General features: G+C 42.8%; 12 protein-coding genes across 19 annotated transcripts; 3 read left to right on the forward strand and 9 right to left on the reverse strand.

Annotated features, from left to right (window-relative positions):
- Nucleotides 1-1890: 1890 nt before the first annotated feature.
- On the reverse strand, nt 1891-29289 carry gpat4 (glycerol-3-phosphate acyltransferase 4). Its single transcript, XM_035378818.1, has 13 exons — nt 29144-29289; nt 26825-27551; nt 17914-17983; nt 17368-17668; nt 14829-14903; nt 14600-14689; nt 10213-10306; nt 9602-9717; nt 9168-9223; nt 8795-8880; nt 8579-8707; nt 5038-5117; nt 1891-4591 (listed from the first exon to the last, which is right to left on the reverse strand). Exons 2-13 carry the CDS (start codon nt 26990-26992, stop codon nt 4483-4485), a joined length of 1374 nt encoding a protein of 457 aa, XP_035234709.1. The 5' UTR covers nt 26993-27551; nt 29144-29289; the 3' UTR covers nt 1891-4482.
- Nucleotides 29290-30047: 758 nt separating this feature from the next.
- On the reverse strand, nt 30048-34973 carry polr3d (polymerase (RNA) III (DNA directed) polypeptide D). 4 transcript variants are annotated; one of them, XM_035378821.1, is made up of 10 exons: nt 34790-34972; nt 34411-34470; nt 33868-34037; nt 33679-33722; nt 33420-33574; nt 32799-32923; nt 32284-32476; nt 31576-31826; nt 31314-31466; nt 30048-31046 (listed from the first exon to the last, which is right to left on the reverse strand). In XM_035378821.1, the coding sequence occupies exons 3-10, from the start codon at nt 34012-34014 to the stop codon at nt 30927-30929; spliced, it is 1188 nt and encodes a 395-aa protein (XP_035234712.1). In that variant the 5' UTR covers nt 34015-34037; nt 34411-34470; nt 34790-34972; the 3' UTR covers nt 30048-30926. The 4 variants fall into 4 exon arrangements, with proteins under 4 accessions (XP_035234712.1, XP_035234714.1, XP_035234711.1 ...); XM_035378823.1 differs by lacking the exon at nt 34411-34470 and having other exon boundaries at nt 34885-34973; XM_035378820.1 differs by lacking the exon at nt 34411-34470.
- Nucleotides 34974-37636: 2663 nt separating this feature from the next.
- On the forward strand, nt 37637-47384 carry LOC118237111 (phytanoyl-CoA hydroxylase-interacting protein). The gene is made up of 5 exons (XM_035435557.1): nt 37637-37970; nt 41743-41920; nt 43676-43853; nt 44511-44628; nt 44972-47384. The coding sequence occupies exons 2-5, from the start codon at nt 41747-41749 to the stop codon at nt 45516-45518; spliced, it is 1017 nt and encodes a 338-aa protein (XP_035291448.1). The 5' UTR covers nt 37637-37970; nt 41743-41746; the 3' UTR covers nt 45519-47384.
- A 6053-nt stretch (nt 47385-53437) lies between these two features.
- Nucleotides 53438-55909, reverse strand: zgc:77112 (uncharacterized protein LOC406459 homolog). Its single transcript, XM_035435922.1, has 3 exons — nt 55668-55909; nt 55131-55204; nt 53438-55043 (listed from the first exon to the last, which is right to left on the reverse strand). The coding sequence occupies exons 2-3, from the start codon at nt 55139-55141 to the stop codon at nt 54044-54046; spliced, it is 1011 nt and encodes a 336-aa protein (XP_035291813.1). The 5' UTR covers nt 55142-55204; nt 55668-55909; the 3' UTR covers nt 53438-54043.
- Nucleotides 55910-62470: 6561 nt separating this feature from the next.
- On the reverse strand, nt 62471-68201 carry gins4 (GINS complex subunit 4 (Sld5 homolog)). The gene is made up of 7 exons (XM_035435578.1): nt 67707-68201; nt 67282-67368; nt 67079-67192; nt 66786-66883; nt 66446-66534; nt 65889-65979; nt 62471-64723 (listed from the first exon to the last, which is right to left on the reverse strand). The coding sequence occupies exons 1-7, from the start codon at nt 67797-67799 to the stop codon at nt 64627-64629; spliced, it is 669 nt and encodes a 222-aa protein (XP_035291469.1). The 5' UTR covers nt 67800-68201; the 3' UTR covers nt 62471-64626.
- Nucleotides 68202-68946: 745 nt separating this feature from the next.
- On the forward strand, nt 68947-73537 carry es1 (ES1 protein, mitochondrial). The gene is made up of 7 exons (XM_035379927.1): nt 68947-70130; nt 70465-70517; nt 70756-70866; nt 71301-71432; nt 72027-72119; nt 72609-72774; nt 73257-73537. The coding sequence occupies exons 1-7, from the start codon at nt 70011-70013 to the stop codon at nt 73389-73391; spliced, it is 810 nt and encodes a 269-aa protein (XP_035235818.1). The 5' UTR covers nt 68947-70010; the 3' UTR covers nt 73392-73537.
- A 136-nt stretch (nt 73538-73673) lies between these two features.
- On the reverse strand, nt 73674-116746 carry igsf9b (immunoglobulin superfamily, member 9b). Of its 2 annotated transcripts, XM_035380200.1 has the most exons (22): nt 115400-116744; nt 103137-103232; nt 101474-101680; nt 91499-91645; nt 89431-89582; nt 88628-88745; nt 87323-87464; nt 86746-86891; nt 86316-86458; nt 86059-86199; nt 85719-85835; nt 85144-85294; nt 84688-84799; nt 84412-84587; nt 83840-84078; nt 83249-83333; nt 82716-82886; nt 81976-82012; nt 77952-81449; nt 77504-77679; nt 77074-77283; nt 73674-76725 (listed from the first exon to the last, which is right to left on the reverse strand). In XM_035380200.1, the coding sequence occupies exons 2-21, from the start codon at nt 103195-103197 to the stop codon at nt 77090-77092; spliced, it is 6213 nt and encodes a 2070-aa protein (XP_035236091.1). In that variant the 5' UTR covers nt 103198-103232; nt 115400-116744; the 3' UTR covers nt 73674-76725; nt 77074-77089. The 2 variants fall into 2 exon arrangements, with proteins under 2 accessions (XP_035236091.1, XP_035236092.1); XM_035380201.1 differs by lacking the exon at nt 77074-77283 and having other exon boundaries at nt 115400-116746.
- Nucleotides 116747-118255: 1509 nt separating this feature from the next.
- tmem230b (transmembrane protein 230b) lies at nt 118256-121791 on the reverse strand. Of its 2 annotated transcripts, none has more exons than XM_035380380.1 (4): nt 121606-121791; nt 121052-121170; nt 120401-120523; nt 118256-119900 (listed from the first exon to the last, which is right to left on the reverse strand). In XM_035380380.1, the coding sequence occupies exons 2-4, from the start codon at nt 121145-121147 to the stop codon at nt 119760-119762; spliced, it is 360 nt and encodes a 119-aa protein (XP_035236271.1). In that variant the 5' UTR covers nt 121148-121170; nt 121606-121791; the 3' UTR covers nt 118256-119759. The 2 variants fall into 2 exon arrangements, with proteins under 2 accessions (XP_035236271.1, XP_035236272.1); XM_035380381.1 differs by having other exon boundaries at nt 121549-121778.
- Nucleotides 121792-140806: 19015 nt separating this feature from the next.
- Nucleotides 140807-157900, forward strand: adra1aa (adrenoceptor alpha 1Aa). Its single transcript, XM_035436009.1, has 3 exons — nt 140807-141087; nt 148750-150484; nt 155804-157900. Exons 2-3 carry the CDS (start codon nt 149581-149583, stop codon nt 156328-156330), a joined length of 1431 nt encoding a protein of 476 aa, XP_035291900.1. The 5' UTR covers nt 140807-141087; nt 148750-149580; the 3' UTR covers nt 156331-157900.
- Nucleotides 157901-166420: 8520 nt separating this feature from the next.
- Nucleotides 166421-193685, reverse strand: dpysl2a (dihydropyrimidinase like 2a). Of its 3 annotated transcripts, XM_035379120.1 has the most exons (15): nt 193529-193682; nt 192866-193190; nt 178420-178508; nt 177910-178094; nt 176340-176504; nt 175776-175837; nt 174687-174767; nt 174243-174311; nt 173241-173361; nt 172764-172920; nt 172409-172550; nt 172070-172240; nt 170842-171021; nt 170164-170332; nt 166421-169912 (listed from the first exon to the last, which is right to left on the reverse strand). In XM_035379120.1, the coding sequence occupies exons 2-15, from the start codon at nt 193136-193138 to the stop codon at nt 169821-169823; spliced, it is 1956 nt and encodes a 651-aa protein (XP_035235011.1). In that variant the 5' UTR covers nt 193139-193190; nt 193529-193682; the 3' UTR covers nt 166421-169820. The 3 variants fall into 3 exon arrangements, with proteins under 3 accessions (XP_035235011.1, XP_035235010.1, XP_035235012.1); XM_035379119.1 differs by having other exon boundaries at nt 192866-193685; XM_035379121.1 differs by lacking the exons at nt 192866-193190; nt 193529-193682 and adding an exon at nt 188427-188838.
- A 6817-nt stretch (nt 193686-200502) lies between these two features.
- Nucleotides 200503-211522, reverse strand: bnip3la (BCL2 interacting protein 3 like a). The gene is made up of 6 exons (XM_035379124.1): nt 211377-211522; nt 207272-207548; nt 205369-205450; nt 205173-205279; nt 204732-204881; nt 200503-203663 (listed from the first exon to the last, which is right to left on the reverse strand). The coding sequence occupies exons 1-6, from the start codon at nt 211432-211434 to the stop codon at nt 203615-203617; spliced, it is 723 nt and encodes a 240-aa protein (XP_035235015.1). The 5' UTR covers nt 211435-211522; the 3' UTR covers nt 200503-203614.
- A 3757-nt stretch (nt 211523-215279) lies between these two features.
- Nucleotides 215280-229498, reverse strand: ppp2r2aa (protein phosphatase 2, regulatory subunit B, alpha a). The gene is made up of 10 exons (XM_035379123.1): nt 229255-229498; nt 226770-226847; nt 222672-222769; nt 222382-222547; nt 220700-220812; nt 220082-220259; nt 219365-219529; nt 218638-218807; nt 217976-218067; nt 215280-216215 (listed from the first exon to the last, which is right to left on the reverse strand). The coding sequence occupies exons 1-10, from the start codon at nt 229259-229261 to the stop codon at nt 215936-215938; spliced, it is 1347 nt and encodes a 448-aa protein (XP_035235014.1). The 5' UTR covers nt 229262-229498; the 3' UTR covers nt 215280-215935.
- Between the last annotated feature and the right edge of the window lie 58860 nt (nt 229499-288358).

Raw genomic sequence — 288358 nt, forward strand, 5'->3', positions numbered from 1 at the left:
TGGGTAGGCTACTGCGCGAGTAGAACCGAGTCTGGTTGTTGGGAGAATCGAAGCTACTTCAAGGATAGACCCACCGATGCTTTCCTGCTGAAAATTCCATCTTAAACCAGCCTAAACTGATCAAGCTGGCTCAAGATGTTAAAGGTTTACACTTTTCGCAGGTCAACCAGCTGTTCACCAGCTGACCAGCCTAAGTAGTCAGCTAGTCCAGCAGTTTATCACCCTCTCACTCTTCCAGCTTGACCAGCTATGACCAGCTAGAAGTGTAGAAAACATATCTTAAACCATCTTAGAATCCCAGTTAGTCTTAGCTGGAATTTTCAGCAGGGTTGTTATGTACAGTACATAGAATATCCTTACAATTCCTCCTCTCTACCAAATTATTAATTCCTTCAACTCACTTTCAAGGTAAACCCTTTCTGCTTAATTATTTTCTTTACAACATATAAAACTTAAGGTGTTTAAGAAATCTGAAGCTTTATTGATAAAATACCCAGCACGGAGTGTCCAATGTAATATATTGCTTGAGAATGTTTCTGCAATACCACAACCATCAGTATGCAATCAAAAATCAAAGTAGGGCAGATCAGAAATCTGGAGTTCATTGAACAACACTAGCACTTATTGAACTCCACTAGCCCTTTGCCCTAGTCGGTTATTGGACTGACAGACTTTGTCTTACTTAGGGCTACAAGCTTCTGCCCCATAGTGCAAAAGTATTAAATGTAGCAAATGTGTGATTAGGCTTCCCAACAAGCCCGGGCCTGACTCTTCGTGTTCACAGCGCAGCGAGAGGCACAGAACAAACGCTCGCTCTCCACTGCTCCAGTAGCGCCAAACCAGTGCTTATGTTCCACAAGGCACCTTTGTGGCTTTCAGATCGCTTCCTCCTCCTCCATCCATTATGTTCAGTATCCACCCCTTTCCATTAAGCCAGTTCTGAAGCAATCACGGGGCAGAAAAGGAAAATGTGGTGAGGGAGAAACATGCCAAGATCCAGCCATTTCACATACAAAGCCACCTTAAAGGGGAATTGTACTAAGGTGTCCAAGGTGGTCTTTTGCCTGGAAATGGTTCTGGAAATGGCCTGGGCAGAATCAATGGCCATAATTCAACCCCCCCCACCCCCACCGTCACCCCCACCCCCACCCCAACGGTTCAAAGGAATCCTGGCTGGACTACTTGTCCCACAGAGCACGGTTGCCTCATGGATCAATTCGGAAAGTGTTGTTCAGGGCAGGGCTGCTAATTCTGTACTTGTGGCTTCCGGCCCAAGATGTGTTAAATTAATCAGGTGGCAGTTTGCCCTCTGCAGAGAAACTGGGCCCATTGCCATGCTAGGTTTGTGAGGTGAATGTAAGCATTACCTAGAGTTTTGCCCCTTCACAGAGAAAGAGAACTAGAGACAGAGATTTTTTTTAGCACACAGGACCAGACACCGCCATTCACACAGCCTCTAATATCTGCTACTCTGACCCCAAAAGTAGTCTGGAATGCCATGCTTTTCAAGTGAATGAGACAAATAAATACGTCAAGAAGACCAAGAGAATGGAACGCAGGGGTTTCACTCTGGAAAGACAATATGCACACAGCAACACTCGCTCATGAGCCGTTTTGGTGGCTTTTTGCTCGTGTACATTGGAAAATTCATCTACGTTTTATTTACGCATCTACTACAGCAGCAATCTGGTTCCATGAAATAATTGTTTGAAAAATAAAAGAACAAATTTATTATCAATTGTTATGAAGTGAAGTTGTCTAAATAACACCCATGTCTAAATAATAGTTTTTCCATTTAACTTGTCGAAGAGAATGGATATGCAAATAGAACTAATTTTTGTCATAACGGATTCCTTTAGGTTGCAAATGCCGAAGGCACGACTCCTCAGGAACAATAACAGTATTCTGCTTTATTGGTCTTCTGGAGGATGTTGGTTTTGGAGGCCATGAATGAGTAGGTCTTTGTTTCATGAATGGCTTGAGTAGAGTCAACAATCGGCTGCTCTGTGTGAGCCCAGGAGCCTGCTCCATCTCTGGCAGCAATGGAGTATAGAATAAACTGTACGGTCAACAGCCACACCCATTCAGCCGACTGTGGGCTAACTTCACCAAAGCACTGACCATTTTTAGCACATTTGCGTAATGCCAAACACACATGGGGGCTATGCCAAGTAAGTTTTGATTTCCCAGAAGTGAAGCTAAACACTTAAACACTGGGTTGCTAAAATAGGATTTTCCCCTACGTGCTCCAAACTACCGCTCAGTACCAGTCCAAAGCTGTACTAACCTTTATTGACTGCAACTAAAAAACAGCAGAGCACAGTAAAGATGGATGAGCAAAAAAAGGAAAAAAAAAAAATTTTTTTTTTTTTGCTTGTGGACTGTAATTATGAGGACTACCCAAGTTCACACTGGGAACAAGGATTTCTGTTGAACTGTAATACTTTAATTTGACTGGCGGTGATAGCAGCTTTATAAGCACCAATCGAGTGAGGAGAGATAGCGGATTAGCATTAATATTACATTCAGTTCATCCACTTTAGCAAGCGAACATCGGCAGCTCTATGGCAATTGGTTGTCAAAGAGTGACATAGATAACAAAGGGCATTCAGGAACCAGAGCAGTGAAGCAAGCTGAAGAGGAGCATTTTTACAAAAGAAATGTAGAAATGTTTTCTCACTTTTGGTTGCTAGGCAGCTGTGTTCATGCATAGTTCTATTGTCCATGCTTACCCTGAGATGAATCTCGCAAGCACAGTACATTTCAAGATGGAAATCGCATCTTATTGTCCATCTGTACATGCATCTGCCCAAAAATGGTCCAGACATAGAGGTAGACTGCAGCATGTCCCTCTCTCTGGTCTGCCATATCAGCACAAAACAATTTTTTTGTATAGGCTACATACACTGCAAGACTGAAGAGTGAATGTTGCTTTTTCCCCCACAAGATGCATGTCGTCCACTTAAGCTACCATCAAGGGTACTATGGACAGTTTTTGTAGCTTGTCCCTCCATTAACTGTAAATCACACAATTTAATTTACAGCCAGCAGTATATTGACACCTTCTATTAGCAAGTTAATCTACTTTCAAACATTTAATCAAGTAGGAAAACCGCACATAACGTATTGTGCATCCAAGCACTTCAAAACCAACTATTCTTTTCTCCCAATGTGGAGCGGCGAGTATATTTTCAGGAATGTCCCATCACTGTAACATCCTCCATTATGCCAGACTGCAGACTTGCATTAATGTCCTCTTAAGTGTGTTAAGCCAACTACCACTTTACTTCATCATGCAGTCCATCAGCTGAGCTTTGCAGTCGCTGATGCAGATTCATTCACAATCAACACCGAGACCACAACAAGAGTTCTCGCTGGCCAAAGGGAAATACACCTTTACAGTATCCCAAATCTGAAAGGACTCAAGAGTCTGGAGTCTACATGAGTGAGGGACAGAAGACCTGTGTGAGAAGGGGTGTGAGTTGCCGCCTTCGCTCCAAGTCAATTTCCAGTCTCAGACAGCAATCCTGGCCCTGTTATCGAGACCATTATCCGTGCAGAGAGGGTCAAGACTGGAGAAAATCCAAGTGTACCCTTTCCAGGAACTGGACATGACCAAGCATTGTGAAACACCAGAGGCCCATGCATCTCAATGGAATTTCCCCACAAAAAATAAACAACCCGCTTTCGTTTTTTTAGTTTCCGAGTAAGTCCTGTATTTTATACATGTGCGTTACAATGCTTAAATGAGTTTTTTTTTTGTTGCAAAAAAATCAAAATGAGAAAGTATCGGAAACAAACCGAAAAGGGTACAATATGCAGCTGTGACTACTTACCGTCTGCTTTCCTCATGCAGACACTTACAAACGTGGGCACGGGTAACACTTTACGTGACAGAGTCCTTTCTTTCCATCGCCGTGCCTCCCCACCCACTTTTTCTTAGCCCATAAAATCTGTCACAATAACAATGATGACTCTAATAATAATAGAAATAATGATGATGATGATGAGAATAATAATAATAATAATAATAATAACCATGGAAAGTGAAAGGTTAGGAGCAAAAACAATCGAAGGAGATAAATACATGTTACAGTTACTCCCGATGAAAAATTGACCATTTTTTTTTGCCGGCAGGAAGGACAGAGCAGCTTCCTGCTTGCACGTTCAGAAACGTTCAGAAACACTCAGGCAGAAATGACTGTCCGTTGTCGATGAAATGATTCAGGAACAGAAAGAGGGAACGGAGAAGACTGGTTCTCCCACCCGCGGCGGCCAGTAACAACGACAAACATCAACAACATCGTTTTAACGGAAAAATGCCCCATCCATCTGCGAGGAGCAAGCCAGTCTGTGGCAGTGGCCATGGAAGCCTGTTTGTGTTCTGGACATGGGGCGGGGGGTGTCCTTATCCGGAGACTTCACGGGGCTCTGTTTCCCCCCTCCCCCCTCCCCCCCGCGCCTTCAGCGTGGCTCCAGTCCTCATGACCGGCTGCGGTCTTCTGTGGTTCCCACCAGCATCTTGCTGTACAGCTTCTGCTGTTCCTCTTTGAAAGTGTCCTTTACTTTCCCTCTCTTCAGCCCTCCGTCCCTGCAGCGGCAGACACAGGCAAGCGCACAGTCAGCACATTTCACACACAAGTGCACGGCAGTGAGGGAGGGCTTCAGATCCAGTGTGAGGACTTCATTACTACAGGAAGGAGTCATAAGCTTTTAATGCACTGTGGAAGGATGGTAGGACACATGGACTTTGAACTCGGCAGTAGTTAAAGGGGCTGATGCATATACCACACCTGTGTCTTGTGCAAGAGGGACATGGGTTCTGTGTATGTGTGTGTGTCTGTGTGTATACTTGGTGTGTGTGTGCGTGTTCGTGTGTGTACTGCAGTGTGCGTGTGTTTGTGTGTGTGTGCATGTGCATGTGTGAGAGCGTGTGTGTGTGTGTGTGTGTGTGTGTGTGTTTGTGTGGTGTGTGTAGTATTGATGGGCCTGGCCTTCTGTTTGAGTGGGGAAAAACACCCCCAGTAACTGACTCACCACAGCAGGTCCACCAGCCCTCCTTGCCTGGCGATGGCTGCCTTGACTCGGTTAGCAAACTGCACAGCATCCTCTCCTTCCTGGAGAAAGAGAGACAGCCACAACATGGAACCAGGAGACAGACACACACAGACAGGCACGCACGCACACAGTGGGTGAGCCACTGTTCTTGCCTCCCATGTGTTCTTCATTAGCAATGAATTGTTCTGATTATGCTTCTGAAGTTGAACACTGAGGTCCCATTTACACCTTGTAGTAAACTGCCTCTCTGATCGGACCTGTAGCCACACTTGGTGAGATCCAATGCTATTGGGGAAAAGATGAGCATGTGTCAGATCGTGATCCAATCTACAAAACCATTGGGGCCACATGTCACAGAGCCACTGAATCCAATCACAGCAAGCTATACCATTCCAAGGGCCAGTCTCCTTTCCTTAAAAAGGAATTTCCTGAAAGAAACCCATAACACAGGACACAAGCGTCCCTGTTTAGCTTGTGGAGACATGGCCTACGACAGCCGTCAATCTACAGCAGTACTTGTGGAGCACTTTATAATTGACTTCTGCTATTAGAAATAATGTAATTTCAAAGATAGGCAATTCAGATGTGATGATTCATTTACATGTATGACTTGGCCTCCTCGATTTAACCGTTTAACTAACCCCCGGTAGTTTTGCTTAGAAAAATCTGCATTAGTTGCTGTCATTTTATAAGCATGATATTTCTTAACTGAAGGCTGTCCCTTCCACAGTTACAAAGCCATAGAAAACGTCCATGAAGGAGCATATTCCTACTACAGTAACAATTGTGTTATTATTCTCTATCTGATCACATGTGGATTTTTTTTTTCAATGCAAGGTAACTATGGTAAAAGACTCCCCAGATATGAAGTTATCTTTATATGGCTATTTGGCACCTTAACAGCTTAATGTGGTTTGCAAATTAACTGAGCTAGGTGTAATGATACAGGTATTGCGTAATGAGTCATGTAAAGGCATTGTATGACTCAGTAATTATATGCAAGGGAGTTTGTTTTGGAAACTATGACTTTGAAAAAGACATGTGAGCCTCTCTTTTTCCCACGGCGCACAGGACTGCTGCCGTGAGCTACGCATGGCAAATTGTGGTCACTCGCTCATTCATGGACGACCTTTGAGGGACGTTTTGTGCCACGCACGTGAAGGTGGTGCTTAGTTTAGTAGGACGTTTACTAGGACGCGAGCGCAAGTGGTACGGCACAACATTTTTAAGCACAGCTTTATCGCCTAACGTTACTTTAGCTAACCCTAACATGTTCGCGTTTCGCCTACTTTAGTTAACCTAGTTAGCGTGTACGGATGCTATCCTGCACGCATGAGTAGGAGCTAAGGACACACAGCTACAACCACCGATACAGATGTATGGACACACGGAGGACAATAAATAACGCTACAGAGGTGAGGACATGCCATAGCTAGCTAGCTATATAGTTAGTACAGGTGCGCCGTGGGTCTGGACGGTTTCGTGCTTGTTGAAAGAATAATCCTGCGGCGTTTTAAAACTGCACAGAAAATGGAGGACACCCTGAGGGCAGAATAAGAAAGAGATAGAGAGAGTGTGTGTGTGTGTGTGCACGTGTATGTGTATGAGAGAGAGTGTGTGTGTGTATGAGAGCGAGATAAACAACAAGCAAATACAGCAGTGCTTTACAATAACACACACTGGATTGTGAAAGCTAGATCAATGGGCTAAACACGGACCTCAACGGGCGAAACCTCCCTCCTCTCTTACCCAGCGAAGCCTAAGAACGGACAGCCTTCCCGTCCACCCTCTCCCCCCCCGCCCAGGCTGCTCATGGAAACTTTGACCAAAGGGCAGGGCGCCTCTTAAGGGCCGCTCTGGGCACGGCGTCCGGGTTTCTTCCGACGCTCTGACATTTCACAAAGCGCCGCCGTCCGCGCCCCGCGTTACAGGGAGCTCTCCCAGTGAAGGGAACACCTTCAGCCCCTGCCAGCGCCGTCACGCTAGCTCTTTGTCTGGAAGCCGGGCGCAATCTACCCCTTTTCCTGTTATTTCCAGGCACTGGGCTGCGGACCCAGGTTACCGAGCTGCGGTCCAAGCACGGCTCTTTCCCCAAATCCCGGCGCGGCAGCTCAGCCAAAGGCCTTTTGAAAAGACGCAAAATGTGGGGCAGCCTGCTAACGGCTAACTGATGTTTAGCCAAGCGGATAATTTCCCTGACAAACTGAAATAATGACGGAAAGGTCTAGTTCTTTCAGCTAGAAAAGAAGCAAATTTAGAAACTAGCCTGTAATGATGATAAATTGGTCCAAGTTGTAACATTAAGTACATTTTTGTACATTTCTAGGAATAATTACAGCAACAAACAAAAAAGAAGAAATTCTCGTGTGCTACCATAGGCAAACCCAAAACAGCCTTAAGGCACTGCAACGTGGAGCAGTGTTGTTTGTTGAAATCTTGATTTCCATCTTATTTACCTATTTTATTATCCCACAGTTTGTGTCCGCTGAGTTTAGCTAGAGTCACTCTCGCTGCGGTCTTCACAGCAATGACGCTGGCATTTCCTCCAAGGCCCCGTCTCACCCGACCTTCTCAAAGCCGAGCACTGATTTGGACGCACAGCCAGGCCGGCGGCCATTTGCATCAGCCAAACACAAACACAGGACGGCGTTTACATTCAGAGTCCGTCCGGATCAGCGTGCGCAACGTCCCTTTCTGTGGGGAAACGGGTCTGCCTTCATTCAAAAGTGCTGCTTGTTCACGGTTTAAAAGTTTAAAAGATTCCGTAGAACCTCTGAGATGTAAGCATCAGGAATGGACATGAAAATGTCCTTTATAGATTAGAGTCACACATACATTATGGTAGGTATGGTGCATTATCGCTAGGCTAGACTAATTTTCTCGCTATAATCCTTAACATATAACCTAATAACCAATAATCCAATCCACAGTAATTGGATCTCATTAAAGCATCTCGTATTTGCTTTTGGAGCTGTGCCTCCTTTCAGTCACCTGCTACCTTTGGCTTCTTTCGGCAAACATTTTAGTCTTACTCTCCCCCTTTCTGTACATCAAACGCTGTTGGCTTTCCCACATTGTATTCTTCAGCAACAGCGCCAAGACGCGTCTCTTTCAATTTGAAAATATTTTTTAAAAAGAGCAGGACAGTCTGCCCTCCCTTTATGCAGACAGATAGAAAGCAGAGAGGGTAACAGATGAGGGACCACAGTTAAAAATGCCATGACAGGGGGATCAAACCTCCACCCTCTTAATTGATAACAGAACAATGAAGGTTAAGCACCTTGCTCAAGGGCACGATGGTAGTGCCCTAGCCTGGACTCAGACCCACCACCATCACCTTATGAGCCCAGTTCCCTAACCATCATACTACACGGCCTCCCCACAGCCCACACTGCCTCTCTGTAGCGTTAGAAAACGTGTGGCCTAACGGAAGGTTTGGCGGTTTGGCGTTTGTGGTTCGGAAGGTTTGGAAGGTTTGGCGGTTCGGCGTTTGCGACTTGGCGGGGGACCCGGCTCTCACCTCTCGGCTCATGGGGGGCAGGTACCAGACGCTGCACACGATGGCCCAGCTGCTCATCATCCTCAGCAGGTAGTTGACCATGCCGAACTTGCTGCTGTTCCAGAAGGCGTCTCCGAAGCGGGGGTCGTACTGCGGGGGCGCCCGGACAGAGAGGCGGGGTCAGGGGCGGGGCATGCGGCGGATTGGGTATCGGGGAGCAAGAAAAGGAGGTCTTACCTTGATGGCGACGGGGTAGACCGTGCAGCCAATCTCAAAGCTGCCCTTCTTGAACATCATCACGGAGGTGTTGTTGATGCAGGTACCTGGTGGAGAGGATGGGTGTAAAATTTACACAGGGACTGGCACCATCTGTCCCTGTTTTCCACAGATAAGTACCTAGACAGCTATTTAAATGTATTACTGTCACACCTCAATGCACTTTCATATCGAGACAGCTGTATGCCTTTTGACCAGTGATAACATTAGCTGGCTTAGCAAACCTTTATCGGCTTGCCTCATTTTCAGTTAAACAGCTGACTGTTCTTTGACATGTTAGGGAAATGGTGTAATAACCACAGGCCCATCCACAGGAGAGGCACTCAGGACTCACCTTCAGGGAAAATCAGAATGGGCAGTTTCGTTTTGTCCTCAATGTGATCACTCAGCCTGTAGGTACAAGGGGTACAAAAATCCAGTCACACACAAGGCATCTTCAGTGTTCATGATGCATGTTATTTTAGCAATTTATTTTATGAATTATATATATATATATATACACTTTTTTATTTTTTACTAGTAGTAATTGCTATTAGTTTCACAAATATTTCAACTCTTTTTATGAACTGGATTGTTATTTTTCATGTCTTGCTTTTTTCTTTAAACTACCTTTTTGTTCCTTGTATTTTACTCCTTTGTTTTAGCACAAAATTCCTGGAGCAACATGTATCAAATCAGTAGCATTTTTATTAAAATTGTTCTCCAAGCAACTCTGAAACACTCTGTGTAGTTACAGGCACTTTAAGGAATGCATGCTTGCAGTACTACCGTTTGGCCACCAGGTGTCGGTCTTTCACTTCAGAGCGCTCAAACCAGATGTGCGGGCAGGCCTTCACCATGGACCTCTGGATGACCCCCATCAGGCCCCCGTGGATCTGGCCCACCTGGAACACAGAGCTGGCCGGTCAATATCACGCAGAACCACAGAGCACACAGAGAACCTTCCAGAGCACATTATCGACATGCACCCACGTCATGCACCCACCCCCCCCCAAAAAACACACACCGCCCCGCACACACCTCCCAAAAGAACACGCTGTCCCGCACACACCTCCCAAAGCACACACACAAATGCACGTGTGTGCACAAGAAAACCCTTGTGTTCATACAACGTGTAAAATATATAAGTGAAATTCACATAGGAAACGGCTCAGGCTGCTCACACACAAACACAAACAAAAGCCCACAGCAGTAGTACTCTGAATCAATGGCCCCACAAGCATCAGACATTCTATATTTAATATTCTTACATTCATCACATTGTGGCACCATATTGTGGGACTTCTCTAAGTGTGACATGACATCATAAGCACGCTGAGCCGAATGGGAGTGAACTGCAGGGTCTTCCCCGTTCTGCGGTTTGTCCTACAGTACCCTACCATTGCATAGCAGCCGTCGCTGGCCAGGATGATGACGTCGATGGGCGAGGTGTGATTGGCCACGCAGATCCCGCCGTTCTTGGGCTTGTTCTCGCTGTGGGGAGAGCACCGAGGGGCAGAATGAGCGCAGGGCAAAGGGCACGTTACCTTTGGGGGGGAGGGGGGTAAAGGGAGCATCAGCTTCCCTTTAACACCCTCCAGCAGTGCACCCAGGCCTACATAACATACAGCCCATTACAACAGCAGGGCCTGAGCCCTAAGTCTAAATGAGAGACACACCAGGTGTGCTAATCAAACAGGAACAGCAGTGACAAGCCCAAACCATCCCGCGTACATCTCTTACACAGTAGCCCCGTCACATCAGCTTTCCATAAAACCAGCTGAAAAACTTCTATACGACACGTTCATGCAAATGCAACGGCGCTATGCTTTTATGGCTCGGACAACAATCCTTTTGGGCCCGTTCCATTCCCTGGCACTCTGCAGAGGCTGAGTATATCACGTCAAGCTTGGTATTTACATTGTCAGGAAGTAGCATAAAACAGAGTGTCAGTTCGAAATGATGACAATACATCCATCTAGAGTTCAGTTCCGTCTACTCGGAAAAATCGGACTATGTTGACAGGGAATGAGGGGCCAGCTTGGTTTCATTATAGTCAGCTTGTTGGCAGGTGAAACAAACTCAGTTATCCTGAATTGACCAAGGTTGGTATCATGTGTTATTCATATCTTCAGGCCCATCAAAAACAGTTAAACAGTAACATCCAGAGCCCCTAAGAGATCAAACTGTACTCCATAAAAAAGAATCCACAAATGAAGACAATCCAGCTAACAGGCCATGGTTGTTACACACAGTTGGCATGGAAGGAAGGTTACACAGACGTTCAACTGAAGGACTCGCGTAACCCGATTCAGGAGCAAACTGATAACTAACCATCCGCTCTCCTACAGGGGGCTCAGAACGCTGAGTCCGCCAGGCCCCGGCACGCTGGCGTACCGCAGAAGAAGAAAGTGCGAGAGACGCAGGGCCTGGACGTGACGGAGCGGGGACAGCTGCCAGCCCCGCCCCCCTCGGAGCGCCGGGACGCGGCCGGCGGTCGCGTTCCATGGGTGTACGGTTTCTGACGGAGCCGCTGGAGAAGGCGCCCGGAGGCGTTTCTGAGCCCCCCCCGTCATCCCTTCTCTCAACGCCTGGCTCTCAGTGAGCACGTGCAAATCCAAAGAAGCCACGCCGCCAGCAAGCGAAGCGAGAGAAGGTCTCGTCGAAAAGCCCCTTCGCACTCGGGCCACTCGCTCGAGCTTCATTTCGCTTGCGAAATGGAGGAGATTAAAAAGGCGGTAAACGCTCTAGGAAAAGCATATAGGAAAAACCAGTTCTCTGATCTGTGAAATTCCGTGAGCAAAAAAATAATTGAGGAAATTAGCGAAGGCTTTTCTTTTAATCCGATTCTCTGGAAAGGCACGTCTCATTTCACCGCATTACCAAACTGCCCTTTGAGTACAAACGGCCAACAGTACACAAACTGAGGCACGTAGCTTCTCCTCCGCTTCTAAAACACAAGCCCGGGCTCATCAGAAGAATGTATAAATGGCAGCGTCTCAGGAAAGAATCCATAATCACGGCGAGTGCCAATTAACCTCCCCAGCAGCTATGCAAGCTCTCAAATGTGCAGTTAAAGCAGCTTTCCCAACAACCAAGAGCTCGTAACTCCTTCAATAACAGCTTATGGTGATCCTCAGGTGATGTCACTGCGGGGGACAAAGTCTGCATCCAAACGGAACACAAAATCACTTTCAGCTGACTGAGTTTCCATTGTGCTGTGTGTGTGTGTGTGTGTGTGTGTGTGTGTGTTTGAGGACAGTCTGCTTAACAGTCCACCATGCTGGCTCCAGAGGTCCTGTATGTTAATGAACCATGAACCCCAGGGCAGGTGGAACATTGGAGATTGGGCCTAGCATTGGCACCCAATTACGGGCAATGTTTTTATTTTCAGAGCCCGTGGTTCGTTGCTGTTGCTCATTTAATGCAGTTTAATGGGTTTCATTGGAGGGCAGTTCTTTTTTTTGTTTGTAGAACTTAGTTGAATCTTTAATGGCGTATTTGACAAGTTGTCAATCGAGTCTGCACTTCTATGCTTTGGAGATATACTTTCCCCTTCTCCCTTCAGGGGAAAGACACCACTTCGATCCTCGATTTTTGCACTAGATAAGAACATCTGCCAAATGGCAGTGAAGTGAAGTGATTGCACAGACAAGACAGTTCACACACTGTCTGGGTCTAGTAGTACTTGAAATATTTGCGCAAAAAAAAAAAACAATTTCAAGTTGAGTCAATAATTAAACTGTTCTGAATGATGAATAATTTCAACAGTGGCCAAAACAATCTTGCAATAAGAAAATGTATATTTTGGCAATGATCTGTGATGGTTTCTGATGGTTAGCTTTGCCTTCCTGTTTTTAGTGCTGATACTGTTATACTGCAGTTCATCACATGCTGATCGACATATCCAGTAGCGTGTAAAAGACATTCAAAAGTCAGGCATGCATGCGACTCAAAATAACCGGTTATTACAGTACAGTGGAAAAGGAGCATCAGAGCCAGACTGTGCCTCGTAGTGTTACAAATCGCTTAGTCAGTCTGGGGTACAGTTACTGACTTATGAACAGATGTCCCCACTCCAACACGTCCAAAGAATCACGACGCAAGTAAACAGAGGAAACGAGCCCAGAACTTAAAACAAAAACAAGCCCATCGTCTCGTTTTCCACCCTCAAACGGTCCTCTGGACCGGCGGAGAGACCGGTCGCGCAGTGACAGAGCGCAAGTGTACCGCGGGACGGACCGAACACAGGGGCCATTCAGCAGGGAGTCAGCGCTTCAGTGGGCCATTCAGTGGGACGAATAGCGAATCGCTCGACGGCCAGCGCGAAACTGACGTTTTTTTTTTTTTTTAACGGCGTCCGTGTCCGTGACTGACGCACGCACCCACCCCCCGTTTCCCATCAGGCCTCCTCCGCTGCGTTCCGGTGGCGGTCGGCCGCGGCCCCGCAGCGGGGTCCTGTACGGGACCGTGTGACCGCTCCCCGCCTCTCCCCTTCACGATGACGAGAAGGGGTGGGCCTGTTCGTCCATTCATCGTTCCGTGATGACTGGACAAGTGATTCAGCCGAGGTGGGGCAATGGTCCTGGTTGACCCGCATTAAAGGGGACAGAAAGCCAGTTTACACTGAATGGAAGCCAAGCCAAAATGGCTCCAGCTCCACGTCCTTCATCGATTAAGCGTGCACGCCGCTAACCCAATTCGCCGGCGGGGCGGTAATAACGGCAATGAAACGCTCCGTGGTTCACAGCGCCGTGACCAGCGGTACGTCCTGCGGTTAGCGTCGGCGATCGCGGGGAAGCGGACTCCCCGGTGCCTGACGACAGGCCTAACAATCAGCTTCCCCCGCAGAGCTTAAGAGCGTGAGCAGCCGCAACGCTTCATGTGCCAGTGTGGGCTCTGAAACACGACGCAGAGGCCTCGCGCTGCTTTGTAGCGCCCGCGTTCGCGTCGCGCTCTGTTAATACGGACTAAAATCCCCCCGTCGGTTTGGGGATTAGCGTCGTTAGCGCGTGCGGCCGCAGTCGCGGGCGAGGGACGGAGTGTCCTCGTTTGACCGGGCCCGGCTCTGTGCGTTTCGGCGGCTCTGTCTGAAGGCTTTGTGTATGAGGGGTCGAGAGCCCGCAGGAGCTATCGATTCGGCCCCTCGCTGCCTCCACAGCGCTCAAGCCAGGGAGCCAGGAGCGGGGGAGCAGCAATTAGAATGTCTGAGAGCATCGGAAGACTGTAAGCCAGATAACGGCGCTTCTTTTATCTGCATGCGGCTCCAGCGCGGCGATCCTGCACAGGATGCAAAAACCTTCTCCCTTTTCTGGAATACGGTTAATATTTGAGCGTTAAAGCCCTCTGTTTAATCTGGAAAGTCAGCGAAGTTCATTCAGTCCCCCGTCAACCCGAAAGACATTTCATCATCTTCCATTACAGCAGGCGACACCAGCGCAATAACAACGGACGAGCCCCATGAAAGAGAAACGTCCCTGTGGAGCCATTCATTGAGGGCTGCTTAGCGCTGCTTTAAATGTGCTGCAGGTCACCGGGGAGAACCCATGGCAACCCCATAATGACAGCAGGCTGCCATGGCAACACTGAGAATATCCCCGTGTGCACAGGTGGTGCCCTGGCTGTAAAACCGTTAAAAAACAGACGTGTTTCCCTAAGCCGCACAAGCGCTGAGTCAGCTAACTGCCGGCTACATAGAAAAGCACCCCTAAATGGCTAATCTAACCCTGCACAGTAGCCCTGGTTGGGCAGGAGTGAGCCCTTTGTGTGACTCGCGGGGACACTGACCTGTCGTGGTAGGTGATGATGGCGGTCAGGGCTCTCACGCAGATCCGGTAGCACATCACGTGCACCTTCTCGCTGAGGACGTTCTTCATCCTCCAGGGGGCGCACAACAGACAACAGTTAGTCAGGCCTCTCTTAGTTTAAGAGGGAATCAAAGCAAGAGTTGAGAAGGGGGGGGGGAGGGCTGCCAATGAGCAAGGCTAGCAGGAGGGGAGGGGGGTTTCGGGCCTACCTCCCGTTGGGCAGGAGACCGATGATGGAGGTGAGAACCACGAGGAGCCCCACTCCAGTGAAGGCCAAGGTTACCCTGTGGGGACACACACACAAGAGTCCAGTCAAGGGCTCCACCAAACAGCTCTCTGAAAGGTTACATCAGCTCATACATTACAGTAATGGGTCGCACCCAGATCAGATTATATTTGCTCTGTTCTCTCAAGACAAATATTAAAAGGTCGATGTCCTTACAGTGGCCAGGATAGGCAGAGAAATAGCCAGGGTGGAAATAATTAAACCATGTAAAGGTAAAGAACAAACATTACCAAGGGAGTGGAGGAAGTTTTAAAGAGGATTTAGTAAGGACACTGGCAGAGGATCCGTATGTGCTGGACCGTTAAAGGAAGCCAAAGGATCCCTGTGCGCAAATTTCTCACAATAACCAGGTGACTGACCTTCAAACCACCCTGTGCTACATCAAAGCTGTGTGGATGGCTGTTAATGTAACTGTTTACAGTGAAGGCTACGGGTCACTCCAGTAAAAACAGCAGGGGAACAGCAGAGCCGGTCACTCCCCTCATTTCCCCCGTCCCACCAGCACGTTAGGAAATGTGGGTTAAAGCAGGCTGCCTGCCTCTCAGGCCTAATCCAGCTCAAATCCCCAGATGGCTGCTGGCTGCGCAGATTTAGCCGAGCCGCTCATTAGCCGCGGTCTGGGCGCGGGGGGAATGGGACCGGTCGCGGCGCGGCGGGGGAGCGGTTTCGCTCCTCTACCGCGGTTTTGTCCTTTAACGAGGTCTCCGGACGGGCCGACGGCGGGCGGCGCGGACGGGCGGGACCTCTCTGAGGGGTGGAGCAGCCGCGCGGGGACCCTCCCCCCCCCCGGCGCTTGACATTCATACGCAGTGTGCTAACAGGCTCTACAGGCAGCGGAGGGAAGGACGGCTGCCGTCGGCACGGTGATCGATCAGCGGAACACGATGGAACACTTGGAGCGGCCCGCCTCGGGCTAGCCAGCACGCTCAATTATGCAACCGCAGGTGCGTCTGCTGGAAAAGGCCAGGTGGGCGTGGCCTAGCCACGAGGCAGAGTGGCTGAAGGTTACGAGGGCTGTGTATGGAACTAAATAAAGACCAAGCGTGAGTTCAGCTATGAAGCGTAATGGTTAAAGGTTATGGGGGGACTCGCTGGACTAAATAAGGACCAAGCAGGCTGCTAATTTAGATCCTGAATCTCAGACTATTTTACAACCCACCCGATTAAAAACCCTTAATGGCGTAGTCCACATATGGGGTGTAAATGAAACACACAGTCGGCTCATTATCTGGCCCTAGATAACACCGACTCATTAATTCAAATTTATTCATTTATTCGCTGGGATTCTCATTAGCGGTTATTTCTGGGGCTTGCGTAACACGGGCGGTTCGAATGATGAACGCAGCAATGCACCCAAACCGGATGGGCGAAGACCGTGCGCCGCAACCGCAGCAGAGCCGTTAACCGGTCGGCTGCTTTCGTTCGACCGCAGGTAAATTAAAACAACGGGTTCGAGGCATCTGTAGCGTGACGGAAGCCTCTAGATTTGGCGGCAAAGAAGAATGGAAAGAGCCTCAAGTTCAGCCAGCAACCAAGAGCGGCCCCGCTCAGAAACACTATCAGGGCTCTAAGACAGCAGAGTCTAGGCCTTCAGCCCACTTCCCACTGTGAGTAACAGTGACCCTACAAACAAGCAGAAACCTTCAGCCCAAGCAAGCCATCCTCTCCCCTTTCTGATAAGGCCAGGGCTGGGGCTAATTCAGTGGCGCTCGCTGCTTCTCCCTGGAAAGGCGCCACTGTATTGCACTGGGAGGTCTGTGAGGTGCAGTCCTCTCCCGTGTGTGCATTACCTTTCATTTGCCTTAATCTGATGGTGATGTCAGCACACAAATGAGCCAAGCGCTGATGCTGGGTGCGTGAGGGGTGAAGTTAAAATGGCCTGCGTCGTATCGGAGGCAGCGGGGTTTCAGGGGGGAGTGACACGGGGGCCGGCGTCTCGGTCAGGCGAGGGAAGACCCTGTCGCCTGAGATGGCTCACTCAGCCACTCGCTTCCCTCCTGCCGATTGGCTGCTGGGCCACTGCAGATACCAGAGTGAGGGAGGGGGGTGCATGGGTCTCTCCCAGCACTGACCTATATTAGGTCCCTTACGCTTTCGCTGTAAATGGGTCTCTCCTGGATACTGACACAGGAACTTAATGCCCTCACTCTGAACTCTGAGCTTCTCCCATCATGCCACAGGCTTCCAATGGGAAAATGTAATAGACTGAAAAACTTGTTTATATTATAGCCACAGGCTTATGGATCTGCTTACTGAATACTTACAATACTTAAGCGCACCAACCGTTTTCTTACTTGCAATTACTGTGTGTAGTGCATGTATAGTGAATGGCTTCTATGCTTGTGTTACTTGTATCGTTCCCATGTTTTTACTCCTGGCTGTATTTTTATCATCTTGGAATAATAAAAGTACATGAAGGGAACTGCGTGCGCGTGGGTCACACTCCGCCCCGCCGTACGCACCTGAGCGGCAGCAGGAAGCCGTAGCGGATGAGCACGCCCAGGCCCCACAGCACGGTGAGCCGCAGGCTGATGTGCTGGAAGTTGTAGTTGCTGCGGGTGAGCAGGTTCCAGGACTCCAGCTCCTCGGCCGAGAAGCGCTTGGTCACCTCGTCGTCCATGATGCTCTCCACGCCGCGCCGGCAGAAGTAGAAGATGTCGGACATCTCGAAGGCGGCGGCCGCGCCCAGGTCGCGGTTGCTCCCGCTGCGCCGGATCTCTTTGATCTCCTCCTCCAGGGAGGTGGGCTCCTTGGCGATGATGCCTGGTGGGGGAGGGGGGAGGCGATTGACAGGGGCATCAATACACGCATGCACGCATGCTTGCACACGGACATGCATGCACACACGCACGCACACACGCACTACCAGGCGCACACACGGGCACGCACGCAGGCATGCACACACGCAAGTTCTCGCACATACACAAAGACTTACACTTCCTCAAACACAAACACACACACAAACAAGCCCCAGCTTCCCCAAGCACACAGGAAATGCCGATTCATACCATTAGTGTAGGGTTTGTAGAGGAGGTGGTTCTTCTCCTTGGCCCCTCTCTCTATTCTCAGCGTGGCCCACTGAAAGGAGAGGAGAGAAGTAAGATGCCCGGTCAGATAGTGCCAGACACTAAGGTTTACTGGCACCCGCTCCGTCGGCCCGGCTGTCAATCAAGCTCTTAACAACTGGCTTCTCCGGGCTGCGACTCAACTTTGTGTCACAGTCGATTCAGAACTGCTACTGGTCCTCTTCCTTCAGCTTATTAACAACACTGTGCACTCTAAGTAATCATTTATCATTGTTAATTTAAATTTATACATAAAGAACTAAAGGAAACAAATACTAAGATGCTAAACCTATATTACTTGGCTTATTGTACGTCACTTTGGATAAGAGCCGGCCAAATAAATGTAATGTAATATTACCTGGTTGAGATTTTAGGCTAAATGAAAGCAACAACGCTCCTATGCTGCCTGCTAGAGGAGGAGTTGGTATAAGTCATTTGGAAACCACGTTCATTGCGTAATTAACATGCTATTTACATATTACTCATCGGTTCTGGGAAAATTGAATGGGCTGTCAATCAGAAGTGAGCTTAAGGTACAAATCCATATAGGAAGGATAAACCACACCTGACGGTAACACGCATAGAACCTAAACCCACTCACAACACAGGTAAGCCCCGGCCTCTGCTGGAGACCAGAATCTATGAAGTTTCTCACTCAAATGGGTAAACCTCGCTATTTAACTAGGCTGCTGCATTCTAAATGGTAAAAACTAGAAGACCCGACAATGCATTTACTAAAGTACTTAAAGGTCTCCTATGGGTCTGCTCCCACGGGTGTGCGGGCTGGTGCGGGACCAGGAACAGCACACCACACCACACCACACCTCACCGTACGACATGGCACAGCCACATCGACCAGCCAAACAGAGCCGGCTTCACGGAACTCAAACTAATGTTACCTGGAAAAAAAAAAAGAAAGAAAAGCTCATCGCTCTGCTCTGAAATACATGTGACCTTCACACCATCCATGCTATTGACTCTAAGCCGACTCTGTGACAGGGTAAACAGACCAGGCTTTTTTCCCGTAGCTAATAGACCCAGCCGACAGCACAGCGCTAGCAGACAGGCCAACTCCTATTACTCTTTGGTTCCGCAGACGATAATAACTACATCAGCGAGCTCTAATAATAGCGATATCTGTCCGGGTTCATCAGACTCGGATCTTATACGCAGGCTTAATGTGGTACGACTTGCCATTTAATGCCAGATGATTACATTTGAACCGCAATACAAACTTGCACAGGCCCGAATCTTTTTAACACTGTTAAAGTAATTCGCTGATGATCAAGGACGGGGTGATTGGACAGAATAAGATTACAGCTGCACCAAATCAGTGGCTTTGGCATGATGAACAGGGCGGTGGACGTTACATAACACTGCGACTGTTATGGCCCTGCAGATTCTGCACTGGTAGGAATACCCTGAAACAGCCACCAAATGCTTGCAAAGAATAAAAAAAGAAAGAGCTGCAAAGAATGAAAAAAAACAGCTTGTGTTACTCAATAATGTTAAAATACTCAGCTTATTCATTACAGAGATGCCGAAACACTGACACAAAAAACAGTGTGACTTTGTCACAGCTTTAACAGTAGTAACTGATTGATGGCAAATTGGCGATGTGATAGCCCTGTAACGGGTTTCAGGCAGAAGGGAGCACGCTTCTTTAAACAGTCAGCTGACGCTGCGCTCACGTGCACGTGCGCGCATGCTCACGCACGCACAGCACATTCTGGGCAGAGCTGAAAAGGACAGCGTGTTCCTTCAGCACGAGAAGCATGGGGGGGGGGGGGGGGGGGGGGGCAGTTCTGGTGTCTGCAGCAGGTCAAATCCATTATTCACAGAGTGCACACATGCACACACACACACACACACAAACGCACACAAGCGTACACACACAAACACACATGCATGCACACATACACAAAAGCACGCACACCCACACCCACACACACATGTGCGCACACACACACGCATATATGCACAAACACACTCATGCATAAGAACTCATACACGCACCACGGAGAGAGACACGCTCCCCCGCCCCAACACGCAAGTCAGCCCATGTGATGAGGGGGAGGCCAGACTCGGGGGGGCTGCGGGTCAGCGGGAGCACAGAAAAGCAGAAAGGCAGGGCATTGTTCACATTCTCCACGACAGGTTGTCCATTGAGATCGGGAGCGATGCAGCCGCCTGCTGCAGAGTGGGCCGATCTGAGCTGGGGGGGGGGGGGGGGGGGGGTTCGGAGGGGGTGAACGGGTCCACAAACTTAACGCAGCAGTAATGACGATCACCTGGGGGGGGGGGAGGCGTGTCAAGCAAAGCTTCTGTCCTCGTTTTCCCAGACTTCGCCTGAGCGATCCAACGAATCGCGAGGAGAACGGCGGCTTTATATAACCTCGCGTTTTTATAACAGCGTTCACAGAAGATCTGCTTCTCGCCACGGGGTATGTCTCCCCTCAGTCAGGCTGCGTCCCCCCTGTGACTGGGAATGGGAAAACACAGCACCGGAGTTCAGTGGGAAAGGCCTGGGGACTGGGAATGGGAAAACACAGCACCGGAGTTCAGTGGGAAAGGCCTGGGGACTGGGAATGGGAAAACACAGCACCGGAGTTCAGTGGGAAAGGCCTGGGGACCGGGAATGGGAAAACACGGCACCGGAGTTCAGTGGGAAAGGCCTGGGGACTGGGAATGGGAAAACACGGCACCGGAGTTCAGTGGGAAAGGCCTGGGGACTGGGAATGGGAAAACACGGCACCGGAGTTCAGTGGGAAAGGCCTGGGGACTGGGAATGGGAAAACACAGCACCGGAGTTCAGTGGGAAAGGCCTGGGGACTGGGAATGGGAAAACACAGCACCGGAGTTCAGTGGGAAAGGAAACCCCATTAGCTTTGTGTCATTCGGGGCGGGGTCATCGTTTCTATCACCGCTTCCAGGTCTCTCCATTACTGCCGCTAGCCACCTCAAAAGAGCTGCGCAGGGAACCCCAGCAATAAACAACGCGCTCAAGAACGACGGTTTGCGGCTGACGGGCAGGGCGTGGCGCGGGGTCGGCGGGACGGGGGCGTAGGCCGCTGGAGGCGTCGAGCTCCCCGACGGTTACACGTCTGATCAGATCTGCCTCCGTTCAAAGCCGGCCGCGAACCCTCGAGCCAATCCTCAACAGCCGCCGTTCCCTGTCCCCCGTTAGAGAGCCACCCTCCTTCAGAGCGCGACCCGCGTGTGATAAACAACTGATATCACCTCACAGTAATACGAAAGATAACATTCAAAGTGTGTTTCTGTTTGTTCTGTAACATATGTTAGTTAGTCAGAGCAGTGTGTGTTCTTCCCAGATGGCTGCACTTATCCACACAGAGTATAACATTAAACAAACTGTGGAATATCACGCTTCATACCTAAGTATTTCATTACAGTCCTCTGGACTTTAGAGAGAAATATGACTGCCACTGCCTTCTCAAGAGGGCACCTTCAACAAGACCACATCTTAGCAGAAGTATTTATACTTTAACAATGTAATAGAATATGAAACAGGAAGATGAAAGCGTGATTTCCTGTCGGTGTAATTTGCAAGTTCTAAACCAACTTCTTCTCCGGAAAAGAGAGTATAAAGAGAGTGTAGCGTTGATCGAGGAGGGCGATAAGTTGGCTGGTCTGAGCGGGGGAGATGAAAGACGGTCAGGTTTCCTTTCCAAATCAATGCTGGGACAGAGGTGCGGCCACATGGGTGTTACATAAGTGTAGAAGAAAGAAAGCGCCGGGGGGGATGGGGGGGATGGGGGGGGGGGGCGCTGTTTTCGCATACCTCCTGAAAGCGATTAGATAGAGCCGGAGTCTAGAAGAGGCCCCCTTACCCCCTTAGCTTCCCCCCGGCTGGCCCCTCCCCCCGGCCCCTCCCTCGCCGTGTTTGTCGGCGATGTGCTGCGTCACCACGCTGAGAAAGCAGCGCGGTGTCTCCCTGTGGGGCTGCCCGTCTGCGTACGAGCTGCAGCACACCCCTCCTCCAGAGAACAGCTTTCTATTCGCCAGGGAGGGATCAGCTGCCGGTGACCCCGCCCACACCGCGTGCCGCATGAGGGGGGCGCACTATTGCTCACCGCACCACACCGGGCCTCGGCTCCTGACTTTGAGAACGGCGCGGCCACGGCGAAAATCTACCGCCTGTTCCTCCAGGGAAGGACTGAACTTCATAAGCCCTCCTGCTTGTGTCTCCCTTGGGTCTCCAGGGCAAAAACACTGCCTGGGTATTAGTACTAGTCATATATGGAAACGCTAGTTTATATAAGAATGAACACACACACACACACACACACAAGCACACGTACATATACACACACACACACAGACACACACACAAAGTCCAACTAAAGCCGCGTTTCCACCGAAATTACCCGGAACTTTCAGTCCCAGGAACTACTTTACCAGGAACTAAAAGGTTCCTTCAGCCAATGGTTGTCTGCGTTTCCACCGGGGTCTAAAGTACCGCGAAGATTAGGCAAATTAGCCCACTGACGTATGAAAAAGCAACGTTGTCGTCGGTCCGTCTGTCATATGATTTCTTCCGTAACCACATACTACCACCGAAGTAGCCTACATTATTTTCTAATAACCGGGACAGCCCGGAGGGGTTTATTCCACTTATACAATGGGTTACCAACAATGACTATATATGGTTACTTTTGTATTTATTGATTTTCATATATCCTCTCAAACACATTCATTATGTTTTTATGCGAACATTCGCTTTCATGTCTTGACATCCGAAGCGACAGAATGCATTCACATTTATATGTATAACTGGCAACAACAGCAGAAAACATGCACACGTTGTAAACAATTTGCTGTTTGATTAATTTCTCGTCGTCAATTCCATATAGGCTAATGGCAAAATGACAAGAATAGAACGAAAACTCGGAATTCGTGAAAATGTAAATCAGTAGTGGTACAGCCACCGTTTGCTTTCCTTCGAAGTTACTGCTAGCCGAGCAGCGAAGTGTGCCCTCCAGATGCGAACCATGCACCATAAATTAGTCCATAGTCTTCCTGGTCTTTTCGTGGAATTGAAAAATGTCAGTAAAATTACGGCAGTCTGAAAAAGCTAAAGGGAAGATTACTAGAATTAACCTGTTAGTTTACCCGGATAAAAAATGCGGATGGTGATTTCCAGTTTGCTTGTACTGTATCATCAATGTTAATTATGCAGAACTACCGCATACCTCACATAACTGTATCAAACGTTTTGAGTCAATTACAACGGGCTAACAAAGAAAATCCGGAAGAAAATATTCAGCAACCGAATTAATCCGTTTGAATGTTTTGGTAGCCTACATAATATGCTGTCCCAGCACGAATGCTTAGCATTTTATAAAACGAATACTAAAGCAAGAAAAGAACAGAAGAGCACACGTTATAATTCCAAGACGTTGACAGGCTATAACCAAAACTAGGCTACTGCGCCGCATAACGTACAAGTTTGATTTGAAGTTATTATGAAAATAAATTGGTTTGCCGCTGCATATTTTCAAACATGGCGGGTAATGGCGGAAAATAAATACAACACAAATGCTGCGAGTACTCGACCAATCAGAAATGTTCAGCGCTGCAAGCTCCACCCAAAAGGTTCCTGTACTTTCGGAAAGTACTACCCCCCGAGCAGGAACGTTTTGGGGGGTAAAACAAAGCCCCCAGAACTAAATTTAGACCCTAGTTCCTGCGGTGGAAACGCACTGAGTTCCTCAAAAGGTTCCTAGTTCCGGGGTATAGTTCCTGCGGTGGAAACGTGGCTTAAATAGATTCATAAGATTCATCACCACCCAGGCAGTCCTCAGAGTCTTGACATATCAGGTCAACTAATCAGCCATTTGGTGGGCGACGTCCTCAGGGCCTGTTTAATTGCTCCTAGCCTGCAGTGGATGGGTGGGGGAGGGGGGGGCGTATGAAGAGCACTTCCAGATCAAACAAAGATTCTTTGAATGCAAATGGACCCCCCCCCACCCCCCCCCCCCAAAGGGCCCACTGTAATCTCCCCAGCTGTTTACCTTGAATATGGATGGGGGAGACAGACACGGATTTAAACTGCTTTGTTTCCTTTGTCAGGGCCTTTTTTTGTACTCGGGGGTGAAAACTCTACTGTATTAAAACACATTTCCATTTGAGCCGACCAGAGGAGGATGGGTTCCCCCCCTTTGAGCCCGGTTCCTCCCGAGGTTTCATCCCATCTGCCACAGGGAGTTTTTTCTTGCCACTGTTGCTTTAGGCTTGCTCCTGTGGGGGTTTAGGCCAGGGTTGGCTGTGAAGCGTATTGTGACTATTATTTGTGAAATGCGCTATATAAATACATTTCTATATTTTGATTGAAAACCGGGACTTGGGCCTGTAGTGTGACAAAAAGCACAGAAGTGCGGCTTTGTAACACATCACATGAGTGTTATGTGGTCATGGGAGCCCTTCCTCTCCTCTCTTCTGAGAGCTCCGCTTGTGTTGCGAGTCAAGAGCTCCCTCCTGCTCCCTCTCCCGGGGGAGATTATTTCTGGTGCCTCTGCGGCCTCGCCGAGCGGATTCCCGGGAAATGCTGACGGATGTGGTGTCGATCCCCGAAAGCGGCAGGGAGAGTACCGGAACGATAACCTTCTCCGGTTTCAGCCGCTGGCCCGGCACAGGGAGGAGGTGCAGGCCTGTGGCTGCTATTAAGCAGGAATGTTCTTTTAAGAGGAACACCGTGTTTCTGGGGGGGGGGGGAGGGAGGTACGATCCGGGAGAGACGCCGGTACGCTGAGGTGATCCCCTCCCTGGAACCGGCAGGGCTTTGCGCAAACAGGGCCAGGGTTCGGTGACCCAGCAGTGTCAGCCTTCCCCCCCCACACACCCCCTTGCTGGGTTAATCACGGGCAGGCCTGGAGCCAGAGTAAAGTTCGGCACACACCTGGGGCTGACGCAATGCTGGGGGGGGCTCAGCGTGAGGTGGGGGGGTGAGACGGCCCACGGCGTTATCGGCACAGACCAGCCACGCCGTACACAGCCTGGCTACAGACACTGCAACAGCCGGGGTGAAAAAAAACATCCCCAGCAAGCCGAAGCAAGGACTGGGGCCCCACAAGCCAAGAATCAGCCAATGAAGAGCTGCCTTTCATCCAGTCTTAATTTATTCAAGAATGTGGTTAAGTGTTGAGCGGCTCGCTCAGTTAAAGGAAGGAAAAATGACCGATTGTGCAATTCCATCACACCCTGTGCTCTGCAGCGATGGCGTGAGACTCTCTCCGTTAGGCTCCCGGTTGCTAGGCTAACGGGCTGCGCGACATAGCGGATAGAAAGAGGCCCCTCCTGGCTGAATGGGGAAGGATAGGAGGCGCGGGCTGTCAGAGCCACTACAAAGAGCTGCCCAGCACTTACACAATAGAGCGGGTGGGTGGGGGGGGGGGGGGGGGGAGCGGGGAGCAGGGAGGAGACAGAGGCACAGTGAATGACCTCAAGTAAACTCTACCGTCGATACAGCGAATTCAGGAACCGGCCCCAAAGCAAAATCCTTTTTTTTTTTAAACTAAAAACTATTGTGCTCTTATGATAAGTGTCAAGTAGTTGCCTGTACAACTGTACATGACAAACCACCTCACTTTGAGCCTTCAACCAACTTAACCGCACCTGGCAAAAATAAAAGCTTGGGAATTCACCTAACTTCTGTAGAGCTAATACGGAAACTACAGAAGATTCTCTCTAGTGCTTTGATACAGTCGATGACTAGGTAAAAGAGCAAGCCTAGCTTTTCACATGATTCCAAAATAACTGGGCTAAATCGTCGCCACGCAGAAGCACCACACTGACTCTCACGTTCTTCCACATGATCCTCGGTCTCGCAGTTTAACTGAATGGGGATGTATCAGTGGAACAGCTGCCATTTTCCATTGTGCGTTACAGTTCGCTCTTCCCTCTAAACAAACAATCTGGATGGAAGTACAGCCAGTTTATGACACTGACCGGAGGAGAACAGTTGAGTTCCAGGCTAACAGGATGCAGTCTGGGACTACAAATCATGCATGCAAGACCTTGACACACAGCACAGAACTCATAACACTTTCATTTTAACCAGTACTCCTTTAAAAAAATGCACTTGTAAACCATGCCCAAGTAATCATACAGAAATGCAGTAAAGCAACAATCCACACAACAAGAGTACAGTACACAGTATCTGCCCTGCTGAGCACACAGGTAGATGTGCCAGTATCTAGATGACCAATTACAATCCGCCATCCAGTTAATGTTACAGTGAATGACTAAGACTAAAAACACAGTTGGAATCTTGCATTGATGATTCCGAGAACCACCTGGGTGATTTGATACTTTAGTCTGGATTGTTTTGACGGTGGCAGGGATTAGTCATTATACTGCTATTCATGGCGCGCTGGCATGCAAAATGATGCAGCCATCTGAAACAGCGATTAGATTTCACATTGCGGGCATTTAGCAGATGCTCTAATCCAGAACAATTTACAGAGCTTATGTTATTTTATGTTTTCTAAAAATAAATCGATGTATACAGGAAAATGTTTTACTACAGCAAAAGTACCATGCTAATGGGTACAACAGTAGTGCCCCACCTGGAATTCAAACCTACAACCTATCAGTTCCAAGCCCAGTTAGCCTAACCGTTAAGGCTTACGGTTGCTACGCTACCACCCCTAAAATACTACGTCCAAAAATACGTACGTTTCAGAGGAAGCAGTTCCTGAGGGCAAAGGGGTCAGTGTGAAGGTCAGGGCACTGAGTGGACATGCCATGCTCGGGAGGCACTGAGAGCTATCCGTTACACTGGAGAGAGACCAGTAGCCCTGGGAGTGGAGAGCAGTCCATCCACCAAACTCACCTCAAAGATCTTGAGCAGAGTCTTCATGTACAGGCGGCGGATGCCGAAGGAGACGCCGAAGATGGCAGGAACGATGATGAAGACGAGCAGCAGGGTGAACCAGACGGTGAAGGAGATGCCCAGGAGCATGCACAGCAGGTTGTCGAAGGGGGAGGGGAACCAGCCCATCTTGGCGGACCCTGGGTGGCGGGGGGGTGGGGAGGAACGGGGGCAGGGTAGGGTTCTTGCGCGAGCGGACGAGCGGTTCGGCCCCGGCGGCCCTTCCCCTTCCTGGGCCCCTCGGCGGGTCTCAGTCTCCGCGGCCTGTGCTGGAACGCTGGGCCCCCCTGGGCAGAAGGGCGGAGTCCACCTCCATGGAGGTGCGCATTCCACTGGGTCCCTCCCGCGGGCCGGAAGTCTGAAGCTGTATTTACGCCTGTCAGCAGCTTGGGCCCGTTTCAGCTTCAGGTACAATCAGAAGCTTAGTTCCCCTCTCGTAACAAACACAGCCATGCAGACGATCTCCAACCAGTCAGGCTTCACTGCATCGCCAAGAGAAATGCAGGATATTGAGACACCTTTATATTTATTTTCCCCACATACTTTTTTTCCCCCTTCAGCTCCGAGGTGGTATTAACTGCTTAAGTTGAACGTCTGGTTTGTGCCACTGATGGAGTGGACAGCATCACACAAATAAATCCTCAAGAAACGGGTCTTTGGGGCTCCGAGTTACCAAATTTTCAGGCACCTGAGAAAGCAAAAAAAAAAAAAATGGAAAAAAAAATTATTTTTCAGGTTTGACAGGTACTTCCCAATAACCGAGAAAGGAAAAAACCTCATAATAATCAGGCGATCGCTCTCTGGCAGTAATAGCCTATAACAGCAGTGGTATTTGAAGGCTATCAGAAAGAACACCCAAGCTATTAAAAGGAGGTAGAACTGCTCAACGCAAGCAGCTGCTCAAATGTTAAAGCCTTTACCAGGCCTGACCCAGGTGGGTTCAGCTGAGTAATATTTCAATCCTATTTGGGGGGGGGCACAATCTTTCCTACACAAGTATTCATAGTCTAACAGTCGACAAAATTATTTTCTTGCTCCACTGAACAACATATGTGATATGTGTGCCAGGTCTGTGATCCAACACCATGTAACCTCACCAACAGCTGCAGCTAAACTGGTCCTGGACATCTTAACAACTGGACAGTTCTTCTACACTGTAGAACAGCCACATCGACATCTTTTTCAACAAATAACGGTTCACAAAGCAGTGCCTGCATCCATTGCACAATAACAGATGATGTCCAGAAAGCAGACGAGATGTAACACACATGTGCTATGCCCCTATCCCGATGCATATATTTTAAATGGCAGGGTTGCATAGATACGGTTTCTATTGAGTCCAGGCTGGTAAGCTAAATTCCCGGAGACAGACGTACAATTAGATGCCGATGTTCAGATATCAAACTACTTTCAGTGAAGCCAGGCTAGCTCGATATGAGAGTTTTCTTTCAAAGTTGAAAGCAACATATAGTCGCTTGTTTTCTTGTATTTGTCGATCACCTAGCATGCTAGTATATACTCCAAACCCTAATATTCGGCAAGTGCTTTCAGAAGCTGTTCGTTCATTATATATACATGATAAATACTGACGTACAGTGTGCTCAACAAGTCGAGTAGATGCTTGCGTGTCTAGCTAGTTAGTAATTTTCCAGTATGTCACGCTGCCCGAATAGCGAAGTTAACGTTACCGCATGAAACTGAAAATACTTTATCCATAATGGACATTGTTAGTTATCGAAAGCAGCAGTTAACCGACTTGTTAATAACATCACACACACGATGTTACACTGTCTAACATAAACTGGCGATTCCTCAGGCAAACGTTAGCTAGGTCGCTAACAAAAAACGAACACAATCTAGTAGCAGCCTATCCAAATGTTAACTGTACCACAATCATGCGTAGTTGGTTCCTTAATTTCAACTGTGTGTATATGTAAAGTACATTAACAAGCTAGCGAGTTAACTATATAACCAAGCGAACGCTAGCCTTGGGCTAAATATCTGGGCAAGGTACGTATTTTGAGGTAGCTAACAGTGATGGGAGCTAGAAAGCTACTCTAGCTCAGCAAAATGATGCCAATGTCATGACACGTTTCCGTCCATCTAAGGCTGTATTAGATAACTGGCTAGCTCATTCAGTATGAAAACCACCGGAGGAAATAATAAAATGCACTAAACAGCTAGCCAGCTAATAATACTGCAGCTGTAGTTGAATCAAACGAAAATTAAAACCCCCAATTTAAATATCAAGGGTTAACACAGATATTTTCAAATACTTACCCAAATTTTACATGAAGGTTTCTCCCGCAGTGTGCTTCGTCTTTGTGTCCGGCCTGTAAATTCGTACATCAAATCTGTCCGACGCCCGGCTGGACAAGCACGCGCTGCGGGATCCCGTGGAACGCGCGCATTGTGCTCTACAGACGTCCCTGCCGCGTGCACGCCGCACGTTTGACATGCTGAAATACGCCAAATCGCTTAATCTAATGGTTTAAAATGTTATGTTGCATTCTAATGACCTCTTCAGGGAAAAAATAATAAAAGGGTTATTCATTGTTTATTAATCGAGGATTAATCCACGTTGTATTGTTTTTACTAGCATGACAAATCAACAGATTTTTAATTATATTCGATTTTATCTTACACATTTCTGCACAAAACTACTGCGTAGCTTTTGTTTTTAGAGGGGAATCAAGTCATATTTTTTATGGCTTCTTTTTATGGCTCAAATTTGGACGCATGTGCTCCATACAGCATTTCCTAATGAAAAGCGATCACTTTCTGCCACCTGGCGGACATACTCAAAACGTCAATATTTAAAAGAGTAGCGTACTCAGGGCGTTCGGTTCTATATAGAAGTGGAAAAGCAACGAGTGACAAATGCAATAAATAAACCTGACCAAACAGCTTGCAAAAGATAGTATTCAACGAGTTGTGCTGCAGTGCTTCCTTTAGTTTATGTAGTATTCAATAAATCATTCATAATAGTTAATAATCGCACTGGTCACTGTGACATTACATTAGAAATTGGAAGCAAACCCAGTTCCATTTTGGTTCAGCAGCCCCCTCAACTGGCCTTCATCCATACTAATGTGGATGAGAGTGACTGTGACTGCATGCACCTTGTGGAGGAAACTGTCGACATGAAACAAGGAAAATAAACAAAGCGCAAAAGAAACCCAAGTGCCTGTTCTGTTTGAGTCATTTATTGACAAAAGCATTTCACCCACAACCAAAACCACCACTCCGAATATTCGGTGTATCTGCACCATGGTGAGAGTTGACCGGTTGGCATGACAATCTACCTCTACTGCCAACTCCTCTTGACAATACTGGTCTCAGATCAGAATATAGGGGTGGAGGTTCTGGACTGGAATGATTCCAAACTGAGAGGTAAGGAATTTGATGCATGGCATCTTTTTGCTCTCCAGCCCTTCAGTCTTACCATAAGTATCATGAAAGGAGGAAGTAGATGGCAATTTATATTTGGAAAAGTAAATCACTTATGTGCGCCCCACAATTATTTCAATGTCCCTGAGAAAGCCCTTCCATCACCCTAGGGTATAATCAAAACAACGGTACTTCTTGCCACCTTTATACAAAACAGGAGGAAATAGATTTGGCATCAGTCCCAATTCAAGATTATCAACCTTTCCTACACTGATGTTAGCTCTTTCTCAAAGCATTATGTGAAAACTGAAATTCAAAAACCATTTTAGTCAAAGAATAGTCATCCATTGCTTAACTTTTCTGAGAAAACAATAAATAAATAAATATATGCTGAATAATTTTCACCGTCTTTCCGCTGTGTGGTTAACAATATTGCCCTGCCTTCTCTAAAAGGTGTACTGTCAGTTTCAAAAACCACCTGCAAAAGTGGAATGCTCTCCTGCCAGGTTTCAGCTGTAGGACTAAGTCTACTGAGGATAGTGGTAATACGAGTGGCCCTGGTAGACAGTTAGCTGCAGTTGCTGTTAATCCATGCCATGTTGAGTCGAGGGATCTGATGCAGACTGGGTGTGGGTGTTTTTCTAAAGCACAGCCTATGGCCCACCCAAGTTCTTCACACCCTGTTCTCCAGCAGAGCCTCAAAGTCCGGTGAGCAGACCAGTTTGTGTTTGATATGTCCCAGCACAGAAAGGTCACCAATCCTCCCCTCTCCTGTACCCACTGACACCAATTCCTAAGAGAGAGGGAGCAAGGGATATAAAATTGCATCAGGGACACAAGTGTAAGTCCATGTTAGAGAAATACACATGAAAGATCCTGGTGTACTTCAGAGACGTGAACAGTTCATGACTGAAACCTTCATACAGAACAAATTTAGAAAACAAAATGTTTTCAAAATATCAGACAATAGTTCTGTGGTACTGGCACAGGACTCCAGGTATCAAGAGTACAGAGATGGAACACAGAGGCTGCTTAAAAGCAGGTTATTCAATAAACTGACCTGCAGGAAGGCGCAGGGTGTCCCGAGGGCCAGGTCTAGAGTAATCTGCCCCAGGATGAGCTGCACTCGCCCAGACTTCCGCACCAGCAGCCGACCCACCAGCCCCTCACGGAGTTGCCCCAGACAGCAGTTATTCTCATCTTCTGCGTCCTCCTACCCTCAGGACAAGGGGGGTACACAATGTAGTTACACACGCCTGGCCACTCAGACATGCACATAAAAGCTACGTTATATTTCATGCTGCAGATGACCATTAGCTTACCTGCTCGTTTTCAGTCTTCATAAGTATCTGGCCATCTTCAGTCTGGACTTCCGTCTTGACTGGCCGGACATCCTCGGTAGGTGGCTGCCCTGGCAGCGAATCCGGCAGTTGCATGAAAAGAAGCTCCTCCCCCTTGGACTGGGTCCAGATTTTCAGCAGCTCTGGTAAGGACTCGGGCTCCGGCAGGGGTGGAGGCCTGAAATTGGGCTCCACCTTCTTGACTTCTGGACAATCTGCAGGCTCCTCCTTCACTGGAGAGATGAAGAAAAGAGGGCAGAGGGAAGCCAGGCGACAGTTACGTATTACCAGACACTGTAATTTTTATGCTTTCTGGAAGGGCTCATTGAAAATACTCCCCAAGGATCAAGTCTAGCAAGCCATTTTCTAACTCAATAGTTACAGCAAGAGCAGAATGAGTGCATTACAAGTCAATAGGCCTCACCAGGCTGATTTAGAAATACTCTGGCCGTCCAATGAAACATCTTTGCTTTATTGTTTTCATAAAACCAATGTCATTAGATTGCTATACTGAAACAACCTTACTGAGCCTTGACTGTTGACTGCAGAACAGTGTTCCCAATTCATAATAATTCCAATCAGCATTACTGCACACTGTAAATCTTTTATTATAGAAGTGGTCAGACAACAGGCAACATGACAGATTGGGGCTGTGGTCCCTGGAATTTAATATCTTGTTTATTAAGTTACCTTTGACTTTGTCTATTGGATTCTCCACATCCATTCCTTCTCCATCCTCCTCCTCTCCCTTCACCTCCTCAGCTTTGAGGTTCTCTTTGATGTCTGCACTGAACTCCTCCTTGAAGACCCATCCCGACACGGCCAGAGGCAGCTGCACGGGACAGCTCCTAAGCTCGCTCCTCAGTCGAGGGTCATCCAGAAACTGGAAGCAAGGAGGAATAGGGAGGGAAGAAAAAGAAAGATAAGAGGAAAAAATGTCAGAGACTAAGCATCATTTAGTGCAACAGGTTGCTGTTCTTTTCTGGACAAACAAATCAGCATACTAACCAAAGTACTGGGTTTTACTAAGCAAATAGCCAAAGAATAAAGGGCTTTTGTATCAACAAAGATGGGGACACAGGCAGTGGCCAAGTAAAGAAGAGCTATGGTAAAAGCCTTCAAATAATCAGACACATTGAGAATGACCCAGAGAAACAGACTGAAGGGGGAGTAGCATATTAATGAGCAGACACGCAGGGACCCACGTTGTCTCTCTCCAGCATGCGCAGTATCTCTTTGGTTTCCTCCTCAGTCTCCCTCTTCTCCTTCTTGATGTTGATGATGGGTGAAGGCCCCACGCTAGGCGTTTCCTTGTCGCCGTCCCAGGTGCCTGAAAGAATCCAATTCATGAATATTAAAAACAACTGCCAGAAGCATTCAGATCAGCTTCACATGCAAGTGTGACTGTTTAGTGTAGGGGGGTCAAACTTCTGTCCTGGAGAACCGCAGTCTGCTTGTTTTCAGTGCGTTTCAGCACAACTGATTAATTTAAGTCACTGATTAGCTAAATAGTGCACACACCTTGGTTTCATGGCCTTAATTTTCCAGTCTGAAAGGAAATTATACCTGCAGACACTACAGTTATCCAGGACTAAAGTTTGACACCCCTGATTTAGTGTGTGTCCCTCCCTGACATCCCAAAGGCTCGCCTTATTGATGGAAATATATACATCTTTGCAGACAAATCACCATGAAGAGAATGGTAATGTTGATAGCGAATACAATAATAACTGAATCTGATGTGACCAAAACTGAAGGGCAGTGTTGCACTTTCTCAGCCTGACTGGATGTCTATGTCCATGTGCCTTAGTGTATTCCTTCCTCACCCCTCTTCTTCACCATCATCTCAGCCGGCCCCTGCTCGAAAATGGAGTGTGACTGGATGACCTCGGGGCGTCCGCGGCCCCTGCCACGCCCATCCCGTCCACGACCCCGGTCAAACTCCTTCCTCTCCCGCCTCTGTCCTCCTTCCGCTTTTGCCCTGTAAACACAAAAATGATCTCGTTGGCTGTTTGTTGCAAACCTTAAATGTTCCAACAGCATAAAAAAACATCTCAGAAAGACAGGCCTGAACAATTGACTTACTCTTCTTTAACTTTGCGCCCAATGATATTTGGGGTGAATGTTTTCTGCACGACAAAAAAAGGTTTGGTTAGCATAAACATAAAAACATGACATAAAAACATATTTTACGTCACCCACCCTTTATAACTGCCCACCAACACACCAGTATGAAAGCATACTACAGTGCTTTCATGTCTGTGCAGCACATACCTTCTTCACTCCTCCTAAGGTGACGTCACGCGAGCGCATGGTGGTCAGGCGACCAGGGGACAGAGTGGCAGGCAGCCTGCGGCCAACCAGCACGCCCTTTCCAGGCACGCCAGGCGTCGGCGTCTGGGAGCGGCCGTCCTCCGCCATTCTCTTTCAGTCACTGTTTCACGCTGAAAAGAGCCAGGGGACACATCTTCAAAAACACTGATTACACCTCAACTCTCTCCTGACCTATGACCTTAACAGCCCAAACAGACAAGCAGGATATAATAACAAATTACTTTATTTCTCATTGCTACTATGATGCTACCAACATTCTAGAAACATTGTAAAAAAATTAAAAAAAACTTTTCATCAACAACGAGGCAAATACCAAAATATGCAAAGGAGTTGAATGTAGGCTACACATACCTACCAGTACCTACTGATTGCCACAAGTCAAATGTCCATATTTGTCTGTAAAATATGCAAGTCATCTACTTTGAACAAAAGCAGCATATTGGGCAAAGAACAAAAGAGGTGCTGAGAACGGTCATGCCTTACCCTATTTTTTAAATAACTTTCAGTCTCCTGCGCTCGTTGCCAGTCTTCCGTCAATACTGGCTATTTATCGAAATATGGATGGAACGAATAACACAAGACTACTTAACTAACTTTAAAGCTAGCCGATAATTACTTTTAGCTATTCTGATGCCAAAGCATAGGTCTTAACACCTACCCAGAAAGCTAAGTAGTAAATCTGATGTAACAAACAGCAACAGATATTTATATAGCTAGTTAGCTGCTTAGCCTTATCTAGATATTGAGTCACGACAAACATGCCAACTCACAAGCACGGCAACATACAGTCATTACTACTTAGCCAGCTAGCTAGCTGGTCTTCATACTGTAACTACAATCCCTGGCACTGATTACAAATTACCTGGATTTGTCTTTGTTCTCCGTAACGGGAATAATGTCCACGGACACAAACAGAGCGGGTCTTTTGTATATATCATGCGTTTAGTATATCCTTACTGAAATATTCCCCGACAAACAGACACATTCCACCGACGAATTCACGTGGATGCTGCCATGACAGTTTCTTAATTTGACGTTTGACCCGTGTGACGTTCCGTTCAGGCGCCATCTTTGTCAGGGCCAAAGCTGCATTCTGTCATGCGCTCAGTGTGCCTGTATTTAAATATGGCCTCTGTCTAATCCCTCTTTATCTTTTGTACAATGTCCTTCTGAGTTTGTCAGTATGCCTTTTTTTGTTGGTCAGCTTTAAGTCCTTTATACAGTACGTTATACATTATGAAGCAAACACACACCAAGCAGGGTACATGATGCAAAGGACAGCTTATGTTGTTATTTTAGTAGGCTTGCTTTTATTTTTTACTTTTGTCTTCGACAATCAGCCAAGCAGGCTGTTATTGCCACAAACAAGGACGAGTCAATTAAACGTTTTGCTAATGGCCAAAAAAGCTTGCCAATACTTAGAATCTCTTTGCCGGCCTAAATTACCTTTGTTACCCTTGAAAAAGTGTAAGGTCACCAAAAGCATTAGTGTAACATAAACTGTCATAAACTGACATTTCAGTCAGTGACCCTGAGCTGTAGGTTCTTCGTCTAATACCCAAATGATCTGCCCATTTCTCACCTCCTACTACTAATTGGAAGACCTCAGTGGAAATAAATTTGTAAATATATGTTATCTCAGTAATTTTGTAACAATTACATGCAACTTATTTGTGAGTGGGGGATCAGTATGCTCTATGTGTTGTTTATGATACGATACAATAATACTTTATTGTCTGATTACTCAGAAATTTGTCTTGCGTCGTTGTGCCAACAGTAGTAGTTATTTATTTAGATGATTAAATAAATAACTACCACCACTACTTATTGAGAATTCAGCTATTTGATATGTTTACTGGTCAAGGCCTTCATTAGGATATAAAACACATTTGTTAGTTTACTGAGCAACTTTAATTTATTTAGGTTGAGGTCTTCACTTCGTTGTTTTGCTGACTCTATGTATAAGCTTATTGTAGCATAGTTTTTTTAGTAACATTGTTTCTGTTTTGCTGCTTGTCATTTCTGTATCTATCACTGTTTATCTTGCCTCATTATAGCTCAAGCAGATGCAGTATGCACTAATCCATAAATCACTCTGGATTAGACCATTTGATAAATGATTCAATGCAAATGTAGTTGTATCATGAAAATGAAATTCTCACTAACCTGATCCTGTTCACTAAGAAATAAATGTGATATTTCATTAACATAAAGAATAATGCAATTAAAAAGCGATTACTATCGATCACTATATAATTGAAATATTCGCATTGTTTAAATTTTCATATTAAATATTAAAATATTATGCTACATTAAAGCAAAACGTTAACACCCACAGTTTAACCGTTTTGCCTGTGACAGTATTTCTCTAAGCCCCCACGGACGCGCAGTCTGTCGTGCTTGCCCCCGTAGTGCCCTTGCCCTGCTGTCACGGCTTGTCTGAAGATGGATGATTGCATTTTAATTACTATGTGATGAGACCGGTTATCTGCGGCCAACCTGGCCTGTAAAAGGAGCTGGGAGGATCTGTGATAATTCACACAGAAATGTCTCCCTTTATGGGCTCTGAGCTGCGATCACTGCCGCCGATAGAGCCAAGCTTCTCGTTGAGGACAATGCATCATTGGAACACTGTCCGCCGGATATATTATTGCTGTGCAAACACGGTCCCTGACTTGCACAGATGGCTTAATTTTACATTGCCCTGTGATGGATATTATTTTAACCATATGCCCCATTGTTGCAGCACATAGCGACCACCAATTTATATAGTTCAACATTTTGTGTACAGTTCATCTTGACAAAATGCTTTGCCCTTATATTGAAGGTTGCATATGATAACAAAGAAAATAGCAATAAAATACATTATATTAGGTGCAGTTAAACAAATTGTTTAAGTAACACAACTTATTTTAGAACAAACAGAAACTGCAATTTAGCTCAGTATTCAAGCCTTCAATTAGATGATTTCTTCTGTTTACTTGGTTCCCTTGTACAGTAACAGTAGAAAAGCCTTGTTAATATCTCCCGCTGTGCTCCTTCGTGTATCTCCCAATGGATGAGTGGGTTGTGTTTCCTGTTGAGAGGGTCCATATGGTACAGCATTTGGTGAGAACTCTAAAGAGCTCCCGTCCTGGATTGCATAGAGAACGGCATTTTCAATGTCATATTTATATTTATGCTCACCAACCCCCACCCCTACCCTATTCTGGAACCCCTTTGACTGCTGGGAAGGTGTGCGGTTAAATCCCTTCCCATCATCCCCCCCAGAAGGAAAAGACATGAGGGTATACATATTTTCTGCAGATCTAAGTAGTTCACTGCATAACTATGGGAATTAATGCGGGTGTATCAATCTCCAGACACACCCTCAAAGATGTTACAAACTACCAAGTACATATGACTTTTTAATGGATTTTGCTTGCTCAGATCTGGTGGATATATTGCAGCCACACCATATTGTAAGAATCGTTTAATCACCTTCGGGCAAATGTGTGCTGAGGACCAAACTCATTGCTCAGTGTGGTATGTGAGGTTGTGAAAGAATGTTTGTACATTTGTGAGCCAGCAGGAAGAAATGTGTATGGCTGGTCCTCTGCATCACATAAACACCTCAGCAAATTACTGTGTGTGTGTGTGGGTGTGCGTACGTGTGTCTACCAGTGGGTATTATTCAGGGAATACAACTGTGAAGCTGTGTAGGCAGCAGTTCAAAACACATTCTCTCCCTATGCTCTCAGCCCGTAGATCAGAGAGGTGTATGAGAGAGAGAGAGAGAGAGAGAGAGAGAGAGAGAGATACTCATTTTACTTCCTAATGGTTTTTCCTGAGGGATCCATCATCCACTGCAGAGGAGGCAGCGAGAGTAAGAGAGACAGAGAGAGAGCAAGAGAGAGCAAGAGAGAGAGAGAGGGAGAGAGAGAGCGAGCGAGAGAGAGAGTGAGAGGGGGAAAAAAGAGGTGAATCCGAAACACTTGGCTTTGCAGTCTTTGATCCCATACGTAGACGGATTCCATCTCGCTGCTCAGCACCACTGCACAGAGGTAAGGTTCTGAATCATGTGTCGTCTGTTCTCCATGCTTTTGCAGTCTGACTCCACACCAGCCGAATCAAGTGCGCTTCATATAGACACACAAGCAGGGTTTCTGTTGATGTTTGGTTTTCAGAAGGCAGTATCGTGCTCAGCTGCTCAGTTTGTTTGTGTGACAGGTCTCACAGTGTTCAGTGCTGTGAACATCTGGGGCTGCTTCAGCGTGTTAATTGTCTTAATGTGCTCCTGTGCCAGTCACTCGAGGTGCTCCTATGAGTTAGACTGTGCAGCTCCCGTGTGTTCTGTATGTTATGTTGTTTGTATGTTGGTCAAAATTGTGCTCAGAATTGGTGTTCCGTATCTGAGATGCTCATGCGTTGGTCCACAATATGATCTGCTCCTGCTTGTGTTAGGGTCCTGGTTTTAAATTTCCTCAGGATCTCAATTAGATCTGGGTGATCTTAACTGTGTTCAGTATCTCAGAGCGTTAATTAATTCTGGCAGTTTGTGTGGCTGCACGGTTCAGTGATACAGATGGCTGAGAGGTTTAAGTTGTTTAGGAACTGACTTGCCTCCAGACTGCAGTGCAGTTGCGGTTATACTCTCTGCTCATCAACGTAATCCCAAACCATAAAGCCATTAACAACCATTCACAGATACATTCTGTAAACGCAAGCGCTCAGATAGTCCATTATGATAGGAAGAGAATGAAAAAGGCAGATCTTTTCCAGTAAGAGCTGCATCACAGCCAGGTCCACTTTCACACCAGTCACGTGAAGACATGGCTATCCGAAGATAAAATTGTTTTGTCAAGACCATACATTGCTTGCATTCAGTTTTGTTCCATGATAACAATTATTTATGGCCAAATCTTATTAATTCCCTGGGCTTGTCAGCATGGTACATTATTAAAAACCCATCCCCCATCCTCTGACACACATGCACACACCTATGCACACACGCACGCACGCATATACACATGCACAGATACACACACACACACCACTCCTGCTCCCTAGTCCCACATATTTTGGGTGACTTCATCACCAATTTCTGCACCTGATACCCTTTACTCACTGCTGTTGGAAAACAACATCACCAAAGCACAGATTCATTATAACTGTCAGCATCCTAAGGGTATCAAAACACATACGCATGCATGCACGCACGCACTAACACAACATTAACCAGACCGATTAAGCAATAATGTGTGTCCAACAGAGGATAAAAGACAGAGGATGCGCTTATTTGTAACAAATAGCTTCCATTCAGCGTTCATTCAGATTCATCCTGACATCTTAATGATGAACTAGAAGGAGTCGTGTTACTTCGTGCATCTTCCCTTACATATTGTGCTGTTGAAATATTGAAACTCCACTGGTGAGCACGTTCAATTCTAGGGCTGTGAAGGTTAGAGGATTAACAGCTCTCACCCAGATAGTTTTCCAGTACATTTGACTAGAATAGAGGGACGAAAAAACACCAATACCCCCACCTCCCCCCCAGGGTTTGGGATTCTAAGATTCCAATGCTGATAGTGAATTTCCTTCACAGGATAAATAAAAAATCATATTTAAAAGCATTAGGGCTAGTAATAAAACAACCTGATTAATTGGACAGATTTATATATTAATCACATATCTATTTTTTTTGTATGTGGATTGATGAACAGTCAAAGAGAATGGGAATGTTTGAAATCACTATAGAGTCAAGCAGAAAGTAGAACAAGCTGTACTGGAGGGGAGCAAGCCTCATTCCTATGAGGCTCTCCTCGTGCCCTACATCCTGCGCACGTGAAGACACCACAGAGCAAGACGAACAGCTGGCAGGAAACAACGGAGACCCGCGTAGCGGCGCGCGGTGCATCCACCGCACTCTCTCGCCGCGGAAACGCCGCGGCCGGCACGCACACATTTCACAGCTCATAGGGTTTAATGAGCTGCAGCAGTGGCCATTGCACGGGGCAGGTCGGAATGCCATTGGACGTGCACGTGTGCACACAGCAGCCACGTGGGCTTGCGCACTGTCTGTGCGCAAACGCGGGAGGCAAATGCATCAAACACATGCACAGACCCATGCAAACGCACACACTCAACACACACCCTAAACCAACACCCGCAGATCATCAGAGGCTCCAGAATCCTACTGCATCATCTGCACATGTACTGGCATTAGCGTATGTTGTGACATTCAAGAACATGCTTCCAGAATATGGCTTGTGCCTTAGAGCTTGTAATCAAATGGAAATGGCTGTTTGCCCTTTTGTGCAAGGCCCTTGATGCTGTAGGTTCTCAACTGGAGGCACTGGGGCAGCACCGAAGGAGAAATAAATTGGCATTTAAAAAAGGAGGGGGAATACAGTGATACGAAAACACAGTTTGAAGTGGAGGCAGATAGGAAGAATGACTGACAGGGCGGAAAGAGTTATGGATTGAGCCGGAGAGAGAGAAAAAGAGCGAGAGAGTGAAAGAGGCTGCCCGTAAGTCTTGCCTGTTTGACGTACGCCTGCCCCAGACCAGAGGGAAAGGTAATTGTCTTTGCTGAGAACACATCAGCTGGATCATCGATTCCCGGGGAAAGGTGATGGCTAATCAAACACAATGCCCCGGCTCGCTGATTAAATCCCATTTTCAAGGCTGTGGGCATCAGGCTGGATCAAATGGCCCCAGAAACAGACGGGGGAAATAAATAAACACACATGAGCATATATCATCTCACGTTTCCTCTGGCATTTCATTTCCCCCCAACTTCCACATGTCACAGAAGCTGGCTGTGGTCTGAATCTCCAAGCTTTGTGCTTACTCTGCTATTTTCATCATCTATTCCAACTCTCTGAACATTCGAAAAGGCGCAGGACAGGAAATGGTGAAATTGGAGATGCATGCAAGCACAGCATATTTGGTTCAGCTACGCTGAGATTTCTTGACTATACGAGGCTTTTCATGAACAAGCACAGCAACATCCATTTTGGTCCAAGGGATTTGCGCAGACATCATGTTTACACACACAGTCCGTGGAGGCTTTTTGAAAGGCCGTATAGTCAATTTGAAGGATGGAGGAGCAGGTGTTGCCAGGAGACTGCTGCTAGGGGAACATGGGTTGTTCAGCAGGGCAGTAGGAGTGGCAAGTTTACCGCTCAGCCATCCCTGTGGAGTAACTAGCTCAGTACACATCATCAGGTGTTTGTTTGGAGAATGCGCATCAGTGTCTAGGGGGAGGGGGAGCAAATGTAGGGGGAAGTGAATGGTTAAAGGGAGTGAGGGAGAAACTGATGAGTTGAGGTAGTAACAGCAGCATCAGAATCAGTCTCTCTCCGCCAAACATTGGCCAACAGCTAATTTTACTTAAGACCTCTTTTACTAAAAAAAAAAGATTGAGTTACAAAAACAGAAAACATTGACAAAGTCAAGGGAGAAAAAAAAACATTGGACGTTTATGATCCAAATCATGATCTGAATGGATAGTAAACACTGTGAAACACTATTTCCCCGGTCATTCGCATTTGCAGTGGCTGAGGGCACAAGGGTTAGTTCAGCTGCAGACTTAACAGACTTCTGGAAAGTCTGTAAATTCAAGAAATGGGAAAATATGACGTTAGGCCTTTCTCATAAATAGCCACTGGGGGGCATTTTAGGTTTATCTTTGTCCTGGCTCTGAATCAGTAACTTCAGCATTTCGATAACTACACAATTGAATTCAGCCTTTAAATTCAACCCTATCAACTGACCACAAGCAAATGTATGGAGTATTAAACAGACACTCAAACCCCTTTTGGCCTTTGGCAGCTGAATGGCAGACATGGATTGCCTCTCCACACCTCAAAATATCCAGATCAGCGAGGTGACCTGCGACTCCTTCCGCATCGCCTGGGAGATGGCCCCTGAGGACACAGCGAGGGTGACTCACTACTTCATTGATCTGAGTCGCAAGGAGGGAGGGGACCCCAACCGCTTCAAACACAGGGTCTGTGTCACACAGTCACACTTTAACCTGTTCTCTTCTCCCACTTCACACAGATACTTTCATTTTTCATTAGGAGAACTATAAAAATCTCTTATGGTAAGCTGATCAGTCCATCAATAATACAGTAAAAAAATAAATGTGCCAGTTACAGCATATCATGCTTCAGGATATCCATCTCCTTTACAGGAAATATCTTTTACAACCAAGCAATATAGTTGCAATGCATCACTGAATCCTATTTCAGAAGCTGGACCTGGCAAGTGAAGATTTCAGGAATACATTATTTTTTTAAACCTTCCAACAGTGCAGTGAAAAAACAAAAACACTGCTTGAGGGTTTTCTTGTACTCAGAATAAATTTGACTGTGAGAATGCCTTTGTAAAACAAGGTATTCTTGTTTTCTGTTCATCCTATTGTGTAGAGGAAATGATACTGAAAAGTTAATTTCTAAATATCTCAACATTTTATTAAGTATATACACTCACGGCTACACTGCACATCATGCAACCTTTTCACAATACAAAATATGGGCTGATGTAACTTTCATTGATAATAAAATAATCCAAAAATTAATTTTATTTGTGAATGAATTAGATATACTGTATGTCTGGTTGCTCTTTTCCAGTTCATATTTTAAAATATTTTTTTCTATGAATATTATTTTGAATATATATGTTTGAAAAATACAAATATTGTACACTGGAAAATCAAAAGGAGCATTTCATTTAGATGGTAGATAAATCTTAGATTAAACATATTAACCATTACCATTAACTTGACATTGGTGATATACGCATAAAACAGTGCACTGTGCCCCTTAAAAGAAAGAAAAATTCCTTGCAATTAAACATCTAAAATGGAAGTAGGAGGTTTTGACTGGGCCTACATCCAAAATTGACTTGGTTAATTTGTTGTTTGAATATCACGCTTCTCTGAGGTATCGAGCTTATGTGTGACATGTTTCTGATACAGAGGGGCAAGGGTATGACAGACTGTTCCAGTTTACAGCTTGACTTTCACATCTGATGTCAGAGGTAATGACAGGCATTACATATCTAAATGGAAGCCTAATTGCCACCTTTTAAGATTGTGACAATATTTGTTTCTTTTGATCTTTTTCATTTGACTCTGACATTTGCAAAGCCTGAGACTTTCGTTCAGCATGACGCATGAGGACTCTTATCTTTGAACCAGTCTGAGTTATATTCTGGCAGAATCAATATCGTGAAACAAAACTTATTCAGGGGTTGCCATGGATATGTGGCCCACGGAGCTTGCTGCAATTAACCGAGCTTGTTATGGGATTGAGCCAAAACAAAAATGTGCATGTACTCAGAGATAACTTTGTCTGAGGATATAGAATTACAGAGAAAATGCAGGCACTAAAGCGTCTTGTCAGCCTCAGAACTGAGTTCACTAGAATGAAACGCTGAAAGTTAAAGTCGCTTTTCATCAGCTTCTTCATAATGTTTGGGCCTCGGGCACCCTTATTATCAAAATTGAAAAATAACTGGACTTAACAAGACACTTTTGCCCCTAAGCATTCATTTGTACAGAAAAGACAGCAAATGTTCTCTTGCACAGATGCAGCCTTGATTATTCTGATGGCTCAACGGTTTTAAACATATTTAAAGACCTGTGTACAATCATACAGGAAACTGTGTGAATCAAACAGTGATTCCATTTGACAGTAGAATGCAAGTGAGAACACAGTGCCTGCTACCATTGACCACTCACCTCTGTCTGCCTGGCCAGGATGTGCCCACCAAGCTGGTGGCCAAGGCAGTACCCCTGCCCATGGCTGTGAGGGGGCACTGGTTCCTGAGCCCTAGAACGGAGTACTGCGTGGCTGTCCAGACAGCCATAAGGCTGCCAGAAGGGGGAGACTACCACATATCAGACTGGAGCCAAGTGGTGGAGTTCTGCACCGGTGGTGAGTCGAGACTGAGAGATGGAGGGTGCCAGTGAAGAAGGAAAAGTGTGAGGGGAAGGGTGAAACCCATGGTGGGAGTGAGGGTAGGAGGGAGACGGAGAGAGATGGTGTGTGGGGAGACAGCTAAGGGTGTGGAAGTGTCCCATCACAACACTTTCAGCTCCTGCACATGCAAATTAAAGTGAAAACAGAGACAGTGAAAACAAAAAATAGTGAAAACAGTGAAAGCAAATAATTATTTTCCTTTTCAAATGCTGTGCATAGCACATTTATTCCTAATGCAAACTGCTGTTGTATAATTATTGTATTAGCCAGTGCATTTTGATGCACTTGATAGCAATAAATATAATCCATATTAAATCTTCCTATTTATCTTGTAAATCTTAAAGAAGACATCTGGAGAAACCGTTTCATTTGATATGCTTTATGATATGGACAGAGCATTTACATGAATGCCTAAGCATTATAAATCACCCCCGACAAGCCTATAATTCCGTTGTCATAATTCATTCAAAGGCAAACATTTCCCATTGCTAGACTAGAAAAGGTGTTCACAACTCATTTTAATAGCAGATAACGTATTGAGAGAAATCCATACCATGAAGAATATTAAATGGCTATTTTGAGTTCTCATTTAATGTACCTTTATTCCTATAGATTATGCTATGGAGCACCTCCAGCAGCTCTTGGAGAAAGCCCAGGGTGTATCTGGGAGAATGCTCAGATTCTCTATGTTCTATCGTAATCAGCAACCGGATTACTTCCACTACGTCAGGTGGGTGCCTTGCCAGAAAATTCTTGGCAGTAATGATGAGGTTTCTTTTTTTGTATAATTTCAGTTTCAATACATAGTAAAACTTTCAGGATTAAATTAAATCTAATGCGTAATTCAGTATGAAAAGAGTTCATATGAGACCAATATGGACAAAACGTTCAAATACAGCAGAGTTAAATACAGTATACTATATCGGAGTGATTTAACAGTCAATATTTAACTTTGTGTTAATCAAATAAATGTGTTTGAACACTGTGCAGAACGGGAATGTGTTGCTGAATGTTAGAAGGATAAAGTAGCCTGTGCTCATGACCGCATCATGAACTGGCACTCTGTCTTATAGGACGGCTTGTGGGGGACTGATGCATCCGGCGCTGAAAGACAACAGCGGGAGTCACGGCTCTCCAATCAACAGCACCCTACAGGGAATCTTCTTCAGCTGCAACATAGAGTTTGACACGGGCCTCCCCCCCAATGACTCCCCCTACGGCCCCCTGCGCCTCCAAGTCCCCGCTGGATGCCTGCTCAATCCAACGACCTGCCTTTATTTTGCCGACTTCTACTGCATGTACACTGCCTACCACTACGTTATCCTGGTGTTGGCCCCTGCTGGCTCGGAGGGGGATAACTTCTGCCGCAGTCGGCTGCCCCAGCTGGACCTGTCCGCCAATCCCTTCCTGACCTACACCCCCCCACAGAGGGAGGGGGAGGAACCTGTCTTCTGCCACGCCCACGACGTCATCCTGGAAGTGTTCTTCACCGAGCCCCTACACCTGGAGCAAGGCACACTAGTAGAGATCAGCGGTCACCACCAGCTGATGAGCCAGTCCACAGCTAATGCCAAAAAGGATCCCAGCTGCAAGATCTGCAATATCAGCGTGGGTCGCTAAGGTGGGCAGGAACTCAAGCTTCGGACTAATCCTGATTGACGGAGATCAGGTATGCGGGATACCCCACCTGCTTGACTGTGTGCATGCTCTTCACGACACTTGGAGGAAAAGACCAACCGTGAAAATTGCCCCTTATCTCAGCAGATGACACACCACTGGCAGAGTTTACCAAGGGTTGCATTTCCCCTCTACATTTTATGAATCGAACCTCCTCATAATAGAAAGATATCCCTTATGTTGACAACATGTTAATAAAACTGAAGGAGCAGATGAGGGTAAGATTGTACTTGGTTAAGAGAAAGCCATTCTGTATGTACTACATTGCTAAGTCTTACATTTTAGGTTGCTACAAGTATTCCATCCAGCTGACATCAGTTCCGTTTCTAATGTGTTATATATTCCTTGGGTTAGTCATAAAACTATTTTAATATCACAAAACTAAAAAAAAAAAAAAAAAAAAAATCATTAAACATCAAACCACGAGAGCCAATCCAAAATCATGACTAGAAGTTTACCACCGCTAAGGAAATGTGTAATATGTAATACAATGAAAACCAACAGAGAAAACAGGCTATTTCTTGCATTTCCTAACTAGCAACAGTACTTACCTCAGTGCTGGGAATCCAGGCCAGCAAATCTGAGGTGGGAAATATGATGCTGCATTTGTTGAAGAGCTGGATTCTGACATTTGTTAAGCTGACCGTTAAACTCGACTTGACTCTTCAATCACGTCACGCAGAGGCTTGTCTAATCTTTGGTGATTGAATTCTGGTTAGATATCCAGATTGCTCCCGTCAACTTGGGACTGTGCAATGTCAGAAAATACATGCTCCATTGCTCACATATGGTCCTGGAAGCACAGTGTGTATTTTCGTGCTGAATCAACTACATCACAGTTATTCAGGTTTGATTCAGCAATGAAATTAAATACTGACCTTTAACTGACAATACACAAATTACAGAAACGTGAAATAAAGAAATATGCATTTGTGCTGATAAAAAAAGATAAAATGCGGTTTATCCAAAATGATTTTTTACCATCTAGATATTTTATAAGCAAAAGGCTGTCTCAGTTAAGACCGACTACTATTTCATTGTACTTCAAGGCCCCATTAAACACAAAATACCATTAATCAATAAATCCTAATAAGCTTCCTGAGATACTGACTTAATTATATTGTTAATGACTTTACATAAACTTCTGAAGCACCTGTACTTGAACAAACACGTTCAAAATCTATATCCATGGCAATGAACAAACAGCAGGTACCTCAATGTCGAATCCAGATCAACAATTTATCAACAACTAAATAAAGCCACATCATTTGAAAATGAAAACCCCATATAATAACACATAGCGGTGTTATGATACAATAGTGATAACATATCACACAACAAAAGTCTCATTATTTTCTCACTTTTACTTTATGTTCTAGATCAGCCTTCTCTGTGTATCCCTCAATGCAAACCACCATTTCCTTATCATATTGGAATTACAGCTGATATATCCAACTTACCCCTTAATACTTAGGAAGCACAAATGATAAGTGAATGAAACTATACACTTGAATGCAGTTTAAAGCTTCAAACGACATATCATTGAATGGAATGTGAAAGGGTGAGGAGGCCATGTACCTGTTGCATATAATGTGATTTATAGCGTCTTATGTATCCCTAAATGTGTGTTTTTACTGTCCCAAGTATTGTGTAAAATGACCAACAAACCATGGAATAGTCACTGACTATATACATAGTGAAAATAGTTTCCATTCTTGCAATTCCTGTACTATATGTGTACACAATTCATGTGTCTAAATGTGTTTCTGGCGATTAAATCTGCACCAAGAGGGTTGATTTTGAAACAAAGTTGTTTGTTTGGAGCCTGACTGGCATTCTTGAACAGAACATCATGCTTCTAAACGTTTCCAAAATGTAAATGGGCCTCATTCACGAAACATGTGTATGATCACATTTGATTGTAAGCTGCATGAAAGAACATTACCAAGAACATTTTGGCATTCATCATTTTTTTCTTACCTTTATTTGTTCATGGCTGTTTCCTTATGCAAATCACATGAACAGGATTGTGCATAAAATTTACAAACAGCCAGCATTCATCATCTTATAAACCTGGGATATGCACAAAAACAAAAGGTCTGCATGTGTCATGAATCTCATATAGTTTTTTTTTTGTAGGAACATTTTTAAGAACAAAAGGAAGAATAATTTAAGAATAGTTTTGTGAATGAAGCCCAATGTTGCTATTCAAGTATTGTACACAATGCAGACAATGAGTCAGTTTCAATGAAAAATTAGTAAAATGAGTTAGCGGAAAACACAGTGTTCAGCTGGAAAGACAGCAATAAGTTAAGTTTCAAAATCTCACGATTTCCACAGCAACAAAGACATTCTGCAACCGTCCTTTACAGTTTCAACTACTGTCAAATGGAGCTGCTAGCTGCTATCTGGATCAGCAAAATAAATTTATGACAAAGCCTCCATGTTGATGGAAGATAACTTGTTCTCACATACTGTAAAATCCAATGTTGAAAATAGCTGATTGAGTACAAGTAAGGATTTGTTTTTTAGTAATGCAAGTCAGTGTTTCTTACAGAAAGTCTACGCAACTGTTACATATATGAATAAGCTACAGGTAACGCACAAATTTGCAGGAATTTAGAACCTCTAAGACTGAAATTCCCTGCAAAACAGAGAGACTGATACAGATCAAGCTCGACTTCAAACGTAAGGTGAAGGACCTGCATTGTAAAACGTGAGCATACGGACTTTACTACTTGAGATTATCAATAGCCATAAAATAGCCATCATTATTGACAGAGTACAGATCTATAATTATTTACTGTACATATAAGGAAAACCAATACAATAAAAATACAATATTGAGCACTATTGCAAGATTACTTTTATTGATCTTCAAACTATAATTATGATTTTTTTAAATCAGTATTTATTCTAGGAGGAACGCAAAGTGTAAGGCAACAATAGTGTCATAACACCTGAATTATGTAAAGTTTTTGTGAAACAATTCTATAGTAATACCACATACAGTATACAAAAGCAGTACATTAACATTATGTATATCCATCATGCGTGTGCACATATATATATATATATATAGTTCTATAGGTACAATGAAGCACACAATCATTTTTTTCTATTAATATATTAGTGACACACGTGCATGCCAGAGGCTGAGTAACCCTGTTTCAAAAGGGTCATCACCCTAGATAGCCTCATAATCAGGGCTGTGACCCCTTGTCACCAGGTCCCTCTCTCTGAGGAGGGAAAGTTTGCAGTTGTCTGTGAAACCCCAGTTATGCCCATTCTTGCACAGGAGGTTTTGAATAGGTTGCAATCAGATTGCACCGCTATTATTGCTCCAGATCCTGACCTGGATGTCACGTGTGTTTTGATGAGGGGAAAAGTTCAGATTCAAGGATGACCTTACGAGAAAAAAAAAATCAAACACTGTCCTGCAAATATTTAAACAGTTAGGTAGATAAGCGGGGGTCTTAACTCAGGGGAGACTGAGGAATACTCACTTAAATACGGATGTGTTGATTGTATTACCATTAGAAAAGCATGTCAGCTGAAGTCTCCCTTTGTTGAAGAGAACACTGCAGGGTTTAAATTCTGCAGATGTGGGTTGAAGCTGTGGGGATGTTATATATTCTCAAAACACTGTCACACTCTTGTGTGACAGCACAATTACTCTCAAACACACTGACTGACTGCACAGGGCATCAGACCACCACAAATCACAGACCGCAGTATTAGCCAAACGAAAAGCAATATAGCAAAGAGTATTATTGAGTATACTGAATTTTAGTTTTATTATACTCAAGGCATTTTTTCATATCATGTTGTTGCTCATCATTTCATGAGAAAGAAAGATTTCAGGCAAATAAATCCAAACGGCATATAACAGATGTTTAAATACCTAAACAGAATGCATTAGTAGAGACACTTTAGATTATAGCTTTGAATTACAATATCTTTGGTCTTGCCTCAAACTTGATGCAGCCATATAGCACTTCAGGGTTCAGCCTAGGCCATGTTGGTTGCCAACTTTAACAGAATCTCTACCATGCTCCGATTCTCCTCAGTAACAGATACATTCCTCCAGTATATGCTAGCTCCAGTAGGATTGCATGGCCTTAAGAATAAACAGTCACCGGCTTTTCTGAAAGAGCATCAGAAAACACAAACTTCAGCGATACTGCAGTCAGCATAGTCATGACAGAGGCACAACTGGCAATTTTGTAGAATAATTGTGGGGGAAAAAACTGAGCAGCTCAACTGTGCTAGAACCCATAAGTGTCAAGAGCTATGAGTTTTGGAAATGGTATAATACCGAAATGAGCAGATTACAATATTAAATTTTCATACATTTACATATGAACATTTCCTACCAAGAAGCAGGAAATAAAATAAGAAAGATTACAACGGAAATAAACAATGTTGATTCCCACATGGTGAAAAATAACTTTGGCATTCATTAAAAGATGATCTGATAAAATCATATTTTGATTTCCAGTAAATCAGACACAGGAACTGATGCAATACATAGTCAGACATTCTTTTCAACTGAATGTTGAAGCATGTCTCAACTACTTGCCAAGTGTGTAAAACAAACAATGATTGCTTATCTGCCAAACCCTGGAGGGGGAGTATGGGGAGCACTAACTCACCTGCATGTACCTGACCCCTGACCAAATTTCCAGCAAGCACTTGCCTCTGCTAACCAAATGCAGTAGCTTGAACTTCATGAGTTTCCCTCAGTGTAAAAGCCATATATGGGCGTGGAAGCAGTGTACAGGGGACAGAGCATCAGTCTGTCTGTGGCAGATAGCAAGGTTTAGCATCATGAGCACCCACGGAATGGTGACATTCAACAGAATCTGTGCCTGTGGAGGTTTCTCACTGACAGTCAAATGTTCCAAGATATAGCCCCTCGGATTCTTGGAGAGTTCACAGTAGTTTTTCGGAATATGTGCCTACAGCTTCAGTGACGCCAACACGGTCAGCACGACACAGAGAAAGGGAGACAGGGTGTTCTTACTCTGAGGCGTTACTAACGGCAATTAGATCCAGACCACGCGGTGAGGACGTACACTAAGAATTCATTAGCAACTCAAATTTGCCAGAGATGGGGAACCATAATATAAAAATAACCATTTGATTCAAGTGTCACTTAGATTAAAGTTTTACGCTCCCATTGCATAACGGCCAAATCAATTGTGAGTTACATTGTTCATAAATCAAAATTTTATTTGTTTTGAAGCTTATGCTCCATGGCCCAAGAATACTGCATATTCTGTTTATGTTAATTGTACTTAGACACCACAGGTAGCGTAAAGTAACAATTCACACAAAACTTGCCATCTAATGGTAAGAATGTACCAAAACCATGCCAGAAAATGTGACCCAAAAGGAGCCACCAGAACCTGTCGCTGCTGGGACACCATTTCAATTTATGTTGTCCACTACTCATAGTTGTAAAGAGTGGGTACTCGTTTAATTTTTCTTAAAGTGTGAAAGGCCATATTTGCCACATGTTTGAATTTGATTTAAAACACAACAAAATGCAAATGTACTCAGTAAATCAGTCATATATAGACACAAAGGTTTAAGCTACAGAAAAAATGGCACTAACCAAGTAAATACCTTTTACATTTTAGTTTCTGTGGCAGGGCTCAGTTTGCGGGAGGAATTCAGGGCAATTAGAGGACCACGCCTACTGGTTAAGTAAGTAACACACCTGAATCCTGTCACGAATCAGTCCAGGATTTTGAAGTGTGCTTCTTTCCACAGTAGGCGTCTGAGACCAGGGATCCCCATGACGTTTAAAGCGAGAGCACATCACGAGAGAAGTGAGCTGAAAAAGCTACAATTTGTAATTTAATTCATTTTGTCTTTGTTGTTTTAGTTTTTTATTTTTACCCCAGTCCCATGAGGGTGACGGGCGAAATCTTTTCGCTGTTTATTTTCATGGGTGGAAAACGCTCTCTCTGTGAATAAAAACCCTGGAGTTATTCAGTATTCCCACATCTCCCTGTGTCTAGCTCTTCTGTCCCTACCAGATTGGTCATGAGGTGTGTTTCCAAAAAGCTGCTGATTAGAAAACAACTGTCCAGAAGCAACTGCATATAAAAAAGCTAATTTTAAAATCTGATTGGCACAGAGGGATCCTACAGAATCACATACCTGCCATAAATGATGCAGAGAGACAAGTTCGAATAGCCTCCATCCTCTGTTGCCAAGTAACCAGTGAGTACAGCAAAACTCAATTCATATGAACCATCTCTTGTAAAGAGAAATAAGAGAAATCTGAAAACACACAAAGTCAGGAGGTATTCCCAAATTATATACAGCTGCTTCCAGGAAGAGGTTTCAAATGGTTTTCAACAACACTGGCAAATAAAAATACTGTTCCGTCGAATTTACTGTATGTTTGTTTTTTGTGCATGAAGCATGCGACATGGTTATTTTTATATGCATGTGAATGGTACAGCCTCCAACTAACAATAAGCATTTGGCAGCAATGACTTGCAACATAAATGCCACAGGAACAAAGTAAGAACTAGACCAACGGGTGGGGCACTGCCGTTGTATGCTTGAGCAAGATACCTAACCAGAATTGCTTCAGTATTTAATGAGCTGTATAGATGGATACAATGTAAAATGTTGTGTAAGTCGCTCTGGATAAGAGCATCTGCTAAATGCCTGTAATGTAAATGTAAAAAATCTTTAAAATCACCAAAAAAAGAATAAGCCTACTGGCCTAGTGGACTAACAGCCAGAGGGGAAAAACAAGTAAATTCAGGCCTGACCACAAAAGGGATCTTATTCCCATCTTGCTGACATTTAGCTTTAAAAAAGAAAAGAAAAAGAACAAAACTGAAAGCAGGAAATCCACTGAAGCAACTAAAATCGGTATTCAACAAAATAACTAAATAAAATCCAAAATAAAAATAAAATAGAACCAAATATAAAATAAAAACCAAAAACTGTTGTATTGTAGTATAGTGCAGTATATCTAATCCTATAACCTGGGCCCAGCAGCAGGGTGGCAAAGAGATTAGCTGCTTGTGATGTTCGGGTGTCCACATACTTTTGGCCATGCAGTGCACCTGCACAATGGAAACTGAAAACAATCAATTGTGATTTTGTGTGACTGATATTCTACTATCTGATTGAGGATACAGAGTCCTCTTAAAAATAAATTTCAAGGCAGGAGCATTGTTTGACGGCAAACAGCGATGACTCACTCATCCTTGTATTCGCTTTTTCTGGCATCAATGTGCCATTTCCTCTGATTACTGCTGATGTGTCCCATTTATCCAATCTTATTGTAGGCCTCTGCGAGTGTGCATGTCTTTTGTGTATGATCTGATGCAATTAAGCCACCATGGCAAATATGGACAAAAAGTAGGTCAGAAAAACAGGGGGAAAGATCAAAACCAAATTCAGTTGGTATTATTCAAAACCAATTTGACTGCTCATGTGAAACATGTTTAATTGCTGGTTTTACGTACCAGCAAACAAACAAGAAAAAATATTTCTGGGCCTTGGAACGATTATTCATTTATATAGATTCTGATAATATACAATATAACAAGAGTTGACTAGTGTGTGTTTGAATTAGATTCTGCCACTGCAAGAGATTATGACAAGTATAGAAATTACACTTACAAAATACTGTTTATCATTACAAATGTAAGGAGTAACATTCCTTGGCCATGTGACAATCTACAGTACTGAGAGAACTAGCCTCTGTAGACATTACAGGCATGGAAATGACAACTGTGATAATGCTGGAGCGGGACTTCCAAAATGTGAGACCCAAAGAGACATATGAGGCAGATTTAAAAATAACTAGAGCCACCAGATTTAAATTGATATTTAAAGCCAGTTTATTTACAAAAATGTGCAGGAAAATTCATTCAACAACCCAGGGCAGCTTCCATCACAGAAGTCCATCCACTCCCCCCTACAAAGGGGGAAAACGTTGAGCAAACAACGTTGTTCACACTTTGTCACACTTCAATAGTCACACTTTGCTAATACTTTGGGGTTTAATTAGTCAGTGAGTTTGGGTAAAAATGACAATAATCACAGTTGTCTTGGCTTAGCGCTCAGTATAAAAGGAGAAACATAGTTAATTTTCAGGTCAGGTTCCATCTGTCATGCCTACTTTATCAGTTTGCTTCTTAGGTCCTCATGGCAGGAATTGTAGCAGAGGTCAATGTTCAAAAGTTGCCTCTGTCTTGGGGCCGTCTGAAACATTGCCTGCAAGTTACTAATTTCTCTGCCAGTGAATGGGCCGATGGTCACAAAGTGAAGTACCAATGAAAGAAGACTAATTCCAAGTTTGCCTGAGGTCAGTAGTCATAATTATAGATATTCTTCAGCTGAAGGAGGGGGGGGGGGGGTGTTGGCAGAAGGTAGAACATTCCATCTATAATTATTTACTAGTGTCAAGCATCGGTGGGCACCACGAGTCACCAGAAAGGTGAGATGTTTCCCAATCTGCCCCAGCTGTGGTTAACCAAGATCTCATAGGAATAGGGTGAAGGGACCTGCATTGCATAATTCTGGGCATACTCTTTGCTCTGAGACTGGCCTGCCCACGGTCTCCCAGGCTTCTGTTTAGACGTGATGGGCTGAGCGGAGGGGGGAGCCTCACACTCCCCACAGACAACGCTGTAGTTCTGTCCCTTGTTGTTGTCCCATAGAGCCGTGCTGTGGCTGCCCGGGAGGTAAGACACGCAAAACTCCAGCCGCTCCCTGGGGTCCAGGTCCTCGGGGAGCGGGACGTGGAAGGCGAAGACGTCCGTGTCCGAGCCGCCGTAGCGCTGCTGCTGCAGGAAGGCGCAGGGCACGTCGCGCCAGCTGCGCCAGGAGTCGAAGGTGACGCGCACGTGCACGGCCTTCTGGAAGCTGACGTTCTTCACCTGGACGGTGCCGCTGAGGGCGCGCTCCGTCACGCTGCAGCTCTCCAGGAGGACCAGGTCCTCCTGCAGCCGGGCGCGGAACGACTGGAAGTCGGCCAGGGGCTGCTGGAACCCCAGCCGCAGCGGCGGCTTCCTCGCCCCGCCGGGATGCTTCCTGTCCGCCGCCGGTCGCCGCAGCAACCGCAGGCTCGGCGAGGGCTCGGGGCGCGGGGGCTCCTCCCTCTCGGAGAACACGTGCACGGCGGTGAGCGAGAGGCCCTTGGAATCGGCGAACACCACGCGCTTCTTCTTGGTGCTGGTGCCGTCCCCGCTGATGCCAGTCTCGGACAGGGTCCAGTCTGAGGGGCAGGCCGTGGGGTGGGACTGCGGCGTTTCTGACTCGGGCGATTGGGGCTGGATGCACGGCCGCAGGGGCTTCAGTGAGGACATCCTCAGGAGCTGGCAGAGGGGCGGACTCTGGCTCAGGCACAGACGCATGGCCAGGTCTACGGGCATTGACGACATTACAGGCTGAGGCATAGAGCACCCACCAAACACTTGCAGCATTCTGGGAGAGACGGAGATGACAGGTTAATACACAATCTCCAAACATGATCACCATTCATTTGGTGCATTAAAACTTAAATATTCTTACTTTGTGCTCATCGTCGAGGTGGATAAGTCAGGAAATCAGACTGTTCATAGAATGCTGGGCCCTTGTTATGTCAACTAAAAAAAAAAAAGTTAAACATTAGAACAGCATTAATCACTATTAATTTCATGTTCTGAAAGATAAAGCTAACAGGTGTTCAAAACTTTCTTAGGTAAACTGCTGTCAAACACATTCACAATAACAACAGCAAATAAGTAACCAGAAAAGATATAAAAGAGATCGAAGTTTAAATGGCGTTTGCATTGTTGAAATCTGTCACTGCTATTGGACATGGCTTCGTTGAGCCTCAGGTGCGGATATCCACAAGGAGAAAATGAGTAGGTCGAAATGAAGAGTAAACGTTTGTTTTCTTTGAGTTGCAAAATATTTAATTTTGAGATGTATTCACGACTTACTTACACAAAAGGAAAACAAATGGACGAGTAACAAAAGAACGCTAACTTCGAAAATTAACCTCAATATCGCAGCTCAATATGGACTAGTTTTATATAGGTTACAAAAAAGTTACTGGTTACTTACAGTCTATCTTGTAAAAAAAGGGAAAAGATCCATTAAAGCAGATTTAAAATTGCGCCGAAAAAAATCGAAGTAAAAAAGTGATCCGACCACTTGGTTTCTTCTCGTTTTAGCAGTCCCCCAAATACCAGCCGGCACTCTGACAGAGCAGCGCCACAATCGTACCCAACTCCATGGAAGACAGCTTAACTAACGCAGACACTATTTAAACTTCACTGAAGGTATATCGCGTTACACCAGCTGGTTTGTGCTTTCACGTAGTCAATGCAGCCAATCAACGCAACAGAACTGACTAATTCTGTCTAGCCAATGAGAGCAACCGAAATCGTTGCGCAATGCTCTGATCAAGTCCTGTTACAATATAACTTTCAGAACGGCACTCTCCCATGTGTCCCCATGCGCATGTGTTGGCATGAACGTGGTTGGGATTAATTGGACATTTCACATTGGTGTGGGAACTTGTACTTGATGTACACAGCCCGGGGTTGGCCGTAAAATTATTTTAAAAGCACATAGAGTTCCTGTCCAGTTTTAGACAGGCTTAATTTAAGCTTCAAGGCTAACCCAAAATAATGAATTCACGTATATGATATTTGAATATTTAATATATCAGCAAATATACATTGATTATTTAATTGTTTAACAGCTGTATTACTCGATAAAGCCACATGGACAATTTTTATGAATAAAGGTTTTCTATTAAACTTTTTACATTAACTCATTTACCTTTTATTAAAGATGAACACCACCTAGAATGTTTTAAAAAGTTTATGAATGAAGAATGACAAATTTGCAAGCTGCACCTGGGGAAGATGCATGAAAGTATATAAAAAAGTGCTGCAACATATCCTGATGGTAATGCAGCAGAAAATCTTTCCTAACCCAACAGATGAAAGTAACAATAACATTTGTCAACAACAGGTATTTCTCAATTATATTTCTGGAAAGAAAGCGATTTATCAGCATCTGTTACATCATATACCTCAAGGTTATCATGACAGTCAGTCAGTTGGGCGTGTGTTAAGTATTTCTGCAAAAGTACAGATAATCTGCTGGTCTATTTATATTGCATTAGATCTTTAATATAGGATATTCCCGTAAGGTATGATTCCAAAGATAGCAAGCAAATGAGCTTAATCATACATATTGAATTAAAGGCTGGTGATTGTATGACACAGTACTCATAGTCAACGCTAATCATATACTAGAAGACTGTTATACACACCCGAGGGCTTTTTCATTAACTTGCATCATCTCTATATTCTCAACTATCAAGTGTTGTTCTACATTATATTCAATGCAATTTAAATATATTTATGCAGTTGTGGTCATATGGATGTAAATACCCTTAAAATAAAGCTGACAGTCTCCACATTATATATATATATATATATATATATATATATATATACACATACACACACAATCTGTACTTCACAATTTTAGATTTGCAATCAAACAATTCACAGGTGGTAAAGTGCACATTCTCAACTTTTAAATCTTTTGAAATGGGTGGTATTTTGTGAAGCAGGTTTAGGGAAGTTAGCTGGATAACTGCATTGTGTAAAACTCGGAAGCCACCCAAATATGGAACATGGAGTGAACTAAAAAGAGCTGTTCCAGGTTTTACTCAGCAGTTATCCAGCTAACTCTGTAATCCTGCTTCATGAAATACAGCCTGCTATTTTCATGACCAGGAGTGGTAATGACATTATGTGACCATCAGTGAATTATATAGAAAATACTACACAAAGAAATACATGTTCAAGCTGATTATATTTTAACTCTAAGATCCATTAGATTTCTCAATTACATAGGTTTGAATACATATAGGAAGATGTAATAATTACTTGTCTAACACAAATGGCAATTTTTCTTCGTTTATGCTTTATGTTGATGTAATATTTGTTACATATTATATTTATTATTCCAAAAAGAGAATGTGTTGCTAAATATTCATTGTCAAACTGTAAATGCAGTGTTCCCATAATTTGTGTCAGGACTGTGTACACGGCCTGAGAAAGACCTTTGGTAAAAATGTACACACTGCCCTGGGACAGATAGAGAAGTAAATAATTTTGTGACTTTTTGTTACTTCTAGTTGAGGGCTAAATTTGGTATCACACATAAGCCCAATGATGCATTTCCCATTGTGATATAATTTATATTTGATGGCTTTTTAAATAGAATGTCCTACACTCTCCTCTATTTGTGTTTTATAGCTTCCCATATTAAAGATTAAATGGTTTTCTTTCATCTCGGTTCTAAATAAGACACTTTATCTCTTGGACGCTGCAGCCAAAATGTCTGATTATATGACTCTGCAAAAGGATTAAGAGTTACACTTACAAAGACTTGGTTGACTTGTGTAAAGCCAAGTAGAAACCTTGTCCCTATTTTCTCCATACCCTGTTCTTCCAGAGCACTTTTTCTGCATATTATAATGGCACCTGCATGCAATGAATGATTATATTTTCATCCAATACAAATGAACAGTACCTTGCTGCTTCTTATTAAGGCATTTGCCTCTTCCAGACAATCTATACTCCCCATCCCTGTTTGTTCTCTTTCACAAAGAACATTCAGATAGCAGCAGCTTTTAATCACCCAATTGTAAGAAGAATTGCAAGCTAGTTATCTCACCTCTGCAGGATGGCTGCCACTCAGTCCTTGCTCCTGACCCACATCACAATTTTCATTTGTTATCATAAATTTTTAAAAATGTGACAATGAAGTCTTTTGATTTTTTGTTGCCCTTTTCTTCTCATCTTTGTGACCCCAGATGTCCGAACAAACGGCATGTTCACAATGCCAAGTGAAGCTAGTTAGCTGCTATTTTTAAAGCTAGCAGGCTAGCTGATGTAACAGTCAAGTATGTTGATTCTGAACTTCTGATGGGTTAAAACACTGACTGGCTGTTGGTTGAGAAATGCATTTTTTAAATGAAAAAAGCAGGAGTGTATAGTGTGGCAAAATAGGCAGAAAAATACTGAAAAATAAATATCAGAAACTATTACAAATGACCAAAAATGATATAATTTCCTAACTCAGACGTAGGCCATTCACTGTTATTCGTCCTGTGGGCACAGTTACAAAAATAAATGCTGTTGCTGCTAATATGTCATTTGGTCAGGATTTAGCTGGGTAAGGCCCCAGAAAATCCTGAAAGTCACATGAAATTTCAAATTATGTAACTTTCTACCATGTTAAAACACGCCAAGAGTCTGACCTCCTTCAAGGTACCTGTGCAGTCAACAAGCAGTGAGTCATTGACACTAAAATGGAACCCTATATCTGATTCGGATCACCATGAGGAATTTTCTGATGAAACCAAACCCATGTGGGGCCTGGTCCTTAATTGTTTATTTCTTTAGAAATGAAATTCAATCTGCTCAATGAACCTGCTGTGGTGCCACACCCATACTCTTAAACCTGCTCTTTTCCTTTCTATACATTTCCCATATTTTTGCACAGTTCTGTCAGTAGAGCAACGGGGCATGGATGTAGATTAGCAAATGCTAAATTCAACAGACATCAGACAGTGTTTCTTCGCACAGAATAGTCACTGTGTGGAACACTTTGCCAGGTCACATAACAGAGGCAGATACTCAAGCTCAGGCTTGTAAACACTATGTACCCTTACAGTGGTAGGAAATGGTGAGCATTGTTGGGCTGAATGGCCTGTTCTGTCATTATGTTATATTATGTTAGTTATTGTGAGCAAGAAGAGAAAAAATAACACCTGCTAAAATGAGTTCAAAGACAATAATATCAGTAATAATGAACAGCCCGAGGGTACCAATGCATGGTAAAGAGCCGGTGAATTTTTACAGTTGGAAAAACTGGCACAAACTGCATAAATGAGGGCAAATCCACAAAAAAGGGTTCTGAAAGTCCTAAAATAATGAAAGACACAATTATACCAGGTTTACTGTCACGGGTCGTATCAGTGGGAAGGTTCAGCTAAATTTGCTGCAGTGGTGATCGATTGGGTAGCTGTGCGCGCATTGAGTAACACCAAATGCCCGTTTGAGCAACGTGAGCCAGGTTTTGCAGCATGAGACCAATTCCTTCAGTCCAGCCGCTCTATTCCTGGCCCTGTCAGCTATCCCACTGGGATCCAAGTCGAGCTCCGAATCCTTTAACCGCTCGTAGGCTCTTGGCGGTATCTCCGTTCCACAGGCCTGCCTCTGACCTTCAGATACACACGCGTCACACCGCTTTTTCTTTTTGTCTCACTTTAGGAAAAGGAATTGAAAAACGTCTTCGCTATGTGAACTGCATCCAATAGCTACTATTACATTTTTGGATTTACTACTACTTTACAATTGTAGGATGAATGTGTTTTTATAGTATCGTCTCTTCGTTGCACATGGCACATCTCCTTTGTGACTGTTTTATAACATCGGCTTCTCTTGCTATATGGCATCTGTGTGTTTGTATTACTCGTAAAATATTATTTCACTAAATTAACCATGTAAAGCACTTTGAGATTTGCACTATAAAATAACAAGCGCTACTGCTGCAATTATTTATTGAGCCTGGGATATGTTGAATGTGGATAAGCTGGGATTGCTTGTGTTCATGATTTCTTGATTCATCAGGGCACTGCAACAGCATGAAAAGGCAATGGCTGTAACGAATTGCACCCTTTGGCGCTCTACATAACAGCACAATTATCACAATTATGTCACAGAATAAAAACGAGGGGGTGAAATATAGCTCTTCCTCCGGGCGAACATGTCACTCGCATCAGAATGTTATTTCATCAGAGGAATAAAAATTGAATCGCACTGAAACGAGATAATATCGCGGAGCCGTTTATCGAAGCTACGCATATGCCTCTTCGGTGTGAGCAGGCAGTACAGATGGCACAGGGTGTGGAGGGCACTGGCCATGGCTGGAGAGACCTCAGGCTCACCCTGACCGCGTGGACCGTATGACCCACTCAACACCACTGGTGAAATCAAGTCAGCTAGCTGAACGATACTCCAATACCGGCAATACAACACAATGACGACTCACTAGAGCCCTTTGAAGGAAAGGCAGTCAACAGGCTGGCAGGATGTCTGGGGGTGGTGGGTAGGGCAAGACAAAGATTGAGAAAAATGATTGCACAAACATTTCTGCGAGAAGTGACAGCCTACACCATTCCTTGAATCTGCAATCCTCCCACGACTTTAGTGTAGCATCGCTCCTGAAATGACAGTACACTGGACCTGTAGTTCACCCGCATGCATGGTCATTAAGCCAGTCTAATGAGATCAACCCAGATCCGCGGAACTCAGCAACTCATCAACCAGAACTCAATTCCGCGGTCACAAACAAAGCACTGTCAACTTGCTTCTTGACAATCAGTTGTAATATACACTTTATTTACATTTACTGGTGATCAAGAATGACAAAAATATATTGTATACACTAGACACTGACTGCACACCCCCCGTTCTCCTGTTTTGGAGCTCGCCGTCATTTTTATTTTGATTCAGAGTTGGGCCTTTGGCGTTGCTGAACAGGCACATTGCTACACAAAGAGCGCAGACAGGCCATACTAGAACAGTGCATCAGTGCAGAGGAACGGTCTGAAACCAGACTGCAAACCGCACGGCATTACTAAGCACATAGGTGACCTAGTTTTCTGAAACCATGAAAATGGCTCGCTCCTCTCTGTCACTTACGGCGAAACAGGTTTGGTGCAATCCTCGCTTCCTTTTATGGTTCTTCATCCTGTACGTTAGAAGTGGTGGAAATAACACTTATGATGACAGAGGAAAGTACCTCCATTCAGGAAGCAAACCCTGTGACACACAACCGAAACACGCTGTCAATTCTAAGGAAAGCGCAATTCACATTAAAAAAAAAAAAAAACATTTAAATACAGTGTGGGTTTCATGTTACCACAGTTTAGCCCAAGCAGACCACAGTACTTTTATTTCCTGTGCTTGGACTGAACTGTACATCTGCCAATGCACTCTCCTTGTGGTCACACACTATAGTAAGAACAACAAACTACATGATTTGGCCCATTCAAAACAGCACTGAGATGCCATTATAAAACTCAGGGACTGAAAGGTCCTGATAGATAGCTGCTCCTTTAAAACACCCTGATGCATTTCTCTAAAACTTTCACGCCCAAAATTAAGAACCTGCCCATCTGTTAATACTTTACTTTTTTTTTTTTTTTTAGTAACACACACTAAGGATGCCAGAGCATGAACTTGTTTCCTCAAATGCCTGTAATGTTTGACATCAATAATTTATGCAGCCACTGTGTAATGAGTGTCAAACAGACAAAGCCTATTTAGAAAATACGCATTAATATTCAGAGCTATAAATATTGCAGTTTCACAGAGACAAGCCACTAATTAAAATCAGTACTGTCTTTCGTGTTGGCTTGACCCATTTAGGAGTGGTTTACCATATTCATCATGAGACTGCATCGAATGTACTGTGATATGTGCCAGTTAAGACGGTGACCAATGAATTGGAATGTTAATTAGGCCAAATCTTCTCTACCTTTGGTTTGTGGTGTTCCTTAAGCACAATGCAGGGTTGTATAGGGCCTCCACCAAAGTTCTTCAATAAGTCAAACACAAAAGACACCTGGAACAATGAGCCAATTCCAGCACACAGGCATTTGCATATACATTTGTTGCCAGTAATTGGTGCAAGAGTGGATCATCATTTCTGAGCCCGATTACCCAACATCTGGAACAGCACCAAACTGGTTGTGACATCTCAACTTCTTGATTACTGTGCCACGCAAAAATGAAAGGCATACATGCTCCAAGACTCCGAAAACTTACTCATATGATAAGCTGTGTTTATTTGAGTTGTGTTTTGCAATCTCAAATTAATCAGTTCCGTTGTCTGGAAGACTTGCCTTCAGCACATTTACACTCCTAATGCCACGCCTCTTCTTTGTTGAGCTTAAATGCAGTCAAAGATTGCCTCATTTGGGCAGTGGTACAAATGCAGAAATTACCCCAAATCTACTGGGCAGAGGGGAGGGTTTAAAAAAGGAAGAAAAAAACAAAAAACAAACAAAACAATAAAACAAACAAAAAGACTTTGGCTGCAAATCCCACAGACCAGCCCGCCAACTAGTTCTGCCCAGAAACCACAGGATTGACTGCCATCCTCTTGGATGCAGGTCATGGGAAACAGAAATCCAATATCTCAAGGACAAACAAAACTTGTCGCTGGGCAATCAGACTCTGTGGAAGATGTTCAACAAAGACTCAGGTTAACGGACTGCTGCCACTGCTATTGGCTGGAGTGAAGCTGAAATTGAAGACTTAAAAATCCCTCTTGTCCAGGAGATGTCAACGTTTCTTCCTCTCAGTCCATCAAAAGTGCATGATTCAAGCCCCCCCCCTCCCCCCCATGTGGAACACATTAAGTCAATTACTTACAAAACAATAACCAAATAAAGAAAATGCAGATTACAGACCCTTACTCCATTGAAATATTGTTAGTTTTAAGATATCAGCACAACCACTTGATACAGACTGGTTCATATACAGAGAAACATATAGACAGAGCCAAACTTAGAAAAAATAGTGACAATGAGCAATGCAAAATAAAACACATTCACAACGTGGTTTTAAATACTGCCCCGACAAAGCTTAACATTCTGCAAAAGTTTGAGCGAAGGGACGGGAAGACTCTTCCAGGATTCTAAATTTTACCCCCTATTTTCTCCAAGTTTTGGGATGCCCAATTAATCGCATTCAAGCTCACTGCTGCAACCTCTAAATCTGCGAACCCTGACAAGCGCACACTCTCCCCGGAAACACGTGAAGTCAGCCGCTGCTGTTTCTCCCTCCAGTCTAGATGCGCTTGCACAGGCATGTCTGTAAAAGCATAGACAGACAGGGCGGGCCTGACTGACCAGACGGGGGTGCTGGTGAGCAATGACAAATAAATTATCTGGTGACCGACATCCCCGCCTACCTGGGCAATGTTACAACCTGGTTTCAACACCAGAATATTCATTAACAATTGAAAAAATGTAATAAAATATTTTACTGAAAATATAAATGTCACAACATGCACTCACCAAGAGAAAACAAAGAAGGTTCAAACTCAAAATCCAAGAAATTTCATTCTTTTAATTTTAACATTCATAACCATGCATTAAAGGTTTTCAAAAACCTACAGGAAGAGTGGATCCCTGAAAGCTATTCTTGAAAACTGCATTTTCCTGATTTATGAATTTGACAGCAGCTACTGCTACATGATAAAGACAAGCTCTGCCATTGTGCACCAATTCCACTCCTCACCATTTTCAATGCTTGAATCTCAGCATCTCTGTCCCACTGGACCAGTGTCCTCTTCAGACTACTGCACGGGCACATGGGTAACATGTGACTGGTGTTATATGGAGGACTGTGGTGCCGAGCCATTCTAGTATGCTAGTGCCCATGGAAAATCACTGCTGTGGGTGAAGTGGCAAAGAGCGCAAACAGCTGTTCTATAATTCAACAGCTATTCTATGAAGTAGTGCACATCGGCCCAAAAGCACAAAAAAATTATTACTACTCCTTTTTGATCTCTATTCAAGCACAGGTCAAGTCCTAGCATGCTGCTGCCATCAATTTCTCATTATAGTGACAGCTTCCTGAGGTACCACAACTGCTGCCTCTGTCTCCTTCGCACATATCTTTTTTACCACCATCCATACTGACTGTGTTAGAGGAAAGCCTGACAAGACACGAAGAGGTTTCTAATTTAACGGATATACCTAGAATAACAGAGCATCAGTTGTTGATAAACCCCCCCACAAAAAGAGCAATTCAAAAATGTCTTGTAATGTGATGGGTAAATTTGGTTAAAGCTCCCTTATATAATAGTTGGACAGCTACAGTGCACTTTGTCAGCATCTCCAAACGTTGCCGTCGTGCGTGTTTGGAGGCAGGGCGGGAAGAGAGTGAGGTCCCAGTCCAGATGACCTCCGTTCCTATATGAGCTGCACTGCCCCGCTGACCACCAGGGGCGCTATTGTGCGGTATCGCATCAGATGCTGGGAGCCTTCCTCCAGGTCAACAACATACTCCCTGAAAGAGAGGGCTACATTTCAACACAAGGTCCTGCTGCCATGTTAAGTCTTGCAAACAAAAGCAATATTCTGTGCCATAAATGGCCTTAAAATAGCCGTTTTCGTGTAATGTAAATACTCGAAAAGCTAGTCTTGGAACAGTATGCTGGAAAAAGCATATCTGCTCAATTTAAAAGAAAATGAATCCACTGTATGAGCATTCAACATAATCTGAGCAATGGCGACACCTGCAGGCATGGCAGGTCATAAACATTAAATACACTATGGTTAATGTTCACCACAACTATGGTTACTTTTTAAAATTTAAAAGGCAATTCTCCCAGTCCAATGAGAACAGGTGTTTGATATTTCCTTGATCGTTCAAGGGTAATGATATCTTAATGGCTTCATCTAAATCAGATTTACTTGATGAGTTTAAAAATAAAAATCCTCCAAGCCTAACGATAAATTGGCCAAATTTAAATATAGCACCTAATCAATGATTAAAGTGAAATGCTCAGATAAACTTAATGCAACATCGTTAGACCACGAGAAGTCACAGCCACATAATTTCAAGAGTCTCTCAAGCATGCGTGGGTGAATTTACTTCATAAACCGCACTGGTATTTTCATTCACCGAAGATATGACTAAGTATATGTGGCTCTTCCAGGTCAAATGTAAGCCAAGAGCCACATCATCTTGAATCCTGCTTTGACAAATTTCAGAGGAACAGCGAGACCTGCCCTTGTCAAAACACTCACATGGACGACCTCCACAGAAAACCGGGCAGCTGTATTGGTGCGAGGGTGGAGTGCACAATCTCTGCTGGTACAAATGAAATCCAGCACTGCAATTCAGCGGTCACTGCAGCTGCATGTGCGTCTTTCCAAACGCACCAGTATCTTTAACCAAGTTTCTGATTCCCAGTGACTATTTATGCAATTTCAACACTCTGCAAGGAGAGGAAGTGATAATGCTTGGACCTCTGAAGTTGTAGAAATGTGCTTCCTTGACCTCGTCGCTTAACTGACCGCTGCAGTTCACCGGCTTTCCTCGCTCTCAATGCAAAATGAGTTCGCAGCGGACCTTCTTGGTTAAATGACACGGCACACAGAGAGATTCAGAGAGAGTACTGGTGTGACGAGGCACGCAGGCGGGGACCGGGGTCCCGATGGCACCGTACCTCTGCTCGTCCGTCTCGGGCTCCACCAGGATGTTCTCCTGCCGCTCCTTCACACGCAGGAACACGAAAGAATCCAGGCAGGGCTCGGGCACTGAGAGGGAAGCATCACACAGCTTCTTCAGCCACAATTCCACTGCACCTCAGCAAAGGCAATACCTGCCATGCTACTGCAGGACAGTTCACAGAAGTCTGCCTCTTATCAGGCCCCAAAAGAAAACACACTGTTTACTGTGCTGATAGGGAGTCGGCAAGAGTGATCAAGAGACAGTCAGGTGCAAAACATCCGATTGGATCAGTATTCCGTGAATTTCACGTTTTCCATTATACAATGTACCCGTGTTTTGTATTGTTGGAAAGACGATGTCATGGGTCAAGTTGGTGTCTCAGCTATAGAGGTTCACCCAGTGTGATAGGCTACAGAGACAGCGCAAGCAGGATTCATTGTTGTACTTTTTTCTCACTGTTACAGACGTGTGGAGGTACTTTCCAACAAACAGAACTGCATTATTCAAAGCCAAAAGAATTGATTCTCCCGCACATCCATCTAGTTATCAAACCTGCTTTCAGCATATCCACAGTCTGTAGATTGGGGGGCATGTGTCTGAGAGCCACCGCCTTCAGATATGTTTCTGTGTTGGCCAGGTACCTGTGGAGGAAGGGGACACATAGTACTCACACCAACTGCCAACAAGCACAGCAGAAGTCAAACGTAGTGTTACACGCCTTCATACTGTAACCTGCAATATGGAATTATGTGACCAAGCAGTAGCTTGACATGTCAGTTGTTCAAAGAAGCCCCTTCCTCCAAGTGATGTACATTATGATTATTCCACTAAAGGGTCATTGCTGATCTTCTTGATTTATGCAATATTAATCATCAGAAATGTCTTTGCTCACTCTTTGGCAAAGGCAAACTCCTCAGGAGAAAGGAACGAGGGGTCTCCGTCTGCCCGCGACTTCTCTTTCTCCAGGATGTGAGGGAAGTATTTCTCTACCTAGAAAGAAAAAACAATTGCAGAAAAGAATATGCTTACTGAGCAAAAGCTAAATTCGGGTTTGCACTGAAACCAGCGAGCTAAGTAAATCAGGAAATAACAGCTCAGAGGTACTCGTTTCATAGGTTCAGGGAATTTGGCATTCTGTCCCCCAACTGTCCCTTTGAGATTCCAGTAATTTTAATGGGCAGGTACCTTTTGCAAACGGGAGCGGAGGTAGCTGCTGAGGACGAATCGGATCCTGTCGATCTCCATGCGGTGGATGCTGGCCTTCACGTCTCCCTTCCGCACGCGCTGCAGGTTCTCCTCCTGTTGACAGGGTCAGTGACTCGGTTTTATTCTGACAGCTGGAAACGCATACGCGCTCACAGGAACAGATTGACACTACAGTGTCCTACCATGTGAGTGAGCTGCTCCATCACACACTCCACAATCTCGGACTTGTTCTCCAGCAGCTCCGGGGAGAACTTTTCATTCAGCCAGGCCTGCAACACAGGACAGCACTGATACCTCACAATCTAATGTGTTCTTGGAGAACTAATTACAATCGACTTTTTAAACTCACAAGAAAGCAAAATATGGTCGGGAACACTGGGAGAATTTCAGTAACGTTAATGCTACAAATCATTTGCACGGCTGTAGTCACGTTGCTGAAATACAACTAAGTAACTAACTACCGAGCTTTTCCCCTGAGATTATAAATGACAAATTTATTTTTGTTTTCTCACTGAGATATTACAACTACTTGGCTTGACAGGTTTACATAATATTAATTTGCATAGAGATTACTTAGGGAAGCTACACGTCGACTAAGTTAACTTACCTCTTCCAGTTTAGCAATCAGCTCAGCCGGGGTCATTACATCCTGACTGTCATCGGCACTCAAGTCGCTTGCTTCAGACAACGCGTCCGACATCGTCTTTGAGTTAGCTAATAGTACCTTTTGAAATGGGTACTCAAAAATCGATAGCTAGCTAAATCACAAAATGTAAGTGTTAGCGCCAAGGTACGTTTGTTTGCGAACGAGGTTACTTCCCTAAAACGGTGGTCTTGCTAAAACAACTTTCTGACACAGAAACCTACTGGATAACTAGTTTTCATCACATATTAATATTGTGGTTTAGCTGCATAGCATATCCGCCTGCGTTATTCGTCTTGCTTATCGACAAATTTAATTTAGAATTTTAACTGTAGATAATCAATTTATTAGAAGCGGATTAGCTACAGTATGCTGGAAAAAAGAAAACAAGAAAACAAAATATCCCACCGCTGTCAAACTTCCGCCCAAATTTTCGCGCCACCTCAACCAGACGTCACGTCCCCTGACTGCGTAACCTGAGATTGGCTGAACGTTTCAACCATCTTTGTTGTGGAAGCAGGCTTGACGGTGGGCTGGCGGTACAGTTCTGTGGTTGGCCACAGCAGAACTGATGACTGTTAGAAATGAATAATATCATTCCATAGTTTCAGCTTTTATGCCTCATCAGCTTTACTTACTGATCTGAATTAGATTCTTTCCACAGACGAAGCCAAAAGACCAGCCTAACATGGGTTTAACCTCCTTGCTCCCTCAATCTGCTATTCCTGATATTCGAGGTGATATGGAGTTAAGTACTTTTGGAAGTGATCTCGTAAAGCTTGTGATACTGTACCACATTGCCTCCATGGCTGATTCTACCTGACAGGACTCAAGGACAGCAGAGAGAGATGGAGACAGAGAGAAATCCCTAAGTTTCATAAGTGGGGTGCTGTGTCCTTAAATGATAGGCCTTCTCTGGAGGCTTGTACATTTTTTAAATAAATGTTTCTACACAGTCATTTTTTAAATGTTGACAAAAGAAACTGCAATAAGGTATACAATCTCTGTATTATAGACTACCTGGATATGGGACCCTACATTGCTATTCAAGATTTTACCATTGATTTTTTTAAATATCTAAAAAAATATATTTTCAAAAATGTAAACATTTTAAAATATATTCATCGAAACATAATGTTTACTGTTTAATGTAATGATATATATGTTTTAGTTAAAAAAAAAACAAATACTACAACATTGTTACGTACCCCAAAGTACAATGTTCCAAATTTTTAATGCAATGGTCTAAAAAGTGGCAATAACATTGTGCAATAATTTGTATGTGTCATATGACTTTCGGACAATATTCTGTATAGCTAAAGTAATATCATCATTGCCAGTATTAAGACCATTACAGCAAATGAAATATTCCATGTCACTGCAATGGTTATTTGTTTAGTAGATGCCCTTACTGAATGGCTCATCCACATGGCTTGCACTATGCACATTAGTTATATAGTTGGACATGTATGGAAAAATGTGGATAAGAAGCCTCAATCGTGCAACAGCAGTGTCCGACCATGGAGTCTCATCTGCCACCTTTCTATACATTTTTCTACATTTAGCTGCCTCACCATCAGTTTGGAATGTAGTCATTTAATATTAAGTTAATCCTCAAGTGATTGAGGATGTAGACATTCAAGCAGACATACAGTATTGCATGGACTTTGGTGATTTAACTTGTTGTGGAATCCAGGAATCATGCTCTCTGAGCCAGCAGACAATATCTTATTACTGCACTATAAGAGTCTTATGAAGTAATTGGCTTTAAAGGACAAATTACTCAACCTAGCCACATGCAATTAAGAGCTGCTCATTCCCAACATATAAATAAAAATACTTTCATTTGCTGTGTTCATAACATTTTCATCATCTCTTTTAAAATTTGTTCATAAAGTTTGTGATCTAAGCTTGAAGGAATAATGGTGAAAATGGGAAAACTAGTCTCGCAGTAAAAAAAGTTTCAATAAGAGAATTGGACCGAAGTTGGGAAGGAGAGCTTAGATGTAGCTAAATGACTTAATTGGATAAAGGAGTGTGATATAATTAGAGAAGTGATCGTATCAAGAAAAGGTACCTTCCGGCCAAGGCATTCAGAATCCTCTGTTCTCAGGAACTCAGCTTACAAGGTGACGTCAGGCGACGAACATCAACGTATATATATCACTGCACAAGTTCTGAAAAACATCTACTGGTAAGCCAGACGAAACAGACAAGTTTTGATGACCATTTTTGATCCAATATACATGTGCATTGGGGAAACTTGACATGTTGGCATCAAGAGCTTTGCTAGCGAAGCGGGTGGCGTCTGTCCTGATCCACCAGCCTGCCTGCCTGGCACACCATGGTGGGGACTGGGGCAACTGGGGTAATACCAACATCGCAGTGGTAAGTGAGAGGCAAGGCTAGGCTACTGAATGGAATGAGGTTAGAACAGCGAAACATCAGAATTAATGGAAAACAATCAGATCAGTTACAATGATTTATTTCTAAAACATTTTATTTAATTTATAATAAATATGTATTTTGAATATATTACCATTTTTAGATCCCCTAAAAAATTATGGAAACAGAATACCTGACAAAATTGAAGGATTCCAGTGCACATTAATTCAACAGTGTGGTGTGCGAAAGAAATAAGTGAAAGAAATCAGTGTTCAATTCATTTAGGCAGGGCATCAATGAAATGTGTGTTAACTGTCTGCAAATTCTCTCTTCTCAGGTGCTCTCAGGGTGTGGTTGGTGGGATGGCACTGACATCCATGAGGCTGCATTGTGAGTATGCACAGGCATTGTGTTAAGAAGCATTATAGTCCCTTATATCACATTGCATTCATGGATGTAATAACAGCTCTACATGGTAATGTAATTAAATAATCAATACTAATGTTTTTTTTATTTATTTATGAGCATAATTTGTGTCTCTTAGACAATTTTACAGATTCTTGATGTTAAGTTGTATTGATGTTAAGCTCTGCTCTTCCCTGCCCTTATGTTATGTTTTGCATCATAGCACGATGTATCACTTGAGCCGCAATGGCGCACAGTTTCAGATTTTCGCCCCAAACCAACAACAAATGCAGGTGATGGATCACATGAAGCAGCAGCCTGCTGGGGAGAACAGGTACATCAACGAAATTATTTAAATTCATAAGTGCCATGACTTACAGTCTTAGGTTTGTCATGCAATATTTCACAATGGTAAAATCTATATTGGCATTGCAGTATAGTTAATTTTTAAGTGACTAGGATAAATGATATGACCTCTCTGCAAAGGCTTGAGTTAAAATTTACTCCAAATTATTCCAGGAGTAATAGCCATGTCTAAAGAACTACAACAGGTGGCATGATTTAAGGGTATAATCTCTCCTCTTTTTCATTAGGTAATTTTAAGTCTGTCGATTTCAGTAAACTATTTATATACTCTGGCTGAACAATGGCAAATCACACACTTATGGATGCATTGATCCGTCCAGCTCCTATGCCATTAATATGGATATTGTTTCACATCATGAGGTATGAAAATAATCGGAACACTCTTGCGTGTGTCTGGAACAGAAACATGATGGTGGAGGCTGCTCGTTTCAGCCACGGCCAGGGAAGGATGCAAATGCAAGACCTGTCCAGGCTGGACGTCAACAGCTTTGATGCCGTCATCTTTCCTGGGGGACATGGAGTGACCAAAAACCTGTGAGAGATTCCGTGTGTGCGTGTGTGTATTTATGTGTATGTAGAATAGCAGGGAGATGTTACTGAATAGAGAGAAAAGTTGAAAAAGAGGTCAGAATTTACATTCAAAATATATTGAAAAGTAAAAAATGCAAGCATGAAAGATCTAGATACTAAAACTGCTTGTTATTGGGATGACTAGTTTGAATATCATTAGATGTAAATAAATAAATAAATAATTTTAGATTAGGGGGTGAGAAAACTGTAATATATATATATATATATATATATATATATATTAACAATCATATATTTGGTAAATGTGGAAATTATTTAGTTAGGATCCAAGCTGCCTTTACCTTGGTAAACATGTAATGAGTGGTTTTGTAGAGTTGGTTAATTGTACGGTCAGCAGCTTTTGTTTCTTGAGGTTCTTCATTCTTCCATAGTAAACAATGATTTACATTTTCCTGGTCAACCTCTAAAGAATGTGATGTGTTTGCACTTTAAGATGGAGTAAGAGGTTGAGAAAGGGGGGGATAGGTCAAGTTGATGAGGTGAAAGAATGCTGAAGTTTCAAATTCACTGTGAACTTAACCTACCCTTGACCTGCAGGTCCACCTTCAACAAGGATGGTAAGGACTGCAAGCTGAACAATGATGTGGAGAGAATCCTGAAGGAGTTCCACCGATCCCACAAGCCCATTGGGTGTGTATTTCCGACTGTGCTCTCTATGGGGCTGCAGGTCACAGGGTTCAGTAAACCTGCTATGACCCCTGGATTCTCATGTTACCCTGTAACTGTCACAGCAATCCTTCACGTCTCAGTGACCACAATGCACTTTTGCTGAATCCTGTAAGATTTAGCTCAGTCAACAAGAAACACATCAAAGATTACTTTGAAGCCATGGATGAATAAATAACAATAGAGCTATAGCTAAATAGATTTAAGCAGGTATTAGCAGGGCTACAGTTTATCAAACTCCATGAACAGCTACAGAATTACTATATCAGGTATGTAAAAGTAATATTTATACTGTGGTTTTGTAATGTTGGATAGGTGGGAACAGGTAAACATTTATCAAAATTCAAAAGCCATCTGGAATTTCTGCACATCATTACAAGGATTAGTTCTCTTGCCAGTTTCTTGGCAGATTAAGTCACCTCTTCCGCCCTCTGCTCATGTTCCATGTTTTAGCCTGGCTAGCATGGCCCCCTTGCTGGCTTGCCGTGTTCTGCCCAGCCTGGAGGTTACCATGGGCTACGAGCGGGACGAGAACAGCCGTTGGGGCCGCTGGCCAAACACCAACATGGTGCAGGCCGTCAAGAGCATGGGTGCCCGCCACAACGTCCGTGAGCCTTACATATCCTTACAAAAAGGTGCCCCAACACACACCAGCTTCTCTAGTAAAACACAACAACTGAAACACACTCTGAGAAATAAAGGAAGAGTGGAGGTACAATTTTCCAAATTCACCCTGAAAGTACAACACTGTTCTATTTGAGTACCAAGTTGTTTACAAGCAAAAGAGGTACAAATATATTGCTGGCTAGGACTACAGTTTTATGCACCTATTGGGTACCACCCCAGTGACAAGCGTTTGTACCTTTATAGGCACTTTTTAATACCTAATTTTCTGAGAGTGCACCGTATACAGTTTTTACCTCTTACTGTACGTTTAGACATACATATAGATGACTAAGCACAAAACAGCAGTGAATACAGGTAAAGGTGGATATTCATTTACATACTTGTGATGACATGTTTACTCGCTTCACTTCAGCTCACTTTCAGGTATAAAAATCTATGAGCATTTAATGCATCTTCCTTAACTCCCTGCTTCACGAAGCTTATGTGGATGAGAAGAACAAGGTCATCAGCACCCCCACTTTCATGTGGGAGACAGACTACCACTACCACTACATCTTCGATGGCATTGGCAACATGGTCAAGCATGTCATGCGTATGGTTGCCAAGTGAACCCATGCACCAGAGGTCAGGCTGTGAAGCATGGTCATTTTGAGGGGAGAGGAGCTCTTACATTAGTTTCCTTTTGAATGTCTAAAAGGGGAAACCTAATGCTTAACCTGAATAAACAGGCAGATCCAAATAAACTTAAGAAAGCAGGGTTGTGTTGTGTTTTTATATGTATTTTATACTGATTTTGGTACAGTTTGTGTGTATATATACAGTATATACAATATATAGTATATACAGTATATATCAACATACACGTGCACACACATCTCAAAATACAGTGTGTTGAAATGTGTAAATATTTAATTGGAGCAGACTCAGCAGTAAATACATAATATGTAGAGTGGGACTATCCCTGTCAAGCAAGGATACCTCCCTCCCCATTACCTTCACCAGAATAGGTAACAACAGAAAATCCATTTAAATGCAATTTATTCAATCTTTTACAAACAAACATATAAAAATAACATTTACAACATTAAAAACAGCAACATAACGACTGGACATAAAATTTTCCTCCAAATTTGTACAAAACCTGAAAAAGTTCTCAAAAAGATGACATTCTAAATTCAATAAAAAAATTTACAGCAACATCTTAAATATAAGATAAGGTTTCTGTTCTCTCCTTTTATTTCTTTTTGTCTTTAAAAAATGTAAAAATCTGACCTTTTCATTCTTTCAAAAAATGAAAAACAATGCAACTTCAATTGGCTTTAACTGTACAAAATCTAAAAATGGGCCTTTGCTTCAAGAAGCAAACAATCCTTACAATAGAAATTCAAGCACATAACAGACACTGCCAAGAGCCAACAGAGAAGTACAATTTACCAGCACTGAGGTGTCTATTCACACATTTTCACACTGATGAAGGACACTTATGTAGTGCACTTATACATCATCTTTGCGCATCAACATGTTAACTGCAACAATGTGAATGAATATAATGGTGATTCAAAAACATGACCTAATCATTATGAAAGTATAATGCTTATTTCAAAATGTTTATTAAATTCAAGAAATGGCATATTTTTTGTTTCATTGAAATTATGATTGAAGGTAATGTGTGTATACTAGACTTGGTGATATTTTTCCTCCCATTAATGTCAATCCATCTTTTGAGCAAAGGTGCAAAACTGCATTAGGCACTGGGCTATGGTCCGATTAAAAATACAAACTTAATCTGTCATCAATGGAATATACAATTATGACATCTTTGAGTGTTGAAAAAATGAAAAATGGAAAAACTTGTGTATTTCTGGTGTAGCAGAAACAAAGCCTCATGACAAAGCATCCAATGAAAAGTAAGACAGATGTTAACAATTGCCCACAAAACAGACAAAGCAAAACAACATCATAAATCTGAAGCCTGTTTTAGACATCTGTACACAAGAGTCTGACTATCTGAATGATCTCATCGAAAGACTGGATGTGGATATGCAGGCGAATATGCTGGATTAAATGGGTGTCTTTCAGTTGTTCATTCAGTTTGATAGGGTACAAAATTTTGAAATTGATTTGATTGAAAAATCTATTGATTGAAATAGATTTTTCCTAAGAACCTTCACCAAATGCCAATATACTTCTACTTCATAACAGTTTTAAAATGTGAAAATATATGCCTTTAAAAACAGATAAAGATGTTTTTAACACAAGGCTTAACTTACAAGTGGTATCCAAATAGCTTGGATAGCAGCTCATGGCAATCTGAACTAATAATATATATGGTATTAAGCTTCTTCAATATGGTCAGGTGATTAAGGTGCTCAACACCCAGCATATGCAGTTCACTCACTGTCTGCCCTGTGGACACTTCTACTGACAACAGAGCATGAAGAAAGATTTATCTTTCCCAGTAGAGAAATGCCACAACTTCTTGAATTCTACCTTCACATATATTCCTCCTCTGCAGCTGGCTCCAAATATTATACATATTTTTATACACAATTTTTCAGCTTTTTGTTTTTTTTACAGGAGATACATAACCAAACAAAAACAATTCTGTTCTCATTATGTGTCCATGTTGCGTGTTTTGATCCAATTTGTGAAAGAGCACTGAGAAGTTCTACAAATAAAATATGGTTATTTCATAAAATGCTACAAAATATATAAAACAATGGAAAAAAACAATTAAAAAATATACAAGATTTTCTATAAACAAAACAAATGATTGGTTACCTGGACCTGTTATGGCTTGTTACCCCATTAAAGCTCTCCTGTGAATCACGGTTAAAACCAATAGGGCTTGAGCCTGGTCATAAACACTGTCCAGAACTAACGTATGCCTACAACTTAATCTAAAGGAGCATGTTTTTTTTAGAAAATTGAGAGATTGAGAATAAAGTTTATCATCTTGCTTTTCCAGTTGTATCTTTGAAGAGGGGGCTTTACTGTTTGATTGTCTGACCAGTCTGGGAAAGCTTCTGGTAAAAGCCTATTTTTTATGGATCTGGCTTTTTTCCTTAAGAAACTTTCCTTTGTTTCATATGCTACCAACTCACTGTCCTCTTCAGAACCACCACTGTACTCAATCCCAAAACAGGCAAGCTATTCTTATTTCATCTGGTACCACAGGCCCCAGATCACTGATAGCTCTAGACTCCTGCAACAGCAGTCTGCCTGTACTTAAAATTGATGGTGATTATACAGGGCTCTGAGACCACAGGGAAGCACATAACAGTCCTTCAGATATAATAGTGTTTCTGCAAACATGAACTAACCAAGCAAAGGACCTACCTGACAGACTGTTTACTAAGCCTTTTGTCTTGTGTTGGTCTAATTATAAATACCGTCCAGTTCCATTTACTGTGAGTCATAAAATACTGAATTCCACTGACCTTCTGTGAAAGCTTGCACAGAAGAAAGCTGGTACTGATAAATACAGATGAAACAGAAATATAAATCTATATTCACCCATCTAAAGGACTGAAATCAGGATAACCTAGAGGTATTCAGCTTGTTATATGGGCTTCAAGAAGAACCAACCCCAGATGCCTGCCAATTTGAAATGGATCAAACGACAAGCAGTGAATTCATTTCCCTTCCTTGTAACATTACTCATTGGAGATTGTATATTTATGAAATCCTGCAGATTTCTTTTGGTTGTGCTATCAGTTCTCCGTCAGAGTTCTGGAGGAAATTCAGTTTCAGTCTTAGGTGAATATGGACTGAAATCCCATGCTGTCCAATAATTCTCCAGTGTTGTCATCTAGCACACTGGCTTTAAACTGTTCAATCAACAGCCTTCATGGTCAACTAACGTCCAATCACTTTGCATCCTGAAAGTTTTCTCTTGTGCACAGATGAATCAGATACTATTTGGCCCCTCCTTTGGAAGGTTCTGCAGCAGAACAGAAATAAGAAATAGAAAAATGTGATTAATCTGGTGTTGGTTGTTATCTTTTTCAGTGTGAATTAAAATCAATGCATCTCGGATTCAGTATTATAAATCACTTATCACTTAAGCTAAGGCATAGCAGATAAAAGGTGAGGTAGTTGGAAGGACAGAGAAACACTGTAAAACTGTAAATACAAAGAAGATGGTCAAAATGACAAATAAAGCAACACAAAAATACTGAAAATAGGGTTGCGTCAGGACACAGAAATCATGAAACAGTGATGGTAGACAGAAGTAGACAAATTTAGGCTGAGACTGAGGTGGCATGGAATGACAGAAGGACAAACGGACCAGAACATTTTGGCTGTCAGAGCAGTGCGGTGTTGGGGTCGAGGTCAGGGTCAGGGGAGAGGCAAGGATCTCGGGAACAGATGGACTCCTGGGTACGACGGTACTCCTGATACTCCTGGCGGAGGGCATTAAATCGCGCCTCACTGAGCGAGCGAGCGTACAGGCCACGTGGGGGGGTGGACAAAGGTGGACTGACCGAGGGGAACAGGCCTGGCAGGGAGATTCAGATGGGAGGGTGGGGAAGGAGAGCATAGGGGGACAGAAAGACCAAGGAGAACAGTGAGGGGGCAGGAATAATCTTCATACTTGTCACAATATACAGTAATGGCATACATCTTGGGATAAGGTCAGACACACAGATGGTAGGTAGTGGTAGCAAACAAAATCTATAGCTTGGTTACAGGGTATATCCATGAAACACTCTTCTAACCTTTGCTACGAGGGTCCCGGAGGCCAGCAGTAGAGCAAGGGCGATATCTCCGCTCCCCTCTACCCTTTCCTACACCCTCCTGGGCATAATCTGTTTTTGTGGCCTCCAGGAATTCTGACTCCACAGCAAGATCAGTTGCATCCCATTCATAGCTCTCATCAACTGATGTGTTTCTCCTAAAGGCAGATGTACAAGAACAGGTGCAGGTAGCTTCACAATAAGAACGTGTAGCATTTTTCACAAATATGATGATTTAACTCACAAAATGATGAATTAAGCAAGCAAGAAACTCATTCACTTGGTAAGTACAGATCAATGCACATTAAATGAGTGATTTTCTCATCCTGCAAGAAAAACGGAACTGAACTGTCAATAGCGCGCACTATTCCATGCCTTGTGCGAATCTCTCTCTTGGATTGACCGTGATGGTCGAAGAGAGCAGCCCCACCTTTTGGCTAGTCTCCTGCTTTGCAGCTCCATTTCGGCTTTGTGCATTTCTGATTCTTCAGTGGTCTCTGGGGAGCTGGGGAGGGTAGGGGTGAGAGAGAGGGACTGGCGAAGGAAGGCGTGAGTGTACGAGGGCCCCACACTGCCCCTGCCGCTGCTCTGACTAGCATAACTGGCCCTGCCCTCTTTCCCATCCCTGCAGTCCCTGATCTCCACCTCAGCCCCCTTTCCTGACTCCCTCTCCCTCTGTCTTCCGCCTTCCGGTTCCCGGGGAGGGAATGGGGAGTGGTAGGGTGAGGGCCAACTGTAGCCCCGGGGTAAGAAGGCTCGTGGTGGGCCCCGCTTGGATTCGAGAGGTCTTGGGTACTCCACCCTCATCAATTGTCTGGGGAAGACCTGAAACTGGGAGGGGTCACGGGGGACTGACTTATGCTGCACGGACCTCAGAGCCTCCTGGTAGGTCATGGGCCACCTGGATGAGTCAGGGAAAGCAGTAGCCTGCCGACGAGGGTCTGAAGATTGTCGCCTTGTGGAAGCTGAGGCTTCTGGGTGCCTCAGGGGCTCCATAGGTGGAGGTAAAGGCGCGAGACGAGGTGGAGTGACTGAAGACCTCTCTGGACAAGGAGGACTCTCGAGGCTTCTGGTACTCTGTGGTCGAAAGGTGGCTGATCCTCGCCAGAAGGGGCCTGGTCTAGAGGAGAAGGGATATGCTGAGGTCCGACCTAAGCTAAAAGACTTGATCCGGACATCTGGGTTTGGGAATTCATCCCGATAACACTTTTCAGAGACATAATTCCTGGGGCTCTCATAATGCTCCCATCTCTGTGACCCTAAGCTAATGGACTTCTTTAGGTGAGGTCTTGGAGGTCCCATGACAGAGAGGGTTCCACTTGGACCCAAACTTAATGACTTCTTCATGAAAGGCATAGGAGCCTGGTAGATCCTAGAAGATATTCTGTTAGTCCTATTGCCCTGAGTATCAAGTCTTTGGGATTGTTCCAAGGCAGGCTCCTGTCTACTTGTAAAACATTCAGGAGCTCTGGACAGGACATCTGCCACATCCTTAGCAGTATGGACTAATGTCTGACTGAGGTCTGTTCTTGCAAGCTGTGCCTCTAAACCTGATGATGGAGTCTTGTCGGGGAGTAGTGGTTGCAATTCCAAATGGTAACTCTGTTCTGTTTCACTTTCTGATCTCAGTGATCGTTTGATGTTTTTGTTTGAAGCCCTAACCTTCAAGCTTCTTTCTCTTGTATCCAACACTGAGGAATGTCTACACTCTAGCCCTTCACTTGGCCCTGAATCTGCACTCTGGCTACCTAGAGGTCTGTCTTCAGCATTTTTGGGACTTGATTTTGTTTCAGAATCTTGAGTTTCCCAGTCTTTTGAAACCATATCAAGCCCACCTTGCAAAAGGTTTTCAGACCTCTCATCTATGCTTGGCCAGGCCGGGTCTGCGGCTTCATCAACGGGTTCATCCACACTCATCTCAATGAACCCAGGAAGACTCAAATACTCAAGAATTGCACTTGTCTGCAGAAGAGATATTTTGGAAGGTTGCATCACCAACCTAGGTTTCAGAGAGTCTGACATTCTGGCAACAGAGTAATTTGACTGGTCACTGTCGCTTTCATTTTCTAGAAGAGTTAAAGGGGACCCGTAACTGGGGCTACTGCTGTAAAGGCATTTGTCGCTCTTTCTCGAGCGTGCCCTAACACACTCTTTCTCAAACTCTGGGGACAGTAGAGGGCTACCGGTACTGTCTCTGGTCTTGCTCTCTCTCTGTTTATCTTTACCCCTTTCTGTGGATTTCCGGTGCTCATAAGGCAAGGTAGCACCCTCAGTATGGCTCTGCATTTCCTGCTCAACACTGCTGTCCTTCCCTCCTTCCCTCTTTGGAGGGTGGTGGGGAGAGGATTCATCGTGAGAGTGAGAAGGACTCAAGGCCCTCACTTTATCCATTTCAGCACAGTGTACGTTGCTTTCTCCTGCTGGCTCCAGTCCTGGATCAATCTTCCGGACATTATAATTGAGGGAGGACCTTGATACAAAAGCTCCTTGATCTGGACTGCTGACCCTCTCGTTGGCTCCCACAGAAAAGAAAGTGCCCTCAAGCCCCTCTCTTTGTGCCCTCCAGTCTTCTTCTGGCAGGGATCTCTCAGGATACCTTGTCTTAGTCCCACACAGACCCCCAGAAAGCAGGGGCAGGCTGTGAGTGGTTGGGGAGAGGAGGGACAGGGATGTGCACTGAGTCACAGGGGAACGGGAACAGTCCACGATCACAGAGTCCCTCGTGGCTGCACCTGCTGGGGGTGAGCATGGCTGCTGCGACCTCTGTGTGATATTTTCCAGGGGGCTCTGCAATGGGACCAAGCTGGTTACAGATGTGACAGGGCTAATATCCCAATGGATGTAAGAGGAGGAAGAGGTCCTTCCCATGGGGCTACTGGTGTTTCCGAAGTAGCAGCCTCTCCTGTAGTCGGACATCCGCTGAGCCTGACCACTGATATGATGGGCTTTTTGACGAAGGGTGACATCTTGCAACTTCCAAATGGGCTCCTCAGCCTGGGCCTTCCGCTCCCTCCTACTTCCTGTTGTATCTGCTTCTCGCACCCTCTGGCTGGCGGTATATCGCTCCAGTTCCCTCTCCATCTCTTCTCGCTCCCGTGCCAGCTGCAGGCACTTGCTCAGGTTGTCCCTCTCTCGCTCATGTTCCATCTGGGACACCAGGGTGCTGGTGTTGGTCAGCTGACTCTCACTCTCCAAGCTGGGTTGGAGCCTCTCTCTCTCCGCCTCCCTTGTTTTTCGGTTAAGGCTAGGGAACACGCCTTCTGGGTGGACAGACATGCGGTACTTCTTCAAAGGGTCATAGTCCCTCTTCTCGCTGCTGTCAGAGTAGAAGCTGGCCCTCTCTAGCAGAGCCTCAGAGCAGCCCTGCTCATCATCTGAGTAGAAGCAGCCATGACGGGAAAAGTTCCTGGCCATCGCCTTGACCCGCCCGGGAGAATGTGAGATTTTGCTGGGGCCGGGCAGGTCTACTGTGAGGACTGGGGAGGGGTTCTTCTTCTCTGCACTTTCGGAGTCTAGGGAATCCGATTTTGGAGAGCCCCTGTAAGACGCTCTGCTGCTGCCTGTGCTGCTGTCGCCCCCTGCTGAACACTGTGGGAAGTCCTTCTTTAAGCTTATCTTGATGTTGCTGGGGGTGGAGCTCTTGTCGTAAGGCTGGACAATGAAGCGCCCGTCGGGCCCCCGGGAGATGGACTCCAAGGCAGAGGTTGGGGAAGACGTGCCCCCGAGGTGGCTCTCAAAGAGGGTGTAGTGGGGTGGGGGTGAGGAGCTGGACAGGAGCTGCCGCCGCTGGTCCTGATATTCACTGCGGCTGGCCTTGTCGAAGGAGGAGCGGTCCGACTGGGAGGATGAAGAGTTGGGGAAGAAGGACAGGGGTGGGCACAGCTTCAGTTTCAGGACACTGTCGGGGCTGTCAGTAGGCGAGCCAGCTCTGTGAGAGAGAGAGAGAGAGAGAGAGAGAGAGAGAATTTTAACCATCCTTTATTTCCACAGTCAACACATCAAAGGCATTACTTAAATCGAAACAAAGAAATAATGAGAGAGAGAGAGCGAGCAAGAGAGAGAGAGAATTCTCAGCTGGATGTTTCTTTTCTGGCCTTTACACCTCAAACAATCAACCGACACACTAAATCCTATGTGTCTACATTTGCCTTAAACACTTTCTATGGAAGGCACATCACGGTTTTTCGGCATGGGAAAGCATGATGATTCAATGACTCATCAAAATTAATATTTGCATGGACTGGATCGGCATCAACATTTCAGAAAAATCTCTTTGATTGCAATTCCTAAGAAAAGGAAGAATTCACAGATGTGATAATTTGTTAGGATATGGTCCCCAAAATGTCTCTCTATTCAGCGACTCACAAAAACACAAAGGAAAGAAAAAACTATGGGGTTCATGAGAGGAGCACAAGACAATGGAGAAACACACAGGACAGATGGTGGGCACTTACTCCGTAGGTGGGCTCTTCTGGAGGGCAGTGGGGAGATCTGAAAAGGGGGGTAGGGGGGGAAAGGTCATACAATGGTGCAAATCAAACAAAATGAAAAGATGAGATGCCAAAATAGGTTCAAACTGAAACAAAACACCACAAATGGTCAAAGGGCAAAACAACAGCACTCTATACAGATCCCTTCCTTATGTCCAGTCTCTGAGGGCCTTGCATCTGATACTCTTCAGCAAAGGAAACAAGTTTAATGATCATCTTTCACTGGCTAGACTGGCCCTCATGGAGTGGAGGAAAGGAAAAGATAGGATGAAAGTATACTTGTCAACACTATTGCATTTCAGACCCCTCTTTTCTCAGACACTCAAGATAATTCAACACATCACTCAGTGACAACAAGGTGTGGTTTCTCAATTTGTTCCAAAACATAAATTGACTTGGGTCTCCTATATGGCTTAACAAGATGTTGGCAAGTATGCACATTCATAATTAAGTGGATTTGAAGGTAATTGGGCATAGGTCTCAGCTTGCTTTGAGCATTGCATGCCACATAAAAATGATCAAATGGACTGTAGTCATCTAGACAGCCACCCAGATGCTCTGAGAGTTGATTTATCGATTAATCTTCTCTCTCTAAAAGTGTACATTAGGGTTCTCAACCCCACAGCATGGGGACCTTTGGGAAATAAAGTGGTGCACACAGACCAGGTGGCAGTAAGGCTGTTTTACAGCAGAAGAGCATTTACCATCCCTCCTTTTCCTGCGCCGCTGGTCTCTCCTGTGGCTCATGATACAGGCCGTCAACAGGGAGAGGATGATGGCCACAAACAGGAAACACACTCCACCCACCACACCAGCCAATAGCGGCTCAGGGACAAACTCCAAGAGGCTTGTTCGAACTGGATATACTTCCATGCCTGCAATGACATCACAGCGTACCTTTCATTGCTCTGCAGAGCCTGAAGAACTTACTAACACTATAAGTAATGGTTATACTTAGTCTACCATGCAACATTTTTCTAGTTACATTCACAGTGAAAACAAAATATATATATAAATAAATATATATGGGTCCACTCTCAAGCTGCTTTTATGATAACGACACCTTTGAAAGTTATGCTAACAGCAATAATGATGATAGCATGAATTGCTAGAGATGTTAATAGCTCTAGATGTGGTGATGTGCTGTCAAGCTTAACAGCTGCTCAGCTATGGAAATATGCCCTTTGGTTGTCAGACAGGGTTCTCAAAGACAAGTGAGGAGGAGCCATTTACCAACCTGCTGTGGAGATGTTGACTGACTCACTAGGCTCACTGACCAGCTTGTTTCTGCGAGACAGCATCCGTAGCTCATAGACAGTGTCCTGTGGAGTGGTGGTGGGGGGGGGGGGGGGGGGTGGGGGGGGGTTGGGAATTGCCGGTGACATCAGTTGAACAGCACATAGCTCAACATTTTGTGAAAGGAGAGTTGTGGACTATAAACAAATCAACTGCAGCAAAAATGTTTTCAGTAAATTAGCCAGCTGAAGGAGAGGCCTTGATGATGCTATTTGACTTTGCAGATGCTCATAGTCAAATTTTCCTGAAAGCAAATGTGTCAGCGCTCCTTGTTCGATAATAAAACAGTGCTATCCCAAGTGAGAATTGATCTTACCACCTTCAGGTTTACAATATAGTGCTATAACTTCAAGTATACTCAATGAATTTACACACCGTGCTAAGTAACAACATGGTCATCTATAAGCTAATACATTATATGCACCAAAAGAAAGTGACAAATATTCTGAAGGATTTCAATTTATGAGGCACACAGAAGCAAACAAATGCAAAAATGAACTGTGCTGTCTGGACAGCAGTCTTGACCACCCACCTTTAGTAATCCTTCCACCAGTATCTCAGTTTTGTTGGCCCCAATGGCCCCATTGAGAATTGACCACTCCCCCCTTTCACGGCGTGCTTGGAGCACAAAGGCAGTGATGGGCGGAGACTTAGACAGGGGCAGTTCCCATGTCAGCACAATCCCCTCTGAGCTCCTATTGGCAGATAGCGATGATGGTGGGGCCAGTTTAGGTATCGTTGTTACAATCATAGGCGGATCTGTTGGGGGAACTGGTAATAGAGATAAAAAGGGTGGGTCAAGATAAGTTTCACACTTAAAAAACACATTCCATTACCATTCAGCATCTAGAGGTGCTCTACAACAGTGGTTCCCAACCCTACTACTGGAGATCTACCCTCCTGTAAGTTTTCACTCCAGCCCTAACAAAGCACACCTCATGCAACAGCTAAAGATCTCACTGAGCTGCTGATCAGTAGAATCAGGTGTGCCAATTTAGGGTTGAAACTGAGAGATCTCCAGGGTCGGGAACCACTGCTCTACAACATATCCAATTAGACTCCACCCCCATGATAAGGTAAGTTCCCAGCACTGACAGTACTGACCCAGTGTTCTGATAGTAGTGATTTCACTAAAGGGTCCTGAGCCCAGTTTGTTCTGGGGTAAGATGCTGAACTGGTAGCTGGTTCCTGGGAGCAGCCCAGTCACTAGCAGGTGGGACTTGGAGGTAGGTACGAGCAGGGATGTCCACTCGTGTTTTCCCCTGGAAGCCTGCCTCAGCCTAGCCATGGAAAGAGAGGGAATCCGGATTTAAACACACAGATCCATATGATGCCATGTATGCCATACGATACACACGAAAGAGCGACTGAGACGCCTACCAAACGCTGAATTTTTGGGTGTACCCCCCATCAAAGCCAGGCTCCCAGGAAACATTAGCCTGGTTCATCTCTGGGATGACTGACACAGAGGAAACAGCATGGGGACTGGTACCTGAGAGGATAAGAGAGAAAAGTAGGCCTTTTGCATATCCGTTTTGAACAAATGTCAAAAGTTTCATATTTTTACTTGTGAATTATAAACCAAAAAATAAACTACTTAATGTTCCCAGATAGCAAACAGATGATTTTCACTCAAATTACCCAGTCTGTTTTCCATTTGCAAACAACTGTCTTTTCAGTTCTTATGTTTGGACATAAATGCAGACTTACCACTTCTGTTTGTTTCTAACTTTTACAGAAAAAGGTTAATAAGTGTGTTTGCTGATGCGTTTCTTTATTATTTCTTACATCTGACCTGTGTGTACATGTACTGTAACTTATAGAGGAGCCACTCACCCAGTACTAAGACGATAGTGCTGGTGCTGATGGTAGCCACTCGGTTGGTGACGTGGCACTCCCATGCCCCCTGGTGGTCTTTCTTGAGTGGCCGCAACACCAGGGAGCCATTGGCAGCCACAGTATATGGAGAGCGAGGCAGGGGACCGACCTTTGGAGGAAGAGAGGGAGGAAGCGATAAGATTGAGGTGAAAGGATAAATGAGTCTTAGTCCCTGTGGTGGTGTATGCTGTCTGATGGGCACTCCAGGATGAGAAACTGCATAAAGCATCACTGCATCTATGTATCAGGGCCAAAAAAATCAATCAACTGATCAAATTTGACTTGATACAGAAGAAATGTCATAGAGGGCACATTACATAAGAAAACAGCAAGTATCAGTAGATATAATTAAGTATATAAGCACTTTTGGCAAACAGAAAAGAGATTGCTTAAAACAATGATAGCAGAAGAAAATGAAATTTAACTATGCCGTTGTGCTTATGAGAGAGAATGGAGCAGCAGTGTGTGAAGCTATAACAGGGAGTGCTGGAGTCAGTGTTTCCAGTAGCTTCAGTATCAGTGCCTTACTGTACCTTGCTCCAGGTGACATTGGGAGAGGGGTCTCCACGACCCTGACAGGGGATGACCAGATCTCGGCCCACCTCCTGGAGGTACTCAGCACGGGGGGAGACCTGGAATGAGGGGGGGTCCTGTGGGGTTGAGAAAAAGTGTTTTAAATGCAGATATACACTAAAACTGGAACACTTTTACCTCACTTGCCTGCTTTTTGGGGGGTTCAGGCCAGGTTTTTGCCCAATTTTCTTTCTGTTGCTCTGCAAAGTGTCTTTGTGATAGTTTTCTCTAAAAAGCTCTACACAAATAAATACAATTGACTCTTCCTTCAATGCCTCAAAGGAAACATGAGAGCCTTACCTCCAGAACCACCTTAGTGGGCTCTGATTGGCCCATTGTTCCATAACTGTTATAGGCAGTGCAGGTGTACATGCCCACTGCGTCATCATTGGCTGTTGCTATGAACACAGAGCCCTCTGAGTTCACCATCCAACCAGGGAACTGAAAAGAAAGAAAAGGGAGACCAGTTTTTCCATTAAAGAAAAATAAAAGGCACAGAATATCACAGACAGGTCATTTTGTGAAGAGCTTTTAGGACCCTCAGCTATCTCGCTCACCATGTTGAGGTCCAGGTTGTCCCCATCTTTGGTCCAGTTAACAAAGAGCATGGGGGGTTCAGCTCTCACTGGACAGGTGATGACACCCCCCATGCCTGTTGGAAGGTAGGTCTCCCGGGGCATTCGCACCACCTGAGCAGGGTCTAACAGCAAACAGGAGAGGGAGGAGCTTAGCCACTACAAATACACTGACAAACTGACCCAGGTGACATATCTATTGACTTATAGATGTACTAATACAAGGAATTGCTGAAACAGAACTGGGAATTGACACAGGAGCAAGGACAAAACTGGGGTACAAACACACATAAGCCCAAGGGTGGGTAGACAGGCAGGTAGACAGAGAGACAGACAGACAGACAGACAGACAGAGAAATGAGTTGATGGAAAACACTACATACGTGCACACAAAAGCAGAAAACTTTCTTACGCTTCACAGTGAGGTAGGCTGAGGCAGTGGGTGGAGTCAGCAGCCCATTGGTGGGCATACAGGTATAGTTCCCAGCATCCTCAGGGAGAAGGCGAGGTATGAGGAGGGTACCATCAACTAGGATCTTTACACGGGTTTTGAGAGACCTGAGGACAAACACGATTCTATCTGAGCTTCATCATATAAAAAATAACATAAATAATAACCAAGAGCTGTATAGTTTTTCTGGATAACTAATTTCAATGAGTGTGCTATTTTTAGTTTGCTAATTTTGCATCACAGGACATACTAAATTATAAAACATAAAATAAGCACAGTTTACATCATTTTCAAAAGGCATTTGGGACCGAAATACCTGTGGCTTGTTCTACTTTTGTCTCAATTAATTGTAACTGGTGGAAACAGTTAAATTGAGTAAATTGTAAAGCCCTAAGCTTCATGGTGTTATAAGTACTGGGAACAGGTTGCAAATTATATTTATATTTTACTACAATATCATACAATATTGCTATTTACATAAAACATACAGCTTCAGCCACATTATAGTTTATGCTATAATACCAATGGTAGGACTCACTCAATGTGGTGTACATTCTCTCCTTGCTTCTGCCACACATATGTTAGGTTGGTGGGGTAGGCTTCAGCCTGGCACTGCAGAATGCCATCCTGAGACATGTTGAGCGTGACATCCTCTGGGGGAATGATGATGATTGGAGGGCCTGATTTGGAGCAGGAGTTGCAGGTTAGCTATGAATATCATGAATGCATAAGCACATATCTCCACTCCCACCGTTTGATTTTTTGATATATCTACATTTGTTTTTCAAAGTTATGAGGAATGACGAAAAACAGAATTATGTTCTTCTGGAAAGCTGTATACATGCAGATGTCAGTTTCTTTAACAGTGAGGACTTGCAGACATTTGGACAAATCAAGCTGTATAACTCATCTAATTCATCTGGTAGAAAGACACTGAATGTCTTTCACTGAAAGACAAGGACTGCCAAGGGTGAAGCTCTTTACAAACACTAGGTAGCAGGATTGGCATTAGATATTGGCATTGCCGAGTGATGGCAGGATTACCACTAGATGGCGGTATTGGATATGGTCTCCACAATAAGAAAAAGTCACTTCAGGAAACAATGGGCTCATTCCAGTCGCTGACTTTATCTGTTCCTACCTCCTTGGTCCTTGCCTGACCTGGAAATCGATCGAGGTCCACCAGGTTTAAGGACCCGTTAAATGCTCCTTGAAGGAGCAAGGAGCGAGGAGCTAGAAGGCTTCCGAAGGATGCTTGAGCAAGGAACCACAAGTGCATCCTTTGCAGAAGAATTTTTTTCTCAGATCCTGTGACGTATAAATGATTGACCTGTGGATCCACCTCTCCCAATCTGCCACCTCTGTATCTGACGTGGCTTCAAACTGTCATTTGACTGAATAAGGACATTCTATTTTCCTAATAAATGTTTCCTTGTTGCCTCCATACTCGCATACTTTCCTTGCAACCCAGCATTGGCTGAAGCTAAGGAGTGAGGAAAGTATGTGAGGAAAGGATGAAAGGAGGTAAAATAAGTAACTGGAATGAGACCAAAGTGGAAGCAATCCCATCAGTCATCCTCTGAGAGACTCAGTATAGAGATGTGCATATTGGAAGACGACAAAATGGATTTTGTGTATAATGCACTTATATACTGTATATATATATATTCAATCTCTCCCATACGGATTAAGTCTTGCAGGAATATCTACAGTATACTTCCACAAGAAACATGACATAGAGCATTGAAATTATTTGGACCAATGAGGCCAAATGGATCACACTGCAGGAGCGTATGACTCAAGAAGCCCATTCATGATGGACGCAACACAGTGAACCACTGACCTTTGATCAGAAGCTGTGTGGAGTGAGACAGATTCCCCTCCGAGTTTGAGGCGTGACATTTGTACATTCCTCCCATTTCCCTAGTCACCGTGGCTAAGGACAAGGTGCCATTGAGCACCTGAGAGAGAGAGATTTTTAGACAGTTACTAGCACAGTCCACGTGTGTAACATATGAAGGACTAGTTCCACAGCATTCACTGCAAAAACTATAATGAACAGTAATACGACTACAATAGCAACAAAATTCTGTAATGCTGGATGGTTGGTATGGAAACATTTTTTTTTGTTTTGGGTAAAATCTCTGTGAAGTTTCTGGATTCCAGCAGATAGATTGGCAGTTTAATTAGCTGCAGGTATGCGAGTTGTAGACTTAGCTGAGAAGTGTGTGGCTCAGGAGAAATTGTATTAAAGTAATTTTGTGCAGTGTAAGGAAGTTTGACAGCCCCCATACAGGCTGCCCACCTTCAGCCTTTTTTTCTTTTTTGCTTGGACACTCTGATTAGCTCCAGTTTCCCTCATTCTTAGCTGGTTTCCAGCTGACACTGTCCAAAGCTCGCCAAACCTAATGCCTTCTTACTTAGCATCATGTGTTGGATGTCACAAATGTCATTTTACCTTAATGTAACTGTGGCAGGGCCATAGTAAAATAGCACAGAAAGACAGGCAGGACTTTTTCCTTGGATTTAAAAGGTATTTTTAATAAAAGGAATTAATTGGCTATTTAACTTATCTTGGCCAATCAGTCAGTCAACTACTGTAACACTTCATCCAGAATGACAGAATCGTGGCTTATAAGCTCTGACCTTCACATTGTCTTGTTTTTCAATAGGGGCATCATCTTTTTGCCAGGTCACAGTTGGTTGGGGGTTCCCATGAGCACCACAGGTAAGAGACACAGCGCTGCCTTGCAGGGCCTCCAGGAACGGGGGTGGAGTTTTGAAAAACACTGGTGGTGCTATAGAAAGGGGAATCAGAGAATGAGCATTCACCAATTTCAAGAGAAAAATAACTGCAGGCTTTGCAAAGTACCTGTAACTTGAGCAATACTAATGGATTAGAAAAGCAACTTCAAACATTAACAAATAATAATCAAAATGAAACCTAATACATCTCATAATTAAGGGTTCTGCTAATAATTTCAGTAATTAAGTTAGTCTATAACAGGGCTGACCACCCCTGTTCCTGGAGATCTACAGTCCTGTAGGTTTTCACTCCAACCCTAACAGAGCAAACCTCATTCAACAGTTATAGATCACGTCGAGCAGCTAATTAGCAACAACCAGTGTGTGAAATTACTGTAGGGTTGAAATGAGAACATACAGGAGGGTAGATCTCCAGGAAGGGGGTTGGGGAGCCCTGGTCTATGTAATAAATAACAGTCGTGGTGAGCAACATAACCTTTACAAACAGAATTGACAGTACGACAAATGTACATGCAACGGTAAAATTAAAAAGCTCTGTTCCATCATTGTTCCTAAAGCTAGCAGGTGGACTTATCCAAAAGGCGTACGGAGCACAGACAGAGGTCATCCTTTTGATTCAGCTGTAACAAGCACACAAGACTTTCAGCAGCATTAGCCTGTTTTTCTTCTTTGACCCTTAAACCACTCGTTTCTCTAACAGAATAAGCGGCTTGTTCGTTCGGATCCTCCTGTTGATGATTCGTGTCTGCCGAGACAATGAGTTGAGACCTGACCCCCTGAGTGCAGTGCATTTGCACAGGCCTCTTCAAACAGACAGACCTGAAATAGCTCCAAATCCCCGCTCACTCTCCCCTTCCTTTAAATACGGCATGTACAGTGACTCAGTGGGCTGGAGAGCGATGAAGAGCGGACCTGTTCACCAGGTGACTGGGTGCAGCAGCAGGCCGGGGTGACCTTCTGAGCGGGTGACACATTGATGAGGAGTGCAGGCTCACCGTTGGTCCAGGGTCTCCCCTCTGTCACTTTGAGTGAGTGTGCATGTGTGTTGTGTGTGTGTGTGTGGTTCATTGAGCTCCATAACGTTCAGGACAAAGCCATATTTTTTCTTCATTTGGCTCTGTACTCCACAATTTTAGATTTGAAATCAAACAATTCACATGTTTTTAAAGTGGAGATTCTTAGTTTGTATTAAAGGGTATTTTTAAATATACATTTTGGTCTCAACACTTACATTTTTCTCTGCAAACTATGCATGTGGGAGTGAGATGCTGTTCGTCAGTGTTTGCGTGTGATGTGTCATATTTCCCTGAGTCCATTCGTGTAATGTTCTCTGTGCAGTGTGTGGTCTGTATGTGATGTAGTGTGTAGTTTTCTCTGTAGTATGTCTGTGGGTGTGAGATGCTGTTTGTCTGAGTGTTTGGGTGTGAGATGTGTAGTGTTTCTCTATGTAGAGTGTGTGTTTGCTTTGGCTGGAGAAGAGTGTCAGTTGGAAAAAGCCCTGTGCCAAGTTAAACACAGAAGCAGGTCTGAAATCCCTAGGCACAGTAGGCACGTGGTGAGAGGCTGGCGCAGATTACTTCACATGGTTAACACCCACCCCACCCACCACACCCCACTTCCACACACACACGCACACTTCCACACACACACGCACGCACACATACAAAAAGGCCATAAAACACATTCACATTCACTACGTGCTTTGAGCAGGTTGGCAGTTCACAGACTCTCCTGTGCGTACGTGATGGCGTTAAACACCGACAGAACTCCTCTGACGGCATGCAGCAGACACCAGCTGAGACAGAAATGGATGCTTTGAGGAAAAACAAGTGTATTATGCAACACTTCCTCACCGGCTGCAATAAGGATCCCCCCCATTTGTAATAACGGAAAAAGGGAGGCCCGTCAACCACGCCCGTCTCGCCGCGACGACCCGCCAGACACGCACCTGTGATGGAGAGGAAGGTCCAGGTGCCGTTGCGGAACTCGTCCGTGGTCCTGTCCAGCAGGAGGATGCGGCACTCGAACCAGCCCTCGTCATCCAGGCGTAGCCCCTCCACCAGCAGAGAGGCACCCCGAGTCAGAGACACCCGGCCTGGGGGCAGAGAGGGGGAAGGGGCGGGCTCATGAGACCAGCCGCTCTTAGCACAGAGCTACGGCGACAGCTTCACCACATACAGGTGGTCACTGGGACAGAGATGGGCCTTTACACGCTAATGGGAAAAGTCTCTAAACCTCATGGTGGCTGGCGATGGTCAGTGGCAATGGCCTTAGCTAACTTTGGCGTAACGCTATATGACATAAAAATTACGAAAGTCCGAAAAATATATTGGACTAACAGGTTAAGGTAACAAACCTGTGGAAACTTTTTTGAAAAGATTTCGTTTGAGGTTTTAAGTATTTATGGAATGTAAATCATGTTGCATACGTCTGTTAAATGGCAAAATAACAATCTTACAATACGGTACTGTGGAATTCAAAAGTTTAGCTTTGGAGCAACAGAAAGCAAGGAATGTTATACACAGAGAGCAACCAGAGACCTTGAATTGGTTGTGTAAATGCACATTCTTCACTTATACTAAATTACGTCAGATTATAGGTCAGTGGAGTACACGTATTTAGCATTCCAATTGTTTACAATTGAAACATAAAAAGCACTACAGCGATGAACGATTCTTAATTTGAAAGCTTTGCACAAGGGCACATAATTTCTCCGGTATACCACAGAAAGATTCTGGCACAGAGAAAATAAAGATTCAGTGTCATTGCTTGCAAAAATCAATGCAAAAATTACGTGCATGTGGTAAGAATGCAAAAAAAGATGTATTTACACTGTTAATGGTCCATTTCTGTGATTGGCGGAACCATAAACCACGTCCCTAAATGGATAATGGATATAGTTCCGCTTTGACCCACAGGTGATGTTACACATATTTGCAAACTAAGTACAAAGTCTGGATTGTTAGAGGCAACCATAGGAAAAGGACACTGAAACATATGCAATAGAGAGGCAGAAGGCAAGGGAAAACACACACACACACACACCGTGAATTATTCTCCAAGCCACACAGAAATGCACGCCCAATCTCCCTCTCTGTCGCTCTCTCTCTTGCTCACAGACACACAAAAATGTTGCCCCTGCCAAAAATATCTCCTTGATCTGTTCAAAGTTACACTTGCCCCTTCAATCTGTACTCCTCAGATTCAAATCTAAACAGGTCTTTCAGTCTCTCTCTCTATCCCTCTCTCTCTCTCTGCTTCTTACAACTTCTGGGCTTTGAAATTTGATCTCCCAGTTGCCTGGTGACTGAAGCCTGGTTTTCAGAGTACTGAATTACCCCTCCCTCCCCCACTCCCCCTTTCTTTATCTTTCTCTCAATGAAGTCTTTTTTAAATGCGGGGGTTTTAAATGATACGAGGATGCGTTCTCGTGAGCGAGGGCGAAACTCAAGCCCCAAAGTTTGCTCAAGGCCCGCAGGAGCCGTTATATTTTTTGAAAGTAAGCATAAGTGAGCATGCCATGAGTGAGTCAACTGTGAATTCATAATGCTCGCTGCACCCCCACTCCCCCATCACACCCCACTGTCGCTGAAAACAGAACAAACTTTTGCTTGCTTCTTTTTAAACATTTTATAGCAATTACAGCTGAAAATGCATACACCTACTACAAAGAAACAGTAATTTAAGCCAAATATAAAACTGACCAAATTAAAGCAATAAATGCATGCAAATAAATCAAATGTTTAATTTTATACCTTTTCTCCCCAATCCTGATCTGACTGAAAGAAACCCCTTTACACCCACGCCCCCAAGCAGAAAATAAACAAAAAACAAATTCAAACTGGAACTTCACTCGATGAGAACGTTTAAAATTAATTTCTGCAAAAAATACTCTGAAGGTCTGGTGAAATGCCAAAGCGTGTTTAAAAAAGGCTTACGGTGACTAACAATTAACCCACTTGCATACATTTCTTATGGGTGTTTGGTGCTTAGGCTAATAGTTAGGGAGCCATTGTTAATGATTACTGACTGTTCTGTTCGCAGACAGACCAAACCCTCAATGGGAGGGACTCAGCCCTGGGTTATCATAAAAAGGTTCCTGTGATCCTGGGTCTATATCCCTAAAGCAGTAATCAGGAAGCTAGGCGAGGAAGAATGTGTACGGAAGTGATAACAGGTGTTTAAAGGATAGAAACACACGCTATCTCTCCGTGAGGTCCTCCTCCCTTTACCTCCCAGGATATCGCATGATTTTTTCCCCCCCCCAAAATGTCACTGGATGCAATCAGGAAATATATATACTCATTAACACCTACTCGCTAAACCCACTGGCCTAACACTGACAACTGATTATTTTTTAGACAGAATGGCATTGCATTCAAAGGAAAGACTTCATAATTAGTGGGTTCCTGGTTAAAAATGTATCCAGCTGTATACAGGGAAAATATATGGAAATGTAAGAAATGTTATGCTATGACATTAGACAATCTGCTAAGCTCAAAATAATGCAATGCAATAATTTAAAGAGGTTTCCCTTATTTACACGTCTGCACACAGATAAAGATTTATGAAGTTCAGTATTATAGCTTCCAGCCTTTAAGAATTCAAATAAAATTCAGATTAAAAAAACAGGAAATAGCTAATCATGGGCACACAGACAGACACACACAGCATGTTGATTTTTAAAGGCCAGCAAGCACAGTGCCAATTGGCTAGTCCAGAGGGAATTCCATTTTCACCATTGTACTCTTAACCCTTTCTCTTTACCTCTCCCTCTCCCTCCCTCTCTCTCTTTCTGTCTCTGTTGTATCCTCTGTCCATCTAGACGACAACCCCCCACCCCTTTTAATTCTCTCATGTTACCATAGTGATGACACCAAGAATGGCCAGTGGCAGGAGTTTGGATTTGAATTCAGTTGCTGTAGAAACGCAACCGGGCAAAGCACATGGAGTGTTAAAGGGGGGGGGGTTCACGGGAGTGTGCGTTTGCGCCAGTGTTGTGATTTGAAAAATTACACACGAAAACATGTTTTGGTTTGAATAACGAGAAAAGGGCTTGGACAGAGAGAGGGTGGGGGAGAGAAGGGGAGAGCTGTTTTCATTTAAATTCATGGTCAAACAATAGCCCTGACGTGGAAAGAGGGAGACAGATTTGTTTGCATTTAAATGTGGAATCTCCAAAGAATACCAGGTTTGTACACATGCCTCTGAGCGACAATAGGGCTACTGGCTTATGGTCACAACAAAACGTTTTATAATAAAATAAAATAACAAATATGCACAACATAAACAGGAATAAACCTTCAAACCTTGAAGTCAAGCTCAAGAAGAGATGTTTCTTGCATTACTCACACAGCACTTCCATTATTTCAATTTTGGTTTAGACGTTTGGTATTGACTTTCAGCCAGTCGACTGCTTAAACAGAACCACACTAAGACAGCCTCAGAGTGTAGACACATGAAGAGTTTAACCCAAATGGCCACCCAGACATAAAGAAAGACTGTTGAACATCCTCATCATGAACGTTGGTCTTGGCACTCGTCTTGTAATACAGAACTATGCCAAACAATTTACTGCTATTCTGCAACAATTGCATAAGCAAGGCAATTTGTTCTGCCACGCCAGACAGTGCAGTGAACCAAAACAAGCTCATATTAAAGGGGAGTTGGGGGTAGTGATGTGCCCTCTGGTGGGTTATTGATTGACTGGACACATTCCGAAGAACTGAACTGGCTGGTATCTTGAGGAGTGGTTAGACAGGGATTTTGGATCAAAGATCTACCCATAAACACAGATGAAGTAACCATCTACGATGTTCCTGACCCAATCGTTTAACACCACATACACTACATGACCAAACGTATCTGGACATCCTTTGGTCTGGGGCTGTTTTTCATGGTTTGGGGTAGCCAGTGAGGCAAATCTTAATGCTGCAGCAATGACATTATAGATGATTCTATGCTTCCCTAACAGTGTGAAGAATGCCCTTTCCTGTTTCAGCATGACAATGCCCCTGGGCACACAGCGAGGTCCATATAAAAATGGTTTTGTCAAGAATGGTGTGGAAGAACTTGACTAGCCTGCACAGAGCCCTTACCTCAACCCCATGCAACACCACTGTGATCCATTGGAAAGCCAACTGCGAGCTAGGCCTAACCGCCCAATCAGTGCCCATCCTCACTAATGCTCGTCTGGCTGAATGGAAGCAAATCCCTGCAGCAATGAGATTGTTATAGCAGCAAAGAGTGGACCAACTCAATATTAATGCCCATAATTTTGGATGAGATGTTGGATGTCAGGTGTCCACATACTTCTGACCATGTAGACCATCTCTCTTCTGTGAGCTGCTGGCTGCAAAGAGAGGAAATGACTCTTCTTCCAGACAATGATTAGCTCTCCCTATGCCTAAATTCAAAATCTAAAGGTCAGAGCTGAAAATAAAAACCCTTAATGGTGTTTGAGGGGGGATAATGTCACACCATGGTAGGGATACAAATTTCTTCAATTACCCAGTATGCTTCATCTTCCTTGCTCTCCATGCAATTTAAGGAGAACGACTTCCATGTCTGCCACAATGGTCAGCCCCAACAGCTTCTCATCAGTTCTGGTCAATGGCTCTTTACCCCTGACATAGCATGAAGACTCCAGTCCAGCTGGAGTCCTGTATCTGACATGTCTGACCTGTGTGCAGTGGACAGTATAATGCAGGCGCTAATCCGCCCAGCAGTGATTCTGCACTCTTGATATTAGCAAGTCAGATGTGCTCCCAGTGGGTGGTGGACTGAAGAGCACGAGGCTCTCGAATCGTGCCGCGCCACGGTCAAGTTTCTGCTAGCGGTTCTTGGACTCTGACCCTCTTTACATAACCGGGACCCCAGGCGATTTCTGCTGAGGAGGCCTTCTGTGGGACGCCGCCGCTCGCATCTGAAACCGCTGCTTTCCTGCTGCCGGCGCAAACTCGCCGGCGCTAATGCTAACAATATTGCGTTCCGTGGCGCTCAATAAGGTGCGGCGCCTCTTCCCCCGTGCCCCGATTCGCGCGTGGCGCTAGGCATGACGTGACCCGGACGTGCCGGCGAATTGTTGCCAGTAGTGCACGTTCTGTTTACGGTTACGATCCGCCCTCTGCCTCGAAGTTAAAGCTCTGGGATTGCCTTCCATTGTTCCGGGAATAAAGGAATGCTTGTGTGATTGGAGCAGCAGAGCCCAGTGTTCAAATGCATGGATACAAGGGAAAGCACCCTTGGCATGCTACAATAATATTGCCACCTATGTAGGAAGGCAGATTGATGCGTTTTGAAAGACCTCGGCTTTTGTTTTTCTTTGCCTGTCCGTATGAGTCTAAGGGAGACAGGGCGAGGTGCATTGTGGGATGTGTTTTGATTTGAATACAATCATAAGTCTGGGTTGGCCTCCCAGCCCCCCAACAGGCTTCATTGCCTCCCCCCCCAAACTTCACTCTCCAATCCTCTCTCCCCTAATCAGTTTAACCCTCTTATGAATAGCTCTTTGTCCAGGGCCAGATTACAGTTAACTCTGTCCCCCGCTCTCTGTCCGGCTGCGTTAGCCCCTACCCCAGCAAGCACGCTCAGCTCACATGTCCCAACAAAAACCGCTCCAGCCACATGTCCCAGCAAAACCTCTCCTGCCACATGCTGCTAAATGTGCCTGCGCTTCCAACAGCGATACCCTGCCACTTCTCATGGTTTGCAGTTGGTTGGAAAGACCCAGCTGTAAATGTGTAACAATACAAAATATGCGCCCCATATGCAAACAGGATATGGTTAAAATCCCTTAATTTCAGGATTTAGACTTGAAAGAATTTCAGGATTTAGCCTTTTAGACATAAAAGGATGAAGGGAATTTTTCCTTGAAGCAACAGGAGTAAACAGTATGCGTTGAGTAGGATAGTTAGAATGATCCTCCAAGAAGAAACACGTTTGATTCCCCCAGGTTCCAGAATCCTCTGGTCAAGGATCCGGTGGTCTTGTCACTACCCGTACACCGACACTTTTCTGTCTCCCACCGTGTCTCCCTTTACCTACCGCCTAGTTCCCGGGTACGAGAACAGGGCAGTGCCCGGTCACAGTGCGGCGTGCGGAACAATGGCACAAAGCACAATGCCGGCTGATCCGTTTCCCTCTCTTCTGATCCCACGACACAGGCCACACCTACCGCACGGTGAAATTAAGTAACAGGTCCTTTTGTTCCCGCTGAGACCTCTGGGCCTGAGAACGTGAAACCCAGGAGGCCGGGGCTGCATTCTTGCGACGCCGCGTCAGCCTTTGGCAAACGTCTCTCAGGTGGAGGCTTTTGAGATTCGGTGGGCATTCAGGTTACACACCAGCCCATCTAATCAGACCATGTTTACTTAAATCTTAGCAACAAGAAGTCTACGAGCCACGGAGAGTGGGACAGATGCCAAATACACTATAATCATACAGAAGCGTAAGTCCATTGGGTCTTATCAGAAATTATCTGCGATACAGATGCCCTTATCTTGGTAAGTATAATATTTGTAAGTCCCCCTAGACTGGATATTATACGTACCCATTCTGAATACACATATCCATTAATACGCCTTGACATTTACTGCGGTGCTCTACATACACAACTGCAATGCTCCACGTGGGATTTGAACCTACAATATTAAGTTTATAAGCACCGTTCCCAAAGCACCAGGATATACTGCCAGCTGCAACAGCCAATCACAGAAGGTTGAGTTCCACCCGGAGAGAGGTGAAGTGAGGACGTATTTCAGAGTCCGTCTCAGGCTGTGTGAGAACGGAGACCTGCTGGGCAGTCTGGGGTTTAAACGAACTCCCCCCCCCCCCCCCCCCCCCCCGCCAAACCACCCGTCTCTGCTCGTTTTCTTCGAGACCAAGGGAGTGCTTGATCTGCCCCTTTCAGGGTAACTCCCCCTGACAGCAGAGGCTGAGCACGGGAACGGCAGGCTCGGACCCAGGAAGCACCTTCGGCTGTTCGGAGGGGTCATCGGCGGCATCGCCGTACTCTTCTGCGCCGAATCGACCGGGCTGTTGGATTGGATGAGATTATCTCTAAATGCCTTTATTTGTTCTGGGCTCCCCCCAGCTGAACTTCCCTGAAATAGATCGCTCTTGTCTGTTATCGAACGACTTCCTGCCCACACGTGTGGAGTGCTCCTGGGTATAAGCCGATTGTGTTGTCTTCAAATTGGAATCACCGTGTGATGCTCAAAAGGCATTTTTATTGTCTCACAGGAAAAAAATTCACCCTGAACAACCCTAAACACACCCTTCCCCCACTCAGAAAATGTCTGCATCACCAGCCATCTCAAAATGTGACTGACCCCCCAGGAATATAAAAGAACATAAATTGCATCTGGCAACTAATCACAGGAAGGATTATTATGGTCTGGCTCTTGGATTATAGGCCCAATCCAGGAAGGGGGGGGGGGGTGCATTTTAAGGATCACGTGTGACACTTGATTCCACAGATTAGAGTGACAGGCTGTTCGTGGCCATCAACACATGAAAAAGATTTGGAGGAAGAGCAGAGACACAGAACTTCCCCCCAGGGCAACACACCTGAGAAGACTACAGGCTGAAATAAGACCCCACCCCAAACGCAGCAGCCCACCCCTCTCTGTCCCATCGGAGCGCCTCCATGGGCTCTTCACGTTCTCCTGCACAGGGAGGCCCCCTCGAGACCTCCACCCCCACCCTCCTGTGAACGAGAGGCCTCGGTTTCAACCTGGAGTGGGATCTGAGAGGTGTGGTTGGGGGATGGGGCGGCCAACTGCACTCTTTCGCGACCCCTTTTGACTCCAGCAAAATGTCCGCCGCGCTCCGTTCCGGTCCAAAAGAAATACGCAAAGACGTGGCCGTTCTTTGAAGCCTCCGCGCACGTAAACGGACACCGGAGGAAGAAAAACAAAAAAAAACAAGCGTGTTTTTTCCCCAGTAAAAGTTTGCGCCAGGGCAGAACGGACTGCAGAAACCGCTCCTCTCCTCGCGATGGAAGGGACCGCATCCCCGCGCGTTTTAATTGGAGGGGGAGAGCGCATCAGATCAGCCGCGGGGACGCGCTTCATCCCCCGCCAGCTGGCTCTGGCGGAGGGCGAATGAAAAGCAGAGACGCTCCGCGGAGGGAGGGAGAGAGAGAGAGAGACGGCGAGATGGAGAGATGGGGGGGAAATTAAAGACTATTATTGTTATTATTAGAATTGCACTTAAGTGCAGCCATTTGCAACCCCTGTTTCTTAATGCCAGGCAGCACATGAATCAGCGGTGCTTTTTTTGTTTTTGTCGAGTAAAGTAGTACAATTATGTGTGATTTACCAAATGATCTACCTCCCTTAAAAAATCTGTGCATGCAAGAACTGGGCTGATCAGGGAGGCGGGGAGCAGTTTGGCAGAGTTCCAACGCTCCTGTCTTATAAGAGCGGAGCCCCCGTGGGTGGTATTCCTTCAGGTGACAAACATTTCCTGATTTCTGTCTGATGACTGATTTCAGAATCGCTCTGGTCAGGTGTGAAAATGACCAAAAGGGATGTTTCAGGCCTGACCTATTTGGAAGGAGACAGGATTTTTCACATACACCAGACAGACACAGGTCATGCCGTTGGTAGTGGCGGGGGAAGGGAAGGGAAGGGGGGGGGGAGGCGTGGGGTGCGTCGATGATAGCTCTTTGTCTTGTTTATTTTGAAAGACAATAGGCGGATTATGCTACTTGCACAAGAAAAAAATCTGGACTCTCAGCCCACTCACCCAATAGCAAAACAATCCCCTTTTTAATGGGTCACCCTGTTGGATATCAATAAAGAAACCGTCACTGGGCCTGCCCCCCCTCCCACGCACCCCATCCTCATTTAAACCCCACTCTCCTTAATCCTGAAAACCCCTATCACACCTCCCACCCAGCAGACACAGCCCTCCCCACTCCTGTCTGTCTACCCCCCCCCCCAAGCTCTTCCTTATACAGTACCCAGGAAAACCAAATACCTCTCATTTTCCCCTCCCCCATTGCTACTTCAACCACTCTCTCACACACACATGCACACAAATACACACATACACACACACACACACACACACACACACACACACACAAATGCACACACATGTGCACACAAATACACACACACACACACACACACACAGTAATTGCAGGGCTCTTGTTTGGATGGATTACCTATATGGCAAATCTGCTCATCTTTTCGGTTCCCTTGCTTTCAATAAACCAGTTTTCCCCCTCTGCCACTTCCCACACATAAAAACGCACACACACACACACACACACACAGGCACGTATGCATGCACGCATACACCCACACACACACACACAAACACACAGCTGTATTGACTGTATTGACAGGGAAGTTAAAGGCTCTTCCAGGGAAAAGCAAACTCCCGAAGGAGCTTTGAAAGTTTTTCTAATTTCAAGATGGGACCCCCCCCTCTGCCCCCCAAATTACCCGGGAAATCACCCTCTCTCAGGTCCTTGTGTGCGTCTCTCAAAAAGACAACAATTATCCCAGCCAATTCAGAGCAGAGTGGCCATTTTTCCACACCAACCGCCTTTGTCTCCGAGCCCCATTGCTGTACCTTTACAATGGAGCGCAATGCAGTTTACGGCTGTACCGCGCTCTTTTGTGTAGCTGGCCAAAGCCTTTTAACAGCTACCGAAAATTCCCGCCGACCACACTAAGGCAAAAACACAATCACATTCTTTAAAAAGTTGCTCTGAATCAACGAGTTGGCTTGGGAACGCTTTTAACCCCAGTCAGAAAACCAATTCCCGACTGGTTCTCACAAAACCGAAGTTAGCCGCAGTTTGGTTTCGATCAATGGAATGTTCCAGCAACAATGAGGCCTGAACGGAGGCTAAAATCGGCTATGCTGCGGCAGGCTGAGGGGGCCTCGGACGGGCATGACTCACCCCTGTAGCTGGGGTGCACGCGGGGGCTGTACACTCCGAATTTGATGAGGATGGGGACGTTGTAGCCCAGGCGCACCCACTCCACCACGTGCAGGGGGAAGAGGCGGGGCGTGGTGGCGCCCGAAGAGGGCGGGGCGAGGCTGCAACCCAGCTCCGCTGCGCCCCCGACTCTGGCACGAACCAACGACTCGGAACCCTGGGAGGTACCTGTGGGGAAGGGGGGGGGGGGGGGGCACAGATCATTACGACACACCCGCTTACAGGAAGGGTGGGATTCATAACCAGGCCTACCGTTTCCTGCAGATTCCCATTAGAAATATTTGTGGCTGAGGGGAGGAATTTTCTGTAAGCAAATGCATTTCGTGCTCAACATATGAATCAGGGCCATCGTCTGCGAGGAATGTTTAAAACATTTTCGTAAATGATGTGGTTTTGCAAGTCATTATGCAACAGCGGATTGGGTTCCAACGACAGAATTGCTGTGAGCCTGCTGGACATGCAGCTTGTTTCAGTTCAGTAAAAAAAAAATGTTTTGGATGTTAGCAATATTTTCCTGAATGCTTAAAGGCAAAATCTGTAAGCATTTATCAAGTAAACATTTAATCTAATTTCCTTGGTCTAAACAGATTCAGGGGCTTCCTTCTACAGGAGCATCTTGGCTGTGGGTACTAGTTAGGAGAATGGGAGGATACGGGGGAGAGGGAAGGGGAGGGGGGGCAGAGATACAGGAGAAGAGGAATACAGGCAGTATGAGGGGGGAAGTAGGCCAAGTTCTGAAACAGGGTGTACATCTGTCTACGTGTGCGTGTGTGTATATACACATGTACATACTGATGGGCCTCAGCCTGCAGAGCAGACAGCTCTCTGATCATGTTCCTTGTTTGCAGCAGACTCGGTGCGCCATTTGATGTTGAGGTCGCTGGGCTGAACTCACTGTGAGCTCATTAACTGCACCTGAGGCCAGGCCTGCGCTTGCTGCCACATGTTGTTTCTTGTCTTTGTCTGGCACGGCGATTATGCGCTAATCTCAAACAGAGAAAGCAGCAGATCCCCCCCCCGAGCCGCTGTCCCCCACCCGTCCCACCCCCCCCCCGTCCACCAGACCCCCCCCCCCCCGAGACGCACACATAGCTTGTGCCCCACAGCGACCCCCCCCCCTCGTCCCCCAAACGCGTGCTGCAAGCGAAGGGGGGACCTAAATCCGGGATTGATCCAAATCCGGATTTTGCGGATATTTTCAGCATGCTTGGGATTTCACCCCATTCCCTCTCACTGACTGCGTTGCACCCCCCTACCCAACACCACCCCCCCCCCCCCCTTTCCACTGGGAGCAAAAGACAAGAGCCCACTGTATAGAGTCATGATCCTTCTACATTTCACTGACTGCAGGGTAAACCTAAAAGATATGGGTTTATCCCTCTTCAAAACTACTTTCAAAAATTCTAACTGAGGCCAAAAATGGTTTGGCGTGATTACAGGTATTTGAGTATTAAATACAGGCCAATACAGAAAATGTGTTCTGCCAGGATTACAGAGTGGGGGGGGCAAATTAGATGAGAAGGTGCACAGAAACAGAGGGAGGAGAAAGAGGAGGAGAGACAGACCTGAGAAACGGGGGATAAGGAAAGGGATAAAGGGGACGGCTGAGGACCGCGGTACTTACGCAGCAGACAGAGGGCGGCGGCGGCTGTCACACACAGAAGCCGGAGTCTGTCCAATCCCATGGCCGTCGCTCACACTCCCTCGCACATCTCCCCACCTGCAGACGGGACGGAGACGCGCATCACTCCACCGCCCTTTACCCCAGCACACTCAAACTCCCATAATGCACTCATGCTCCCTTCCCATAATGCACTCATGCTCTCTTCCCAAAATGCTTTTTCTCTTCGCCCTCTTTAAGTGTCCCATGCATAAGGCCTCCAGCGGAACGCACAGACTTCGACCTCAGTGTAGCTAAGGGACAGTCACGTGGAGTTAGGAAAAACACGGATGTGACCTCTAAGTTTACGAAGGCGTTGACGGTGCAGTCTGAGTTGGGAGTGCCTGATTACACTGGATGAGAGACTACACAAGGTCAAGCTCATTTACAACAATCACATTTTACTGAATACAGCAATAGCAGTCATAACACGAACAACTATTTCTCAGACTGGATTCCATGTGAACATTCCTATGGGAATGCCCTCAGTGAATTCCATTCTAAATGAACAATTCATAAATCCCAAAAGAAACACCTTCCATGTGTTGTTGGTAAAATAATAGCAAACATTTTCTCTGGAGGGGATGAACAGAAAATACAGAAGATAAATTATGATGGAAATCTGGATCTGTCCTAGGACAAGATAAAGGACTGAAATGACACAGGAGGTAATTAATAGAGCACAATCCCACTGTGTAAGAATGCCCCTGCCCCAGCTGAGCATCCCAGTATGATAAAGACAGGAAGGGCCGTGGTAATCAGCCAGGTGTCAGTGTCACTGATATAGCCACGCAGATCAGCATGGTCCAGGCCCTCTAACTGGGTGGACAGTGACAGACAGGTAACAGACACATGAGATAGGAGGGGTGGCCTCTGCTCCTGTTTCTCTGTCCCTGTTCTCCTATCATTTTCTTCTTAATCACTAACCCCTTGCCCTCTTCCCTTTGCATGCGAAAGCAGGATATTTCATCTCACATAACACGCTGAAACTCTTACGTTTGCTTTGGAAACCACACATTCGTACTTGGGGGAATCTGAATGGATTCTGCTCAATGTCTACCATTCAATGTTCCGATTCATCATAAACACAAATTAACACAACAGTTATTTATGAATAACGTAATTAAGGTCCCGACAGTGTTTCCTGGCAATGTTTTCTCTTCTCCTGTGTTTTACTTCAGCAGACTTAGCAACTTAGACTTACAATATCAATTTTACAGAAGAGCCCCATCAAAAAAAAGAAGAAATTCTTAATGTGTAATACTCTGAAATGGGAAAATACTTAGTAGCACAGACTGATCGCTTGTATACAGCCAAACACAAGCTTAAGACACAAAGCAGACACGCACAGCAGCTTAAATTAATCAACTCGTCTAATCTTCCTTTTCCCCGCATGACTCAAAACACCAAACTACAGTTGGCCGCAGTGTCTGGACAACACAGAACTATGAGTCTGGGTTTCTCAGAGATTTAATCAAATACAAATTGAACCAGAATTTACCACAGGGAGGATAATTCTTGCTTAGCTGGCTGACCACCTACCATCGCACTGAGATACCCCTCCTCTTCCAACCCCACTCTCCCATGCACTCTATTCAACGGCACTAATACCGGCTTATTACTTTAAGTTAATTAGACAAATGGAAGGGGGTAGGCTATTTCAGGCCTGCTGGCTAGAGCAGTAGTTTACAAAATCCTGGGAACAAGCTAGGAATGCAAGCGCGATCACACAAGCAAGGCGGCACTAGGAACCACAAGCCAGTCTGACCCATTCCGTTCCGTTCCTAGCTGCTGACCCTTTTGGAGAACGGCTGCAGTGAAAACTACAGGGTCCCGTGGCTTCCACAGTCTCTCGCACCTACGGAAATGGTCCGAGGTGGATTTTGGTTGCGTAAGGAGAGCCTAAGCCTCAACTGAGTTTTTGGTGAACTGGCACAGCCCAACTGCAATAAAGACTGTTTCCAGAGGGGAAACCCTGAAGCCAGCACAAGCTCAAACAGATCGGGTGAATAAAACGGTGTTGGTACAGGCTGGATGCCAGGCTTGCGGCTTAGAGTGTCATAACAGGCGCATTAGACTGCAGGGCATCTATCCTGGGGCAACAGACTTTGATCTGCAGCAGCTATGAAGCAGATGCCGTATATATCAAAATTATGAGTATTCCACAAATCCAAAGAACAAGTAAATTGCTACTTAAAAAAACAATTTGCCATGCCAAACTGCCTAATGTAGTACATGTATGCGTGCGCGCGTACGCAGAGATTTTTTTAATGACCAGCAGTGTTTGCACATAAAGCTAACAATGAGCACCCGCCCAGCTGTGCTTCTGTGGTTTCTCAGCCCCTCTCTCTCTCGAGTGATACTCAATATACATGTTGCAGTGATGGGCCAGTCAAGGGTTTGGACTTTTTAAAAATCCTTTCATCATCTCAGCCCTTATGTTCCTTTCAATGTATTCAGCCTCCTATCACATGACAGAAACATGCCTCTGCAGTCCTGTGAACAGACACATTTGTCACTAAGGATCTGTACTGGAGACAGTGAAACTTTAGACCTGCAGAGGAACAATAACTTAAAACAGATCATTTAGATCTCTCTTTTACATTCAGGGGCAAATGGTTATCTATGAGGAAGTTCCAGATCATGTTCTACAGCCCAGCATTATAATTGCATAAGGGTAAAAAAGGTGCTTGATGACTCATTTCCAGAAAATGGGGCTGGTTTCTTATGTGTGTGGTATCATCAATCTGCAAATTTATATTTGAACAGCAGATGAGAAGCACGATCTAGTGAAAATATGGATGGACTGGATTATTTCATGGGGTTGCTGCTTAATAGACCAGGGGTGAACTCATGTACACTTTACCTAGTCAGTTTGACTTTACGTCAGGGCTCTGGCATTAGATGCTAGTGCTTTTTATGTGTAGACTTTGGCTCAACAGGTAAAATAATATTGGCAATATTGGCACAGATCTCCCCCCAGTAAGCAAAGAATTTTAAATACTAATTCCTGAAAACTCCTAACTTCAAACTCAGTAAATTCCAAAGTTATGCATCTGTCTTTTGTCTGTCTTTAAAAAATGTAAATCATGATTGTAGAAGTCAGTAAAGTAAATCAGTAAAGTATCAAAATAGCCACCTCTCTGTTTGTAAGGTGCAGAAACAGTGACATTCATTTCTTGCGCGAGGAGCAGACCAGCGTTGAGGGAAAGGTGTGATTGCACACTGTCGGTCCGGATTGCACTCAGCTGCATCATTCTCTGAAGCACAGCCAGCCTCCCCCGAGGAACCTCTCGCCTCGCCTTCCTCGAAGCCCATTGGCTACGGCGAGAAAAGGGCCACACGCTTGGATTTAAAGACCAGTTAGGTGAGGCGTGAAAACAAACAGCGCCGTGGGGGTGCGTCAGAGGACCCCGACTCCAACCGTGCGCTGTTCCCAGCCGCATGACGCGAGTCAGATGTTTCTGATTGGAGACCCGAGGTCTGCTTTTGATTTAGGCGTTTCAACATCGCCTCTGATGTACTATTTCAGTACAATCATTAAGCACAATCACTATCATTCCCCTCAAAACTGAAGCAACAGCCACCGTGCTGTTAAATCACGACTGGCACAACTGAGGATGAACAAATTTAACCGATAACATAATTCACCAGTTCTGCTCAAAAAGCATAAACATGTCGCCTGAAATCCATTATTTGCCATTTCCACAGACGCCTCTCGAATTAGGGCCCTCACTTCTCTGGTTATGTGTAATCACCAATGAAATTAAATTTTGTCTGGTAGTGACAGAACTGAGAATTTCAAAACAGAACACAGAACTTTAACATGGAATCAATCAGTTGGCACAGCCTTTAATCCGAATGCAGAGAAAGTTATAGGTAGTTAAAACAGGAAATATTCCAACTGATCCAATAAGACACAAAATGTGCCCTATGCATCCAGTGGCACTGCTTGATACAAAATAGCTTTAAAATGACCACTGTTTGCAGGGGAAACTCAATAGTTAAAGAACGAATCCATGAATGCGATAGTAGTGAACAAAATTAGTAAAACACGTAATTACATGCAACTACATCCAACTACATTACTGCACTGCCTAAGGGTTCAGAGACGAGCCAGCTAAAGATTTAATGAATGGCAGCTCATTAGTACCTAACAAGCTAGCTATCGCATTAGTAAGTAAGATGAGCCAATGCTCACACATTTTCTAGTGAATAATCACAAAAACCTGGGTTGGGTTGTTATCATGCAGCTCAAAGTACAACAGCAATCCTTCAAATTCTTTCCCATAACTCTTTGGGCCCAGCTTTGTTGGCTGAGTCACAGACAGCCTTGGAGCAGTGGCTTAGCCAGGCTTGGAACCACAAATGTTCTTACCGGAATATACAAACTGCACACAGCAGTCATTAAAAAGACTAAATCAAATAACAGTTAATAAACGAGCAAACAAAACAAAAAAACGGTACATCACAAAACAAAACACAATTTAGCGCCATGAAAAAGTGGGTGTTAACTTTTTTCATCAAATAAATGAAATAATAATTTTTTAAATGTGTTCGGTGCTTACTCCGGTTCCCTTTGTCTAATATTTCATTTTGTCTAAAGATATGAAACCGTTTAGTGTGAAAAAATACGTGATAATAGAGGAAATTAGAAAGGGAGCAAATACAGTTTCACGGCACTGTAACTTGGATTGGTTGCGTGACATCAAGCATCAGAACCGCAGCGGTGGTCAGCGTTTCATTTCTAAGTGCAGTACCAAGAAACAGAAATTCCAATAGACATGCTGCGTTTGAGACACTGACTAAAAAGGTGGGTGTTGAGCTGGAGGAGTCTGAGTCTGAGTAGCCTGTCTGGAATGCCTGTGGGGAGTGCCTGGGGGCAAAGTGTACAGGTGTGTGCAGAGCTGCGGGCGGTAAAGAGCCTTACAGGTGAGCCACAGTCCCCAAGGAAACGGTCTAGCACTCGCAGACCTCGCTGTGCAGTACAAACAGGTTACACACCTTGATCCATTGGCATCTTTGGGAAAATTCTTATAGCAAACCCAAATAGACATCCTCCTACTTCTAGGGATATGAGAAGCGCCTTCATGGGGATATTAAGGCTTAATTAATATTTCTTTGTGGAAGATACACTAAGTGCTCATACGTCCATAAGGACTTGAAACAATACACGTGTGAAAGCACACATACAGTACCTACCACAAGTTTAGCTATTTGAATCAAAGATAAGTCGGTAATTGCAACATTGTATGACAATATGTAATTGCAGGGGTACCCAGATTACTGGGAGACCTGAACAGGACTGTCACTGCACACAATTTAAAAAGTTTTAGCATTCACTGCTGCAGTGACACTTTAGATGGGCCAATAATGCATTTGAACATATATAATGCAACTTGATCTTGGTTTTCTGCATCATGCGTGGAAGGAAGCACGAAAATGAAAACTTTTATTTTCGAGTTTCACCGAAACCTCCTTGGGTACGTCAAGATCCATTTCTCAGGCGCTTAAAAGAGCCCTTTACTAATCCCTTAATGGAAGACAAATTACAAGATAAACACAGGACCGGGTTTTACTGAACAAGTCTAAAAGAAGCCTGAATGCTCACACTGGCAAAAGTGCATCCGGAAAAGCATCACCATTACAGCTGAAATATGAAAAACATCTCAATGGCTTCTTTTTACAGCTTTCTGCCAAAAGCCTCCATAGAGCACCCCTCTCTACTGAATATGCCCTTGTGTCACGCTGTTCTGGAGAGAGAAAGGGCCATTTGTGAAGGTGTGGTGGCACGGGGGACAGAGGCGTGGGTTGCCAGAACCTGGGAATGCAACTCAGCCTGTCCCCTGAGAGGAACAAGCCAAACCCACAGAGATAAAAGGGACTGTGACACATGAACAAGGCACAGAGGTAAACCACTGCTGGTATCCTTCCCTGTCCATCAAGTCTATTTTACTCATGTCTTTGCACAGAGCACAGTATGAAACCCTTTGGAAAGCGTAACTTGAGCAAATAGAACTATAATTCAGTCACCAAAACAACTTCACCAATTGCCACTTCACCAAGTCACCTCATATTAAGGTTGGGCTGACAAAGAAGTGTGTAATTTATGTTACTTACCGCCTTACTTCCTCCCTCCAGGGAACCTTCCAGAGCTAATATTTTTAAAACCTTTATCCTTCAGCCTAGCCTCACGAGGAAAGCTCTGTTACTGCAATGCTTGTTCTTTGTCCTAGAAACAGAACTATAGAATTACATTATATATTAAAATATAAGGATTGTGTTATACAATATTATTGTAATAGATTATATTCCTGCATTCCTATCCTGCCTCCTTTGGGCTAGAGATAAGCACTCCCTTACACTGCAAACATCCCTGTTAGCGTGTGAGTTTCGCAACAAGTGTCAGAAGCATTTTGCAACTTGTTTGTATTTGGGAATGCATTCGAGGGGGCCGCAGGTACGGTCAGCGCCGTGGTGTTCCAGGTGAAGGGACAAGCAGCTCCAATTTCGCCTGTGGTCAGTTCTTTTGCTTCCCAAACAGCCCCTTTATTGTTGTTGAGTACAAGGTGCACTCCACGGGAACAGGGTTTAATTGGCCTAATGGAAGGCGATTGATCTCCAAATGGAACCAACTGAGACTCGAGAGACCTCTCAGATTAGAGGTAGCCTACGACGTACACACTTATCCGCCTTCACCCAGGCGGCCTTGGATCAGGGTCAAGTCACCTCTCCCGCACCGCGCACCGGGGAGCCTAATGCACTTCCTGCAGGCGCAGTCCCGTCTGGAGAACAGACGCTCTCATCAGGTGATCTGGGGGGAGGGTGGGTTCCCAGAAAACTACTTAAAGGGACAGATCCGTAGGTGCGTAAGGACAGCGCATCATGCACCTAACCTTGCTGTAAATTTAGGATGCTGCTTCCGGGCCATTGCTACTTGCTTGAGCATCTAAACTAACATGGGCCACGGATCTTAAAGAGCCTCTGAATACCACAGGTGACGAAAGCTCCTCATGATAGGGCAAGGAATGCAAACCAGTCACCGACATTATACAAATTAACTGAAGGCAGACAGGCACTCGAACTCATCTCTATATCAATCTATCAATAGCAAACATGCATGGAGACAAAGCAAATATAGCGAGCGGGAAGGAATCATGATAATCTCTTCATTATGAAGTCTCGCTATAAGGAATCTTGACAATCTCTACATTATGAGCAAAGGCTTCAGTTCGTCCCACTGACCTTGCAGTAAGACACACCATGGTGATGAAATATATCACAAGCAGGTAAGACAGCCTGCAGTTTGAGGCGCCCAGGTTTAAAAGCAGAGTAAGTAGGCAAACGGGCGCATAAATCCCCCAGCCCTAAGCTCATTAAAAGCAGACCCGAAAAAAGAAGGTAGCGTTGAGGCCGAGGGGATTTTGCCTGAGATTACGGCTCTGCTAGTAAAAACACTATGTGCGGTAATAACTACTTCAGGCTCTCGTGCGAGAGCAGAGCACGATGAACCAGAAATCCGCTCACAGTGGTGCTCACCAATGCATGCTAAAGCCTCAGCGCTAGGTGTGCACGAGCTGGTGTGCGTTTGCACGTGTGAGTGCGCCCACCCGTGAGTATGTTCTCCCCTCTATGGAGGAAGAGATGGAGTTTCTGTGTGGGGGAATACGGATCAGTGTGTTTCTATGTCTGTGTGCTGGAATGAGAAATCTTGCAGTATAGGAGTTTCTGAGCGAGTAAATGCGAGTGTGTAAGATCTAGCACGTCTCAGTGTGATCTAGAATATCTTTATGAAAGCTGACAAATGGTGTTGTAACTTGTCAGGGATCAGGCCAAATAGACTAATTGTGGACCAGGGGTGGGGGGAGGTGTGGGCTGCAATTTGTTCACAAATGTCACACTTTCACCTACTTTCACTTTAAAGCTCAGTTAACCCAGCATGCCTACACTCATTAGATTTGTTGGTAGGGGTGGGGGAGGGGGTGGGTCCACCAGAGTCCTGGGGGGCTCACGTGAGCGCGTCTGTGTGAGGGTGCGGTGGCCCAGCAGTCCACCTCTCCCCGCGGCACAGCGTTCCAGCGCCTGTGGCGTCGGGGGCGGGCCTCGCTCAGCAGCTGCTTTGCTTTGCCGGTAATCCCGGATGATCCCGCCCGGGGCCGGGGAGCGATGCGCAGGCCAGAGCAGGGGAGAGCTCGGGGGGGGGGGGCATATCAGGGCAGCGCGGGAGGGACGATGCACCCCGACCGCCGGTGCTGCTCCGACAAAGACCGCGGTTCAGCCGCGGCTCACCCCAGCAGGGCGACCCAACAGGGAAAAGCAAACACGAGCCCTGACTCTTTAATTAGAAAGAGGCTAACGATACGATCACAGAGCGTATCCGCTGCTGTGTTGGAGTTCCCTTCAGAATGACCTGCTCTGTGTGCTGTTATCCAAGGCAGAACTTACCATCTAAAGAGGGAAACGCGAGTATGCTAAAAAATGGTAGAAAAAGCACATTTCTTTGATGTTCCAACTCATATTAAACAGGAATGCCAATTTAAAGGGGCCATTCTCTGCATAACCAGAGCAAGCAATTCAAACTCAAGCACATGGATGTCAATGAATGAAGCCCTTGCCTTTATAAGCAGTCCCTTGTTCTCAGCTGTGGCCTTCAAAGTGATAAAAACACCCTCAAAAGAAGGGATGGCTCCAGTACTCCCTGTTGGCTCCATAACACTGGCCTTCATTGAGTTTTCAACATGTGTAAATGTGAACCTAGCAAATTCCCTTGTTTATGTGTCCCTTAAGCATGTAACCCAGGCCCTGCCCACCCCCACCCGTTCATTTCCTGAATCGACCGCACTGAAAGGGTATTGACTCCAACCCTGATTGCAAACACCTCCCTGAAAGAAACAGTGCACTTCGGACAGGCCTGCTTAGGTCACCCTCCTACAGACTGACATCTCCAATTTGAAAAGGGTGCCTTCCTGAGTGACTGGCCATGCCCAATGACCCTCGATTGTAGGGGCAGGCTCTGAATTTGGCACAGTTCAGATTAGGATGAGCAGCTTTCAGACACTGCACTGAGGTGAACTGAAAGCACATTTAAGCCTCTGGAACACTTTTTGGCATCCACAGTCCACAAAGGCCTGCAGGTACCGTGTTACCGTGCAATTAGCGAGTGATGTAGGCAGGAGAATCTCAGTTCTTATTAATGTAACCTCCTAAATGAACAAGTTGGTGATGGATTCTTTCTGACCTTGCACCATTGCTAATATATAGTTGTGGATATCCTTGCGTTCTGTCTCCCTCTATGCCTGCTATAAATACCTTGAGTGTTTTTGTTTTCCTCAAGACCTTGAAGTGGTTTTGGTGCTAAGTCCCAGCATGAAACAACAGCCATAACTTTAACGGGGGCACTGATCCTCAGGAGACAGGTAGGAGGTTATTGGACCTCTGAGTTATAAACAGACCCACCCCACCAGGGCGGCAATTATGCCATAAAGCGTTTCAGGTTTTACTATGCTTGCAAAAGTGCAGTGCAGTGCGAAAATTACAGTGGAACTGCGCAACTTCCTTCAAATGAACAAACACTGTGAGATCGGACTTGACTTTGTGACTTTGCTTTGCTAAGAAACAAAGAGACCTTTGATCCTCAATGTCAGTCGGTCAGAGACATGAATGCGAACTCAAACAGGCCTGCGCTCCAACACAGGTAATCTGGAAGATCAGACGCAGTACAGGCTGTGCGCCCAATGTCTTAGGTGTGTCATTAGTCATTACATTCAGTAAATTACCAGAGCTTGGGAGAGGAGGGCAACCTTTCGATCCCATTAGAGGGAAGTACCCTAAAACTCTGCCTTTATGGCCCCCCCCAATAAAACATTTGTACTGGCAGCTGGAGTGAAGATGAGGCATTTGTCACAAAAAAAACATCCAAACATCCCCTAGTTTAGACCCAAACTCTGCACCCTTACACAGAAATATAGCCGTGCTCAAACGTGACCTTTTGGTTCTGGAAATGGGACACTTGAATTAATTCTACACATATCTAGCACATCCATCATGTAAGCGACAACAGCAGTAACAAGGAAAAAGATCCAGCCCATTATTTCTGATGCTGCTTTGACAACCAAGACTTACCGAGAGACTACAGTAATTAGGCCTAACAACAATAGCGGAGGGAAGAAAAATGCATTTTTGATAAAGGCGATATATCTCAACAACAAAAACACAGCTGAGACACATCATTAGAGCACCCATTTAAAGGTCTGTTAATGGTCTTCACAGGACAATGAACGCACGTCAAATGCGGCTGAAATACTCTGGGATGCTTCATTTAGGTGCAACATTTTAAAAAGCTACATGTCTGTAATGAATGCATCAGTTAATATGTTTAAAAAAGAACTGTAGAAAAATGAATGGGAAGGGCAGACACAAGCTGCAAACACTAACAGCATAATTACGCTGCTTTTAAAAGGAGAGGTGGGAGAGAAAAATCTAAGCAGGGCTGCCATTGTGCAGTCTGTGTCGAGTATGTGCAGACAGGCAGCATAGAATGAGTGTCACACAGCCACCCTTAAGCCACCCCCCCCCCCCCCCTCCCAGACGGTGTCTCCTGCCTCAGCCAGCCACAACCCCCCCCCCCCCCCCCCCCCCCCCATACACACCGAGTCCTAAGGGACACTCCCAAAATCATAGCATAAAGACACCCAGGGGGTAGAAGATTAGAAAGTGTGAGAGGTAGTGCTTCTGTTGACACACATGTCTACGCTACATTCGCACATGTACATATCCAGGGTGGGCCCATTGTTCTCTAAATTGAATCCCTGGTGGCTATGTGCTAGTTCGTGTGTGTGTGTGTGTGTGTGTGTGTGTGTGTAAGAGATAATTATTTTATGGCAGGGTGTAATCTGTGTGAATAGTATTTATGTCACAGAATCTGAAGGAAAGGGACTGAGAAAGTGCACACGGTGAGCTATCCGTGCTGGAGAGTGGAGCACTATGCTGCTTGTTTGTGCTGGTTGTTTACCCTGGTAGGGGGATGGGAGGGTCAGGAGTAGAGGCTAGCACAGTAGGATGCAGACATAATGAAACTGAGTGAAATTGCAACACTGAAAGGTGGCTGAAGGCTGTCGCTCATTCTGAAAAGTGACGACTGACAAAAAAACATGTCTCAGAATTACTTGTTCATTGTGTTACAGGAGGCAGTATTTGATAAAATACAAGCATAGTCAGCTTCATTCCGTAGTACTATGCATCTCAGTATCAGTCCAGCATACTGCACTAGGAACTTCAATTGCCTGAGTGTCAAGCTACCCAAGACACCTGCTAGACCAACATGGCAACCAGCCAAGGTTTCAAATATAAACATAAATAATGAAATGTTTACAAAGCATGTATTGTGTTGTTCTGCTGAACTCTGACACTATACCTGCAACTTGTATTTTTGTTGTATTTTTAGGTAGCCTATATCGCCAAAAGTCTTTCCTATGGCCATATAAGTCTTAGTATCCTACCACAATAAAACCGCATTAATAACATAATCGCGTTTTCATTCAGCATAAGTCATGTCCATGCTGATGAAAACAGGTACTATTAGGCTACATGCTGAAAACGCAGGAGAGTGATTAATTGGTTTCTGATTTGAAATAACTAGAAAAAAACTTTTTAAAATATGAAAAATGCAGTATAATACTGGTATCAAGCTAACTTCCCCTCAAGGTAACGGAAAATGATCAATGAATGTTATTGTAAACAATGAAAATGGAGAGCACCATTCTGGTTTTGGGGTGTCCATTGTTCTAGAAACACAACACTGTACCGCAGGCGCACACGCATGTTGCATTTTCAGTGTAGCCACATGCTGCATATAGCAAACATACACAATTTAATTCACCATCCAAAAATAATAAAGAAACAAATAACAGAGTAACAAATATAAAATCCAAAATAAACTAACATAATAAATCATCGCTATTTTGTTGTATGAGGTTTTGCTTGTTACAGACTACAGCCGTTTATATAGTTAACAGTCTAGTGCAAAACATGAGCAGCCCAAGTAAATGGCATTATTGTTACTGGTCACAGTATCTCAAGCAGGCAGCAGGTATACGCTGCCAACATTCGTGTCACAGAGTAATTCAAACAATGTGCAAGAATATCAAAATGCTCAAGCGTAAATTACTGACTTGATGCATCACTCAGTGGTTTGTTTTTATGAAATAGAAAAATATAATCCACTTTACCTTGCTTCAGGCACTTTTCCGAGGCAATCAACGCAGGTTGTCAGTCCATTGATAAATGGCACTATCTTCTATTCTTCTGTCTCCTTATTCCCATATATCACTGTCGATAGTCGCTCCGAATTATATTGGTATATTTATGTACAAAAATGCTTCCCGCGTGAAAAGGTGTATACTTATCTACCGTCAATTCCTTCAAAAGTTAATTTGATGTCACCAAATAAATATCTACTAATGCGAAGATTGTGCCGCCTGTGTCAACCCTTGGCATAGCAGAGGAATTGATGGAAATCACTTTTCATTTAGGAAAAATACATTCAAAGCGTAAACATGGACACGCAGCCCAAGGACCGACTCGTTTCACTAGCCTATTATTCAATAGTAGCCTAGCTTAACCTAACCTATACCTGTGGTTTTCCGTACACATTACCCGTGTAGTACAATTAAATATCCCCTCGAACGTATTTGACTTCCAGTCTTAATGGGTGTCCTTGACAAACAAATTAACATCTGACTGACGTAGCCTATATATTTCCCAAAAGTATGCTATAGTTCCGTTAAAGGATTTTTCCGTGACCTATACAACGATAAAACTAAAAGCAGTGAAAGTAGGCAATACTTTCGAGCTCTGTTGTTCACCAATGTATCCAAAGCCAGTTAGGTCTACCTTGCTACATGTCGTTTCCTCCACCTACGACACGAAATCTTCACAGTCTTCAGATTCTCTGTGCTGACGCAGATTTGCTAGTAAGAGCGCAATATAACTTTTCGGATTTTGCAGGAAGTGTTTAGATGGGCTGCGTTTTCTTGAAAGCCAGCTAGTTTCAATGCTAAGAAAAAATGAATGCAATACAGAAGTTTAAAATACCAATTACTAACACAGCCAGTGTGCAACTGCACCCAATTGAAAGTTAATATTTTTTTGTTTTTAAAAGACAGACATCCCAGACGTTTATCTTGTAGCTTATCTTTGCACCAGAAGTGCAACGTCAAACGCACAAGGTTGTGATTGAAGTTCAGCCCAGAGCTACGTTCTTCAGTTTTGAGTTCTGTTAATTGAAGTCCAACGCTATAATGCAATTTACAAAATTGTTGCTCATCCTCGTTCGTTCCAGAAGTGTGCGGTGTTGACATGCGATGCCTCCTTTCTTCCTTCTACCTCTTTCCCTCCCTCAGTGTACTCCCTCCCTCCGTGCTGCCGACTAACTAAGCGCTTTGCTCCCAGAGACAATACGCACGCCTCCCTCCCCCCTTCCCCAAATTCAAACGTGTTTCATTCTTTTCCTCCTCGATTGAAAGCTTAGACTGAAGTTCTTTCAGTGATCTGACCTCATCGCGTCCCGAACATTTAATGACCTCCTGAAAAAGGTCAACTCATTTTAAATGCCCGTGATGTATTACACCCTTTAAAACAGGGTTTCTTTCAACTTTTCAGTTAACATTGTTTATCTTCTTTTGAATCTCTATTTACATGGCTCGAAACAAATCACATTTCATCCAAGATATTCGTCTTACTTTGTGTTATTCTGCATTATTTCTGAACCGGTTTACAATATAATTATTGAATATTAAACATTTTTGGTTGGCTTTTAAGGTCAAGACAGAGTTAACTCAAGGTCTAAGAAGCGCAACCACGTGCTCATTAGACAAAATGCATAGAAGCCCTGCTTCTGTGCATTTTGTTTGTCCTTGTGTGACATCAATGACCACTCTGTGATGTTTGATTTTTCATAGTTTACTTATCAGAGTTAAATAAAGTATCACGATAGCCTACGTGGCCCCATTCCGCCAAATAGATAAAATAAGATTTTCCCCAGTACTTTTCACTTTTAATGGTGTTTTTTTAAATGACAAAATGTCTCCAGTACGTGAGATGTCCACATAGTACTTTTTCAGTCAACTGAGCAAGAACGTTTGAGCCACCTCTACCATGTGCTTTTCTTTGACTGGACTTTTATTTAGCCTTAACCCTATAGCCTGCAGGCTTAAATAGCAAACGTAGGTGCCGGTCCGTGCACGTTTTAATTATTCAATTCCACTCACAACGTGAAGATTTGAAGTGTTCAATACTTAAATGAGCGTTCCCGAAAATTCGTTCCAGTCATAACCAGAAGAGGGCGCGAATCGACAGATTCTCCATACAGTGCATTTCTACCTGCTTTTATCTTCTCATTGGGATGCTTGATATGCCATCCGCCAAGTTAGCGTTACGGCTTGGCGGGGCATGCCACATGCCTATATAACACCGGCAGTTTGCCACTTTTCAGGGTTTCCTACAGAAATCACCACAATGACCACAGACTCTCAGCCCTTGAGAATATTTAACGTCTGTACCTCTGACTTCAATTAAACATACACAATTAAAATACAAGTTCACACGTTGCGTTTTTCTCCTCCTTTTTCCTGCCAATTTCATCATCACAAATGCTCCAGTCACACAATCAATTTACCTACATCTTCTGCCAATAACAACATCTGATCAAAGTAGTAGCTAAATAATTTAGGAAAAATTGGGCAGCATTGCTTTGGAATGGCGCTTGTGAGCTAAGAGCCAATATCAATACTTTTAATGGCAGGCCTAGATTTAACAAGTTTTAATTAAGGACTTGTTGACAGTGTTTTGCACAAGTAACAAAGCATTTTTGTGCATTGAAAACGTTTTTTGTTGAGATAAACGTTAAATTTAGGATTATTTCAAGATGACCTGTACAGTGGATATCATTTCCATGTTATGAGAAACATGGGTGAATAGCAAGCTTCCCTCCTTAAAACAAGCACTATTCATCACTTCCCTAATAATGTGGGAAAAAAGAATAGAATACAGAAGCACATAAGAAAACAGCCAAGGACAGCAACAAATTAGTCTATTCAACTTGTTTTTATTGTTGAATGTCACAGAGCAGACAGCAATCCAATGGTACTTGTGAGCCTTCTGGAGGCCCTGAGATACAGACAGCTTAGTACTGCAATGGCAACAGCAGCCTGAACATAAAATGCACTTTCTATTTTCAATTAAAGTAAACAAGAAATTCCTTCATGCACCAGCCTGCAATAATTCTATAAAGCCTACACCACAGTCGCAGTTTGGTTAGACTAATGGTATATGTACACTTTTTAAAAGATTTATTTTTCATATTAAGTCTATAGTCCTTTTCTGTACTTTAATATTTAATAATCCGTACAAGATGAAGCAGGGTCTTCGAAACCATGTTTATGGAATGTTACAAAAATAGCAAATACAGGAAAAACATTGACCGCTTGGTCTAATTAAACCTAATTATTTAATTTATAAATATTAAGTTTCATGACTTCACTACAACAAAATAAAAAATTTAAAACAAATTGCAGCAAACAACAACATGCATGGTCTACAGCCACATAAGGAAATTTGCTGCGTATACATGGAGAGTACTTGTAAAGGACCCTTGAATCACCTATCCTGAAACATACCAAGATCTTTAAATTAAAGTCTATCTATCTTCTATTAAAGTAGCTCAGTTAATATACAGCAGAAGCATTACAGTCAACAGCCCTGTATCACAGTGGGATACCAGGACAACTCATGAGACTGACTGTACACAAAACTAAAAACTGCACATGTATTTAACTTATTCAAGCCACCTCACAATATACACTGGTGTTTTAAAACCTAAGGGAGAATGCAGTGAATTTGACTAAGAAGGTGCAGAAAGGATCACCTTAAAGCTCTTTTCTCTTTACTGTTGGGGGGCCAATGTGTGCTCCTTCACCAGATTTTCATTAACCACATAAGACACTCCAGTATGGAACTGTCTTAGATGCACAGGTGATATTTCATGAGAAAAACAGAGAGCAGGTGGCACCAGGCTTTACCCAGGTTTCTGCACAAATCCTTTACTGTCCCAGAGTGCATTTTGTATGTTCTACTCCGTTTAATGTACAGTAAGTACTATATCTAAGTAGAAACATGTTCAAAAATACAAAGAAATTTTAAAATGCTTTTCTGTGGTGTGTTTTTAATCAATGTAAAATCAATATTTTCAACTCTCTCAAGCAATTATACGAGAACACATTACTCTCATTTGTTTATAATCCTGAATGCGAAATGAATCACATAGAACCAAATGAACTATTTGTGTCTGAGTTGGAAGGTTACAAGCAAGAAAATGGCTGCCTCTACATGAAATACTATGAATGCTACTGCATATTCATTTTTTTAAATCATACACTTCAGTGTTATGGTGCTTTGAGTAAAACCTCAAATTTCTGAAGGCAATCTTAAAATGAAAAAACTTCATGTATTTCATGCACTATCAAGTGACAAAGGAAACCAAGACCTCATTCATCATGGCTTGGAGCACTATCAACTCGGTCTGCGATTGGCTCAATCGTCAAAGTCTGGGATGTCATCGTAGGAGTAACCACGGTAACCCTTTGATGCATAGTAGGCGATCCGCAGGTGATAGAATCCAGGAAGGAAAACGAGGACTCCAATTATAAGAACAGGCACAGTGCGATCTGGATGCTGGAGAGGGCAACAAAAGAACATTATTGACAAAGTACTGGACAAAGATATCAAGCTTTACAAAATACATTTGTAATGTTGTGCGTCTGACACAGCATGGCCTACTGCTCACATGGAAGCTTATAAAGCAACCAAGAGCTGTAGTGACTTTAGCTGCATAATTTTAATACGTGATACGACAGGTGGTCTACAGTGTTAAAATACTTCACTAAAACCTGAATGCTTTATGCTTAGCTGTGCTTTCAGGAGTCAGGTGTGTTCACTCACTGATCTTTAGTTATCTAACAGACCAATTGTCATATGAAATTGAGACCATAAATCTCCTCTCAAAAACGTTACTAATCTACACTGAGATAAAAATGTCAAGTATCCCCACAATATTTTCTTACTGAGTAAGGATTATTTTTTTAACTTTCACTGGGATTCTCAACCTGTAGCCCCATTCCCAAAAAGCCCCTTCCTTTATCCTGTCAATAAAAAAATAAAAAATAGAAACTCACCGAAACTTCAATATATCCCGTTAGAAGAAGTGCTCCTATGACGATCAGCAAGGAGCCAATCAGGAAAAGGACTGCAGCCAGCGCAATAGCCTTATATGGAACTTTGGGTGGGCTCTTTTTAAACTGCAGAATAGATAAGACATGGCAATCAAACACTGACCGCAGACCGTCTCTGTGTCATACAACTCGGTGATACAAACTAGAGCTTGGTGATCCAACTTGCACAAAATATAGTGATTTATATTGTTTTATGTTGAATGGTTTCTCTGTCAATAGTAACAATCTGGTAGTCAGTTCATGAAGTTTTTGAGATAAACCCACCACAAAATCTGAATTTTAGCTATCACACTGGGCACGGCATATTGATTGAACAGACCATATAAAAATGAAGAAGCAATCTGGTTAGAACCCAAAAGAATTCAACAAATTGTTACCTACCCAAAACACAAGAAGACTAAAGTTTCAGAGTTAAATTGGGAAGGTTACAGACGTTACTGCATTTCCCAGAAACAACCTTTATGAGCCACAATAGGAACATGACCACAAAGTTACTTTAAAAATGCTATTCTTTTCAGATAATTCAGACCATACAGTGAAATCAAAATCAAATAGATTAATACGTTTGGGAACGCGCGGATATGCCTCCCTTACCTGCAAGTCTATGTACCCGTCATCACTGTCCGCTAGCTTGGAGTACTTCACTTTACTGCTGGGGATCCCACTTGTCACACTGCTGCGGGCTGGCATCCTGAGCTAGTTAGCTACGTGTACTGGGAGAAAAGAAATTGACAGTTAGATAGCGTCATTTTGCTAAGACTACTTAGCAAGCCAATTAGCTAGACTAGCCAACACATTTTGTAGATATGAAAAGGTGCTAGCTAATTGGTAAAATCTTTAAAAAATTAAACTTAGTCAAACCTAGTCTAGCTAGCAAACGTTAACAGTTCGCTACTTAGTTAGCCAACCAGAAGTAAGATAGACTAGTAAGATACACGTAGCAAGCAAACGACAAAAAAAAAAACAGAATCTATCGTCATGTAAGCTATATTTTAATAGCTTGTGGCTACCAGCTAGTTAGCTGCTACGCACGGCAAACTATCTAGCTAACGAATTGCGTCTAACTAGCTAGCGAGTGATATCTGTTTCACCTGAACTGAAATCCGGTTGGTTAAATTATCGCACACATTGAAGTATTAACCAGTTACCACTATTTGGTTGCTTTTAAAATCCCCGCTTGTGCATCAGGCCACCTTTTCTGTTGTTATTTTTAATTGTAATAGCTAATACAAAGTTCATGTTGTCAGAAAAGACTCTTTTCAAAAAGAACGTCCAATTTCCGTGTTTCCGTTTCCACTGCTGCGCGTACCTGCGTAAACTGGACACATACGTAAAATCAAAGATTGTGGGTAAAATTACAAGAAACAAATGTTAGTTTACAAGCCAATAGAGAACGGTATCCGAAATTGTGGTCAGAATATAATCAGTCGGGACATGAGTGACCCATACCCCCATGGTTGAGGCGAACTGTTTTTCCAATATAATGATTTACATAAGCGTCCAATTATCAAGCGGCCGCTGATCAAAACAGTAATGTCTAGACAGTTTCAAAGGTAGCTAGATACGTTGGTCGTATAAGAAAGTGTGAGCACTTCGGGAATCCTGTAAGGTACATTCAGAACAAATGTCAAGCATATTACATATGCATGCGATGAATACTGCTCACGGGCCCAAGTATCTTTTACAATGATATAATATGACTTATTTTCACATTAGAGACTTCAAAATATTGTATTGGCCATCCAATGGATACATTGCAAACGGATAGTTTTAAATACTATCAGTTTAGTCTGTGGAAAATAACATAACAGACAAGATTGGAGAAAATCCCATCGATTCCCATTCACAACTCCGGGCAATACAGATGTTTTCGTGGACGGAAAATGCAGCTAGTTGGCACTCTCGGCAGCGTCCTCCCCTGGCAAGGCACACGAAGGCGCAACTACAGCCCATATTTTGTGAGAGAAACACCTCTTCATTTTAAAATAAATTAGATAACACAGTTATATTGTGGTTAATCTTAAATTTATTTACTTTCCTTCGATATTTTATAAAGTATTTTAATCACAATGAATGTTAAACTGAAGCTGAATCACCACCAAGGGGCGCTGTAAGACAAAGTGGGTTAGCGCGCCGCTTCAATCGAGCCCAAAGCTATGAAAAGCAGACGAACCTGAACTCGTACATTTTAACAGCACTATTTAATCAACAGGGGCAACGAATTCACACCCCAATGACGTGAACTTTATCCTGAAAATATTTAAAAATAACAGCTTAAAACATAATATTTATACGCAAAAATTGATTTGAAAAACAAACAAATAAATTAAAAAATGTTGTGAAGATTCCGTAGACCAAATTCATTACAGGAACTGGAATATAGAAACACAGCACAGAAGCCAGAACTCTCCGGAATTTGCAAAACCAGTTCATGGCAAGATTGCTAGAGCCGTGTTGGGAATTTTGTCAGAACATCAGATTACGCTTGCTCTTTGCAATAAGGTGAACAATTTTAGTGTCAGAAACTCAGGGATGAGGTGTTATTGATCAGACCAGTCTTTCCTCCAGCACTGCATCCCCATCACTAGAGTGATGCATTTTCTTCCTGCTTGTATTATGATGGAACTCTGCCTCCTACTGGTATACAAATGCGACTTCCAATTGCAAGCTGGATTTCCCAGGCGGTTTCTCATCCTAATGTTAACTATGTCCTGGTTCAGCCATTCCTATGGCAAAAACTATTGATATCGCATGATCTGAAATCAGATTTCTAGTCTGCTCTACCAAGTGAAATAATGTATGCACAAATATTAATAAATAATTGATACAATATTTCATCGTGAAAGGCCAGAGTGATTATGAATTCACATTTGTCACATCCTTAGTTTGTTTGATTTGGTTGTGAAATGGAAAGCCATAAAAGTTTCCTTGCAGCTGTGTATGCCAAGATTAGCCGCAGAACTGTTGTAATTAGACTTTCCGAAAGAAGAGTGTGTGGATTACCTGCCATTTGATGGTGCATCAGGCTGTTCTGCATCAGGTAAAAAACAAGTTGATTGACAAGATAGTAATTACTACTCGCTCAATAGAGACTGCATGGAGGAAGTGATTAAGGTGCTATGAATAAGAATAGCTACTAATAGCAAATGTAGTTTGCCGGATGTGGCTGATATTCAGCTCTTAACGGTGATTCTAAAAGCCAGTGATTATGTATGTTAAATCCCAATTTTCTTTCTTGATTCCCCAATTTAGAATTCCCAGTAGTATTTGCAAGTCAATTCCACTGCTGCAACATCCTGTGTCCATTCATGAGGGTGCTGACTAGGTTCGTCATCCTCTGAAATGCATGCTTTTCATTCAACAGTCCAACATTTGACTTTCATAGTCAATCTGCTGACTGCACAAATAATGTTACTGTTACATGCAGAAGTCAGGTGCTCCATTGATCCAATAAGCCCCTGTTGCGTGATGAGGTGGAAATTCTCTGCTGATTGAGAATAACCTTCCTTGAGCAACAATATAATCGATTATGTGTGGCCCTGTCAGACCCCTGATGACAATCCATATTCATTTCTCACTGTGGGGCTCACCCCTGCACTCAGAATCAGTTTATTCTGGAGATACCACCCAAGAAACCTAAAGCCATTGCTTATTTCATTTTAGGTTTGGGTCCAAAATGGGCCCCAGGCAAACTAGTGTTTGGTTGTTCTTGGATTCATTTAATTATATCCATTAAAGCTTTTGTTAAAACATTAAGTAATGTCTTTTTGGATAATCAGTGTACATAAAATGAAATACATTTTGTACCCAAATATTTACTTTAATTCAGGAGTTTATGATAGGTCACAAGAAAGAAGTGAAATTTCTGCAAGGGTCCAGGGTCCAAACATTTACAGTAGGAGCAATGGCTAGTAAGAATAAAATCACTTCTAAAATCAACTACAATCATCATTGTCACCCTTTGCCTCCGTCAATAGTATCCTGAAGTGGAGGTATATTAGGGTGTATCTGTAATCCGGATAATACTTATTTGTAATTCATGACACATGGCCAGAAACGCAGTGATGCACATTAATTTGTGTAAATTAAATGAACTGAAGCAACAGTGGGGAAGGATGACACATTTCTCTGAAACAACTGGCAGTCCTCATTGACGTTCCGTGTTGTCAAGCTGTCATACTATTTAATGCAGCTTCCCAATTGTACTTGCTATTCTAGACTCTCCTTGCTTAGAAACTCACCCTTTGTTTGGCACAAAACAGTTTCAAGGACAAATCAGAACAAATAGTCAAAGAATACACATAAATAGCCTAAAACATGTTTAATATTCAAATTCATACAATGTTTTACTGTTTAATTGCATTATCCATATGTGGGACAGTGTCTGACAATGAGTAACATGAACAAGTTGGTTTTAAAGGTACATTCAATAACAGCAATAATGTTATGTGTGCTGAATAGTAACCTAATCATCATATTTTTCTTACATCTAAAAACAACATTTTTATAGGAAATAAAGGTGGAACATGTGTAAAATGAAGCTTGTGTGATCAAAGAACATTTTCTTTTTGCAAGGGGAAGTGAGGATTATGTAAAATGTGTTAAAAATATATCCAGAAGTTTTTACCACTAACAGCCTTGTTTAATGTCTGGCGCTCTATATACCAAACACAAGCCCTCACTTACCCAACAGGTAAAATACATTTATTTGATTTAATTTGTTAATTACTATCAGATATCAATCATCAATTAAATTGTCTAATTCGTCCATCAACTTTTATCCAAATGTACAACTCACAACCGGATTAAAATTAAGAGATTTATTACAATAAGTATGCCACGTCTAAATCAAAGACGAACGTTGACTACCTTAAAAAACTATTAATGTTACAGACATAGACAAGTTACAGTCACAAAAGAAATGCATGAAAGAAGATACCAATCCACAGCTTGTTTCTCTCAAGTAGTCACTAGAACACCAAGATCAAAGTAAAAAAACCTAAAGAGCTGAATATTCCAAAAACAAGGTTGTCAAAGAGTCTAACCATTTTGAGAAAGAAAAGATCATTTCCTTTGTAATTGGTTCTGATGAGGGCTTGGCTCATTTCAAATGGTGCTAAATGGCCTCCACACAAATTTCATTCTCTATCTTTATTAAATGTCCACCCACTCTCTCTGGCCATGTCTTCATTTTTTTGTCCGTCATTTATGACTTTTTTCTTCCTGTCCCTTTAGCAGTCAGTTTAGTTAATGGAGTATCTCCTTTTATAAATAATTATTTCCACTTGTGTTTGCCAAAGTACAGAATTGCACAGTTGCATGCTTATTTTTTTGGTATGGGGCTACTCCGTCGCCCAACCTTAAGTGCTTTTAATGGAGCCACTCTGGTGCATCGGATTTAATAGCACATCTATCCCTCATTTGGGTCCCTTTTTCTGCCAATTGCTTCACCGCAGGAGTTCCTCAGCAGGGCAATCTTGCAGATTACACCAGGTTCTCCAAAAATGACATATTGTTCTGAAAAAAAATAATAATAATACAGCAATCTATGCTGTACAATAAAACCCTATTTGTCAGCCCAGGTCAATTTATGGATTGAGATCTGTGAGCACGCCTGCTCATATGGTTTAAAAGAATGACCAATTTTCCACATCAACAATTAAATCCATGGTTTGTCAGCGTGTGCTGGTGTTGGTGGACCGCGCTGTGCTGCTACCACCACAGACAGGGTGTTTAACAGACTGGAAAATATTTGATTAAGTGTCTGGTGTCAGTGTGGCGTAGAGCAGTGGCTGACGGCTGTAGAGCAATCAATAAACTGCATGTGGGCCGAGGGAGATTTGACCCCACCGGGAAATAGAGCGAGGTTTCGATAGAGCCGGAATATGTCAGCCTAGGATAGAGATGCTCCCGGGCAGGTAGCAGACATCTGTAATGAACAGCAAAGCTCCATCCTATGATGGGTATTCATTTAGTAATTTAGTAATATGGCCATTTTCAGTAATCACACTTGCACATCCCTGCAGCTCAGGCCAAACTCTTCTGCCAGGAAGAGATGCTATTAGCTGCCCTTCCCCCACACCGGTCCCAATAGATCCCACCCACAGTCCAGCCAAGATGAATTCTCTTCTCTCTCCCCTCCTGAAGCACCAAGTGTGTGCCCTGATAAGAAGTCACTGATCTGGGCACTGCAGATGGAAGAAAGGGGGTGAAGGTACTGAACTGGATAGGAATTATATTGGTACTTATATGATTAGAAAGTACCCGCTTTCATTTTGGTGTCCCTGTGGACAGGGCTAGTTCTAAGTGTAGGCAGCAAGGGCCTAGAGCGTCATCCATTGGTGGGGCTGCCAAACAATAAAATAGAAAAATTAAAGTAAAATAAAAATTCACGTGGCAGCCCACCTCTCATGGACCCCCCCCTCCAAGAAACAGCCCCATGAAGTTTGTAAATATGTGGTGGCTCACTAATAAACAACTGGGGTTGTATGCTGTCATGACCTGCAACAAGACATCTATCTTTTAGTACTGTACAATTTTTAAGATTTCCCCCCTTTTCTCCTTTAGTTGAGTGTCCAATCAGGCTCAGGCTGCAAAGCTCCACTGTTGATTTGGGAGAGCACTGACAAATATGTGCTCTCCTCCAAAGCATGTGATGTCAACCACTGCTTTTCATCAAACCATAAATCACAAGTCAGCCCTGTATGGACCTGTGTTGGAGGAATACACCTGAGATACGTGTAGTTCAACTGTCTAAACGTAAGCACCTTATCGACCAGTGGGGGTCACTGCTGCACAATGAGACGCTGTCATCATGCCCCACTGAAAATGACTGCCGCCCTGGGCAACGCTGGCTCTGATTATGTGTTGTAACATCAAAATTCCCTGAGCAATTTCATAATCACCTGTCACCTGCACCTGCATAGAGACTACTGCTGCTGAGCTGCATGCACATCTCTAATGCACCCCCCTGTGGGCTAGTGACTCTCTTCCACCCAACAGGCTGTACAATACTAAAGGGATACTTGTGATGCCTGGAGAAGAGATGCATCTTGCATTGAGAATAAATGGCAGCCTATGGTTGCTTGGTGCATTGCTGGGAGGGAGGAGCTAATGCAGCAGTTACTTGATTCTTGATTACTGTCTCTGCTGGGACAATACCAACTAAGCCCCAATATAGATTGATTTGATTGGAAGTGACATAATTAACCTTCTGACAGTTTTTTGAAGCAAAAACCCTGAAGACACATGTACACTGTAGCAGAATTAAATCCTGCCTGTATTTTTCTTTAAGGGGAAAACCACAACTCATGCGCTCTGCGTGTGTGGGTTTCAGGAGATAGAAGAAGGAAGAGACCTGTTTATTCCGTTTGACTGACTTCAGGAGCAAAACAAAACACAATTAAAAAGAACATGGTGTAATAATAAAGATTTGCGAGTGTTTCGCAAATTAATTTTCTGCTGTTGTGAGCACAGTGGTCTGACCACTACTGATATAAATTAATACAAATATGATGGTTAATTTTAACCACGGTTGACTGCGTCGTCCAGGGATTGGAGGGCTCAGTTGGTTAGGGGTCTGTGCTTCATCGCACACTTACAACCCCCACTGGTCAATTAGCCACCAGTGAACTCCATGCCAACACTGAACATGAAATAACTTCTTCAAACTTAGCTCAGCTGTGGCTGCAGTGTCAGAAGAACCAGACTGGTGACACCACATGTTTCGGATTAGGATGCCTACACTCTCCTGAATCAGCAGCAGGGATCTCCACATGAACATAGCTGTAATTAGCAAACTGGAAATTCCAAATCAAGGTTGTAATTGGACAAATTAAATCTTAACCACGGCATGGCTGACTTGAGATCAAATGTGTGGTATCTTGAATATTCCTACATCCAATTAATTGAAGTGGACACACTGATGTGGACATGGCATAACTGAACCAACAGTTTTGTGGAGATGTGTTTCACTGAGGTAGACACTGAACTAAGGTGCAAGCTGACTACACTTCACCTTTTGAAATGAGCCACTAGTGCCAGTGAGGTAGACTCTGCCTTTTATTTTTCTCTCCTTCGAACCAGACACCTCCGAGCTTTCTGACAGCCTGCTACCTAGGGCTACAGATGTTTCCAGAATTTTCAATTATAGAGACTGGACCCTTGGTTATGTCACAGCCCAAGCAACATGCTGAGGTTCCTGAGCTAAAGACAGTTCTCAATGTCTGCCCGGTGCGTGTGTCAGCAAAGGATCCATGAACCATGAAAGTTCTATTAAATCCAAATTCAGCCTCCAAAGCAGAGATGTGAGCTCCTGGAGCTCAGCACTGAATGTTGGTTTTTATTCATAGGTAATTTCCAAGTGGATTCATAGGTCTCATTACTTGACTGAAGACAATCAGATGATCAAATTTAATGAGATTATTTGTGCAGCACGCCTGGCCTGAGGGTGTTAGATCACTTCATTATGTCACTAAAGAAGCATAAAACAAGACAAGGCATGCTGCAAAAAGTGGTTCTTCCTTTACAAAAGCTTTCTGGTAAACTTTGCTGTCATGAACTCCGAACTGAAAAGAAGGCTGGGTGGCCTCTTCATGTCTTTGAATAAAAAAAGAATAAGGCCATTTATGCTTAAGGGAGTCATAAAAATTATGAACAAAAAAAGAATAAAGGTATTTATGCATAAGGGAGTCATGAAAATTATGAATCAAAAAAAGAAGAAAGGCATTTATTCATAAGGGAGTCGTGAAAATTTGTAAATAACCTCAGGACTTTCCAAGGACAGGCATCCTGAAGGGTCCTATTATTGACAGAACACATGTCTTGCCATTTATTTTTATCGATGAGATTAATCAGAGCCGACTGTCACTGAACCATGTTCTAATCTTAGTCAGGTGACAGGCCCACTCCCGTCCCTTGAGATGTGTAAATACAGTTTTATAGCATACATCTTTCATGCCTTCAGCATACTCGTATATGCTTAAGCCATTGTGGCCGCTCATTGATAACCAGGTGCTGGTCAAACGACAGAGAGCCCACTGGTGGCATTACATGCTACAACCTGCATCCACTACGTCAAGGAATACACACAGTCATCAAGAGAGGCCAGGACGTGGTCATACAAGACAGCTCTCTTGTTCATATTAGAAATCATATTCATAAATAGCTAGCAAATCATTTCAGCCTGTGTCTTCACAGCGCACCCGCTATGCTTCTCTCTGGTGTCTCGTAGATACGAGATATTGGAGGTGAGAAATGGTATGTCTGCTGGAGAGACCCAATGGATTTGGATCTTCGGTTTTTCTGCAGCGGACAAATGAATAATTGCCTCAGGGAGTCTAGGTTGTTTCCCTCTTTCATTGAATTTCCATTGATGACTCATTGTCAGGCTTGCAAATGGGTTTGCTATTTTTGGTTCTTGTTAGGGTACCCCCAAACACCTGCAGGGACTCAGACCAGACTGAGGCTGTCCTCCACATAAGTGCTCACATTGTGCCGAGAATCAATGTGTGGTATTTTAGTTTCAGGATCTTATTGGGAATATACGAAATATGTCTTCCAAAAAGCTTCTGGCTATTCTAATCTGTACTTTAACGTACATCCTTTATATTTTTTCAGTGCTTGAAAAAGAAAATCTGACTGTCATGCTGTGGATAGATTTATCTGCTGTGTAACCCTTTATTTAAGCCTGTGGCCACGTTATTTTAACGGACCAAGTCCCATCTTTCATCTTATCGTTACCATCAGTACTGCAGTTTTACTTTCTTCTTTGAACGTTTTAGCCAATGATTAAATATAACTGCATATATAACAATTGCATGGCCCTCCGCCTCTTAATTCTATTATTGCAATATTGCCGCTCTTGTAAGGCCACAGTGTCTACATTGTGGGTAGTCAAATGAACATCTGTTCAGCTTTTCTAGTGCTCAGAATAAAGAGGTTGAAGGACCCACTTCATAGGCTATCTGCAGGCTTTAGTGGCTCTGGTGGTCTCGAGTTGCCATTGGGCATCTGTTTTTAATTCCCGACTGAATTTATATAAAGCACAGCCACAAATACACAGTGGGAGTTGGAATGGGAGAAGGGTGCTTGTGTGTTTGTGTGTGTGTGTGTGTTTGCATGTGCGTGTGTGCGTGGCGGAGTGAGGAGGCGTATTTGGACTTGTGCAAGTGTGCGTGTTGTTTAGGGAGGAGGATATTTACGTATGCGCTGTGAACACCATGTTTCTTGTGGTGAACCATCACCATTATCACTGCAGGCCCAACAGTGAACTGGAAGGGAGAAAAATAGAAAACTAAATAACTCAATCTCATAGAGGGCAGCTCTTTTCTCTCCGATGAATAATTCAGCCACCTGGAGCCGATAAAAGGAAATTATGTCTTCCCGAGCGTAGCCAGAGAGCAGAGAAACTCCCACTCGCCGCACGGCTGTGAGTGTACCCAGCTGGGGCGGCAGAAATCTGCCTGTCAATGATTCACCCAAAGGGAGAGCCCACTCTAGGCATGGATCTTCAATAACAATCTTATTACTGCAAACAGCAGGGAGATTAATAGAATATTACTGAAAGAACTCACAAAGGCAGTTCAGGAGGCTGAGTCATTGACTGCAGATGACTATTCCTTAATAGAATAACATCATAGGATGTCCTGAGGGAAATATTACCATCAGACTAGAGATTAATGTTTCATTTCACTAATATTACTCTACATTCAAAGGGAAAATAGAAAATTTTAAACAATATTTAAGCCTTCCATGTAAACGTCCTTGCAATACTGGGGCAATGCCCTTTCTGTTTTGAAATTTATGCAATTCATTCTGACCCTTTCATTTGTTTCTTTGTACATGATATTGTTTGCTGTCTAATTTCCTATAACAATACAAACATTTCTGAATACTTGCTTCAATGTACATTTTTTAAAAACTAAATTATATTTAACTTTCATTAAATACCTGGAGGTCTATGCAAGAGAATCATAGCAGGTGTATTCAAAATATTCTAGGATAATATGTCACAACAATTTTTTTTGGAAGAACACACAGTGAATGGCAAGTCTCAATTTGAAGAAACAGTATGTGCCAATGTCTTTTGTATGTGACATAATGCAACACCTGGAATATTGTTTTGCTTGCTCTGTGATTAAAAGGAATGTATGATGCCTTTCAATACACAGTGCCAATACACAGTGCCTTTGTGCCAAGTGCTGTACATAACCAAATATAGAATTTCACTATCTTGTAATAATCAATAACTGGGGAACAGTGTTAGCTGGTGGGCTGGAAAAATTAAGGGTGTGGGGGTGATTCATAATAAATAAATAATAATGAGTTTAATTAGTTTTTATTGTGATAATTGTTGCTTGTGTCATGTGTTCAAAAAGTCTATTCCTATTATCCCAGCAAGGCAGTTGCATTGATTAGATGTTTCCGAACTGTCTTATTTTTTTTCACCCACGTTATGCCACTTGCCACTTTCATCTCCTGCATGCTCAATCCATATTTCCATGAGCTAATTAGGGCTCAGACTTAACAAGTGGGGATTTTAAGATGTTTGTTAGATGGCTGTATTTTACTAAATATTGAAGTCAAAATAACAGCACTATAAGACATTTTTCAAATGCAAACACTGTTTTCATTTACGCATTCTAATTATGTAAAAAAACAAAAAACAAAAAACAGAAACAAAAACAAAAACAAAAAACGGAACATTTAAAAATACCACTGCTAGGGAAGTACCTCAAATGCCTTCACTAGGCCATGGATGACATTCAAAATGTAATGCAAAAATGGCATAATAGGTGGAGCTATGTTGTGCTGCTGGTTGTCCATCACTGGCTCGTATGGCCCGATTGGAAGTCCTTGATCTCTACAGCAAAACAAACAAAACAAATGTGAGTTGCTGATGGAACAGTACGATAGCACCGCTCATTTAATTAAGCATCACTTGTCCCATTGTTATTATTTTTGGGTACATCCAATTTAGATTGATATTTCAAGCTTTCTTTCTCACTTCCACCCATGAATAGAGCAACATTCTCTACCATTCAGTGGCCACCGGCAGGACTCAACACCTTCAGAAAAGCCTGTTGTAATCACAATGCTAATGAAATGCTCACTCACAAACCAGCCAAGAGATAGCTACCATGGAAATGCATGCACGCGGTGCATCCATCAACATGCAAAAGAGTGGGCTGAGGGCCATAGGGCTGTGTGTGTGGTCAATGCCTACCCTGGCCCACTGCCCTAAGGGGTGATTAACTGCAGCGAGGCTGCAGGGACTGAGCCAGAATTAGAGCCCCAGAGACGGCAGGACGGCAGGGGGTTTTCGGGGCCTGCCAGTAGGCCCGGCTCCATAGCAGAATTATTGAGTGAACACGTGGAGGTGCTCATCTGCACCACTGGCTAATCTCTCTTATGGCCTCTGCATTTCTGCCAGTCAATATTCTTAATTGAGCTTGAACTGTCCAGCTGAATTGACTTATATTTATTTATTTACATTTATATATTTATGTGTACTGTTAATAATGAGGTAATTTAGAACACAAATTGTTAAAAAAAAACAGTGCTGTATGCTAAGTCTTTTTTTAATAGCAGATGTTTCTAAAAAACTTCCTATGTTTGGACAGCACTGTGGGTTTAAACCTGATCCTCAACAGGAATGTGTCTATGAGGAAACGTTCACCTAAACCCCACATTGCAAAACTGCACATATAAGCCAGTGGGTATTTAGCTTGCAGCATTGAATGTGAAGCTGGCATGACGACAAACTCATAGGAGAGAACAATAAACAGCTATTGCACTACAAAGAAGAAGAAGGAGGATGGCACATCTCTTTTAAGAATAAAAGCAACTAAAATACATTTGGACAGACTTAGTCTAGAATGTACAGTTTTGATATTAAAATCAAATAGGGTATTTCTCCCACCCTCTGCTTTCCCTTTGTATCTCTCTTTACTTCTCCTCTTTATCTCTGTGATAGTTTGCGTCACACTGGCTCTGATGGCTATGCATGACACCTGCTTTCTTTAGACTGTTTGCTTCTGTGGGAGGCATTTTGGCTTCAGTAGTTAATCACATCTCTTTTGCACCTGCTCACAGGGTGACTAGGCTCCTGTAGTGTAGTTTTTTTTTTCTTTTGAAGGGGGGCGGGGGGGTATTTTAATAGCTAAGTTTCCATTCACCCCATTTTAGAATGGAGATTCCCAAAATATGCTTGACATGCCAAATGGAAACAGGAATTGCTTGCATCAGAATGGAAGTTTGTTCACTTTGTACCACAATGGTACTTCATATATTTTTTCAAGCTGACTATGTGTGAAAATTCAAGATAACTAGAATGAATTGACATTAATTCAGATGGAGACAATTCCAATTTGCACAAAACTTACTTGTCACCTTCCTGGATGAATAACTAATTTGTAACTCTTCGAACTTATTGAAATATTTACTGTAATATTAATTCCCCTGAGCCTTTAATGTTGATTATTTTCAATTAGCAAGTCTAATCACTTTATCAGCAGTTGCCATTAACAAGGTGTGTTCAAATGAACATAATTACCAATGCGTGCCGTTACCAGCCGTTCGTCACCTGCTCAACACAGTTCAAATGTAAAACATTCATACCATCCCACCTGCTGTCCTGAGGGCTCTGTCACTGATTTAAGACATCAATAAAAAAATCAAGAAAAAATGCTTGTCATAGTGATCAGAGATTTGTATAGAAAGAATCCGTCTTGTTCTCTCTGTCTCTCTCCCTCTCCCTCTCCCCCTATCCCTCTCCCTCTCCCCCTCCCTCTCTCCCTCGCTCTCTCACACACACACACAACCACACACGCACACACGTGCGCGCACACACACACAAACACACACACAAGCACACATGCACACCAACAGCAACAACACTGTTTATGGAACACTGTAACAGAGTGAAATTCCATTCAGTTTTTAAAAATGTTACTTTACTGCTTTTTCCAAGCGATCAGAGTGTGAAAATTCTAGATAACAGGCATAAATCCACACTAATTCAAATGCCAACAGCATTGAAATTTGCATAAAACTAACCTGTCAGCTTCCCATGATTAAGTGACACATGTTTGAATGATTAATTCCCAGTGACACACATAGCATGTTCAAATCTCCTTCAAGAATGCTTTCATCATTTTTGTCATCCTGAATGCAGCATATTTTTGGGTCTTTGGTTTATTGTTTTTAGCAATCTCAGATATTTCAGCTACAATATTTCAAAATGAAAGGTAATGGCAATGGAGTCCTGTATGGACTAAATGCTATGGACTAAATCCATCAATTGTAAAGCGCTTTGGATAAAAGAACTATATAAATGCAGTCCATTTACCATTTACCATGTGTGGTATTTAGTCTACCATGATCTTGAATATTTCTGGTGGAACACACCATTCTCCACACTTTGTTCATGAAAGTGGAAAACACCGTCTCAGGCGTTGATCCAAAAGTGTCCCATAAATGATAGATTTTGCATCAGATTTGGTGCCTGAGAAGGAAAAACATTTGGACAACGTGTCATGTTACTCAGACTGCTGGGTGAAAACGTGCTCTATGGCAAAGGGCATCGTTATTTTGAAAGACCCAACTGTAGGAAGAAAAAGCTGACAAAAGCACAATACTGTGAAGCTACCTGATGTTAATTCTGCCCCTAATTACTCCTAACCCCCATCTTGTTTTGCTACAGTACTGTTATATTAATTCATCTGACCCCTTCATGTTGTTTATCCTCAAACAGCAAGTCTAATTACCTTATCAGCAGTTGCCATTAACAACTATGTTCAGACAAACATAAATACCAATGCAACACTGCTACCATCCTCTGTCACCTGTTCAACACAATCACTTCTAAAACAGCCACATCATCCCTCCCTATGTCCTGCGGCTAATTTAACTGTGATTTAAGACATCAGTAAAAAAAGAATCATCAAAGGTGATTGAAGGGTTGGATAGAAAAATCCCTTTCTCTTTCTCTTACACACACACAAACACACGTGAGCATGCATGCACGCACACGCACACACACGCACACCCACCCACACACACAGACATTAGCAACAGCAAGAAAGCTCAGTTGTTTATGGAACACCATTTAGATTATCTTGCATCCCCTTGAAGTAAATAAGATGTTTCACGTTTGAAAGCTGACACAAAAGAAAGCAGAAGCTTATTTTTCTCAGCTCAAAAGGAGCAGGTACAAACAGTCCACTGTTCGTCTGCCCGTGGCAAAGTGAAAGCATTTCACTCGGCATCCAAAGACAGCTGTCCTGAAGGCTTTTGCATGGTTTGATTGTGCTGTTGCGTTTTCAATGAACCATGAAACTGAGCTCATTTTCAGCGCTCCATTTGAATCTCAGTCACAATCCATAATATGCAGATCAGACAAGTCACTTCCTATAAATATCTTGGTATATATGTCGATGCCAAGTTTTCTGGTAATATGCACATGGACTACAGCTGCAGCAGGGTACAGCAGAGTATCTGTTTTCTCCGAAGGCTAAGGCTAAATTGTTTTTATTTTTGACATCCACAATACAGTGTCATGCAATATGGGATCACCATTAGGTGCAACTGTCTTTGTATACAACTTAAAGTCAGTTTGTCCAGACTTTCACAAATATGCTCAAAGAATGTAAGTTAAACACTTTGGCTAATATTTCAAGCTGCATACATAAAAAAAATGCACCAGCTCTAGCTGGTGGTTTCAACTGACCCCTCCCATGTTTTATTCGAAGAATATCTGCTGACGCCACCTAATTCGATGACTCTGGGTCCCACAGGTTAGATTTAACAGGTCGTGGAACTCATTCATTCTTCAGCCTATCATGCTGCTAACAAAAAGATGGGCAAGTGCAATGGGCTGGGGAAATGCTGTGTCATTGTGCAAATGGCTATGGGTGCATTGAGGCCCAGTGCAATTAAGATAGGTACCTGTGTATGTTTTATAATGATCCATTATCAATGAAATGTGCAACAACTAGTAGCCTTTTTGTATTGTATCAATGTGTGTCTGTCACTCTGTATGCGATATAGTATATGGGTTGTGTGGGTTGTGACGCTAGGCAAATTTCTGAGAAATCTAATATAATAAAGTATAATCCAATCTAATCCAGAAAGGCAAGAAAGGAATACTGATCTGACAGGATGAGAGCGAGGGGGGGGGGGGGGGGGAGATCTTTAGATCCAATAAATCACTAAGTTGATGATTCGTTGAATAACCCTCTCACAGACTGATCCATCCTTCACTGACAAAGGCATTAAACTCCAGGACCATGATGTTGTCCCATCATATGGTAAGGCCCCAGTCTCACACAGTTCCCAGGACCACCGTAAATCCCTTATATCTGGAGTCAGCTGGGAAATACATAAGATTCCCCTCACATGGTGGCTTGACTCCTTTAAGTGTTGACTCAGAGAATAAGTCACTGACACAACATTGGTGAGAAATAATGATTTACTGGTAGGGGGAATCTCATTCGATTCCTCCACTCGTAAATATGTTGCTCCCTGCCCCTCGCCACCCACCATCCTATTTTCAAGAACAGTGAGCCCAATTTTTGTGGCAATGGAAGTGCAAATGCACCAGGGCACAAGTAGAATTGATAGTTTTGTCTCCCACAAACAGAGTAGATGTCAGTTCAGGTAGTTTCGTGGTTTGCAGTAAACCTGCTTGCGTCAACATGGTTTGGGTGCCACATCAGGGGACGTGGTGCCAATAGAAACGTTCTGCAACAAGTTTGGTGTTCAAAAATGCATTTGGATTTTAAACCAACCCACACTAGGTTTAAACTCAAAGGTTGCAGCATTGTGCTATTTTTGTGGCTTTAAGAATAGGCCATACATACAGTACATGGCCAAAAGTATGTGGACACTTACCATCAAGCATCTCATCCAACATTATGGGCATTAATATGGGGCTGGTCCACCCTTTGCTGCTTTAACAACCTCCACTCTTCTGGAAAGGCTTTAGAGTAGATGCTGGAGCATTGCTACAGGGATTTGCTTCCATTGAGCCAGAAGAGCATTAGTGAGGTTGGGCACTGATTGGGAAATTAGGGCTTGCTTGTAGTTGGCTTTCCAATTGATCCCAAAGTTGTTGGATGAGGCTGAGGTCAGGGCTCTGTGGAGTCCAGTCAAGTTCTTCCTCACCGATATCAATAAAAGCATTTCTACATGGACCTCACTGTTTGCCTGGGGGCACTGTCATGCTGAGACAGGAAAGGGCCTTCCCCAAAATGTTGGGGAAGCACAGAATCATCTAGAATGTGATTGTATGCTGTAGCATTAATATTTGCCTTCACTGGAACTAAGGGGCCTTTCCCAAACGATGGAAAATAGTCCAAGAGGTTTCCAGATACATTTGGTCATATGGTGTATAAATCGTGCAACAGAGTCTCTTATCATGCGATTGCTCTTTGGTCATGATAAAATTCGCTGTGGTGCTAATGCTCTGTTTTTAAAGAGAAAGAAATGGGGTGATCTGATTGGCAATAATGAAACAAAACCCCTGTCACACCCACAGCTAATTTATTCACGTCAAACCAGCCTCTTTTACAGCTGCACCTTGCACCATCAACTTGCGACTTGAGCTACGGCTAGCATTTTATTATTCCACAATTGCTCCCTGATTGTTAAAAAAGGTCCCGGTAAGTTAATGTGGAAACGACAAGACCAATATAGCTCAGTGAAGACCTAAAGACTCAGAAGAACAGAAGAACACTGTGTCTTCAAGTGTCCTGTCTAGTGTCATCAGTGTCACCATTGTATAAATCCAAGACAGACTTAACCCTGAGAGAGACCTTCAGCCACTGGTCAATTACTGTAGGGAGATTTAATGAGAGACCTCAAAGAATGCAGGACAGAAAATATGAGGGAGGAAAGTCAGTTCTTTGAGGCATAAATCACAAATTATGGGGGGGGTGGGGGGGAGGGGGGGGAGGTACAGGAAAAACATCAGGATGTACAGGGGTACAGGAAAAACATCAGGATGTTCTTACTGGTAATGTGTCTTTTTGAAACAAAGATACATTTTTGCCCATCAATGCATGTATATGTTTGTATATATGTACCTGTATATATCTTCTATGGGTTCTGACCATAAGAATGTTCTTTTATTTAGTTCTTTTTGTTGATCTAAAAGTGGGTTGAACACAAGAAATTACTTTCTGAAACATGTTAAACCTACTTGGATGTCATTACATTACATTAGAGGCATTTAGCAGACGCTCTTATCCAGAGCGACTTACACAAGTTTTTTACATAGCATTTTACATTGTATCCATTTATACAGCTGGACATATATTGAAGCAATGCAGGTAAAGTACCTTGCTCAAGGGTACAACAGCAGTGTCCTTACCCGGGAATCGAACCTACGACCTTTCGGTTACAAGCCCAGTTCCTTACCCACTGTGCTACACTGCGTCCTTCATACTGTAGGAGTCTCATACAAGACAATGCTTTGTTATGTTATGTTATGCTTTGTTATGGGACCTGAACATTCTAAAGCTTAAAATCTTAAATATGTAATCTTTAGAAAAAGGTAAAACCTCTCAAAATGTACATTTAACTGCTGATTGAGCCTCATGCATGAATAACACAACCACACCGCAGAAGTATCATGCAATTACACAAGAAAATAACAGCAATATACTTAAGTTGTGGTTTGGTTTATTCAGCTGTATTTGCGCACATCATATTTTAAATCAAACATCTTGTGTGCCCAAGTCTCAAACTTCTGGATTCCTCCAGTCACCTTCCAGGTAAAACGTATTTGACAAAGAGGCCACATAACTTATTGCTCCATTGTAACCACGAAGCATTGAAGTCAGTTAATAGGCTGCCAAATGCTGTCAATTGCATTTTAATTAAGTTTGTGTTTCACTACTCATAAAACATGGAAAACATATTTGAGTGTCACTCATAGGGCCAGAGATAATCCAGATATCTGCGGTATGAAGCAAGTTTATGAACAGGTACTCCTCCCAGACAGAACGTCAAGCCTTTCATATGGTCATGACCCCATTCCATCCCCGATAATGCCATCAGCTAACAAGCTAGGAAGCTTTGGGTGCCACTTTTAACACCTCTTGAAAGATTCCATCTATAATTCTATTGAATCAAGTTAAAAAGTGATGACATTTTGCATTTTGCATGGATCCTGAGATGGGAAATTGTGTGTAACATCTATTAATTAATTATTGTATATTATTTTTGTATATAACTATCATCAGAACAATTTATGTTTTTTTTGGGTTGGGTAGAGCTCAATGGACAAATGGAATGGAATAGGCCTGTGTAAGGGTAGGCAAAACGATCAGTAAATTCTAAATTGATTCAAAAACTTTGAGCAAGGAAATAATTAATATAATTCAACTGCAGGCTCATAAAAAGACTGTGATTAATTGATCTATGCACATTAAAAATACGATATACATGAAAATGCATGCTACATTTTCAATAAATTATCTTTCTTATTTTATGGATATATAAGAAATCTGATTGGTTGCACCCACATTTTAAGTACTCCTAACGACTAGTTACAGAATCAGCCTTAGGGTTTTGGTGACCCACATGCTGGCTGGCCCCAAAGTGCTCCTACATAAATCACAAAATCACATTTAAAAAAACTTGAATTATGTGGCCCAGGGACGGCTGTGGCCGTAACGACTTCAGAGTGTTTATGCCAGCGGCCCACTCTGATTAGTAACGAAAATATGATATTCAAATATATCGTAAAAGTAACAAGTTTGACAAGTTTTTAATGTATCGATAATTATCTGGAGATCATCCAACTAACCGTTTCACAAGTCTAAACTGGTCTCTCACTTACTTTCAAAAAAGCGTCACTTCGAATCTTTAACAAATCACTTTCACTATTTGTATGAAGTTTGGAAGATGTTGTGTTCTCTTGCGGATTTGAAAGTACGTTCCACATGCTAGGTTTAAAGGATTAATGTAGCTGCTGTTTATAGTGTGAATCTATAAAACGAAAGAAAGTTATCCTAAAGCTTTTACGCACACATATAACTTATGATATTATTTGTTTAATAATATTGTGATAAATTAGAAGTCACTGTATACACACATTATAAACTCCCAGCTATCAATTTTATACTAGCATTTTGCGGACTTTAATCATTTATAAAGTGACTCCTAGTTCGTGGCAAACCTGGTCGGCGGTGGGACAAAGATAAGGTGAGAGGGAGGGGAAGTAAATGGAAACGGGCGTAACGGGGGGGGGGGGGGGGTGGGGGGGGCGTTTAAGGAGTTCATAGTTCATATTCCTTAAGAAGAGCGCTTGTAATGCGAGACCCCAATCAGTAAATCCAAGTTTCCAATAGGAGCGCGCTCGGCTTGCTTGCAGTGACTTAGCAAACAGCAAGTTCATAGTACTATGTCATGCGGACTGAAAGGCAAAGATTCCACATCCAGTGTCACGCTTCGTGCAATTGACGTTAGATAAAGTGTTAATTTACAGTATTCTTCATATCTGTTTGTTTTATTTTATCGTTTTCCTATTTAACCATCTGTGGCAGTTCGCTATATGTGAATTTATCTGAAAAATATAGTCGAGCCAAATAACTCCCTTCCAGGATCCAGTTGCAAAAAACAAGGTAAGTGACTGGTGTAGATAATTCTGTAACCTATCAATTACCTGAAACGTTCGATTTCGAGAAATAATTGACGGTTCTTGTTATCAGAATGTAAGTTATAACCCACGGCGTTCATGGGCAGACATTTCTCGAAAAGTAATTGTCGACAATAAAGATTGCACCTAAAAAGCATAGCTTCATTGTAAAATGACTTGATACGCTTGTTGAGAAAGTTTGAAATAGAATAACTTACAGTGTACATTAAAATTCGTGTTTACCAAAAATTATTTGGAAACACAAAGTATTATGGTTACTCGGCATCTGCTTTTACAACACGTTATAATCTTCAAGGCTATTGTAGACTAACGTTGCTACATCAAACGTTGCTTAAGACAAATTTAGTCTAAAATGTAGCTCAGTTATACCAGTTGCTGGCTGTGATTGTCGTTATAAATTCCCGGTATTTTGGCACCTATTCTGTGCACAAAGGCGCACGGGACAACGATGTAGTCAGGCAGTGTACTAGGCTGTATATTTTACTTTAATTGTAATAATCTTAATTTTTTTCTTCATCTCGTTGACGTTTCAAAGGTACACAACTGGGTCTTTATGTTAAATTTGCATTTGTATTTTAATTGGATATTTTACATCCCGTCATAGATATATTTCAAATTCTGCACGCTATGCGTTGAAAGCGCAAATCAGGACGTAAGTATTTTCATTCATGAGACTGTGCTAGACTGATTTACATTTTCAGATACATAGACTCGATTAATTTCCTGCTGCTTCAGGTTGAAAAATGTCATTTAGGGGCGCATTTAACGCAAGGTATTCATTTCTCTGAAGTGCTTGCTATTATGAAAATGCCAAGGAGATTCAACGTGATTTGAAAATGTAATTCATTGTGTTCTTCTGCTCTTTTGGGACCGACAGTAATTTGCATTTAAGTAGGATATAGATTAGCTACTCAGTCACGAAACTCCGAGTAAAAACAAGAAATGTCAAGGTTGTGGGAAAGCCTGCTGGCATTTTTATGTGAAGACCTTGCTTAATGGCAGTACCTCTGTCTAACATGCGTGTTTTTGTATTTCTGGAACCGTTTATCAGGCCCCCCGAACGCATTAACAATAAAACATCAATCATAATTTATTATTTAAATGGCTTGATTGGTTTTTGTCAAAGATCATAACCAAAATAACCAGTGAAAAACTGTGCCATTTGCTGTTTAACGTGGGAATATCGTTGGTTAATCTGTATTGGGTTAGGGTTCGAATAATAGGGTGTTAAAGTTTTATTTTATCTTTTGCTTTATTTCGCTAAATAAATTTTACTTAAAGTGATCGAACTAAATAATAATAACAGAATTTGAAATGGCAATCACAACAGCCCCGCCAATCCCCCCTCATGAACGGGCCACGCCTGCACGGTGTCTAGGTCATTAGATAATTTGCACAGCACAGGGAACACGTTATCAAGACCCTGTGCTGTGCAAATTAAATGCAATTTAGGGGTATTTAACTCCTTTGTTGGACCATGTTTTATGTAAATATTATCCCTAGAAGACTTTTGGTAGCAGGTTTATTAAATGAATGTTCAGCAAGCAAATCCTCTTCAAATATTTAGTACGATTTTGGTTTCACTTTGGCTAATATTGTAAAAAGTGAAGAATTCCATTGTTGTTTACCATTAAAAACCAATGCCGCAGCACACAGGTAAGACAAAGTGTTGAAAGGATACCAAGTTATGTCAATGTTACCTTTGCATGGAAAAATGAATAACAGTGTTCACATGAACAGTCAACAGTCAAATCAACAGACCCCTCTCTAGAGATACGGCAAAGGAGAAGAGAATGAACTGGAACTGTAATGTCATTGTGAGGACCCCCCTAATAACTATGACCAGCGTCCTCTTGAAAAAGAAATGTCTGTCTTAGTGGAGGCCTGCCTGGATAAATAATAAAATAACTTAATAATTATTGCAGATTTCTGGTGCAATCTAAATACCATGTTTGCATCATGTTACCTGAGAGGCTCTAATCCCTGCTGGTTTCATTATTAGTTATTAAGCTTAAAGTTATTAGGCTTAAAAATTTAAGCATGGTTTAAAAATAAGGAAACCATTATGTAGGCATATGATTTCCAATAAAGGATTCAAATTTTGTATATTTTAATGCCACCTTCAAAGTTATGAGAATTTCAGAATTCTGAATGACCTCAATTCCTAATGCACCAGTATCTAATTCCTAATGCACCAGGTTTTACTGAGACTGCACCATTTATTTCCAATAATTTCAAATTATTTTTATTTATTTATTCCTACTTCAGAATACCAGCGAATGGAATTTTCCTAAAGGGACTCTCATTTCCTTTATCACAATGATAAGAGACCACAGTCCTCACTTGGTTTACAGCCTTTCACAGGATTAGCAACAAAATATGCTTTCTGGAGAAGGCATACTGCTGTCAGCATTTGATATCTGTTCAGCGAAATGCAGCTATAATTGTGATTTAATCTCAGACAGAGGAGGCTTGGCTTCAGTGCCAGTCATGACTGCAGCAATTCAGAGCTACCAACAGAGTTTAACTGAATACACGACCTCTTCTGCACCGTTTCTTTATCTTCAAAAAAACAGTTTTCAATATCAGTGCCTCTGCGGGTTAGCAGAACGCACTGGCTCTCGCTTCTCAAACAGCTTCGGCTCTTGAAGATGATTACTTGCTCATTTATGTCTAATTAAGAATACGTTTTATTCAAAGAGGTGAAAAATTGATCACAGGCAGCTTAAGGTGTATTGAATAACAGCAGTGTACTCAGAAATATATATTATGTAACTGTCATATTTATGTGCGTTATATTGGAATGCCCTAAGGGGTCGGTGGAGTAGGGAAAGTGGGCTTGGAATAGGCCATGCTGCAGTCACCAGAAATCAAACAAAGTCTCATGTCAAATAAACAGTTAGTGGGGTTTATTTTCATACACACCTTTTGATGTTGCCTGTGCAAATAATGCTTATGACCCCATACCAACAAATATGTCTCAGAAGAATACTGGATGGCCTTTAAATACACCAAGAAGGGAGCCAGAAGGAACCGTTTGGCAAAAATGGCAAAGAGCAAATTGAAAAGGGGGGTTCTGGGTATGGGCAAGCAAGAGGAATGGAAAAGATCTCTCAAGTGACATTTCTAACCTGAACTTAAATTAAGTCCCTAAAAGTTCCTGCACCGGAGCGACAAATTCAGTACTGGCTATCAGGTGTGGAATGTTAGGTTTGCAGCGTGATCAAGCAAGAAATACCAATACTGTGTCCACAATTGCTGTTTTTTTTAAGGATAGGGCACAACTCTGAACGTGCACACAGCTTGTACACAGTTAATATGTCGCAAGACTCTATATATGCTTGAGTCTCCAGAGAAATACTGGTCATCATGTGTGTCACTGAAAAAGCCAGAGGTAACATTTGGCTGCATGGGACAGCTGTGACTGATATTTTAGACCATTCCAGATTGATACTGATTTCAATAAGCTAATGCCCATTCTAAGGCAGGACTTTGCTATGAGTGATAATAGGTCATTTAGTATCTAAGAGATGAAACGAACACCTTTTCAGTCAGAATACCATATCCTATTGAAGCGTAGACAATTTTTTTGCCAGCACTATCAGTCAAATTCAATTTCAAAATGCTGTATTGCCAGGAAATGTACAAATATTTCCAAAGGGAACAGCAACAAAGCACACAAATAATCAGTAAATACAATACTATATTTTTGTTATCTGGTGCACCCAGCACATCTGCAAAACATCGATTAGAGAGCAGGGACGAGAAACTGAAAAATTTATCTTTAGATACTTTGCACTTGTGTCTGATTTTGTCAGATGTGGTGTACTTTGGAGGCCATTCAGAATAATGGCTTCGCAAAGATGTACTGCTGTGTCTTCTTACACTGCAGATATTAAACAGATGAACTGCAATGTAAATGAGGGCAGGCAAAAAAACAGGCTAAAAAACACAAAAACAGCATTAATTACTATCAGCAGAAAGGAAGTAAATCTAGTTTGCGGCGTATATCAAACTGACTTAAGGGAATTTTTGTCTATGTGGAAATTATTTAAAATAGGCCTGTGACTTCATTATTGAAATCCATTACCAAGCCTTTTTACTGGTTTTACTTCAAAATCCAAAATTAAATCCACTTAATGGCGCCAGAAATGAAGCCTGACAAGCAAAGCCCTCAAGTGAGTGTTGTTTGTATGCGCACACATGCGCAGGCATTTCTGTTTAGGAATTCACAACTCGTTTTATATTTACAATCTTGTACCTGGATATGGTACAAGAGAATTACTGACGTTTGGACACAAAAAATGTATGTTAGAAATTACTCTGCCAAAAATGGTGTGCGTTTGACAAATGGCAAAGGATAAACAGTCTCAGAATGCATAAAATACAAGTCTGTGCACTATTGTTAGTCATGGGACAAAATTTTCAAAATGGCTGCTATTATTAGCTTTCCTTTTTCTTTTTTTTTTTTAAGAAAAAATAAAATTTTGACGTACAATATCACAGGAGACCTGAGAGTGCGTTCCAGCAGAAGCATTAAAACACATTGACATTCAGTCCACTCCCGTCTGTATCTGGGCCAGAAGTAATCTCATTTAGTCTTGTGTCTAGAGAAGCCGCAGCGAGAGTGCCAAGATGCAGTCACTTATAAGGGCCCCATTTTCATGACAAGAGAAGCGCAAACGCGCATTGGTAAAACAGGGGGTGCGTCAAGGGGAACGTTCAGCGCTGTTCAGGTCTGGTGTTCAACACTGCATTTGTGCTTTAAACCAACCCAGACTAGGTGTAAAAGCAAATGCTGCTGCATTGCGCTATTTTGGTGGCATTATGAATGCACTGCACACATGAGTGCATGAATACATAACATAGATGCAAGAAATATTTCATTGATTTCAGTTTGACTATTTGATACACAAGCTGTGTTCAGTTATGCAGTCTAATGTCAGCTAGGCATTGCACCTGTATCGAGCTAATCGATGTAAGCTACTTGAATGAGAGTCACTAGGAAAGTAAAAGACCAGCTACACACCCATCAAACAGTGTAAGATGCACATTTGCTGAATGCCTGTAGGTTCACTGCTTCTTAAACGTCACTACAGTCAAATAAAATACATAATGGGACGACGTATGACGTGGCACAACAGAGAGTGCATTTACAGGAAGTGCATTTACAGTGGCTTTTAGGGGACAGTTGCTATCCATTAAAATTGTGGCACAATACATTGAGCCCAGAATATGCTGACAACTTTCTTTTATTTGTACATTTGGCAGGGCTAGATTAATGATTCAGCGAAACTTTGAAATGTTAAAAATGCATTTCATTCCAGTTCAGTGGTACATTACAATATAGGCCTCAGGAAGTTGTTCTTCTGGCATGCTGTATTCTACATGACTTTGTGGCACGAGTGTAGTATTATGGTTTAGTACCTGGACTTGTAACCTAGGTCTGATTCTCAGATGCCATTGTATCCTTGAGGAAGGTACATAACCTGCTTCAGTACTTATCCAGCTATGTGAACAGATGTAAAAAAATGCAGAAGCTGTGTATAAATGGATGCCAAAAATGCATGAGAGAGCAGAAACTGGTTGGCTGCAGAGTTGTTTCTCCAGGGAGTGTGCATCTCATCAAGTGCATGCCTGGCATAAATGAAACTTAGCTGAAGTAGTATGACTTTATTTTAAATAGTGGTATTAAACAAAAATTGACATCAAAGATACCAGCACTGGCATATACATGGAAAATATATTTTGTTTGAGGGGGAAATCGATATCAAATTAAAACTATTCAGTCACATCTTTGTTTTGATATCACAAGTAATGGTTCGTAACAGAGCCTCTCATAGCAGACTTGCTTTGAGGCCATGACAAAATTATCAGTTGACAGTGGCACCTAGGCACTGTTTTTAAAGAGAATGAAACGGGACTCTGATTGACAATAATAAAACAAACCTCCATCACACCCTCTGTTAATTTATTCATATTGAACCAGTCTCTTCTACTACCGCACCATAGTTCAGCTTAAGTCTGGTGTCGTGGAAATTGAGTTGGACACACCCAAATTTGCCAGCACCGTGAGTTACTGCTGGTGTTAGACAACTGCGCTTTGACTGTTAAAATGGGGCCCATCGAGTTACATCACATGGTGGAACAACTGAGTGGTACAAAAAATGGATGAAAACTGAAGGTGGTGCAGTGAAGCATCAAATACTTAAAACCTAGCAAAGTGACATACAGTATTTCAAATCCACTCTCAGAGAGGAAAAGGAAGTATGGTGAGTTTCATTAAACTGGTCTCAGTTTCTCTCAGGCTTCACAGACCTTGGTTCCTTTCTAAATGATAACAAAGCTGCTCCTAGCTAATTCATTGATCTGGGCAAATGCTGTGGTTCTCTTTTCTATGCCCTTTGCTGTGTCCAGGACAGAATTTCCAATGAACAGGGTTGAGATAAAAGACCCTAGATCTCCAAGTATAATTACATCGATCATGACTTTTCCAAGGGTCTGAAATCCCCCTTTGAGATTTTGAGATGCAGAGGTGTTTGAAAGGATCTATTGACTTGACCTTGTGCCAGAGAAATCAGAAAATCTGTCCTCACAAGAAAAAAGGTAGAAAAAGAATATTTCTCAGAGCTTTGGTAGCAGTATCCTTCCATTAATCAGCCACCCGCTTAGATTGGAGACCACCCCTGCATTTCCACCGTCACAAGGTCAGGCTGAAGCACTAAAAGAAATCTCATTTAATATGTCTCACAGACGATGGCAGAATCTTTCCCCAGGATCTGTTCATCCCATTCTTCTCAAAATATGCCAGTTTAGTTCTTTCCAGAAGCAGGTGATTAATTGTTGCAAAGATTAAACAAAGACAAAGAATAACAATGTGCTGGAATGGGAAGAGGGATATATATGCGTAAATATGCAATGCAGATACTTATTTGCTGTTACAGATTAACCTCTTGCCATATTTCACCCCACCCACTGCATTATATATATATATATATATATATATATATATATATATATATATAGATAGATACTCATGATAAATGAAAAGGTTAAATCAAGAAAAGTTTGCTCCTGTTTTTTGGTATACCTCACCAAACATTACACCCAAATATGCATGAAGATTTGATTAATGTGCCTGTATTTTGGTACATGGCCATGAGGAAACTCAATGGGTTCCTCTGTATCTCTGTTTTCGGGAAACATCGGGAAATGTTTCCGCAGTGATTGAGGCAAATATAACTTGCTCTTAGATGATAAAATAAACAGCCATTGAGACAGCATTAATAAATAAGCATCCCAAACAACAGTAATGCAGTTCAAATTTAGCCGATTTACTAGTATTCAGATTATTTGTACAAAGCCAAACAGGATTATGATTTTTGAAAGATCTTGACTCATGAAAATGTCTCTGATACTGCCTCCAATAAGAAAGAGACAGAGCTGGGAATGTTTAAAGGTGGGGGATTTACTGAGCCGGTCTACAAACGTACTCCAAACTGAAGCTGGTAGCAATCATTGGCTCAGATCTACTGTCTGGAGACCTGAGGGTAAAGGTTTTCCGTGGAATTATGATTTTCAAAGTTAATGCCGAGCTCTCATTCTGGTCCGTGTGTCTGTGTTTCAGGGGGATTTATGGCAGCAGTGCACCTTGACTGTTACTCTGTTTTTCTCTGAGCAAATCCAACGAGATGTTCCCACACTTCAGAGACAGAAGCTGACATCAACCTGCCCTTTCACAACTTTCTCTTCTCAGATTCCTCCAGCACTTGTTTTATTTTAATCGTTCAGTTTCTATAATTTGATATCAAGGACACAATACAATCATTGTGCCAAGTGGGAAATAACTTTTCCTAGAATCTCTTCAAATTCCAGCAACATGGACTAAATGGTACCAGTTTACAGGGCTTGTGGCCCACTGTTGAAAGGAGGGCTTCAAACATTGTGCACAGGTGAGACTGTCAGCATTATCAGGAAACAATCTTGGTTTTCATGCTGTAGATGAAAGAACAGAATGACCATCCCTTTGAGCAGTTGTACCACATTAACCGGAGGCAAAAATCCCAGAGAAGAACTGCTGCCAAGCATGAGCTCCCAGAAGGCACTGTGACATGAGGGAACCAGGCGAAAATAGTTATGTAGACATCGCAACTCGCAACTTTCCAGTCCTTATTGGACCACCAGCTTCAATCATCCATAAAGCACAAATATAAAAAAATTGAAATATAATTTCCAGTTAGCTTATTTAATGTTTATTGAATAATAGCATGTAGTTTATCCAGTATGCACTTTTTACTTGGCAATACGCACAAGCAAGTAATTTGTCGAATGTTTGATTGAGTCTGACACATGGCAAGTCATTTTGTATTACACTGAATTGCATTTATTGTGAGGAGAGTCAAACCTACACATTTTTTAATGTGAGTAGACATAATCACCATTGTTGACTTAGTGAAAAATGGCAGAGTACAATGTGCAGGTAGTAACTCCAGGAGAGAATATGACTCCAGTCTCTCTACCCCTGAACTGCTCTAACTGCAGTCAGGCATCCGTGCCAGAACTCAACGTCACCAGGGCAGTGGCACTGGGCCTGGTACTGGGAATCTTCATCCTTTTTGGGGTGCTGGGAAACATCCTAGTCATCCTCTCAGTGGTCTGCCACAGGCACTTACGGACCGTCACCCACTTTCTCATCGCCAACCTGGCGATCGCCGACCTGCTGCTGAGCTCCACCGTGCTGCCCTTCTCCGCCACCTTAGAGGTCCTGGGCCGCTGGGTGTTCGGCCGGCCCTTCTGCGCCATGTGGGCGGCGATGGACGTGCTGTGCTGCACGGCCTCCATCATGAGCCTGTGCATAATCTCAGTGGACCGCTACATCGGAGTCAGCTACCCTCTGCGCTACCCGACCATCGTGACCAAACGACGGGGCCTACTGGCACTGGTCTGCCTGTGGGCCCTCTCCACCACCATCTCCATCGCCCCGCTGTTCGGCTGGAAGGAGCCGGCGCCGGAGGACGAGACGGTCTGCAACATAACGGAGGACCCGACCTACGTCATCTTCTCCTCCGTGGTCTCCTTCTACCTGCCGTTGACCGTCATCCTGGTGATGTACTGCCGAGTGTACGTGGTGGCCCGGCGGGAGACGCGGAGCCTGAGGGAGGGCCGCAAGGAGGGGGAGGTGATGCTTCGCATACACCGGGGCAATGCCGCCACCTCAGAGAAGGAGACCATGAACAGCCGTTCCAACCTCGCTCTGCGGCTGATCAAGTTCTCCCGGCAGAAGAAAGCCGCAAAGACACTGGGCATCGTGGTCGGCTGCTTCGTGCTCTGCTGGCTGCCGTTCTTCCTGGTGATGCCCATAGGTGAGTCTCCCCCGTGCTGCATAATCACAGGTCATACCTGTGGTACCTCATTCCTCTCTTGCAGTTGTACTGACCTTTTTTGTCCGTTTTCATATTCAGAACACAAACTGGAGCTTGTGAATCTTTGTAATGTTTTATTTTTCCATTGAGATACATTTTTAGCCTTTGTGCATTGCATTACTGTCTTTCCCATCCCTGCAACATCCTCAGCCAATTCAGAAGAGGGTAGGCTAGCATGTGAGTCCTATATATATTTTTAGGTAGCCACCACTTCCTCAATTATCCACTGTGTCACACATGAATTGCACTAGAGGGCTGCAATACTTGTAGAAGAATGGCTGGGTCCCAGTCAGCCACAGATGTTTCTGTTATGGGATGATATAGCAACAAACCCAGACTGAGCTGTCCTCCCTGGATGAAGGAGTAACTGGATGTCACCTTGTGGAACTCCTAGCCATAGATAGTGCTGCCATGGTGCTAGTACATTATCTGGATGGACTTGGGAGCCCCTCTCATTAATTACACTGATGTGTGGTAGCTCTCCAGTGTAAAACAGTGATATATGAACCTCGATATCTCTTATTTATCTCTTATTAACCTTGGTATTTCAAAAACAATTTTAATCTCAATCTACAATCGCCATTGGCTCGACCAAATACTTATTTAGGTATAGCTGTTACACCATTACTACACAGCTAGCTAGCTAACTGTCTAACGTTAACTAATTTGATATGGCCAGCTTGCACTAAAGAGGAACATTAGAGCTAGCTAATAAATTCCTTTTCACAATTTGTTTTGTGCATTTAAATTGTGTTACCATTGTATTTCATTCATTTTATGAATATGATCATATGCAAATGCAAACATTTAACTTAAAATGTAGTCAGTAATATTAATGTAGAATTGATGAATTCTGGTGGATACCAGCTAATCATAATACATAACACCTATTTAATAAAAGTACAACCTTATTATGCTCTGGATGGGCTAGTCCTCAATCATTGTTTATGGAGGCTGCACACGCTTAATTAATGGTTTTAATTAAATATTAATACCAAGTAATGATTTCCTCTGCTTTATCGCACCTCATTTTATTACTTTACAAATACATTATTGTAATATAATAGCAAGGTTTTCCATGAAATACAGCTGTTCACCTCTTCACAGAATGGCTCTAGATCAAAAGAATAGAGCCTACTGAAAATATCATTTCCCAGAACACCCTGACTGGACGGTCACCTGCTCACAGAATTCCAGTCATGTGTTGCTAGCTTCTTGAAAGATGGATTTTTGTATTTATATGTAACAGTACACAAACGCTTTACATAAAAATTCTTTAATGCCACACCACTTGCAACCAGTAGATGTTTACAATGCAAATTTTGATTTTATGACTTTGAATGACATAACAGAATAAACATCCATGGGCCAGTTTCAATGAAATCCCTGAAGCTGACCAGGCCTTTGGGTGTCTTATCAAATAAATCAGGCAAAATAGAGAAAGAAATGGTTGAGACAGCTTTGGAAAGGATACAAGTCATGTACAGTCCTTTGGCATGCACAGGATCTAGGACTTGGCTCTGACCGTAGGCCACATCTGGTTTTTCTATTTTCATTTATCTTTCTGGTGACAGCGTTTCTTGATGCAAGGCCATGTGTCTCCATGTTCAGAAAAAGCATAAGCCTCTTGAGGAGGGAGTGTGTTGATGTTTTACCATTGTTTCATTTTCCTATAATAGACCATTTCCATTCCTACGTCTGCATGGGCATTTATCAAGGCTGAAGTCTGTTAAACCATGAAATAGAAATCAACCTCATCTAGATGTGGAGAACTATTTGCGGAAACCGTACTCAGACAGACTCGAAGACAGAGAGAAAATGGAAAGCCGATGGCCTATTCTTGGTGTACTTATAGTGGTGAGACCATTCTGCCGTTCTTTTATTGGTTTTGATCTAAAATATGTGTCTGCACACGAGCAGTGCACCCCATTTTCATTTGGGATTAGTGCTTTGCCTGTCAAGCAAACAGATCTCCTAATTGTGTAATGTTCTTTAGTGCAGTACTGGTGCAGTCAAGTTAACAGCAACATCTGTGCATGTACACATTTGTTTTCATATACCAATTTTAGTAGTATTCTGGATTAATGAATATTAAAAGCAATGCATTTATGCATTAGCCATGCTTAGTTTTGATTTAATTTATGAGTAAATACAATCCAAATGTAAATGGGAATAAATTATGAGCACTACAGAGGTGTATTCTTAACAGTTATGATAAGACCACGGTCTTTGTGGTTGAATACAATTATTTGAGATGCTTCTCATGTACGCTATTCACATTCATTTTGCTGCTCATTTGTCAGTGAAAAATACAGGTTGTTTTATTTTTGATAAGCATATTTAGAAATGAAAAGTGGAGGTGACAAACCTTTCTTTCTTTGCGGCTATCAACAGTTCTATTGCGCTTGAGCAAGCAGCATCCAATTTTCCTCTGCTGCAGTCTCAATAACCTTGTAAAGAATCGGAAAATGGCTATATTTCCATCATTCAGGAAATGCACCTTTATGACTGCTGCCGCGGAGTGGATTTAATTCTAGGGAGACAGCAGTCATAGGAGACAGCGGTCATAGAATGCACCACTAGCTGCTCTGTAAGATGCTATTTATTTTGGATAATGCTGGGTGTTGCAACAAGCAGAGATCCTCATAAAAGCTTAATAGTCTTGAACATTCCAGAATGCTGCATTGAAATATAGTGCATAATGTTTTTGTGATAATGCAGGCCTTTCTGTCATGGCAACCCAGCCTTAAAGCATTAAGCATAAAAGTACTTATAGGTCCAATGTACATTTGTATGTGTAATTGAATATTAATAGCAAAGTCTGCAGAGGAGAAAGACAAGCTGTCTCAGGAAGATTGTGAGCGACAGAAATCTCCACAGACGTTGTTGCTGACGTGGGCTGCACCTGACCTGCAAGCTACCTCCATTCACAATGAAAAACACCATCACCTTCTCACTTATCTGCAAATCCCAGCATGCTCTGCTTCCTCCAGAGGATCAAAGCGCCGCTGGCACAGAGCACGCCTTGCTGACATGTCAGCTTGCCGTATATCAGGCCTATTTTGAGGCTGATCCTGTGACAGTAGATCATCCTGGCCAATGACAAACCAGCAGTGTCTCTTTCCCCCACAGCATTCCCTCCAGTCTCTACACAGAACACGGACAGTCTTCAGTTCAGACCAAAGCAGAGACGGGCAGGCCTATTTATGGTAGTGGCCACATGCGGTGGGGTGGAATACATTTTGAACCCAATAACCTCAAGAGCTTGTCTGGTCTCTGACTCTTACAGACGGGTTCAATGCGTAAAACAAATGTACCCTTGTATCAATTCAAGCGGTGGTGGCAGCAGGGTTACAAAGAACCTTTTTTGTGGTTTTGATAGGAGCAGTTGAAATGTCCTTCACTGTCCACACCTGTGGCCCATGTTACAAAGGAACAGCAACTACTGTCATTAAGCTGTCACTATCATGGAGCAGGAGCTCGTGGAACCTTTGTTTAGACGCTGTCAATAATAACCACCCCATAATGACATACCGGCAACTCAAGGACAAAATGTAATTATAGCTATGTATGGAATAAGCAATTCTTTGGTACAACCTTTGTCACTTTGAAGATTAAATTAACTTTGTAGTGAACTTGTGCCAGAATGGGGGTTGCCAACCTCATCAAAATGAGGAAGTGACATATACGCATGTTGAACTTGTTGAAAGGTTGGTGGGTAATGTCATTATTGCTACATTACCCGTTATTTGTTTATATATTTTTCATGAGAGTTGTTAGTTTTGCATGAATTCTCAGGTCATATACTGTCTGGAGGACAATGAAGGAAATCATACGTGATTGAAAACCATCTGGGCTCTGCTGCTGTAGGCATATCTCTGAGTTATTCGGGGATATAAACACAGATGGTGTCTCTCGTTTCTTCAAAGAAAAAGAATAAGATCGCTGCATTCAGTCTAATGCACTCTTTGGCTTCCCGAGACATTATGTTGACTGCTTGTGGACAGAATAATAGAATTTGAGGATTCAGCTGCTGAGCCTAGTGGCCTTTGCCCTGGGAATGGCAGGAAATGAAATGAGCGTGTTGAGCTTCCTAGCAGAGAATGGCTTTCAGAGAAACTGTCCCCCTCCCCCTCCCCCTCCCCCTCCCCCCCCCTCCCCCTCCCCACGTACCACTCTACCTCCACCTCCTTCCCCAATCTCCTTTTGCTCCCTCATTTTTCAAAAACCTTCCATTAACAAACCTCTCTGCTCTGGCAATAAAGCGGACAGCTTTTACCCCATATGTCTTTGAAGGCAGATCATTTCAAGGCCATTTGGGTTTTGAGCATTTTAATTACGTTAATGCGCCAGGCATTGGCTGTTAAAAAGTCACCTACGTTTAAGGTAGCACTGTGGCGTTGTCATAACGTATGAGCTGACCCCATTAATTTCCCGCTATGATCTTTGCTATTAATTTTTTCTGTGATGCCTTCGTCCACTTGTCAGAAAGGGAGGGATTTATGAAATCATTTCAATAAAGCCATTCACCTTGATTAGGAACAGGGGCATTGGCAGGGAAATTGAATCCAGAAATGATGAACGGTGTCAGACTACAAAAGGTAGCCACACAATATGGCAACCCATGTTTTTTTCTTGGGAGGTTTCTAAATTTGAATCTATGAATGAGCTGAAGATGTATTCCCTGCTGACAGCTGGCTATCTTTTGAACATAGCCACATTTAATAAGCAAATTATTTAATACCACAGTGTAGTGAGCTGAATTTACAGTGTGGAGGAAAGTGTGCCTGATAGTTCTTTTGTTCTTGATATGAGATCACATATGATAGTCTACAGTGACAATGGAAACAATAGGATTTTCAGCATGTTAAATACAAACAGCACACATACAATTTATAACATCTGTCAATATTATATATGAAAGGTCGTCCTCCGACTCCACTCCGTCTGAGCTTAGCTGTAGTCTGCGGTATAAAAAGAAATAGCTGGTGACATCACGTATTTTGGAGGAGAAAGTCTGCATTCCCCCAAATTAGCCTTGGGGTTAGTAGCATGAACATGGTTGTGATTGCAGACGATTGCCCATTCCAAACTGTGGTGGAAAATGGAGATGTTCAGCGCCATGTTGGGTGCCAAATTTATGAAAGAAAAAAAAAAACAATTTTATTTGCAGAGCCCTTTTCCTATGTGCCTTAGAAGTTCTTTTAAAAATGAATCACAGTTCTCTTCTGTGTTTTTGTGTGCTGTTTGTGGCTTCAGGCTCCGTATTTCCATCCTACAAAGCCCCAAACCTGGTCTTCAAAATCACCTTCTGGCTGGGCTATTTCAACAGCTGCATCAACCCTATGATCTATCCCTGCTCCAGCCAGGAGTTCAAGAAGGCCTTCCAGAACGTTCTTGGGATTGGCTGCCGGAAATGCAAAGCCCAGAACACCAAGCCAGAGCACCCGGGCAAGAGCCAGTGTAATTTCCACACATTGGGCCAGAAGGCCCAAGGTGGGGCATCACGCCTCAGCCCCACCTCCAACACAGCCCTGTCACGCACACCCTCCCCCGGTGGTGGCAAGGACTGCAAAGCTTTTTCAGGGGCCTCGGGGGTAGGGGTGGGGCCAGACAAGAGAAAGACTGCACGGGCTCACAGCAAGAACCTGCTCAGAACCTGCTGCTGCATCGGCGGGGACACACCCGCCCGGAGAGCCGCCCAGTCACAGTCACCCGGCCAAGGCACCGTGCCAAACACCAAGATCCACCAGCTCTCCCTGTCTGAGAACGGGGAGGCGGTGTAGCTGAGCGCTCAGGCTAAAGTCTCATCTCTTTCATACCCTGAAAGGTATCCTGGGGCTAATCCAAGGCAGTTACTGAAAACACAGGTTGGTGTTGGAGAGGCCTGAACCAGTATCATGCTTGGAGCTCTGGGTCCGTTCAAACACAGCCAGACTTTCCTCAGTTTGCTAACCCTTACCCCAGTGAGCCAAAGAACTGCAGAATGGACAGAACTGTCAAACGGGGGAGCCGGATAGAATCTGCACATCTGTATTTTCGGGTGTTTGGCCTGATGGGTGAATCTGTTGAGCTAGCACAGAGGAATGGCCAACACAGGGAGAGAACACTGGATGGGATTCGTAGGCATTCCAGGTTGCCAACCACTCCTGCCACTTTGATCTCTTTAATAAACGATTGAAGTGCTGCAGGCACTTGATACACTTTCTGAGATATCAATGCCAAATGTTTTGATGGTCATAAATAACCATCTGAAGGATACAGTCAATAAGCAATGAACGATAACACTGTAAATATGCAAACTGGCAAAACCTTGTTTTTCAGTATCTATTCTTCAAAACAAGTTTTTGCCCGCTGTAAAACAGTTCATTGCTTTCTGTAAATCCTGTAAGTCCTGATTTGCTTTGCAAATCAAGCAGTAAATTACACTTCTTTAAGGATAAGACTGGCATATTGATTTGGGTTAGCACAGGACTGGGAAATTTCGTTCTACATGGAATACAACCGGTATCTGAGGGTGAGGCTGGAAGTAAATTCGTAGCTCTTGTTTCAGAACTGTCTTCAAACTCAAAACAAGTGACTCCGCCCCCAAGGCCAGAGTGATATATAGATTCCATACTTTAAGCAGCAGAGGACTCTCTGTAAATATAATGAAGAAGCAGAGCATACGCTATAGGAAGATCCCCATTGCTATATGGACTCTTTAAAAAAGAAAAAAAAAAGCTTGTGTTGTTCTGGTTTCAGTGAGAATTAATGGACGAATGGCTGAAATTGTTAAGAATTCTGACTGTGTAAAAGGTAAAATTAAGTGGATTTTTTTTTTTTGAATCTATATGAAAATTGGGTCTATTGTGCTGTTAGTGTGCTAATGTATTAATTGAATTGGGTGTAATTTACATGACGTCAATGCTTTAATGGCTTTAAAGACTTTAATGGCTGTAAATATTGGAGTGTAGGAAATACATGAGAGCAGGCTGTCTTTTCAGACCAGCAGAGACAATGAGAAAATGATGGCAGCTGCTTAATTTCTTTCATGTACCGCTTCTTATTCTTAGTGTGAAATCAAAGTTAAAGATGTCACATTCCAATGCTCAACCCCTGCCAAGCACAGAACTAGCCTCAGTGATTGATTTCAGTTGAAGGGGGCCAAAGCCACAGTGCTTTTTACTTTTCCTGTTGGAATCAAGACTGCCAATCAACAATTAATTATCCAAGAACAATATTTATATCAGCTGTGTAATGCAGAAAAACAACGAAACATACAAAAACGTTTATTGTTCACGTTTATTTGCCATTGTGTGAAATGACCAAATCAAATGTGATGTGATGTTCACAGTAAAGTAAAAATGTGTGTAAGCATTTGTGGATATTCCTGTAAATGAAACTCTTCAGTCAACTTTAGACTTTAAGGAACACTGTGGGAATATGTAGGGAATGTAGTTCAGATTCTAAAAAAAAAAAACATGATCCCCCTCAGTGTTCCACCAAAATGTCTGACTGCTGTGAGAATTGCGCTTGACTGACGTGATGTCGCCCTAGCCTCCCACCAGGGTCGAAGTGCAGGCAAGCTGCCCAGCTCATTTTAATTACAGCACTCAGTCTGGGCAGCCTTGGCAGCAGTGGGAACCTGGGACAATGGTGTCTCTCCAAGTCAAATACCGTAATAAAGACTATGAGCTTTCAAAAATCTGGGAGTCGGAAGGTCGGTCTGGAGTCCCTCTTTCGTCTAATGGAGCCAGTCAATCAGGTTCGTGCACATTTGCCATGAGCACTGAGCCCATGTATTTGGTGTGGCAATTCCATTGATTCCCACGGTAGTCCGCTGCCTATCTCGGTGCCATGGTGGGAGTTGTATGCGAGTGGGGAATATGAAAAAGCGGTCAAAGGCTCAATTTTAGCTCTTACAACTGTCTTTCAAGCTCTGAAATCCACCACTGAGGGCTGAGCACTCCCTGGCATTCCACCCTGGGTAGGGAAGAGTGTATGTGTGTGTGTGTGTGGAGAGGGGGACATTTGCAAATAGGCTGCACAGGCACCAACGTATGCAGACGTGTAAATAAAGCACAATGCTAGGAACTGGATTGTGGCTTGTGGAAGTACAATAAATCTATGTATATGTATATGCATGACTCCAGGGGGACAACGTGGTTTATGGCTTACGGAAAGCAGCTCTCATTGAAAGGCATGCCAGAGGTCTTTTCTTTTCTCGGTGGCAGGATGCGTATCACGTTCTCTCTGTTCAGACTGGTGAGGCTCATGCCGTCACAAGTACCCCATCTGTATGCCATCCACTCGTTGTCCGGAGACACAGAGCACCCTCTTCCATAAATGTAATTGCTGATCTAATAGAGTCATGGGCGGAAAAACAGCTCACCTGCCCCCCCCCCCCCCCCCCCCAGTCTCTCTCAGCTTACACAGAGTGCCTTCACCATGTGCCTATGAGGAACATTCCCTGGAGGTTGGTGTCACCGGGAGGTCACTTCCATTGACAGGCATCTCGGCACATACTTCCTTGCCTGTCCCGACAGAGAGAACGGGAGATGACACGGGCTCAGAGGTCGCCCGTTAGCTCGGCGGCTGATTTTCTGGGCAGTTCTGAAACCTTATCATCTCACACACTCCGTAGCCTGAGGCACAGCTCAGCGCTCAGAACGACAACCTCCCTTTCCAGAGTCCAGTTCTCTAACTGCTGCTCCACAATGAGGAATCAGGAAACATGTGCAGACACAAAGAATATTTATGCACCAGTTTAGATGCAGGCCCCAAGTTGATTTGCACTGCCAAAGGGAGGCAAAGGAAGACAGAGGCTGTGTCCAAATACTAAGTGAGCTGCCTTAGAAGGCAGCATTTGAAGGCAGCATTTTATAATTGTAACTCATTTTTAAAGAATGAGAGAAATGAGATATACAAGTCAGCCTGGATAGGGATGTCTGCTGTGCAAGAAATAGTTTAAAGTAATGTCATTTTAGGGAAATGGAACATTTTTTTATATTTGGCTTTGCCAATATGGTTTCAGAGCTCTGATACTGCACGCTTCCATCGTTCCAAAACTCATCAATTCAGTGAGACATCGAGACTACGCTGAGAGTTCTCAAGGGGTGGAGGCACTGTTAATAAATTAGGTCTAGTGCATTTCGATCATGGTTCCCAGCATTTCAGCAGTGGTTGAGAGAACGCAGGCCCCAAGGCAGGAGCCGGACCCTGGCCATGGACAAAGGTTAAAGATCGGGCTTTGGGTGTGGGCCTCGGCCTGGCTGCCTATCTGATGCCTAAATAATTCCTTCATCATATTTACACTTGGAGAATCATGGCATGTTCTGCCAGTCTGTATTTTGACCTTCTGGCAAACCGTGAACGCATTGTGTACAGGGTCACGGGGAGTGCTGGAGCCTATCCCAGCATGCACTGGGCGAGAGGCAGGAATACACCCTGGACAGGCCACCAATCTATTGCAGGGCACACACAGCATTGACCATTCACTCGCACACTCATACCTATGGGCAATTTATAGTCTCCAATTAGCCTACCTGCATGTCTTTGGACTGTAGGAGAAAACTGGAGTACCCAGAGGAAACCCATGCAGACACAGCGAGACCATGCAAACTCCACACAGAAAGGTCGGTTCGAACCCAGGACCTTCTTGCTGTGAGGTAACAGTAGTACTCACTGCATCACCATGCCGCGCACTCCACAGACATTATTGAATTCAATTTTTTAAATTATTTAAATTTTTTTTAACATGATATAGTGATTAGTTATATTACCTGATTATTTCATAGTTATATTTGAAATTGTACACTGTACTTTGTGTGTATGGTGACAATTCTGTGGTGTCACTGCTGAAGTGCCACCACATGCCAGTTTAACCATGTAATGTTTAATTTTACAATGCTTTACTTTGGTCAAAATGAAATATAAGAATTTAAAATATTGTTTGCTAACATGATTGAAAGATAATTATATATCTTAACAAATATGGAGGAAGCTGTTTCAATCAACGGGGAACTCTTTATTAATGCAAACAAAATCTCACTGTCTGCTGTGCCAGGTTTGTCTAATCACTGCAATGGGGACTAATTACACAGCACCAAACCAAATCACTGTCTGAATGTGCAGCACTCATAAAATGCCAAGAATGTAGTGCCTTAATACAAGCAAGGAACATTACTTTACATCGTGCTTTCTTTTGAGTGTACAGGTTGAAAGGTTACATCTTAACATTAAAGAATGTATGCTATAACATAACTGCATAGGCTATTGATTACAATTAAATGTGGGTGTGTCTTGTATACACAAATGCATGTTTTATTTTTTTTTCCTTTATAAAGTGACAGTTTTAATAAACGACACAGTCTTTTCTTTTTTCTTTCGATAAAACGAAAACAAATATTCCATGACCTGAGGGTGGACTACCGCTCACCTATCTACTGACGATTATTCTGCCGCATATAGCTAGCTACGTGTTCTACAAAGCCCTTATGTTTTCCAGGTAAGTGGACGACGGTCCCTCTGGGACTGACTCGGACCGGACATTGTCAGGCGGATTCACGGTCAGTTGAACTGTCGCCTTTTTAGCTTGTGGTGTCTCTTCCTGAACCGCTTCAGTTAGAGGATCGGTGGAAGGAACTGGCTGAATGTGACGTCTGTTCCGGCAGACGACCCCACTCTGACACCATGTAAGATAATTATCTAACTTAACGATTATACAGGAAGCCGTCTGAAACGGCGGGGCACTCATTATTAAAGAGAACACAATCATACTGTCTGCTGTGCCAAGTTCGTCTAATCACTATGACAGGGACTAATTACACATCATCTGACATGTCATGGTGGTGTCAATATGCAGCATGCATTGATATGCCAATAGCGTAGTGCCTTAATACAACGAGTATGGAACATTACTGAACAATGATCAAGAATATTTACAATGCCATGATATCATATTAAAATTTGTCCAGAGATTTGATGTCTGAGAATTTTTTTTGTGACACTTCCATTGTGTCTGTGGAATTACTCATTTCTAATACAAAACAAACATTTTTGATGTAAAATAATAACTGATAGTAAATAGTTTATATTTCCACGTCCTCTTGAACTAGTTAGCTAAAATGACCTTTTGGCCCTTTTCGACAAATTAAAAATGCCATACCTGTGTTCAGTTGTCTATGGCATTACAAGAATGATATTTCTCTTAATATTGCTAATGTTGTTACAGTATATGGTTATGATTTCACAAATTATTTAATCAGCTATTTCCAACTTCCAGCTGAACTAAACAACCTTGCACTATCTATTCGTTTTAAAATGTTTTTCCTGTTCTTAAGGCAGGAAGGCTGCATAGGGTTACACTCGCCTGCGTGAGTTGAAAGGGGGGTGGGTTGATTGGCAATATTCTTCAGGTAATGACTATCAAAGGCGCCAATAATTTCAGGTTAAAGTTGAACATCAGTTGGGCCTCAACATTTGAAAATTAATTTTCAGTGTAAATTCAAAGTTGAATGCCCTGTACATTTCTAATGAGGGCAGATTAATCACACTACACCAGGAATTCTGGACTATGGTGTTTTCACCTTGCAGAAGCAGGGGTGCGGTTAGCAAATTTTGTAATAAAGCACATTAGTAGTCAATCGTGGGCTAAGTAACTTGAAAAACTGGATCATCTGCAGTCTGCAGCAGCAGTTCCCTACCACTTTGTGGCTGGTGTGCTGTTTAAAAAAGTTTAAACATTTGTGTGCTTTTAAAAAAAAACCCAAACCAACACTAATTAAGTTCATTTAAAAGATAAAGGGTAAAATGCCATTCAACAACCTATTTTCAGAAGTGTAGGCCAAACCATTTTAGGGCTGTCTGTGCAAATGAAGCTGCTATGTTACTTTTTTTCCAACAGTGTAACACAATGTGTCACTCCACAAACAAAGCTTTTCAAATCTGATTTGTTACAGCAAAAAGTTATAGTGTTAGGATGCCTCTTAAAACAAACAAATAATCTTGACCGGAACTATTGTATTAAAAGGTAGTGGCATGATAATGGTAGCACATTAACCAATCAGAATCTGGAATCCAACAAATAAATAATTGCCTCTTAACTGTCATAGGTTAGCAGTCTGTGTTAAGAAACTGTCAAGATTATTTTGTATACTCAAAGACAGGTAAAATGCTACTTAAGGAGAGAATCCACCTTGCAGCTGTGAACTTGCTGAGATTGCCCACAAAAAAAAAAGAGGCAAAAAAAGCCACACACAATGGATTAGTGATATTACTGACATTCAAATCCATTATGATTACACATGTTAGACCCACAGGCAAAAAGGTTCCCCTATAAAACAATACAATCTACAGACTGACTGAAAGAGTTGTTCTGAAAAAAAAAAAAAAAAAAAAAAAAAAACATCCAGCGGAAATTTAAATTAAAAATTCAATTTATTTCCTTTTAGCTTCCGAGAAATTAATATCCCATGAGATTTCATCGTTTTTGCTAAGTATTGACAAAGGTTGGGGACTGCTGGTTACAGGGCCAGGGGTGAGTGTTCTTCCCACAGAACAGCACTGTGATCCTTACAGTCTGCAAAGCTCAAATCAAACCTGTCATCAATGACACCGAACTGTTTATTTTACGAATCTTCCAACAGACAGCAAGATTGAAGTCGTATGCCGCCATCTAGTGGCCCTTAAGTGTAGCTACATGCAGATACAGTCTGATGTTGGTTGAATGTGGGACAGCTAATCTAGATTATGACACTGATTAATATGTTACATTACAGGCATTTAGCAGACGCTCTTATCCAGAGCGACTTACGTTGTATCCAATTATACAGCTGGATATATACTGGAGCAGGTTAAGTACCTTGCTCAAGGGTACAACGGCAGTGTCCTACCAGGGAATCGAACCTGCAACCTTTAGGTTATAAGACCAACTCCTTAGCCATTATACTACACTGCCTGCCCTTACATCATAACCAATATGATTATTTGGAATTTACCTGAACACAACTTAATTATGAATTATAACTGATGGAAAAGTGTGAAGAGATCAATAAAACCCTGCTAGCTTGCTCCTCAGTTGACTCTCTCACCCCTTATCTTATTCTGTGCTATTTTCACACTGGAGCATATCTACATGTGTTTAAAATGAGTAGCTTTGGGAGCTGATTTTAGCATATTTATCATATGAGTAAAGGTCATTGCAAGTCATTTACTCAGCTGAGACCATGATTTAAACCTAATTAGACGTATAGGGATCCAATGTTGAAGCAATTATCAAAGGATGGATTTACCTGCCACCAGGGGGTGTATTTATCAAAGGGACATATTAATTAAATGATTCTTAAATTTAATTAATTCATTAATTATTTTATTTATTTATTTAGAAACCCATTAGTTCAATTGAACAATTCTTCCTGGGTTCATACACAAATACACTACAGATACAAACAAATCAAAGTAATGCATAATAATTGCATTAAGGCACAATACAAATATTTGATCATGGACAATCCGAGTAACTTACTTATCACTGGCAAGAGGCTAATTGGTCTGCTATTCTGGCCAGTTAAGGGAGCTCTGGGGTCTTTTGGCAGAGGATATACTTCAGCAACTTTCCACAAGTTCAGAAAGCAACAGGAAGTTAAAGAATGATTAAATATAATGAACAGCATCAGTAATATATGGTGCTGAGAGTCTGATTAACTTATTCTCCATATGATCAATTCCTGGTGATTTGTCCAGAGGTACACCAGCCAGCAGCCTGGCCACTTCCTCTGTGGCAGCACTGTGAAACGTGAAGGCTAGCAGGCGTTTTCTTATCCTGTTCTGTGACTTCACCACTCTACATGTTCATACCCTCTCTATACTTCCGAATCTTTTCAGAAAATAAGTTATTGAGATGGTTTGCAATGCCCTGAGGCTTTGTTAGGTTTTTACAATCAGCTACAATATTACATGGATAAGCCCTGCTGTTACGTCCCATGAGTACATTAACTGTCTTTCATACGACCTTCGAGTCTCTTGAATTCTCCATGGTATTAGTATTAGAAAGAAAAAACATATTTTTCTTTCTGTTAATCTTAACAACATGGTTTCTTAATTTCTTGTACACTTCTTTCTGAAGATAGTCCAAAAGCACCTGTAAAAATCTTAGCCTCATCTTGAAGGTGCATGGCCTCTTTAAATTCATCATCCACCCAAGGCACAGAGATGTACTTGACAGTGAAGCACCTAACTGGTGCATAATGGTTGGCAGCCATATTATAAAGTATCATAAAGTAATCCAAAGTGTCATCAACATTATCAAAGTGATAAGCTCTCATGGTGCACTTGCCTTTTCCTGTATAACATCCCAGTGGTTTAAAGTCTTTATGGCTTCTCCTATGTACAGTATGTGGTGACTTCTTGGGAACTTCAATGCTCCTTCATGACCTTAATACTAATAATATTATGGTCTGTGCAACCCCAAGTTACCGACCTAGCTGCTGTGTACTTCTTTGATGCATTAGTGAATATCAGGTCAATGCAAGTAGTTGTACCACGATCTTATCTGTTTGTACTGATATATGTTGTTCCTTTGACCATTTGAGTTAAATTGCACAAAAGCTTCATTCAGCTTATTCTTCAATAGAAGGGTATTGTTGTCACCAAAAGACAAATCTCCTTATCCTCTTCACATGCTGTTTCAATAGATCTAAACAAAGAATGGAAGTACTCACAGTCAGTGTTAGGCAGTCTGTAGATCACTGCAGCCAGGATTGGTTTGGTGAATGGCTAATATATCTGTGCCCATTGGATTTCAATGTTCTCTGGGTTGAGGTCAGCCCAAACCTGATATGGTAGATGGCTTTGAACGTAGATAGCCAACCCACCTCCCCGGCTGTTTCTTTTCTTCCTCAAGAGGTTATAATACTGATATTAAATATATTGATATTTAAAGGATTTGAGAAAGTTAAGCCAGTAATGGCAGGTCTCATTACAATAGGGCTGGTTTCTTCTTGGTCTGTCTAAAATGACATAACTGAGAAGGCCCAAACAAAAATACATTTAAAAAATACTTGAAATGCCTTTCTATACTCAAAATATTGTTGGAATACAGGCATATAGTGCATCTAGCAGGAAGGATTGTGATGGATTGTATCCAAATTTACAGTAGCTCTCTTGTGATAGGCCTAGTTTCTTCTTGATCTGTCTAAAACAGTGGTCTCCAACCCTGGTCCTGGAGAGCTACAGGGTCTGCTGGTTTTCATAGTGACTCTGCACTTCATGAATCAATTAGAGCAGTTGATTACACAGTTAACTCAACTCACCTGGTGTCTTGGGTCTCAATTGGGTGCTGATTTTAAGGTGAAAACAAAAACCAGCAAACCCTGTAGCTCTCCAGGACCAGGGTTGGAGACCACTGGTCTAAAAATTACACCATTCAAAAGAACCTAACAAGACACTAAAAATACATATATAATGTCCCCCTGCACTTAAAAATAGTTAAAAATTAAGGAATGTAGAGCATCTAGCAAGAAGGATTATGAGAGATTACATCCAAACATGCAGCTCATCAAAAAAAGCTCACCCTCAACCTTTTGTGATATGTTGTCTCTTTACCGTTGAAACAGATTATTCCAAATTGATTGATGTTCCAAAAATGCATGATTTTGATTTTGTGTGAGGAAATGGAGGAAGAGGATCTTTATGATTTTTGTCAATGTGGTATTTGGGCCACTGACCATTGACTGATCACTTCATGAGAGGATGTGACTGGTCACCAGGTTATGGAAGAACTGGCATCTGACAGAAACAATGGTTTACACCACCCACAGGAATAAGCTCATGTTGGATTGAACATGAGGCCGCTATCACTGTCATTCCTCTGAAAGAAATCAGTCATACATTTTGTATTTTTATTTTGTTTTTAATTTTTTCAACCATTTTACGTAACCATCAATGGGATCTGATGCTTTCAGGGAAAAGCATCCTTGAATCCCATAACCTACGAAACATACACCATCAACAGTTTCACTTTTACAATGGCCTGGAAAGGGGTAGCAATATGAGGATTCTGAAAATGAATGGTAAAAATGGACATCAAATTAAAAAAAGAAATGAAAAACAAAACCTCAAACTGCACTTTGCCTACATCACATACTAGCATGGAACAGAAAAAAAATGTGAAAAGGCAAGATGGGGGAAGTGTTCAGCAGTGTGGAGTGCAGAAGAATCAGCACAAATGCGTGAGTTCCTGTGCATCAAGCGCTGGTGTGTTCTGTCATGCATTATTCAAGACAGGTATTTTGGCTCACACCAGACTCTTAAAGAAAGTGTGGGAGATGAGTGGGAGGCAAAATACTGAGGGCAGATGGTCCTCTTTCACACCCACAGGGATCATGGGATGTGGTCCTCCAAGCCCTCCTGATTCCACGGTTCCAATAGCTATAACATGACAAACTCAATAGAGGAGCCAAGAACCCCATCCAACAACCAGTTAAATGGGGGGGTGGTGGGTGGGGGACTGGCAGGATTATATACACAATAGGAAAGCACACACAAAGTACAGCTCTTCCATCTGAAATAGCATCTAGTTAAGATACAAATCATTGTGAAAACAGTCAGTCAGGGAAGTGTTTTTAGTAACGGAAATATAAAAAAACCCTGAAACAACAAATATACATACAAATAAAAATAAATCTGACCTTCACAACTTAAATTATAAACTGATATACGATGGTTCCGTTGCTAACTATAATGAGTCCAAACTGCAGGGGTTGCCAATGGAGACTAGCAGAGAGGAAGCAGCTATTGCTCATGAGGGGAGTCTGAGAGCGGTAATGGGGCTTTGTGCAACGGGTGTGGCTGTAAAATGGTGCGGCGAGAGAGCTGCCATGTTTCCGCAGACAGTGTTGTTCTAATAGCACCAGGTCCAGCGGGGTTGCTAGGGGCAACTTCTGATCCAGTAGCGTTGTCATGACAAACAAAGAGCACAGCCAGAGTGGCTCATAGGCCTGTTGTCCTGGCAACGCTCTGACTGCAGCAATGGGATGGCTGGAGTTAAAGGCGGCAGGAAAAGGAGGGATGGAAAAGCAAGGGAAATGTTTTTTAGTCACGAGAGAGAGCAGGCTTGCCTGATTTTGTAGTGCAGTCCTTTAGCTGATGGATGCAAGGAAATTACCTGTTTTAACCCTCTGTTGTCCTAATGCCTAGAGATGTGTGCCATACTACACCAAGCAAGCAAATAGGGTACTTGCCCTAAACACTAACAGCCAAGGTTTTTAAGAATGTGTGCTCTAAAAAAAAAACACAAATGCAGAGTAAAAACATAAAAACAAAATATAAAAAATGGAAATATCAAGTGCATCGATATGAGAAAAAAGGAAGACTGAAGTGAATTCATTTTCCTAGACTGCTGAGCCTCGGCTAGCCGAAGGACTGGCCAGAAAGCTAATCTGAAACTAGTAGACTAGTACAGACAACTGGTCTTTTAAGTCTGAATGGCAACAAGAATGCTACAGACCCATCCCTATGGATCTCCTGTACATGACTACCACACAATCACCGAAAGCCACTATCCCGTACCTACAGCTGCCGTAAACGTAAACATAAAACCCCTTTCAAATGATCTGCATGCAGTGAGGTACCAAAATAGTGCAAACAACAACCAGACAGGGGAGAGAAGGCAGTTACTCCACAATCCCATGTGCATTACTAAAACCCTGCTGTCTATGGAGAGATCACTGTATGGGAGAGACTGTTTAGTTACTGATGCCAATGTTTCTCTAACATGCAAAGGGGAGGGGGAGGGGGAGGGGGAGGGGGGGCGGTCACAACTGGAAAATTGCTTTGCTAAATGGAAAACAGATTGCTCTGCAGAGCTATTGATTGAGTGATTTCCTTAAGGTTTTATGGCTCCCTGGGACCAGAAAAGAAGCTGGATTTCAACTGTCCCTTTCCTCAGAAAAGCCACATCTATCATGTATGTTTGGGGAAAATATAACAGTAATACTGACTGCCACCAAAAGTCAGATATAATCAGATACAGAAATTCTAGCAGCCATTCGCTTGGTTGTTACAAGTTGTTTTTACAGTTTACAACCTGCATTGTTTTACTTCTGTAGCAAAAACCCTGATATCAACATGTCTTACATGGGTTCTGAATCTAGCCAAAGAGGCAGGGAAAAATATATGGAAGTGGTGAGGATAAGATGGGAATGACATTCCCTTTCCATTGAACTTCAACTTGAATTACCCAGGTAGTCTCAAGCAGGGTCTGCATTCTTGGAAACACAAGATATTGGGGTCTGGTCTCCATGGGGGTCCTAATCACAAAATGTTAACACCACAATGAACTTACTCCTAGCTACTGTGATGCAAAGACAAAAAGGGCTGTGTAGACTGTACTACTGCATTTCTGAGGCCTGAATTTTGAGTTTAATCAAAACAAGGAGGGTTAGCATAACCATTTGCTACTCTGGTAACATATGACCACTGACTTCCGAGAGAAAAATGTCAGGAAACAGAGCCAGTCGTAGGAACAAAATATCCTTCACCTCACTGTTTTTCTGTCTCGCTCTCTCGACAGACGCCATTGTGCAGGAATGGCAGGCCGGTTCTCAGCCTCCGGCTCCTTCAGATCTCTTTCCAGTGCCCTCACACATGAGAGCACTGTCAAGGCAGAGTTCTCAGACACAACAAAATGCATTATTCACTCAGAGCCAATGGCTGCAAGCTTTCCAAGACTTCCCCATCAGCAAGTTAAAGGAGCACCCCGGCAAACCAGGACCGGCTTCCGAAGTTGGTTACTGAAATGCATTTGAAAACAACCAGTCACTCTGGAATTCCTACATCCTGCACAACACTGGAAAGAACAGGCTATTACACTGATGCTCAAGGGCTGCTAAGTCTTCAACACACTGGCTTTCGAAAACAGCAGTATTGTCTGTGCAAATAATTTTTTTCCTTTAAAACGTAAAAAAAACTAAAACTTCGCCAATTCACTTGACTCTTCCTTTTCAAAACTCAAAATGGCGTATGGCAGGTAGATAGGTACAGTATAAAACACTAAATAATACAGTCTGGAGTGCTAAAACATGAATTCTTCAAAAACTGCTTCTGTAGGTGTCTCCATGAGGGATAATGGGTGTAGTGCGCTGAATGAAGTGGAGTGGTTAGGGGGCAAGGGGGGTGGGGGGGGTGGGATTCTTGCAGGGATCTTCTCAGATGCAGCTCCTGTGGTGGGCATGTTCTCTGGGCTGGGCCCCTCTGCTTCCTGGCTGCCCCCTCCCCAGTCAGCAGGTGATGGAGCTTAACCCAGGCTGGTAATGTTGGCCCTCCCACCAGGGGGCGCCACTATGCGCTGGGTGGTGCGTCGAGGAATGTTATCATCAACTTGCGCACCTGAAACCATGAATCAAAAGGGGAAAAAAGTCAATACTCGCTGACAAGCAATCCTTTTAAAATTCAAAGTAGAGAAGTCAAAAATATACATTTATATGTATCCTGTTCAGACAAACCAGTAGATTATCAGATAATAGCTTAAAAACATTCATAGCTCTGATTTGTTGAAACTAGGCGAAATTTATTGTCTTTAGACAATACAGCCCATTTCCCTGGAAACAGCACGCACGTGGAAAAATGTGCGCACTCACCAGACAGACTGAATCCAGACTGGTGCAGGTTGCGGACAGGCTGGGGGGGCTGTTTGGCCGGAGAGGTCTTTGCAGAAGTTGCTGGGGTGATGGTCTTCGCAGAAGTTGCTGACACCTCGCACACTGGTCCATCGTAAAGACCCCGCGGGACCCCCCTCAGCTCAGCCAGCTGGAGAGACAAAGCGCACCGTCAGCTAAAACAGCCCCCAGTGTCCCCACCATCCGAGACTGATCGTCTCTCTTCCTCTGCCAGTATGCTTACATAACCATCTGCCCAACATATTAACACCTCTGTCTACTCTAGATGTCCATCTCAATCAGCATTCATCCTTAACTTATAATTTCAGCCAACATCAAGACAACAATCTCACCAATTATACATGTTACTATATTCCTAGAACAGAGTAGATCCACTTAAAATGAAATATCTTTAGCATATCCTTAGCAACACAGTATGTTTCAGCAGAAACACCTGTCACGTGTCAGTAGTTAAGGGAGAAGATGAACTACTAGCAACTGGCTGAGGTCATGGAAAGGACTAACAGGCACAGATTAAGGTGACAAGCAAGCAGGCACGCCGGAAGGCAACACTCAAAATCCAGGACGCATAAACAAAGATACACACAGACATACACACTCGAGTGTGTGCTCACACATGAACACACACACAGCTCTCACCCTGCTGCGGGCCTTTATCCTCTTGTAGACATAGTCGGGGAAGGGTTTGCGAGACACGTAGCGGCCTGAACCCTCGGTGGTGTGCAGGTTACCGTCTTCCAGAACGATCTTGCCCTGGCTGATCACCACCAGGGGAGCGCCACGTACCTCTGTCCCCTCAAAGATGTTGTACTCCACAGCCTGGTGAGGATAAGATTGGGGGAAACGGTTGGTCCAGATGAACAAATCCACGGAAAGTTAGAGAAACCCTTACCCAATAACAGCACTTCAGGTGCGTCAACTGAGTGTAAGAACGTAAGTAGCACCCTTGCAATCCACCGAATGTCCGTAAAAACTGAAAGTCTGTAGTTACTCTGCTTATTTATGTAATAAATCCAGAAGAGCACCAAACTATCTGTTCTGTATAGGTATAGTGCATGTCCCATCATGCTGTAACTTGGTGGACAGTGTACCTGCTGTACAAATATACCGCGAAGTATTGCAACACAACCTACTTTGCCTTGTCATCATTCAATCGACTACATACAGCAAATAAAAAATTACACATACCAGCACACACCTGTAAAGTTCATAATTATTAAATCATGGAATTCAAAAAGGATGTTGCGCGATGTAGAGGCCCATTCCACATAAATAAACTGTTAGGCAGTAAATCACCAGGGAGTTTAACTGGCCCAGTGTTACACTTCAGTCACACACACGGTGCCTCTGAGTGAAGAGGCAGTACTGGAAAAGCCACTCGGGAGCCGGTCCGCATGTGATGCAAGTCATTCAGGGCTGAGAGAAAGGGTGATTGTTCCCCCGGAACGCTGTGGGAAATCGACTGGACGAGGCTAAAAGCATGAGGGCACAAGGGGCGGATCCACTGGGCGGTGCATGTAAGGCAGCGTAAAGAATCATGAAGTCATGCGTCATTACGACCCCCCTTATGTAATCATGGACTCTTATTACTCCATGCAGAGGTAGTGGAGTCGCAAATGAACAGAAATCCAAACTGCAATGGTGATCACTTATTCTAAGTGCAAATATACTGAGCGTGTGACAGATATGATGAGGCATGTCTTTTGAGGGCTGGAGTAAATCAAATCCCACACAAATCTATTGCTTTTGAGTCTTTTAAGTCTTTCAAATGACTTAATCCCTGTGACTCCTAAGAGAGTGAGCTGAGAGTGAAGGCTGCCATGGGCAATGTTCATTGGCTGAGAGAACACTGCTGTCATGCCCTCACCAGATTGTGGCTCTTGGCCGAGATGATCTTGGTGACGTCTGGGTCCCAGAGCACCAGGTCGGCGTCGGAGCCCACGGCGATGCGACCCTTGCGCGGGTACAGGTTGAAGATCTTGGCGGCGTTGGTGCTGGTGACAGCCACAAACTGGTTCTCATCCATCTTTCCCGTCACCTGAAGGAAGGCAGGAGCTTAAGACCACAGTGGGACTCCTAACAAACACACAGCACTTTCATTGACTGGTGATTTTCTGTGTGCTTGTGTGTGCGTGTCAGAGAGAGAGAGAGAGAGAGAGAGAGAGAATGTGAGTCATTTGCGTATGTGAGAATATTTCTTCCTCACCACACACTTGTCCCAGATTATAGACAGCCGCTCCTCCGTGCCGTTGGTGCCCTCTGGAATGAGGGTGAAATCGTCCTTGCCCACGGCACGCTGAGAGGTATTGAATGTGCAGTGGGCACTGCCAGTCACTTGCAAATCACCACTACAAAGAGAGGGAGGAGGAGGTGGTTTGGCTGTTAAAATTGCAGTAAATGTTAGCTTGTTAACTGTTAACTAGACAGGCTCTGCTGGGGACTGTCTATACGAGCTGCAAACTGAAGTTCAGCGAGCATACTGTAAGAAGATAAAAAGAGGCATTTTTAAAAGAGGTTGGATTGGATTGAGATGGGATTGTGGTATACTGGAGGACCCTTACCAGGACAGCAGAGAGTTGAGATAGTCAGGGGTGGTGGGGTCAGGGCTGAGGGGTGGAGATGTGACAAAGGCAGCAGCTTTGGCCCAGTTCTTGCTCCAGTAGTGAGACCCATCGGTGCCCAGGCTGGCTGAGATGGGCTCTCCATACACCACAGTGCCTGCAAGAGGAGACCCCCCATTAAATAACCACTTGAGGCTCTGTGCCACCAAGTATTAAGCAACTGAATGTCCTCACTATGTATGTGTAATTCACCATGGATGACAGCTAATATTAACTGTAAGTTAGTTTTTTACATTCAGTTTAAATAATTCAATTCCAAAAAAGCTTACTTACAAAACAATTAACAAACGTCAAGGAGATTATGCATTGAAACAACAAGAAAAACAAACTTATAACTATATTGGTGTACAATTCCCAGATAGGGAATAGAACAGACAGACAACTCGGAATCAGTTTTCTAGATAGATTTATCATCACCTTTCTTCCTGGCCAGGGCAATGACATCAGCAGCACTTTTGCTCATCACCTTAGTGATGTAGAGGGGGCAATTGGTCTGATTGGCCACCGTGATTGAGCGGTTGACTGCCTCTGCCTCCACCTGGAGAGATGGGGGAGAGCTTTTGTCAGGACTGTTCAAGATAAGGGCAATACGATTACTCCTCCAACCTCAGTAATTGCGTGTTGAGAGTGTAATTACACAACACAACCATTTAGCATTCATGTCATGACTGCCAGAGATTCTGTGGAGCCGGAAAGCGGGGATGAGTTCGTAAATATGCTGCAGAGTTTCCAATGTCCATATAATGAGGGTTGTATCAATGAAGACAGTACACCTCTGTATGGCAGAGGCCCCTTTGCCTTTTAGCTACTTCTATCTCTCACAGGGTCTTAATGGCTGCAATGAGAGCAGGACAATAGCACAGTTCAGTGTCCCCCAACTGCATTGCTGGGGGGTACACTGCGTGTTTTCATTCCAACAGAACTCTTAATTGGTTATGCTTAATTGAGCTGCTAATTGATCTGGGCACATGGTATGTATTGCTAGTCATTTGTGAAAGAAAAATGTTGTCGGTTTGTTGGTTCATGATACAAGGTTTTTGCCCCATATTAGAAATACTGTATTGCAGCTAAAAACTGGTTGATCAATTTAACTGTTTTAGGCATTAATGCTAATAATTGTCCAACAGAGACATCTTACTGTGACTGAAATAACTTGAAAAGCCAGATATTAACACTAACTCATTTGATAAAACACCTTTAATTGTATCTTTCTTTTGGCATAAACACTCTGATCGCTCTCATAAAAGAACTTTAATCAGATCAATCAGAACTATCAGCTGACGACAAACCCACATAAATACTAAATCAAAGATAAAAGTGACAAAAATTGGCATCCTCAGTCAGTTACTAGCCAAGGTTGTGTAATTAAACAACGTGGGCGTGGCAGGTAGCGGGTAGGTAGCGAGGTGGCACATGTACCTCCTCAGGTCGACTGAGTACATGACCTTCAGGTCCAGTGATACCCAGCTCCAGAATCCGATGCTGTTCCTGCAGGGGCAAACCAGACCATATAAGTGTCAGGCAAAAACAAAAGTGAAAAAATAAAAGCAGGCTGTTTTGAGCCCTCTATGTTCCTTAATTCATTGCTTTGTCATGTTTTAAATAACTGTTCACTTTTGCTATACATGCTTTAAATAGCCATTTATTTTCACTGTATAAGCCTACACTGGTGGGATAATATCCCACCAATATCCCATAATTTTGTTCGCAAAACTTTTTGTATGACTTTTGAAGTTTGTACTCTCAATTCTTTGGTCTGCGGAGCTTGCCCCCCCAAAGAAACTGTTTAAAAATACTATTACAGTAAAAAAGGTTTACCCACCATGGACACAATGCTTGTAATCTCGAGGCCAATTGTCTTACCTCGGCGATGATGTCACCATTCTCGGCATGGACCTGCGCAATGGCCCCCAGGTCCCTGATCACACTAAACACCTCGTACATCTGCAAGGGGAAGGAAATCAGCCAATCAGACCACAGGGCAAGAGGTCGTGCAGGGTCCTCACTCTCAGCAGACATTCTGTGTATAAGCAAGTAAAACAAAACACTTTTCATGTAAACATATTCGAGACATGTTTTTGGCCTCTGGCAAAAAACTGCACAGTAGACATCAACACATTCCTCACCCGGGTGTGGGTGTCCACCGAGATCAAGATTCTCAGCATTCTGAAATGAGTCAAGTGCTCATGCTTATTCATTCATTCACTGCGTTAGCCCCCAGCTGGCCGCGCTTCTGGGCCTGCTTGTGCTTGGAGGGCTGCCGTGTGGCAACAGAGCCAGCAGGAATTCGCAGCTGCAGTAGGTCAGGGGAAACAGGAAGTGTTTCAGCGCGCTTGTATAGGGAACGGTCCCAAGCGACAGTCTGTCTTCCTTGCTCACTCAGTTACACCGCATGGAAGATGGATTATAAGGCCGTTCCAAAGCTCAGCGATAACAGCGAGCAGTCGAGCTAACTGAATGGAAGAGCAGTCGTTCCCACACTGTTCACAAAACGCCCATATCTTCCCATCAGATGGTAGAAAGCTTAGGGAATAAGCTTTCTTCTGAACTCAAATTTCATTTTTCAGACTAATGTGGTTGCATTAATTTAAGTTCGAACAAAATGTTACCTTATGTACACGTATGATAAATGGTACATGGGAGAGAGACCTCTGATGGGCTCAGTCTGTAATGGTGTTTGCATGAGCATAGACCGGGCCCTAATCCTACAGTCACAATGTTGCAGACTGGAGCCATGTCTTCAGTTGACTATCACCAGGACTCTGCAGTCTGGGGTCACAAATTGCTTTGTAGAACCATGTGACTTTACCGAAATTGTGGGTGGTGTACAGGTGCACCAGAGGGGAACATGCACCTCAGTGGTAGTACATCTTGCCTTTGGTGCAGGAGAAAAAATGGGCAATGGCAAATTAAGAAGGAAAGGGAAAAAAGATATACAAAACAACACCATACCTGAGAATCTGTGAGCTGGAACACATCCTTATAAGCCAAATAGACCAGGAAAGAGTTGACACCTAAAGACAAAAAATGAAAGTGAGCTGGAGCAGCACCAGGAAAGGAAAGAGTGACAGACAGAAGCAAAGTACAGGAAAGGAAAATCAACGGAAGGAAATACACACACTAAGTCCCATCAGGCATTTGAGAAAGGGGGAGGTTGTCAGAAAGAATCTGCTTTGGTCAGCAAATAATCTGCTTTGGTCAACAAATGAGGGGCAGAATCAATACACTGCAAAGAGTTTAGCCATAGGAGAATTTATAGGCAATTAGAAAACAGAGAGCTAATTCAAAATGTCTTTCTATTACAAACACTATATATATTTTTTTCTATATTGAAAAATATGCTATATGTTACAGCAGATTTTGGCAATTGGACTTTTTATGGCAAAACGTTTTTCTACTTGTTCTCCTCCATTTTATGTAATTGATTCGAACATATCCAACGGCCAAATGTATTGCACTGGACTGAACAAACCCCACAGTGCCAGAAAGTGAGTGTGGATACGACAGGCCTCATACCGTGGTCCTTCACCAGAGCCTCCATCTCCTCCTGCACGCCCTTGTGCCACTCGGTGATGTCCACGTGCAGGGAATAGTCACAGCAGGACTTGCTGTCCGCCCACTCACGCCACTGGTCGAAGGCTGCCACCAGGCTGACCCCGGGCTCCGGCACCACGTGGTCGACTGCACAGACATGCGCGCACAGCAGCCACTTCAGAACACTGCATGCTTTCCGTTTACTTCACCGCAAGAACCAACCAAGATAACCAGCTGGAGGGCTCTCAACTGCAGTGGAACGACAGCTTTAAAAGGATTACATCAGAGAGAAGTGCCAGCTTAAATTCAGAGTTTAAACTGACATTACACACGCTGGCACGCAGTCTGTCTCTGTTCATAAAAAAAATATCGAAATTCTTTCCTGGGCCAACTCAGCAGTGCTTCAAGGGCCACAGCAGGTTAAAAAGAAATCGCAGACTTTTAGCGAAGTGTGTTTGCGTTTAATTTTTACAGCCTAAAGAATAACAAAGGAAGCCGGACATGTGAACATGGCGTGTTGCGTTTGCCAAGCTCGCGCATGCTTTTCCAATTAAAGACACATTTTACAGATGGCTTAAATGACAATCCTCATCCTGTGGTGCGAATAGTTGGCGATGTTCCTGCTGCGGCCATGTCAGCTGGTGTTCCAACCGATTTCACAACCCAACCAGACAATGTGTTAACGTGTGAGCTTGGAGAGTACGGCCAAGCTGTAAAGCATAGAACCAGACTAAGCAGGAGTCAGGCTTAAACTTATGAATCTAAGTTTAACTGACATAAAATGTATCTCCTTTTATAAACTAAGTCGTTTTTCAGAAATACATGTACAGTATTTCAAGAAAAATCATATCTGATTTGGTTGGCTTCTGAATGGCTTAGTCAATACAGGCACTTTCCACACATGCAGCCAGGGTAATATAGCCGAGAGACCACAGGTTTGAGCTTGGGCTGCATTACTAAGTGACTATGACCAACGTGTGAGTGGTGAGAGTGGTGTAGATTGTGGTGACAGGGCCCTTATCTCGCCAGTGGGAGGGTGGGTTTAAATTAGCAATAATTCAAAGGGCTACTCTTGCACTGGCTCCTCCCAACAGTGCACCAAGTGCACACACGCTGTCGGTCTCTTCTGTGACTGTCAGTAGCTCTGAAATGGTAATCTAATACTGTAGTTCCATGAAAGGAATAAAACACAAAATAAGTTTATATGCTAGTGACAGCAACACCTTGAAGCAGCACTGTAGGTTAACATATGGGAATATCCTCATGATATGACTCAATAGAACTGAATATAATTGCTACAAGTATATAAAAGCACTGCAGAAGCTGCCTAGGCTCAATACCAACTTGCAAACAAAACTTTATCAAGTTTAAAAAATTATAATAAAAGATCCTCCTAATCTTAGACATTATGTACAGTGTGTAGTAGCAGCATGGTGAAGCAGAAAGTGAGTGTGATTCACACTAACACTCTCAAACTGGGATTTTCACAGTACTGCTGCATCTCAATCGGTGCCATGCTCCACGTGGGTGACTGAGGCGTGGCAGTACGTACTGATCATGGTGGTGCCCCCAGCCAGGGCAGCACGGGTGCCCTGGTAGAAGTCGTCAGCCGCAGTCATGCCCCGGTCGGGCATCTGGAAGCGCGTGTGCACATCGATGCCCCCTGGCATCAGCATGCGCCCATAGGCGTCGATGGTCTTCACCCCGCCGGGAACAATGAGGTTCTCCCCAATTTGCCTTTGAAGAGGAAGAGGAGGAGCAGGATGTTAGAAAGAAAGAGGGACTTAGCTCTTTTGTTCTAAGTACAAAACCAGTCTTAAAATAAGATTTTGCTAAATCACACGACAGTTCACTTGTGTAAATTTGTAGCTAAATGTCAATTACATCACCAGTCCCTTTGTTTATTGGCTATAACTGAAGAGTGCCCTTCATTTAAAATTCAAACTAATCACGCTGCAATCCAATTAATAATGTGGTGGCTGAAACTGCAGGGTGAGGGGAAGCTACCTGTAAGAGCATCACACACCAGCACATCAACATCAATTCAACAGAACACGCTTACTTGATAACCCCATCTTCCATGTAGATATCAGCGTGGAAGGACTGGTCATCATTCACAATTTTGCCCCCTTTGATCAAGAGACGGTCACTCTGGTGGAAGAAAGAAAAAAACACTTAACTCCATGCCTGGTAACAGCTATTCCAACCTATCAACTTGCAAGGTTGACTCTTCAGCTACACACTGGCACAGCCTGTCTATAGTCTTTCACACCTACATGAATTAATGAATCATGGTGTGAGAAATAGAACCAATAAAGTAAGTCTAAGAACAAAGAGCTTTCCCATTTATGGTCAAAAACTGAATATATTTCTCTGGTAGCCTTTCTGTCTATTCAGCAGTAACAAAATCCTTCTTTGCAACAAGTTCTCAGGCCCTGACACACTGAAGTGAAGTGAACTCCAGTGTATAACTGGAGCAGCATGAAATTAATTTTACAGGCCTAGTGAAGTCATTTTTATGAGACAGACTGTTGTTTTTGGCGCAATCACGGCACCCTCTACATTTTAATGACATCTCAATTAACATTGCACCATTCATTGAAGCTCAGATTAACTGAGCACCGAAAGCCACAGCAATACATTTTGTTTCCCCAAGACAGATGTTCTAAACTGTCGGCCAACAGACCTATTACTAAGCCTATTGCTCCGAGGGTGCACATTTTTCCATAGACATCAAATATAAGAATAGCGGAGGCGTACTGTGAGTGGGGTTAACCCCAATACAGGGAGACGGGGAGAGAGATTCCGGAACATGCATTATCATTTAGATCAGCGGCAGTACTGGGCAGCAGCTTGCCAAGTAGGCTAAATCCCCATGGAAGCCTTATCAGAATATAAACACATTTTACCACGAGGGACAGACAGAGAGGACTGAGAGACAGCAAAAAAGAGTGAGAGAGAGAGAGAGAAGAAAAGGAAGAGAGAGAGAGGGGAAGAGGAAAAGGGGAGAGGAAGACAGTGTTGCACATGAAGGACTACAGCGTTTCATGTTAGGAAGAGCAACTACCGTGGAAAAAAAAAAAAAAAGGACACTATCTCCTTCCTGGATTCCAATTCAGTGACGTCTGCTGTTTGAATGTGTCTGGGTCAAAAAAAGTTCATTCTTAATTTATATTAAATATAAGAACCCGTCAATATTAATTCACAGTTCTTCGCATTACTTCGCATGGTGTTATTTAGTTTGAACTTGAGGTTGAGTCAGGCCATAAAGCGAATAAGGGAGTGATAATGTGAGGCCAACTGCCCTACCCCCATACAAACGGGAATCTTACAAAGTACTTTAAACATTTTATTGTGTCCACATCACTGAATTTCACTACCACTCCCACGATAAGTTTTAGCTAAATGAAGTACTAAAACACTGAATGTTCATAACAGATTTAGTGTACCATATCTTTTATCCCTCAGTAATTTTTGTATGCAACAGTGGCTAGGGATCTTTACAGGTTGATTATTTCTGGTGGTCAAATGATTACTTAGTCAGCGGTACATCATTGTAAATTTTCTACTCTCAGCATGTTTCTATTATTAGTCATTATCCTCCAAAGGCTCGGCAGAAAAGAAGCACTTTAGATTAAGTACTTAAATTTTTTACATTTACAGTCTTGGATGATAAAAAAAACATGTTGCCGATAAGACCAGAGGCTCATTTCCTCTTCAGAGGAAAACTATTTTTGGGTCTTAGGAGGATATCTCAGCAAAAGCCCCCATTCAAGTCAAGATAACTTACATGGATGATGTGCCTACTGGTCTGCACCATTTTTAGGCAGGTCTAATTAGAAAAATTAGTTTCAACCTTTTACTTACGACCAACATTTCTAATGGATTCTGTTTTCCAGTAATATATCTAACATTTTCATATATATTACATTCTTAACAGTATTATGCTGAATAATTCTGCTTTTTAATGGTTTCCTTGCTGGTCAAGGAAACAGCTGACGACATGCTGGACTGTAACCCTTATATTATGAATAGTCAAACTACAGCATGAGCATGTTATAAGTAGGTTAGAGACCATGTGGTAATTGGTGCTATTACATTTTGCTATTACAAGATTTGGATCCCCTCCTTTCCACCAAGTCTCTAAATATGGCAGATGACCCAGCTTACTATCATTTCTGAATCATACAAGTGGTCCATTGCAATAGAACAGGCTCAGCTTTCTGAAACCTCTCTGCTATCTGATCAGGGATGTTATGGGCAGTTCCTCCCTGCCATGTCAGGGTTGCTGAAAGATAATAGGACACACAAGGACAAGGAAGGAGGTAGCCTGGCACAAGACCAAGGCTTCATTGTTAAAGGCAAAATACATAAAACTGTAGCTGACAGACCAGAAAAGGAAATGTATTTTTAGAGTTCTAGGCCTGAATCAAGCTGGAACCCCCTCCCCAAGAGCAAGCCTGAGATTACAATGGCAAGGAAAACCTTCCTGGCCAGTAACAGTAAGAAACCATGAGCAGAATCTGTTAAAAGGGGGGTGGGGCATCTTCCACTGGCTAGGATCTACATCGGTAAGACATTTTGTCTAGCTGATAAAGATCAGCCATTCCTTGCGTATGAACATTATTGCTGAAGGAAAATGCATTAACTCAAGTTCCTTATGGTAATCTCATGACAGCGACATCGCTTTCCAGGAAGAACTGATCATCTACACATCATCTACATCAGCTTTCTTCTCCTCTACTGGAGACATTTCAGAATGTCCCCCCCAGGCTAGTGAAGAATATGGGACTTTAAACACAGGAACAGCCCTCCAAACTAAACATATGACTAAACACCATTGGCAGATCCTCATGACTGTGAAGTCTGAACAGCCAAATTTCTGTTTAAAGGTTCTGTTGAAAAAAAAATTCTTTTTTCACCCATGCAGCATTACCTCTAAATTTGACAGAAAGTTTAGGTTCAGGACACGTGCAAATAAGAGCTGGAGTCAGCATTATGGAAACATTGCTCGGGTAATTTGCAAGCTCAATACCAAGTAAAATTAACGGAAATGTTCTATTTTAGTGAGAGCAAAGCAGCAACATTAAAGTATCCACCCAGCTACACTGTTTCTGACTAGGCTACTGCAAAAATAAGAAAATAAATTGCGTTCCATACAACCAAATAAATACCTTACTGACTAGCTACATAGTACACGCTGTCACTTTTATGCATCCATGATGACAGAATGGTAACATTTCTCTCCCTTCCATGGTGTACCCCTGTCACCAGTTTTTTTCCCCATCCACACAAGCAAACAACTGACCCAGCACAAACAAACGTACAGTACAGTGACAGCCCCACATTCCTTTGGCTCATGGTTTGTCATCGTTTTACTCGAACCAGATTAGTCCCGCCTCCCAACCACCTCACCAAAACGCTCCCAAGATCCACAAGAAAGTTTTGGTTTTGCTTATTATAGATGGCTTAACGCAGATTAAACTGCAAATGAAAAGGGTATGTATGAAAGCGCTCCACTACCATGCGTAACTATGGGCTTCTCTGCCTGCAGGACAGGAAGATGGGCCGGTTCCCAGACCCAGTGGCCTCTGCCTTGGGACAGGAACAGATTGGTCCATGAGGCCTCCGGTTTGAGCAAACAAAAGGCCCTCTGTTTTCTGTTTTCGTGTCTTCACACACGCCAGCATCCAGCTCGAGCCCTTATATAGCTGCGAGGCCGATGCTGTGACCGCTTCTGTGTGTCACCGCTAATGCAGTTGGTAACATCCACATCATCCTAATTCTGTTTATTTGGCCTGTTAAATCCAAGCCAGCAGGACAGAGCGTTTCATATTCCTGCCAGAAATTTCCCTAAACCACTTTCTCCTCACAAATCTCTGGAGGAAGTCTCCCCTTACAGAAATGAAGCACTTTTCTGAGCACACAGAGTCACACACACGCGGGCAACATCAGCTCATTTTGCAGGTGCACTATAAATATTTCCAAAGAACACAGGGAGTACACACATAACTGATTTGTTGAGAGTCGTGCTAAGTGCACAGAGTTGTTGGAGCAGAGGCCGTAAGCCAGTTGTCACTGCCAGCACTGTTCCACCCTAACAGGGTCACTCATTCATAGGGCGGCTGGGCACCAACAGCATATTGAGGTTTTTTGTAACAAAACTGAGACAAGACTTGATCACTGCCACAGTATTACACTGAGGTTCAATGCTATTGCATTTGCATTTGAGTTACACATAAAACTCTACACTGTTTCTGTACACTACACACTGTTGCTTGTCAGGCCTTGTTTACTGTATACATATGTATGGACACTGGCCAAGTAGAGCATTAAATGTGTATTGAGATGGTACAGTGTCATGCTTTGTGCTGCCATTTTATAAGGAAGATTTGAAAAAAATAAAAATAAATAAAGAAAGGAAGCCATAACTCCACAGATAAAGACATCAGGGTGCTGATATTCCACCTTTAAATATGGCCATGTTCTCTTAATAACTTTTCTTTATAGAAAGTCGATGCCCCACAGTCTAGGATACTTTGACGGGAGAGTCAACGGAAAACCACAAATAGCTACGTACGCCATTTTTCCAAGTTCTTTAGGCATGGTCATTTTTCTTCATTTTTGTTTGCTTCCATCTCCCAGAGACCTATGCATTAATCAGCACCCGTTTAGCAGCAGCTGTGGTCACTCTAGAAGAGCGATGAGGTCACGGGATACAAAGTGTGGGCCGGATATTACGCTCCAGGAATGCAGACTTCCACTAAACGGAGTGTTGACTTGGCACGTTCAGCTGTTTTGCACCATTCCGCTGTTGTTCCATTTAGCGAGGCAGCGGAGCTCCCACTCAACTGGCTGGGAGGACAAAGGCAAGTTCAAGAAACTAAAAATAAAGCAAGTGCCTTTTGAAAAATCTGTGCTGATACTTTATGTTTTCAAACTGACTGCAAAGCTAGAATTCAGTTCTAAAATACAATTCCAAAAATACCTTAAAATCTTCTTATTTACAGTCAATAATAATAATAATAATAATAATAATTATTATTATTATTGTTGTTATTATTATAATTATAATTATAATAGTAATGTTCATAACAGCTATGGAGTTGCATTTGTCTTCCACTCCTTCCTTCTGGCTGTTTCAACCATTCCATCAGGAAACAGATTAGTGATTAACATATGCGGGTCAAAGAAAAGTACATTCCTGATCTTTTTGTTAGTATTTGTTCATCCTGCCTGCACAGGTCCTCCTGGGCTGCCATGGAATTGGCTTTCATGAAATGCCGTTTCTTTTGACTCATTTCTTAATTGTGGCACATGTGTGCAGACTTGGAGACAAGAGTCTGTCTAAAAAATGTGGTTGACAACTTGAGATCCTGACTTTTCCTCACCTCCTATATTTTAGAACTGAAACTATTCCTTGAGGGGATTGCCTCTCGCGATGGACTCCATAAATAATTCAATGCGAGCAGCGATCTCGGGGCCACCTCATCTCCAAACTGCCTGAACTGTGCACTGCAACTGCTCTCTGAGAGCTTCATTGTTATAAATCAGGACTTTCTGCTGTTCAGGAAATCACTCTCAGCTGGAAGGATGCCAGGCCTTAAGAACTGAGACTGTTCTTTGCCTTAAACCAAAATGAAAAAAAAAAAACAAGAGGTAATGGGGAACTCTGAGGACAAACCGCCAGCCTTTATCTGAACGGAACGTATTAAAAGCAGCCTAATTTCCATGGGCTTCTTCCAGAAGAAGTTCTCTTGGGTAAGGGAGGATTATAATGAGGAGCACAGAGGCTCCTTATTGGAGCCCACCAACATTCTGACCTACAGGAAATGCAGTGTTTATATCTCCCAGCACAATGACCTTTCAAAACATCAACTACCATTACAGATCAACTAGGAATTAAATGAAGGTTAAATGGGAAGTATAAAACACACTGCCATTCTTTATGCAAATTTGGGATGAATATTTAACATTCTTTTAAGTAGGCCTTTTGAATAGTTTCCAGCTCACCCTGTATTTAAGGTTGTTGCTTCATCCTCAAGAAGGAAGTGCTAAACCAATAAAGAAGATAGAGGAGACATGGAGCAACAGATGCTACATTTGGCTGAGAACATAATTTCATGGGAAGTCCCCTGCTTTTTCAGTGCTAAGAATCATGGCCAGTGCCCTTCCTGGCTGAATCAAGCACAACAATGCTACCTTTCCAGCCAGAATGGTACACATAGCCTATATTTTTTATTTAACACGTATTGTACATTTTAAGTGGTGTTCACTGAGAACACATTTCATTCATGCACTGCTCTCACAGATACTGGACTTCAGCCTGCCACAGCACTGCACCATATCACTGTTTACTCATTAGGGTCACACAATCTGGAAAACTGGAAAGGAATTTTACAAAAACATAGCCAAACATGGGCAACAGAAACATCCCTAAATATATTTTATACAAAGTACAGTTCTGTGATGTCCAAGGAGCCCTGTGCTTATCAAGAAAGTCCTCCAGACCTCCCCTTTTTGTTTCTCTACAAGGGCCTCTGTATACTTAATTGACTTAACAAAAACAGTCTGCTGTGGTGCCTAGTAAAAGTGCTATCGGTACCATCTTATAAATCACAATCGAGACAGTGGTACATAGAAGGCATAAAAAATGTTAAGCTGCAATTATGTGTCATGTTCGAAGGGCTGGAGACCCATGTGACTTTTATTATCATCAGCAGAGCATGTTGGAATAACTTCCTACTGCTGCTACCCTGTCCAGTTTTTTTCCCCCTCCTTAACAGAATCACCATTGTTTTGCAAATGCTCCATGTGGTGGTAAATCTTTGGGAAATGAACTTTAACTATCCCTCGATCCAGGCCATGAAAACTCGTCCAGATCCCCACAAGAAGCCCCCCAAAAGGAGAGAGTCAATCATAAAAACCAACCTCGTACATTGATCCCCCATCAACAGTAGTGACTGGGAAACACGTCTTTCCACAACTATACCCAAGAACTTTCACGCGGGAGAAAGATTCCAGCGCCTCCTTGACACAGATCACTCTTGTGGGACAAATAAGCTAAATCTACAGCTTTCCAAATTTGCCTGTCAAGTCCAAATTCTTTGAGGCGTACACTGGGATTAAGGGACTCCATATTTTTTACTCCATTAGCACAGATCAACCAATTTCCCTCATTTGGTTCACACTATGTGACAGGGGACCATCTCACATCTGAGAAACGGATTGTCCCGAAGCTAAAAACAAACAAAAAACTGGCAGGTCAAACAAAAGGCCTAAAGAGCACACAGAGAATATCATGTGATGCCAACAGTTGCAATCGCGTAAATTCCGAGCAGCTCTTCACCATGCCAGCCCCAAGGCCACTGGTAGAATGGAAAAGAAATTAAGAGCGATCAGTCTCCCAGCAGACATTTCCACTTCAATGGTCACAAAAAAGTACTCAGCAGTGCTGTCATAATACTGATGATGAACGTTGGTGTAAAACAGCAAATCAAAGTTTCTATTAGATCTATCTATAGATATACATCTATCACTTACTCTCCCTCTCTCTTTTTATATATCAACTATATATAGCTGTCCTAACCAGGGTAGTGAACCCAGTTGAGCGCACACTTAAAGTTGACTTAATGCTGGCTATGTTTTAAATTACTTGTTAAAATTATTCAAAGTAAGCTAAATTTGTCTTCATAAAAACCATGTTTTAATTAACATGAGGAAAAGATTTTGCTTCAGTTAGTGTGACAATATAACACATTTTCTATGACAAAAGTAAAATGTTCTTTGACAAATGAAACCAGATTGCTTAGTCACACTTCGTCTCATCTTTTTTAGACGGAGCCATGCTCAAACGAGGAGCTACATTCTGATAACAATGATTTCCAGAGGAATGAGGTTCTGTATGTGTGTATATGCTTGTATGGGTATATACTTTGCATATCTCTAGCTATAGGAGAGTTAGCTCACCATGTGAAAGTCACTTTGACTAAAAGCATCTGCCAAATGACTACTGCATGTGTATGTGTGTGTTTGACCATGTGTGAGCTTGCATATGCCTGTGTGTGTGTGTATTTGACCATGTGTGAGTTTGCATATTCCTGTGTGTGTGTATGTGTGCGCGTGTGTTTGACCATGTGTGAGCCTGCTTATGCCTATGTGTGTGTGTGTGTGTGTGTGTGTGCGTGCGCGTGCATCTCTGAGCATGTGTGCGTTAAGCAGATGCTGCCAGTTCACAGTCCCAGGCAGCTAGGCAGCAGTACAACAGTGTGCACTGCCAAAATGGGTGTAGACAGACAACAGCTCTGCCCTCTCAACTGAGAGAGTGGGGGCTGGAAAATGGGAACAGCCCCAGGGAGGAAGGGGTAAACCTCACAACAAAGCCTGCATGCTCCACTAGTCGCCGGTGCAGTCTGTCAGAGAAAGTGGCACTGCACTGGAAATGGTGAGGGAAATCGATTAATCACAGTGTCCCACATGTAGATTGCTCAGGCCTACCCCCCCCCCCCCCCCACACACACACACACACTGGGGCTTGTATGGCTGAAGACCTGTCGGGTGCCCTGGACGAGATGTTAGCATGACATGCCTGAGATGACAAGGGCTTAGCTGACACTCCTCCAGTTGTGAGGGAAATCTGACAGCTGTTTGAGGAATCCCGCCCCATCTGTCTGCCCGAGCCCACTTCAAAGACGTTTCCTTTGTCGACACAAAAGCATCGGTGAGGCCGGTCCTAAACTTCATTTCTTGAAAACACATGGTGGGGAAATATGTGGGAAAATGTGTATGCCCATGAGTGTTTTTTTCCTGTTATAAGAAAGGCCATGCTGAAAGGACAATTATCATGTAAATATACACATTTACACATTCACAGCTTTCACTGAGGGAAGAGCTGCGTCTTGTGACCTAATTTCCCAAAGTAGCTAGTTCACCCTGGAATGCTAATAGATTAATTATTTATTTTCTCCATGACACAATACTGAAATCGATCGTAACATCTGTTCATGATAATAGGGTGGGGACGTCTGAGGAGTTCACTGTGAGAGAAGGAGATACTGAAAGCACGGCTTCGGGGTAGCCATAAATAAATGGGAAATTATCTTTTTTTACCATGATAACCGGCAGCTCATAAAATCACGATCATTTCCCCCCTAGCATTCTTACTGATCTGAGCATTATTCGCACTCCCCTTAATGAGCAAAGGAGAAAAGAACCACTGCCATCTATTTCTTTCTATTATCGTTCCTCGCCATACTCCCCATTCGCCATGATTCTGTGGCTTCTGTAGGGATATCACAAAAATGCACAAAAAGCAAAGCACTCGCTAAGACTTAACTGATAAACACCTATATGAACCATGTTAAACCGAGAAAAATGAGATCCCGAAATAAACTCAGAGTGCTTGGGCGGATTCTAACCGTCCTTAGCATTAGCTCATTCAACCAGCACTATACAAAAGGACATCGGCGTGTCACTGGGAAGAAATGCATACATAATTCATTCCAACTGTATGTCTTCACAGAAATAGTCAGCATGTATTTTACCATATTGCTGGTCATCAAACCGATTCCTGCTTAATACATAAGCTATGAAATCAGGCTCATATACCAATATTACGATACGAATAATATTGCCAGTGAATGTTAGATTACAATCACGGAATTTAAATCTTACTACAAATTAAAAACAAAAATAAATACATACACGGATAATGAGGATAACTCCCAGACGTCATGTCAATGAAAACACCTTGCTATCAGACTGCATTAGCCTACGATAACGATGATAAGAACACTTGCAGACGGTTTTACATTGCTGTTAATAAACTTGCACATCATAATTACATTTAAAACCGAAAACTAATTTACAATATAACGAACAAAACACCAAGCATATTTTGCAACTGATGCAAATAGCTTGTTTCAAAACAACTCGGTAGATACAATGTAGCCCATAGTGGTTAATCTCACGGCTTTAGCAATTCAGCCATGAATTAACATGAACAACCGTTTAATGCGCTCTGATGTTTCCTATGGAGAACCGGAGAAAACGAAATATTTTGGTACTCACTGTAATGCGAGGGATATTTTTCTTGCCCTGATACCCGGACATCTTCACGGTTGAGACTTCAGAGCTTCTCGGTGTATATTGTTCGTCACCAACCCAGCTAGCTGTGAACCGCAATCAAAGGAATGGATGCTTGCTCCCCTGCGGTTTCAAAAGCAATGGGTTCTCGTTTTTTGGACAAATGACGACCGGCAAAATACAGTCACAATCACCGCGAACCAGTTATATTACAGAGAAAAGGGACAGAATCCGAGTGGCCTTTACGTCACTCACAGTGAAGAGGTCAGTGATCGCAGATTTGTGAAAAAATCTTTAGGCTCCAACGTAAGCGTTTTCTTTACCGCTGCACCAAGCCTGTTCAGACAGACTCAGACAGGAGAGATTTGCACAGTGAAGGCCAGCGTGCATGCGCAGTGCCCCGCCCTGTTCCAAAGGAGTGCGATCGTAACTCCATTTATAATGCTTTTTTTTCTAAAACCTGGAGGAAGAACTGGACCGGGGAATGGGGCACACTGCACAGTGCTTCCCCAGTGCCTTCTGCGAAAGAAGTCTCCACAGCCTGGTCCTCGTACAAATTCCGAAACAGCATCCTAGGTAAGTTCTTGTTGAGTACGATGTAGGCCTATTGCGAAAAGTAGCTAAACACACAGGCTACAAATAAAATTGTTTTCATCACTGAAGGTAAATAAATAAAATATATTTTGCGTGCCGTTATCAGCAGTATTATACAATTGATGAGGTCTTCCGGCTGGATCTAGTCACTTAGCAATTTCAACTTAGCATTCTTATAAAATAGGACGAAAAGAATGGCAGGGTTGCACATGTAGTAGAAGTATTTATGCTGTGTGAAATTCTTTCTGTGAAGCGTTCAGTCGTTAGGGCAGCTAAGTTATCAATTCATAGTGCTCAATTCAACTAAGGGTCAACTTTGTCAGCTGGAATCAGGAATATAAAAATAAAAGTAAACTGAATCCAGGCCATGTGATGTTTATTTTGTGTCAACTTATTTGTTAACCATTGCATTCCCTATAGTGTAAGGCAGCGTCATCAGAAAATAAATTCATATCAACGATGTGCCATCAGGAAGGAAGTGTGTTGAAGCTTTGCCTGTCAGTTTAGCCTAAGCATCGCACAGGTATTCTTGAAAAAAGAGGGATCTGGAGCAGCACAAACCCAATGACACACATAGAGGGACCCACAGTCCCAGCACCCTTTGCCACCTCCCACACACTTCACAGTCTTGGTGCCAAGTAGAAACCTGTTGCTATAAATACATGGTATCTGCAATAACGTCACATTAACAAACATAAAAATGATTCCATTCTTCAAGGTGGAACATCTAGGGGAAAAGGACTTGCAGTGCAGTCAGTGCACCCCATCTAAAGTAAAATGCACCAGGATTATGGAAATTAAATTCAGTACAGTACTGTGCATTAAAGAAAAAGGTCACATTTCATGGATCTAATTCATGTTTCTCCATGCACATATATTGTACACTGCATTTTTCATAGTTGTCTTTCCTATTGCCGAGTTTTTCTCACTAGGAAGTGACTTCTACAACAGTTGTTTGGTGGAGGTCAGCCAGTCCAAAGGGAAAGGAAAGAGCCAAATGAGAGCTATTGGCTGGTGGATAGTTGTAATTTGCCTCTGAAATTGTGATAAGATAAATTTTCTTTGCCACTGTTGCCTTAGGCTTGATCCTGTGGGGGTTTAGGTGAGGCTTGTCTGTGAAGTGTATTGTGACAGTTGTTTCTGAAATGTGCTACATAAATAAAACATTATGTGTTCTGCAGACCCAAAACATGTAAATAGGAAAGCAGTCTAAGGCTGAAAGTGACTTTGAAGTGATTATTTTTAATTATCACTCACTCACTCACTCACTCACTCACTCACTCACTCACTCACTCACTCACTCACTCACTCACTCACTCACTCACTCACTCACTCACTCACTCACTCACTCACTCACTCACTCACTTCCTCCCTCCCTCCCTCCCTCCCTCCCTCCCTCCCTCCCTCCCTCCTTCCAGGACAAAAAGGACCCTGTGTTTCACTAACAGCAATGGTTAGGAATGCTGCAGATAGGGGCAATTCCTGAATACAAAATGAGTGTGCTTATGTATTTCAAGAGAACACAGTATAAAATCAGTAGCCAGAAATGCCTACTTACCCATTAATTCCCTGGGCATTCCCAGAAATATGCATTAGTAATAACATGTTCATGACCTCTGTATTAATTACCTTTCTAGAATCTCAGCAACAACCAATAATGTACCACATATCATTTGAGATGCAGAAGTTGGTTGGCTAGTTTAATATAGCCCGATTGGGATTTTGGCCAGGACGCACCCCTTCTTTATGATAAGTACCACAGTACCTAATTTTCAATAGCCAGTGAGCTAGCACCTTGGTTCTTGTCTCATATGAAAGATGGCATCTGCAATAGTAATTTCCTATACTTGATCCAGGGTGTTCATACCGACCTACGTTACAGTTTCTCTAAAGTAATATATTTAAATGGATCTGTATTAGATATTTATGACTACTAAGGCCACTTTATGAAATAGAAATAGCTGGTATACATCACTGAATGATATGCAATACTTCGCTGAATGCTAATACATTAATTAGACCAAAACATTATAAACATAATTAAACAGTGCAGTCTTAAATATTGATAGGATTGGCATTGGGTAAATTAAATGTAATGTAATATGGCAAGAGAAAAATGGCAGAAGCATGTACGCTCTGCTCAGTTAAGCAATAATATCAAATCCAAACCAATTAAAACCATGGAAGCACAATGATGTTTGTTTTCTACCAATTTAACTGAGCAAAGATTGGCTAGACCAGGGGTCTGAAACTCCAGTCCTTGAGGACCACAGTCTCTGCTGGTTTGTGGGATTTCCTTACAATCAGTAGCCAATTTAAGCCTTGGAAACAAGGTGCCCGGATTCTTCAGCCAATCAGTGACTTATAATAAGCACTTAAGTGCAGGGACACATCAAAAACCAGAAACCTCAGCAACCATCCAGGATTTGTGTTTGAGGTCGCTGGGCTAGGCTAAAAGCCTAGGCTAGTCTGGTTGGTGTGTTTTGGAAGTTGACAGTGTTGAGTAATTTCTGTCTAATTTCTAGGGAAGAGTGCCTCCTGCTGCCTGTCCAACACATTTTCTGGCAGAAACGGACTGTTTCATTCCTATACAGCAGTGGTCTCCAACCCTGGTCCTGGAGAGCTACAGGTTCTGCTGGTTTTTGTTTTCACCTTAAAATCAGCACCCAATTGAGACCCAAGATACCAGGTGAGTTGAGTTAACTGTGTAATCAACTGCTCTAATTGATTCATGAAGTGCAGAGTCACTATGAAAACCAGCAGACCCTGTAGCTCTCCAGAATCAGGGTTGGAGACCACTGCTATACAGAATATCTTCAGCCATTTGGCAGAAGAAAAAAAAACATCATAGGATAAGGGCGTGGCTGGCCTTAAGAAGGATGTCACTCTTATAAAACAGGTGTGACAAGCTAAGCAGTGAAATTCATGCATTGAATCACAGCCATTCATTCCAGTTGCACCTGTAATTGCTGAGATGCAATGACTGCAGTTTCATGGCAGTATTAATTGGGGTGCTAATAAGAAACTATGTGCACTGTTTAAATTCTTCTTGTGTAAATGGAACACAATACAAATATGACTGGATAATGCACAAAAGTTTTCAATTAATGATCCGACTGGCAGGACAAAATCATTTATTGTACAGCATAAAATGTGTCCATTGAATTCCCCCACATATTATATGCTGGCATATGTAAGCAAGATCTTCTATCCTCATGAAAAATCCATCTTTTAAATAAAGTTGTGTTTTCAAGAAAGTGTGAATTAAATGTGTAAACAAATACAGTTGAAGGTACAGATTCAATCATTCTTGCATGAAGCTTCTGTGGCAAAAGTGTGGGCCTGAGCTATACACTAATGGAAAAGAACTGAACTGCAAATAGAATAGTCATGAAGAAGACATTTTATTCTTAAAATGCGTTTGACTATATATTAGAAAATACACAAAAAGAAAGCAGAATTGATCACAGAAACAGTAATAGATGTTACATTTAAGAATTTTTTTCAATATGATCGACATTTTAGGGCGTGTCTTTTGGATATCTTGGCAAGTGAGTGATGCTGCAGAATAGTGCTGGCAATGATTATTTTCTTCACTTGCACGTCCTAAAGAAGCTAAATCACAGCTAAACACGTAAAATAATAATGCAAAATAATGCAAACGTGATTCATTGAGGAAAAATATTTTAAGCACTGAAGCAAAGTGTTTTCTAATGGCAAATAAAACGAACTATGTAGTAGAGAACGTATTGCTAACACCTGGATTTACAACTAGAGTTAACAACACAACGAGTCTTTCAGCATGACTATGCACAATAATCAGATCTTACCTCCTCGTTAAGGTTCTGTAGCGCCTCTTTACCGGTGCTTCTTCGGATCTCAACCTTCCTCGCGACGGGCTTGGAGATGTCCCTCTGCTTGTCGATGACTCGTTTGTCAGCCTTGCCACCTGCCCTGCCCATAGACAGACAGTCGAAATCCAGTGTCTTGTTCTCGGTTGAGTCCTCCACCGGACAGAACACGCCACAGAATTTCTGGCGGGGATTGGGGCTTCCTGAGCCCATGTTACCAAAAAAACCAGGGATTTCTTCGATGGTCGACATGGTCAGACACAAGCTGCTGAGGCTGATAGTCTACTGTCAAGAAAAAAACTGCCTACCAGAGAGAGAAACCGCCTTGTAGTGAAAGTGTAGGTGTTAGGCTAGTCAGTCAACAGTCTAGCAGTGCTTCAGGTATTCAGTGCTGAAAAATGAAGATAAAATACGACAATGACATCTTAGCTACTTGATTTTATTTTATTAATAGGATACCAGGGTATCAAAATTTAATCTGACATGTTGTCTCCATGCATAAAATCGTTGGTAGCCTTTTGCACTCTAGCAAACACCAATATTTATAAACACAAGTCGTGCGATAACCTCTAGAGTAACAATCCTATTCTGAAGCCCTTCAACAGATTCTTCCCCTTTTAAACAATAAAAAGTGTGAATCACCGGAAATCAGCGACGACTGGTGCGAGCAACACGGTAAGATGAGCGGCGCAGCTGAAGCTGCAAAGTAAGTACGCAGAGAAAGGGAGGCGGTGATACTTCGCGTGGAGGCGATGCAGTAGTCTATTGGTGGTATGCGTGTTATCCTACTGTAGCTACACAACTGGATCCACTGGTGATGTACTGTATAATAAATGCAATTCGTTATACGGCAGGCCGTCAGTCAAAACCACTTACTAATTGGTGACGGAGCAACATTTCAGTTCCAAGATCCAATTTATTTGTTAAATATCTAGATCATAGTAATCATGAAGGCAGTTACACACTTGGTAAGCGTTTAGGAGTTTCCTTGTCCTTACATTAAATCAATGAACGGTTCTTCCGCACTGATTCTTGCGAGAATTGCCATTGTTTTATGATAAAATGGCACTTAATCTGTAGAATAGGCTAACAACAACTGCAGCAAATCAAACATTGATTAATAAATGAATTACCTGCTTAATGTGTAAACTTAAAAGTATTAACAGAACTAGCTTTATGTCACAATAGTCTATTTAACACAATAAAGACATGTAAAGCCCAGATATATTTTGCTTGTAATTGCATGCTTGTAGGCTATGCTAAATGTACTGTAAATTGTGTATAGTTTTTCTTTGGAAAATGACTTTATTGGTTATGTACGACAAGTTGAGAAACAGAATCCTAGCAGCAGGTTCTCTGTATGTTTTAATCTACAGGTCCCACGTTTGAGCGTTTGCATCGTCATCTCCTCTTTTCTCGGCGCTATCCTTTCAGCACTACGCGCACACGTGACCGAACGAATTTGGGTCGCCCAGTTCTTGTAATCGCGCACATATCTTAACTTTTTTTCGTCAGTGAGCATGATTCAACGTAGCATATTATTTCCTGGCGACATATATGGTTCAATGAAGCTACAGACATACAGTCATCTAGCAGCTTTGGCAACGTACAATTATATTTGCAATATCAAATAACGTTTGCAGTTGGTCTCATCAGCCTTTTAATATGCCTTCTATACCGTGTCGAATGATTAACAAAACAAAACAAACAATCCCGATGATAATTATATGGGAAGTAATTAGGGCTTGAGTTTGGGATAAAAATATTTTAGAACTGCACGCGAGAGTTTTTGGCGAAGGACACAAGAGGTTCCGTGGAATAGCCTACTTTACATGTCGGTTCTGCGCCCCATACTCAGTCTTTTCTCTTTGCTAAAATAGATCTTCGAATACTGAAGCCAAGGCACAGTTTCCATAACAACGATGTTATAATGGCCATACAATAGCCCCACCCTCCCCCTCTCTCGACTACCACCTTCCCCCTACAGGGGACTATGGATCGGGATGCCTGCATGTGCGCACGTGCGAACTTGGTGACATGAGGCCAAATGAAAGCAGTGAAAGTTTTACACTATAGGTGCTGCATCAAACACAACATTTCTTGCACCTCTCTTTTTATACTGGATGAAATTTCACATCATAGTCTGTCATTTCTGCTGGAACAAAACACATGACCAAGCACACTAAGATTAATTTAGAAAACAACACCTCTGGCATTGAACAGCTGAAGTAAGCAACTGTTGTGGGAGCACTCATGAGTAATTAAAATGTTAATTGCTGCTTGGGAACTCCGTCAAAATAATTGACCTCCTCTTTTCTTCCTGACAATAAATTTATTTACTGATACATGTACACCTGGATAAATAAAATATATAATTAAACACAAATTACTGTATTCAGTCACATTATTTTGTGCATTCAAATATGGATCTCAAAACCACTTATTGCATATTCATAAACCCAGTATAGTCCACGTGCACCCTTTCTCCTCATAAGGGGCTCGTTATTTTGCTACTTTTTATCATACATCTAAAACCAAATATTATTTTAAAATAAAAAAGAAAGCTGACCAAAATGAGAATTCCTGATCTCTAACCGCAGTACTCTATTTGGAGTGGACACCGCCCCTAGACCCCCACCCATGCCCACAGTACCTCAGAACACCTGCTGTCAGCCAATTGTAGGGCGGCAGGGCCCTGGCTCCTCCCAGTGCAGCTTGTCATGTTACCATGGGTTACAGAGTGGTGACTGTGCTGGCTGCCTCAGGGAGAAATTCACCCCCGCACAAGGCGAGGCACAGCAACAAAATGATAGTAAAGGATGCTGCTAAAATAATGTATTTGTTTACCTTTACTGCTACAAGTAAGTGTTACGCTAATAGACAAACAATTACATTTTAACTGAACAATGTATAATTTCCTTATGACAAATAAACACGTAGAAAACAGTTATTTTCTATGTGTCTCCCCCCCAGATATACAAAACTAAATTAAGCATGCTGTTTTATGGAAGATAAAACAGCATGCTTGCTTGTGTTGTAGTTAAATGTGGCCATTCCCCTTTACCAGAATTTTTAGGCATAAAAAACAAATATGGGTTGACGTCCAGAAAATCACCTGAGAGATTACATTAAAGCAAGCATTGTGATGCACTGTGATGGAATAGTGAAAAACTATTCATTTACGGAAATGAAGGCATAAAAGGAGGGCAAGCATCACCATGATCACCACTGTACTCCAGGCATATTGAGCCTGAGCTGTATTAGCTTTACATTGCTCCTACTTGTGTCTTCCTCACTGGATTACAGTATGACTCACATCTTACCCTTCCTTCCCTAATCGCATCAAGACCCCATTAGCCGATCAGTGCGGGATTCTTGGACAGAGGTGATTTGATTACCCAGTACTCACCATACGATCCGTTAATATAGACTGCAGCGGTGATGTCAGCCACCCAGCTCCAACAAACTCAATGCGTTTTGGAGAAAGACTTCAAGAAAGAGGAAAGGCTTTGATGTAGACAGGTTTTCTCTGAATATTGGTGAGGGGATAGTTTTGAAATATTTCCCCTCTCAGTTTATCTAATTGATGTTCCTCAAAAGCATTTCCACGGTTTTTATTCCCTATATTCCAGTGTCAGAGGGTAAAAACTGATTTTTCATGTACACTACAAGTATGTGGACACCTGAACAGCACACCCATATGGGCTCGTGGAACATTTAAAAAACCATGGACATTAATATGAAGTTGGTCTCCCCTTTGGCACTCGAACAGGGGTGGAGCCCAAACCATTAAAAGCCCTAGACCATAATTTCTCCTCCACCAAACTTTACAGTTGGCACTATGCATTTTTCCAAAGCCAGATTCATTTGACGGACTGCCAGATAGTGATTCATCACTCCAGAGAACGCCTTGCCACTGCTCCTGAGTCCAATGGCAGTGTGCTTTACATCCCTCCAGCCAACGCTTGACATTGCACATGGTGATCTCAGGCTTGTGTGAAGCTGCTTGGCCATGGAAACACATTTCATGAAGCTCCCAAGGAACAGTTCTTGTTCTGGCGTTGGTTCCAGAAGCAGTCTGGAACTCGATAGTGACTGTTGCAACCAAGGACAGATTCTGTGAGTTTGTGTGGCCTACCGCTTGTAGCTGAGCTTGTGATGCTTTTACGTTTCTACTTTACAATAATAGCACTTAAGAATTGATCGGGGCGGCTCTGGCAGGGCAGAAATTTGACAAACTGACTTGCTGGAAAGGTGAGCTGAGTCACTGAGCTCTTCAGTACAACCCATTCTTACTACCAATGCTTGTCTATGGAGATTGCATGGCTGTATGCTTAATTTTATTCACCTGTCAGCAATGGCTGTGGCTGAACTAGCTAAGCCTACTAATTAGAAGGGGGTGTCGACGTACTTTGGTCATGTAGTGTACATCATTCTCTGGTTCACCCCAAAGGAGCTGACCCCTCCCCCACACCATTTCCGACAAGGAGATTCACCCAATTGTTTGAACCACAGCATACATCCATCCACTTTCAGTTCATCTGTAGCTTGTATACAATTGTGCTTATCACTGCCAATCAATTCATGTCAGTGCGTGACACAGCAGATTGTGGAGTATTTGATATAGCATGCTGGCACTCCTTAGTTTGTAGTCAAAGCTGAACCTGTGCACATAACTACATAGACTACAATGCATCAGTATTGATTGTCATGCTCTGCCTCATCTATGTCTGACCTGTGCTACAACAGTTACAGAGACAGAGGAACACTGGAAAATGTGCACACACTCGCACATCCTCCCACACACACACACGCACACACACACACACAATCCCTATTGACTATCACATTATTTAATGTGTGGCAACACAGCGATAAATCATCAGAGATTTAAAATCATGTCCACACCCAGCTCCACATGAATTCACACCCACAGACTATCACTCAAAAATAAGTGCTTACCCATCTCCATTAATTTTTCCGTCCAATAGGAGACGCCACCCTGCAGCCTTCAGATTCACCACAAGAAGGCAGTATAGCACAGATAATTCACTCTCCAGCAAAGTCAGGCATTTTGCAGACCTTACAATTCCTTCTTGCACAGGCATGGATTAGCATGCTTTGTAAAGTAATGAATTAACTGAGGCTTTTAAATCACAATCTATAAGAGAGACTACTGGAGATTGTAGCGTTGAGATCCTACAGTGTGCAATCACAGCATTGAGTCAGAAAAAACTGCAACCTCATAATAGCATTTGTAATCAATACCATACTTAGATTTCCTCCCATCTTGTATCAGGAGGAAACAAGATATCACCTTACCATAAAGCATGGAATAAGCGTGTAATAAAGGAAAGAAAAATGCGCTGAAAGTAAAGAGATGCAGATGATATTCAATTACCGAGGTTCTTGGGACCTGGAGAGACAGATGCAGAAGAGCCAGGTTTTCACCACTGATCCAATCTGCAAGATCCCTGCACTTGTGGGTTAATGTGCACATTACCACCCCAACACCTATAATTATCTGCAAGAGGTAACCCGACATCCTGAATAATGAATAATTATTCCAAAGAATTAGTACAATTTCTGGCAGGTTAATTACTGGAGATAAATATGTGTCACTTGAGCACTAATGCAAGAACATTTATATGGGTCTTTGAATAATCTCTGCATCAGCAAATTGCAATAGATAACTCACATGTACACCCGCTCATACAAGCATTTTCTCTCTCTCTCAGACACACACAAACTCCATAAAAATGCAAGCATTCATATAGAGACTATTTTTAATGGCACAAAATGAGAAGTGCTACTTTTACACGCTGGATGGTTCATTACAGATTTTTACAAAAGGACAGCCATAGACAGAGAAAAGGGTATACTTTGGCTCAGTCAATTCATCGCCTTTGCAGAGAATTTCACCGCACAGCTTTCTTTTAAAAAAAGAAAGAAAAAACTAAAGAACTAGCATCAAAACCGGTAAGAGATAAACTTTGTACTGTAAATCCTGCTATATTGAGTAGAAGTGCCCGAAGCTAGATGAGATCTCTGAAGAGATCTGAAATTTCCCCAGTGAGACAGAGGGGAGATTCATAGTCCTGTACACACAGGGAGGCCCATTCATTGAGATTCATTCACCGAGCCAGAATTCAAACAATCTCTCTTTACACAGTTCCCAGTACCAGAACCCTCCTGCAGCCTCAACAGGTGTACTCAGTGACCAGAGACGCCTGGTCCCCGGACATGGTTTAGGGACAAGATGTGCTCCTGGCGGTGACAGACTGCTGACACAGAATGCCCTGCAAAACATACTTCACGTATAAATAGAAAGATCAGACCGCATTTTGTTTTGTCGCCTGTACGCTTTTGATTATACGTATCTGTAGCATCTGAAGGCTGACTGGTAAGAATGCAGAGCATTTCCTCGTTGAGGTATGAGGTGTGCTATCAATGCAAATCCAAATTACTCGATTGCATTGATGTTGAATGCACCAGAACTTGTGTCATTAGGTAAAACAAGTCTGTACATTACAAAAAACCCCCACTGTCGTTTGGAAAAAAAAAATGCTAAAGCAATCAAAGAAAAGAAAAGATATTCGGAATGATCAAATTAAGGCAATTTGCCAAGCTGAATAAAACTCAAGGGAGTTCGTTGTTACTGTTGGCTCAGCTTTGGAACAAAAACAAAATGTAATTTGGTAAGCAGTGGTACTCTAAAAAAAAAAACGGAAAAAAAAACACTGTTGAGCTCACGCACTCAAACAAATAAACTGAGCTGTGGCAGAAGACTGAATGGACCTGCCAGAGAGAACACAAACACCCAGAACACACTGACCTTCACACACTTGGCCACAGTCTGAAGTGCACGGTGATCATCTGCCCCAATCTTTGCTCGCCATGGTGAAGAAAAAGACTTATGCACTATGCTTGCAGGCCACATGAACACGAGGGGCAAGACCTCAAAAAAACATATCTAATGCCATTAAGGTGCCTTTTCTGCAAAAGCACCCCCCCCCCCCACCCCCACCTCCCTTCCCAATCCAATTATAACTACTTGTTTTATCAAAAAGCTGAATTGGATACATGCCAAGACTTCTTACAAAACAGATGCCCCCCCCCCCCAACCCCAGCCATGCAATCCCCTACAGGGTCCATGCATAAAAACAGGGTGGAAGCATGGGTAACATTCTGAAATCGACACAAGCGCCACTTAACCACCACCCCCCCCCCCTCCCTTCCCTCCCATTTATTTCACCCACCCAACCCACAGCCCCCATCCAAATGCATGCATTCACTTTGACAATAGGCTCACTGCTGCCACAAACAGCAACTCTATACACACTGTTCCTGCATGCACACATCCTCCGATTCCCCTCCCAGGGTACATTCTTCTTCACAAAATAAGCCACAACAGAGCCACTTTGTCCAGTAGAACATTAGGTTAGATAGGAAACATAAACATGAAATATATTTGTGTCTGTCTGTGTGTGTGTCTGTCTACTTCCCCGCTTCTCAAAGCTTTGTCCCTGGTAACATACAGTACCTCTGAAAAATCAACATAAAGACAAACGAATGGACGTGATGCTGAACAAAAGACAAAGAACAAAGCAAAGACGTGTCCTTCACAACCGTGGTGTTGCTTTTGAGAAATTTAATTTGCTTTTTCCAATTGGAGAGAAACAAAACAAAGGACAAAGCTTATGCACTGACATTACGGTTACCATTATCATCCAAAAGAAACATTTGCATGTGCTTTGCTTCACATGGGCCCTGCCCTCAGTACAAATCAGTATCACATCTTTTCTTGTCCTTTCCAGTAAGCATGATGATGATTAAAAAAAAACAAAACCAACAGAAAACCAACAACAAAAAAATAATAAAACAATATTTTTAAAACATTTTTTTAAATCTCCCTAGAAGTCAGGGATTGACTAGTTTATTCTGCTGTTAGCTACACCTCCGTCTCTGTGCGTTCAGTTATATTTTTTATAAGTCCTTCTGATCCTCAGGAACATCTCTGTGGCATGTGCGAAATGAGAGCCAGAATCCTGTAAAACAAAGCTTGAGGCACAAACAAAACTGTGGGGATGATGAAATGGCTGCTTGATAAGAGTTGTGAAAAATTTTCTCTAGAAGGAAACCAAGTTTGGTGGAGAGTTCACAGTTCTCAGTCAGCTGGCATGCTAAGTGAGGGTTGGTATGTTCTTGTTTACTCCTATGGCACCAACACAGTGGTAAACCAGGAATTATTTTGTGCCTTAGTACCTTGGTGTACCTGGCCACCACACAGAAGCAGCAAACTAGAAAATATACGTCTTAAAAAATAATTGGCCTTATATAACAAAAGATTATACAAATTAGCATTATTGTCATGGCAAATAAGTGGGCATTAAACAAAAAGGTTGTATCATACATATCTAATCCCCAGCTCACTTTGGCTGATTCACACTTTTTGTCTGGATTCAAAACCTACATAAGGTTGTAGGTTTTGGTAAATTAAAAGGATTCAGGGGCGCTCAAGGTCAGCAGCAACAAAAGTACCAACCAAAAGTAAAACCAAAAGAACAACCAAAAACCTTTGGCACTGTTATGGACGCGACCATGCATGCTTAATCTAAAACTGTGATATGTACCAACTTATCGTTCCAGAACAGAGTGCAGAAGCCAGTTACCCGGAAGGCAAGACTGATCACTCACAGAGAGGTGGGGATCTCCCAAAAGCAGGAACTCATAAAGGTGGAGAAAAGCCATTCAGCAGGGTGGTTGAGCAAGGATAAGCACCAAACATAGTACACATCACAATAAATGGGGCTGTTCTAATCTGAGAAAGACCACTGAGACACTTGCTATGCTTAAATACATATTCATGTGCTTTGAAGCATGAATCTCCAAGAGAACCAACACTAAATCAAAGAACAAAGCAGTCTGAATCAATTAATTCAGAAATCCAGTAAATGACATGAAAGTCTAGGCATCACAAATGGTGCAGACTGCAGCATACAGGGTTAGGAATCAGACCTGGGTCAAATACATATTTGTTTTGGATTCAAATACTTTTCTGTGCTCTATTGATCTTGCCTAGTGTAATTGAGCCTGCCAATATGACCAGAAGGCAGGTCTTGCACTTTTTGAGAGTATTCCATTGGTTCCAATACACCAGAGAAGATCAGTAAAGCGTGGAAAAGTATTTGAATCCAAAACAAATACATACGTGACCCATGTCTGTTAGGATCATTCAGTCGCGGGTTCTGCCCCTTCCTTTCCGTAATAGCTCACCTCGCACTTCAACACAGATCCCACTGGCTGCTGCTGACCAGCTTTCCCCGCCACTCCACCCAAACTACACCCGGAACATCACAGCATCCATCCGCTGACCTTAATTAAGGGCCAGTTCCCTCGGTGACATCACCTATGCTTTATTCCTGTTCATAGTCAGGAGGCGGTTACAGGAAGCAAGGCTTTATCCACTTCCTGTGGGGAACAGTCTTCGCTCCTTGGCTGTCAATTACAGCATGTCACAGAATAGAAGATTTGTTGAGGTAATAAATCAGGCTAGGAAGCATCATTACAATAATGTGAATGACAATTATGTAATAATTACTGTAATAATCATAATCATTTAACAGCTTGCTCATGTTTAGCAGGGGATTTTACCCATAATAGGTCTGTTTATGTAATGGAGTCTGTTTATTGGTTTATAGACAACTCCAGCTTCCAGTCTCAGCACAACACCATTGGGCTGCCTACCACCCTCAAAATAATGTGAACACATCAATTAAATGTACTTATCCACAATATTGCCACATGACTAAGCTGATGCACCCTCCCCGCCCCACACACACACACACATACACACACATTTGATAAGCTGAGTAAAGCTGAGGTGTTAGTATCCTTCAAAGACCCATGATGAAATTCCTTAAATGGTAAAGAAAATGACGAATCTAGTAAACTTCAGTTCAGAAAATGGTTCTGCTTCAGATGTAGCTCTTCTACACATGGCCCCATGCCTTCATACAATATGCCTGTCTTACCTTTGTTCCTATAGAAACCCTAGAAAATGACTAACGTCTTATCCCACAACTCAAACTCCAACCTTCCATCCCCCCCCCCCCCCCCCCACTGCAGACACCCTGAATTGACCCTACGAGTCTACTACTTCCTGGTACAGCCTGTTCCTGATAAACGACGTGACTCCTGTTATGGTGCTGGCAGGAACGGTGTGGCAGTTGGAAGGGGATACTCTCCTGTCCAGTTTCAGAGTAGCAGTGACAAAGTTCTCCTGACGGAGGTGCTTCATTAATAAAACTACAGCTGAAGACCAGCCCGTGATCACAACGAAACCAAGCAAAAGCAAAAAACGTAACATCTCATTGACGGGCACGCAAACCCAAGACGTGTGAACGAATGAGAGGATCAGGGAAAGAGAGGAAGAAAGGGGGATGAAAAAGGAGGTGCGGGTGGAGGACTGGTGGCTCTGTCCCCACCCCAGCTTCTTTCCTTGGTGCGTTTCCCCCAAACTTGATGCAGAAGGATGGGGAAAGACTGATCAGGCTTTGAAAAGAGAATGAGCTTTTAAGAAACGAGAAGGAGAAGAGAGGAAGACTGAAGGTGCAAAGAGAGAAAAACATAAAGGAGGGGAGGGGGAGAAGGAGAGACAGCATTCATCATACAAATGGTGACGTCTCAACACGACTCGATCGATCCCAGGCACTTTGTCATTCGCGATTAGAAAGAACTGGTGGAGGGTGTGGTCAGTCTTTTCCCAATATAGACCCTGAAAAGAGAGGAAAATTACAGTAAGGGAAAAATACATTGAACACTGCATACAATATTTTTAAACCCTGAATTATACAGGATGTGTGTGTTTAGTTATCACAATGTGTACGTGTTGGATGTGGTTATGTAGTTGGGTAGACTATTTTGACCGTTGTCCGTAAAACATGTTATTTAATAAGGAAATTCTAATAGATCAGGCAGAGATAATGAGATTATGTTCAGGCTGAATGGGTGTCAAAGGGTGTTTATCTGTTGTGTGCGGGATTAAGGCCATGGACAGCAGGTGTTGCATGTCTGTATGAAAGCAGCTGCAGTGAGAGCCAGACAGGGCGGGGTTCTCCACAGAGACTCGGCTCTGAGGCTCTCAGATGCCCTCTGCTGACCTACACCTGAACTACAGACCCACGTGTATGTGTACACACTGTAGGGCAAGAACAACATTGTAAATCCTAACCTGTGAGCGTGCGTGTCTGTGTTCTTGCATAGCTGCTTGTGTGTAAGAGGGAGAGTGTGTATGAGCATGTGTGAGTGTGTGTGACTATGGATACGTTTGTCCTTGCATAGCTGCCTCTGTGTGTGTGTGTGTGTCCTTTCATAGCTGCCTGCCTATGTGTGTGTGTGTGTGCGTGTGTGAGCGAGTATGGGTATGTGTTTGTCCTTGCACAGCTGCCTGTGTGTGTGTGTGTGTGTGTGAGTGTGTGAGCGAGTATGGGTATGTGTTTGTCCTTACACAGCTGCCTGTGTGTGTGTGTGTGTGTGTGTGTGTGAGCGAGTATGGGTATGTGTTTGTCCTTGCACAGCTGCCTGTGTGTGTGTGTGTGTGTGTGTGTGTGAGCGAGTATGGGTATGTGTTTGTCCTTGCACAGCTGCCTGTGTGTGTGTGTGTGTGTGTGAGTGTGTGAGCGAGTATGGGTATGTGTTTGTCCTTGCACAGCTGCCTGTGTGTGTGTGTGTGTGTGTGTGTGTGTGTGTGTGAGCGAGTATGGGTATGTGTTTGTCCTTGCACAGCTGCCTGTGTGTGTGTGCATGTGTGTGAGTGAGCGTGCTATTCTTCCGGGGCTCTCACCCCAGTCCGAGCGCTAGGATGTGAGACAGGAGCAGTGAGGGGATAAACACTTTGAGGAATTCGGCGGAGAACACGCCCCCTTTCTTCATGGCACCCGTCTTCCTCATGCTGAGCGTCACCGAGCGCCGGGGGTGCCGGAAGTGGAACTCCCTGATGACCCAAAAATCGTCAGTCCCAAAAAAGACCGAAAATATGCTTCCTGGATATATTCTCTAGAATCCAAAAGGCACACAAAACTATTTTTCCTAACTAAACTTGTAATACAATGTGACACAACAAGAACAAAACTAAAGCAGCGAGGTTTGACCTTTCAGCACAACCCGCCAAAGGCAGTTTATAAACTTGAGACATGAATGTATTCTGGTGTACTCCCCTCCTCCCCCCACTCCATGACGCCCCTTCCAGAAAGGACTTGTGGCTTGGCGAGGCACCAGGACTCACTTGGGGGGAATGTTCTCCGGTCGGCTGGACCAGTCAGCCACCCAGTCTGTGCCCTTGCTCATGAGGATGTCCTCATCGCGCTCCTTCTCCGGGCCCTCCTCTTCCGACTGCGCGCGGGGGAGGGAAAAGCGCGTTCAGATGAACAGAAACACGGTTGCTTTGGAAGGCGGAGGCTGCTAGTGGTGCGACGGTGTACCTGACTCTCTCTCCTGCTGGGCATCTCCACGTCGAAGGTGATCTGACCCTCGTCCTGGTCAGGACTGTGAGGTCTGGGAGGACTGCAGAAATGGCGTGTGGAAATACAGAAAGAGGAACATCACTCAAGTGCTGGGACTCCAAAAACAAGCAAGCATTCACTTAAAGTGCACATAATAACTGTAAGAAGGCATTTTATATGAAACTTTTCATCAACAATTTCAAAGTGTTTTAAAGACAAGTACACACTATAATGGAAGATGAAGAGGGCACGTCCCTCTCCGAACCGCCCCCTCACTACCCATCTTCCGCCGTGGCCTGAAGACTCATCTCTTCAGACTATACCTAGACTAACCACCACCACGCTGTATATTTCACTCTAAATCCCCCCCCCCCCCCTTTTTCATGACACTTGTTGCATGTTGCCCCATCCCAGCACTTTTTGGTAATTTGTATTTGTCCTAATACTGTAGCTTATTCTTCTGCCTAGTTGGCTTTGCAGAGGTTAGGACTGAATAGTGTTCACTGTGTGAACTAAACTGTGTTCTTGGCTAGAAATAGCTGTACAAAATAAGTATTGTATCTTACTGAACCCTGTGTTTAGTAGTTGTCTATGACCATGAAATGCACTTTTGTACGTCGCTTTGGATAAAAGCGTCTGCCAAATAAATGTAATGTAATGTAATATAAAATAACCACACAGTAATTTTTAATTCTGAGGTGCTGAAAGAAAGAAGAAGACAGACATTCATATGATGAAGACAATAGGTAGATATATCTAAGCCCCAAAAACTATGGTGGTTTAAACATATTCTGTGGTCAAACCCCTTGGGATTCAGGTAAGCAAGATAAAGCAATTAAATGCACACTGAGAGTGGTCACTTATGTTTTTGACTCACTGTGGTGTGGGAAAGCTCAGTGACCAGGTGCCATCTGAAAATGAACCATTTTGTGAACAGCACCCAACACTATTTTCTCCTTTTTAAGAAAAATGTTAAAATTCCATTTGCCAGAAACCATGGCAACCAAAACTTGCGTGACTACTGTAAGATGATGCAGTGTAGAGATATCAGACAGTCCAGGCTAATGCAGTTTGATCCAACTAATGCATCTCCTACTGACTGTGAGATTTAAGTTGATGCCATATGCCTCCATTTAATTGGGAGCTTGTCTTACCTACAAAATAAACCATTGGATGAGAATCAATACACATATCTTTTAAAGTGTTGATACTCATATACTGTCTTTCAAATAAAAAGCCACACCCAATTTTAAGCACTCCATTAAATTCTTATTCTATGTAGACATGATTAACAGCCTTAGAAGGATCATGTTATTGATTTGTGATGATGGTGATATTAGAATAATCCAATATACAGTCGCATCCCCACATTCAAATTATATTCACAAAATTTTTTTTTTCTTCAATAAATGTGTGATTTAGTCCTGGCTGATATCTTATCAGTCTGCCTTATGTTGCAAGTATGTGGATCTAGGTCATATCTGACTTCACTGCTGCAGATGCACTGGGTTGGGTCAATAAACACAGTGACATCCTCAACCCGACCAGCACTTTCATAAATAAGGCTTCACGCCAAGAAACCAGGATGAGGGGGTGGTCTGTCGTTAGAGCCCCTTTATTTATGGAAAGTTTCTAAATGGAGGCCAGATAGTTAGTGCAAATGAAGGACAAAAAAAGTGACGGTTTCAAGACTGATAAGCCTTAGTTTAGCTTTCTAACACAATTACTGATAACAGGTAATAAACAGCAACCAGCAGTTCCACCCAAAAATCACCATTGTCAGTATGCCCCTCAGTACTTTTCCCCTCTTTTCTCCCATCTCTCTCCCCCCCTCTCTCATGTCTCCCTCCCTCGCACGTCCCGTGCGGCCCCCGTCTCTGACCTGTCGCAGGAGGAGCTGCTCTGGCTGGACTCGTGCTGGGCGTCCAGCAGGATCTTCTCCATGTCCCCGTTGTGGATGGAGGACGAGGAGGGCACGTGCTCCAGGCTGCCCGTCACGGCGTCCTCCTCCTCCTCCTCCGGCACGGCGGCCAGAGCGGGCGGGGCCTGTCCCTCGCCCTCGTTCCCGTTGCTGGGGCCGGAGGGGGGCGCGCCGGCGAGTGCCGCTGGCAGGGAGGGGGGCCCCGTGTTGCCGTTCATTTCCAGTTCCACCCAGGAGCCTGCGGAACGCGAGCAGAGGAACGGCCCAAACGCAAACGGTGAGTCGCGCCAGATTTACTGGATGCTGAGGTGTCCCTTGGCTGACTCCCCAAAAATGCATTTACTTTCAATCAATTCTCACCTCCTTACACCTGGACCAAGATTAACACCAACAGACAGATAGATTAATAGATAGATAAATGGATAAATGCATAGACAGATAGAGGGGGACGGAAATAGCTTTACTCCAGGAAAGAGGGTTTTATGTGGGCTGTGCCTGTACTGAAAGCACCATAAAGCTCAGATTTATGGCCTGTGTTTGTGTTCAGCCTGACTCTAATAGCACATTTGTGTTGGCAGACACAGGAAGAGCCTATCAGATGTGATGCAGCATACTCTACCGCAGGGCTTTTTTAAAAAATGTGCATGGCAGAAAGGTGGCTGGAACGCCTGCCACTCTAATTTTGAAGACTAGCCAATTGGCCTACATTTTGCTTCTTAGTGGGTCCACATTTCCCAAAGAGAAAGCCACCCTAGCTTTGTCAGGCCATCCTTCAGATAACAAAATTTAAAAATATTGAACATTTTAATGTAATCTCAGTGTTACATAGGCCTACTTCAACTGTTAAGCATTGGTCTGTACGTTACATATCTTCAGTTGTCCTTAATATTTAAGAAGTGTTTTCCACAAAATAAACACTCTAATGTTCCCTAAGAAAAAAAGATTCTGGTTTTGGTCTGAAGTGTTAATTGTTAGGGAAAGGCAACCAATCAGAAAAAGGGAAGGAGGGAGTCAGGCCTAAAGCCTATTGTAATTCATATTGGAGAAAACAGTTCAATAATGTAATATGAATAAAACTAAAATGACACAGCAACAAGAGAAAACAAAGGTAGGATACCTTTAGTGATACAAAATGGCAGCACATTTCTGAGTAAGTAAATGAACCTGGTACATGAGTGCCTGAATGGTTTCACTGGCCAAGCATGAATCCACAGCCCTGTTTTAATGTCCAGCCTTAGCCAGCAGATTAGCCAGTGGCTGCTGCATCACCCCCACCCTGCTTTTCAGCAGACGCTCTGCGACAGCGACAGCGCCCTTTGTCTTTGCTCGGTCATAAAAGAGTTGCCATGACACCGCTTGAGCTGAGCATTCCGCAAGCTTTTCATGGAGGGGGCAATGGTTGTCAGCAGCAGGGTGAAAACCTCAGATAGCCTAATGGCCACAGAAGAGATTTCTAGAAATGTGCACATATGCAGTTTGGATGGCCAATGTCCAAAATGTAGGATATATCCATACAGTAAACAAGAAGCTGCTTTTCAATGTCTTCGCGTAAAGGAAGAAACGTAGCATCAAAAGTAAATTTAAGCTAGCCCACGCTCAATAAGCTTCTTTGAGGGTTACTGTTTATCAGTATTAAATGCAACAGACTAGTTGAATATGTTACTAATGTAGTACAACAATTGTCACAGCGGTGGCTGTCTAGAAGTACATAGCCTAAAACAAATGGATGAGTTTAAGAGGTATCTATCACATCATCATGAAAAAACTATTTAATGTATAATCCGTGCAGTCACAATGGTAAAAACTACACCCACTGCACAAAATGTTATGAAACGTGTAAATTCCTTAGGAAAGGCAACAAACTGGGACCTAAGTGGGTGCTTTATCACAATATTGACCTAAGTGTGAGCTTTATCACAATATTGACCTAAATGGGAGCTTCTTCCACAACATTTCCCATTACAAGCCTACATGATGCAGCAGGCTCGAACTGGAACTAGGCTAATCCCACTGAGCAAGCAAAATGAAATAAACTTCTCTGAGGAGTCCTCACTATTAAGACTAAACAAAACAGACCTTTGATTCCCAGTCCGCATCATTGAATGGAATAAAAACATGGAGAATTGCTTTATCCAATACAATTCTGCCGTTAGCCATGAAAATAACATGGCGGCTGCATAAACTTCATTCTGTCATCAGGCTGAAAGCATCATTTCAGTCACACACATCATTAAAAAAAAGACACTGCACCCCTGAGCACTCTCAGACTGCCCCTTAGACTTACAGCACAGACAAACCACTGGATGTAGTAGTTTTGGTTCAAGTTTGGATTAGAAGCTTGGTCCTATATCTGACTTCAGTATGAAGACACCTTAGGAATTGTTTCATAACACAGGCCAGCATGTTTCTGGGTATCTAGTCTACTGGCCAAGAAGACCAAAGGGGGAAAAAAACAGACAAAGAACATTCTGTTCAGAAGTAGTTAAGGGTCATTTTAAATGCAGCAAATTCACTCATGGTCACTATTTCCTAAACACAGTCTACGATTACTTCACACAAAAAGAAACTATCACCATATATATTCCATTACTCAGCAATCCTGAGCAAGAATTATTTTCCTTACGTAATAGTCATGGAGGATTAATCCCAGCCTGACAGACCTACAGTCGGGTGACTGTATAGTATCCTTCCCAGCCCCAATTTCCACACGTTCTGCATTTGCCTGTATCACTTCTAAATATGCAGTGGGCATTGTGTCATGTGAAACAGAGGCTCCTTGCTTACCACTTCTAGGACAGCTAGTTTGGAGTGCAGCCTGATCTAGTTGTTGTTGACCCTATGTAGTTCCGAGCTCACACTAGTTCAACCAAATGTCCTTAGACAGACTGACCTCCCTAGAAAGACCAGGAGATAGGTGCCAATTATTACAGGCACCAGAGGGGGCTGGTGCCTTCAAATAAATGTGATGTCAGACAAACCATGCCTGACTGATCAAATGTTAGCCAAGAGCCAACAAACCAAATTTTCAGTGGTGCCTGACAACAGCCAGCACTGCCAATGCTTTTCATGGCTGGAGAACATACTCTGAAGCTCGAAAAGACAACTAGAGCTCTGATTTTATCACATGACGAATATTTTCTCAAGAGAAACGCAAATGAGCCAATTACTTGGTAAACTAAAGGATCAGCGGTCTACCTTACCCCACAATAGACACCCCCCAACACACACACTCTCTTCCAAATTTCAAGGGCCTTTGTTTGTTCACTTCTCTTTCTCCCAGACAGCTTAGCCTTCTTTGTTTAGCAAAGAAAAACAAAAACATCTGCTTAGCCACATTTGCATTTTATCGAAACCATAATCATTCCGAATAACGGTCATAATAATAGCGTGTATTGCGTTAGCCAAGTTATGTAAGAAGTTGTTGAACATAAAACATGGATTCCATCATGGACTAAACAAAGGGTTAGCTAGATGGCTAACTGCAGAGTCCCCTGCACGTTTGGCAACAAACAATTTTGTTGCTTGAATTCCATGCAGTTAGACTTAATTGCGGGAACTGATTGCGCGCATTTAAATATCACGCACATTGTAAACCGTTACCATGATAAAAAAAAAAGATAACATTTCGGACATGTTTGCAGACACCCCGCCCCCGCCACCATTTTTCTAGTTCCTCTTCTCGCCTTGTTTTGGCATCAACATGTTCCATGGCCCCGCCTCCCCCAATGCTGTATAAGAACACATTTTGCCGAGTTGCGGTTGGCTTTGCTTCAGTCAATCAAGAAATAATACGCGAATTAGAGAATCTATTGCACGCCCTCTTCTACGCCGAGCAAATCAATTGGTGCTCTGCTGTCATACTGTTCAAACTTTAACTACGTAACATTAAAAGGCCGCCCCAGCCCCTCCCGTCTAAAACCAGAGGAAATTCCGTCCACTGAGCCAAGCAAAACGGAATTTATTGGTTACCAATATTCGTCATTAAAAATAGCCACATATACATCTAAAATATATACGAAAGCACTTGTTCTAGCTTATTTAATACAAAAATGCCGACGTCGCTTACCGTTTAGCCCTGGTTCTTCGTTGTTGTTTTGCTGTGCAGCAGCAGCAGCGACGGACATGTTGTCAGTGAGAGTCGTTCGCGTTTACCAACGTGACGCGCACTCTCACAGATTTGGACGTGCGCGCAACCGCGTCCGCCATATATGGCCCCACCTGAGCCGAGATGACGTCAGTAGACACAGGGGACACGTAGTAATTTGATGTGGCATGCATGTATGCAGTACGCTGCACAAAATGTAACTATCGTTAATAGCATAACGCATCATTTGAAACCAACATTTATCAATCAATACTAATTAAATTTGCTAGCTTCAATGAACATGAGAATCATTAAAAAACTTAAAGGACACATAACGTTGCAAAACTAAAGACAATGACACAAACGCGAGTGCAAGCCAAGATAACACCTGAAAGACAACACTCAGACCCATTATATAATTTCCTTTTTATTCAGTAGTTCAGTGCTGTATTCATCTTTATTCATTTATTTTTTGGGTGCCAAACGGCAAACAGAAGATTACAGTGAACTTGTTAAAACACCTGTATATTTATTGAAACATAGATCACCCAAAGTTTAAGGGCCCTTTTTTCCCCAAGGAACCCTCAAAAAAAAAAAAAAAGTATCATTAACAGAAAAAAGTGCATCCTGTAGAGGGTTTTGTAGAAATGTATTTGATTATCTAATTAATACTTCTCCCTGGCCATGAACAAGGCAATCGTTCAAAATACCACCACTGCGCTGTGTTCAACAAGAACCCTGGTCATTGGATCCTCTGAAAACTGTGCAGAGGCCGCAAAGTTAGTCCAAGTTGGAGAGTTGCAAGTGAGCTTGGTTGCATTTGCCGGTTGTGTCTAAGTGGGAATTGTTCAAGTATTGATCTCTGGGCTTACGTTTCCTCACATACTTAACTGAAACCATTACTAAAGAAAACAAGAGGCTCAAAATGCCATGAAAACAAAAACCAAAACTAATAAAACAAAGTAAAATGTCCCTAGTGGACTGTTGCTCTCCAGAACATGGACTGGACAAGGGAGCTACCGATGCCAGCGTCCCATAGGGCCCAACCACAGCTGGAGCAGAGGCGTTTCAGTTTGGACCGAGTGGGCCTGCCACTGCCCATGCACTCCATCACACTGAAAGGGGTGAAGGGGGGAGGGGGGGGGGGGGGGGGGGGGGGGGGGGGGGGGTAGGATGGGGCTTCGCCTGAACCCTGATGCCCAAAGGTAAGGGGAGCGGGGGTGGCGTCAGAGACAGAATGCGTATTGGCACCTACGACTTCCCCAATGAAAACCAGTCCAATTGAATTATCAAACTGTAATGCCAGTAAGAAAACAGATCAAGGGTTGGTCAGGCCAAAGGCAGGCAATGCTGCAGGAAGACAGTGTTAAAACACTCCATCCAACAACCCTTCTGCAAGAGCACTTAACCTGGGGTTCAATCCACCTGGTCAGATTTAATGTGAATGTGCACAATACAAAAGTGCATTTCCAAAATGTTTTAGTTGGAAACCACTGTGTATTCAACCATCTACAAATCTGAGCAATGTCAATCTGTAAACTGCAGTCATCAAACAGAAGTGGTTTACAAATTGGCAGTTTTTTTTTTAAAGAAACAGGAAGAAATGTTACCAAGCATAAAGTAATTTTGGTAAATACCCTTTCTCAGCCGCAAAAGAAATCTGTTGATTATGACGGTCAAAGCTGCTTAAAAATAAAGAGGGCAAAACTTAAGATACCATGTCCAACAATCCCCCAAAAAATTTTCATGTGCAGAACACCCGCAAAATGTAATCTGTGCAGTTTTTTCCTGTGCCAAACCTAGATCACCATTTACTAAATGAGGCCCTCTCCCCCACCCTAAATTGCTGTTTTAATGGAACGTCAACATAGGACTTACAGTTCAAACATCCACTTTCGGTGCATGTACAGACATTTCACAGGTTGTCCAAGAGCTGAAACTGAATTTTCCGGACAAATACAGTAACAGCATAAGCAAGCAGAAAGTGCCGTTCCCATGCTTCAATTTCATATCAATTGAATTTTCAGTTATCAGAGGGCATACATTTAACCTTTCCATCTCATCACAGTCATGATTTAATGGCCCATAACAAATCCAGAGTCTGTACTGTAATCCATTGTAATGAGAAAATACAAACATCTGGACTGATCTCAACCCGTTATTGTCAAGAAAACAAAAACAAATGCCAAATGTATTTTAAGACACGCATACAAAATGTACACTGATATTCCATAACTATTGTGAAAAAATCCATATTTGTTAATTACACACATTTACAGTACATACTCTCAAACACTACTTAATGTCTGAAATGCTGTCCCCGACATCCAAGTTAGTGGTAAAATTTCACACCAAAAGAGGATCTGGGGAGGGAAATGGATATCCAGTCGTCTGAGATACTATGTGCCAAAGACAAAGTCCAAGGTTTTTACTAAGCTTCAAAGCTTTCTAAAAAATAAGAACTTTGCAAGCAGTCTGTAAACAGAACCAATACCTTCAAAAAATAAAAAAATAGCTCTACATCAATGATCAGGTCACACTATCAGTGCACAATTTGTTTTTGTTTTTTTTTGGTCTTTGATTCAACAATACGGAAAGATTGCTCTTCAGGACAGACGCCGGTCCAAAGTTGTCATCAATTCGGAAGAAGAGAGACACAATGGACCTAAATACTTTCCATTCCTTTGAACTGCACCTCATTTCCTTCTACTCTAAGCTAATATTTCGACAATTACTAGTTGCCACCCACTCGCAGTCACTCAATCTCTCGCACAGACATACACACACACACATTACAGTTCACTAACCATTTAGTAACAGCGGTTAATGATGTAAACTTGAAAGAACTCCAGTCGTTATCAGGCAGTGGAGGCGAAGGATGGCAACGGCAACCAGTCAAAGGTTGGGATGACAACCCTTCCTCACCGCAACAAAAATATTGACATCTGCTTGACCCCAAAGCTTCTATAGGCACCGAAAGCACTTGCTTTGGGATGACCTGAGAATCTGGCTTAATGATCCATAGGGTGTCAATGAGACCAGTCCAGTACCAAACCAGGGCAACACTTAACTTGGTGGCTTTAGTTCAGTTAGGTCAACGCATGTCCGAGTTAAATGCAAAGCTTAAATATGCGACTTGCCTCTGCAGTATGACCAGTTACCTGGCCTAATACAAAAACTAGCAACACCTTCTTCCTCTCTGCTTTTTGGTAGTGCCATGCTTTTGTCTTTGAAAAAAATACACCTAAATATAGACATTACAAAAACAAATCCTTTTAAACTAGAAAAAAAAAAATCTCATGGAACTGCCGTGACTTACAAAACAGTAGTTAGACTAGACGGTGCAGTGAAGAGCACTGTGGGTAATTCTGTGCCTTATTCATACAAAAATAAACTATAGTGATCATTCTTTTAACTCCTGTACAAACAATGAAGTGATTTAAAAAAAAAAAAAAAAAAAAAAAACTATGAAAAAAAAAATCACTAAAATATTCTAGAGAGATTTGTACAATTCATAAATATAATCTTTCAAAGCCTTTAGCCTTTTTCCATTTAACCCTCGAAAAGAAAAGTACAGCTCAGTGAAAATACACAGCCCAACACGGAGTGGCAATCCCATTTCCTGAACCACAGGCACCCGCACAGGCCTGGGGTGCTGATTAGCATTAGCATTAGCGCTGGCACTGTGCCTCGTCTACGCGGGAAGGGCCGCTCCTTCAACATGGGCCTGGGTGTTAAAGACCGCACGCCCATCTCCAGATGACCCGGGACAGTTAAGCCCGCGCGACACTGCCTCGGAGGGGCAGATACGCCTCTGCTATTACTTAATGGCCAAGTGGCTGATGGCTCGGCATGTCTAACCGTTCACCGCTCCCGTCACCCGAACCCCCACTGTCCACCCCCACCCCAACCCCTAAGAAAAGCGGCTCACCGACTAAGTGTAGAGGCTTGTGCGTGTGCAGTGCGTGGCTGAGGCAGAAAAACAATTGGCAAGGCGATCAAGAAAGAGCTCTCTCCTCTCGGCAACAGGCTAGAAAAGCGACGAGGAGCACCTCGCTGACAAAAAAAAAATGGACTGAATATCGACTAATCGGCTAACCAATCGGAAACAAAAGTGTATGTACACAAAATACAAAAAGCTGCAATGGCACAACATAATGAAATAATCACATGAGAAAACAAGGTGACAACAATACCCCATTAAAAGAAACGGGGGAGAAAAAAAAAAAAGTAGACTGACGGATGACTGCAATGGTGTTTATAAAAAAGGCTCTCAGTGCTCTCTTTGGGCTGGGACAAGAGAAAACGGTTTGTGTGTGTGCGTGCGTGTGTGCGTGCGTGCATGTGTGCGTGTGACAGGAAAGGTGGGGGGAGGGGTTAAAGTGGGTTGGGGGCGGGAGCCAGTGGAACAGGAAAGTAAAGAGCGCAATTAAAACTAGAGCTGGCGTTGGTGCATGTGTGGCTGAGGAACGTGTATGGAGACTGTGGGAAAGGGGAGGAGGGGGTGGGGGTGGGGGAAGGGCCTTTCGTCAGACTGAGGTCTAGTTCAGTTTGTCCTGGAATATGTACAGGTTGTTGGTGGTGGCCACGGCGATGATGTTCTCCTGGGGGTGCCAGGCCGTGTGCAGGATCTTCTTGTTAAAGTCCAGGCTGTCGACGCTGATCTCGTCCTTCTTGCGCTTGCCGCCGGCGCACACCTTGCGGGGCTTGAGCACCGAGCGCGGCTTGCTGCTCTCGCGGGACGCCTCCAGGGTCACGTCCCGCTGCTGGCCCCGGTCGAACATCCGGAAGAAGTTGTTGTAGGAGCCGGTCATCACCACGCTGGAGAAAGAAAAAAGCGGGGTGCGGAGGGGTGGAAGAGTCAGGGCGAGATGGAGGACAGGAGGGCGCTCGTCATCGAGCGCTCTGAAGACCCACAACCTTTCACCTTTACAACCTGTTATCTGACTGGCTCGAGGAGATCGATGCAATTAGACATGAAGCAATATCTTACAAGAAAATAATCTTTAAAATTCTGTGTTCTCCTGGTAAAGATGCTTGGCTGGTACATTTCAGTGTTGTAACGTTTGTTAGGCTGGACATCGACATGGCTCTGCTTACAACCTTTGCTCATGAATGCGATCAATACTTACGACTAAACACCAACTGCTGTGGCATGACGTCTCAAGAACTTACTTCACTTAAATATGCACTTAAAGAAATCAGTCAGGGGAGGGATCACTTCTAGCATGCCATAAATAAAATGTGGTAATGTCAGGCAATATTAGAGGCTGCTTGCCCAAACCAGACAGATCAAGCTTCAACTTCAAAGTGCAGATGGTAAATCTGCTTTGCAGACAGGTTAAAAGGACACCACTTAACACAACATCCGTCAACAAGCTCTATTAGTCAGGAGCACTGTTCTGAATACTTGTGAAAAGGAACATGAGAGTTGTGTCATGAAAAATACACTAAATACACAGGTCAGCATAATGGCAAACAAAAGGAGGACTATCAAATTACATGCAAATACAGAATATTAAGCTTGTATAGGACAAGGATTACTCTGTTCTGTTGTACTTTAGCTAACCTAAATCAATACCCTGATGGAAGCAACTCATAGTTACTGTGCAGAAGATGGTTGTGAGAATCAAGAATAACACTGATCTTCTGAATAACCCATTGGCTGAAACTTTCTGTTAGCTGTAGACTACTGAACTTGCTGGTTGCCTTCACAATCTTGCTCAGTCTGATTTTGTTCAGACTTGTTCAGTTTAGTCTGGCGACAAAATTCTCTCCACTTAGTGACTCAACCCGCCTTTCATTTTCATTCGCTCTGTCAAACGGAGATAAGGAAAGGCCTCGACAACCCGCCAGTGCTCAGTACTGATATAGGAAGGGGGTATTTCCGTGCACGTAACTATCCCATGACCCATCCCATGAAGTCAAAAAGCTCTACCAGGAGACCACTGCAAGCAGGCATACCACCCACTAGCCCTCTCATGTCAGAGACCGGAAGCAAAACAGGGTTGGACTTGGTGCTTGGAATGCAGGCCTCCTGGGGAAGTTAAGCTGACATAAGGAACAGGTGTTGGTGGGGCCGTATGGTACACTCTTTACAGGACTGAATAGAAACAAATAAAATCAAGTACCGGGCACATCACAGGACACTGTTCTTTATAAAGCTGTGGTCTTTAGGGTGAGAAATTCCAAGGTCTTGCTCTCTGGTCACGGAAGACCCAGTAGCATTTTCTGAAATAATGGCCATGTTAACCCTGGTGTCCCGGTCACATTCCACAAAATGGTCTCACAATAAGTCTTCATCACCCCCCTATAGCCGTTTTTCCTCACATTCCCTACCCACTTGGATTCGCTAAGTCATCGGCGTAAATGAGAAACAAGCTCTGGGCCTACATGCAGATACAGGCATATAAAAAGAAAAAAAAGGGGAAAGGGGAAAATGGCAATAGCACAGCGGTAATTTCTGTTGCTAGGAGTCTCACCACGCCGACAGGCAAGCCTGCCAATGTCATGCCGAAATGAGAGGGAAGCGGATGGTCTCCCTGCCTTCCCAAACTGACGTTCGCGACGGCCGGGCTCACCTGTCGTTTCCGTTCCAGCAGCACTCGAACTTGTCGAAGATGCAGTCGTTCTCGTAGAGCGAGCACAGCTTGCTCCTGAGGTACTCGTGGACCTGCCCACACGACAGACACGGTCAGCTCGACTCACAAGCACTTCGCTTTGCATGCCTTCCTTCCATTGTGTCTTCTGCACAATAGACCAGAGGCTGCCGCTCCCAGCCTTTACTTAAAGGTCCAAGGTCACAAAACCCTCCCTCGTCGCCACCCAACTGGCAAGCGACACTACCAACCTCACGGCTATGCAGACAGAACCTTCAAAAGCACAAGGGTATGTGCATACTATTTATGTTCTAGAAATGCAAACAATGTCATTTATAAAAGGCTTATTATAGGGTGGATAGGCACCTTGCATTCCATTACATACGTCAATCTTCTAAAATGTTAGCATACTCAAAATAAAGCAATTATACTGAAAGTCATCGGACCATAACCAATTAAAGTTACCGACAACAACAGAAGTGCACCAGGTTGAAATTCATTTAGTGTTTTTTAAACATGTTGCTTGAGCATAATTACATTCTATAGATAATGGTGCACATATCTTATCCAATAGCGCCCCCTGGTGGGAAATTATTTTTTCAGGCTGGAGATGCTTCAGCACTATATTCTCAACGCCTGTTCACCTGGTAGGTCTCCACTGGCCGCGTCTCCATGTTAAGGTCCCAGATTTTGATGGACAGGTAGTCCCGGGTCATCATGTAGCGGCCGTTATGGCTGAACTTGACGTCAGAGATGGAGGAGATGATCTCGGAGAAGAAGGAGCGGTTGCTCGGGTCCTCCGGCTCCTCGAACACTGACCAACAACAAACCCACAATCCGGTAAATACACGGCAGTAAACACGCACGAAAGCAATAAGGAAAATTCACACAGTCAGTTTTTCCTATTCAAATCATTTATGGGATGGGATCATTTAAGATAACGAGGGATCCGTTATGTCAGTACCAGGAATGTAAAGACTAGACACCTGCAGTTTATTTTGTTCGCTATAGTAAACCAGGACCCTTAAAATAAACAAGCATTCAAAACATAACAGATTGAGATCACAATCAAGTAAAATGGTCATCTTTTGACAACATATTGAATGAGTAAAAAAAACCTCTCCTAATTCCTCCTGCTCTTTCTCATTATCGGCTATTACAACTTGCTGCCCTCTGCTGGAGATGAATTACCTCAAAGTTGCAAGCTGGTTAGACAGAATAGCAATACCCCATGCCATTCCTGCCCTGGCTTTGACTACAACCTCCCCCCTCTGCCCTCCCCTTGGGGCCACACACCCCTCATTCCCCTGCCAGATGCAGTACTGCCCCATGCTCCCATGCCCCCCCTCCCAGCCCCGGGGCGGTACTGACGCTTGGAGTGCTTGTCGCACAGTGCTGAAGCCCTCATGTCGCACAGGCGGATAGTGCCCTTGCTGCTGCTGTAGACGAAGGTGTTGCACTGGTTGGGGTGGAACTCTGAGGCTGTGATCACCTCCGTCAGCTCCTCCATGTTGGCGGGTTTGATGTCCACAATGTCTGAGGGCCCGGGAGTCAAGGAGACACGGGTCACGGGTCTACGTTTTTATAAACTGCAAGAATCTCTGCAGGTGGTCAGCTGTGAAGGGAATATTAATCCATAAAGTATTAACTGATCTCCTGCCCAGAATGAGGCAGCGACAGCTGCTCTACGGCTCTGAAGCCCACAGGTAGCACTGAGGCCACACACCCACACCAACAGCATTCATAAAGGCCAGTATCATTACAGGCCTTTAGCAGACACTCTTATCTTGCTTAAGTGTACAAAGGAATCATACCTATGACCTTTTGGTTACAAGCCACTATGCTACACTGCCACCCAGTGTATATCAGTGGATATAGTATTAGGGCAGATGGTGCACATCCCCAAAGTGGCTGTGCTTCTAGAGTAAACCACCTAGCATTACCATGGGCACCAAGAACACGTAAGTAACTGCGCACACCCATGCTTTTGACCATACGTTTCAAGGATAAACGTCAGCGCAGTCAGATTTACAGGAAAATCTCGTGAACATCACACGCGCAACCGTGAACACTCGAAGCAAAGGATACTGAAGCTGCGGTCAGTGATCTCCAGGTGCCAGAGGTTAATGCGAAGGTCGTCAGCGGAGAGGTAGGTCTCGTAGTCACTGTTGACTGAGATAGAGTTGATGTGGTAGGTGTGGGCGTTGGCGAACACTCGCCGGGGGCTGGCTTCCACCATCAGGTCCATGGGCCGGAACACAGGCACCTGGAAGAGTCACACACACACACACACACACACACACACACACACAGTGATTAGGGTTCCTTTCAGAACACTTCCAGCCTCACCTTCACCTGTTATCTCAGATTTTCACAGTTACAGAATAGAACAAAGCAGACACATGCAGTTTAACAGATGTCCTGATGCAGCTGAGAATAATGAGCCTCGGTTCAAAATTTAGTCTGCTCATCACCATTACTCAATGTGACACTGCAAAGATCCCCACAAAATGGAATTGCTTGCTAGCTTGGATATAAACTAAACTAAAAACTAAAGGCAAGTAATCCCAAACAGTATGGTATATTCTAGCTTTTGTAAGAAATGAAAAATGCTCTTTATTTCATCATGTATACCACAATGAGTCCATTACATCACTTGGCGATGCTCAAATGATAAAATGGGGACTTGTTAAAGTGCAAGCTGACCCTTAGTGTTGTGACGGTGTTGGGGTCTCTGTAGCTTCCATCCTCCTCTTTCAGGTTATAGCCCTCTGGTCTCTTGTCACGTTCGCTGATCTTCCACAGCTTGATAGTCTTATCTGAGGGGGTAAACACAAGGCGAACCGTGCAGAATCAGTCCCGAGAACTCCCACCGTGGGGTGTTCAAAAGCAGCCTTCATATACCAACGCATGGTATTCTCCAAAGAAAAATGACGGGAGGCTAATCCACAAGCCCAGAAGGGCTGGGTGGCCTGTCCTCGCGTGTGGAGTAAGGGCCTGATCACTAATGCAGGACGGCTCCAGCAGTCTGCTGGCAAGCTTAGTCAGCAACAATGCGGACGGTTCACCAATACGAGCGTATATCAGCGAAACTAGAGCTATGAATAACACGCGGAGCGACCGGGCTGGGATCGTGTTACGACACGCAATTACACCTGAAGGGTCCGTCCCGCAACGCCGGCCTAATAAGTCATTCGCTGCATCGCGCTAGTCTGATTCCGCCTGAGCCCCGTGTTGTCCCATTAGCATAACGGACAAGACTGCCCCACGAGGCGTTTCCCCTTCCTGCGCTTCCAGAATCTGGAAAAAAAAAAAGGCAGCAGGGGATTTTGGGCCGCCGCTCAAATCGCCCCTCCTTCACAGAACCCTCCCGGAGCCAACCTAAATCTTCACCCGCAACCCCGCCTTGAGATGAGAAAAAAAAGTTAAATACACAAGATTAACAAGCCCTGTGCATCAGGGCACCACATCCTGTGTAGCCGGTTTAAGAGAGCTATGTCGGTCCCTGCCCTGCCTTTGGATCAGGAACAGGGATTAAACGCTGAAAATGCATGAGGTTTGATTATCACACTCCCAGTTTCAGAGCTCGTTTTGTCCCCGGCCTGAGGTTGACAAGCTATAAATCTTTAACATGACTTATTTAACTGCTATTTTCGCCACCCATTTATATTACAGATTAATACTAATGCAGAAGCTGTCAAAGTGCCTGCATACTGAGACCTACTTAAATACAGAGTGCTTAGCCAGGTGGTTTTTTGAAAGTATACAAATACAAACCTAGCAGAAGTACAAGACTGTTTCGAAAGCCCATGTGCAATCAAATTAGACCTATTTAAATTTGAATAATTTAAATAGTTATGCATAAACAGATAAAGGATAACACCATGAAATTAAGGCTATTTTATTTAGTTGGGATTTGGTATAGGCTTTTTTTTGGGGGGGGGGGGGGGGTGAACCACACACAGTTGCTTATGTAAGTGTAACCAATTAGCAGCGACACTGATTAGTGTGCTGACAAGCCAATAAGTAATGAACTTGCACTGCCAGAATGGACATGCTCCAGTTTGTGTGTTTACAAATTACATACTTCACATCAAAACAAAATTAAATAATTACCCCAATTATAAATCATAAAAAAACTACAAATACATCTTTATCGCTTAATAAACACATTCAATGCAAGAAAAAGTAACTTTTGAAAACACAACAAAGATTACAAGATTTTAATTCCAAAAGATCAGTATGAATACTGGATTTGGTTCTTTACACAAGATGTTATTTCATACGCAGGAAACTGGTCGGTAAAATTTTCTTCTACTGGTCAAATTGGTTCAGCTTAAATCCCAGGAGGGAGTTGCTAGCAAAATGGTCTGAACTGCTGTACTGACCATTTGTGGACAACAGGAACTGTGCGGCGTTCTTCTGGGGCAGCCAGCGGATTTTGTTGATCTTTTCCTCGATCTCCAAGCTCTTCAGGTAGTCAAACTCTGGCTCGTGGCTCTGGAAGGTGCTGTAAACGTTGTATTCGCCCCGGCTCTGCGGCTGGCACTTGTTCTGCAGTAAAGAGACAGCAGAACCACTTTCTGAGCCAAATCCTCATCGGGCTTTGGGCTAACGAGCTACACGTTCACCTCACGACACTACTGCATGCTGCAGTAGCAAAAGGCCCCACGCTCACCTCTAGCTCCTGCTGGAAGATGACGACACGGCCACCCTTGTCCCCTGTGGCTAGCAGCTCCCCAGAGTGATTGAATTCCACTGTAGAGATGATGTCGGCTGTCACACAAAAAAAACACAGACACGCGTATTAAGTGGCTGTAGAACCAAACACTCAAGGAGAATAGGCAGGCAGAACCTCTAATGGTCTGTATGGCCTAATGCAGTCAATTCTGTGGGTCTGGGGCAGAATGCCTTTGGGACATATAGGGATTGCTCCCAATTCTTGAGAGGTCCTCCATTCAACATGGGTGAAAGAAAGCCTCTCTCTCGGTCACACACATGCAAAGAAAAAAATTATGAAATCCTTTACACAGAAAACACTCTGCTCTGACAGCTTGAAAGCCACCGATTGCAGTCAGAAATAATGAGCTAAGTTAACCAGAGGTAACATCCTTTTTTCATTTTAGATATATAGAGAACTGACACCAATTCATGGCTTTTCCAGCACTGCTGCTGTGCCTGGTGGTATAAATAGCCTTGAATGTGAAAGTCTGCATGAGATCTCCCTTTGTTGTGATGAACACTCTACCCCCCTCCAACCTCAGCCTGTGCATGCAGGCTCTGTCTCTTTACTGGAGGTTTGTGTACAGTAGTGTGTCATACATCAATGGCATAATGTGGGTTGTGTGAGATGGATGATTCAGCGAGGGGTATGAGGGGTTTGCGGTTGCAGTGTCACTCCCACTCCCGCTGCTCTCGCCAACGCTGCCTTCTCTCACGTCTCTCGATCCGTCGACAAGCCTGCTCTCATCTCTGGCACAGGACCGGTATTGGGTGGCGACGTCCCCACTTTGGCCCACAGGCCACAAAATAAGATGTTTGTTGTTCTCCGCACAAACGGGGCCCACAGAGGGCCCCCACGGTGGCGTGCCCGTGTGCGCTACTGCTTCTAGGAGCCGGCCTCCGATTGGCTTATTCCCCTCTGGGCCGCCGTTCCGCATGTTTTAGGTGCTCGTTCCCCCACACGGAAGTACACACAAACACTCGACGACCCAACCCCATCTGCTTCGACTCAACTATCAAGACACCGATTTGTAGACAAAACATTGCATCATGTAGACGTAACATGAAGGGTCATGTCTTGAGTGGCTCTTGTATCCAAAGGACGCTCGGGGTACAAGAGGATGCCGTGGGAGCCGCACACAATTCAACACAACCATGCAGCGTGCTTCTGAGAGTACCTATTATTTAATGGGAGGAATGGATTTACTTGTTTGAGGTATCGCTTTACAATGATCAAAGTAATTACTATAATTATCAAGGCTCACTGTTATTTGCAGATGTGCCAATACTGTGTTCTGGTTATTCTTCTCTGTTGCATTTCCAGTAAGGCCATCCTCGGTTTTCTCTGAAGTTCTCCTATGTTCTTGTCCCGCACTTTCATGGATGAATGTGGACCACAGTGGACTCTGTTCACTGTTCATGCTGCTAGAATTCTGGAACAGGCATCATGTTTTTCATTTTATAGGTCAGTATAAATTTGCAAATATCTGTACCTTACAGGGCTTGCTTTGCGTTTTACTAGCATCAAGGGGTTACTGAACCCCTGTTAGTTTGAGGTAGTGGGGACTGTCACTCAAGTTCTTGTCACTGTAGACAGTATAGGGCCTTTGGGCACGCATTTTAGCATTCACACAGAAAACCAGAACATTTAAAGTACTGCTATCGTACACTCTGACATTGCGAATCTGAAATACTGTTCCACGTGGCTTTAATTTGCCGCTTCATCAGTATAAAAGGTATCTGAATGATTAAGCCACATACTCTTTGTTCAATTATAAATTTCTGCTTCACTGCAAGGTACTAGAGATCGGTAGACATAATTAAAATGCATGGGAAAAACCAGCATAAATATTTGATCCTTGGGACAAATGGTATCCCAGACACATTATAATCAGAATGAAAAGTAGTAGACTACTGCCAATCAACAATATGATGCAAATAATTTTGAAATGCATTTGAACTAGCCTAGTAATTGCTACTGGCAATGAGATCGTTGACTAAATGATGGCACAAGTTGTGGACTGCTAACTGACTTGACCTGAGGGTGGAATACAGCAATGTGGAGACCATTCAATCACATGCCCCTTACAAGGTGAAAGCCCGAGCAGCTCTAAGCCAACACTTCTGCACCAAAAAGAGTTGAAATAGCAATGTTGCAAACCCTTCCATAACAGGTATAGCACTGCCACCAAGCAGACACTTGTGAAAATGGCTAATCTTGCAAAAATATTCAGTAAATGCCTTAGACTGTGTTTATACAAGGTTGCTGGGGTGAGGGGTGGGGTCCAGGGCGATTCAAATCAATCCATCAATCAACCTCACACTTGCACCACATATGTTGAGATTATGATTAGAGCAAAATCTTTTTGCTTTAGGGTTCTGCCAATCTAAGGTATCCTCAACAAAACCGACTGCATGAAGGAAAATTTAAGCTTGCGGTTACAAGCCCAGCTCCATAAGTGCAATGGCGCACATTGCCTCTTGGGATGAATGTATACGACATAATTTCCGTGTGATTTCCCCCGATGGAAGGCAACCAATAGCTAGCATTCTTTTCACATTCTTAGTAACTGGATGTTTATTTAAGTAAATTCCTTATGTATGTAAGAGCAGTGCCACATTTCACAGTGCCTTATTCCGGTTAAGTCTAGTTCTCCACATAACTGTGCTACATGTTGGTGGTTAACCCGCCCAGTCTAGGATGGTTGCGGTCTAAGCTGGTTTTTGTCCCAAACAATGATTCTGGCTTCGTTTTCAATAGCGCTGTACACTCTGACGCCAGTTCACGCTCATACCTAACCACAGCAAAACATTTTCACAAAGGATACATGTGCAATCTGTGACTATCAAAAATTTCATATCACATTTGGGCTACCTGAATGATAAAGAGCAACCTGGAATGAAATCCCAGAACCAATCTCCCCTCATTGTGCAGGTCTCTCTCACATTCTGCCCTTTGACAAAGGGACCTTTGACAGCCTGGTTGCACACATACTTTGCACACAAAGTATTAATTCTCCCCCATAGTATATGGAGCAGGAGACAACACAACTAAGGGTGGCAGGAGTTTTAAGATCCCCTTCATTTTAGGGAGAGTTTAATATAGTAACATTCAGGTTAGTAACATTCAGGTTAGTAATCGTGTGAGCAGTTTGCAAGAACTCACTATACTGCAGTTTAAATCATAGCACCTTCGAACATATATGGTCAGATCTGGTCGATGGTCTACCTTTGCACAGTCCATTTGTCATGATTAACTACCATCCTGAGCACAGGACCTTTTTCTGTAAGGTAAGCAAAAAAATAAAAAATCTGACAAATGACTGAGGAATACCAGTGGCAATTTTTAGTTTCATTTCCAACCAAAGCACATGTGACTTGAGTGTGAGACTGTACTGGCAGACATAAAGTACAGTTTTAGGAGGACCGGTTGGTGCCTATTGTTCAGATTCTAAACGTTTTCCCCCTGTTCAGCATTCCCCAGGACCAGGATGTTCCTTATTAAAATCCAAGTTAGGGTGTAGCATAGCACTCTAATCCCAGTTTGCCCTGCTGATGACCCCAGGTTTGGGATTATATGCCAGTATCAAAACACCAGCCATGTTTACTGTGCCAGTTTACAGGATGAGGAGACTAATGCTTTCAGTTACCTGCACAGCCTGCTGCTCCCGCCTGTGTCGGAGCATAAAAGTACACCTCACCGGCAGCTCCTCGCACCCTGCTAGCGCTGCGATTAGCTACATTAGCGCAGGAGCACATGCTGAAGAGGCGCTGTGAACTACGCCACCCACTTCACTCCGGATAGAACGACCTTGCAAAACACCACAGAAGGTACAAACACTGACGCCAGAGACAGAGACCAGCACGGAGGTAACGGAACGCCGCGGCCTGCTCGCCCGCCCTCTCACCCACCCACCCACCCATCTTTACAGCATGATCACAATGACCTTTCCAGGGCTGAGTCTACCTGCAGTGCATTTGGGGCGTGGTCGAACGGAAGAGAGAGAGAGGAAAGGCGAGCGCTGGCTGCGTTGAACCCGAGGTCAGCTCTTACCTTCGGCCACATCGTCGTCAATGGCCCCTTTCACCTGAGAGAAGCACCACTGCACATCATTGCTCCCACCTCCGGCTCCTGAAACCACAAACATTACCCTTTTACCTCCAAATCATTCATCCATATTTTAAAACAGTCGATCACACCACAGCTAAGAAACTGAATGTGATCTATTCCAGAAAAGCCTGTTTATTGCTCCATTCATGCCACCACTATGGAAATTTTTTCATTAATTGCATCACAGTGATAGGACACTCCCAAATAAGGTCAAATAAGGACAAACTCCTAAATCCTCAAATAACTTCCAATTCCAAGGGACCAAACTATTTTCCCTGTTCATTGCCAAGAATGCACAACAACAAAACGGACCATTTTAATTGGCAAGGGTGCAAATCATCAAAATCATCTATACAGGTTTAATGGTTAGACAGGTTCAGAAATGGTTGAATTCTTTCCCGTCATTTCCGCTGAGATCATATCTTCCCGCATGTAAAACAGAAGTCCACAGCAGGTGAAAATGTTCATGGCTCCAACATGAACTTATGAAAAGAACAAGTTCCTGCAAGCTAATGCTCTGATACTAATTTAAGCTAGATGTTACATGTGCAGGACCATAATGCCTAGGAGCCAATCTAACCATGCAAGAGATTATTGCTGAGGAAAAATAGGAAGCACCATGAACTCAATTAGATGCAGCACCCTCCTAAAAGCCTTTACGTCGAAGAATAACCTCTATGCATGCGATATAATTACGGAAGAAAAATTCCTCGTACTTACAATACCATTGCATATTTTTTTAATCCTTGCAGACCACACCCTGCAATGATTCAACCAACGGGTTGTTTTCACGTCGCACAATAAAACAGGTTGGATGAATGAGGCACAGGTAACTGTCTTATGACATCAGAATTAATACGGTTGGCCTCATTTTAAAGACACGCCTGATACAGCATAGGAACTAAAAGAAAATAGCATGCATATCAAAGAAAGAAACGCCTGCATGATGTAGTGGGATATTTAAGATCATGATAGCGCCCGTATGACAAACTTTTGCTCCCCTTTTCAAGCTAGTCATGTTTACAGCTCCTTGACAATACCACGATGTAGCATGTAGCTAAATATGACAATTTATATTACATATTGTATTATAAAATTATTTTATCCACTGTGATGCTGAATCGTAACATGAACGAAACTGGCAAATACATTGTTGCAGGCTCACAAAAGCAGCTTGCGATCAGTCGTCCGATAGTGTGAGGAAGGAGGGACATGAAAGCGTGAAATTTCAACTCCATCAAGCATGCTAGCGGAGCCCTTCCCCAAGTCAGACGATTTAGTTATGCGTGTGCAACAATTGAAAAGATCAGAGCGCACCCCGCCTAAAATAGCTACGTTAAGTAGGGATACATTTAACCAGCAAGACATGGATTTCACGCGAACATTTAAAAGAAAGAGTCAGGAGAAAAATACCACACTGAAAAGATTAAGAAGATATCTTAGATGATGTTACATAGATGATGAAAGAACGTATAATTTATCTAATTCGTTAGCTAGTTAGCTTAGCTAGCCAGCACGCGCTTGCTGTGCATAATCGAGGAAGTATTTGGGAGTCCGAGCCACCCGGACTCCATCTCCGCATCTTCATTTTCCTGTATTTCCCTATTCAACGTTTAAATATCAAGGCATGCATTTAAAGTGCTGTTTAGATGAGTGGCTAGCTAGCCAACCAACCTGAACATAACTGCGTTATTGATTTGTACAATTAAATACCTAGGTTCACGTCAGCTAGCTGCTCCCCATATCAATGGCAATGCCAGCGAGTAGGCTACCGGTATTTGCAAGTTACCCAGCCAACTAAGTTAGCTTATCCGTTTTCATCAGAGAACCAGCACAGTCATAGTCAGCCAAAATTTAAATCATGCTACCATTATAGCTATGTCTTTCTGCTTGTTAATCTATGGTGGAACTTAGCAAAGTCCACAAACGCACAGCCAGTTAAGCTTAAGGTACCTGCATACGATGTAACGCTATCATTAAAACAATACATTCGTACAAGGTAGATTAGCAGTGCTGCCTGTGGTATAAATGTGCGGTTGTGAATGAAGATACCATTAATCAATTCTTGGATGAAATCTATACATTATACCTTATAGCTACAGCGAACATTTACTAACGTTTGCTAGCCAGGACAGGGCTGCTCGGCTAGCTCTCTGCCGAACTGTCTAGCACGCACTTGCTGTAAGAGCTAACTAGCTAGGCTTCAGCTAACTAGCTAGGTTTCTTAGCACATCTCACACTGGGAATACAACGTGAAGAACCACTAAATGAAAGCTGGGGGAAGCATCGCGTGAATGACCTTTGCACAAAACATGATGAATTTATTTCACCACCCTTTTACTCCATAGCAAACGGGTGTAAAACTGTATCAAGATACACCGGAAAAGACCGGCCACCGTAGCGACAGACTTGTCCTTTTTACAGTTACCTGCCATGGTGAGAGGGAATCTCTGTCGCGGGTTTGGGCCCTGGTCTTGTCAATTTTGCCGGGCTTGGGTGTGTGCAAGCGGACTCTCGCTTAGGATGGAGGCGGAACGTTAAGCTTAGAAGTACGGGGCTCTGAGTCTGCCTGCCTTCTTCTCACTCTTTCTCACTCGTTACTCTCCCAGTCACTCTCCCTCTCTATTCCAGTGATATATTCCCCTCTCTCCTTACACTTTCAAAATGGCGCAACCTCCTCCCGCACTGACGTCAGGGAGATCGACGTAAACCCGTGGGAAGGAGGAGGAGGGATGTGGCATAAAACGTAACTATTTTTTCCAATCGAAGCCTCAATAACATTGGACTTTGATTGGCGGCTGCCCAAAATTCATTGACTCTAACCCAATCAACGCCAAATGCGCTGAGAATCGATACATACCTCTTCCCTTTCCGGCAAGAATTGACGCATTTTAAATACGTCTAGACCTTAATGCACCACGTAGAAGCGCATTATTTGTTATCGCAGTCGAGTACTACAAGTCCGTATGTGACAGTAAACCTTAAAGATTCACAAAATTCCCTGGGCCTAGATAATACAGAGATGATTTTTCATGAGTGGACAAACACGAAACTTCTAAAACAAAACAGTAATGTCTCCAAAATTGCATGTAAGCAGTTGTAAATGGGTAATTTAGCGATAAATGCTCTGAAATCCAAGAAAATCATTTGGACATAAAAAATATTTTCAGTGCTGTGTAAAAGTATCCTTCAATAATGGCAAGCCATGGCAGTTAAGCATTCCCACAACATCACACTATGTTTAACTGTTCGTATGATGTTCTTACTGTGACACTTGTACAGTATTTTCTTTATACCAGATGTAATGGGACCCATGTCATCCAAAATGTTCCACTTCTAACTCATCTGTTCATAGAACACTATTACAAAAGCTTTGGGGATCATCCAGGTGCTTTTTAATTTTAATTTTTTTTTTTTTGGTTAGCAGTGGTTTCTCCCATGAATACCATTTCCCCCAGTCTGTTTCTTAATGTGGAGTCATGAACACTGACCTTAGCTGAGGCTAGAGAGGCCTGCAGTTCTTTGGATGTTCTTCTAGGATCTTTTGTGAATTCCTGAGTGAGTTGCTGCTGTGCCCTTGGATAAATTTTGGCAGGGCAGCCACTCCTGGGAAGATTCACCAGTGTTTCAAGTGTTCTCCAATTGAAGATAATGGCTCTCACTGTACAGTCCCAGAGCCTTAAAAATGTCTTTGTAACCCTTTGCAGACTGATGTATTTAAACAACTTTTTTTCTAATCTCTTCTGGAATTTTCTTTGATCATGACATAGTGTGCTTGTAGACTTTGCAGTAACTACTTTCCTCTGATGGTAAGGTTTAATATGAGTGAGGTTTAGATTCAAGGCTGGTTGCAAGCCTAATTATCAATTGAATTTGGTTAATTACTTGATTGAGTAATTAATTTTTACCCTTTTTCTTAAGTGCCACATTTCTTATTAACCTCATGAATGTGTTTATGCACTTTGTTTTGTAAATCACTTGATAAGAGCCTGTGCTAAATTGATGTAAAGCACTTTAATAAACTATAACTTTCAAGGCCAACATGGTAAGGTACACTCAATTAATATTACTGAGGAAACAAGGTCAATGCAGACAGGCACAGAACAGTCAGTAACAGTGATTCTGCATCATTTTGATATACTGCAAAAAAATGTAGGCATGCAGCAGTAATTGCTGTAGCATACCATAGGTAGGAAAATACATACACAATATTGAATGCACATAGAGCCTGATGAAGATCTATAAGACCAACACTGTGTAGCAAGTAGCTGACACTAACTGTGGTACGTACAATGTTTTTGCTTCAAGGAAGAAGGACGATGTGTAATATCCAATGAATTATGGACACAAAGGACCAGCGCCTTACCACGTTGAGCCTGCTAGGCATCCAAAGGACCAGCAAAAGGTGAGAAAGATGAGAATTAATGGGGATTGTCTGCATTGGAAGATAGATATTGTATTTCTCTTCTTTTTTTCAGTTTAGATACAGTTCTATTCATTTCACTAAACAACTAAGGGATTGCTGTAAGTGTTGCTAGTCCGCCACGATGACTCATATGCTGACTAGCTTGTGATATTTTACTTGGTTAGTTTGAGCGTTGAAACCCCTACTACATCACTGGCCGAGGTGTAAAAAAAAGGGCTTTAAGGGCATGGCTGAAATAAATATATAGGTATTCTCTCATTGACTCCAGGGGCCTGTATCATAAAACAGGATTACTGAGTTGGCTGGGTAACTGCACTGACTGAAACCCGGAACCCTCCCAAATCAGAAACGTCGACTGAAGAAAAAAGAGCAGTTCTGGGGTTTACTGAGTGCAGTTATCCAGCTAACTCGATAATCCTTGGGGGCATTTCACAAAGCAGGATTAGCAGGATTAGAGTTAGCTGGATAACTGTGCTGGGTAAAACACCTGTTTTTACTTTAGTCCATGTTCCAGATTTGTGAGGATTTCGGGCTTTACTCAGTGCAGTTATCCAGCCAACCGCGTAATCCTGGTTTGTGATACAGGCCCCAGCATTCTAAAGCCCTTAAAATATTACCTGAACCAGCAAAAAAGTCATCCTTGTGTATGTAATTATATAGTGGGTTAACCATACTCAAATATTGAAGTTCAAAAAATGATTTGTGACATAAATGTTTTAAAATTTCTATTTGCTTATTAAATATTCATTACATTTAAAATTTTTGCTGTAGTTGCTGTTGTTGAGAGAGAGAGAGGGAGAGAGAGAGAGAATGTCTGCTCAGAACCCAGTTCACCATCAGTTCTGACCTTTTATTATGAATAAAAGGTATGAATCACATGACTGCAATCACAACATTCCAAAGCCAGAAACTGACCTTTGAAAAAAATAATTATACACCAATGGAATCATTTCAGCCTACACATGTATAACCTTATAATATTCAAACTCGTAGGCAATATACTCTCTTGCAAACACAAGAGCAGTGATTAAGTACATAATCAGATGATTAAAAGCATAATTATAAAACTGTTTCAGGCAAGAATCATTGACTGCCAACAGAGACATAACAGTTATATGTTTTAACTGAAAATATCTGAGGTTGTATGGACACAAATGTTTCCTGTAATGGGCATGTGTGTATTTGTCCAAGGTGTGCGTGTGTTTGCATGTGTGAAATGGTGCATCTGAGAGCATGTGTCTACCTGTATGTGTGTTTTCAGTGGTGGTGGTGGTTTGGTGTGTGGGGGTGGGTGTGGGTTTGGGGGGTGGGGGTATAATAGTACTTAGCATTTATGCATGATTTAGAGATTTTCTGAATTTGCAACCCACTTAATGAGAAAAAATATTTTGTGACCCACCCCTTTCTTGAAAGGTGGCCAAACATATTTTCTCATATGGAATTACATATTTTAATATGTATGAAAACAGCTGCTTGTGCACTGTAATTTGTGCACATACAAAGCAAATGTTTAATTATGTGTGAATGTCAGTGGGAAGTGTATTAATTTACTGTAAGTTAATTCTTTCAAGACCCGCTTCACCCCCTCCTCTTGTGCTTGGTGCCTTGTGAAATGAGATTAGGAACTACAGAAATCAATAATTAAGAGCAAAAGTTGGTTTTAGAGAAACATTTCTTTGTTGAATACATCCATATGTTTGAATAACAAACAAATAAGACAAAACTAACCAAATATTGTTGTGCAAGATGAAACACTGCTTTTCTGTTTGCCATACTGTGGCACAAATATATTTTGTGGAACTTGGTGACCTCTAGTGGTGGAGGTATGGAACAATAAATCTAAGTTCACATTTCATGAGTGGCTGAGGTCCTAAGTTAATAAAGTGAACAAGTGATCCCCGGTGACTCATCCCATTTCATTGCAGGTCTCTCTATTTCATTCCACTCTGCCTGTGAACTCCCAGCTGCTCGTGGGCGGCGAATATGCTCGCAGTTCAGCAAAGTGTAGGAATGCCGTCAGAGAAGTCACTTATCTTAACTTTGCCTACAAAAAGACACAACTTTGCAGGTTTACTTCTTGCTTAAAAATGAACCATTCATTTTAAATACAGACCATCTCTGGAGTTGTTTTTGTCTTCTTTAAGCAACTATTCTCTTTGATCATCTTTGTCAGGTTTCAGGTATAGTATTAGAGGAATTCTAGTGAGGTATAATCTGGCATACTGTGTTGTAAGGACGAAATTTGTTACCATGAAAATACAGTCCTTCGTCAGATGCCTTAAATGAATATTGAAAAATAGCAAGACAATCTGTTATAATAAACAATGCAAATGAACCACAACGATGGCAGATGACACACACACAGGCATCATAAGCACCTGGGAACCATATGCAATGCATATGCTTTCCTTAACACATTTTCACACCCCATATGTAGACTCCAGACACCCAAATAATAATAAATTAATTAAACATGTCTTTACAGTGTTGAAAGTTAATGCTACCTACGATAGGGCAAAGATAAGCAAGAAAAACGTAGTATGATAAGGATTAATAAGGTATGCAAAATAAAACATTTTGTAAATTTGCCACTGTTGCTATATCATTATTTAAATTATTGTTATGCAAAAACATCATTAAAATTTTTTTACATCCAGAGAGTTTGACAGAAATATTTTGGCAGAGCGGACTACTGCAATTACAAACCTTTACTAAATCTAAAACTTAAAAAAAAAAGAGTTTAAAAAAGGCCCACGAAAAATCAGTTTTGTCAAACAGACTGATATGCTGATATGCCAGATACCCAGCATTGTGCCAGACATAAAAAGACAGACATGGATGGAAATGCAGCACTCTCGAGGCCAGGTAAAAGTCAAATAAATGAATTATGCATGCAATTTTCAATCTAACCACAAGATGGGGGTGCAGCACTATAGTTGCAGTGTTATCCTGCAGTGCTCATTGTGCTTGCTGGTGAACTGCAGAATTGACACAGGGAAGCAGATGTCTGCAGCTCTGCTCTCCCTTAGTAAATAAAAACGTAACTCTGTGCCAAAATGGATGGCTGCCAGTGCGTATCCATATGTCATGCGATCTTAAATATAAACTCAGCATGCTTTCACCTGATTAAAATATAAATCATAATATATATGTGTTGGCCATGGATTCAATTTCATCAAGGTTGATACAGGAGGAGTCAGTAGGGAAACATAAATGAAGAAATCGGGATATAAGTGTCACAAAGGCAGTCACAGCGAGGCAGATAGGAAAAACCTGATGAACGGACTACTGTAGTGATGCAAGGATAGACAGATAAATCTACATAACACACCCTCTCTCTCTCTTCCCTATTTCTCTCTCTCTCTCTCTCTCTCACTCACACACACACACACACACACACAAATGCATGGATACAAGCACCTGCAATGCTTTGTAATTGTTATTTAATCTGTAGCAGATGACCGAGATTTGCAATAGAAGCAGATTATTGATACTTAAATGAATAATGCTTTGTAGGTAAATTAGCATTAAATGTTCTAAGAACATTAAGATAAAGTTTTGAATGAAATATGCTTAAACAATGAGCATTAGACTGAGATAGAGTGACAGAGAGAGACAGAAGGAGAGAGAGAAAGAGAGACAGAGAGAGAATGTGGAGGAACAGACAGGCAGACAGAGATATGGACGGTTTTCAAAACACAGGAGCTGATCCATTCAGCTGCATCCATTTCCCACGGAAGTCGGATGCGCATCAACAGTAATAGAAGGTGTAGGGCGCTGTGGCACATACAGAGCAGCAGCAGTGATTTGTTTGCTTTCTGTGGAAGTGCTCTCAAGTCAAATGCGTGGCCTCTGTCGGCAACCCGGGATTCACTGGAGAAAAAGGCTTCTGAGCTCCGCAATGGAGCTCCAACGGCCGAGTGCCACTGTCTGCAGCTGCAGTTCATGGAGGCCTCGGGGTCAAGGCTTTACCCAGACTGCTCACATAAAAAGCCAACCGATGAACTCAGTATGGGATTTGCAAGTGTCTTTAGCGCTAGCCCAAACCAATCACTCTCTGTCTTTTGTGATGTGTGACTCGAGAAGTGCACGGAAATGTGAGGATGAAAGGCGAGGAAGGGGGCCAAAATTGTCCGAAGTACAGTCATTCCACATAAATATATTCATTGCTTTCGCAATTAGATTATTATTATTCAAGCAATTTCATTTCGGCTCCCTGGAAATATTAGGCGTGAACCAAGCTGACCTTTCATCAGGGCAAATGTTCATTAGGCAGCTGTCAGGAATGCTCTGGGAAATGAAATCTCCATCTCATAAACACAACTAATTCACTGTTTGATTTTCTATTTTTATTTCTCAGGGTCTGACTGACTGTCAGAATCTCTGAGGAAATGAGGCGCAGGCTTTGAACCCTTCAACAAGGCCGATTCACCATTCAACCTGCGTTTAAAAGGAAATCTTGTGTTCCGGTCTTATAGACAAATAATAAAGCCATACCTCAGCAATGGGAGGGGAGGCGAATCAGTCTGTTGGCTGTCTTGCAAGTCCATCTCACATGTGATGTATTCTGATCTCTGAAATTAAATCTCTACTTCATAATTCCAATTATTGTCCTTCACTTTCTTTAACACTTCCCGTTTTAAGTAATTTTACTGTTTATTCATCAATTTGTTATATTTAGGTTTTAGGTAAAAAATCACTTGTGAGAGTCAATACATCTTAACATTACATATATGTAATCTTTATTAAATTCATGCAATGTGCAAATCAGCATGCATTTTCAGTCAAACATTTTGAGGATACGAGGATAAAAGGTGTTTCTTTGATCCACAACCCCTAGGCCAAAAGGCAAGATCATGTTGAGAAGGTTTGTCCTGCACTCAATTGCCTAATTATAAAATAAACTAATCAGCTGCTTGGTTGAGTTTGAACCTTGAACATTATCCTAATGCTCTATAAATATTAAAAAGATCATTTTTTATGATCCACTTGAGCCTGAATTGTGTACTTCTATTTATTGTTACACTCTATATTGCTAGCAGCCCATGCTGTCATAAATAGCTGTAGGATTAGAAAAACTATCATTCATTTTGCATGTCTACGTATTTTAAGTGTGAATGCTGAAAATAATATATTGTAGAGAAATATGCGCGCATTAAAGCAATTTCAAGCTGATTATAATGTTCATGGAACTAAAAAACCCACTGAACCAACCTTTTTATCAGTATGAAATTTTTAATTGTCACGGATGTTCTTGCTAGCTTTTCTTTCTTGAACTGGATGCACAGGTTGAATGGCCTCTCAAGAGGATTGATTATTGAATTAAGTGAATTTCCTACAACCATTTTTACTCATTGTTACGTGACAGAAGTAAGGATAGGATGGGATAACACAAGGATGCCTGCTGGGCAGGTGGTAAGGGACCGAAAGCCTCACAAAGCGTTTGATTTCTACACTTAAATAATTCTAGTTCCCTGTAAGTCTCCATTTCACTATCTGCAATTGTCAATGGTTCAATAGTGCAGTCTACCTCCAGAAACTCAGAATTAAGCCCCCGTCTTTTCATAATGGACAAGAATGAGATGAAAATTCTACTTTGATTTAAAAAAAAAAAAAAGAAAAAATATAGAAATGGAATAAGGAGAATGAAGGAATCTCTGACATTGGGTAAGGTCAGAGGCATGCTTAATAGCATTAGCAGTGTATTTCAGAGATGACAAACAACAACAACAACAGCAACAACAACAACAAAAATAGAGCTAAACAAAAGCTTGGCAGATATCAGGCCCAGCCTTAAAACTAGAGTAATTGCTTCACAGCTAATTATAATGGAATAGCTCTCTAGGGATGAAAGCTATCAGGTTCCATAGATTCCATTTTAATTTGTGGTGATACACTCAATATTAACAATTTCATTAACACTGTATGAGAGCATTGTGGAGCTGAAAATGAAGATCTACAGAAGAGGAACCTTGTTGTCTTCTGCTGGTGATAACAGACAGAGTCTAAGTGGACTAAATGATGAATTGCGATGATACCAGCTGTTGTCTGAGATGTTGTTTCCTCTGGAGGGCTGGTGCCCCTTCATGAAACAGGACCACAGGAAATGGAGATGCATTTCATAGCACAACCAGGATAGTTCTCTGTCACAATAAGACTTGGACTTGGACTCAGTGTTGCCATGTCTATGGTTCTTGGAGCTCAACTGGGCTACTTTGACGCTGAACTCACAGGTGATAATATCAAAGCCTTGGGAAATGCACAGTAAGCACAAAAACTTATTCATCCTTTTTATATAATCTTTCATTTAGAACATTGAGGTTATGTTCAGCAAATATTATTAAGCCATAGCCATAATGTGAATAATTTACCCAAAATATACATATGAGTCAATGAACTCACTGACAAAAAAAACCTATGTCAATTGGCTTCATTGCCCATTTCTACAGACCTCACCATTACCATAATTCAAGTTAAAAAACATATTTTGTTGATTTTGATTTTTTGTTCATTTTACTTGATGGAAGCATATTAAATGGGGAACGATCCTACATGCTTTTAATTAATGGCTTTGTTGACATGATGCAGTAAGGTTTTGTTAATGCATCATTTAAAGATTTGTCAATCTCAACTAAAGCATTAGTTCATGTGAGGACCTAATCCACGGTCATGTTAGTTAACAGAACATTATTGTCGCACTACTACATTTTGATCTGCTGCTAGTTGGACAAGACCCATACACTGAGCAGTCTTTGTGACCATTTATTTCAACATCTAAACATTCAACATTTCAAGTGGCTGAACCGACTGAAACTTCAAGGGATGGTGGATGGAAGTTGACTGACGTTACTCTATCTCATCGTGGAATAAAATAAAAAATCCATTGTTCTTTGAAGAGTGTTTTTAACCAGGCGGACCCCAGTTAAATTCAGACCTGTGGTTTTCTGTTTGTGAAAACAGCAGGGTTTGAGCACTTATCATTGGCTCTAAACATGTTAGCTGTTGTGTAGGTTTCCTTTGTTCACTTAAATGCCACGCTACATCCAGACATGTTACACTAACTAGCGGGAACAAAGTCACCTTTCTTGTCTTCGCAGATTCTCGTTGTCACTGTGACCTCTCTTACCTCTTGTCAGTCCTCTGCATCAGATATTAAAATGCGTCTTTTTGAACATTCCTTCCTTCAAATCTGATCTTTTTCTGCCCTTTCCAGTGAAGTACTCTCTTTTGAGGATCTATGAATTTCTGATTTCTGTGGCTGGGGAAAAAAGAAGAAGAAGAAGAATAAAAAAAACAACAACAGTTTTTTGGTGACCTCTGTTATTGCTTAGAGAAGCCAAGGTCTAAAATGGACGGAAATGCTTTTCTCCCCTCATTATCGAGGATAATTCACAATGTCAGCTCTTGAGCCATGTTATATGCAGCTACTGGAGTGGCTCCGGTTACAAATTTGAGAGCAGAGAAAAAAATCACACAGCCATTGTAAATTTTTGCTGTCCACAGATTCGGGACAAAAGTGGGTGGATTTATGTGACGCTACGGTGTCAAGCTAAAACTCCTTGAGATGACACATCCTGTGGAAAACCTCCCACCGGCCCACCTCTGTGCCTTGCAGGGGTGGTATTACCCATTTATCAGGACAGACATGCCACTCTCTATGCAAATTTAAAAATGCTAAAATGTCTTCGATCACTCCAGCGAGCCGCAAAAGTTTCTTCTAGGTCCAAACAGCTTCCTCGGCAACAGCTGCATCAAAATGGCATTCGTCCAAAAAATAAAAATTCTTTGTTTTTACTTTAAAGTGATGGGAGAAAGAGTCACATGCTTGATAGTTCAAATGTTCTATTCAACATTTGGGAAAATGGCCTCAGCATTAAGGCCCTATCTCCAAGGTCTAATTTGGTAAATAAATTAGTGGCTGAACCTGGGATTAAACTGCTCCATTAGCAAGCTGACAAACTCAATCTATCCAGAAATACAAATCCAATCTCCGCACCCAAGGCTTGGTCTGAAGCCTACAAAGATATTACTTCCAATACAATACTGTTGTGAGCTCTCGAAAGAAAAATAGAAAAAAACAAAAAAAAAAAACAAAAGGAGCCATTTGGCAAGTTCTGAAGGATTCAATTAAAGTCCTGTATTGTGAGTGAAGAGCTGCAAGGGCATTGCACAGTCAGAAATGCGCGGTAGGAGGGATTAATGCAGTCTCCTCGAGCGGGGAATCATAGTGAAATCTTCAAGAAAAACACAGAGTTCCCATACTCGCCCAAGGGGGGTTTGCCTGTGAAGTAGGCGCTCCTATGATCAGTCTATGTAACCCCTAATCTATGTAATCTAGAGACAAGATAAAACAACTCTCTATTCCTGATGTGTGCAGGGATCAGGATAAACTGACAATGCTAAAAGACAACAGGTTGCAGCTGTACACTTGCAGTGTTTGTCCATGTGTGTTGTGTGTCTGCGCATGTGTTTACACAATCGCACGCACACACACACACACACAAATATACTTTCGCTCCATCACCTGTTCGAGTAGGTTCCTCGCGTCCCTACTTGTTTTACACCGTGTGAGAAACACACAGGTTGGCAGGCGGCGCTAGTTTTGCTGGCGCCTATTTTGAATCACGCCTATATTGATCTGGAGCTGCCACAGAGGAGCCGCGGTCGAAGCACGGGAGGCCATCCGGACCACCTGAAACACAGGGATGATAAAAAAGGGATTACATGTCTGCAAAGATCAGGCTTCAATTGTGTATCGCCATGGCTACTGAGACATGTGGGAAAGCTCTTTCCACGGGCCGACCCAGACGCGGTTCGGCGTAATTCCTCGCTCGGCAGCCGTAAACAGATTAATATGTCAGCTGGACTTCAGAGCATCGAAAAGTTTTAATATCCAGACAGAGGCTGACCGTCGGCCGTCCAGACAGTGCTGGGATTTACTTCAATTTCATTTCTTCTCCTCCTCTGCCTGCCACCCCCCCCCCCCCAAGTTTCACAGCACCAGTATCCCTCCAAACTCAATTGCACATTTACTTTCTTCAGCTTTCTTTCTCCCTTGGCACTCGGTGCATTTCTCCCTCTCTTTCCCTTTTGTTCAGTGTGTTCTTTTTTCCAGTCTTGTTTGGTGAGGAATGCCGCCTGTGACTCTTTCAAATGTGAGCTTGCTTTGTGCCTTTGAATGTAATGGAATCAGCTGCCGTTATTTTGAGACTAAATGGAATGTAATATTGTTTACTGTCACACTGCCTTATTACATAAAATTTGTACTTGTTTGGTAAAAGCCCTTCACCTGATGCATTTATTGACTGACATACATTCTTTGTTAGATATTTACTGAGCCAATATAGCTGAAGCACCCCGCTCAAGGGTGCAATGGTAGCACTCCACTGAATATAAACCCAGTGCCTTAATCACTATCCCATGCTTCATCCTTGGTTGTTCTGAGGTGAGCTGCAGTTTTATTTTAAATGATGTCACCGGCATTCTGCAAAAATAAGGTTTATGGCTCTACAGAAAACCAGTCATACAAAGCAGGCTTTGAAACCTCTTGTAGTCATCCAATGACAATCCCAAGGGCTTAGACCCTCCCTCCCTGGGCAACAGTATAGCCAATTACGAGCTTCTCTGCAGGACAGCTGGCCACAGTCAGCTCTGGATTGGGCAGCAGACTGCGGGGCATATCACGTCCTGAAGCTCAGCACGAGCCACCAGGCAGCCTGTACTCAAAAAGGTGGATTACTGGTGTACAAGTTTCAGAGGCGAAAGAAGCGCAAATTGCTGCTAAATGAAGGCGCAAAGGGACGCATGGAACGTAGCAATTACTGCGAGAGTTTCGCCATCAGCGACAAGAGGGCCTTCTACCAACCCGTCATTGTGGGGAAAGTGACAGTCTTTCATGGCAATGCTGAGGGAAATCAGACCCCCAGAGGAGCTGACAAGGATAGCTGTGTGGCATCAGGTGTCTAATAACCAGAGCAGAGTGGCAAGACCGCTCTACAGAATAAGCTACATCGTCGTAGGCTTAATGATTCCATTTTTAAACCCTGTTCTGTAACCCCTTTACCCTCAACCCTGTTTCACACCATTAATTGGCCCTCGTTTCTCTTTCTTCGCAATTCTGTATGATTTGTACCATTAACTTTAAGAAACTATGGGTAACTTTAATGTAGGGGGGAAATAAAAGAGATACTCAAATTGAGGTAAGGTAAGGTATCTGGGAGAGTGCAAGGTCTTAAATCATACAAGCAGGGCTTATGATTTTTTATCTTATGGCCAAAATTACAAAGGGAGAGAGAGAGTGAGAGAGCGTGAGGGAAAGAGAGTGAGAGAGAGAGAGAGAGAAAGAAAGAGAAAGAAAGAGAGAGAGAGAGAGAGACCCCTGATATGAGTGTGTGATGAATGAGTAGCTGTGCAATGCCACCACTCCAGCTGCTAGACTTAATGAGAAATATGTTTTGCTACAATATTGCACAGGCAAATTTAAATGGAGCTGGCTTTTTCCATCCATGCATGTCATTAACTCCACCTGGAGTAAAACAGGAAAGATTCAAGAACATACATTTTTTAATACTCCTGCCCTCTCGTCTCTCTCTTATTTTTGTGCAGGATGCCTGGCCAGTGTTACACTGGTCACTTGAGTCTGGGCAATAATTTTATTGAGCACTATCTCTGACATCATACAAAGAGGGAAGTTTGTGCTCACCATCTCTTTGCCAAAGACCTGATTGAGATGGGACTCGCTACAAGCTGGTAGAACAACAGTTATACAGCAATAATTATTAGTACAGAATCCAAAAAGCTTTATGTACAGCTGCTTTAAAAAAAAAAAATTAACTGCTGCTCCACAACAGGTTGGGATGAGCCTAGTTAGGTTTCTCTTTTCCCATGAACATGACTTGCTTCAAGGGAAGCCATATTCTCTACTGCTCGGAATTGCCTTAAGCTATGAAAAGAGAGAGCAACTCTGGTGATACATTGATCAATGACATTGCAAGAATGACTAATTCTTCAAGAGGTGATAGCAATCAACAAGTGCTATTGTCCTCGAGGCTGGAACTTAACAAAAGCTCTGAGTCGGATATTGACAGGTGGGTTCACGGCAACAAAGGAGGTACTGTGTTTATTTCACACTGCGAGACCCACACAGGTTTCACAATTCGGGATTAAACCAAGAAACAAGAATTATTGTGCAACAACCTCCTCAACAGAGATATGGCTTGTTCCATGGGGTCCACTGTTCCCCCGTTCCTCCACACAGTATTGATTCCTTTTGGTTTTCCCGTGCCACAAAAACACCATGTGCATTATTAAAACTCCGCCAACGGGGGAGACTGACTGAAAATATATAGACATCAAACAAGTCGCATGTTGGACGAAAACAAATGGAGAACAAACATAATTCAGAGCTAGATAATTGCCGGCTCCTGCGCTTGATGTTAAACAACAGACGGCGTGAAGATGAGACTGATACCGGAGAAAATGACTGTGGCGCGCAGAGGACGAGTAAACAACGCGGACTCCTCGCGGCGCTTTCCCTGCGTCTGGGGGGACGCGCGCGATGTGGGGTATCGGGTTGAAGCAGGGGAGAGCCTTCCTTTGCCAGAGCCCGCTGAGCTCTTTGTATTTTTTATTTATTTTTTTTTAGTTTTGAGTTCGTTTCAAACGAAGAAGCCCTGAGGACGCCCACTCCTAGCTCTCCCACTGCTGTTTCCGTCCTGCCTCTCTCGCTCTCCGTTCCGCTACCCCCCCGCCCCCCCCCCCCCCGTCCCCACCACCACCTCCTTCAAATCCCCGCTCTCTCCGTGGTTCTCTTTCCCTCCCTGGAATAATTGATTTAACAAATTGCCAGCCATGTTTCATTTTTAGGAAGTGACAGGAACAAAGCAGGGAGCTGAAGCCACGAGATTCATTAGGAGCCAAGGCGTCTTTATGCAAATTAAACAGGGCCCAGACTAATGGTTGCTCCTCAGCACTTCCCTCTGGCGGCTTAAGGAGGGACGCGGAGGATGAAAACACTCCCTCGGACCCCCGACCGCCACCCCGGAAATTACAGAGTAGCGGCAAAGCGTCCTGGATCGATCCATCATCGGTATTTAATGAGAGACCTGGTCATTTCAGACAAATTGGTCCCTACGAACAGCTGGGGGTCAGGCGTACCGCTTTAAGGAGACTGCAGAGCGCAAATTACACTTTGGAAATGTATTCCGCATGTTAAACAGACAATATGTGTCATAACTGACAATGCACAAGTGCAAGATTTTTATTCTGACACATTATGCCGAGATAACAATCACTGTGGGGGGCTGACAGCGCGTAATTCAATGTCCTGATGTATTTATGCATACAGATTGCAGTGGATAATTCCAGTTTTGTCCTTGTGAACATGCAGTCCCACAAGCAGCTATGCTAAACATTAGTGACTGTCTCTTTAGTATGAAAGTGTATGCATGTCCATGTGAGAGAAAGAGGGATATATATATACAGAGAGAGAGAGAGAGAGAGAGAGAGAGAGAGAGAGAGAGAGAGAGAGAGAGAGAGAGATTTTTGCTTAACAAACAACTCTTGACTTTGATTAATTAGCTTTTCGAAGTACACAGTGATTGGATGCCTATGGCCTTCTACTGAGCCTTTTTTATGATTCAAAAGAGGCTGTTGAATCGTATGGTTTTAATTTAACAAAAGAATATATATATATACAAATGTAAAATAATATAAATATAAATATACAAATGAATAAAAAAGTAAGTAAGCAAAAAAAAAGAAAATAACTGGAATCCCTATTATTTCTCTTACAAGCTTTTGGAATGTTATTGAAAGGACACATCGACTATATAAAAATGATTAATTAATCAAAGCAAACAGCTCAGCTCTGGTCCTTGTGGGTTTAACCATCCAAACTGTTTTGAAACGTCCTTCTAAAAGAATTGGGAGTTTAAAACAGTGGAAGAAAGGGCTAAGAGGTCCTATTAAGTGAATCCTTAATTGACTGTGATGAATTAGAGAGCAGGTCAGATGAAAACCAGAAGACAGCTTTAAAGTCATCTCAAATCCACCCTTAGCTTGTGGGATTTCTCAACATTTCTCTTCTCTAACGCAGCCCGTGTGCTGGACTGACTTAAAAGCCATTTGGCACTATGGAAAACCCCGCATTCTCTTTTAAGCCGGTATTAAGGCCAGAAAGGTATGCAGCATAGACTGGCAGAAGGGGGGAGTAGAGCCGTGGGTGGACCGTGGACCGTCGTGCGCTGTGCTCTAAGGGTACACCGCGTTGCAATAAATCATCATCCATGAAACCCTGATCCCTAGGTTTTGCATTACGGGGAAGAAGCTGGTGCTTTGCGCTCATGTGCACACGGACAGGAGAGTGATGTCCCCACCTCCCAGGGTTCCCTGCCCCCCCCCCCCCACCCCCTCCTCCCCCCTCCTCTCCGGAAGGTTGTCAGGCTGAAGAGTCAAGGTTGGCGCGGGCTTGAGCGTGACCACTGCAGGGCCTCCTCTCCCTGAACGCGTCCTTTCTCTTTCTCAGACGTTGAGGAATTGTAGTCACATCGTTTTGTGACAAGGCCCAAAGGACCGTGTGTCATACAAGGTTTGTGTATTTTTATTTTATTACCCAATAAAAGAGGGCATTCTTTTCTTGTGCACTCACACAAATGCCACACACATAGGCATATACACATACATGCATGCGCACACACACACAGACACTACATGACACCCGATGTCCAACATCTCATCCAAAATTATGGGCATTAATATGGAGTTGGTCCACCCTTTGCTGCTATAACAACTTCCACTCTTCTGGGAAGGCTTTATACTAGATGTTAGAGCATTGCTTCAGACACTTGCTTCCATTCAGCCACAAGATCATTAGTGAGGTAGAGCACAGATTAGGCCTTGCTTGTGGTTGGCTTTCCAGTTGATCCCAAAGGTGCTGGTTGGTGTTGAGGTCAGGGATGTCCAGATACTTTTGATCATATAGTACATATGAAATTTGTGTGTGTTTATGTGTGTGTGTGTGTGTGTATCTATGTTCATATATATGGTATGCATATCTGAATGAGATTGTGTGTATATATAATGTGTGTATATACACAAACACACAAACACACCATACACATAATATACAGTGTATACAATGTATATACACACATTAGGCCTCATTCACAAAACATGTGTACGATCACATTTGATCATAAACGGTGTGTAAGAACGTTTCCAAGAACATTTCAGCATTCATCATTTTGTTCTTATCTGTATTTGTTCATGGCTTTTTCCTTATGCAAATCACATGAACAGGAATGTGCATAAAATTTACTAACAGCTAGCATTCATCATCTCATACACCTGGGATGTGCACAAAACAAAGGTCTGCGATATGTGTCATAAATCACATATCGTTTTTTCGTGGGAATATTTTTTAAGAACAAAAGTAAGAATCATTTTTAAAAAGTTTGAAGGAGGCCCATTGTATGTACACACATGTTCATACAGATATTAATGCCATTTACATAAGAATAGACACATACACACACACACACACACACCATATGCACTGTATACACACATACGCACACACACAAACATACACATAATATACAGTGTATACAATGTATATACACAGATTGTATATACACACACTCTCATAGAGATATGCATACCATATACATAAGCATAGACACACACACACACACACGCACACACACATTTCTTAACAGGCAACAGCCCATACACAAAGCTGCAGTCACACAGTGCATCGGTCCAGACTACAGATTAGTGAAGTCTATGCGATGGCACTCTTCGTGTTCCCTCTCATCCTCCTGAAAGCATCGCTATCATTTGCATTTCAATGAATTTCACTCCCGCTCATCAGCCAGTCAGGCCTCTGTCTAAACCGAGGAGGTCAGGAGGTGCAGTCTGTGTTTCTCTGAGTTTCAGTGGCCCTCCCACAAATCGTGCCACCAATCGGATTGCAGAACAACATATATTTGCACTGCCAATCGATGGTGAGTTTTAGATACATCAGCCTGAAGCTAAGCACAGATGTGGTTCAAACTGATCTCCTTCAACAGGGATGATGGACTGCGGCTTCCTCTGTCACGTGTCTCACAAACCACTTGAAGACAGTCATATTCAAGCACCATTAAAGATGATGATTTGTACATCCATTAAACTGTGGCCATAGGGGGCTGAATTAAAGCCTCTAGTCCAGAATGCACTAATTTTCTTAAAATTAAAGGAATTTATTAAAACAAAGCCACCAGACAACTGCTGTTAGGTCAGAAGGAGTTTGGTAGTCCATCAATCATCCTTTTTGCTTCTTGCAAGAATTTTGTTACGGCAGAATGGTGGAGTTTATCTCAACTTCACTCATTTAAAAAACCATTAGAGGTGACTGAAGTATTGCTTGTCACTAGTGAGTGTAATTGATGTCACTGAGTGGGTGATTACTGCAATAGCCATACATCATCCTATCCCCCCTACCTTTTCTGCTGACAGTCCCATCAGAGAGCACAGGTCTGTCTGACACAGACATCTTGCAACCCATTCATTAGCACTGCTGAGACACACAGACACACAGACACAGACACAGACACAGACACGCACACACACACACACACACACGCGCACACACACACACACACACACACAGCTATTCAGTCGCTACACAAAGCCACCAGTGTAATATCAACTCGCTATTCTATATTCTTACGTTGGCTTCCCCACATTTCCCTTCAGGCAAGCAGCTTTATTTCATCTCATTACAAGTCAGTAAATGGAGTTATTTGGTGAATGTGAGATACCACTTGCCTTTCATTCTTCACTGCATGATTGTGATTGGAGCCATATTTTTCCGCTGGGCCAGCATCTCTTACCCTCATTATCTGCAGAAAAAGCATTTGTATCATCGTCTATTCATTCAGCTGGTGAATTAATGGAAGTCATTTGAAATGATAATAATTGCATTAAAACATTAAACCCAATACACCATTACAATGCAACATGAAATTGTGCAGCAGTGAAGCAATACCTGAGCTCGGGGGGGGGGGGGGGGGGGGTTGTAAATAAAGGCCTTGAAGCGCTATTCAGGTTACAATCCATTGTCTTGATTTTAATGAAATGACAGGAAATCACTCTTTCAGCAGGGATCAAATAAGTTCGTGTCATTAAGTGTGCAGTGAAAAATCTGTTGGAAGAAAAATATTACCTGTCCATTCTGTGACACTCTTCCTTCACAAACCTTAGCTGACTAACTATGGGGTGCTGGCTTTCTCAGAATAATGCAGGGGTACCATATGACATTTCTCAAATTAATGAAAGAAGTAGAAGAAAAAGCTGATGTCTCTCAGCGCAGAGGCTGAGAGAGATACACCCGTCGTCAGAGGTGAGGGGACGATTTTATTGCTACACCACTCTGGGCTCTGTTTGCCCACCTTAATCCGCCTCCTTGGTCGCTAATGGAAATTCACCTCAGCGCCTTTACTGGAAAATCTCCTTCAATTCATTTCAACCTTTCACTTCTTTTTTAATTCATCGGACAATTGCTCCTGCAGGGCTGGAATAATGAAATGTTTGCCCAAATATTCCTCGGCTTTTCTGCAGTGCCCTCAGCCGAAGATGAAATGACCTTGTCGTGTCTTAATCAGGGAAGTGCCTCGGTGCCGAGGGTCTCTGTTCTGCCACCAGCCAAGCCTCCGGAAATCACACCAGGTGTGTGCCTGTGTGTGGGTGAGGTGTGGGGGAGCCGCCTGCGAGGTGTGGGGTCGACATGTTAAATCCAGGGGGGCGGAGCCATGTAAATTACCCTGGTTTCTGTCCACTTCCCATTTTTCCTCCTCGCTCATGCAGGTCCGATTCCATTTCCTCTCAAACACACACTCGTTCAGGATTAGAGAATAACAGTTGAGTTGTACTTCTATGTGAAGAGAAAAAATGGTTGGGAGGGTTCTTATTATTTTTTTTGTCTGAATGTACAGGGCTAGGGGTCAAGTTTATTCCTTTATTTTTCAATTAATTGTAGATATTTGTAATACTGAATGGGGTCAAATTGACCCAAAACATAACAGGAGCCTTAGCTGGCAGCACAGAGCACAGTGCTTCTCTCTCTGTGGTATGTGTTTGACGCTAATGCCACAGGAAGGAAACTAAGCTCTGCGTTTAAATATGAAACCTTAACGTCATGGGATCAACTATCCAGTGTCACTAGTAGGATTCCCTACAGCAAAAGGAGGGCTTCACACACTGGCTTTGACTGACAAACGAGACACATGCCCCAAAGCTGATCTGAGACCCGACGATGACAATGAACTTTCTGTGGATCTTGGAATACCCTCAAAGGCAGGCGTGAGAACAAACTCCATCCATTAATTCTGTCATGGGCACAGACGGCTGCTCATATCGACTTGAAGGCAAAAGCAATAGAGCCCCTAATGCTGTTTTTTTTAACAGCCAGCAGCCACCCACTGCACATACTCACACAAGTGCATGTACTCCCACAAACGGTTGAAGAAAAAAAATGACTCGAAAGTATGACTCAATTTTCCTTCCATTGTTTCACTTTGAAAAGTAAATAACATCACTTACTGTGTGACTTAGTCAAAGCCCTTATTTATTTCCACCCCCTACTCTGTTATTATTCACCCAATTTGGCTTCTACACTCCCGGATACTGAAAGGCCCTCTCTGATTGACTTTCGCCCACATGTCATTAAACAACAGGATGTCCAGCTGAATGCTGACAGTTAATAAAATCGCCCGTAAAAAGCACTTTGGGGTCTTCTTCCTCTCAGCATGTCGAGCTGGGGAGAAATAACAAAAGCTGTTCAGCCCAGACTAGCTGCTTTCTAGGGTATTTATAGTTATATCAGCTACCTCTACAGAAAACCTCGACTTTTAGCTTCTTTTGCACCCTTCCCTCCACCCACATATGATATTTTTTTCTTGAGGTAGGTTTAAAAAAAAAAGAAAAAAAAAAGTCTCGCAAGAAACAGTGACAGCATGACAATTATAGTATTATCTTTTACCAAGCCAAATTCAGTAATTGAATCTAAATGTAAATGTCTGACATATCCCAGGAATCCCGCTGCATGCATGTCAGGAAATTTGCATTATGCCCTGCAGCGGAACAAGCAGCATTGTGGAGTTAATGGAATTGTCTTCTTTCCCACCAGAGATCAGCTCAGCCCACAGCAGATGGTTATGGCAGGTGAGTTATTTCAAATGCTAGCAAACTGACCACTGGAACGCTCAGTGCAGTGCATATATATATATATATATATATATATATATACACACACACAGCAGCAGATTAGAGTAGTAGACTGTTGCTCAAAAAGGTATTTAACTATATAAATTTGTGCACCCCATTAGATCAGTGTTCACATGTTTATTGAGGCATTATTATGCACACTAATGAAGTCTATACCACACTCTTGGCCATGCAATTTAGAGATGCATATAAATTGAACCCTAATCACAAGAAAAAAACTACATTTCCCATGAAGCTTTTGTCAGAAGGCTGGATCTGTTTTTAGTTTCAGTTTCAGTATTATTAAAGCAGATGAAGCATTGTCTCAGTGTAGAGAAGCTTCGTGAATGAAGTGTTGGCTTAATCTACATGACTCATTACCAACAACTTCTGCCAACTAAATTTTCAGGAGAAAAACGAAGATGTCTTTTCTGTTTCCAAAAAGGACTAAAGAAAAACCTATGACTAGAGAGATACTAGGCCTACGAGAGTCACTAGGCCTACGAGAGTCAGTCTGTATTGCGCTTGCAATAAAGTGGCAGGGCAGTATAATGGTTAGGGAACTGGGCTTGAACCTGAAAGGTTGTGAATTAGATTCCTATCTGGGGCACTGCCCACACCACCCCTCTCCACCCCAGGGAATACCCAGGAAAGTTGTAAAGCAGTGCATTGTGGAAGTTGAAGTATCAGCAGAAGGCTGGAGAATATTTCTTTCAGAAATTTGGAATAGCTCTATCTAGACAACAAGTGATGATAAAATGTTTTTGTTGGGGGTGGGTGGGGGAACATATTCATGATGGGCTTATAGGATAATGGGGACATTTTTTTTGGGTGCAGTACCCCTTTAAGGATGCTATTTACTCCAATTAATGCTCAGCTCTTTAAATGCATTGTATGTAAAAATGTAATCTGTGTTTCCCAAGTTGCTTTGGGAAAGAGTGGCCACTAAATGCCTTAAACGGATAATTTTCTGTGAGATTTTGAATACGCTTTGGTGTACTTCATGCTTCAGCTTTTATGGCTTACATATCACAACAGAACAATTGTTTATGTCTATGGGGCATGAGGAGAGGGCTTGGATTACAGATTGAGAGTAGGCTGAAATTCAGTAATTAAATTTTACATTTAGCAGAACCAGCCAAAACTCTAATGTACACAGCATTGCAGAAGAGGTGTCAACACAATATGCCCGACTATAAAATAAATGAAATAGTTCTCAACAGCACATGAAATGAGTGCCTTGACTAAAATTACAAAAGACCCAATGGCCATCTCCCCAGTCCCTTTCTGCAGTACAGTTGGATGTGACTCTGCTCCATAAATAAGTGCCTCTTCAGCAGAGGCTCTGCTTCATCAGCTATACAGGCCATGTTTTACTTTCTCGGTAATCAACAACAGGTTGTGATCGTCACAATGCAATGTGAGTCGTAGAAATAATACAAAAGATTCTGCAGGAGGTTTGATACAGGCCTGCCCCAGTCTGCCATCTCCCTGATAAACTATGAGTACAAAGAGCGTCTTTCCATGAAGTATCGTCAAGGAGCTATTAAGCTAGCTGCACATGTCCACCAGCACATGTAAATTACATGTTAGAGGTCTGTGGATGTAAAAACAACAATTCCTAGCATGTGGGGAGTGTGTTTCTCTGGAGACAGGGCTTCAAGCTTAAAATTCTTCCTGTTCTAAAAGTTGAAATCGTGAGCATATTCTTAAAAGTGCGGTAAGTGACTTTAGGAAGAGAACTGGGAAAAACATATCTTACAATACTTGCTTGACAAGCTCTGTGATGCATCAGAAATATGATCATAGGCCTCTTTCTTCTTTTTATTTTCTGCACTGAAAACCTGTTCCATCTGCTTTGAGAATAACTAAAAATGCCACAAATAAAGGGATTGCTCCCATCCTTTTATTTTTCAATTATCACCATTATTGTCTAACCATTGTTCCACTTGACAGGTAAATAAACAAGACCATGGACAGAAATACCAATCATTAGTTTCAGCAGGATAATCAAAGTATGTCCTCTGAGTGTTCTGTAAAATGCATTACATAATATCTGATAAAAAATTAATAATCAAAATGTTTTTTACAATACAACTTATGAACAAGAAGTCATATTGGGATAGCTAAATATCTGATCATTTTTGCAGGACTGTTATCACTTTTAATTTGAGGCTAGCACAATTCATTTTTGTATATGTGATCAAACTGATTCTCAAATTAAATCTGTCACAAATAGAAACTCCACTTGTTTTAATCAGTTTCTTCTTATTCATTCATTGTCATTGTTTACCTCGAAGAATTGGAGAAAAACTGAAAGATTGATATAATCATCTGTGATGAGCAATTCTCATTAAATTTTCAGCATGTCTTCTCAAGCATTCGTACTCCCAACAATTTATGAGTGATCTTGTATTCTAAAGGGGTATGTTATGCGAATGACGTATTTCTGGAATTATTTCGAGGATTACTCTTATTCTAATTATTTGTAAGCAAAGTTCTTTTTACTCTGGGAATTTCTGTTATGAATATGGCTTCTGACATGCTCTCTGCAAGAAATAGTGAAGAATCAGTTCGGCTCAGAGGCCAAATTAACCCAGAGTATTTGTAAACCCAATTTAAAAGTGACCCATCCTCCATTATGATGCTGAAATTCATGAACTACTCGAAGACAATAAGTGTTTGTCGTGTCATACTTCTGTTGCTACTATGAGTCAGTGCGTGCGTGGTGGTTAACTGGCTCTCCAGTGGCTTGCGTGTAATGAATTCTGTATGTTTGACCATGTAAACAGTCTTTTAATCCTGTCACAAATATTCAAATAGCAATATGGAAAGATGGATATCACTAACTAGATCTGTGGGCGTGTTTTTCTATCCCCAACCCCCGACTCACCTACCCACCCCCAACTCACAATGAGCCATCACAAATGGGCCTGTTTTGCAATCCCACGTCTGCTTCAGCATGCCTCTGAATCACCAGGCTTCGGGGATGTTGATGCAAAAAGTTTTGCCTTTACACATGAAAGAATATGTAGCATGCATGCACAGACCCAATGAGACCCTGACTCATATAACTGCTGTATTTTGTGGAAATTAAGTACCATTCTGCAAAAAACAAGAAAGCATTGTGTGGGACTTGTTGGTGTGCTATAGCTATCATCATATTGTAGGGACAAAAAAAATTGAGCTTGACCCTCATATTGTCCCCAGGGTCAAAAACGACCCTATCTTAAGAGGAAAATTGTTAATTTTCAGCATGAAATGTGATTACTTTTCTGGGAGTGACCCAACACTTTGAAAAGTTAAACATTTCCCTTTTTTATATTTTTAGAAAAGTGGTATTGGAGAGTAGGGCAAAACCAGGGTGGTGTGTAATCATAGCCAAGGGATGTAGGTTGTTTGTATTACAAAATTATTAATCTATCTCTAGTAATATTCTCAGAGTTGAGCCAAATACAAAAACTGTTTCCCTACTCTCCCCAACACCATAAAGGTACAAATATTGTCTTATGAGTCTGTCACATACCGTGACCACCCTGGTAGAGAGAGAAGAGCTGGACACAGGGAGATGCATGAATTCCGGATTACTCCGGGGGTTTGTTTAAAGAGAGAAAGAGAGAGAGAGTGTTCTCATCCCACGAAAACAAACAAATGAAAAGCCTTCGCCTGTCACCCTCACGGGATCCCGGTAAAAATAAAAAACTGAAACAACAAAGACAAAATAAATTATATTGGAAATCTTAGCTTTTCAGCCCACTTCTGCCTTGCCGTGCTCTCCCTTCCTCACCATCATGGGGGATCCCTGGTCTCAGACGCCTACTGTGGAAAGAAGCACACTTTTAAATCCTGGACTGATTTCTAACACAATCCAGGTGCGTGTCTACTTAACCAGTAGGTGTGGTCCCCTAATTGCCCTGAATTCCTCCTGCAAACCAAGCCCTGCTGAGTCCTTTTTAACCCTGCGATTAGGAAATCAGAAGTCATTAACAAAGTTAAGCGCCACACAACCATTACAGCAAAACAAAATTGATTATGATGTATGCTTTGTAGTAAAAACGAATGGTGTAGGCAGAAGAAATACAGTCTCTCTGGACTGTGAAGTTGGAAAACAGTCATTCACCGATTTATTGATGAGTGACAGGTTGTTTCTTCATGAAAAATACAGATTTAGGGTTTAAAATTCAGTGAAGAGGGGAGTCCGGTTTGGGTGGGACATTTTAGACCCTGTGGACATGGGGTACATGCATAATACGAAGGCAGCAGTGTGTGCATGTGAGAGGCAGAACTTCTCAAAGTAAAGAACAACTTTTTTTCTTTGCTTCAGTGGAGGTCAAACTCACAATAACTGTGCCCTAGTTTGCTGCAAGCCTTCAATAATAGCAGTTCTATAGGGTGGTATAGTGCAGAAAGCTAGAGCAATCTAACAGCTCCAGCTCACAAAACAGAGCTATAATCGTGCTTCTTCAGCTGAATATTAAATGTGAAGTCATTCGATTAATACCCTCAATAATTTGCAAAAGACCCAGCAATAAATGCAATTATATCTTTTTGAAAAAACACAGACATTGCTAAGCTGCAATTCACCCTTCTAAGGGATTGGAGCTCTCTGTGTATGTGTTCCACACAAATATTTATTTCCTCGACTTCGAGGAATGATGGGTCACAAAGGAATGATTGGTACATGGTCACCTGAAATGAAACAAATCTTAAGAAAAGTCCCCCAGACCCATTTAAAGCGCTGACCTGGAATCTGGGACTTTTACGATAGGAAGTGGCATTTGAGAAATGTCCTCTGAAAGTACTGACCTGTGTGCCAGTCAGAATTCTGAGAGTGTGAACTTGAGCCAAAGTCACATGAGAGATATTGTTAAATTGCATGCAGACCAACGTTCCAGCACCTGGGAAATCTAAATAATGGAGTACTCAGCCGTGGTAATTGCTGTTGGCGCCGACGGGGATCCGTCTCTTACTACCGATTAAATGTGGGAAAAATGCTCATTTTAAAGTCGTGAGGCGGTTTTCATTTCAAATTAATCTCTAAATAAGGATAATTTTTTATATGCAAAATGCCTTTATAAGTTTAAATGAACATTTCCGTGAGGACTTTTCTGATGATTTTGTGGAAATAAAATTTTTGGTTACCCTGCCAATATATAACCACTTTTTTAAATGCATGGGCAGATGCTTTGAAATGTACAAATCACATGTTCAGGCTAGGTGCCCGAAAGGCTATGACATGACTATCACACCCAACATATGCTTACTTTTGATGTTGCTACATTACTGGGAACATAGCTCCAAAGCAAGTTGCTGCACTTCTCCCAAAGGCATGACTTCGTGGCAAACATATCCTTCAGAAAAAGATATAAAATGTATATGAGGAAATGGGAACTAAAAAACCTGTGAAAATACGAACCGTATCCATCAGGGCTGGGGAGGAGGGGGCTGTTCGCTTCACACAGCCGTTTGAGGGCCCGGCGCGTCGCCCCCCACCCGCGGGAAGCCTCTGATCGTAAGATGCCAGGCTTTTTAGCGCGATCGCTCCGTGCCCGCTGACGTATCGGGCCTTCATTAGTCTTCATTAGTCAAAAGCATGGAAAGAGTGCAGAATTAACGCCACCCAAAGCACAGAGGCAACGCCGGCTAGCGCAACAGGCGGCCGTCTCTCTCGCTCGCTCTCCCTTTTTGCTAAAGCGTTGTATCCACGCAGCGAGTGCTTGAATATCGACGGGTTCCGAGAACAGTGCTTTGCCAGGGCGCGGAGGCGGGGGGTGGGGGGGTTGTGGGGGGGGGAAACGCGAGCGGATTTCAGCGCGGTCAAGGTGAACTCAAAGGGCGCGCGGCTGGAGCGCGGCCCTTTCCCCCCGCCGCAGAACCCTCACAGGGGTGAATCTTAATCGCCAGAGAGGGGTTGCGGCTAGGACATGTCGGCGGTCACAGATCAAGTGATTACAGTACTCCATCGCCTGGCGCTAAGCATCATTAAACAGCGCACTTCCCACTGGGCGTGACACCAGTCAACTTGCCGTGGCCCCCTCAAAGAGAGAAATGCGTCTTGTTTTTTCTTTCTCGCGCCGCCTGTGCGTTCCCCCGACAACAGCGAGGGGACTTTTAAGTACATTTTAAAGCCCCGGCTCTGTCCGACACTGCGGGCTGACGCCGTGCCCCTGAATCTCTCTCTCCTCGCCGCACACGGTGAGCAGGCCTTGAGGACGAGCAGCCGCGGAATGATTAATAACCACGGGGTTCCGTCGCCCATTCCAGCCTTCTGTTTGGCACGGCGCAAAGCAACTGTCACATCTCTCCGGTAGGAACGCCCCCGACGCTTTTTGACTGTATTTATCTATGCTCACATGCCGAAAAATGTGTGATGAAATAATTAAAGAAAGGACTACTGATGTGACTTGGCCAGACTCAGCAGAACAGTCTGCCAACTGATACTGGAACTTTATGATGCCTCAACCGTTTCTAGGGGAGTATTTGTTGTTTCGACGAGTAAATTGAATTGTGAAACTCTTAACTTTAAATGCAGCAACAATCAACAAAACTGTAAGATTCATCTTTAAAACCTTATTATGCAGTATAATTTGGCTGTTTCTGACCTTGTCAAACTGTTTGATTAGACTTTTTTCAGTTCAGGTTTAGAATTTTGTTTGGTATAGGACTCTATAGTTAAGGGCATAGTTAGACTTCAGTGAAAGACAACAGCTTGCTGTAGACAGCTATTGTTGAGGGCCTATTGTAATATATCTGGCTAGCTAAATAATTAGCGACAAAGAAAGCCAGAAAGCTTTGCGGCTAGTTAGCAAGCTAAGCATTTTATTTTAGACATACATTATTTTAACGTTCCTGTTAAAGCTGGGATACCTTTTGCTCTTGCTCCAAGCCACTTATTTGTCTTCTTGCTCCCATGGAAGCTCAATGACACATAAGTTCATCTTCCATTTGATTTGGATCCAATGGCTATGTTGCTAGGTAACCTGTGGCCAGTGTATAAGATGTGATTGGGGAGCAAAAGAAGAAATGACAGCACTCTGCAAGCCAAAATGCAATCTTGTAGGTGCATTTTGTTCCCAAAATCATGCACCAATTTTCAATAATTGCATTCACAGATTATTCCTTGTAAAACAATAATACAGGCTGTTCAACCTCCTGTTGTGTTCTAGTTCTGAAGTGTTGGTTGCAAATCACGTGGTTCACAGAAATGCTAATTATGGTTATTATTCAATTTCAACTATTCAAAATAATAACATGACATGAGAGATGACAAAAACACCACAAGATCTATTCTGAGGATGCAATAAGCCCCTAGCCCACGAAAATGTAGTCGCTGCAAAGCCAAGAAGATTTTGGAGCAGTGTAAATAGCAAAACCATTTGCTTGCATTAGGCAAGTGGAAAGGGATTGGGTCAGTTGTTTGGGGGGTATGGATTGGTGCAAATATATGGCACAGTGGTATTTAACAGGGGACCAAAAATGAACAAGAGCCACTGGAAATCAGGTCTTAGAGCAGAGGCAAATGTAATTTGGTCAATATGGACCTTCAGTTCGTGTAGACAAGACAACCTATACAGTTATATCTGCAGAGAAAATAAACAGTGTTACCTCATGGAAAGGTAAACCCAGTATAAGCAAAATCCAACATGTTCTGTATATACAGTATGATGACATGACAGCAAGCGGTGTGTAGAATATGCACTGGGCTTAATTAAACCGATGATTTGGCGCAAATTGTGACAGGAGTTAGTTAGTAAATCTGTGATCTATGTATCATCACATTTTCCAACACAGCTGAACCCAGACAAGCTGTAACTCCTGGTTTCTGAGACATGTGGCTGGTGAAATTTTCATTTTCAAATTCTTTTATGGGCAACAGAAATGACATTGCTCAAAAATGTCATTTATGTGTACCACTTATATCTATGTACAGTTTGGTTCTGATATAAAATGCTGTTTACATCCCTCATGTTCACTGCTTATTCTCAGTCTGCAATGATTTCATTCTTACCAGATCTTACCTGCCTATAGCATTTCACATTTATGATATCAATGTTGGGGTGATCAGTCCAAATGGAGATAATTATAATCTTAAGCACAAATGAGATGATCCGATGCAACAGGCATCTTCTTGTTCTTATTATACATTGATTAATAAAAACACATTAATAAAAAACAAACAAACAAACAAAACAACATTAATGAAGTAAACTTGTGCTAAGAGGTTTGAAAAACTTTTTTTTGGTTTACATAAAGAAATGCAAAACAGCCTCCAGGAATCTCAGGTTTCTCATTTATGCTGTAAGTGAGTGAGGAAGGCTTAAATCTTAACTTTTGACAGAAGGCCACAAAGTGCTTAATTTTTTTTTTTTTTTTTACTGTTAGTGGTAAACAGCTGTTAAGTCAAAGAAGAAGATGGACCCCTGCCTCTCCCTGATTTCATTTCCTACCAAGTTTTCAATTACTGGAGCGAAGCTTTAATGAGCGCTCAATTTCTTAATTAGATCCCTTTTGTTAAGATAGTTGTCAGATGGATATAGTTCACTGAAGGGTTGAGGAGCAATTGAGAACTCAGCTGGTGGGAAGAGTACAAAATAGAAATATCTTCCATCAAAAACAGAGTGGCATCTCTCAGCGATGTTTAGTTTTTGGCGTGACTAATCATCATAACAATATTAAACTGGTTCTTCTCTTCATGCTCTGAACTTACACTAACTACTTAGCACAGAAACAACAAAGGAGAGTCAGGAACACACTTCCTCTCTCATATATACACCACAGACAGACGGACAGACAGACATACACCCACACACACATACATGCACACACACACACAATCCATGTCTAACACACAAAATCTATAGACATACAATACTCTCTTGGTCTCTTACTCTTTCCCTCAAAAAATTAAGTGACTGCTTCCACCATTCCGATTTGAGCAATCTTTTTATTCCAGACTGATCTCAATGGGAATATCACCTTCAAAGAGTTGAAATATGCACCCTGCTGAGAAGAATTTTTAGAAGAGCCCCTTTAATTGGAATTCATGGATGGGTATTGACGGTTCTCTATGATTTCATTTGGTTACTACAATTTGCATAAAGCAATAGCATAACTCATCTTCAGGTTTCGTGTTGTGCTTTGCATAGCTATTACACAAATAAATAAGACATGCTGGCACATTCAGTTTCATGAAAAAGTTCAAATTCTAAATTTCAGAATGTATAGATATCTGTCAATATTTATAATCTCTAAATATAACAGTACTTGCCATATTGATACAGATAATTTCAGGCAAAGCAGGTACTACAGAAATACTTACCCCATGAGTTCAGCAGCAAATTAAATTAATGAAATATTTATAGAACAAAAGAAAATAATACTGGTTTAATTATCTAGAGCAAATGTGCATTGCAGGTGCACTTCATTTTGGCCTCATTCTCTTTCATAGAGAAATTGCACAGTATGTACTTGTAATTATAATCTACTACAAAAGTACATAAGCCTCTGCATTGTCACTGGGTGATGAAAGCACAATATTTTTATGTTTACTCAATAAATTAAGATTTATAATGCCTGATGTTTATTTTAGAAAAGACAAATGGTTGCTAGATTTCCGCATGGTTTAGCATACTGCGGAACATGCCAAAAACATCTGCTGTCTCAAATAAGCGAGAGTTTGGTGGGGCTTGCGAGGCGTTTGTGAAAGTGAAACACCAATTTAAAAACATGGACAGCTTATTCCCCTCAGTAGAACAGAAACAGGAGTTGGTCCAAACAGCGCTCTGTCCAAGAGAAGTCATTAGTCCCTCTAAATTAGGCCCATCTCCACAGAACCCAGATTTCCCTGCAGTTGTTCTGTCACTAAGTACTGTGGCACTACAGGAAGTGTGTGCACAGTTGTGATTATATCATTGATTGCAGACTATATTGAGATGTCGAGCCCTGTTCTGTAATTATGCAAGATATTATATTAGCCAGAAGAGATGAGTACTGCATGTCAGATATTAAATACTGGAAATGCAGTGGTTTGTTTCTAATATCATCAGTGTTTGATATTAATTCACTTCCATCCTCCTGTACAGCCACTTTTACATAGACCCATTAACATGTTAGTGGCTGTCCATATGGGATATCTCCTTTCTAATGGCATGTACAGTGCTGGAACAAATTATGAAAACAGTGCATTTATAAACAGAGTTTGACAATTAATGCAATATTTTGCAACAATTTTTGGCATAATAAACGTGATATGTAATAAATGCAAAATCAACATAAAACAAAAAGAAAAGAATAATTAGCAATTGTGTTTAACATGTAACAGTCCATGAACATATTAGTTCATATCTCCATTATTGAGAAGTCTAATGTAGCTTACTAGAAGAAGTGTTATAATCAGCTTGAAAATAAATTTCTTTGTCCAGCATTTTTCTACGTAATATTCATGCAAAGAATATAAGCCTTGTATATTTTACTTCAAATTTCTCATTACCACTTGTGGTCAAGGAAATAATTGCTTCAAATACATGTTTGCAGATGAAAATGTCTCTGAGAAACATAGATAGAAGTTTTAAGAGTACTAAACTTGTTCTTTAAATACAGCGTTTCCAGAATTTGTGCCTGTGCTGCATATTCATAATGTATCTAAATCCAGATTGCCCGAGTGCTGAAGGCATAAACTGCATTCCATAGCAGTGTTGTCAACTCTTCATGTGTCACATCTTAATTTACCTACTGTACTGTTAGTCTTTCATATTCATGACCTCTTCATTGTCTTTTCACATGTCTCTTGTAGTATTTTTGCCACTTTGTTTCAAAGAATAAGACCTATAATGTGACAATGACTTTGTGATTAGTAATTCATGAAAAGGTGATACAAATTCATTTTTTATATTTTATTTGTGAGATTTGAAATACAGTATTAACAATTCTAAGGTTTTGTTCACTGTCAATAAAAAAGGCGCCAACACAGCGATGAAGGCTGTTACCATAGTAACAAAAAAGATGTGTAACAGATTAGTCTGTTTAGAGGAACATTGAGTTTGTTTTCCTGTTCAAAAGCTGCCTAACCTCCGAAACCTTAAGGTAACCTTGTGCTTTGTTCACCAAACTGTCTGCTATTTTTTGATCAGTGATTACCATCCTTGAGTATGGGTGGGATATTTCTCTTGTGGACTGATAGCGAAGAGATAAGACTTCAGAATATCTGAAGCACACTGACAAATGAAGCAAATAAACTATAGCTGCACTATACCCCCATCATACACAGAACTCAACATACCCTGGTCATTGCAGATAATTACAAACACTACTGGGTAAAACTAATCAAGTCCTTCTTGATTATTTACTGTTTTTGGAATTTCATAAATTGCAAAAATAAATTTTTTGATAAGATATAAAATATTTAATCTTGTCTAGTTTAATTCTGGCATCAAGATTAATCTTGCCTTCTGGATCCCTATCTGATTGCTCCTAAGCAGTCCATACAGCTTAATGTCATAATATTAAAAACATAACAAAAACAGATCCACACTCTACACGTAGCAGCAGATAAGACATATTGCTAAGTGTCTGAAATGTCATAATATGACAAAACCTGCCCAACAAAAGTTACTGCCCTTGCATCCATGCTTTCATTTTACTTCAACCTTGATGCACAAAAATAAAATGACTGCTTGCATGTTCTGCATGGTCTAAGTGATTGCTATAATTAATACGTATCATCAAGAGACACATTAATGGCATCAACAGCTGTAGGCCTAAATATAACCAACATCTGGACAAAAAACCGGTTCCACTGCATAGAGATTGGCTGGGGAGGAATGAGTGCTGATGATCTTCTGAAGAGCCCGTGCCTTCCTTTACCTGCCCCGGGAAGAAATTCAATGGACGAGCTGTCATGAACTCCAGCTTTTAAAATGGCTTCTCAAAAATGTGAAAACTGCATTTCTTTTAAACACACACTTTTCAACCTCAGGATTGACATAAAAGCAGGGCATCACTTTTGACTGGATAAAGATGATGTGTCACGCAGCAGGGAGTCTGCACTTGTAAAGAAATACTAATACATCGCAGAGGGGCAAGCGGACAGCATTTTTGGGAGTTGAACTGGTGCTGCTGCATTGGCGAGCAGATTCGGCACTTCTGGGACCTGGGACCTGTGTTTCAGCGCAAGAATTATGATAAATTGCTTGCAATGTTGCAATGGAGCTCCGCGATTCCATGGGGGCTGCATTGGTGGGCACGAAACAAAGCAGTCAAACAGGTGGAACATACCGTTCAACCGCAACAGAGAAATGATAAATGTACACACCAGGACAAAACACTCTAAAGATGTCGTCCAGAGACCTGATTGATCCAACTGCCAATGAGAGAAGATATACGCCGCTGCCTCCCAGCCCCCATCCTGCCACATGCTACACAATAGTTTGATCCTGACGGATTTAAATTACAGTTCAAGTTCAGATCATTTAAACAGCTCTGCATTAGCTCTGGGCACAGGCATGGAGAGACTATTGACCGGTATTCTGTTACACCTTTAATCTATTGCAGATTTTACACATGTAAGCAGAGGCCTTCCATGGAAGAGATTATGTATTCATTTGTTCTAGGTGTCCCCCTGCATACTAATGCAACAGAGTTGTGGCGAGCCGCATGAAATGCCGTACCGGGCTGACAGACCTTAATGGCTCTGCATGCCGGTTAGAATAGTTGCTGGCTTTCCCCACCGCGTTTATTCTCAGAGGAGACAGGGAGTGAGAGCATTCGAAATGGAGAAAATTAGCAGTGTGCCACATGGTAATGGAGTTTTAAAACACAATCTTTGCGGTTCAAATACAGAGATGAGCTTATGCTCATTCATCCACCATGACAAGAACCATGGAGGGGAGCAAGAGTCATTAAAATGGTCATACCTTCAGAAACACAGTTATCAGTTCCAGGTTTCCCTGGTAGGTCTGATTGTCATGTAAAACCATGTTTTTTAGTAGGTTGTAAAGAAATAAAATACATTCTAGGGTAATCTAAATGGAAATGGAAGTACGTAGAGACCAAGAACATCACTTCTGATGTGATCCTATTTTTGGCTCAAATTGTATGTGTTTTACATCCTCTTTGAATTCAGTCATAGTCGCACAAAAAAAAAGAAGAAAAAAACTCAAATGCTGTTTCTCTGTTTATAATAGATGCTATTTATTCTCCTTGTTCATAGCAAAATAAATTCTGTATTAATCTAGATAGATCAAATGCTGGAGTAGGGCTGAATGTAATTCTTCACAATGGATAATTTTGATTGGGATGCTCATGTTTGGGAAGTCACTGAACAGTTACAAATTAAACTTCAGCTTGAAGAGCACTTTTGGGGAGGGTTGTTGAAATGGTTTCCAATAAAGCTGAGCATATCTAGTTGGAAATGCCAGGGGGAAATCTTGTGCCTTCTTGAATAGATCAAAGTTAATCTGTGAATACTAATAAGTATACAGAAGAAACAAATCACTTCTTTGCTGCAACAAATAAAATGATAGCCCGTAGTCATCCAAGACTGTGCACATTGCTGAAGGAATGAGGGTTAGTCCCCCATCCATGCTCTTACTATGCTTGAAGACAGAGAGTTCTTCACTGCACTACTTCTACACCAACCCCTCTTTCTTTCTCCCTCTGTGCTGTAACCTGTAACCTGCAGTGCTTCACCTAGAGAGTGCCAGTGCTGCCTTTTTAACTTGAAGTGTTTAATTGGACACATTAACATGGCTAACAAAGCCATCAATCCCTCTTTAATTGCACTCTCTGCGGAATGACTGTGGGCGTTAGGGCTTCTCACCACCTTGTCCTGAGTGTCTGGAGAGCTATGTGGCAGGAGGTGACGTGCCCTCCTTGGGCACCGGAACCAGTGAAGACAAAGTGGTGGGGTTAAGTGCTGCAACTTTGCCTTGCTCTCCAAAGTCCCGCTGTTCTACCGCCTTCATTGGTGTCTGGAGACTGAGCCCATCCAGTTGTTGCTAAGTGTAGTGCGATTTAATTAAGACGCGTGTCTTGAGGGGAATGGTATCTGGGTTATAGTGACCCACTTCCATGGAATCTGAGGCTCCTCTTGGGCTGATCCTCAACCGCACAAGACAGGTTTTCGGGAGCTTATTTGAGTTTGTAGTAGGCAGTAACCCAACCACAGAAACACACAAGACCTCCCTTAATTCCCCAGTGTTGTTGCAACTACGGTTTCAGCCACTGTGGGATTTCTTCAAGGTTAGATCTCTGATGAGAATCGCACAGTTCAGATTCATCAAGACATTTCTTATTTGTTCTTCTTTGTTGTCTAATTCTCCTGCAGGGCTTTTAGCAAATGGGAACCTCCCCCAGAACCTTTCTCCCGACAGAACTGATTTCTACTAATTATCACCAAGGAAAATAAAAACCATGTGCAAAGGGGGCAGGGATATGCAATACTTGTCAAGAATAAAAGAATATAAAAAAGTTATTGCACCATGAAATCATTGTTGGTAAAAATGTATTTTAAAGCAATGGGGAACAACTGAGGCAGGTATTGATTGAAGTCAAATTCAAAGCCATGTCAAAGCCATTAGCTGTGAGTTGCAAAACCACCAGCACTTGAGCAGCAAGCAACTGAAAGAATGCGGAGGCAGAAGGCATAAAAGGACAGACACCAGAAAGGTGTGAACTGAGAGAAAGGGAGAGCAACGGAGGCAGGTGTAGGAGGTACCTTTCCCGCTCCCCCAAAAAGCAGAAAATGAGTCACTGCTATTAGGTCTCCTGGGAAACTCGCGATCACTCAGAAGCCCTGGCAATTCAGTCGCCACGGTCTCGGTCCCCAAGAGCCGGGCCCGTTGAGACCGAAAGCAGCACCATGGGATGCCTGCGCAGAGGGGGACCGATACCAGCCAGCCAATACTAATAAGCCTGCCGAAATACCCATACCCACACCCTTTGTTTATACTCAGGTTGAAAATATCAGTGCGGCGGAATCAAGGCTCATATTAATGCAAGAGGCCTTCCAGTTCCAGCTTATTGATTGCAGCCTACCGGGGGTTTAGGTCTACGTGATTAAATCCCTCATGCCGTTGGACCTTGCAGTGAAGCGCATTTTATCACATGCTTGTAAGGATACCAAATTGTGACAGAGGCTTAGATCTGCATCGGAGGCCTGACTCATAATGCCCATACACTCACACTGCCAACCATGTGTTAAATTCTCAGAGGCTCGCAGAATCCGTGGGGAAAACGTACTTAAACCTTATGCAATCCCCTACCGCAGTGCATGAATCATCCTTGGCAGGGAAAAAAGTACATTGGGTCTCCTACGGTATGTAAGTAAACACAATCTTGCCTCAGCTCTAAATGTCCCTCTGTTTTTTTTCATTATGTTACATCACCTTTGGTGACTTTGATAAGTTCATCAATTAGATAAGAATTGACAGAGATGGATAAAACGCCGCAATATCAAGTCTAGCGACGTCAGGTTAATCCATCTAAATTATGTCAGTTTCCCGTCTTCCCCTCCAGCCTAAATCAAAGCAATTTTACCTTTTTCCCACCAAATTGAAGCACCACAGAAGAAGATGGCTCTCATGTTTCAGACCATGCATTTACCACCCCCCCCCCTTAATAAACTCAGAAACCAGTTTCCTTATTAGCACTTTAGCGTTTCACGCAAGGAAAAATCTATAACTCATTTCTTGAATACTCCGGCAAATACCTTTATGTTAAAATTAAGCACTGCTGTCATCTTACAAGCACTGCACTGCATAAGTCGAGCATGAGCAAGTGAAAAAAGGAGGGGAAGAGACAGAAATCTGCATTTTTATTCCCAGGGCTGCTTCTGCCTCTACATTTAAAGTGCGGGGAGGGGGGTGGGGGTGGGGGGAGGAGAGGAAGAACAGAGACTAGGACAGCAAGAGGGAGAAAGCAGAAGCACTCTGGGGGCAGAGGTGGTGCAGGAAAGAGGTCCAAAAGCTGACGGTAGGGATGCAGCGGTAAAAGCAGGAGCCCCTGCTCTATTTATAAAAACAAAATGAAACCAAATTCCTCTTAATAAAAAACAATTGCCACTACTGTCCTTTGTTTTTCTGTCATGTGGGTGATACCACGAGGAAGCGTCCTGGGGTCGGTGGCCGAACACCCCCTACCCCAAGGGGAACAGACATTACTAAAAAATAAATTAAGTGACAAATCCATCACTTCGCTGTCAAGCAGGGTGCCTGCAGCGACAGACGCCCTTTGAAGTGACTTCAACCTGGACTGCCCACGCGCATTTGCGATAACTCTCAGGTGCGCCGTAGCGCCGCTAAGAGCTGACTAAAAGCTCCCCGAGTGCCATCGCCTCGAGTGGGGAGGCGGGCAAAGTGCAGCCGGTTAATGTGGTCACTGGATGTGTGACTGGTGCTGCCCGAATCGAAAATCTGCGCAATTAGCTTTAATTGCGCGTGCTGCATACAAATTAAGATGTGATTTATGTTTTATTCACAGGTACAAAAAAAAACCCTGTCGTGCTACGCTGGAATCCAGTAACAGCAGCCGCAGCAGCAGCAGCAGCAGCAGCATTGTCCACTATTTTCCCTCTGCGATTCCTTTGCTTCTGTAATATAAATACGCACCTCTTTTGTTGGTGTCTGCATCAGCCGTGGACAGTTAGATAGATGGTCTGGAACAGTTGAAGCAGCCCCCGGGGAACGGCCATGTAAAGCATAAAAGCAGGAACCGCCAACAAAGCAAAACAGATGAGGACGGGAACAGCAGCCAGACGGAAAAAGTTCCGGCACCATATACATCTACCCAACAGATGCGAATCTTATCATAAATAATAAAAGTGAAAAAAAAAAAAAAACCGCTGGAAGAATTTCCTTCTTCTTTCCGCCATTTGTGACTGCAGACCTCCAGACAGGGGTTATCAGGGATTGTGTGACAGAGTAGCACTTCTGTTTGCCTGCGAGTACAGGATCCGGGCGCCTTTCTTTCTTGTGCTGAAATCGAGCACAGAACTTAAGCCATTCAGACCAGAGAAGCTGAGCACTCAAAGTGCGAAGGTCATCTGCGGAAAGCTGATAAAGGCACTATTGGACACAGACACGCACATCCATAGCCCATAGCCCCTTCACCCCAAATGGCACTGATGTAAGCGGATGAACGCTGCTTATCTGCCGAATGCCATTTCCCTTCGATGTGAGGGTACATTACTATGGGTAATTTCACCCCCTGGATATAGAAGGGTAATTGTGTTGAGTTACCATTCTAGCCATTTGAGCCTTCTGCTGTAATGCAAGTTCCTTTGGGTTACCATTTTAAATCCACTTCGGAGATTTCATCCATTCTGTTCTTGAAGACCAGACCAGTGGAAAAATTCCAAATGCAACACTGTAGTATGAAAACAATAATAATAACTGTTTGAATTGAGAGTCTGACTGAATCTGCAACCAATTTATTGTACTGGCATACTGGCAATTGACATGTCAATTATGTTAATAAAGCCCATCCCTTAATTGAGAGTGAAGCCATCTCATGGAGACCATCACTGACCGCTGCTCCAGCTACTTGGAGAAATCTGCCACAAAACTAGGAGACTGGGGTTTCATGCCCCCTGGAGAAGAACCCGCACGGGTGGCGAGAGAGGCCTTGAGGTGGGTGAGCGAAGGGCACCCTTGGCACAGCGATGGCTTCCGTAGCTCGGTAATCCCTGGCCGGACGCCGAGGCTGATCTGGGAAGTCTGCCACTCTGAGCCGGATTAGTGGGAGCTAACAGGATTGTCGGGGAACATTATATTAATTGTGGGCCCCGAAACTGGGACAGCTGCATATTTCATGTGCCGTTGCTTCGGCGTGAAGAACACCTCAGTTTCGCTTTCTCCTGCTGCTCCTTCAGTCCTCCCTGCCTTCGATAGAGACGTTCGGGGAAGACGAATAATGGAATAAATGAAGATCCTTCCACAATCTGCTACCCCAGGTGGCCAGCCAAAAGAGAAGCGCATTTGTGATCCATCTAGAATTAGCCAGCTGCAGTCCACGTGCAGGTGTGAGATTGCTCCTTGTGCTTATTTTGGGGGCAAGTGGATGCGTGTGGTATCAAAGCATGCATGGCTTCTTTTTGCCTGAAACCTTGAAACAGATCCAGACAGCCATGCAAGTGGGAGTTTCGACATCCTTATTTAAAGTATCAAGACATACCCATTCATTATGCTGCAAATTACAGCATATATACAAGTCGTGAACACCAACAACAAAAAAACTAGCATAAATATAAAGTCACAGAATGGGGTGTTGGCCATTGCTGGTTCTGATGAAACTGACTTCTCTTGCCCCATTTTGAAATATGCAGTCAAATGATCTACAGATGCTTGTCTTAATGGATTACACTGCTGAAGTATGTGCTTCCACTTACTGTTGCCCTTTGCTGGTGATATATTTCCCTTGGAGTTCCACACTGACATCACGTCAACATCACATCAGTAAGAAGCATCAACAAGTTGAGCTGTCTTTGTCACTGAAGCTCCCTACACATATGCCCCAAATTCCCCCCCCACTTTCTAAGTCATCGTGGTCTCCTCTAGCAGGATTAATAAATGTTAGTAAATGGCTGAATAAATCTAATATACATAATTATTAATGTGAAATTAAGACGAAATAGAGCTGTAGGGTGGCCACCTTGAAGTTCTTACCCTGATCTAATTTTTTAATGTCATTTTTACATTTATTAATTCACAAGGTACTAAAAATCTATACCAATATTTTGATGTACAATTAATTTTTATCAATTACTTATTGAGTAGTAATACCCACAGTCTCTTCTAAAGTGTAATCAACATATTACTCTTCAATGGTCTGCTTATGAGATTGAGACATGGCAGATTTTGTATTTGCACCTGAGCTCTGTCTGCATGTGTACTGCAGAGCACACATGGAAGAGCTGGAGTTTCAGAAAGGAGAGAAGAATATTCTCTATGCACCTATTCAAGAGGCTCCCGATGACTAATGAGCTTTTGCCTGGGAGATAGCAAGCAGTCCCTCCAAATATGCAGCAATGAAGGACCACTGTCCCTGGAGGCCACATTCCCATGCGACACAATCAGGTTGCTAGACACTGTATTTTAATGTTTTATTGTCAAGCAGGTGAGCCATAAATGGTTGGGTGGGTGGATGGATGGATTGATAGACACATAGACAAACTTTTTATATTTCACGACTTTAAAATGGTTGAGATTCTTTCAGGCAGGAAAGTTTGTAGAAAATGATGTGCTTGGCAGATAATACCACCAGTGCTCCCAAGCTTACATTCAGACTTTAAGCTTATGCCATCAGGGATGTGGTATAGAGTCCCACAGGACAGATGCATGAGATTCAAACATTGTTTATCCCAGAATCAATTTGAATGCTCAATGCAAGGTCCGACATGTCATCTCTGTTTGATGGTGAGGAGTTTCACTAGGGTGATATTTACAGTGTATGTAATATCTGTATGTTTTCTGTATGCTTTTCTGTAGATGTATCTGTCATACATGTTTCTAACTGTGCAAAACTGTGCCCCAAGGGATATTTCTGTGTAATCAGACAATAAATTATTATCATATCATATATCATGAATTGAGGAGTGATTTAAGGGACTAGGTGGTTTAAAAGATTATCTCTCCCAGTCACAGAAAATACAGAGAATTTGAACTACATGGTTGCCTTCTTTCAGGTCCATTTCCATTCAGAATGCCAAAGTACCAAACACATCAGAACTATGTGCAGCACAATGAACCAGAATGAAGGCATTATACAGTACAGTAATCTTTAGTACCATTATGCATCTGCTGCGATAGTTAATTGTAAACAGCATGGAACTAGCATAGCGAAGCTCCACACCGACAAGTTCAAGACTTGTCCTGAATTCATCCAAAAACCACCCAGCTCTGTGGAGCCAACAAAGGATTTAACCGCACTTGGACATTGAAGGCCAGTGTATCAAAAAGAAATGACATTAGTGCAAATAAAACATTTCTCTGTCAGGGAGATGCCAGGTGGGTTAATATATTTTCACATGCTAGGATGCACCCAAATCTAACAACAGCAGTAAGAAATAGAATTTGGCACCTTTTTAAAATGTGGTGTCGGGCACCATTTGCTTGGGCACATTTGTATTTACTGTGAGAACACAGAGATAAAGTCTCTGTGCACAAAGTCTGATGGTAAAAAAAAGCTGAATGATCTTTGCATCAGGGGCCTCGTTTACTAAACGACTGCACAATTAAATGTGTTCATCAAGAGTGTGTAAAAGTGTGAATGTATTTGGCAACATGAACGGTTAAGAAAACGCCTGTAATAGTATGACCCTGATGTCTCTTTATTACTGTGCGTTCTGTCAACCAGTGGCATGTCTTCAGGGAAAATATTGTCCTCATTAAATAAGATGGGACGTAATTTATTTCATGTTTTCAAAAGTAATCTGCTTGTAATTAATTACAGATGTCCAAAGTAATGTATTTAGGTCATTCATTTCAACTAAGAGCGGCATTAGCATGTGCTGGTCCCCTGCAACTGGTGCTTGTCATTATTATGATTATTATTATGACGAGGGTTCAGATAATAATTTTTTAAATTTATTACAGTATTATTTTTACTACGATCATATTTTGAACAGCAATCAAATTCAGATTCTGACCCGTTTCAGCTCATTACATTACTGGGCCCCGGGCCTACCAGCAAATGAACCCAAGGTTATAAGCTGGTGTCAGAGCTAGAACTTGAGGAGACAATTACATTACGTTTTCAGCGTTTAGCAGATGCTCTTATTCTGAGCAACCTACACCACTTGTGTTATTTTCCGTGCAATCCATTTACGCAGCTGAATATTTTGCTGAAACAATTCAGGTTAAGCACCTTGCTCAAGGGTACAACAGCAGTGCCCCACTTGGGAATTGAACTAAAAACCTTGGAGGTGCAGACCCAGTTCCAAAACCACCTGGCATCTCCCAGACAGAGGAATGTGTTTTATTTTGTATTAAAACAATACAATTTTATTCATTTATTCAGTTGCATGTTTTCAGGAAAACCTAAGCCTCCGACTGTAAATGAAGTCCTGTGTTGTGGTGCTGGCTACTCAATACTTTTAGTGCAATATATATATTTTTTTACTTCAAAGATGGAATAGAGGGTTTCCTCCTATTATGAGGCACAATTTAAATGATTAAGCTATAATAATATTGGAGACCACCAATGCAATTTCTGTTGTTCAGTAGAGCCTAACTAATTAGAATAATAGAATGAAAGAATAACAACAAACATCATTTCTAAAAATAAGGTTTATGAACAAAGTATTTACAGAACAATACAATGCTGAAAAAAGAGGGAATGGTATTTCACAAGATCAGAATGAAACAAGATCACTCTTAATACTAATGATATAAACATGAGTTAGAAACTTTCTTTTCACATTAGTATTTACTGAGAACTTTTCTTGAACTTTGCTCAAATATAAAACACACTCCACGATCTAAAGCTGTAAACTAAACTTATTATCCGTCACTGTCTGCTGTAATATGGAAGACTGTTGGAGACAGTCCTCCAGCTAATTCCAATCTGTTACTGATTCTTTGTGTGGGTGGTCAGTTGGTCACATATTGTGACCTTGTGTTGATGCTGTGAGAACTCTGATGAGGAATTGCTGGTTGGTTTCATAGCCTCCCTTGGGACAAAATCCTGTTCATTTCCAACTTCATGTAAACCTAACTTCTTACTATGGAATTTGGCATTTCGTCTAACTGGAACCTTTTCCTTCGTGAGTGTTTGAGAAAATCTATCAACCTTACGGTGAATTCAGTATCCACATCTGGGTTAAGCCGACAAAAAGTTATATATGTATATGCCATTATTTAATAAAGAATTATTTTCATAATAATTCAATTAAACCTTCCCTGGCACTGAAGAGAGGTCCATCGCCCAGTGGACCTCTGTTCACTTATGAGAGAATGGAATCCTTATTGGAATGGTGAGGAATTTCTTCTGAGGCATAAGAACTGAGTGATTTGTTTGTTGTGCATAACACTACCTTTTCTTCCCATGCGCAGTAGTTTATCAACTTCACCTACTGTGCTGACTGGGTCAGTTGGAGCAGAAAGGAGGCCTCAGATTCAAACCTGTTGATTGGTTTGAATTAGCTGTACAGGACACACATGATTAATTGGGAATCTTACGCGGCAGTGATGGGTAGGGTTTGCTTTACTTCGGTCCCTGAAGAGTTCCTCTGCCCCTGGGACTCATATTCTCAAGCAGGGACTATCCTCTTTAGCATTCTCCCCTCTCTCTATTGCCAGGTTTGCATTTCTTGTCTGCAGATAAGACAATGGAAAATAGTATTTAGTTCCATTGATCTAAACAAAAGCGACATTTAAATACGTACATTTTAACCAAAGTATCTGTAAGCTACATCAGGAAGTCACCTTGACATAAACATTTCCCAGTACTCTGTATAATAGCTATGTATTACAGTACATAACTATGTGTTCAGATCTATCTGTTTGTTCTCAAAATAGAATAAGAAAATGTGTATTTAAAAATTGAGTAAAGTCCTCATTGAATCAACTTGAGATGAAGTCAAATCTGCTTTGCAGACATGCAGAGAAGAGCCAATTATTGTTAATAGCATCAGCGCATCAATGTCAATGCAACTCCATGGTATTCCTTGGAATTGTGGGTAATAAGATGAAAGTATTTGTGTAACATTATCAAAGAATTTGATTATATCATGCAGATGTCGCGACTACATATGCATGCTTACAGGGTTGGTTATATAATACAGTACATTTAGGATAACTATTATATCTTTTAGGGATACAACCTTCATGCCATGGTAGCATTTTGCTGCATTGCTTTATGTGGAGTGTACAAACCAAGTTTTTCTAAATCACCATTAAGTTTAATTTAGATCTGACTCAAGTTACTGAGACCCAGCATGTTGCCTTATGCCTTCAGGAAATAATCTGCTACTTATCACCAGTCATAAATTACAGAAGGTGTATTTCCTCATTAGGTGAACCGCAGGCCCCTAAAAGTTCAGGAAACCATGCCCTTGGGACCCCAGTGCTCTATAAGAGACTACCAAGCTGAATTTCTGGTGAGTGGGGATGCTGGTGTGCTCAGTTGTGTCCTAGGCACAGCTCGTTTGTTCAAGACCATTAGGTTAATAATGAGAGCTGACCTCGGAAGGACAGGTAATGGCGCGCATCCACGCAATTACGGCCTCCCGCAACCTCAGCCCTCCATCTCTGTCGCGCCGCACCACTTTAATTGCAGCCAGTGGCGGACATTTGGCGGTGGAGGCCGCTCTCGGACGCAGACTTGGACGGCATCCTGGGTTGGACGGGAAGGGCCCATCTGGTTGCGGCTTCAGTAGGGCTCAGTCCGCAGAGTGCGGGTCACCACTGTGGGTTCACCAGCAGGAGATCTGAGCACTGCGACCTGCTAAATGACCGAATTAAAGCTCACTTAATTCATCTTTTCAAACCATGAGCAATACGGCTTAAAAAAAAATTTTATGCTTCTTTTGGGTTGCATTTTTAATGATTTTATATATTTTCTCCCCAGTTTGGAATGCCCAGTTACATTTTTTTCAGTGCAACATTTTTTGCTGCAACCTCCAATATTTATTCAGAAGAGATCAGGCAAGCATGTACTCTCCTCCAAAGCACTTGGTGCCATTGTTTCTCATCACAGTTTGCAAGCAGTTTGCACAGACATGGGTCAGAGGAGGACACTTCATGTACAGCTTAACGGGTGGACTAGCAGGGGTCTGACTGACCAGCTGTGGATCGGACACTGTCATCCCAGCTAACTGAAACTCTCCTGGCCCTGGGTGTCCAGCACCCCTTAATGAGGATATCATTGTGATGCATATGCTTTCTGTTCTGACTGTCATTCAGTGCAATACACCCACCAGTGCTGGTGTTTACAAGTTGATTGTCAGGAACAGTTAGATTGCATTATGTGGAGAAACTCTGGTTTTTTTTGGAATATTCAGCTGTCTTTTGGTTTTTTAATTTTGGTCTTAGCACAGCCTTGGATTACTTCGGGACAAACGTGCTATGGTTTGGTATCTTCTTACATTCATTTTGTGTATGACTGTTCATGTCTGTAACCTTTGTTAATTGTTTTAATTAACCTAAATTAATTGTTTCATCTGGTTGTGAGTTGTTTTGATAGAGGGTGATCCAACAGTTTGCTCTGCCTATCAATTAATTTGGCGATTGAATTGATAATTGATATCTTTGATAATAATTACCAAATTACATCAAATAAATATATTTTACATGTTGGATAAGTGAGGTATTTTAACTGTTGATGTACTTGTGTTCAGTATTCAGAGCGCCGGACATCAAACAAGGGTGTTGGCTGTTAAAGCGGCTAGGTTCTGAACATAAAACAGTCCTCACCTTGCTGACAATACTTCAAAGTTTTCACAATGCATGATATTACACTGAGGCATATATTTTAAAATATCACCTTCGTAACAATAACCTCTTATCAAATTAAGAATATAATGTTTTTTTCTCCCCCCAAGGGTGCTCCAAGGACCTGGTCACACCATTTGAGGGTCACTAGTTGCAGACCTATAATGTCTGAAATAGCCCCACTTATCAATATGACAATTTAACAAATGACCCAACCTTAACTTAGGGATTTCTGCAAAGAGACATTATTCATTTCGAAACATTGCCTGGAAAATTGGAATTGCCATACAATGCGCAAAACACAAATCCGATATGATAGTGTTCATTTAAAAAAAGAAAAATTCACACCAGCGGAGACCATGTATAGGATTTCAAGGGCTGCAATTGGTTTTTGTCCAAATTTCCTACTCCTCTGGGTTTTACCTGACATTTAAGATGAACTTTCTGGTGGAGTTTACGCTTCATTTTCCATCACCTCAGATAGATTGGATTGCATTTGATTCGACTGATTTCAAACTAAATCTATTTGCATATTTGCTCTCTTGCCTTTATCAACTTGGAGGAAAAACGAGAGGATGCCAATTTCTTTCAGAACATCACTTTGAAGTCTATATTAACTTTGCTCTTACTGTATCCTAAGCCTTTTTTATTTTTCTAAAGTGGTTTTATATTCTCACAATTGTACTGGATTAAAATAACATATGGATTAAAATAACACATTGCCAGGCAGCGATGGATGTATGATGTATGACCTTTTGTTAACCTCCTGAAATAGACTATGGGGCATGTGATGGACCATCAACTGATGTAGATGGTCCATCACATCCCCCATAGTTTATTTCAGGAGGTCAACAAGAGGGCAGTCTGTCAAAGTAATAATTTTCACAATCATTGCATTAGGAATGAAGTGCTCCATTGGCAGCAGGAAACAAAAAGGACTGATTCTCTGGTCTTCTCTTTGATTACTTGTTACATAGAGAAAACCACTCATGGACAACAAGTAACATGACAGCAATACTTTTATTGTGAAGGTCACCTTCTGAGCCACGCTTCATGACTAGAAACCCAACAAAGACCTGCCAAATTCTAAACATTTATAATCTGTTAATCTCCTTGGAATCTGAGCCAATCAGTCAGTCTCCCAGACTTCAAAACTTTTTTTACTCTGATCTCTACCAACCCCACCACAAACACACACACCCTCACACACACACACACGCCATCATAAACAAGCTGTCCTTCACCACTGCAACCTTTGAGAAACAGAAGTAGAATACATCTGAACCAGAATTGCTGAGATTCCCTCATAAACAGGTAATGTATTTTCAATGTTATAATTCAGAATGTGCTGTTCTGCCGTTGATACTATTTCGCTTGTGAAATACAGTCCAAAACACATTTCAAATAAGAGACATTTCACAGCTTTAACTTGTTTTGCCACCTGAACAAAGATAAAATGACCTACAAATTACCTGCGAAGGGATTTGAATATCTGTCGCACTGACATCAAGGGAAAGTCTGTTACAAAAAACAATCTGTGCAGAGGCAACATTTCAAAATAAAACACTTCAAAATATGAGCAGTGGATTAAGCTAGGCACATTTGATTTATGCATTTTTCTTTAGTCACCACACTCAGGATTCTGTTCACATCCACACTGAACTGATTCCACACTGAGTCTGGATTCATTTTGAATCTATGTGGCATTGACTCCACTTTCTGCACTTTACCAGCCAGACAGAGCTGTGGAGCATTGCAGATTTACGGTTCTCAATCCCCTATTGCACAGCTGACAACGTTGTTCCATCACACCCTGCAGTCTGATTAAATGCTGTCATCTATTCCATATAAATCACGAAACAGGAGCTAACTGTAGATTTCTCACAGTGCAATATTTGCACCTCTGGAATTAAATCTGAAGGTATGGGAAATGACTTTGTGCATTTGGAGCTGCACTCATATTATCTTGTGGAGCTGATACAAGATAAAAGTTTTTTATTTTTTCAAGAAATTCAATTGATTGCACCATTGAAATCCTAAATATTTTGGGTGACCCCCCACTACTACCCACAAATGTGCCTTTGGTGCCAGTTATTGGAGGCTCCTGTCCTGAGCAGTTTGGTTTGTTTTTCTTTTGTCCTCTTTTTCTGTTGCTCATTTGAACTTTTTTTTTTTCACTGATGCAATCAGTTTTGTTTCACTGCTTTCTCCTTCTGTGTGATTTGGAAAAAGGTTCCCTTCAGTGTAGTTCTGTACCCAGGGGAGCTGAAGAGGTATTTTAAAATGTTAACAGAAACAAACAAGAGAAGGAATGGAGGTGACTGGATAACTTTCTGCAATAAGAGTTTTGTTATTCTTCCTCAGATAAAAGATGAATAACTAGGCTGCCTGCTTAAATGCATAAAAGCAATGTTTTCTGAGAGGACAATCAACAATTTTCTTTCACTTTGTCAAAAGTGGGTCCAGTCCTTTCACCTTGTCAATACTTGGTGGTGCACCTTGAAGAAGCAGAAGTGACTTGCATTCATAACTTGGCAGCATCCCCAGAAAACACTGTGAAGAGCTGAATCAACTCTTTCAAGGCCACACATCCTCTTCCACTGTGCTGGACGAGGCTTCATATTGTTTTTGACTGGTGTTGTAATGACTCTGAAACAGCAGCCTTTCTTTAGCACTCATGTTTGTTCATAAGCATAGTCAATGATCAAACCTGATCAATTCACTACTTTGTTTAACCTGCTGAAACTATGGCATTAGGAAAACAAAGGGAAGCTAAATGTTTTCTTTCCACACAGTGCCCAATAATATACAAGCAAAATTTCCTCAGAATATACTGGCAGAATATTTTGTACATAGGAGAAAATAGTGCAGTGCAACATAAATTAGCACATAAAATCCAGAATGGAATAATCTTTTCTGTATAAAAGGTTTGTCACACCAGCTATGCACTCATCACCAGCATTGGCAATGTTAGACATTGTGAACAATGGCAATTGAAAAAATATGAAAAATATTTTGGCTGCACAAGCTACTATCACTGTAAAGACCACATTGTGGGTCTGGAATTCCAAAACATAGATTCTGCTCCAAACTTGCTTTAAGGCACTCGCGTGCCAGAGTGGAGGATCAAGACTGCTCGGCCTCACAGCATGCTACTCAATTGAAAAACCTGCCAGGTTATATTAGGAACCATCCAGAAATATAATGGTTAAGAGTGGTAATTAAAACGGGTTGGGTAAGAAGATTGAACAGACCGCCTGGAGAGCCATTTCTCTGGGCTGACAGACACATGGTCTCTCTGTACTTACCAGAGCTGACAGGATAGCCAGGGCCCTCTGAGCTGATGGAGAACACAGACTGCTCCTGGCTTCCCTAGACAAGACACTTCCTGTGAGAGAGGTGTGGGGGCGGGCCTTGGAAAGCTTTTTATATCACTGTGACAAGGCGGTCAAGTAGAAGAGCCACTTCCTCTCCCTTTTGCCTCCCATCTGGTGCTGACATCTAATCTCAGGCATCTCCTGACAGCACCTACATTAGCCAGATCCCACTGCTGGCAACTGGCATCTGCCCCCTACTTCCCCCACCTCCTCTCGCACACAAACAAAGAGCTATTAACCCACCTGCTTGTGCTTGTCACATGGGCATTGCTTCCAGGTCGTCTTGTGTGTGTGTTCTAGTGAGAAAATGCATTCAATCAAACGGTGGTTAGCGCATGGATTTCTCCACAACAGGAACATAGGCTGAGAAAGCTCCTTGAACACAACATCTGAAAGCCAAGCTGATTCTGTCATTTTAGACATGGACATATTTACGGATGCATAACAACACAAAATCTGCCTTGAATGTAAAAGCCTGTAAACAGGTCTGAGCATGTGGAAAAGCAAAACAGACAGCACAGTTAAAATAGCCATACCATAGCTTCTGATAAATGTTCATTGTTATTGAAAGAAGCCAAAAGGGAAACTTAGTAAATTAGTAAATTAGTCTGTCCACCAATAATAAGGTTACGTCCATCCATTCACTAACTAATCAGCTTAATCCTGGTCATGGTCGCTGGAGCCTGGGTCCCTGGGGGGCTGGAGCCTATCCCAGAATACACTGGGTTAGAGGCAGGAATACACAAGTTGCCAATCCATTGTAGGGCACACACCCCATTCTCTCAGATACTCATATCTACGGCCCATTTTGAGTCTCTGGTTGGTTTAACATGCATGTCTTTGTACTGTCTGAAGAAACTGGAGTACCTGAATGCAGAGAGAACATGCCAACCCCACACAGGTCCTGGCAGGGATTCAAACCTGTGATATTCTTGCAATGAGCAGGCAACAGTGCAATCCACTGCACCACCCCAATAAAGTTACATATTTTAAATTTACAGTTTAGTAATTTTCTAGTCTGTCTCCAGTCCTGCAAAAATATGCTTGAGTGACCATACCCAGCCACACCCACTCTCAAAAGCTAATCATTTCCCAAAATCTGCATACATTCACAGCTCCACCCATAGAGCAAGTAATAGGTGAAGCATTTCTGTCACTAAAGACCAGTGGCTTACAACACTATTCTGTTTCAGATGTCTTCTTATCCAGAACAACTGTCATTTAGAAGTGACATCTAAGCCCAAAGGAACAAAGAGGGCAAGCATGTAAATAATGCCATCCTGCTTGCTGGCTGCTAGCTAGCTTGATAGATTGCTACCTCACGAGATCAGTGCTTAGATGGCAGATATCATGTTTAAATATTCAGATAGTAAGCAGATCTGTAGTCTAGCCAGCTACCCAGCAATCATTCCACATACATTTTGAAATGCTTCACACAGGTCTTCTGTAGCCAGCATTTGTCTAATCGGATCGATATGTATCTATTCAAAACATACCTAGCATGCTTGCTAACTTACCTAATGTAGCTATTGCAATTTATAAACTCATTGATTTTGAATGTTATCCTTTTTTCGTATTTAATAGTACATAACGGCATCTCTTATGCTTGTCAGACCTGCTAAACAAATACAATAAACACAATAGGAAAGGGAGGTCAAGGGAAGATATTCCAGTGTAGAAAAGGTAGTATATTTACATGCCATCTCATCCCATGCACCCCAACTCCTCATGTCCAATCAACTCCTAACAGAACTAAAAAGAGAAATTGTGAGAAATATAAGGTCAATGTATAGCTTAGTCAAAGAGGCACGCTTCAGATGAATGATGCAGCAAGTAAGCTATATAGATAACTAAAAGTTTCAAACCTTCAAATAATCGAGGAGTCAATCAAATGCAATAACAGAAGTTTAGTGCAAAGTTCCTCCTTAAAACATAAAATATACAGTGTATGGCTAAAATGTTGGTATTGTTATTGTTTGACTCACTTCAATACAATGTCAATGTCAAACAGTATTCTCCAATAAAAAATAATCTGTTTGTTTTTAAAGGGTTCTGAAAGGAAAAGTTGGAATGAAGTAGTAGTTGGGTTGTTAAAGTGAGATATTATTTGTGGTAAATGAACCGCAAATAAAAACTTCAAAACAGCAAGCCACAGGAATGCCTTGCATTTCAAGATGAGAAAGCTATATCAGGTAAGCAAGCAGGCATGTAAAAAGTGATGAAATTCCACATTGTAAATGAGACATTTGGGGGTTTGCCTATAAGGCTGGCATTTCCTATCTCTGAGTGTTGTGGCTTAAAGGTTTGCTGCAGGATGAATTTGTGGTTCAACAGAAAGAGATGAATGTCTCAGAAGTGGAGAGGACTATGTGGTTGAGACAAAATGACTCTGACAACAGGATCCCTTATGATCTGTCAAAACTCAGTAGCAAGATATATTTCATTCATTAATTACAGAATATGGTGGGTGCACAAAATGGAATACCCATATACTGATGGAATAGAAGTATGGCCAGCCTGCTTATCAAAAAATAATATTATTTTCATGCAGTAGTTTGTCTTACTTAATGGCGACAGTACATTACAGAAGCTATTTCAAGCCAGGTTCTGTCTGCAGAACAGGAGTCCATATTTAGATATTAGTTAAAGACCTCACAATGACACACATGTATTAATGCTTGGAATAGCTCACCAGGACTTGCATCTAAGGACAATTGAGTGTTTAAGACCAGGCTTGATTAACTGCTACATAGCATGGGGTGCTGAATGCAAGATAAAATATGACTATTTTACCATGCATTTTTCCTCCAGATTTAAACAAAATATTCCCTTTACCACATTTTACCTACAGAATTTAACCTTTTCCTACATTTATAAAATTTGAAATGACAGATGTAAACATTAAATATGCTATCCCAAAATTACATATGTAAAGATATTTAAGCTTATTTATTTATATAATACTGTATTTACACTGCAACAATACAGGTAATAGGACCACAAAAGCAAGTGCGACAAATCTACATATTTATTGATATTTAAAACGTTAACACCAAAGGTTTAAGTTTGTAATCAAAGAGTTCACATGTGGTTTGTACATTCTCAGCTTTTATCAAAAGGTATTTTTATACTTCATTTATTTTGGCTTCACCAGGTAGAAATAACAGTGCCTACATAGTCCAGTCCTTTTATACATTATCCATTTCAGGTAAAGATAGTTATGAAAGGCCTGACTACACCTATCGGACTTTAATAAAGGTACTTTTGATTTCCAGATCCTCTGTATTTTGACAATACGTACACTTTGGTCTCCACATTCAGGGCTTATAATACAAAAAAGCCTTTTTAGTTTATCACTAGGGAGCCAAGATGCCTCGGGGAAAACATACATTTGATGTTCTAATTATTATGTTTCTGTTATTTCATGTATGAAAACAGAATGCAAGGAAATGGAAACCTCATAGGATTTAATAATAATAATAATAATAATAATAATAATAATAATAATAATAATAATAATAATATTATTGAACACACACACACACACATTGTACAAGCATCTAAATAGCAATTTCTGTGCATTGACCATGAACCCGTTCAATAGTAATAGACCAAAGTATGTTGAATGCGGAGTGTATGTTTAAGAACCTCAGCGTATCTTTTACTTGTTACAATACAACAAAATGTTTCCTGCAGGAAATTGTGATATGGCATGTTCAGCACATGTAGGCAATAACAGTGAGATAAGAGGGGCAAATAAAAGAAAGAGAAATGACAGCAGCAATCTATCTTGACCCGTTCCTCCAAGCAGGTCCCGGCGATAACTTCCCCTGTTCTGCATCCTTCGCCACGGTTTAATTTCTCTTCATGTGGAAAATGAGGAGCGGGCTGAAAACCGATAAGCGCTTCCTTGCGGAAGCAGTGCATGTGGCAGCAGGCTGGAGTAAAATGTCATCTCCCTGTCCTATAACCCTAACACCTCATCGTCTATCCATATCGGGCTTGTTGTAGCCAAGCCAGTGGCAGGCCCCCGGATGGCTAATTGCAGTTGTCTTCATTGACAACACACATGTCTTCTTTGCTATTGTCCTCAGGCAGAGCAACACAGAGACAGAGGGGTGAAAAGGAGAAAACAGAGTAAAACATGATAACCACAATGTAGAAAGACCTGTTTGAGTCTTACTCTGCCAATGTCTCCCTAACTCTAAAGAGTAATACACTGACTGAACAGAAAGATTCGGAGGGCCAAAACAAAATATCAGCATAAGACTTGCTGAAGTGGATGTTCAGGCAATGCTTAACATACGACAGTAGGAGAGCGTGTATAAACACCTTTGTGTAAAGACTCATTTCACACAAATATAGTTTTCTGTGTCAAATGAGGCGACTGTCAAATGAGCTAGCAAATAGTCATTTTAGCTTTTATATGACCTATAAAATATATGATGCAAAAAAATAAAAATGAAATTTGAAAATTAAATTGGCTCTATATTAACACATTTTTTCTAAATCTTTCAAAGGACCAGACTGTCATGAAAAAAAAAAACATTTAAAATTCAGACATTCAAGGAATATAAAAGAAGGAATAGTGTAGAACACGATTTCAACATAAAAGTGTAGAAGATCTTGACTAGTATAGTATACCTTAATTCGTATAAAGGGCAAGGATGATTTAGTGGAGTCATCACAGCAAATAATCTCACTTTAGGTGTTGAGTGTTAAGGTGTGCGCTTGTGCTGTTATTGCTTGCCCCGGTATTATGTCTTGTCTTGTAAGGGTGGAGCCTCGCTCATCCGTTGACAGTGCGTCCATAATCCTCGGTGAGAACTCACGACTGCAGCAAGGCGAGCAATTTAATAAATCAGCACTTTGCTGCAAACACAGCTCTGCCGAGCTCTGCGCATAAACAACAAAACATAGCCACGTCTGAAGTTTCCAAAAGACGAATGGGCCTATCTTATATTATCAAGCAACTGCCTCTGTCAAGGAACCTCACCTACCCGACTGTCAACACTTTAAAACAACTTTGGCATCTTTTCTCTTAGGAGTTTTCATGCATGTCTTCTGCTTATAGTCTCAAATTAATAAACCTGTTTAAAGTAACATCAACAGAGTATCGCCCGCATGCTTTCTATGCTCTTTGTACTTCTGAATGGCAGATTAATTAATTTTGGTGAACTCATTGCCATAATGAACTGCAATGAATTCCTCCTTCATTAATGAAATAGGACAGGGGAGAACAAGCGACGTTCTAATCAGTAAATAAATCCCATGGAAGTCTTTCGGGGATATCGGATTTCTGGTTTTGTTTTGAATGCCACAACAGTTCGCGTAACACAGAAAGATGCGAGCTGAACAATAAACACATACAGTAAATGACTGCCACAGGCCATTGGTTTATTTCTGAGAGCAAAAGTTTACATAAAATGTAAATCAAGGGGTAGCAGTGTCTTTTAAATGAAAAATGAAAACAATTAAATAGGAATGAATAGAGCTAATAGGATGTTTTGTTAGGAAAAACATGCTTTACTGCAAATGAGTAGACAATTGGTGGGTAGACTAATCATGGGCAATATTCTCATAGTCGTCATTTAACATCTCTGCTAATTCAATCATTTTCCTCCTGTGTTTTTCTTGTTCATATTGTGGATGGACCCTTGCCTGACTTTTGAAGACCCGTGCCTGACAATTGAAGCCGTAGATTGGATGGGTGGGTGGGTAGGGGGAATGGTGGGGATGTGCGGGTCATGCACAATGTAACATGCGACAGACTACTCCACTGATTTAAACTTACTTTGTGACCTTCTCAAGTGAGGAAATACTTTTTCATGAAAATACAAAAATACCAAAGAATGGACACTGATTATGCATCCCCGCCTTACACCACTCCAGCTCTTTGCCCTTTGCGAAAAACCGCCAAAATAAAGGTGTCTTCCCATTCTGCATAGACTTTCACAGAAACAGCAGCAGAGAAAGGAGATCTATTTACATACTGTTGTTGCCATCGCACAGGCTGGCAGCTCTGATTGTGACCAGGCAGAGCAGTAACATTTAGCCTAATTTGAGCTTTCAGCCTGTGTGGAATTATTCAAACGAGAACAAGAAGGCTCTGAGTTTCCAATTCCCTGCTTCTGGGATGAGTGACATTCAACAGCCTTAAAAAACTTCTGGCCAATTGTGTGCAATACTTTTGATTCAGAGCTATTATTATTATTATTATTATTATTATTATTATTATTATTATTATTATTATTATTATACTTGTGATATGCTGTGCACACAAAATGTACTATGATAATAGCCAAAGCAAGTTGGTGCGGAGTGTATTAAAATCTAGGACTTTTTCCTTTGTACTTTGAGTCAACCCCCCCCACACTCCTTCACCCCCCACACACAGACATCCACTGCACAAACAGTAAAATCAACCATTTTAAACCACAAACATTATTTATTGTATCCAAACATGTGCGTTGACTGACAGAGTGGAAAATGAAATTTTCTCTAGCGAGGGCCCTAGCAAACAATTTATAGCTTATCTTTATCATTACAGCGAAACTTATTGTTCCGGATGGGCCTTAAGTACTGATGACATGCAGCCATTGGCAGTCTGAGGCTGGGAGGGGTTGGCAGGCCCTATCCATGATGTCAGCATGTGGGAGCCCAGCCAATGGAAATGCATTGTGAAATAACACCAGCAAGAGCAAAAAGTCACACAACAGTATGCTCCCGGCCATCAGCACAAATGTCACAACCCCCACAGCCCAGGCCTTCCCTTCTGCATAAAACGCGGGCACAATGTGTGAGGTGCCCCGGGGAAAGCCTGGGTGACATATGGTGGAAAGCAGGGGCAATAGGCTCCAGGGCATCTTGGGCCTGATGAGATGGTGGCTTTCAGGTTGTGACCTCGCACAGCTGATAACTCCGCATCGACTGTCTTGGAGCGTGCGGATGGTCGCTCTGGAACAGACGTGTGTGGGACTGAAGAGTTTCGGTGTGCTTTCGTTATTAATGGTCTGTTTAGGGATTGTTTGAGCTTGTTGGCTTCTCCTTGATTATTTGCCAGAGAACCGATCCTATCCCTTCCTCTGTATTCTTCTCTGTTGACCCAGATCTGTGCGTTTCACGGAACACTGGACATGATTGTATTCTCTCAGAATTCCTCTCTCTGCGGGCGACCAGAAATTCCTTTTGTTTTATTGTCCAAGAACAGGGCATCATTCTCTCAGTAAAAACTATTTATAGCTCCATCCTTAATATGTGCTCTTTCACCCTGCCTAATGGTGAAATGTGGTAATGTGGGTGTTAAAGCATTTAATTTGCCTCGCCGACAGCTAGGTTCTTTATGAAACATCTTTGCATCTCCATTTGGAGTCAGTGCCATATGAAAGATCCTTTTATTATGTTTGCTGCAAAGGTTCCAGAGAGTCCAGTGGCAAAGTTCCACAATGATCTCTCACTACAGAGACAAAACAAGACTGAAAATTATGACCTTGGGGCAGTGTTTTGTCTCTGCAAATGTTTCACCACAGATGGGCCTTTTTTCTGGTCTCACAGAAAGTCCTGTGTTGCTTCTGACCTCCTCATTGAGATTTACTGAGAGGTAAAGTGTCCACAATGTTAGGCCAATATGAGAACAGAGAGGTCGTATTGCCAGATACTTCCTCACCCACCATTCAGACCCAAGTGCAGTATGAGCTTTTCACTGGTTTTAAACAAGTGATTAACAAAACTGTGTTTGTTTGTTCAAGATGTTCATGATGACATTATCTTGTATTTGTGGTTGTCATTCTCGGAATTACGATTGAATCCCTAACAGGGAATATTTGCTTGCATTACAACATTGGGTTTCATAACCACATTTTGTGTTGTATATACACAAAGACGTAATTAAACAAGTGTGATAATGGATACAGCATGCCATTTGCACAAGGTTCAAAAGCATATTTGTATTTCATAATTAATGAAAAGCAAATCTCTTCAGCTGTTCCTTTTGGGCCTTTTTAACCATTTTAATCAGTTTGTTTATGTTTTAGTCCGAGGACTAAGCAATGTGTGTACCGCCTCATTTTTGCTTACTTGCCACATATATTTCAGAGAAATTACTTGCTAAAGAAAAGAAAATATAATTTATTACAATGATCCGCTCCGACAGATGCTGCCTGTCGATTATGGTTAGCATTAAGCATATGCAGTGTCCGCATGCCTGCAGATGTAGGAACCATGGCAACAATAATTTTTCCTAGTGGAACACGAGCAATGAGGCTTACATTGGGGCCAGTCACAGAATATGTGATTATAGGTTTATTATAGCTCTTATTAAATAATTCACGTTGGACATGACTAAAATCCCCTATCAAAGCCTGGGTTTTGAACTGTTGTTTATTTTTTATGAGAAAATTGACGTCATGGCATTTTTTTTCTAAAAATTTTCAATTCAGATTTGCAGAAAACACGAATAGAAGCATCAACACAAAATGACCACCGGGGTGGGGTGTATTCTGAGAAACTGGACCTTTTGAATTTTATGACCTGTGTCTCTTGTGAATCAGCTGCCAACCTAAAGGTTATGAAAAGATATATTTTCTGTAAAGCAGTGCTCACAAATGCCCCCAAACTATAACAAGCGGACTGTAGAAAATTCCACTTCCACACAAACATACATACTGAACCTCTCTTCAGTGTGTGCCTTCCTGGAAAAGACCGTCCACTTATACCTGAAAGTGTTGAGTTCATCATTAAATCTTTTGGTTTTGACCAGTGGGGACCTATGGAGAATTGACAGGGTGCAACCAGCACAGCCAGTTTGGTGGTAACTGACTGCCCATGATTGTGTAGCAGCAAAGCACACAAGATGGATTTTGCATCTGTGTTACGATTAGCATCTCTCCTCATTTAATGCATTTCCCTTCCTAGTGCTGACTAAACAGATTACTGGTGATATGACAGGATATGTTAAACTATGTGGCACAAACCTAAAGCCTTGGTGCCCTTGGTTTGTTTATTTCTGGCAGGTTGGTGCTGAGGGCTGATAGATAAACACATTAGTGAATGCTATAATGGTGTAAGGTGATCTGTCCTAAGATGTGGGGACTGTCTCAGGGGATGCACCCCAACTCAGCACAGACCATTGCTGTCTTCCAACATATAATGGAAAAAGACATTTCTCATGCAGAGGTTGCACATGTACAGGTTAGGGTTGAAATCTAAAAAGGTTCTTGACATCCTGACCACAGATGAGAAGCAATTTAAACACTCAGAATGGGCAATTCCAGGCTCCTCAATGTGCCCAGAAAAGGGCTACATACAATTGAGGTTAGCCTCTTCTGTTACTTGGGCTTGAGTCTCTGTAATGGCCTCCCAGATAACGTAAAGCCTTCTAATTCCAGTGGGTCTTTAAGTCAGGCATGAAAAACTCGTGTTTATGGTTCAGCCATTTTATAACATTTTTTTCTGTTCTGTTTCTTTGATTCAGGAATTTGTCGCTTCTAATTGCTGCACTATTATTCGGTCAATTGTAAAGCACTTTGAGATAACGGTGCAATGAAAGCTGCTCTATAAATTAAATGTATTATTATTGTTAGTTATAAGACGTATTTAGACCTGGTCTCCACATAGTATTTCAGTGGCTTAAATACCTCATATTACAGCCCCTTGCTATAAATGGCCACTGTTCTGAACATATCCTGTTGTTAGGGACCTCTTTGATGGTGCATCCAATTAGCAATAGATGCAGTAAGGTGTCTGATCACCAGACCGAATCTTGACCACCCCTGTGCCAGCTGTGTCTGGCAGTCTGAAAGGATGATTGGCTGCAGTATGACATAAGCAAGGAGGGGTTCAGTTGGTGGCATATTGCCCACCTCATTGTGCCATAAAAACGTACATGTTCAGTATTAATTCAACTCTAACAGTGTTTATATGAGTTGAAAGGGACCAAATGTACTCAGACTATTAGAGTTAATATTAACACAGAACATTTAGGGACTTATAATAATTGTGATACAGGGCTGGGGGTAGCCACTGATCATGTGGTAAAGAGACAAGTGTAACTCAAACGATACTTGCCTTACCGTCTTTTATTTAGAACTGAAACTGAAAACAACAGAAATGCTTTATAAAACAAGAGTGGTCAAATATGGCAACCAAAACCCTCCATAGGCTAAATCATGCCAAAAAGTCCACAACAAACCAGAATCAGTATCGAACACAATTGCAGTCATGGAGGAAAGAGCTTCCTTAGGTCTGGCAGGAGGGCCTTTTATAAAGCCCAATGATCAGGCAATAGGTAGCAGCTGGGCTAATTACAATGAGCCTCAGCTGCCACCCTGCCTGTGAGCTGTGCTGGTGCTGCCCCCTGATGGTCAGCACCTCATCTGCCTTCCAGGCACCACAAACTGCAGCCCTCTGGAGGAATGCCTTTGTGGCTCAGCAGTGCATATTAGTGTCCTATGCCTTTGTTTAATTATGACTAAAAAGCATGTTTAAGAGCCAAGGAACGATGATCAATGGGGACCCTTCAAGCAGTTTCCTCCGACTGTGATTCTGATTAGATCACTCCTGATAGATTCGGTGCCCAGAACAGGGGGGAAAAAAAGGCCTGGATTTCCACGAGTCATAAATTGCTCTCCGTCAGGAAAATGTAAATCAATGTGACGTGCTGAGATTGATGGGGCCTTTTCTGGCTGAGCGCACTTTGATTTCGGGCACAGAAGACCCCCCCACCACCACCACAGGTAAAGTGAGGAGAGATGGAGATGGATAACCAAACAGAAACAAAGGGATATAAGCAAAGGTGAATGAAAAAATTATGTCATAAAGCCTATATATTGGCCTGTCTGAGATACAAATATTTATAGTTTAGCGACTAGTGTTCATGTGTACCAAGGACCCAAGGAAGAAGAATAATTATATAAACGAATCCGCAGTGATTGTGTTCAACGCAGCGAATCTCTGCCCCATGTTGAATCCGGGTGAGGTGTGGTCACACTTGTCCATCTCCGCCACGCGCCTCATTACGATGCATTAGCAGCCCTTCGAAAGCAAACAGAGCCGGGGAGG

This window comes from Anguilla anguilla, chromosome 10 (genome assembly GCF_013347855.1).
Source record: "Anguilla anguilla isolate fAngAng1 chromosome 10, fAngAng1.pri, whole genome shotgun sequence".
Classification (NCBI taxonomy): Eukaryota; Metazoa; Chordata; class Actinopteri; order Anguilliformes; family Anguillidae; genus Anguilla; species Anguilla anguilla.

Coding starts and splice junctions, on each gene's coding strand:
- gpat4 (XM_035378818.1), bottom strand. CDS start 26,992: ATGGGCTGGTTCCCCTCCCCCTTCGACAACCTGCTGTGCATGCTCCTG. Junction 17,984..26,824: donor CTCTGCTCAAGATCTTTGAG/GTGAGTTTGGTG, acceptor CTCTCCTTTCAG/TGGGCCACGCTGAGAATAGA. Junction 14,690..14,828: donor GGTCTCCTGCCCAACGGGAG/GTAGGCCCGAAA, acceptor CGCCCCCTGGAG/GATGAAGAACGTCCTCAGCG.
- polr3d (XM_035378823.1), bottom strand. CDS start 34,014: ATGGCGGAGGACGGCCGCTCCCAGACGCCGACGCCTGGCGTGCCTGGA. Junction 33,723..33,867: donor CCTTAGGAGGAGTGAAGAAG/GTATGTGCTGCA, acceptor TTTGTCGTGCAG/AAAACATTCACCCCAAATAT. Junction 31,827..32,283: donor TCCAATAGACAAAGTCAAAG/GTAACTTAATAA, acceptor TCATCTCTCCAG/TGAAGGAGGAGCCTGCAGAT.
- LOC118237111 (XM_035435557.1), top strand. CDS start 41,747: ATGGCAGACATGGATTGCCTCTCCACACCTCAAAATATCCAGATCAGC. Junction 43,854..44,510: donor GGTGGAGTTCTGCACCGGTG/GTGAGTCGAGAC, acceptor TTATTCCTATAG/ATTATGCTATGGAGCACCTC. Junction 44,629..44,971: donor GATTACTTCCACTACGTCAG/GTGGGTGCCTTG, acceptor TCTGTCTTATAG/GACGGCTTGTGGGGGACTGA.
- gins4 (XM_035435578.1), bottom strand. CDS start 67,799: ATGTCGGACGCGTTGTCTGAAGCAAGCGACTTGAGTGCCGATGACAGT. Junction 66,884..67,078: donor TCCGCTCCCGTTTGCAAAAG/GTACCTGCCCAT, acceptor TTTTCTTTCTAG/GTAGAGAAATACTTCCCTCA. Junction 66,535..66,785: donor GAGTTTGCCTTTGCCAAAGA/GTGAGCAAAGAC, acceptor CTTCCTCCACAG/GTACCTGGCCAACACAGAAA.
- es1 (XM_035379927.1), top strand. CDS start 70,011: ATGTTGGCATCAAGAGCTTTGCTAGCGAAGCGGGTGGCGTCTGTCCTG. Junction 70,518..70,755: donor GACATCCATGAGGCTGCATT/GTGAGTATGCAC, acceptor TTTGCATCATAG/CACGATGTATCACTTGAGCC. Junction 71,433..72,026: donor CATGGAGTGACCAAAAACCT/GTGAGAGATTCC, acceptor CTTGACCTGCAG/GTCCACCTTCAACAAGGATG.
- igsf9b (XM_035380200.1), bottom strand. CDS start 103,197: ATGGGATTGGACAGACTCCGGCTTCTGTGTGTGACAGCCGCCGCCGCC. Junction 101,681..103,136: donor CGCCGCCCTCTGTCTGCTGC/GTAAGTACCGCG, acceptor CCTTCCCCACAG/GTACCTCCCAGGGTTCCGAG. Junction 83,334..83,839: donor TGGTGGAAGGATTACTAAAG/GTGGGTGGTCAA, acceptor ACCACTCCACAG/GACACTGTCTATGAGCTACG.
- tmem230b (XM_035380380.1), bottom strand. CDS start 121,147: ATGCCAGCCCGCAGCAGTGTGACAAGTGGGATCCCCAGCAGTAAAGTG. Junction 120,524..121,051: donor ACGGGTACATAGACTTGCAG/GTAAGGGAGGCA, acceptor TCTATTCTGCAG/TTTAAAAAGAGCCCACCCAA. Junction 119,901..120,400: donor CGGGATATATTGAAGTTTCG/GTGAGTTTCTAT, acceptor TGCCCTCTCCAG/CATCCAGATCGCACTGTGCC.
- adra1aa (XM_035436009.1), top strand. CDS start 149,581: ATGGCAGAGTACAATGTGCAGGTAGTAACTCCAGGAGAGAATATGACT. Junction 150,485..155,803: donor CTTCCTGGTGATGCCCATAG/GTGAGTCTCCCC, acceptor TTGTGGCTTCAG/GCTCCGTATTTCCATCCTAC.
- dpysl2a (XM_035379119.1), bottom strand. CDS start 193,138: ATGTCGACCATCGAAGAAATCCCTGGTTTTTTTGGTAACATGGGCTCA. Junction 178,509..192,865: donor TACAGAACCTTAACGAGGAG/GTAAGATCTGAT, acceptor TTCTTCCACCAG/AGTGACCGTCTCTTGATCAA. Junction 178,095..178,419: donor ATGGAAGATGGGGTTATCAA/GTAAGCGTGTTC, acceptor TCCTCTTCAAAG/GCAAATTGGGGAGAACCTCA.
- bnip3la (XM_035379124.1), bottom strand. CDS start 211,434: ATGTCCGTCGCTGCTGCTGCTGCACAGCAAAACAACAACGAAGAACCA. Junction 205,451..207,271: donor AGCAGCTCCTCCTGCGACAG/GTCAGAGACGGG, acceptor CCATTTCTGCAG/TCCTCCCAGACCTCACAGTC. Junction 204,882..205,172: donor CCGGAGAACATTCCCCCCAA/GTGAGTCCTGGT, acceptor TTGGGTCATCAG/GGAGTTCCACTTCCGGCACC.
- ppp2r2aa (XM_035379123.1), bottom strand. Junction 220,260..220,699: donor ACACCGTCACAACACTAAGG/GTCAGCTTGCAC, acceptor TGACTCTTCCAG/GTGCCTGTGTTCCGGCCCAT. Junction 216,216..217,975: donor TGCTGGAACGGAAACGACAG/GTGAGCCCGGCC, acceptor TTCTTTCTCCAG/CGTGGTGATGACCGGCTCCT.